The following is a 288358-nucleotide window of genomic DNA, read 5'->3' as shown; positions in this document are numbered from 1 at the left end:
GGCTGCACCAGTGTTTTGAACAGCCCAGCTTTAAAGATGCATAAGGTGGTGGAAAGTTACCTTTATGTCCCATGCTCATGGGCTGAGCAGCAGTAAAGGATCCTCCAGCACCTGGGTCTGGGAAGTGTAGGTTGGATTGAACCTTGGTTTCATCTGAGAATTCAAAGGAAACTGCAAGTTGACACTCAGGGTTTTCACTTTCCTTCCTGGCTATTCCTGCACAGGGGAGAATAAAGTCCTAAATTATTTTAGTTACAGACTTGATGTAGGGGTTACTATGGCCTATTTTATGCAGGTCAGACTTCATGCTCGTAACGGCTCCTTCTGACATTAAAGTGTCTGAATCTATGAATCAATGATTTACTGGCTAATTTGCCCTTTATATTACCTGTTTTCCTCATATTTAAATGTGGTCATCATCCCGAGATCTGTTTTTGTTCCAGTGCATTTATATGGATGCTGTGAATTGGCATAAAGAGGAGAATGTTGCTTACTTAATTCTTTAGTCAGTGCTGTGATGATTTAAGGTTTCGCTTGGAAGACCAAGAAATGAATGTTACTTTGCTTGTACCAGAGATGACAAGTTGTCACGGTGTATGGAACAACAGCAATGGTGCCGCAGAACAAAATCTAAAGCCTGTTAACAAGGCAGGAAGATGGCAAAATATAGGACAATATTGTGCATCTCAATGACATTTAACAAGTATTTTTTTAAAAAAATAGCAAAACCAAGTAAATTTTCTGTTACTGTTTTATTGCCTACAGTACAATTCCTGCAAGGAGCCGGGATCAGACAAAAACCACAAAATTCCATCTCAAATGAAATTCTGAAACCTTGTGTAGAAGGTTTGGAAAGTTGTTGGATTCTGGGTCTGATTCTCCTCTCCCTTACATTAGTTTACACTGTAACTTTAGTGGCATTCTTCCAGGGGAAAGTGAAGAGAATCAGGCCTTACTATATTCATAGTTAACTCTACAGCCAGGAGTGATCCCATTACTTACTCACACATACGAAGTGGAGCATGTGAATACGTTTTTGCAGCATTGGGGTATAAATATGATCACAGGCCAAAGTTTGTTACTTTAACTCAATTCTAGAACTTCTGACTACTGCAAAACAGGGTTTGTGACCAGACAACTTCTAGGTTTGAGCACGTTATGCCACATTCTCTTTGTGGAAACATTCACATGAACATGCTTTTCTTTGCACAAATGTGTGGGAATGGCTGCTCTTCAGAAAACTTTACATGTGAACAAGTGAATCTTTTCATGAACAAAAATTTAGCAATTTCTTTGCATCGTTCTTTTCCTTAAAATCCAGGAACAGAAACAACATTGTGTTACTTAAATCATCTGCCACATGCCATGAATAGTCAGTCAGCATCATTTGAAAACACCATTTCAAATGAATCTAACTTGAATAAGTAGATCTTTAACAGATTTAAATTATCCTGTGACTTTTGATACTTCTGATAGTCCTGAAAGTGAAAGGCTGTTCTTAATACAAGGTTGCAAAGCCACGATCCTTAATCCTCCAGAACTGAATGTTGCTAAGTGTCAGTGGGTGTGACTTTGCTGTAGTGCCTTCTACCGGCTGACTGTAGCACTGCAGGCATTTCCTGCCTCAGTTTCCTCCCTAAGGTTTTCTATCTCGTGGGGTTCATGTGGCTGAGTCCTCCAGCTGGATCCCTTAGTTCAATCCCCTTTCTTAGGTTAGAAGGTCTAAACAAAAGGTTCTGCTAGCCTTTGGGGCTTCTCTGAAGCCCAGCCTCTGGGCCCTGCTCCCAGTCTCTTCTGGGTTACCTTTCACTTTCTCCGTCCCTCCTTAAACAGAAGTCTTCTCCTTGGAGTTGGATTGTAAGTTAGCAACCTGTAAGGCCTTAGCTAGCTTCTCCCTCAGTTGTCTCCTTTCTCTCCAAATGCTTCAACAGGCCAGCTTTTTCCAGCTGATGTCTGCCTTACTATGAGAGAGAAGGCAGCATTTATGCTAGTCCCCTTCTCCCAATTGGTTGCCCCACCCTGTCTGCAAAGCTCCTGGCCACAGGCCTTGTTCCTGACCACAGTCCTGGGAACAAGTGGTGCTTGGAAGGAAATCCCACCACTGGATTTCCTTCCAAGCACCACTTGTTCCCAGGACTGCTTCCTCTCTATCAATATCTCCTAGGTTCTTAGGTGTATAGGTTGGACTTCTCAAATCTTAGAGCCATGCCACATGACTGGAGAGGGAGGGTGGGCTGCCTACTAGGCTCCACAACTTTTAAGGGGGCAGACTACCCCATCACACTAAGTAAGAGCATAGAGAACACAACGCAGAACGGTGAAAGAAAATGACTTGTTACTTAAGGGCAGTGAATGAACGGGTCACCTAGGGACTGATGCTTCAAGGAGCTGACAGCCTTCTGTGAGATGCTGACCCTGATTGCCATTAACAAGCGTTGCTTCCTTATACTGCTCTGGCAATGTAAAATAGGCTTTAAGGTGGGTGTAAATATTTAGGCTCTTATAAGGAGATACAAACCCAGAGTGAATTGAGGGTGCTCAGAACTTTGTGCAGTCCCAAAGCTATTTAAACATTTTCTCTCCTCCCTGCCCTCCGTCCCACCCCTGTTGTTGTTAGACTGAAAGCAACAGAGCTGTGCTGTTGCATGCTGTGATAATTGTAAAGGTTTAGTAACTCACTGTGGGGCTAGAAACTTCAGAGTGCAGTAAAACCACAGCAATCCTTCCCTATAACTACTGCACCTACACAGCAGGGATGCAGTCATATGCACTCAGATTTCTTCACAAAGATGATGGAAGACAGGTTTTATCATACTCATGCCGCTTCAGTTCTTCTCAAATGCAAATATGGATCTCCATAATTCATAACTTAACATTCTTTTAAGGTTTATTTTTTACTCTGTCTTTTGTTTTGTACAATTGTGCCAAGATATGCTGAATGAGTAATTGCAACAGCAAAGTGTGCAGTTGGAAAGAAGAAGTAGATTGTGCTTTGACAGTTTTTCTAACAAAATGTCACAGAATCACCAGCATTTCATCTACTTATTTCCATTTTCAGTTACTACATAAAGAACTTTTCTCAAACAGACTATTTTCACAAACAACAAAACTAGAGAAATGAAGCTTGTGTTTAGTCATCACTAGGGTCTGGCAATCAGTTCAGATAAAGTAAGAACTGACCTAAGCATTCATCATAAACACAAATAAGTTTGGTACATAGCCATTGTTGAAGTAAAAAGAAAAAAATAGCTCGTGTTTTCCAGCCCCTCCACCAACAGGGCACACAGCTTATAGAAAGAACCTCACAGTTCGCCTAAGGAGGCGTAAACCTTTTACAAACACTGTGTAAACCTCACAAGATTTAGAGACTCATTATGTCCATTTTACAGATGAGAAATCTGCAGGCAGAGAGCAGTTAACTGAATTGCTTAGTGTTGTGTGGTCAATCAGTGGCAGAACACAGCTATAGAATCCAGGTGGCCCATGCTATAGCCACTAGACCACTACTTGATTTAAGCTGGGACTGATTAGACTAGAAGGGTTGGAATGGAATACTGCAAGATAAGTGCTTCTCAAGAAATTGCTGACCCCGCTAGAAATAAAAGGGACTATAAACTTCCTGTGAAACTTAGTCACATGACACTGCCTGTGGGATTTCTAGACCAAAGTATTTTGAAAACATCTGTGAGGGAGGAAACTGATGATCACTGGGAGGAAGTGGTCTTGGTAGGTTTATTACAACCCTGTCTTGGTTTTCTTGCTCTATAGTCAGTGGCCCAAACAGTATGGACTGAATCTTCTTTTTCTTCTGACACAATAGTTTCCGTTCCCCATCCCTGCTAATCAGCTTGCCTAGTTGCAGGTCATGTGGCAATCCTTATGCTTTAATTACGTGTAGGTGAGGTTTTAGCTCTGCTGTTCAAACCTTGCAGTGCCCAGGAAGGAAGGGAATGGGCTACGCTACTTAGAGAAAGTGCTTATGTGTGGTGAAGATGATGCTGACTGAGGCTGGGCCTACTTGGGAGTCATCATTTTGAAAGGGGTCTTGAATTACAAGTTAAGCTTGTAAGTCAAGGAGGAAGAGGGAAGTGAGCCTCTGGGAAATGGTGGAAAATTAAATTTAAATAGCCCATCTTGTGTTACCCAGAAATCTCTACGGGTGTCCTGGTGCATGTTTGTTTCGGGAGAAAGAAGGAAGGAAGAAGAAGGGTGTCATCTTCTCTACTCTTTTTTGTATGTTACACTATGTATCATAGTTTGGTGAAAATAAACACCACCATTTGGTGCACGTTTCACCATTTTGAATTATTCTTTGTTTCTGATGACCTGGGATTTCCACCATTCTGAATGCCACTGTACTGTAGAATTCCAGCCGCCAAATGTTTATTGAAACTGAAACACATTTCCAAATCTTAGGCTTGCTGGTTGTGATTGCTTTGTCCCATTCTCGATTGATTCAAGACTTCTATTTGGAAAAGAGGAAGCTATTCATATGACAAATGCCATCCAAAAATAATTTTAGGGGATAAAACCAACACCCAAAATTGCATTGACATTTGCAGTTCAGACTGAACTCCCAGTGCTGAAGTAGTGCATGATATAGTGAGATAATGACAGAATAACCAGAGAGCCGAGAAAAATCTGTTAGGATAACAGTGGAAAAGATTCATGCAAAACAGTTAATAAGGGTCAGTGGCTCAGCGGGATCTCTATGGGGGAATGCTAATAGCTTCTCCTTTGGGAGGGTGCTCAGGAGAGACTGGTTGAAGCATTCCTGATATTATACCTGAAAAGAGCCTATTTCCTGTTACTTTAAGTTTGAACTCCAGCTGAGACTCAAACATTAGAGAAGGAAAAGGCCTAGTAGGTCACTTTCTAGCCCATTCACCAGGCAGTGCCAGGCTGTTCTCAACAGCAAAACCTTTTTGCATTTACAATTAAGAATTATACAGCTAGGACACTCTTACTACTCAAGATCTGGTGTTGGTGGATAAACCACATCTCCCCCAGTTGTGCTGGATCTCTAATCTCTGTGCTGTTGTTCCATTAAGGACCTTGTGGTTCTTCATTGTCTTGCACTCCTGGATAGATAGTTAATTTGTGCAAAGTGGGTGTGAAAATGCTGCCCTTGTGGTAGCATTTCACACCTACTACATATAGGTGTAAATGACTGCATCAGGTCCAAGGCAATGGAGAATCAGACCCCACATATGTCAAGTTTCCATCTGAAGCTACACAATGGAGGTGTAAATCCCTGCTTACCACGGTTTATAATGGAAATAGTTACAGACCACTGAATAGGTATTGTAATACTTGCTTATGGAATCACAGGGATTTAGTGCAACTCTGTGAATACTAACTCCAGCACACCCAGGCAGGACTGTTAATCCCCCACTTCCCTCGTATCAGACACAACAACATACAAGACAACAGTTTAACACTAAGATAAATATACAACACCATCTCTTTGGTGAAGGTGCTGTTTGCATTGATCATTACAACTTGTCTCCCTTCCCCCAACACCTATCTGAATAAGGATGTAAACAATGATTCCCATGAATCCAGATTAGATTACTTAATGCCTTCTGAAGTGCCACTGGTGCATTCATGAGTCCAATAGTCATTCTGTAGAATTGAAACAGTCCAGAAGGTGTCACAAAGGCAGTTTTATCTCAGTCTTCAGATGCCACTTTAATCTGATGGTATCCAGATACCAAACTGAAAATTAGTAGCAGTAGTTCAAGATAGCTGCCCACATAGTGGATACCTTGTCTGTGAGTTAAGTCTCCTGTAGTCAGTGCATAGCCTCAAGTCTTCATTGGGCTTTTTCACAATTACAGAAGGTGATGTAGATTGATCATTCAGGCTATCCTCCAGCATGTGATTTAGCTTCTCTTTGACTGTGACCCGATAAGCCAGGGGAATGCAACGTGGGAGCTGCCTCACAGGACCCCTCCCTTGCTTAAGCACAATCCAGTGTTGCACCTGATCATGTCTTCGAAACTCTTAATTATTCCTGGAGAACATATTGGCACATTGTAAGAGCATCTGTTCTAATTGCTTCCTTTCATTGCCTCCTGTGGCTGCTTTTGTCAAGTCAACCCCTGCCTCTTTTACTGAACTGGGATGTTTCATGGCTCTTGATCGCTGACCCTTTGAGAAGCTTTGAGACACCAGCTATGTTGGACACTGTTCCCATGGTCTGATGTTTCACTAGTTGTATTTTTTTGTCCAACTTGAAACAGGGTTCTGCTAAACAGCAATCCTAACTGGATATTGGTAGCTCCAAACACTCCTAAAGGCTCACTGCTTCACCACAATTTTATTCTGAGCCACCACAGGGAGCAGTTGAAGTGGTAGAGGCATCTCTAAGGCCACAAGAGTTGACCCCCAGTGTCCATGCTTCCTCCTACTCACATCCAGCAGGGACAGCTGAATATTCTCCAGGGACAAGTGAGTTCTATTAACATCCCAGAAATTTTTGTGATTCCCTTGGATAAAATCCATTCCTAGGAAAACAGAAGTGAAAATATTGGCCATCACAATAAAAGTCCATTTAGTATGAAAAGACTCTAAATAGAGACGGAGTTGAACTTCTCCTGTTATCTGGCTGAGGGTTAACCGTCACCAATTTAAATCGTGCAATACAGATCTTCTTCCCCTTTTGTACTGGGTGTTCTCCACGGATCAGACATATTTCAGATCCTGTGTCAAACAGCATTGTGATATTCCAGCCATCGGTCTCTCCAGACACACAGTAATCAGGTAGCTGGGCAGATCTTTACATGGGCCTTTCTAATAGTTACTGATGGTGGCCTTGCTATATCAGCAACTTCTAATTTCCCTCTGTTTGGACAATTCCCTCTCCAATGGCTTTTTCTTCCACATCCCTGCCAAATGTCATCTGGCCTGGGCTGCCTCCATTTTTTTTAGTCACTTCTCTAGCACTCTTTTCTTGAAGAGCTGAAAAGGCGTCACACTGAGGCTGGGAATTAATAGCTGATGCCTTTAAGGAAACATCAATTTCTGCTTCCACATTGTGAACTCTGTATGCAATCTGATCCATAGGTTTATCCAGTATGTCATCCTCCTTCACCAGCAGGTTATGAAGTTCCCCTTAAACCACTTTGAAACTGACTTTTCACATGGGATTCTCTGCCACCTGGTGGAGGCATCTCTCTATGTTGCCAACTCTGGATTTGGTCAACAGGTTCTGCTTCACTCGTGCCATCTCTAGTCCAGGGTGCTGCAGGGAAAGCACACAAATAACTATGCAGGGGTTTCCCTCCTGTGTCATTAGCAAAGAGTAAATTGGAATGCAGATTAAGATGAACAAGTGGAACTTTGTTAAACCTTATTCATTACTTTGTCCATGTGGCTGAGTTGCTGTCGGCCTAGAGGCCTAACTTCCTTATTCCCCTGCTATCCCAACAATAACAGTCTCTCCAGGTAACGGGGGCCCACTGACTCCAGTTCTGCTGATTGTGATACACCTTTTTGCCTCCTCTTGGCTTGTCATTCCATCTGGTACCTCAGAAGGGCCAATTCCCCCCTCATAGTGTTCATATAAGTATCTGTATAACTGTCTATAGAAACCACAATCTGCACTGGGAAGCTGCTGCTAAAATGGTCTGGCATCATCATCCAAAAGCACTGTTAGGTACTATGCTGCTTCTTCATTCGTCCACTCATTTGCAGAGAGTAACAGCTCAATGTCTGTAAAAGTACTCACAGATTTCAGTTCTCATTTGCATGACCAGTAAATTTCTTTTCAGACAAAAGTGTTCTTGCCATCTTTATGCTACTGCTGCTAGTTGTAATGCTCATTTATAAAATCAAGGGCTTTATTGGAACTGTGCAAATACCAACTCCAGCACACACAAGCAGGATGTAACCCCAGTTCAGCTACAGCAACATAATGTACAAGACAACCACTTAACACTAACCTTTTGTCTACACTTACTGGGGGTTCCACGCATGGCAATTGATGCATCGGCGGTTGATTTAGTGAGTCTAGTGAAGATCCTCTAAATTGAGCACTGATCAGTCTCCCATCAACTCCTGTACTCCTCCTGAACAAGAAGTACAAGGGGAGTCGACGGGAGAGTGTCTCCAATCAACATTGCGTAGTGTGGACCCCGTGGTAAGTAGATCTAAGTATGTCGACTGAAGTTGTGTAACTTAGATTGATCTCCCCTCGCAGTGTAGACACGGCCTAAGATAAAGGGCTTGTCTTCACTATGGGGGTAAGTTGACCTAAGTTACGCTACTCCAGCTATATGAATAACGTAGCTGGAGTCAACATAGCTTAGGTTGACTTACTCTGATGTCTTCACTGTGCTGCGTCAATGGGAGACACTCTCTGGTCAGCTTCCCTTACTCTTCCCAGAGAGCTGGAGTACCGGGGTTGACTGGCAAGCACTCTGCCATCAATTTAGTAGGTCTTCACTAGACCAGCTAAATTGATCCCTGTTGCATGGTTCGCAGCAGCATCAATCTCCCTGTAGTGAAGACCAGCCCAAAGATACAGCACCATCTATTGGCGGAGGTGTTGTCTACACTAATCATTACAGTATATGAGTTCACAAACTGAGGTACGTAGGAGCAGCCTCATTCATCATTGTCCTAGGGTTCCTTTGCACAGGTCATGCTAAGCCATAAGGTGAGTACCATCAGTACAATGTCTCTGTAGTATGATCTGAGAAGGACAAAAGCCGCTTTGTGACCTACTCTCTTCCCTTCCAAAAGTAGTTTTTATCTGAGAAAGCTATCTTTATCTTGTGCCCCTGCCCACTAATTCCACTAAGAACAGTGTAGATACAAGGAACTTCAGCTGGTGTGCCTCTGTGTGTTGTAGAACTGCCATTTTGGAGATGTGGTTCCAATGGCAAATGTGACCATTTTGTTGGTAGCTTCAATGAATGCAAACTTCCCAGGAGCTGAAGGGAAGGCAGGGGTCCCTTGAGCCAATTTGGAGCACAGGGCACTGTGCTAATTGCTCTGTGTCCCAGGAATTTTTCTGATTCTCCACTGTCTTGCAGCTTGTGTGGTCATTTGCACAAAAGTGCAAAATGAGTACAAAACTTTACTACTTGATTCGGTAGCATTTTGCATCTGTTTTGATCATTTGCAAGGCAGTGGAGAATCAAGACCCATTGTTTCTTCCAAAGGCTTAAACTGACTGTCATTGAATGGCTCTTCTAAATTGTTGCAATTATTTTGGGCTGACTATATCCACTGTCTGTGTCCCTGGTAAACAAACCCCCTACTGCTCCTGACAGGTACAGAAATGAGTAGGGGTGAGCACATGCACTGTGTCCAGCTGTCATTTCACTCCACTTTCTATTACTGTTGCTACTATTATCTGCTACATACCTTCCAAGTGCCTCATGTATAAGATAGGATAGCGTGACACTGCAGGACTAGATGTAATGGGTAGCCCTCCTGCCAGTAAAAGAGAAAACATTTCCAAGTATTAAGATCATAGTTTTCTACTTTTAACTTTTTTTTTAAACTTTGTTGAAAATGCTCGTTGTAAACAGGTAACATTAATAAGCACTATACCAGCTGACTGCCAGCCTTGTAGAGCCTTCACTGGTATGATCATAGCAGGCATGTGCATCATAGCAATAAGAGAGAAATTGTATCAGAACAGAAATGATCAATGCATATCCCTTTCCCTTGTGGCTCAGTTTGTGGTAGAACTAGACTGACTTTAAATTTCAACCAATACAGAGGTTCTGGGGACACAGACTTGGAGGAAACTGTTTGCGCAAATAAAGGTTGGCCTAATGGCTACCATTTGTAGTGAAAGTGAGCCTAGACACGTAATTGAGCAAAGAACACTATAGGCCAGATTCTCTATTCTCATTTTGGTTTCTTTGGGGCACACCAGTTGCACAAAGGTGGCAGAAAGTAACTAGATCTCCATAGGTGAAGATTTCTTTGGCATGGGCTGAGAGTAGAGGAAGTGCAAAGGTAGCTTAAAAATCATTTAGCGCCTAGCTTGGGTGAAGGAGAATCTGGCCCCAGGGCCATCCCTATAGGGGTGCGGAGCCCAGGACAAATCAGCCTGTATGGGCCCTCCTTAACATTTTTTATACAGGTGAAATCTGGTGTGGGGAGGTGACACCAGTACTGCGGGGCAGGGGACGATGGAGAGTCACAGGGTGGTACCTGTGTTAGGGGAGAGGGGGCTCTCTGTGCTGGGGGGTCATGGAAAAGAGAAGGGTCCTGGGGTGGAAGGGCAATGGATGGGGTCAGCCTGGTGCTGGCATGTTCCGGAGGCGCTAGGACACGTGCGGCCAGTGTGGCGGCAGGCAAGCAAGAAAAATAAATAGGCTCCCTGCTAACCCCCCCCGGCCAGCCTGGCCCCCCAAGCCGCTAAGCGCACCCCTGGGCCATCCTGGTTCCCCAGGCACCTGTAACCCTACCCCACCCCACCTGGGCCAGCCTAGCGCCCCCCAAACTACACATGCACATTGACGCGCAGACCCCCCCCAAAAGTCAGGGCCCAGAGCAGTTGCCCTGATTCGCCATACCCAAGAGACGGCTCTGTCTGGCCCTTAGTGTCTAGTTACTTAGCACTCCCTTGCTGATAGCCTTGCTTTAAGCATGAGCCTTTGCAACCATAGGTACTGGAAGTAAGGGTGCTGAAGTGGGTTCCGTTATATACAGGGTTTACAGCTTGGTTCAATGGCTCTCAGCACCCCACTATAAAAATTGTTGCAGCACTCCCTGTTTGCAGCTTAGTCTGAATAGGCTACCATGGAAATAAACCAGTAGGAGAAATTGCACTTGCAAAATATATTTTATTTCTCATTTATTTTTTGAAGGGCTTGACTTGTATGTGTATGTATGTGTGTGGTGTTTTTTTCCCTTCTTCTTTACATTGTTTAAAGTAGGTATGAAAGATTTATTTAATTTTCTTGTTATTCCCGATGTGTCTTTTTTTACCATTAGAAATTCAGGTCTTGTCTACCCTATTTTTCCTGGAAGACTATGGATGACTGGAGAATGAGCAGGATTATAACATTACATGTACAAAGGAAGTGAAACCTGAGAAATTGAGAGACGAGGGATTTTTAGTGAGATTGCTTAAAATTCTTTGCTTTTTGTGTTTTGTTAACCTCTTACTAACTCAAACCCCTGACAAACAATGAAGGTCTGGGAAAGCACACACTCCACTCTCCATTTTTTCCCCCAAGGGAATATCCAGGAAAAATAAGAACTTGGTATTTCCAAGGTAAGAAACAAGAAGACAAAAAAAATCTAAAAACCAACCAAACAAAAACAACTTTCCCCACACATTCTGGTTATCTTTATGCAAAATTAAATAGGAAAACAAGGGCACAAATGCAAATTTTTATTTGTCCTTTGCAAGTCACCTTTTATATAGATTTACAATCCTGAATGATATGAGGTGAGATACTGAAGGGCATGAAGACTGGCAAAAGAAGTTAATGTGAATTAAAAAGCCTCTTACTAATGAAACAGTTCTCATTATGGTTACCACTATCACCCTGTTATAGTGGGATATAATTTCTCTGCAAATAAATCAGAGCATAGTATATATAAAATGATTACCCCTGCATTTAATGAGTATTTCCAATGGATCACATTGTAGGAAAACATCAGCTGAGCAACATGTTGCGGATAAATTGGGTAGTATGATTTATCTTGCCAGATGTGGGTTAAACTGTAGCTTATGAGCAATGGCCTATTTAACATGCTAAATAGCCACGCTCATTTATAAATAATTTTCAGGGTCACTTTTGTTTTTCCTATTCTGCATGGGGCTTTCTTGGGTTGGATGATCACATCCTGTGTCGTAAACAGGTAATTTTCTTGAGCATAATATGAGAGAGCAGAAGACACTATGTGAATTTAATTTTGAGGATGAGTCTCCACTCCACTTCCCAGAGCTGGCAAGCAGTTTTCCAGATAGAACTATAGCAGAGCATTTTCCTGATCCTATGCAGGGGCTTTCATTTGAACTTGTCTGCTCTTTGGCAAATGGGCCAGATTACAGTTGAGTTGGCACATGTCCTGGGTGCATTGATAGGCATCGACTGGGCTTTTCTCCCAAAGTGTGTAAATTATTAAAATCATTCAGGGCTTCACGGGACGCATATGAGTGTAGGAAGAAATAAAGCATCAGGCTGTTTTTGAAATGCTGATGCACATAGGTGTACACCTGGAAAACATTGCTCAGGAGGAGGAGTGGGGGGCTAAATCGACCAGCTCAAATATTTACTCTCTTCTCCAGTCTTGAGGGGTTTTTGTGAGAGGGATCATAGAGAGGCATTCTGGGGCAAAGTCTAAGTGTCAGGAGTATGGCCTATATGGGTAGGTATATCCTCCCCGTCATCTGTAATAGTCCCTTCAAACAACACCCGCATACTGATCATTTGTGCTTGAAGCATGGTAAAGTGTGGGAGGGATCTGTGCATGCAGGCTAGCATATGGGCACACATTAATTGTTTTGCAGCATATATATGGTTGGCTACCAGTTCATATCCTATTAGAACTTGGTCCAAATATATGGTAGAAGAACACTATGCTTGGGCAATATGCAGGGTCTCTTTCAGAGCTTATTCCAGCAAACTGCCAGTTATCCATGGACATAGCTATTGCACTAGAATGATTTTTTTGTACATGAAACTAAAGATTTGCATTACTTGCTCCTGGCATCCACTATTGGCTCCATTAATTATTTACTGCAGGATGCTACATCTCTTGCTATGTTAAAAAATTAACAACACCTTTCACTTAATACGATATAAACGAGATGTGTTATGTGACTGCTGGCAATGAGATAACATATACATTGAGGTGGAGAGTGGTAAGATCTAAGGGTATTTGTAAATGGTAGAGTTGATGGTTGGGATTGTCAAAAACACTAGGTTAAGTACCCAATTCCTATTGAAATTTCAAGGGACTTGGGCAGTTGAACCCTTTAGACTTCTTTGAAAAGCCCCATCTAAACAAACACACTAAACATTAAAACAATAAAGTCAATGATGACATAAAAAATTAGCTGGTTATTTCAACAAAATAAATTTAATCTGAAAATATAAATTCATAGAAACTGAAACTTTTTTGCCAGAATTGGTCAGTTTAGAAGAATTTTCTCTTTTGATAAAAAAAATCTGAAGAAAAGTTGTGAAACTGTCTAAGGTCCCATTTGACATCTTCAGAATTAACAGTTCCATTTTTCAGTTCCAAACAACTTTTTTGAGATTTAGGTTAATGTATAGTTTAAAAAGGTAAAAACAATTTAAAAGATCAAAATCAAAATGTTTCATTTTGACTGATCTGATCTGAATGTTTTCAAATTATCAGTTCACTAACATTTGTGAGACTTGGACCTTTGTCCTAATTTGGGATGGCAAAATTTTTCAACAAATCTCTCATTCGCATGAGATAGGGAAACATTTTCCAGCCCTTCTCTACAGGTAGTGTTAAACCAATGTTGGCTCCATGATGAAAACTTTCGCTCATCAGGAGAAACTGTCGCCTTTCCATTTTCAAGAAATAACTAATATTAAGGGCCTGATCATACCCTTCTAATCCATGCCCTAAGGGTTGATTCTGTGTACAGATCTTCCCATGCACCCACCACTCCCACACTAGCAGTAAAGGTGAGGGCCATTTGTCTATCTGGCAGTGGAGATCCTATGTGCCTCTCCAAAAGTCTAGGGACTTGTGCTTGGAGCAGGAGGTAGTTGGATTGAGGGAGGAGTGGGCAAGCTATGAGGGGAGGGAATTCATGCCTTTCCACTCTTCTTCTCTCCCTGATTACTGTGAAAGCCTAATACAACCATAGGCCATATTACACTTCCAGTGCTGCCTCCTCTGCAATGGGAATCTGTGTTTTAAGGGAAATCCCAGCAGCAGCCATGGCTAGGGGAGCCTTGTGGCAGTATGGCTCTTCTTAACCCACACTGTCAGGGTTAGGGCTGGTGTGTTGACCAAATTATCACTATCTTCTAGAATGTGGGAACACCTCCCTTTCCCACCCCTGCAATGGAAGCAGAGGAGAAAATGGTGCAAAGGGGAACTTTGTGGTGTCTTCCTGCCCTTTTCTCAGGTATTAGAGCACTGAGGCACAATTTGGCCTATAGACAATTTTTTCCTTTCACGTCAAGATGGAATATTTTCACATCAGGGCATGGAATTCAGTGGATCATCATAGCAGTGGCTCCTCCAAACGTTATTCTGCCCTGTAACACCTGGGAAATTCTGAAAATATAAACTAATAGTTAATGAGATGGCATCCTTGAAAAAAGCTACTTTCGTGCAGAAGTTTGATAATTTCATGGACCCAAAAGATGAGGTAGGTGCTTCACAGAAGACAAAGGCACATTCCCTGCCCCAAAGAACTCCCAATTTTAATATTAGACATGATACAAGTGAGGGTATCTCAGTAGGGAAGAAATGGGGAAAGGAAGGCTGAAGCTTACTGAAAGATGTATACCTATCTTTAAATAGCACTATCTTTTATTTATAGTGGGCTTGAAAGATGTTTTGTCAATGTGAACTGTGACAAAGTTCCTCCTCTACCTTGGTGGGTCCTGCACTTATTGGCAGATTTGCTCACCTCAGTGATCTTCCCCACAGTCTGGATCAACTCCTCTTGTGTCTGATAAGAAGTTGGGAGGTTTGAGGGGAAGCCAGGCCTGCCCTTTATTCTGGGTTCCAGCCCAGGGCCCTGTGAATTGCAGCTGTCTATAGTGCCTCTTGTAACAGCTGCATGACAGCTACAACTCCCTGGGTTACTTCCCCATGGCCTCCTCCAAACACCTTCTTTATCCTCACCACAGGACCTTCCTCCTGGTGTCTGATAACACTTGTACTCCTTAGTCCTCCAGCAGCACACCCTCTCACTCTCAGCTCCTTGTGCCTCTTGCTCCCAGCTCCTCACACGCACTTCCTCTCCTCTGGCTCCTCCCTGACTGGGGTGAGCTCCTTTTTAAACCCAGGTGCCCTGATTAGCCTGTCTTGATTAGCTGCAGATGATCTAATCAGCCTGTCTGCCTTAACTGGTTCTAACAGGTTCCTGATTACTCTAGTGCATCCCCTGCTCTGGTCACTCAGGGAACAGAAAACTACTTATCCAGCGACCAGTATATTTGCCCTCTACCAGACTCATGTGCCCCACTGATCTGGGTCTGTCACAGAACATTTCACACAGAAGAATTAAATAGACTTTTACTGAATTTCTGCAAAGGTACCAAATAAGGAATGGAACATTCCACAAGGAAATGAAGTCACTAGTCACTTTTTTGCATTTTCTAACATGGAAAACATAAGTAATATTTAAAGTTAGTACAAACATTGCTCCATTGATCAACAATTATTTGTATTAATGCTGAAATCATATTGCAGTAGTGTTCCAGAATCTCCCATCTGACTCCCTGCTTGATGTCACACAGTGTTTCTGACCGGTCTTTTGCAAGACAACATCTCTATTTCTTGAAACAATTAAATATAAATTTGTTTGGTGGCCTGTAAGTCCTCAGCTACATTTTAGATTTATAGAGATAGTGAGAAATGAGAATATCTTATCTGAGCTGTGGGGATAAATACCCTGAATTGCAATCTAAGCCACAAATCATCTTTCTGGAGCCAAGACGCAGCCAGGAGAGGTCATGATCCAAACTGATAAGAATGACATTGACAGTGCTGGTTTATAGAGTCTGAGCATATGCATGTTAGTTAGAGTCAATCAATGGAAAAGAGGATGCTAGGTTGAGGCAAGAGAATCAGATCAACAAAATCTGATCTGCTAAAGCAATCTCTAAAACAATTATTTTTTGTTTAGAGTAAGCTTCCTGCAAACAGCTCCTCAGCCTGCAGATAGAAAACATACATTGCAGCCAAAAAATTATATAAAAGCAAGCCAATAAATATAAATTAACACATTTTATACCAATAATTTAATTTGTTACAGTGTGAAACTACTCTCTCTGATCTGAAATGCCTCTCAAAATGCAGATACTTGTGGACCAGAATATTGATTACATTTTAATTTTTTTTTCAGTTTCAAGCAGAGATTTTTTACACCTGAATTCTGTATCAATAATTCCCAAATACAATCCAAATTTGCAATATCTTAGTACCACTCTTGTACAGGGTAAGAACTGTGAAGATGCATTTGTAATGATGAGATAAGACCATTCTTACCAAGGCTGTGGAGGCAGGATATAACAGAGGGGTAATGTGACTTCTGAGAAGAGGTTACCAAAGGGTTCTCCAAATGAGATAGATTTTGAAAATGGAAATCAGATTTAGCATCTAACTTCATAATGGAAAAAAAAAAACACAACAGCATCTAGGAAGGGCAACGCTGGGTTGGCAGATTTCCCACGATGGGGAAAACAATACATTTTTCATTTTGTAGCCCCTTTGTGTTCACTTTCATGAAATCTCTGACATTTCTCCATTTTGGGGGTAAACACTGTTTTCTATGTTTGTTTTTTTAGATTTTTTGGGGGGGGGCGGGGTTGGTTGAAGTTTATAGGACTGAAGGGAATGTCGGTGTTGTGCATTTCATTCTTCGAGTAGAAAGGACTTTTTGACAAGAATGTTTTACAGCATTTCTTAAAGATGGTCAGAGATGGGATTTTTCTGATCTCCTCTGGAAATTTTGTTCCCTAGCCTCAACAGAGAATGCTTTGTCCCCAGCTCTCACATGCTTCAACCTGCGCTTTGAGATCTAATTGTCCCTTGAGCAGCGCAGATTGAGCACTTTAGCGTAGTTGAGGCTTGAGCCATTTAATTGCTTTGAAAATTAGGATCAAAGCATCAGAAGTGGACTGGAAACCAATGGAGGGACTTGATCATTGGCCTCATGTCCTCCTGGCAGCTTAAACCATAGAGAAAGTGGGCAGCCACATTCTGCACTAGCTGAATGGTGAGCACGTGAAACGTGTGCTTAAATGAAGCTTAATATTAAATGTGCTTAAGGGCTCTTCTGGATCAAAGCCAGAATGCTCAGCACCTTACAGGATCAAGCCCTAAATGAGTCAGAGACAGAGGCTCTTAGTCTTCTAGACAGAAGGCTCTTACATCAACAGTGGCGATACTAAGGGAGAATACCTAGGAGGATATTGTGGGAGGGGCAGAGAGGAGGGTATCGAGAGTCAAAATCCATGAGATGGAGAAGAGGATGAGTGCATGAGGAGGTTTCGAAATCAGAAGCCAAATCCTCAGCTGGTGAAAATCTGCATTGCTCCACTGACATAAAAATTCTTGAACTTATAATGTAACCTAGAAGAAATCATAACTTTTTCATGCCCCTGTAATAACGAACAATGCAAAGCACCAATGCAAAGTATCAGCTGAGGAAAAAGATGCTCTCTCAGCAGAAGCTGGTGGACAGAGTGCAAAATTGTTGATAATGATCGAGTAATGGGAATAAAGTCCACAGTTCCAGGCAAAATGATAAACCAAACAAGTCAGGTTAAACAGACCTGTGCTTAAAGATATTGGCAGTTGGCTCAGAGGTGAGTGCTGCTTCAATGCACCATGTGTAATAGTGCTGCACATACAGTCCGGGGTCCACTGCATCTAGGCATGCCTGTCCATTCTGAATGAGCATTCACATGTGGCTGCAAATGTCGTATTGGACCACACTGAATCAAAATAGGCTAGTCAGTCATACAGTAAAATGAATAGGGATATTAGTTCCAACAGACATCCATCCTACTTAGTAAAATAAATGTAAATACCTAATGGAGATAGTGCTCTGTACTTAGCTACATGTACACCAAATGGAACAAACCCAGTTCATATTGGTCCCAATATATGCATGTTGTCAGTGTTGCAGCTATATTGCAAATCAGTTTTATTAAAGCTTATGTTAGAATTATCTAAAACACAGGTTAATTAAAAAGTTTCCATTCATCCAGGTATAATGCTTATATTATCCCAAAGTAGCAAATTTGGTTTAAGAAGTTATAACATGCATATAACATGGGGGGGAGGGATAGCTCAGGGGTTTGAGCATTGGCCTACTAAACCCAGGGTTGTGAGTTCAATCCCTGAGGGGGCCATTAAGGGAACTGGGGTAAAAATCTGGGGATTGGTCCTGCTTGGAGCAGGGGGTTGGACTAGATGACCTCCTGAGGTCCCTTCCAACCCTAATAGTCTATGATTCTATATAGCTGATAATCTGCAATATCCCAAATTAGCATTAATACATTTAGCAGTACAATTTAACTATCAGAATTCAAATACTCAGATACATCACTCATGGGATGTTATACTAGAAGCAGCTGGCAGAAAATAAATACCGTAATGAGTGTACATTGTCCCTCAGTAATTGAGAAATTAAGGTAGGGTGTCTCTGAATAAATATGGTCCATTAGAGAAGAATTTCAGCTACTTTCTCATTTTTTGCTTCTCATTGGCATGGTAGCTCATTTTTCTTGGTATTGCTAATATCTGGCAATATGTTCTAAATATATGTTCCTTGACCACGTGATGGTGTCCAACACCAAGGGGCACTTCATCAGCCAGGCATAGTGCTGGCTGACTTCTCATTCCTGTAGCACTCACTTGATACTGGGATCGCAGGTGCCCAGGGCTCTGATGATCAGCGCATGTGTTTGAACTTCGTAGCCCCTGGCTCTCAAGGCATTAGCCAGGGTGGTTTATTTTTCCACCTTTCGAACTCACGCACCACAGAAGTCCAGTGTTCTGTTCTAAAAAGGAATTGTGATGTCTACCATGAAGACCCTCTTCTGTGCCTCATTGGGTGGGGTTCATGGCAACCATCCTAATGGGTGGTGGTCTTGGATGGTGTTGTGGCACAACTGCCAGGCTCTGGAGTGGGGCTTGCAGCTGCACAAGACATCAGGTAGTGTCTCATTAGCAATTGAGCTGCTCCCTGTGGATGAATCTCCATCCAGCAAATCAGGTGAAACTGCCCCTTGGGAGGAAGCAGTTGCTGTCATCCCACTGGCACATCACCTCAAAGGCCTTGCCCTGGCTGGGTTTCTGTCTCAGGTTTTCCATGTACTGCCAATGGATGGCATCTGTCAGGGTCCTTTCCAGCATAGTTCTAGCTCTCTGGGTGATAATTGTGTGGCTGGTGTTCTTGACCTGTGGCACCAGGACCCCCAGCTTCTGATGTTCCTCCCATCATGTTCAGGGGCAGCCGATACACTTCTCCAGCCATCATGTAGCGTAGAAGGCGTGAGTCAAAAGTGAAGCAAAGTCTCCTCCATCTCTTCCAAATTCGACTTCCAATGAGCCGCTGAAGTAGGTGGTAACATCTTGGTTGGAGGGGATCCTGGCAATTTGCTTCCTGATGATGGCATGCACAGCACTCGCCTGATGTTCCTCACTATGGTGTCTGGGCATGTCAGAAGGTGGAAAGTGTGAATGATCACCGCAGCATCACATTTGAGGGACATTGGTACTGCCCTGCCTGTGTGAGATGTACACCATCTCATTATTGGCCCTCTGGGGAAGAAATATCCACTTCTTCACAAACTGCCTTATGACGGTGTCCATCTTGTTGAGGGGTACCTTTGCCATGGCAGATCCCCTCAGGCAAATGAAATACAGGGGATCAGGAAGCTGTTCAAGTTGTTTATCTTCTGCCATGGTGCTAGTAGGGAGGAGTCAATCTTGGCCACATGATGTAAGATCTCTGCAATGGTATCCTCAGGTGTCTGCTGGACATGAAAACGCATAGGCATGCCAAGATGTTGGTAGTCTTGCCCATCCTCAAGGAAGAGCATGGGCTCACCCTGGATCTGATACGGCATCGCTTGGACTGAGTCCCTTCTACTGCCGTCAATATGTAGGGATGCACACTTCCTAGTATTGAAGAAGAGTCCCAGCCAGTTGGCAGCCTGGCTGATAAAGTTGAGCATTTGTTGGAGACTCTTGGGTTATCTGCATTTGTGACTATTCCATCTTGCAAATAGCCAGGATCTCCCAAGAAATAAAAATCCCATTCCAAGATCACTATCAGATGTGGTCCCATTTATGCAGTGTGGACAAGGTGCACTGCTGTAACTGAGAGCAGAATTTTGTCCTTGTAAATGGGTTGGGACTCACCACCCGCGATGCCCCCTGCTGGTGATTTCGGGAATTAGTTCGATTCCAGTGGAGCGCTCCCTCCTGGTGGTGTCCCATCCGTTGTTCTGCCCTCTGCTGCTGTCGCTGGACCCGCGTTTCTCTCTGCTCGGCGGCATTCTCTTTGAGGCCACTGCCCTCAGGCAGTGTCCCTTAGTACATCTGGACCCCCTCCCGGGGATCGGTGATCAGCAGTCCTCCACTCCAGCCACCATGTGCAACCACACACTCCAATGTCTGATCCCTCTTGTCAGGGATCGGGTGTAGTCTATAATGGCCGCTCCCTACGGCCAATGGCTGGATGTACTGCAAGGAGGAAGGGGGGGACCCAGGCCCGCCCTCTACTCTGGATCCCGGCCCAGGGACCCTCTGGCGTCAGCCTCGCTGTCCTCTTTCTTTCCCCTCCTCTGTCTGTTTCCTTGGGCCGCTTCGCCTATGGCCCCTTGCACCCGCTAGGCCCTTCCCTTCAGGGCCTGCAGCCTGGCGGCTACGGGCTAGAGTCTTCTAGCCTCCCTGAGCCTGCCCAGCACTGTGCTGTCCGCAGTGCTAGTCTCTCCCTTGGAGACTGACCTTCCCCTGTCAAAGGCCTGGGACAGACTGACCGCTCCTGCTCTGGGCAGCCTTTATATATGGGTGAGCCTGGCCCTGATTGGTTCCCTCCAATCTGGGCCCTGATTGGCTCCCCATAAGCCCTTTTCTAATTGGCTTCTGGGCTGCGCAGGCTCCCTGGCCTGCCACAGCCCATCCTCCCAGGGAGTGGGGCAGTCCACCCCACTACACCTCTTTTGTCAAATATGGACCATGAAGTTGATGGGAGAATTTGGTGTATTTGGTGTATTTGTTTTAGATTCAGTTATACTGCCAGATACGTGTTTGTCTTCTGTTACATTTATGGAGACATACTGCCATATTGTGGCCAAGCATGTCAAGCATAAAGAGGTTATTTGCCAAAGTAACTTTTGTTCTCTGAATGCAGTGCGCCTGTGGATCCACGCTGTGACACTGCATGCCATAGCACAGGATGACTGGATCCATTTCGAAGCAGTTAGCAACTGGGAGACTACGTGCATCCTTCTCTGTTCCAGCATTTTAGAGCCAAGAGTGGAAAGTTCTTGTACCTCAATTCCTCTCTAATTTTGGGCACATCCTATAAATTACGAAGGGCTTTCACTGTCACTATGGAGATCTGCTGAGGAAATGTCATGAAGGAGAATTGGGATTTGGAGGCATCATTGCTCTAAATTTTCCTTTGATGTTTTAGCATTTCAAACTTCTCAAGTGTGGTTTTGATGGCCTCAAAAACTTCACCCTAAGTGACTTTCTCCCAAAAGCTGTTACCAAAGTATTTGCTGGCTTTGATATCATTTTGGTGGTTCCTGGTAGGCAAGTATTCACATCAATAAATAATCATCACAAGTAGCATTAACTAACAAGTGACAAATTTAGTTAACAGTACCACTAGGGAAACCTAATAAAAATGTTGGCAATGAAAATTAACTTTTCTCTTGACCTCACAAGTATTTTTTCAGGTAAGGCACATTACCAAAGCAATGTGAGGAAACTACCTCTCCTGACACTAAATATAGGACTTCATTTTCCAAGGTTGTCAGTCCAATGTCTTTTATGAGCAGTAGTTTCATATGAAATTTTTAAAAAATAATTAAAATCATTTCATCCTTTTTACTGTAATTACACATTACATTTCTTCTGCTAGTTCTTGCGTGAACCAATAAAGAATCTATTAAAGAAAAAAATATAACCAAAAAGAAATGAAAGCAAAATCATGTCATAGAAATACCAAAAGAGATCCATGCAGATGAAATAACAAGACTGTCAAGAAAGAAACTAAGGAGAGATGATGCTGGAAACTCAAATTCAGAAAATTTCACTGTAATTTAAAGCTGACATAGTTATGAGAACGCTGATGAAACCATAGGCATGTGTGGGCAGCAGCAGGAATGAATGTAGTGATGAACTCGATCTGCCTTGACTGGCTTTTGCTCAAATTGGTATTTGACTAATTGTCATCTGCATTCATGATGATACTCTTGAGATTAGAAAATGAATTTTAAAAATATGAGACTAAATGTTTTCATAACTGCAGTAGTGACTGCGTACCACAGAGACCTAGAAAACTAGGCCTACCGTAAGAACAAGCCATCATCGGCCTTCCCCGATTCAGCCATGCACTAAAGCGCATGCTTAAGTTTAAGCATATCCTAAAGCCCCGTTTGAAGTTAAATGTATACTTTCATGCTTGACTGAATCAGGACCTTAACTCGTAAAGCACTGGCCTGTTTTGGAGAACTCTGAGCTCCCGTTTACCTATGACCTTGCTTAACTTTAGTTAAAAGACTTAAATAAAGACTTGGGCAAAATCCTGCCTTGAAGAGTTATAGCTGTGTGGAGGCATATCAAGCAGAAGAGCCACATGGTGGGCTATCTAAGAGCAGTGTGTGTGTGACGGGGAAAATTTGGAACATTTTACTGCTCTACTTCTTTGCATGCTGTTTCTATGACTACAAAAGAGGGTTTGTTTTGTTTGTTTTTAAATACCGCTCTAGAGCACCAGGGATCAATCAAACTCATCCTCCCTCCATTTTTCCTTTTATTCCACAATCTAGGCCACTGTGGGTTTGCACGACTGATCCTGGAAACTATCGGTACTGTTTCTGGCCCTCCTTCACCTTCCCCCTCCCCAGCAGCTGCATTGGGGCATGCCAGGGATGTTGGTTGAGGGAAAGAGAACATGACTTGAGTGCTGCCACTCTCTGGCTACATATACTCCACACATATATGGTGGCGTGTAGGGAATGTGTAGCTACACACCTCAATGAAAAGCAGGTTGCATCCACGCTGCGGTGTGTAGCTACATGTGCCAACGAAAGGCTGTGGCAGGAGCGAGGAAGTGGGGAAAGGCTTCAGCATGCGGATCCCCCCACTGCCAGAGCGTTTCTTTATGGAGAGGAAAGGCTCTGGCGAGGGGGGTGAGGAGAGAGAGGTAGGAGGGAAAGGCCTCTCCACTGCCAGAGCCTTTTCCTGTGGCCGGGAATGACTCCAGCAACTGGGAGGCAGCGGAACACTATGTGGCTAAAAATAGCAGTGTAGACAGGAAGGCACAGCTTGAGCAAGTAGAGAGCCGTGTAGGGTATGTCCTCAGGTACCTACCCACATCCTTCAGGTGTGTCTGTACTCTACTCTCCTAAGCTGGACCTCCCTGTATACACTGCTACTTTAACCCATACCAGTGCTAAGAGGAGGCTACCTGAGTACGTACTCTACGTACAGCTGAAAGGAATGTGTAGTGTAGCTATAGCATCAGGCAATCCCTGGGTATAGAGTGGCTCCTTTGTGGCCACTCCAGCAGGCCATAACATAGAGCATTCCTGTGGCTGCTGTGAACGGTGTCAGAGACTGAAGCAGCCCCCCAAAAGGCCTGAGAATTGAGGAAGTGCAAAGGTGTCTCATAGGTGCCTCCTCCACTGTTTCATGTGCACTGAGTGTAGCTCTGGCACTGATGAGGATGTGGCCCTACAAATGGAAGAAAACAAACCTGAAAGGCAATTTAGTGGTGATCTGCCTGAAAATTGCATCTCCACATGCTATTGCTCTTCAGTTATTAACCCATGTATTATATCTGTCTGAGTTAGATTCTACACAATGCGGGGTGGGATTTTGTCACTTTTGTGTTTGTAAGGAACCATATGTCCCCTTTTACACTCTGTAAATTGGGGATGGACCTAAATCAAAACTCCAGAAGCTGGATTTTGTAATTTGCCTTTATCTCTGCAATGGCTAACAACACAAAGTCAGCACACTCTCACCGTCCTTTTATGGGCACATATTTCAGCCTATCTGTTGTTCTCAAGCTATTCACTTTGACTAGTAACTATTTGTTGTGTGTGATTGGTCACATAATCATGTGATATTGTTAGATGATTGAAATTTTTATAAATGAGCAGGGAAATCTAATATTTCAAGGTAGCTGCACAGATGCTTCAGGTGTGAGCTTTAATGTGAATATGTGTTTGCTCAAGAATTCAAAAGACTTGCACTTTCTGCACTCTCTCTTGCAAATGTAACCCTTCTGCCCCTCTGAGTTGGCAGCAACAAGGGCCAGGTTCAGTATCCAGAGGTTCTGTTTCAATAACACAATGCATAACCAGCTCGAGCCCCCACCCAGTGACCTGGGACACTTACATACCACACCCCCCTGGGCGCCTCTAGGAGGCAATAATTCCCCTCTCGCAAGCACGGAGTCTGAGTGTAGGAAGGAAACAATGCGGCATCCCATTGGAGAAACACCACAAACAGGATTATAACACAAACCATAAACAAAAAACCCACCTCCAAGTACGTTTGGCAATGTCCTTTTCCCCTTAGGGTCTTAAGTCCAATCACCCCAAAGTCCAACAACCCAAAAGTCTCTGGTCAGTGCCACCCCAGAATTCAAGAGTTTATCTGCAGAGTTTTACCCCCCCCAGCATGGGTGGAAATGGGGGGGGGGAGTCCACACAGGGTGTTAAGGGACACCTTACGTGGGCCAGGGCCAACTGCTCCACCTCTCCGTGGAGTTCTGCTGCAGCCTTCACCACGACCAGCTCCACTACACCAGCTGTGCCTCTCCTCCAGCCGTCCCTGCAAACCGCTTCACTCCGCTCACTGTACCATGGGCTGCTCCAACAAGCTGCAAACTGCTCCGCTCTGCCAGCCGCTTAATGATAGGTCTTCAGGCTCCCCCACTAGTTAACACAGTACTCAGTGATCTCAGCTCAGCTCTTTCAGCTCTTAGTAGGGGAGCCCTAGTGCTGGTGCATCATTGGCCCAACATGAACTCAGCTCAGCAGTCTCTAGACGGATGCCTAATGGAATCAAAATTAATTTTACTCTTTTACAGTGGAGAGAGGAGGCAGTGCAATTGGTGTTCCAGGCCCTCAAAAGGGGCCCATACCATCAGGTACACACACACCAGTCCCCAACCTCTCTCAATTCACTGGGTATTGGAACCCATGTCCCTTGTTTAGCAAGTGTCACTTATGTTATATTGAGACATCTCTGTCATAAAGCAGTCTCACAGCTCGGCAACCTGGGATGGGGTAGGTGTGCCTATGCAAATACACTCTCCGAAATTCTTTCCACCAGATGTCAAGGTAGAGCTCATCCTGACTCTGCTTACACAAATATAAAAGAAAATCGCTCATGCAAGTGTTTACTGAGAACAAATAAATAGTCATGAAAGCTGATGAAGCGAATTCAGTCTTTCTTCATAAAGACTTATACAAATGCATTTCCCCCAGTATTCTCACTGCCTTAGTCCTTTCCCCTCTCCCTGAAGTATTGTGTGATTTTGTGTGTGTCTGTGTGCGTGTCCTTACTCTGAAGCATCAGAGATGGGCACAGCTGGAGATGGGACACTGAACAGGATGGGCTGGGCTCTAACGTGGTATGGAGAATTCTTTCTCGGGTTCTTGACTGGAGAGTCCTGCTCACATCCCCAAGCTCATCATATTTGTCATCAGAAAGGAATTTTCCCCCAGGTCAGATTAGCAGGTAACGTGTGTGTGTGTGTGTGTGTGTATGCGCGGGAGTGAGGGGGATTGCAGCATGGGGTGCAGGTCATTTGTTAGACGCATTTGGGTTTATCTCACTAAATCAATTCCCTGCAGGGGTCTTGAGTATTAGTGCACCTCAGTCCCTCTTGTTCTCTGCTGTGCCACACAAAAGCGTAGGCTCCTGAGGGTTGTAATACTTTTGGTCTAATTCTGGTTGCTGGGCTTGCTGTGGAGGTGGTAGGTTTGTAAATGGTGGCCTGTGATATACGGGAAGTCAGGCTAAATGATCCAGGGGTCACTTATGGCCTTAAACTCAATCTGTCACAGAGGCAGTGGAAAGCTAGTGAGCTGGAGGCTTTCTGTTTGGTGCAGCAAAACAGAAGCAGCTGATTTAATCATAGATTCCATCTTGGGTAATGAATAAGTTGCTTTCCCCTCCCCCCATTTCTTATATTGGTATTGCACTGTCATCTTGGGAACAGAAAAATTCAAGTACTTTGTATTCTGTCTCCAGCCTGGGAACAGAGAAAGTTGTTGTACTTCTTGTTTTGTGCTGCCAGACCTGCAGTAATTTCCCTTTCCAATAAAAGACGGGAAATGGACTTAGTAGAAAACCTTGAGAACTGTTCCTGGTCAATGGATAAAATTAAATTAACCAAATCTAGGTCAAGGATGAGGGCTTTGGTAATTTTGTGTAGAGGAATGTGTTGGTTTGGGTCTGCAGTGAAATTTAGCCTGTGACTGAAAAACACTCAGTTTTCATTTTATACTGAAGTCAGTCAGTTAAACGTCTCAAAATCAAAAATTGGCATTATACAGTCTAAACTTTGCACTCTAAAATATCCATCCTATAGTACACTATTAAGCACTTGAAAGCAAATGTTAGCATTTAACATTGAATTCCCAGCTTCTTACTATGCACCTAATAGTTCTTTCCAGTGAAACAAGAACTGTGCCTTTTGATGTGCATTAGTCACTTCGGTCATATTTCCAGCACTTCCTTCAAGGGTGTATATTTTCAATTTTCAAATCATCTAACCTATATCCTCCAACATGTATGCTTCGCTCCAGGAATGAATAAGCTTGACACATCTTCCTGCTTAATGCTGTATTCCTCTTAACCAGTCCTTTGAGATTTTATCTTTGCAAGGTTTAAGGCCAGTTTGCTAGCTGATAGTGATTTCCACTGGAATAAAAAATGCACTAATCAATGGAAAAACTGCCTAAAACTCTTAGTGCTCAATAATACTGTCTTACATTGCTCAGTATAATGCAAGATTACACAGATGTGCCCATAGGCTGTCTGGCTGAGAAGGCCAAACTAACTTTCTGTTGGCTATTTTCTCTGGAACAGAAAAAAATTTTTCCCATTGTGGTGATGTTTAGCTTCTACTAATGAAATGCGCTATCATTCTAACTCGCCTAACGGTCTTCTAAGCTCTGGTTTTACTTTTATTCCACCACATACTGTGGTTGGCAAATATAATTTTTTGTGTTTTTTTCCCTTCATTTTTATAAGTAAATTGCCTATCTGTGCATGGCTAAAGAAAACCACAATAATAAAGGTCCAGCTATGAATTTCTTTGACACACAGAACTTTTATTATCTTCAGTAGGATTTGGGATATGCTAAATGTACAGCAGTGGTTCCCAGACTTGTTCTGCCGCTCGTGCAGGAAAAGTCCCTGGCTGGCCGGGCCGGTTTGTTTACCTGCCGTGTCCGCAAGTTCGGCTGATTGCCGCTCCCACTGGCTGCGGATCACTGCTCCAGGCCAATGGGGGCTGCTGGAAGTGGCGGCCAGTAAGTCCCTCAGCCCATGCCACTTCCAGCAGCCCCCATTGGCCTGGAGCAGCGAACTGTGGCCACTAGGAGCCGCGATTGGCCGAACCTGTGGACACGGCAGTTAAACAAACCGGCCTGGCCCGCCAGGGGCTTTCCCTGCACAAGCGGTGGAACAAGTTTGGGAACCACTGATGTACAGGATTAGGTCTCATGGCTCACAATTAAGTGCCTACTGTAATAGTCCCACAAGTGTATCATATTCTGTTTAGCATGGAAAACAAACTCATAGTTGCCTGCCTGCCCTTTGGCACTGGCTACTCGTTAGTTAATAATCAATTGTTTACGAGGGGTGAAATCCTGGCCCCATTGACATCAGTGGGAATTTTGCTATTTCATGTAGATAATGTCAAAATATTTGGCTTTGACTTTCTCAGTTCATTTTATTTGGACTTTTATAGTAGTTGTACTGTTCTATATATCATATTTAATATTAAAATATGTTTTGACAATACTGAAACAAAATGATTTGACATCAAAAACATTTTGATATTTTCAAATATATATATTTTGTAATTTTCATTTTGCAGGAAATTTCAAAATTTCTGCTTGTTCTTCTGATTTGGGACAATTTTGGTTTGGAAAGTTGGAATTTTCAGCAGAACAGAAATTTCATTTTCTGACCTCTTTCTGGAAAAAAAGAGTATTGTGTTATGTTGTATAGGGTTGCTCCTCAGAATGAGATTAACTGGTCTTCTCAAATTTACAGAAAATATAGAATCAAATACAATAAAAATCTTAAATGAATCAAACAGTACCACAGAATCTCTATGGATAGAAATTCCATGCTTCAAGGATAAGAGTATAGGAATAGGTATATATTACCTACCACCTGACCACAATGGTGACAGTAATTGTGAAATGCTCCGGGAGCTTAGAGAGGCTACAAAAACAGAAAACTAAATAATAATGGGGGATTTCAACTATCCCCGTATTGACTGGGTACATGTCACTTCAGGATGGGATGCAGAGATAAAATTTTTAGATACTGTTAATGACTGCTCCTTGGAGCAACTAGTCCTGGAACCAGAAGAGGAAAGGCAATTCTTAATTTAGTCCTAAGTGGAACACAAAATCTGGTCCAAGAGGTGAATATAGCTGAACCATTAGGTAATAGCAACCATAATGTAATTAAATTTAGCATCCTTGGAATGGGGGAAACACCAAAGAATCCCATCACAGTAGCATTTAACTTCAAAAAGGGGAACTACATAAAAATGAGGAAGCTAGTTAAATGGAAATTAAAATGAATAGTCTAAAGAACAGTGAGGAGTACTTGTGGCACCTTAGAGACTAACACTTTTATTTGGGCATAAGCTTTCATGGGTTAAAACCCACTTTATCAGATGCCTGGAGTGGAAAATAGAGTAGGAAGATATATATATCTACAAAGTACATGAAAAGATGGGGGTTGTCTTACCAATTCTAATGAGACAATTCAATTAAAGTGGGCTATTATCAGCAGGAGGAAAAGTCACTTTTGTAGTGGTAATCAGGGTGTTCTATTTCAAACAGTTGACAAGGTGTGAGTAGCAGTAGGGGAAAATTAGCATAGAGAAATAGTTTTTAGTTTGTGTAATGACCCATCCACTCTGAATCTTTATTCAGGCCTAAAAGACTAAAAACTATTTCCCCATGCTAATTTTCCACCCCTACTGTTAGTCACATCTTCACCAGTGAAATTATTCTCAGCTTCTCCAGTTCTCACTCCTATTCCATAGGTTATCATTGTTATTCTATAGTTCTCACAAAGCACAAGATAAGCCATAGGGGAAGTTTGTTATGCTATGCCTATTACTACAGATCTATATTAAATACAGATGAGCATTTTCTCTTAATTTCGTCACTAGATTTCACACCTGGTGCGTAGTGGTCCTATCTAACTTTTCCGTAATATACCGTTTTCTGTCAATTAATGAAAAGATATCTTTGTATTGTAACAATTAATTGTAACAACAGCCATGACACCTGATACTTTACTTTACTTTGACTTGAAAGCATCCTAAAACCTCACCTTGTCATGACAATCAGTTTCTCTTTGTGCAACATGGAGAAAATGTCTTGTGTATAGTGCTGCACCTGTACCAGTTTCCATTTTCATGTTTCCACTAATGTATATTAATCCCATGGGAAGCATTTGAGTTTCACTCATCTTATTTACCTGAAGGCTATGTCAAGTTTCTTTCCCCTCCCCCACCACCCCTTGTGCTAGGCATTTCACAAACACATAGTAGGAGACAGTCCTTGCACTACAAACTGTTCTTCGAAGTGATATAAATCACAAGCCACCTTGTATAGCATAGTATGGAATTTTTTTTCAGATCGTACTAGAGCACAATAGCCAATTCAGTAACTAGGGCATAAGCTGTATATCTTTCATTAACACTAATGAAAAATGGTAGATTTTCAGTCTCCAGTTCTTCACAGGAAATTGCAGAAAAGAGCAGGAATTAGTGGAATCAGCAAGTAGATCTGAGAAGCAAACTTAACTTCTGTCAAGCAAATATCACTTTTTAAAACTACATTTGTTTTATTCCTGTTAAAAACACTGAATTCCACTTGCTGAAAGAAAGCATATTAAAGGCAAAATAAGTAAAAATATGTAAATATAAATGTCATATCTAATATTTTTCTGCAAGCAAATACATTGCAAACTTGCCATCAGGAACAGACTAAGAGTTGGGCAAAAAACATCACTGGAATTCTTGGTAGCGCCAAGAATTGGTGTAAGAGACTATATTAAAGACAAAATAAATAAAATAGAAAACCCAAATCTTTTCAAAATTGGCTAGTCTTGGTAAAAATAATTGAAGGGTTTTTTTTTTGTTAATGCATTCTTTTCAAAAAGTTTAAAACAAACAAGTTATAATTTTTTTTAAATGTGAAAACCATTGTTGACTTTCTTTCCAGCTTTAGTAGAGAGTACTATCGCTAGGAAGAAGTGGAACTACCAAGTTCCCAGACAATGATGGGTCATTGGAGGACCTTAAACTTGACCCAGTGTTCAACAGGGAGCCAGTGGAGTGAATGGCATGCTGAGTTGTGTAACTGAAAGGAAGTTGTAGGCCATGGCTACACTAGAGAGTTGCAGCGCTGGTGAGGGGGTTACAGCGCTGCAACTTAGGATGTGGCCACACTTGCAAAGCACGGCCAGCACTGCAACTCCCTGGTTGCAGCGCTGGCTGTACACCCGGTCGAACCTCGGGTATAGGGATTCCAGCGCTGGTGATCCAGCGCTGGTCAGCAAGTATGGACGCCCACCAGCGCTTTTATTGACCTCCGGGGTATAAGGAAGTATCCCAGAATTCCTGTCCACAACAAACCGGAAGAAAGGGAGAGCTCGGAGTTCAGCCAAACTGCTTATTTAAAAAACAAACACAGCTCCTGTTTGCTGAGCGAGCGGAGGCAGGCAGGGGAATTACTTTGGAATGTTCACAGCTGTTTGCTTGAAGAGAGAAACAGCACTCTCACACGGCACGGGAGGAGGGGGAAGTCCGTGTTGAGCAGTTGCTGATCTGGTCTGACAGGTATTTAGAAGTACATAATTTGCATTTAGTGAATGAGAGAGGAGTGGGGGAAGGGAGTTAGAACTTTTAAAATGATTGAAGGTAGGCACAGTCCTTAGAACTTGCAAGGCAGGGAGCTGAGAACAGTGTCAACTCCAAAAATCCATTCTGTCTGTCTCCTCCACGCTCCCTGTCACATTCCACCCCACCCCTCTCTTTTGAAAAGCACGTTGCAGCCACTTGAATGCTGGGATAGCTGCCCACAATGCACTACTCCCAACAGCGCTGCAAGTGCTGCAAATGTGGCCACACTGCAGCGCTGGTAGCTATCAGTGTGGCCACACTGCAGTGCTGGCCCTACACAGCTGTACGAACACAACTGTAACTACCAGCGCTGCAAAACTGTAAGTGTAGACATGGCCGTATGCTGTTTTAAATTACCCCCAGGAGCTCTGTAAATGACTGTAGGCAGCAAAGCACATTCATCTACCTCTGCATGAGACTCAGGATTCGTAGCCACTTAATGAACCCCCTGTAGCCAACTTGGGTTTTCTATGTGTAGGGATTAGGCAGTGTGCCTGTAAAATGTCAGCTGCTCTACATAGCCCCTGGGCAAGAGTATCCATCAAGGAACAGAAAATCACTCAAACTGTAACAAACACAAGTCATCCCATGGCTTGATTGTGATGGTGCAGTGGCCAGCGATGTTTCAGAATGGATTTGGATACAACCACCATGGACATGTACACAATCCACACGGGAACACTGTTTGACTAACAAGGCAGGGCTCTTACCACTGTTGCTTGTGTCACCTGGGCAATATTGCCTGCTTGCCTGAAAATGGTAATCCTCTGCCTTATGCCTCTGGCATCACAATGCCCATTGACTCACGTCCAGGATGGTCTTCCCCCTGCTGATTCTTTGCAGACTGTCATGGAGTATAATGCACTTGTTCAGACAGGAGCAAGGGATGGAGACTTCACTATGCTATGCACAAGGGTAGGAATCATGGTGCCCTTGCCCTCCCACCCCCAATAGAGAATTTTCTGCATGGATCAGAAGTTTTATATTTTGTCCCTCATTCCCAGCTACTTATGCTTTCTCTACATCTCAAACAAAATTTTGGACTTTCTAACTTATAGAGCCAAAAAAATTTCTTAAAGTTATTTACTACGCTTTCCTGCTCTCGGCCCACCCACACTACCACTTTGGCTGTCTTGGCCTGGTGGCACCATAAACATTCTCCCTTCAGGTTAACCTCCCGAAGATAGCCAAGAGTGTGTTATAGAGTGGCTAACTGGTGCCTGTCCAGTGAGAAGATAGAGCTTGGTTAGTTTGGCCAGAATGCAGTTCATGGTGCTAGTGGTTAGAGCAGGGATCAGCAACGGTTGGCACATAGCTCACCAGGGTAAGCTGGGCCGGGCCAGTTTGTTTACTTGCCAATCCGCAGATTTGGCTGATCGTAGCTCCCATTGGCCACGGTTCACTGCTCCAGGCCAATGGGGGCTGGGGGAAGCGGCGCGGGCCAAGGGATGTGCTGGCCGCGGCTTCCCGCAGCTTCCATTGGCCTGGAGCGGCGAACCGTGGCTAGTGGGAGCCACAATCAGCCCAACCTGAGGGTGCAGCAGGTAAACAAACTGTCCTGGCCCCCCAGGGTGCTTACCCTGGAGAGCCGCGTGCCAAAGGTTGCAGATCCCTAGGTTAGAGAAATATTTTCAGATGCATGTTTTTATTAAGGCTTCTCCTAAATCTCCCTCATTTTCTGTAACAAACTCACTACTTCCAATCAATACCTGAAATGTAAAATCTTCGTGGCTGTCCGAAAGGATTCCAGCATTGATAACTTTCAAGGCTGAAGCTGCGTACTGATACCAACTAACTGCGTTCCACTAAGAAATGAAGATAAATTGGAACAAGCATGCCATATTGTTCTCAGGAATGATGTACTCCTCCCACTGTTTTAATCTGTACATACCTAAGGGAGTAAGCCCTAACAGTTACAGCTATTTAAAATGGCCCGACTTTCTGTGGCATAAAATAATTTAACTGATTCCCCTTGATATCAAACACAAATTACCCAGATGTAACAGCAAAAAACAGATCTCTTGGCTAACAACAAACAGCTGTGCCCTGCTGTTTAGCATTTTCCAGGCACATTAAACATATGCCAAGTGAGTCCTGGCCCACTGCCTAGTTTTAAATGTAGGTAAAAGCAATGACTGGCACTGAGTATTATACTAAATGAAACTTGCTGGATGCTTCTGTGGTTGATGTGTCTCCTGCTTAAAGAATGGCCATTTTTTAAAGACAACTAAAATATTCGTTAGACCTAAGGCCCAGATCCTAAGCTGAAGCTTGACTCAGTTTAGTGGGAGGGGTTTGGTATAAAGGTGGTTTTAAGTCATCTTTATATGCTTTCCCAAACCTGGGTCTACGTGACCACTGACCTAGTTCCCAGGATAAATTAGAGCATGCTCAGAGTTTCTCCATTTACACCGGGGGTGTCGCGGCAGCGGGGGGTTGTTGTCCGAGGAATGTACCAACCGCATCTCTTTTCCACTGGCCATGGCTCTGCACTATGAGCCCAGGAGGAGGGGGTCATGGAAGAGTTAATTAAAAGAAGAATGGTGGGGCAGACAGAGAAGAAAAGTAATCTTAATACAGGATTGTATCATAATGGGCAGGAGGATTAAGCTTCATAACTACAATTTTAAGACTCTATGTATGTTAGCTTATGACTTGTTTATGTTTGAAAATCTTTCCAAATGCTATTGTTACAATTGTTTTAGTCTCTGTGATATGTGCCCATTTTTAACATGGAGGTGGATTGGCAGAGGCTGAAGAGCCCCAGTGAAAGGGGCATGTCAGGGGTGGAGAGGGGATGTGGCTGGAGAACATGGAGCTCTGGCTATTCCCAGATGGTGGATGGTCTCCTGGGAACCATTGCCACATGCCCTAGTTACAGCAGCCCACAAGCTCCTCTAATCTGTGTGAGGGTCCAGGTTGGGGTGGAACAGAACAGAGGATAGGACGGGGTTTGGCAAACTACGGGACGGGGGCCACATCCAGCCCTCCAGATGTTTTAATCTGGCCCTTGAACTCCTGCTGGGGAGTGGGGTCAAGGGCTTTCCTCACTCTGGCGCTCCAGCCCTCCAGCTAGGGAGCGGGGTCAGGGGCTTGCCCCACTCTGCGTGGCTCCCGAAAGCAACAGCATGTCCCCCTCTGGCTCCTACATGTAGGGGAAGCCGGGAGGATTTGCATGCTGCCCCCCACCCCAAGCGCCTGTGGATGGGGCAGCATGCAGAGCCTCCTGGCTGCGCCTCCACGTAGGAGCCGGAAGGGGGACATGCTTCTGCTTCTGGGAGCTGCTTGAGGTAAGCGCCGCCCAGAGCCTGCACCCCAACCCCCTCTATGCCCCAGCCCCCTGCTCCAGTCATAATCCCCCTCCCACCCTCTGAACCCCTCGGTCCCAATCCGGAGCACCCTCCTGCACCCCTAAACCCTCATTCCCAGCCCCACCCCAGAGCCCGCACCCCCAGCTGGAGCCCTCCCCTCCCCTCTGCACCCCAACCCTCTGCCCCAGACCAGAACCCCCTCCCGCATCCTGAAGTCCTCATCTCTGCCCCCACCCTAGAGCCCACACCCCCAGCTGGAGCCCGCATCACAACCCCCAATTTCGTGAGCATTTGTGGCCTGCCATACAATGTCCATACCTAGATGTGGCCCTCGGGCCAAAAAGTTTGCCCACCCCTGGGATAGGAGAACCATAAATGAGTCCCTTAGACCTTTCCTACATCACGGTGATGAGCTCCTTTTGGCCAGAGCAATGAATTTGCCCCTATGTATTTAGTGGTATCTACACTGGTTTTCTTTGACTAATAGCACGTTCAATGCTGGCATGCATTTAGTGCCCTGGTGAATTAAAAGGCTATTGGTTTCAACACAGCTGACAACGAACAGACGCTCAAATTATACTTGGTTTCTTTGTGTTTGGCCTGCAACAGATTCAAATATCCATTCCATGAGCTATCACGAGAAAGATAAGACAGGAACATAACCTTCCAAATGGCAAATCAACATGATAGCACGTTTCAGCTTTAAATATTCATGAATATTATCCTCCATGTATCTTTGAAGAGTTTTGACATTTACTTAAGTAATTACTGTCACCTCCAAATGGCTGCCCATATTTTTGTCCTTTGTAAGTCCTCCTATGGTAATATTTATGCCTTTGTTTCATCTCAGCTCTTTGAGCCAGGTTTTATCAGGCCTGCCAGGTGCACTATGCACACACATTCTGAATTAATCTCTCTACTCCGTCAGTTTGTAACAAAGTTCATTTATGCAAGGGAGTGGGGAGATGAAGAGAAATGCAGTTTGAGACACCCTGCTCTTGTTTGCCTTTGCAAGTTATTCGCATCAGGGAAAAAGCCACTTTCTACTAGAGTAGTTTCAGAACTAGCAAAGCCAGAATGCTAAACATGAGTAGCCTTGAGTCAAATCCTTTGCCACCAATACCTCTCAGAACAAACAGATTAGCCCCTTATAATCATGTATTTCAACAGATTTAGTGCACTGTAAACACTCCACTTTTTTTCTAAAATCCCATATCAATATTCTGTCCCTTCCTTATAGAGATGACAGTTACGCTTCTGCAGTTAGGAGCTTTGCTTCTCCTACAAATCTGTTTTTACCATAAGCAGTCATTCCCAGAAAGAAGTTTAGTGCAAGATTTTGATAGCAGGGGAAGTTGCACCTGCTCACATCCACCTAATTGATGCGAACAGTAATCCAACTGCATGTGCAAGTCCCGCAATCAGATGTATGGGTGTGGATGTTCTTCCTCTGTGATGGAACTAGTGCAGTTCCAATTCATGGCTGGCAAGCATTGTGGAGCTCAAGCAGAGACTGAGTATCTGCGGCTTAACATGGAGCTCAGCTCCTTGGGGCTGTGATAGATCCGTGCTAATCAGTGTGAATACTTGTATTTAATTCATATTGAGAATAAGATATGGTTGACAAGAAATTATAAGAAAATGTGAGTCCCCTCTCTTTAAATGCAGACTGATCTGGATTCAGGACGACACCTCCATCCAAGACAGTTAAAGTGGTGAGTGAAGCCTGGTTGTCAGGTTAGGACAAAAAACAGACTTGCCTCAGAGTGAGAGATGCGTATTTTATGTGTACACCTGGAAAATGGTGTTTTAAATTGCAAAATGTCAAGGGGGAAAAAAGTGACATATCTGTTTGTCTATTGCAGTGAAGGCAGTCCTGACTGGAATTTGAAAACTTATCATCCAGCATATGAAATCCTGTTTGGAGGATACATTTGTGAAAATAAGTCTGTGAGGGCAGTCACAAAAGGAAGATCAGAGTAATCTGAAAGGCGTGACTGGGGACTCAAGCAAGACACTGGGGAATGGGGAACGAATCACTAGATGTGATACCCTGGGTGGGTTGTTTGACATGTCTGGCCAGAGGGTCAGGAAAGAAAAGGGGAAGCTATGGAGAGAGGGTAACTCAAGAAGTAGGTTATTTCTTATTTTCTTTAGTGACATGGATTGTCCTAATCGGGATTAGTTTGTTTAGAATTTAAAGTGCAGATGCTTAGCTGATGTCAGTTGTCATAGCTCTGTTGAAGTCAATGGAGTTACAGTTTCTAACACCAGCTGAGGATCTGCCCTTAAGGCTCTAGGTATGTTGTCCTCACTGTTTCTTTTGTTTTGATTTGATTTTATCTATTCATCTTTTACAACAACCACAGTGATGTCAGACTGCTTTTGGGGAACTGCACATGGAAAGGTGAAAAAGACTTTTTACCTCTAAGAAGTGGTAAAGAATGATGGTGAGACAGTTGAGAGGTCCACACCCTCCAGTAGAGTATGCTTCAGATACTCATCTAAGGTACAGATACTTGGAATGGAGGTCTCTAGTGACCATGGACAAGAACAAGGTGTAGGGTCGCAGAAATTCCATGCACCCTGCAGTGCAGGGGAGCAGTTGTCCGCATTCAGTTAAGAATTACCTAGTGCAAACTAAGAGAACAACAAGAGCAAGAAAGAACATGACTAAAGTATTCACAAGAGAGAATGTTGTGTGTCTCCTCTGACTATCTGTAGTGAACTGACCATAAAATGCCCGGTGGGCTCTGCAGCCAGGGGGCAAAGTTCTCTCCAGTTAAGTAACCAAGGCTATGATTTAGTCATGGAAGTCACTGCAGTGAGAGATTCTATGACTTTACCGGATCTCCATAACTTCCTCCGTTTCAGCTGCCAGCAGCTGAAGCGGGGGCTGGAGGCAGGACTGTGCCCGCTGGCCCTGCTAAAACTGGGGCAGGGTGACTGGAATCAGGACACTGCAGCTCCTGCCCTACAGTTTGTGGGGCTGGCGGAAATGCAGCCAGGCTGTGTGCCCCTGTCTTGCAGCTGTGGCCAGCTCCAGAGCTGGGGCTGTGCAGCCCCCGCTGCACCCCAGACCCACGACTTCTGCTGGGGGCCGTGCTGCAGCCGGGGCTGTGTGCCCCAGCTCCTGCGGCTTCCACCAGGGGCTGCAACTGGGGCCGTGTGCTCCTGCCTGAGACGTGCACTCCAACCCTGCGGCTGCAGCCAAGGTCACATGCTCCAACCCAGTCAGCCTGAGCTGCGGCGGGGGCTGTGTGCCTATTCCCTGCAGCATTCCAGGACCATGCGCCCCCTCCTGGCTGCAGCTGGGGTTTGGGGGAGGCTGCGCACCTCGTCCCCTTCCCTCTCCATGGCCACTGGAGCCAGGGCTGTGTCCCCCGCCATGGTGGGGTTTTGGCCCACCCACCCATGGGACTCCATTCCTCCCCTCTCTTTAGTCCTGCCCCCCGCTATTTTTAGTAAAGTCAGAGATAGGTCATGGGTTCCATGAATTTTTGTTTATTGCCCCGACCTTCCCATGACTTTTACTAAAAATAACCATGACAAAATCTTAGCTGTAGTCATAACAGACACAAGTGACATACACCACAGACTGGAGTAGTTAGTTCAGAGTGGCTCCATGTCTTCTCTGCAAAATGGGGAAGAGGGAAATTTTTCTCTTACTATTGCCCTGGTGCAGCCTTTTTTTCTTTTCTTTTCTGGAGCTGATTCTGTTGTTAAACCTGTCTTCTCTTCTGTTACTTCATGTGGGGCATTGCAGTTGTCTGTAAAGATACAGAAGGGGAACAAGGAGCCTGGTTTGTTATGTGTTTCAATGACTTAACTGTTATGTGTATGACTGCAAAATACCTTTATTTGTGATATTTGCCAACATATATTGATGCATGTAATTAGGCCCGTGCAGTTGTGTTGCACACGTCAGAGTAGATCACAAGCTTCTCCACTGAAGACAAGGGACTTAAACTACTGTTAGTGAGAGCAGAAAGCCCTTGGGATCTTGACTGTCAATACTGTCATAGGACTCTCCTACAAAGAAAGGAACTCCCCATAATCTATTCCCTTTTGTGCTTCTTTTTTTGCAGATGTCTGTGTGATCAAATGTTTCTGTCAGAAATATTTATGGAAAGTGAAGCTGAAGGCTACTTGCTCAAAGACCTATTAAAGATAATTTTTAAATTCTTTCCACAAGCAATTTTATCATCAGAGAAACATTGTATTTGGCACCTTGGTTCCATGCAAACATCATTTCTGTTGACTCATAAACCCGCCACAGTGGCTCAGCTCTACTCTAGATTTTATGTCCTTACCAAACAGAAAGGAATGCAGGTTTTTTTCTCTACTGGGTACTGTACAGTGGGTTAACACACTCTGTGTGCAAGAAGGTGAATAAATGATTATGCTGCATTATGTCTAGCACATAGAACGGCTGCCATCTTCAAAGGATCAAGACAATTTGTGAGTTAATAGACTGGATGTGATTGCACTAAAGCAATTTCCATCTGAGTTTAGGGAAGTAAGCCATAGTGGCAGGTTTATGAACTAACAGATCATAAGGTTGCAGTGAACTGAGGTTTCAAGTTTGATGTTTGTGTGTGGAGAAATTTGCCCAACTTCCAGTGACATCCCTGTTAGCATTAAGCAGTGACATTGTAGCAGTGACATCCCTGTTAGCATTAAGTTTGTCCGTATGGTCACTATAGAACCCTATTCTTAAGGATTTATATTTCCGCTTTAAATTTCCACTATGCCAATTTTGTCTAGGCATGAATTCAGCAAAACAACACACATCCCAGCCTGTTGTGCCTAGGAATAGGAGACTGTCCTTTTAAATAGTTTGCAAGCTTTCTAGTGGCACTTACTGTGTTCTGTTTTAGAACCCAGCTGGAGCAGCAGTGCGTGTAGCTAGCCCTAGCATGTTTGTGTTTAGTTAGTGTGTGGTTATTTGGGACTCAGGTAGTGCGTTCATGTTCATGTTGTATAGCCAGGAAGAAACTCAACATTTTATAACCAAACAAAAATGAAATAATTATACTATTCTGAGATTACATGGGCGGAAATATAAATTACTGGGCCAGATTTACTAGCACACTCAAGTTGCTTTGTGCTTTTCTGGTGATGCATGCTAACTGTAAACCTGGCTAGCTCGGCTTGCTTTATAGCTGCTTTGTGTCCCTGGAGTACTGCAAAGCAGACAGAGATGGCTAGTCAATTTAGCCCACTGTTTTTTGATACTTGTTTGAACTCTAATAACTTTCACAGCAACTGTGAATAAAGTGGATTTATACTCAAACTCTCAGCCAAATTCTGATCCCAGAAATGCAATGTATATCTGAGAATTGTGCTGACCTCTGCTGCAATCCTTTGTTGATGAGACCTGATTTGGTATGGCAATACCTATTGTCAATAACCTAGTCCCAGATTTGGACCTTAGCGTCCAAAATATGGGGGTTAGCATGAAAACCTCCAAGCTTAGTTACCAGCTTGGACCTGGTACTGCTGCCACCACGCAAAAAATTAGAGTGTTTTGGGGCACTCTGGTCCCCCCAAAAACCTTCCCTGGGGACCCCAAGACCCAAATCCCTTGAGTCTTACAACAAAGGGAAATAAACCTTTTCCCTTCCCCCCCCTCCAGGTGTTCCTAGAGAGAGACACCGAAGTAAGCTTCATGAATCTAAACAAAGGGATTCCACCCTCCCCGTTCCCAGCCTGGAGAACAGAATTACCAAGAGTCAATCTCTCTTCCCCCCTCACCCAGAGTGAATGCAAAGTCAGGCTAGTACATCTAACACACACAGGTTTTCCCCTGACTTCTTCCTCCCACCAATTCCCTGGTGAGCTGCAGACCCAATTCCCTGGAGTTCCTCACTAAAGAAAAACTCCAACAGGTCTTAAAAGAGAGCTTTATATAAAAAAGAAAGAAAAATACATACAAATGGTCTCTCTGTTTTAAGGTGACAAATACAGGGTCAATTTCTTAAAAGAAATATGAATAAACAGCCTTATTTAAAAGAATACAATTTAAAGCACTTCAGCAACTATAGACATGTAAATACAAAAGAAAAAAAAACCATATAACTCACTATTTGATCTCTTTGTACTTACAACTGGGAAACAGAAGATTAGAAAAGCAGGAAATAGAAAAATCCTTCTCTAGCTGAGAGAGATTCAGGCAGAAGACAAAGAACTCAGACACAAACTTCCCTCCACCCAGAGTTGAAAAAAGTCCTGTTTCCTGATTGGTCCTCTGGTCAGGTGCTTCAGGTTACTTTTTTTTCAGGTGAAAGAGACATTAACCCTTAGCTATCTGTTTATGACACCTATATACTGCAGACAGTAGAGAATAACCACATCCCATTGTGTCATATTGTTCTCATTCTCCACATGGAATTTCCATGAATAGTGTTTTGACACCAGTGAAGCTGCCATTGACTCGACTGAAGGAAGTATCCTTAAATCAGAAATATTTGCTTATAATGTTAAAAAAGAGAGCAGAATTTGATGTTAAGACCATTTGTCCAGACACTCTAATTGAAATCAGTGGGATTTAGGCACCTAAATACTTTTGGGGATCTAGGCCTTTGTGTTGAATCTGTCTGTTTCTCATCAATAACTGTTTTGTGTGGAGTCTGTAACATGAATAGTTAGCTGCAGAATCAGTGTTTGGCATTTTGCCCTCCTGGTGGTTTTGCTCTGGCCCTGCAAGGCTACGAAGGGCTTAAAACATTCCTGTACGGAGATGTAGGTCCTTGTGGGTCTTAACTGTCCTAAACAGGGTGGGAAGGTTTGTTTATAAGTAGAAAGATATTTTTCTTCCATATGCCAGCCATAGAAACTCACCCTGAGATCTGAAAGATAAACTGAACTTTTGGGATTTTCTGCAATTAGAAAAAGTAATTCTGCTGTTGTAATATGATCCAGAAGAGAATCCAGGTCATTCTCCCATAGCTTTGCTGGCTTTGCAACACTAACAAGAATCAACATAGCAAAACAACTTTATGTTTGTCAGAGGATTCCTGTAAGCAGCTTTGAGACTCTGAGTATACAGGGGACAGATCCATTCAGGTGACATTTTTACATAGTCGTTTCTCTGTCCAAAACTGAACTTTGCAAATTTTACTTCCATCTTTTCTGTATGAGCATGCCACTAATTGTAAGACCAGGGCTTGATTCTCTTGCAAAAGTGTCCCCTCTCATAACTGTTGCATACTTCAGTATGTTCTTCGCAGGTTGGCTGTCACCATCTGCCCTAAAAATAACTTCATTTCCATTATCCTGTTTAACTCAGGGAATGCTTGGAGCTCTTTCAGGGCAGAGGTACTATTGTTGTCACATAAGTAAATCTAGAATTCCCTCTTGATCGTATAAAGTTTACTCAATAGTTGACCACCATCTTGCCCACCATCAAACAAAATAATGGCTACTTTATCAACCCTGAGAAAGAAAGGACAGAATTTCTAAAAGAGATGAAGCCCCAAGAGCTCCCTCCAGCACATCAGCACATTTCTATCTATCTTGACGCTATTTGAACTTTTGATTTGTATGGGTTTATGATTTAGAAACATGCCAAAGAGTGTTAATGTTACATTCAAGCAAACTATTAAAATGTACAGCTGCAACTTGGAGACATAATGTCTCAACTTAGATATGGGTTGCACTTACGAAACTTCAAAAGCTTCTTTAAATGTCATTGTGTTCTATGTGATATCCTTTACGATCTGTGACTGCCTGCCTGACATGATTTCATTTATTATGCTGTGAAGCATTTGCCATCTAAGAGCTTTGTGAATTAACTTTAGCAATAGCCGGAGTGAAAAGTTCTCTGTGCTGCAGTAGCTGCTGATTTGTAAGCATTATTTCTTTTTAATTTGTATTATTCTTCAGTGAGTTTTAAAGGTGGCGGGAAAAAAATTAAATGGATAAATGAGAAAACTTTCATGATCCCATATCATTAGCAGAATCTATAAGGTGTCTAGAAATCAAAAGTAAATACATCTTAAAACAACATATTGGGGGTGAGGGGTGGAATCCTTTTTATACTTACCTGCCAGGACATGAGTTCAAGGTTCTGGGGTTATTCTGGAATAGTTAATGATACTAGAAGCACATAAAGTCCTGGAAGGACTCCCTTCTTTCCTTTATGGGTATAATGTTATCACCTTTTTCAGGAGAAATGTGGAACCCTGAACTTAGCACTAGGCTAGAGCTGTGCAGAATATTTTCAAACAAACATGAAACCTTATAAAACTCACTTGATTTGGATTTTGTAGCACACTTAAAACATGGACCATTTGCTCTTGAGAGGTTAATTGAAGTTAGTTTTTTTTTAGTGAACCTAAGCCAATTTCATAAATATATAGGGCAATTTGAAGGGTTTGCATTAATAGGAGAAATTCTTCATTTTGCTTAAACCTTTGTGATACCCTGTGATTTTACTCAATGTTGCTTTGAAATTTTGCATTCATTCAAACTCAGGGTGAAACTTAGTGGGGGTTGTACACCCAAATAAATGGAAACTGAAGAAAATATTGGCACAAATCCCTCCAAAGTGAAGAGAAAAAGTCTTAAAAAATGTTATGATTCAGTTTAGTGTGAGCAACAAAGTTTGGAGCGGTTCTCAATTTATTTAAGCTGGTTTGTCAATTTATGAATTTGACAGCCTTGAATAATATTAAATATTGTGAGAAAATGTTTTCATTGCATATGATTTGCATGCATATTTCTAATGTTTTATCAGTAATTTTCCCTGGTGTTTCTTATCTGTAGTGACTAGCATTTATACCTACTATAAGACTCATGTACTGGTTTATGCAGATATGCACCTTTCCCTAATTAGATAGAAGTCAGACCTGTTCAAGCATATCATCAGCTTGCTACATAACAGTTAAAGTAGATTTTCCTAAAGCTCAAGTGATAGGGCCTGTGCTCAATTTTAGTCCCACTTCAGCTCTGAATTCTTGGACATCCACTATATGTGTTGTTGTCACAGCTGTGAAGTGATACTCAGACCCAGTGTCATTTTCTTGAATGGCAAAGAACTACCCAAAAAAGGCAGTGTGATATCCTGACATTGCATCTCTCATTGACTCAGAATAATTTTGTGTTAATGCAACACCTGAAAACATGCCTCCCCAAATGTCAGCACATCTTGCTGTGATTATTTTATGGTTTTCTGTAATACCATCTGATAAAATATCACCATCTTATCTCTGACCTTCTATTCCGCCTGACTAGGTAGGAACAAATAGGGGTTATTTCCTCATTAGACCTTCCTGTTGCATTTTATTTGTCTCCAGCAGCTTTGGAAACAATCTTATTTGCTCTGTTTAGGACCAAAGATTATGTAAAGTACCTCCAGTCCAACCCATGGAGCACCACAAGATCCCACAGGTATCTTTAGACCACCAGGTCTGTTGTTAGCCTCATGAATTAGAAGTGTGAATTAGAGTCAACTTCTGAGAGTCACATTTTCAGTTAAAATGCTTCTTGGATCTAAAAATATTTCAGGGTTTAGATTTCTACATCTATACTATGCCTTTCCAATGAGTGTTCCTTTAGTTTGGTGTGTCATCCATGATCATTAATGGTATTTTTCCTTATTTATGTTCCGAAAAGGTAACCCACATCTCTATACCATATTTCATCTAGAGCTTTAATAGCCTAGTAACTAATCCACTGAAGCCAAGCAGCTAGTGTAGAATGAAAAGTTTGGGAGAAGGCAATCTATATAAACTTCTCAAAGTTCTGCTATGATTAAAGATGTCAGAATCATATTTTCACACGTTCTCTCATTGTAGGGAAAGCTATGGTGTGTAGGTTACTTGTGACTCATTCAATAAATTAAAATAAGTACAAAATAACATAAAAATGCAGGGCTTTATATTTAGTTCAAAGTGTAAATGGAAGTTCTTAAAAAGCTCTTTATGAATACTGGAAATAGTCTCTCTCAAACTCTAAATTTTAAACCTTACATTGACCAAGTTTTTAGCTGCAGAACTACAGAGATATTCATTCTCCTTGCGTGCTATATAATACTTTTGCATATGCTTGGCCATAAACTTGGAAACTTCATGATGTGCATGTGACTAGCAGATATAAGTGGATGATTCTGTTATCATTACCCTATTCCATCCTTCCTGCCTATTGATTGTTACACTCACTTATTTTCATTAGCCATATATTTAAGTGAAAAGAGAGACATAAAAGACTACAATTTGATCAGTCAGCCACAGTCGATGTTTTATCACATATGCCAGTATTTCTAACTGCACATAGGTACGGTAATTGTCAAACTCCAAATGGCAATGTTTAAACTAGTAACTAAATATGATTCTTAATAGTGATCAATAAGAGGAAAAGGTTCAATGAAAATACCTAATTTTGTTTCATTATTTTTTTTTCAGAAAACCTGGAGCATCATTGTTAAAATCTCATCCACACAAGGAAGGCCAGCATGACTAGTTTTAATTCCTCTTATTTATGTCATCTAAGTTAATTTCAATGATAATCTAAAAACAATATTTTCCATCTTACTACTGTGGGGCATTAGCAAACCTGACAAGACAGTGCTTGAAGGTGAGGTAACATGTCCAGCCATAACTCCAGAATGTTTTTTTGCTTGCTGCTTTATTTTTCATTTAGGATCTACAATAGCTACGGCCTTGTCTAGACAAGGATTTAAAGGTGAAATGTTAGACTGGGCAAGGTAACTCAAGCTAATTAACTCCTTCTAAAACTCTAGTCAAGGCAAAGCAGCTGTACTTTAGAACATGCCAAACTGGTCGAATTGAAACATAGGATCTACCAGTTCTTTAGAAGATGCTGAAGTGATAGGTCCTAGGTTTCAATTCTTTAAGTACAGCTGCTTTGTCTTGCTTAGAGTTTCAGAAGGTGTTAATTAGCTTGAGTTACCTATCTAGAGCTGACATCGCACCTTTTAAAATCCTAATATAGACATAGCCTATAGCTATATTTCATGGTGGGAGGAGAGGGAGGTTGAAGAGTAATACTTCCTTGAGACGACATTATATAATGAAGGGGCTGAGAAGAACTATAATTTAGCTGGCTTGGAAATGAAAATAACATAGGTTTTTGTTTTACATGTACAGGACTCTGTCTGTGTTAATTACAGGATGAGGTAACACCAACTGATGACTGAGATTGCTTTGACTCAGTATCTGGGCTTCTACTGCAGAATATGGCTGTAAGTGAAGGAATGATAGTGACACAAGGACACACCCTTTTGGGCATGTGATACAAACACACACAAATGACAGAACTTTTTGGCTGGATCAGACAAAATACTTTTGGCCGTGTGTCTTGGTTTAGCTCCGGTCTAGCAGTGCTTTCCATAGTATTCACTGAGGTGGGTTTGGCCTTGACTTTATTTTTTCTCTCTTTCTGAAAGCTTGCCAATAAAATATTCTTCTCTTCAAGGCAACAGCTCCACAAGTCAGTTCAATTAACTGGGGCAATTATTGATTGTACAGTACTATGACTCTGGAGACAAAGCGTGGTATGACCTTGGTAGAGTCAGGGGTGAGGAGTATGTTATAGTTTGGGCCTTAGGGATGAAGGAGCTGTGATCTGCCTTCAAAAGAAGGCCATAAGCTGGCTGTTGTGAGCGTGGGGAACAGCTGAATGACTTGAAAGACATTGGTATAGTTTCAAGTATCAGAGGGTAGCCGTGTTAGTCTGGATCTGTAAAAGCAGCAAAGAATCCTGTGGCACCTTATAGACTAACAGACGTTTTGGAGCATGAGCTTTCGTGGGTGAATACCCACTTCCTCAGATGCATGTGCATGTGCATCTTGGTATAGTTAGCCATCTTGCCACACAAATACCACCAGTGGAATTCAATATACAGAAAAGAAAATGCTTTTGTATATAGTAACATTATATTTTTGGGAGTTGTGTAGGATATGAGAGCTCAGAAAACTGGCACTATGTTTCTCCATGCAGTACACCACAAGGAGAAATTAGAGGCAAAGGAAAGGTACACAGAATCCATCACCAGCATAATAATTATTGGTCTATGAGCCATATAACCATCCTAGCACTGGATCTTATTAAAAAACATGTCTACTACAGAAGGTAAAAAAACCTCTCCTGGCGCTGATGAAGAAAGGCAGAGGATGGCTAGTAATGGAACTGAAATATGTAACATCCATGCCAAGGTTGCATAACCTTCTTGTTCCTAGCAGAGGTTTCCGAAATATGAACACTGGATAATGTTTTTATTGAATTTGGCTATCTCTTTTCAATGACAATCTAGTATCAGGTGCACTGTACTGGTGCAAGAGTGGGAGCAAAGATTGCTTTGTTTTGCTCCCTCAGTCCCGAAACCAGCTGAGGACCAATCTGGTCCCAAGAATAAGTTAGAGCAGCCATATAGCTGCTCACATGTACACCCAGCTGCCCACAGCCACAAGGGTCTATTATGGCAGTCAGAGATTACTTTGGACATTTCCTAGCTATGTTTCTTTTCTCCCAGCCACACCCCCTGCACTTGGGTAGGAGAGGATGGCATAGGAGCTACCAGGCAGGATGAATCCTCAGGGGTCAGATACACCAGCTTTATAGCTGCTTTGCTCTGCTATAAAGCAGCCAGAGGAGAAGCTAGTATCTGGTATATCCTTTAAAAAATATCCCAAGGGTAGCCAAATCATTTGAAATCTTCCTAACAAATGCCGAGAAAAAGATCGGCTTGTCAAGCTGTTGGCTGGAGGGGTTTCTCACCTACCAGAACTAGCAATTTCAGCTTTTTTTTTTTAACTGCACCTTTTCTCTTTTGTAATAATGGGTGTTCTATTTTATTCTCTTGTGCTAGTTATACATCTTTATCTTCAACAATTAGCCAAATGCACTTCAAAATAGAAAACTTGTTTCATGTTGTATCTATACCGGACCGTCAAAGAATATTTTTGGACAATTCCATTAGAAATCATGTCATAGTTTTGATGCCTTTAGGTTGTTTCGCCTCAGGGGCTCAGCTAGGGCATTGACGAAGATAAAACATCTATGGCACTAATTCAGTGAATTAAAATAACCTTGACAGAAAAAAGCACTTTCTGTTTTTCAGACTGAGGACACTATCTAACTAAAAATAGGGAAACATGCAAACACACAAATAAGAGGAATAACCTTCCTCATGGCTATTGGTAGTTTCTGTGGTCTGACCAGCTGATCTGACCTATCAGGCTTCCTGACTTTGATGGTGGCATTATTAGGGATGGGTGAACTAGGTTCATTGCTGATTGTACCGGTTAAGACACAAAGTTCTGTGAACTAGTAATACCCAAGCTTAAATTCCTCTGACAGAAGGGTTTTATTTGCTTCGCTGCTTTGCTAGTAGCCAGCCCTCTCCCACCATGTGCTCTGAGGGTGGGCTCATGAGCAGAGACTCTTCTAAGATAACTGTTGTGTAGCAGAAGCACTGACCTGCTATGCAGATGGGCTTCTAGAGTGCAGCCTTCTTATTAGTCAGCTGTATTTGCCTATAACTGGGTTCTACCTTTCCAGTTGTGCTTTGAGGATTGGTCCCTAAAGCCTAAAAAAGTACCCAAAATGTCCAGCATCTCCCTTCATATAGAAATGCAGCCTCAAGAATATATCAACTGAAAGGACATTGCAGCTTTTGGAATTACTTGAAATTCTGAACTATTCGAAAGTGCTGTTCACCTATTGCTGCTAAATAGCAAGGTAGATAGAAATACAATGCATGATCTAGCAACTGAGTAAGGTAGGAAGACATATCACCTACTTTGACATAACACCTCCATTTTGAAACCCCTTGGCTTGGGTTGTGATAAAGGATTCAGTAGCAAAATATATGCACCCTAAAGGTCACTTTTATACTTCAGTGTAAGCAAAGGCAAAGCTGAAGGGAGTGATTCAGGGCCACATGTGGATCTCTGTGGACACTGAGTTCTGAATGAGATGTGACATGTACAACACGCAAAAATCCCTTTCCTAGAACAACACAGAGGGAATTTGCTGTTGCTAAGCTGGCACCTGATGGAGTTGATTTTCAGCGTTCATTGAAAAAAGCAGCCACAGTTGGTCTTTCAAAAGAAATGTGTGAGATAATGAAAAGTAACTTTTTGATGTGTTGTACGCATGGTTTTCATTAGCGATTGAAAGCTCAACCCAAGGTCAGTCTGATAAAAGAGGAACAATAGGGTTAGCAGCAGTGGAAATTGTCAGTGAAGGTGAAACAGGTGAGAATGGTGTGGGCCATGTAGAAACATGTCTGTCTATTTCAGAGTTAATTACCAGCTTATTGTTTGTCTCCATTTCAGCTAAATGCTAATACAGCCTTGACATTATTTTCACTGAGGCTAATGGATCATGGGCATTGCATTCAGAAACAGCCTAGCTTTTCTGCAGAGAACACTGTTCTGGTTATCCATATCCCAATTAATGGTAACTCCTAGGGTATCCAAACCTGGGGTACCCCCAGGGTCTACAGAGCTCTAAATGGTCAGTCTGTAGCTAACCAGCTAGCAAAACCTATTTAACAATTTAACATGCACCAAAACTGGAGACTGAGTCAGACTGATCAAAGTGGTTCCTTTCCATCTGAAATATTATCAGTATCTGAAAGTTTCAGGACACGTGAACAGGATGTTATGGTATTTGCTATACTATTTTACAGAATATATACAACATAAAAATAAAGAATGTTACAATATAACATCAAAATATTACAAAGCATCATGGTATTGACAATCTGCTTGGCACAACAGTTTCTCAGACATTTCTGCGTGCTTCTAATGTAATGAAAATACAGCTGTGCTGTTATTGTTTGTGCCTTGCAAAAACTTTTATATGGTGCTGCAAATATACGGACGACATATATGTTGTGAACACTTTTATATTCTTTGTTGGAAATAGCTTAGCTGGAATGGGAGCAGGACTGGGCTTGAAACGAATCAAAGGACTTCAAAACATTTTTAAAATAACATTTTCCCTTTATAGAGCATGGCAGCACACTTTTCTTTGGTTTTCCTCTCTTTTAATATCAATATTGGATGTTTTGGCTTCTGCTGAAGGCAGAAAGAAGCTGGAGACGTGTCTTTGGTGCTGGCAAACCACTGGAAATATCTGAGAACAGGAGCGTATCGGAGTAGAGGAAGTATAGTAGCCAGTCACAGTAGGGAGACTTGGGTATTCCAAGCGAGGCTGTCTTCAGTGGTTCAGTAATCTACACCGGCTGAAGATCTATTTCTGAATGTAGAATTATTAGGAAATAACCATACACTGATTGCACAAATCTCTGACTGAGAGCCATTATTAGCTAATAACAAAGAAGAACACAGGGATTTGCATGCAGTATGAGTATCAGATAAAAGGGAACGATACAGACTCAGAACTTACTAAGGCATGCAGGTGAAAATGAATGCTTCTTCAGTAAGTTAGGTGGCCACAGGGCACCATAGACTGATTTTATAGAAGATTATACAAATACCTCCAATCCTAGTCAAGGAAGCATTCACTTCTCTGACAGCAGACTGGGACCATTACAGAGAAGTATGCCTTTGAATGCCATTTGGTTGAGGATCCAATCAGCTGGTGGTTGGGCACATCTGAGGATGACCTGAGAAATATCTAAAACTGCCAGTGAGGAAAATCAATCCCAGTGCTCAATGACTGTGCAGAAGGCCAAAGTCAGAGTATGATTAACAGTGAGTAAAGAGGAAACTGCTCCCTGATGCTATCTATTTTAGTAACACAGAGCCCAAAATGAGTGCATAATGCTAGGGAGACAATATTTTTAAAACATTCATGGTCCTGGGATTCAGGAATCTATCTGCATTATGAAATAAAATCATGGCTATCAGATTATCTTCTCAGACTCAATAATGTTGGAGAAAAAGAGCCCTTAGCAGCTATTCTAGCATCTAATGAGTGTAGAACAGTATCCTGTTTGTGACTGTCAGTTTGCAATACTTTAACATTTTCAATTCTTCCATCACCTGTGACAGATATGAGCCAGAATTAACTTGGAAGAAATCAAGAGGGATACAAATATAGCATTTGCCTCTGTAAACATACAATCTCATTTATACATCAAAGTGCACCCAGGTAAGCAGTGCTATCAGGAGTAAGGAACAGTTTCTCCAGGGTTTGAATAGCTGAACATGGATAACTTGATTGGCATAAGGAAGACCTAATAAGCCATTTAAAAATGAGCTAAGTAGAGCAGGAACTAGGCGTTTCAAAGAACAAGCGACTCACATAGCTGTGAAAAATAGTTGGAGTGAAATCCTGGGCTCACTGAAGTGAATTTCAAAACTCCCATTGACTTTAACAGGGCTCGGATTTTACCCTTGGTGTGAAAAGCATCTCCTCTCTGAAAGGTATTAGTAATTATATAAATATCCAAGGGGAAGTCAAAGACCATATCGTATAGCAGCAAGTCCTCACTGAGCAGGAATCAGGTAACCCTGTTGTCCTTGTCCTTATGTCACTAAGGCACAGATACTGGAATCAATGGGAATTAGGCTCCTAAATACTTTTCAGAATCTGGGTCTGAGTTCATATAACACCAAGGACTGATTTTGCTTGCAGAAGCTGAATCAGTATTTAGGTAATTTATAGAATTTCCTGACTTGGAATCTCTGGGTTATATTACCATAGGTATCCAGAGCCACTGATGGCCCACATTATCCTACCCCATGATGTGAATAATAACAGTATGTTAGAAATCCATGCTCCCATGTGGTTCCTGCCTGCTACTTGGTGGGTATTTCATTGTCTGAAGCAGATTTCTGGGTGAGAAGATTCTGATTTTTACTTGGAGGAATACCACTAGCAGGTTATGCTGTGTAGAGAATCCAATCCCTTTTGATCCACAGAACTAAGCTCTGTGGTTTATCCATCAATTGGCTTCCAAAGTTTTTCCTCCTTCAAAATTGCCCACTCCAGATGCACCTGATCTGGCTACATTGAATGACTGGTAATAGACGGGACAATCAGCCCTATATTTTTAATGCATATTTTATTATCTAAAAAGTTCTTGTAAAATATTCCGCATCTGGGAACCCACAGTCTCTACTTGCTGTTAAATTATTTCAAGTGTCGGTATCAGAAACGACTGCTGTATGTTCCTCCTTAACACTGTTGTATCTAATTTGCTTGTTTACGGTAAAGCCAAGGATTAGTGCTACTAACAGTTCAGATAACTTGACAACATGAAGTGAAACCCACGGGAACTCAAGCATTAATTACCACATTTTATTCTAAGAAACCTGCTTTTAATAATTGATGCAAAGTATGTGTTGCTGCCACTGTTCATTGTTTAATTACTTTTTCTGATCAAACACATTAATGAAGGAAGACCTAATAAATCATGCAAGAACACAGCGAAGTACTTAATTAATATGTGTTGCATTGATTGATGGTAATAGAAAACCACAGCAATCTTGAAATGGTGCTTATATGTGACCATGCACAATTATAAGGGCACTTTCAAACAAGTTCATTTTTTAAAAAAACGAAAGTGAGAGACAAGGAGTCCTTTTTTAAAATAAAGCAGTGGGAGAGATTTTAACTGGAATAGTCTGGAGTGCTGAGGGAGCGGATTAAATCTAGTTTAGGTCCAGGTTGAAGGCTGGAGCTGTGATGTACGTAAGTGATTGTGCAGCCTGTTCGGCAGGGCATAGGGAAAAAACTCCACTCTCCCAACAGAACAGCCCATTTCTTTTCAATAGTCCCTTTCAGTAGGTTTTCCTGTGGGAGAGGCCCTCAGTTATCACTGGGCTGTGACCATTGGCAAATGCTGACTTTTAAATGGTGATCATACTACACCGCTATCTCCCCACACGTATAGCTTACTTGTCATCAGGTCAGCTACAAATAGGAACAGGTCCTCTCCAATGTCCTCTGCACACAATTCCCTCCTTTTCAGGAAATAACATTTCATAGAATGTAGTCTCTCCACTGATGTCAGGCACCAAGCTGGGAGGGGAAACCTTTCATCCTGGCAGTTGCTGCTCCTTGGGCTCTGGCTGTGCCTGTGGGATGTGCTGTTGGGACTTCTCTGTCCCATGTAGCTCTGGGCAGTCATAGGGTGGGAACACTCACACCATTGGGTGGATTTTCAAAGGTATTTATGTACCTAAAAATACAACTACGTGCTCAATAGGATTTTCAGAAGTTCCTAGCTCTCTTTGAACTGAATAGACATTAGTTGCCTAACCTGTCCAGGTGCTCTTGTAAGTCCCACTAGGTTTCTCTGTCCCTGTGCAACTGCCCTGGATGTACTTATCTGAGTAAACATTGCTAACTTACCGCATAGAATCTCAGGGCTGGAAAAGACCTCAGGAGGTCATCTAGTCCAACCCCCTGACAGATTTTTGCCTCAGATCACTAAAGGGCCCTCTTAAGGATTGAGTTCACAACCCTGGGTTTAGCAGGCCAATGCACAAACCACTGAGCTATCCCTCTCCCTACCAGGATGCTGCTCCTCATGGCTACAGTTCAGTCTCTGCTCCTAGGGGTGTGACTGTGTCCACAGGAGTCAGTGTTCTTTCTTCCTTTTCCCATATGGCCCGAAGGGCTTCCCTGTTGGATGTTATGATCAACGTACTGACTGCCTATCCCCCCCAAAACTTTCTTTTCTTTTTCTCTTTGTTAACAAATAAAAACAAACAACAACAAAACACACAAGTTGCTCATGTGTCACAGAAACTGACCTGTCCTTCCCCAGAAAGAACAATAATTGCTGTTAAAAAGCAGATGAGCTGAGAGTTTGGCTGACAAGGCCTTCAGAAACACTCAGTCTGCTGTGTCCCAGATTTCACCAACTCTCAGGTAAGAGATATGTGGGGTTATTTTTTCCCCCTTGCCTCATATCAACACACACATTCCTTTATATGCTTCTGGAACTTCTTCATGACAGTTTTCTTAGTTTTTGGTTCTGAAAGTGATAAACTTTGGAAGTAAACTCTGCCATTTTTTATTTAGGGATTACTATGTCCTGTGGATTTGAATATAAGCTTGGAACGTCACAAGGAAACCAAAACAAAATGGCCAATGGGATTTCAGACTCCACTAATGGTTCACTTCAGAAGCAGGGAATTGTTAGTCTCTATCAGCCATAAGATCATTCATAGAGTACTACATTCAGTTTGGAACATTGCTATTTAGAAATGTTCTTGATAAGTTGGAAGGTATTCAGGGAAATAAAGGCAACCAATAGAGGGTGTGAAAAGAACAAAATCTGTATAACTTGAGCAAATAAAAAGCAGGGTATGAAAAGGTGAACTGTTTTTCTAAGGAAAGCTCAAAAGGAAAACAATACATAATGTAATGAGAAAAGAAATGGCAAAAAATTCACAAACAGACCACTTTTAGGTTTATACATATCAGGTTTGATTCATTAATTCTGCTGGGGTTTTTCGGGAAGACATCCAACAAGTTGATGGTTTGGGCTGGGAAGTAATGGCAGAATGGTGAAGTGGATAGACATTGAGTCAGATTCTCTGTCTTTTCATAGCGACTGCACTGAGGGTCCCTCTGAAGTTCATGCTATTGAAGTTGGGCTTGGGAAATCATTCTCAAGCTTCGTTTGATCATTCTGAGTTGAGTCATTGTTCACATTTAGTGCAGATAAGTGCGTCATATTCCTTAGAGGGGATGTGCAGATGAGTGAGTGTGATGTGGGTTGAAAAGACAACCTGCAATAACAGTTCTGTCATCTTATTTTATGAATGAGGTTGGTTTAAAGTAACAAAACTAAACCAAATCAACAAACCAAACCAAACAGTTTGTGCTCTGCATTCCCAGCATTCCTAGAAGGTTTTGGGAATCACAATTCTAGACGAATGTAACATATATATGATCAGATACAGCATTTGAAAGGGAACAATTTATCTGGTATAATCTGTTCTCTTCCCATCATGCTCAGTTAAGCATACGCCAGATATCTTGCATGCAAGGATGTTATAAATAAACTGAACCAGTCTCCTCTTAGAACTGAAGATGAAGCAATAGGCATGTCAGATGACTACACCAGATCTGTCTCAGGGACAAAGGTCAAACTACCCCTATGTATTCTTCTCTTTAAGGGTGATCTAATGGCCCTATTGATATCAGTGGCAAAACTCCCATTGACTTCAATAGACCCAAGATTTCACCCTTGATGTTTTAACCCAGCAAACCTCAGGTTTGTCTGAAACAGGAGTTTTGGGTGTACTAATTTAGCAATTGTAGTTATATGGAGAAAAAGTAGCCAACACCTCAAGAAGAAAATAAAAGGAAGATGCATACATTTGTCATATAGACTGTTCATTATTGAGGAGTTTTCATCTGTCATTAGTCACACATCCAAAAATATGTAATGTCAAACATAATCTGATTAATCAGATGAAACATAGATCAGTAAAGCAGTTTCTCCTCTCCATGCCAACTCTCTTTAATCTTGTTGGGACATAATTAATGGAGTGGATTGAAATTTTTGATGAAAAGTATGGGGGGAATTGAATGAGTTTTTCACATAAATTGTTTTCCATTTTTGGACCAGCTCTAATAATTTAGTTCTCAGATTAGCTAACCATGGATTTGCTTCTCACCTTTATTACTAATAAAAAAGGGAATCTTTGCCAAACTATTTCAAAATATCTCCCTTCCTCTGTCCCTCATAACCAAAACTAGGTGCCACATTGCACCACGTTCCCCTTCCCACCCGTATGGATCCATGAGAAGATACTGCTGATGCTTTTATTACCACATTCCTCGTAAGGATTCAGACCCAGATCCACACAGGGACTTAGGCACCTAAGTCTTAAGCCTCACTAAGACTTAGGCCTAACCTAAGTCAACTAAGTTTTAGGCCTCACTGTGATCCATAAAACCCCTGCTTGGCTGCTGTAGGCACCTAAATTCACTCAGCACCTTAATTTTTGTTGTAAAATGTCCCCATGCACATATTTCTACCTCTGGGTACATGCATTGCTGCCTCCCTCTGTGTACCCAGGTGCTTATCTCATGTCTAAACCCAGTGATCAAGAAACTGGGGGAAGATAGGCATTCTTCTGCCTGTCTCACCTGCAGGACCTATCTGGTAGTAGGTGTGCTTTGAGCATGGCTACCAGATTGGGGCCCATTCAGAATCTGGCAGAAGGAAGAGGTTGTGGTGATAGTGGTGCCACGTGTGATATTTACTCTAAGGGTTAGCACACTTGCTTGGGATACAGAAGACCTAAGTTCAATTCCCCTCTCTGCCTGATGCTGAGAGGAAGGATTTGAACATGGTAAGAGCCCTACCCACTGAGCTATGGGATATTCTGATGGGGGGCTCCCTCAGTCTCTTCTGTTGAAGCTGTTCTATTTGGATGGCTAGAGAGAGAGAAAGAGAGTGAGAATGACTCTATAGCCCAATGATTAGGGCACCCACATGAGAGACCCCCAGGGTCCAGTCCACCTGCTTCAATGATTTTTTAGGAGAGGGGTTTCTGCTTGTGGATTGCTAGCAGAGCTAGGCATCTACCTGCAGCCTGAACATAGGCACCTAACTCCATGATAGCAGGTTTAGGAAACACCCTTCTCACAGACATCTGCTATTGGCTAGCTTAGGCAGCTCCCTACTTAGCTTGCTGGCTTTTGTGGATCCTGTTATTAGGTACCTCTCTCTCTACCTAGGCATTGTGTAGGGAACCTAGGCACCTAACTCAGGCTTTGTAGATCGTAGTGGTGTTTCTAGTCACCTAAAAGTTAGGTGTTGCCATGCTGAGCACGGCAATGCCTAAGCTCCTTTGGGGGTCTGGGTTCCAGGCAGAAGAAAGTCTTAGTAGTAATGATGCAGAGGGCAGGTGTGAGAGGAGAAAGGCTGCTAACATCATTAGAATCCCCTTTCAGAAAAAGGCTGATTATGCCCGGGCCCTCCATAGTACAACTAATGATGGGCAGATCTCAAGAATCTAAGTTCAGGTTTGGTTAAACATCTTGTAGTCTGGATGGTTGGGAAGCTGCTTCCCCCCCATGGGATTTTAGGCAAGCCAGCGGTCTCACTTCCTTCCTTCCACTCTGATCTTTAGACCTGCCTGATAGGCTCGTTGATCCACATCTGCATAGTTGGATGGCTGGCCCTAAAATCCTGGAGTGGAGGGCAGCTAATCCTGAAACCTTATATAAAATAATTAATAATTTGTAGTTCTTTTCAACTGAGGATCTCAAATATGGGTACATATTCGCTCCCCCAGGGCGCAGATGGAGAAACTGAAGTACAGAAAAGTTAGCTAAAATGTCAAAAGTGGTCTCAGTTCTTTGAGTGACCATCATGAGACTGTTATTTTGTTTTTCTTTTTGAAAGGGGCTGTGCTCTCTCAGCTCCCAGTGACTTTAATTAGAGTTATGGGAACTGAGCATTTCTGCCATACCCCCATGTCTGAGATTGGATTCCCTCCAAACTTGAGCCACTCCAAATCACCAGTCACTTAAAAAAATGCTGCTGCAAGTCATGTGCTCATTGTGCCACAAAGAGCCAATGGCAGTTGAAAATGAGATCCAGGTCATCTGATTTCCAAGCCCCACAAGGCCAAGGTTGAGGACCAAAGAAAGGAGTAGTGGACTTACCAGCTGCCCCCCAAAAGACATGGAAGAGGAAGTAGTGAGTGCCTGGCCAGTCTCCATGATAAAGCTGGGTAGAGAAGGGACAAACTGGTTACAGTCCAAAGAGGGATTGAGGGGTAGTGGGCCTACTGACCTATGTCCTACAAATGCTGATGGGATTAGCAGACTAATGAGTCATCCTCTGAGACAGAGACTAGGGTGCCGGATGGGAGCTGCAGGCTGCTATGACTTCTCCAAGATGTCCCATGTGTTGAACAGCCAGCTCTACATAGTATCAGTGTGGAGTTTTTGGTTCTAAACAGATCTCAGTATGGTTTTCAGACCCAGAGCCTACGTTGTGTTTCTTATCTAAGGTGAAGGGGGGTTCTTTCTGACTGTATTTTTTTCCTCAAGGTTTTCTTCCAAATGGCTTTTGGATATTTTTATTGTTTATACTTAAACATTTTCCCCTCTCCTGTTGATCTAATTAGTGCCTGAGCGACAACAACTTGTTTTTGGAAACTTGCATGCTTTAGAACAAGAAAAGGTAGTAAATAAAATAATGGTAGCACCTTAATATTAGCTATTGCATATGCACATTAGACTGCCACTAGCAATGAGCGCTGGTAACTTGGGGTCAAATTCTGGAGACCACAATATATATCATCAAATTACCACTCTTATTCCCACTGTTCATGCAGATCATAGTCCACTAGGCCACAACAGAACAAGACCTCTTTTTGTGATGATATTTGCCTTCTGGAGGACAATACAGAATATAGGTCTATCCTGCAAGTGGTGGAGCACCTGATGATAGGTACTGAGTGCACCCAGCTCCCATTGATTTCAAAGGTGTTGAATGAGAAATGAATTTAGTGGACACAAAGGGTGCTCAGCACCTGGTAGAAGACACTTTGCACCTTGCCATTAGGAAAACAACAAATCAAATGCCCCTCCCCATTTCACAGCACACAAGTGAAAGCTCAACGGACTGCTTGACTAACCTTCAGAAAGTCTGAGGCATAATAAAAAGGGCATCTGCTTTACATACATAAAGGTTTGGAATGGCTTAGAATTCTATGATATCACTTCCCTTAGGAAATCAAAGTAATGATTTGGATAATTGCTCTTTATTTTTATATCCATTTTAATATTGTAAGACAGACACCAAAGGTATTTGTACCCTGTGACTCTGATGTTTTTAGGAACATAAATGAAAGGAGACGGCTAATCTACATTACCTAGGCAAAAGATCATACAGTAGTCTCTAAACTTGAATTATTCATAAGCAAGTAATACATAATTAGAACGATGAAAAGCTGAGACACTGCAGATTTTTTTTTTATTTTTAAAAGCACAAATTATACTAGCACATGAGCATTGTCTTAGGGCATCTCAAGAACCACGTATATAAAATGACACACAATCCTCATAAGCATCAGTCAGATTAATTGAATAAATATGTTGTTAGACTAATGCACATTCTGGAATGATGCCACAGGGTGAAATATAGTGAAGGAAGTCACCTCTCTCTTTTAAGCTCTTTCTCTCCCCACCCCTTGTCAGCTGAAGTTTTACTGTAATATACCTTAGGGCTAAATTGAACCCTTGTTCAATGCCATAAATGTTGGGTGAAGTACAATTGCACTACCCCATGAGAAGTTCAGGGAAGGAACTGGTTCTCAATTACAATTCCTTCCCTGGTTCCTCTTTTCTGGAGAAAGTAATTTAAACTATCCTTTACAAGGTGCAGAATCCTTCCCCCAATCTTCCCTTACTGACTCATCTCCTCTGGCCCATGTATAGGGATGGAAGGAGCTAACCTATTCCTTGCTCACCCACTCTGGGGAGAGTGTGGAAATTCTGGGCATGCAGCCCATGTTCTTCCCCTCTTCTACCAACTCCTGCTTTGTGCCTGGACCTACCCTGTAAAGAGACCATGCAGAGGTCTTGCTCCTTCTTATGCCCCTGATCAGCCACATCAGGGCCAGTCACAATCTGACTTTTAGAGAATAAAAACACTCTCAAACTCTTCACGAATTAACTGTGATGTACTTTCTATGTACCTGTACTCTCCCTCCTAGTTGAGGATCCAGCATTGTTTGAGGTTCCATGAAAGCTTTTGAAGAGTGGATTTTTTGGGAGGGGGTTAGTTTTAAATCTCTTCTAAAACATTTTCTAACTTGAAAAAGTAAATCCTATTTAAAGTAAAGAATTTTAAATTAATCCTAATCTGGGTGTGATGCTGAGTCAGCAAGGGTTAAGCAACCAGCAGGCCAAGTGACCTAAATGCAACCCTTAAGTACATATTAGAAGAGTACTGAAACGGCCATTCATTGTAGATAGTTGGCAAAGCCATGTTAAATAGACTACAGCCCTTGAATGGTAGGCCTGTATTGATAGAGAATTAAGAACAGATTTGTTCACTTTTACTTATATCTTGTTAGAAGTTTAACAATGTGATCTAATTACCTTGTAGGTGCTAAAATTCTATTCCTGAATATAATGTATCATTACTGTATTCTATTGATTCAGCGATCAAAAGGGGATATTATCATTTAGATGGGACTTGTGGTGTAATAATATCATTGTCTTCATTTCTCTTTGAAATTTATAGTAAACTACCTGTCAAGTGTTCGATGGTTAATTGTCTTATGTTAATGAATGCAACTAAGTTACTGGTCTATGCCTAGGAAATAGATTCGCTTCAAGGCAATAATATACATTTCCTATTCTTCAGCCAGGAGGGCCTGCTGTGACCACAGCTGAACTTCAGCTATAAAGAAAGTCTTGGGCCTAAGCCTTGCTTAAATTTTGTCAGGAAAAGTCTAAGTCTGTAAGACTGAAGTCTCCAGGTCTACTCTGGATTAACCCTGCAGTTTCTTATGGAAGAGTTTGAACAAACTCTGTACATGGACTGCTTATTGGACCATAACCTTTTAAATTGATTGTAGAAGGATTTTACAAATCAGCAGCCTCACCATCTCTGTCATGAAACTGACCTAAGAACCTTATTCATGTCTTTATTCATACACATATGATTTTTAACTACAGTAACTCTCTTTATTAATAAATCTTACATTTAGGTCAGAAGGACTGGCTGTAAGTCTGTATGTGGGTGAGATATGAAACATTCATTGTGACTTGGTAGCTAATGTGTCCAATCTTTTAGGATTGATGGAACTTTATATATGGTGAATAAGGTTTTTAGTGTATAATCACTGTATTAGACTGACTGGCTATGTAGGATCCAAAGGCTGAATTGCTTAAAGGGGACTGTATTTTGACTTCTTGGTAACCAGTAAGGCATTAGAAAAGCAGTTTTGTTGCTGGCTTGGTGAAATCTAGTTACAGAATAAACCATCAGTTTTGGGGGTCATCTACCCTGTTCTTTGCAGTTTGCCCTGATTGAGCTTTCTCAGTGTAGCCCCTCCAGCGACCACAGTCACACCGAGACTATGTTATTTTATAAACAAAAGGAAACAGGTATTTTTCCTAACCAAAACCACCCTTTGGCTGACTTGGTAGCATAAGCTGGATATGTTGGTGGGGATGTTTGTCAAAGACTGCCCCATGTCAGACACCTCAATAGCTGCTAGTCAACATTGGCCCCTATGACTCAGTCTGACACTTGGAGGAACATCCAGGTTGATCCCTTCTCTGGTGCAATCTCCTCAGTTTGTTGTGGTGTGAGATCAGGGTTTTGCTGTTTGCCATGAGCTGTCTTTCCAGTGCTCTTCCATCTTTCCAGCCAATGGGTTTGGCAGACCAGCCAATGGTAGCAAATCATAATTCTCCATCACAGTTCAAAATGGTTCCATTGGTGGGAGGTGGGGAATAGCAGGAGTAATTGGAGGTAACCATGTAAGATTGTGTGTGTAACCTACTTGTCAGTGTGTTACATGTCCCACTCTTTGACCCTATCCACTGAGGATATGGGTTTGTTACAGCTTTTAACCTGAGAGCCTGGCCCGTTAATTCAAACTATAGAGATTCATGCATTTAGCTCTAGTGGTCTCTGGTTCAGTTCTCAGTGTTGGCCAAGATGACAGCTGTTGCATGTGCAGCTTTCTGCTGCTGAAGGGAGAATAAGTTCTACCACTCCTTTTGGCAATTGCTGTGGGGAAGGAGTGTCTTCCATGCCCATCTCTTACAGAGCTAGCCAGTGCAGAATATGCTACCTGGGCTGTGCACTAATTCCCAGGATTTTGGACCCAAAATGTGCAGATTCTCTTAGGGATGGTGATGTGACAAATGTTTGGTTTGGATCTAATTTGTATGTTAATCTTTCACCTCAGGAGGTATTTGGAATCACTTGGATAGTTGCCTGGAGAAAAGCATAGACAGTATGTAGTTATTAAGGGCTTTACTTACAGAGGTGCTGAGCACCTGCACCTGCAATTGGAGTCATTGGGAGCTTCAGTTTTATGTTGATGTAGGACAGAATGAGTTTCAGAAAGAGAAACACTGGTGAATTTTTCCTGTTTTGGATTCAGGGAAACACTTACGTCCATGGGAGTTAAGCAGGTTCTTAAATGCTGTCCTAAATAAGGATGCTTTCCTGTATACTACAGTTGACTGGACAATGGTAATAAAATCAGTGCATTTTTTTCAACTTCTTCATCCTCTCTGTAAAGACTTGTGATAAGCCCACTCCCACTCCCTAAAAAATGCCAAAGCTACACAGCACTGAAGGCATCAAATAGTCTCATCATCACAGAAATGTAACTAGGTGCAAAAAGACATAGACTCCTTATAATATCTCTCCCCAAAACCACTATGTATTCAAAACTCTATCCAGCTTTTTAAGAGATGGTAACAAAAGTATATTATAACATTACTTGTAGGGTTTTTTCCTTCTTGCAGTGCTGTAATCAACTTCTAGGTGTTTCAACTCCTTTATCTCATGTTGTCTTCTCCTGGTTTACTGAATTATTGATCGGATTGTTCAGTTCATATAGTACCTTCTATTTGTATGGGATTTTAATTCCAGTGGGTGGAGCAGTTTAACCAGAGCTAGCAGAATGAGAATTCAGCATGAAGAGTAGACAAGTAAATCAGAGAGAGTGGCTGACTGAAAGGGGAATGTTTCTTTGTGACCTGACTTAAATTTCCATGACACTGAGAGTATGTCTTTGGTGAGAGTGTTCTTTTTTTTTTTTAATTCAGTCTCATCTGAGGGGAAGGAGTTGAAAGGCCCAGAATTAAAAAGAACCTCTCAATAATTAATTTAATAAGGAAATGTTGAATGCATACTCTCAAAAATGAGTGGAGGAGAGAGGGAAAATTAGTGTAAAGCTCTACATATTTTGACACTTGGAATGGCTTTCAGCTGATTTTTAAAGCCCTTTAGAAATACTTGAATGTGGCAGCATAATTCTAAATGTGTCACTTTCCCACTGCAGGGTGAAAATTAAAGACCAAACATCAGATGCTGTGTGTAGATGACTTAATTTTCAGTGAACACAAATTAAGGCCCCAGTCCTGCAATATTTAGTATGCAGGTGAATTGCTTTGCCTGTTCAGAGCCCCATTGACTTCAGCAGATACCTTCACAGACCCCTCAAAAAGGTCTGCCTGTATGTTACATGTTGCAGAATCAAGACCTAAAATTGTGAAAATGCCTTATTTCTGACTTGCGCTTAGTTATCTCTAGAACAAGTAAGTGCTTGGTGGGCCCAAGTCTGCAGGCCTAATCATATGACTACTCCACCTGGCACCATATCTGTAAAAATGTTCCCTTTCTTACTGTGAAGGATAGGTAATCTTCAACAATTCACTGTATTTATTTCCCATAATTAGTAAGGTCAATCCAGTAAAAACGCATTGAAATATAATTAGTATTCCATAATGATGAGAATAAAACCCATCTAACAGTATAAAAACTGCCAATTTTTAACAAGAGCAACAGAGTGGGTGAGGTAATATCTTTTGTTGGACCAACTTCTGTTGGTGGAAGAGACAAGCTTTCGAGCGTCCAATAAAAGGTATTACCTCACCCACTTTGTCTCTCTCAGATCCTGGAATCAGCATTGCTACAACATCTCTACAAACAATTTTTAAAGACTAATTTGTACTGCTTCATCACTGATTAATCTGCAGGCACATAAGCAAGCACTCATATACCTAGCAGAGCCAATTATAAATGAATATTAGAAATCTGTGAGGAATACTCATTGGACTAACTGTATATAATGTGATTTACATTGGTTAAAAACAGAGCAACAACACAGGATGAATTTGACCTAAGTGAACACATCTTGTTTAGAGCTGGTCAAAAAAATTTAGACTGAACAACTTTCTCTTGGAAAATGCAGTTTCATTATCATTGACATATTTCTGTAAAATATATTCATTCCAATTACATTTTTGATGGGAAAAAGTCAAAATGAATCCTTTCTAGTTATTTCAATAACGCTGAAATGTTTTGTTTCAATATGGTAAAAATGCCCTGTTTTAAATTTATTGTTTGATTAATTTTGTTTCAACATTTATATTATATTTAATATGAATTTTAATATTATATTTCATACATTCAACCTTACTGAAATGAAATATTTTACCTTATGGGGAAGGTTTCAACATTACTGAAATCTCAAGTTGATTTTTTTTAGAATTCTTGTTCCACTGACAATTTTGAAATTCCAGCCTTTCCCCCCCATTTGGAATGAAAACAAATTTTGAATTTCTTAGGGAATTGAAATTCCAATTTCCGACTAGTTCTAGGCCTGTTGCATAAAATCGTTACATTAAATATGATTAGGCTGACTTTAGTCTCCCTCTGCTCCCCATTTTGGATTCTGCTCTCACCTCAAAGTAAATCAGGAGTAACTCCTTTGAAATCAGTGGGTCAAATTCTCTGCTTGTGCAAAGGGGTAAAGTTCCATAGAAGTCAATGTTTACAACAGCAGAGCTTGTTTATAAACAGGAGACAATCTGGCCCAATGGAGTTAAACTGCTATAAGATTGGCATAAGTGAGATCAGGATTAAGGTCCTGAAACAATTTACTCCGAGTGACTTCTCTGGGCTTTGAATCAGGTCCTAAACACACAGAGTCCAGTGCCAATATTCTGATTCCTAATAGTGCCAGTTGCACTGGTTACCACCAATCATGTTTCATGTTAGTTACAGAAGGTAACTAAAGTGATTTTTAAAGCCTTTCGCAAATGGTCCAAGTTACCTCTTCAATTTTTATTGACATCTCACTCTGCTGGCCACCAGTTAATGACAAATCTTCTTGCACAGAGTGATGAAGTGTATTAGTTTGCATAACTTCAGGAATATATGTGACTTCCCTTTATTTAAGACCAACATAAGCGGAAGACGTGTCTGCTTTTACTAGCTTTTACCTGATTGTAACTAAGTGGTATCTCTGCGGGGTGGGATCACTTAATTGGAAAGCTACCGTAAAGCACCTTGATATGATAAAACATGATGAAAGTTTGTTGGTTTTGTTCACTGCTGGGTTCTATTACCGGGGATCATTTAAAACCTAAATAGGAAAACAATCCCTTGCTCACTGCACTAGTTCAGAAGAATCTGACCCAGCCATTCTAAACCTAGAAAAAATTAGAACTATGTTTTCAAAACAAGAAGGATAGTGTTAAAGTATATGCTAGTCATACATGTTCTCTGTTAGCCTGAGCAAGGCACATTGCCAAAAAAATCATTACACCAGCTACTTTCAGGCTAACAAAATCTAACTACAGTGTGATGAAGAATTCTTTTGAATAGATTACTATTACTATTTTATTTTTATTATGCTTTCCATGCAGGTTTTTATAAAAACTGGTCATCAATGTTCAGCTAAAAGTAACTGTAGGCTTTTCTGAGCCTGTTGAGTTTCTTATTACAGTTGAAATAAAATGTAATGCAAAATAGTTTTATTACTCTGATGCACAGAACTTTGTATGTTCAGTACGTCCTGACAGAGCTGTTATTATATGATGTTAAGGACATTTTACCACTATGTTTAATGAATGCTGTATCAGATCATCCTTGTGAATTGTAGGCTGGATCCTGAACTGTGGAGCATTTGGCATAGCTCAGGCAGGGGGATACAAATGTATTTTTGTGCCCCATTCTCCTGACTAGTGCACCCTCAAGGCTGTGGTAATCGTTGTTAGCTGCCAAGAGCCCTCAGCAGCAAGGTTTGCTAGGGTATAGAGAAAACCCAGCCTCATCTCCAGCACTGGGGGCCAGGCCGGGTGTGGCACAGGAGTCACTATCATGGTTCTATGCCCCTGAGATTTTCTGTGCACACGGAGAATTCACAAGAGGCTAGACTTTTGCGTAAGCCAACTTTAGGGTTTCTTGAATACTGCATGAATCATGGCCCAGGATCTGGCCCAGGATCTAGCCCAGGGGTCAGCAACTTGCGACACATGTGCCAAAGGCGACACATGGGCTGATTTTTCATGGCATTTTGCTGCCAGCCAGAGTCTCGGCCGCCGGCCCTGTTCAGCTTGCTGCCTGTCTGGATAAACAGAACCCTATGCTAGTAGCTGGCTGAGTTGGGCCAGCGGCTGGGACCCCGGCTGGCAGCAGGCTGAGGGGCCCAGTCTGCTGCTGGTCTGTGGTTCTGTCCTCTGGCCCCTTTCCAGCCAGGGTTCCGGCCACAGGCCCCGCTCAGCCTACTGCTGGCCTGGATGGACGGAACCCCGGGCCGGCAGTGGGCTGAGCGGGACCGGTGGCTAGGTCCCTGCCTGGCAGTGGCTGGCGGACAGAACCCCAGACCGACAGCGGGCTGAGGGGCTCAGTCCGCTGCTGGTCTGAGGTTCCATCTGCCGCCTTCGCTGCTGGTCTGAGGTTCTGGCCACCAGCTCCTGCCAGCGTGGGTCCCAGCTGCTGGCCTCGCTCAGCCCGCTGCCAGTCTGGAGTTCTGGCCACCAGCCCCTGGCACACAAAACCTTAAATTACAGTAAATAAATGAAGACCTGGCACACCACTTCTCAAAGGTTGCCAACCGGATCTAGCCCAATGACTTTGTAACTATAGCTACGTCTATACTGCAGCTGGGACTGTGCTTCCCAGTGCAGGTAGGCAAAGGGCTAGTGCACTAAAAATAGCAATGTGGCCATGGCAGCATAACAGGAGGAGGCTCAGGCTAGCCACCCGAGTGTAAACCTACCTGACCTCCTGTGTAAGTATTTGGGTGACTAGTCTGAACTGTTGACCATGCTGCTGTGGCCATACTGTTATTTGGAGCACACAAGCTCCAACAGAACTAGCGCTTGTCTGCTTATCTGCACTGGGAAACACGCTCCCCATTGTTGTGTAGACATACTCTGGATTTTGTAAAATATTCTGAATATGTGAACCTTTTAACTGCTGCTGGTGCCAATATATAACCCTACCGATTGACTAAACACTCCCATAAAATTCAGCACAGGCATAAATGCTTTGTTGGCTCAAGGCCTTTGTGTACTCTCTCTTTGCTAGTTTGAATGGTTGGTTCCTGATGCGGCAGGGAGTAGCTCCATGACTACAGTGACAGGGGTTGTCAAAAACAGATAAGTAAGAGTTAATAGAACAAAAGTGCTTCATATCTCTTTTGCCTGGAAAGGGTTAACAAGAACAGTGAGCCTGGCTGTCACCTGACCAGAGGACCAATCAGGGGACAGGATACTTTCAAATCTTGAGGGAGGGAAGTTTTTGTGTGTGCTGTTAGTTTTGGTTGTTCACTCTGGGGGCTCAGAGGGACCAGACGTGCAACCAGGTTTCTCTCCAATCTCTCCGATACAGGCTCTTATAAGTTTAGAATAGTGAGTACTAGGTAGATAAAGCGAGTTAGGCTTATGGTTGTTTTCTTTATTTCCAAATGTGTATTTGGCTGGAAGGAGTTCAAACTGGTATTTTGCTGAAAAGATTTTAATTGGTACTTGTATACTTCGGCTGGGAGGGTATTCCCAGTGTCTATAGCTGAAAGACCCTGTAACATATTCCATCTTAAATTTACAAAGATAATTTTTACTGTTTTTCTTTCTTTAATTAAAAGCTTTTCTTGTTTAAGAGCCTGATTGTTTTTTTTTTATCCTGGTGAGACCCCAGAGGACTGGGTCTGGATCCACCAGAGAATTGGTGGAGAGAAAGGAGGGAAGGGGGAGAGAAAGGTTAATTTTCTCTCTGTGTCAAGATTACTTTCTCTCTCAGGGAGAATCTGGGAGGGGGAGAGAAAAGGAGGGGGAAAGGTGCATTTTCCTCTCTGTTTCAAGATTCAAGGAGTTTGAATCACAGTGATCTTCCAGGGTAACCCAGGGAGGGGAAGCCTGGGAGAGGCAACGGTGAGGGAAAGGGTTTACTTTCCTTGTGTTAAGATCCAGAGGGACTGGGTCTTGGGGGTCCCCAGGCAAGGTTTTGGGGGGACCAGAGTGTATCAGGCACTGGAATTCCTGGTTGTTGGCAGCGCTACAGGTTCTAAGCTGGTTATTAAGCTTAGAGGAATTCATGCTGGTACCCCATCTTTTGGACGCTAAGGTTCAGAGTGGGGAATTATACCATGACAGGGGTGCAGTTCTGTTTATTACCTCACTTTCAATCAGCCCTATTAATAAGGTTCTGTGTTTGTTATTGTGGCTTTTACTGTTTTTATTTATTACCTGTATTAAAGTCTAGTGCCCCAAACAAGATCAGGTTTCCACTGTGCTAGGCATTGTACAAACAAATAGTGAAAGTACCAATCCTACAGAATTTACAGTCTAAGTAGACAAGAGGCCCAGAGAGGTAAAGTGACTCTCAGCGGTCATGCAGCGGGTTAGGAGCAGAGCTGCAATAAGAACCCAAGACTCCCGCCTCTCGTACAGGATCCTGTTCACTAGACCACACTGTCATCCCAATTTTTTATCGATCTAATCTCTCTATCTTGGCTTTTATAAGTTGCAAATTGCCATGATATCTCAGTTCCAGGGATGAGACCCAAACGCTATATTATGTTTGGTTTTATCAACCTGCATTGAAAGTTGATTTGGTACATGTAAACTCTGAGGTAAATTGAGTGTATATTGATTTAGTAGTAAAAAGGAACAATAAGCAGCAAATTATCTATTTGACAAATGTAACCTCTGCATCTGTGCTTGGAACATCTGGAATAGGATGGAGAAGCTGACCAAATATATCTAAGAGTAGCATATATCTAAGAAGGTCTGGGTTCTACTATACCTCTATTGTCTCCTAACGAGGACACTGGAAATGAAACCCCCAATATGGAACTTCATTTATTAAATATAGTTTCCATGTAAGACCGTATTGGTTGTTGTGTCCTGAATATCCGAATGGAAATGATACCAGGGCAATTATATCTATTTCTGCAAAATTATACAGAAGTGAATTCTGAAACGTGAAGTTCTGATTCAGTAATAAGTATCTGGAGACACATACAGCACAATATTTAGAAATCCAGGGGAAAGTGCCAGGAAAAAGGAAGCGTCAGGAGCAGGTGGCAATTTAACACTGTTTATATCAAGATGTAATGGTCTGTCTCTTTTTGGAAGAAATTGGATTCCAAAGCTAAATTTAGGCCTGTTAGGAGTAACCAGATCATTGACCCAGTAGAGGAATTATGTATTAAACAGACTTCTCTGTTCAAACCAGGAATAGGTTTTGTTGATAGCATTGAGGCAAAAAGTATATTTCAAAGAGAGCAATTCCAAAATTCTGTAAAGCTAGACCAAGCTTCTGAAGTAAGAGACTCCGTGAAACAGCAGCGCAGGGAGGTAGAAAATGAAAGGATAATCTCCTCTGTTATATTTGAACTGTAGTGAAAACAGATGGTGATGTACAAGTACATGAGGATTATAAAGTGGCAATTAATCTTTTCTCAGATGTGGATCAATACCCCCTTCCTAAAACTCAGGATTTATTTTGTATGTTGGCAGGAGGACAGACGCTTACCAAGTTAGATTTGACACAGGCTTACCAGCAGGTGGTGCTGGATTATAAATCTATTTTGCCATTAATTATTAAAAGGATTATTCCAAAGTATCTCATTGCCCTGTGGTGTAAACTGGTGCAACAACATTTTTCAACTCTTTATAAAGCAGCCAGTTACTGGAGAAACAGAAAAGCACTTTTGCAAATTGAAAGTGGGACTAAGCATATTGCCCAGCTGAGTTGGGAGTAAAGAAAACAAGCTAGAAACTTTTGTTTGAGAGTTTATAATACTTAGACACCAGAACTAGTGGTGCAAGAATTCAACTACTTAAATTAAAAATAGAAATTATAGAGCTAGCACCAGTTGCAAGTTTTCCTGGTATTAGTACACTACTGTGGAATACACCTTTAATGCTTTCCACCTCTGGCAAAACCCATGAGCTAATTGTTACTGGAAGGCTGAACATGGGAATGCCAAAGAGTATACATTGGCCACTAATTTATTGAAGAACATATGCAAAAAAGTGTCACGCTCAACCTCCATTGCTGAGTCTGCATAGTGAAAGCATATAATCAGGTACTAGCAATGTCTGTTTGTATATTGTTTTTTGAATGACATTTTATTATTGGCGTAAACTTTGTAATACCAGAAGCCAAATGAATAAATTGGAACAGATTGATAAGAGCATGAAAAAACATTCTGAATAGAAATAGCTGAAAAGTGAGGGGGGTATTTAAAAAAAATCCCCCCATTTTTCTACCGACAAGTCAAAATACAAAAAAATTTCAGCCACCTGCATAGTTAGTAAAAACAAAAAACAAACAAACAAAAACAGGTAAAACAAAACTGAACATTTTATTTTTCCTCAATTTTCCTCAAATTTTTGAGTGTTTTTCATTCAAATTCAAAATTTGAAAAAATTCATCTAGTTCTGCTTCCCACTCTACTTGTCCCATTATTGTTTGCCCCTGTATCCTAAGGATTCCCTACTCCTTTTTTTGCTCTTCTCCCCTTAAAGTCCTCACCTGGAGGTGGCTTTCCTTCTGACAGAAGAAGTCAGGGTGCAAGCTGCCTTCGGAGTCTTGAGTCAAGACCTCTTTTTTTTCACCTTCTAGAGGGGCAACAAGAGAAGAAATTGAATTGTTCCTTCCACCAATGATAATGCCACCTAACTCTTAGATAGTACTGTTTATCAGAGAACTCAAAGCACTTCATAATCTTTGCTGTAGCAATTCTCATAACACTCCCTGTGAGGTATTACTATCCCCATTTTAGATGGGGAACCGAAGCAGTAAAGATAAACAACTTGAGCAAGGTCACACAGGAAGTCTTTGGCAGAGCAAGGACTTAAACCTAACTTTCCCAAGTCCCAAGCTAGTCCCCTAACCACTGGACTGTCCTTTCTTTCTTCTGTTCCTATTTCTACCGCCTTCCCACCTAAAATCTTGGGACAGGTTACTTGCTTGCATTTCTACAATGGAAAAACGGACCAATTTTTTTCATTAAAACTGATTCCACACATGTCAGATTAAGTCTAAAGTGATATTGTTTTCTCTATTCAGACACAGCCTGGCTAGTGTTGTTCAAGGAGGTCACTGATGACATGCCTTCTGAATTACGTTGGCCTATTGCAAAAGTCATTACACTTGTTTCGTAGACTGATCTACAATAGCGCTCAATACTTTTACAGAGCATTTAAGTGCTATACAGCTATCGTCCGAAATACACCTACAATTTCACAATGAAGAGCCTTTTCCTGATTCATCCATTTCACAAAGCTGAACAAACAGTTCTTTATCTCTCTGACTCTCAAGTACTTTATCAGCAGATTGTGCAGATGTTACCACAGTCCCATTAAAAGTAATTGTAGGCAGTAATACAGACAATTATTTCTGACTGCCTGAGCTGTTGATCCTTTCAGTTCAAGGAAACAATATGAATATCCTCTGCCTTAATTCCATATCTTGTCCTGTTTAATTGACAGGCCTGCAAAACTTACACGTTGCTCTGGATTGTGCTTTCCTGTCAAAAGATATTTTGAATTCAATATGTGGATTTACATTGTTTTGCTATTATGGTAAATTAGTGCTTCTTTCTGCAGATAGTTACAGAAATGTGAAAGAACTGAAGGGCTGGAGTTAATGGGGCTCCAGCTATAATAATCTGGACACTTGAGTTCAAATATTGCTTGGTGGCAGCTAACTAACAAATGTATTTATCTTTCCAATCTAGTTCACAGAAGACATTACAACCAGTATTCATTCCTCAAGCACAACAGCTCCATTGCATCTGCACCTTATCTCCCTTTTCAACTCAGCGATCTCATTTGCTTCCACTTGCTAACCTCTGTGTTATCCCTAATTCTGAATTCTCTTCCCTTCCCACATCTCACACAAATCTGCCTGTTACTGCCTTCACAATACTGCCAGTGCATGTCACTCCCTTTGCAGCAGCATGGCTGAAATATTCATCATTGCTTAATCTCACAGACTTTAAGGTCAGAAGGGACCATCATGATCATCTAGTCTGACCTTCTGCACATGGCAGGCCACAGAACCTCAGCAACTCCTGAAATAGACCCCTAACCTCTGGCTGAGCTACTGAAGTCCTCAAATGATGGTTTAAAGTCTTCGAGTTACCATTTACTCTTGTTTAAACCTGCAAGAGACCTGTGCCCCATGCTGCAGAGGAAGGCAAAAATTCCCCACGGTCTCAGCCAATTTGACCTGGGGGGAAATTCCTTCCTGACCCCTAATATGGCAATCAGACCCTGTGCATGTGGGCAAGACCCACCAGCCGGATACCTGGGAAAGAATTCTCTGTAGTAACTCAGAGCCTCTTCCCACCTAGTGTCTCATCTCCAGCAGTTGGGAATTTTTGCTACTATTTTTTCAAGAGCCAGATCAGAAGTGACGATGGTCTTTATAAAACCCACCATGGTCTTCCTTTCAGCAAGTGGGTAAACTCCATTTCTCCAGCCCCTTCTTGATGAAAAGAAATTGTTTGGGAAATCAAAATGTCCCCATTTGCAAACATGCCCCAAGTTTTGGATTTGTAAAGAAACACACAGAGAGGCAAGTTTTTACCCAGCCTGGGGTTCTGCTATGAAAGTCATTTTCCATCTTTATCTGCTCCAGCCCTAGCACAGGTCCCAGGGATCAATTCACACATGAGAACTCAGCCTTTACTTGTTAACTAAGCATATTTAACATGAATTATTGACACATTAAATATGGAAAACCACAATGCTAGTCACATTTTAAGTGCCACATGGGAAGCCTCTGGCACAGCTGGGAATAAAATTCAAATCTCCAGACACCAGGCACTCGATCACTTCTGTTAGTATGGAGGCAAACATCAGAATAAACAAACATATGTGTTTTAAGCAACAAGATTAGCAGAAGACAAGAAGTACAGAAGAATATCAGTGCTTTGTTCCAGGTGCCTTTGGAGAATGCAGGCTGTTGTCTTGGTACCAGCCTATGCCCTGTACTGCCAGATTGACTCATCAAAATAAGCCACTTTTACATGCTGCTGGCTTGGTGTATCCAGAAATACCAAGCACTCAAAAAATCTCTTTGGAGTCAATGGGGATTTCAGATATTCCTTTGAAAAATCAGGCCATAGCATTTTTCAAGGTGAGAGGTAAGATAAGAAGTTTTTATTCACATCCCAAATAATCTTTAACACACAATGAATTCAGCTAGCTTAAAAAAAGTTCTGATACGTTTTGTTCTTTTATTAAAAATTTAAAAACCAGAGAAGCTGAACATTTACTTTTCATGATGTCCTTAATATTTACATTACATAGCTTATTAAAAAGAAACTGGATTGCTTTAGGGATTCCTTAGTGGTTATTTTATGACAGTTTTGCATTTTAATGTGTTCTCAAATCCGAGGCTGCTGTCTATACCTCACAGTCTAGAGAAATGCAAATTAGTTAAAGCCTCAATATTTCTGGAACAAAGCTGTCTGGCATCTAGTTGAAACTACATCTGCAGTATCTCTCTTTACCTTAACCACGTTTAACATTGTAATTAATTAAAACCAGTAGCAGTGGTGTTTTCAGAAATTTTTTTTCAGATCTGGGTGCTGTTTGAAACTCCGCATAGGATGATGATGTATCTCTCTTCAGCTACTCCTGTTAATAGAGAAGACTGGGAACTAGACATCCCAAAAAGTCTGTTTTTCTGAAAAATAAATATATAACTATTTACTGGAGAAGGGGGTGAGGGAGAGGAAAGAGGTGGGGGGAAGGAATCTATAATCTTATTAGGAAAGAGCTTTTGGAACTAGTAGAAATATCACTGTTAACCATTTCACTGAGATTGTTACAGAGAACTCTCTTCCCAAAATCTTGCAGTTTAGAGCTTTATAAGTGAACAGGGAGATTTATACAGGACAGAACATGAAGATCTAGCTGTTGACAGTGATCATACTCACTTCAATTGACGATTCCAAAAGTCAGTTGATTCAGATCAGTATCATAGTTCTGCAAAACCAGCACGTGTTTAAAATATTTTTCTACATATTTTTGCCTGTGGAAGCTTGAATTCAAGAACGTGTTTCAGTTACCATCCTTTTTCGCTGATGGTGGGGAATTGTATTTCAGAGCGTGGTGGTAGATGAAACCCCACAGAGAATGACACAAACAGATGTGGCTCCTTAGAACATAAGAACATAAGAACGGCCGTACCAGGTCAGACCAAAGGTCCATCTAGCCCAGTATCTGTCTACCGACAGTGGCCAATGCCAGGTGCCCCAGAGGGAGTGAATCTAACAGGCAATGATCAAGTGATCTCTCTCCTGCCATCCATCTCCATCCTCTGACGAACAGCGGCTAGGGGGACCATTCCTTACCCAGCCCGGCTAATAGCCATTTATGGACTTAACCACCATGAATTTATCCAGTTCCCTTTTAAACGCTGTTATAGTCCTAGCCTTCACAACCTCCTCAGGCAAGGAGTTCCACAAGTTGACTGTGCACTGTGTGAAGAAGAACTTCCTTTTATTTGTTTTAAACGTGCTGCCTATTAGTTTCATTTGGTGACCCCTAGTTCTTGTATTATGGGAATAAGTGAATAACTTTTCCTTATCCACTTTCTCAGCATCACTCATGATTTTATATACCTCTATCATGTACCCCCTTAGTCTCCTCTTTTCCAAGCTGAAGAGACCTAGCCTCTTTAATCTTTCTTCATATGGGACCCTCTCCAAACCCCTAATCATTTTAGTTGCCCTTTTCTGAACCTTTTCTAGTGCTAGTATCTCTTTTTTGAGGTGAGAAGACCACATCTGTACACAGTAATCAAGATGTGGGCATACCATGGATTAATATAAGGGCAATAATATACTCTCAGTCTTATTCTCTATCCCCTTTTTAATGATTCCTAACATCTTGTTTGCTTTTTTGACCACCTCTGCACACTGCGTGGACATCTTCAGAGAACTATCCACGATGACTCCAAGATCTTTTTCCTGACTTGTTGTAGCTAAATTAGCCCCCATCATATTGTATGTATAGTTGGGGTTATTTTTTCCAATGTGCATTACTTTACATTTATCCACATTAAATTTCATTTGCCATTGTGTTGCCCAATCACTTAGTTTTGTGAGATCTTTTTGAAGTTCTTCACAATCTGCTTTGGTCTTAACTATCTTGAGTAGTTTAGTATCATCTGCAAACTTTGCCACCTCATTGTTTACCCTTCTCCAGATCATTTATGAATAAATTGAATAGGATTGGTCCTAGGACTGACCCTTGGGGAACACCACTAGTTACCCCTCTCCATTCTGAGAATTTACCATTAATTCCTACCCTTTGTTCCTTGTCTTTTAACCAGTTCTCAATCCATGAAAGGACCTTCCCTTTTATCCCATGACAGCTTAATTTAGGTAAGAGCCTTTGGTGAGGGACCTTGTCAAAGGCTTTCTGGAAATCTAAGTACACTATGTCCATTGGATCCCCCTTGTCCACATGTTTGTTGACCCCTTCAAAGAACTCTAATAGATTAGTAAGACACGATTTCCCTTTACAGAAACCATGTTGACTATTGCTCAACAGTTTATGTTTTTCTATGTGTCTGACAATTTTATTCTTAACTATTGTTTCGACTAATTTGCCCAGTACCGGCGTTAGACTTACCGATCTTTAATTGCCGGGATCACCTTTAGAGCCTTTTTTAAATATTGGCATTACAGTAGCTAACTTCCAGTCATTGGGTACCAAAGCCAATTTAAAGGACAGGTTACAAACCTTAGTTAATAGTTCTGCAACTTCACATTTGAGTTCTTTCAGAACTCTTGGGTGAATGCCATCTGGTCCTGATGACTTGTTAATGTTGAGTTTATCAATTAATTCCAAAACCTCCTCTAGTGACACTTCGGTCTGTGACAGTTCCTCAGATTTGTCACCTACAAAAGCCAGCTCAGGTTTGGGAATCTCCCTAACATCCTCAGCCGTGAAGACTGAAGCAAAGAATCCATTTAGTTTCTCCACAATGACTTTATCATCTTTAAGCGCTCCTTTTGTATTTCGATTGTCCACTGGTTGTTTAGCAGGCTTCCTGCTTCTGATGTACTTAAAAAACATTTTGCTATTATCTTTGGAGTTTTTGGCTAGCCGTTCTTCAAACTCCTCTTTGGCTTTTCTTATTACACTCTTGCACTTAATTTGGCAGTGTTTATGCTCCTTTCTATTTGCCTCACTAGGATTTGACTTCCACTTTTTAAAGGAAGTGTTTTTATCTCTCACTGCTTCTTTTACATGGTTGTTAAGCCACGGTGGCTCTTTTTTAGTTCTTTTATTGTGTTTCTTAATTTGGGGTATACATTGAAGTTGGGCCTCCATTATGGTGTCTTTAAAAAGCACCCATGCAGCTTGCAGAGATTTCACTTTAGTCACGTACCTTTTAACTTTTGTTTAACTAACCCCCTCATTTTTGTATAGTTCCCCCTTTTGAAATTAAATGCCACAGTGTTGGGCTGTTGAGATGTTCTTCCCACCACAGGGATGTTAAATGTTATTATATTACGGTCACTATTTGCAAGCAGTCCTGCTATAGTTACCTCTTGGACCAGCTCCTGTGCTCCACTCAGGATTAAATCTAGAGTTGTCTCTCCCCTTGTGGGTTCCCGTACCAGCTGTTCCATGAAGCCGTCATTTAAAGTGTCGAGACATTTTGTGTCTGCTTTTCGTCCTGAAGTGAAATGTTCCCAGTCAATATGGGGATAATTGAAATCCCCCACTATTATTGGGTTCTTAATTTTGACAGCCTCTCTAATTTCCCTTAGCATTTCATCATCACTATTACTGTCCTGGTCAGGTGGTCAATAATAGATCCCTAATGTTATATTTTTATTAGAGCATGAAATTTCTATCCATAGAGATTCTATGGAACATGTGGATTCGCTTAAGATTTTTACTTCATTTGAACCTACATTTTCTTTCACTTATAGCGCCACGCCTCCCCCTGCACGACCTGTTCTGTCCTTCCAATATATTTTGTACTCCGGAATGATAGTGTCCCATTGACTGCTTTCAATCCACCAGGTTTCTGTGATGCCTATTATATCAATATCCTCCTTTATCACAAGGCACTCTAGTTCCCCATCTTATTATTTAGACTTCTAGCATTTTGTACAAGCACTTTAAAAACTTGTCTCTGTTTATTTGTCTGCCCTTTTCTGATGTACCAGAATCTTTTTTATGTGACTGTTTATCATCTGATCCGACCCTTACATTATCCTCTTCCGTCCTCTGCTCCTGACTATAACCTGGAGATTCTCTATCATCAGACTCTCCCCTAAGAGAAGTCCGTGTCCAATCCACATGCTCCTCTGCAGCAGTTGGCTTTCCCCCATCTCCTAGTTTAAAAACTGCTCTATAACCTTTTTAATGTTTAGTGCCAGCAGTCTGGTTCCACTTTGGTTTAGGTGGAGCCCATCTCTCCTGTATAGGCTCCCCCCATCCCAAAAGTTTCCCCGATTCCTAATGAACGTAAACCCCTCCTCTCTACACCATTGTCTCATCCACGCATTGAGACTCTGAAGCTCTGCGTGCCTACCTGGCCCTGCGCGTGGAACTGGGAGCATTTCTGAGAATGCCACCATAGAGGTCCTGAATTTCAGTCTCTTCCCTGGCAGCCTAAATTTGGCTTCCAGGACATCTCTCCTACCCTTCCCTATGTCATTGGTACTTACATGTACCACGACCACCGGCTCCTCCCCAGCACTACACATAAGTCTGTCTAGATGCCTCGAGAGATCCGCAACCTTTGCACCAGGTAGGCAAGTATCCATACGGTTCTCCCAGTCATCACAAACCCAGCTATCTACATTTCTAATGATCGAATCTCCCATTACTAAGACCTGCCTTTTCCTAGAAACTGGAGTTCCCTCCCCTGAGAAGGTAACCTCAGTGCGGAGGCAACCCCAGCACCATCTGGAAGGAGGGTCTCAACTATGGGAGGGTTTCCTTCTGCCCCCATTGACTGCTCTGCTTCCCTGGGCCTTTCTTCCTCCTCAACAGCGCAGGGGCTGTCTGATCAGAGGTGGAACACTTCTAGAGTATCCCAGAATGCCTCATCAACATATCTCTCTGCCTCTCTTAGCTCCTCCAGTTCTGCCACCCTGGCCTCCAAAGCCCGTACATGGTCTGAGGGCCAAGAGCTCCTTGCACCGACTGCACACATACGCCACCCACCCACAGGGCAGGTAATCATACATGCTACACTCAGTGCAATAAACTGGATACCCCCCACTCTGCTGCTGGGCTTCTGCCTGCATTGTCTCCTAGTTACTGAAAGGGTGGTTTAAAGAAAAAGGTTTTGAATGTAGTTTGGTTTATAGGTTTTAAAGGGACCAAAGGGGCAAGGATAGGACCAACAAGGGAACCCTGCTTCCTTCCCACTCCCCTGCCAAATTCCCTTGCGAAACTCCCTGTTAGCAGCCCCTGGTCGCAAAGCTTCCTGGTCGCTTGTGCACGGCTTTATAAAGCCTTGGCCTGAGTGAATGCCCCACCCACTGATTAAGGCTCAGCCAATTACCAGAGGCGTCTAGCTTTCAAAACTTCCTTTGAAGCTCACAGCCTCCAACTGCCAGCCACAGCACACAGTCCTTCAAACAACCACACAAACAAACAAAGAGACTGACAAACACAAGCTCAGCACACAGCAAGTAACCCCCAAACACAAACAAACACACACTACAGACAGTCACTTACCCCACAGATGCTGTATTTGCTCCTCCTTCACCTGGAGAACTCCCTTGCGAAACTCTCTGTTAGCAGCTCCTGTTCCCAAAAGCTATCCCTTAGGTGTAGAAAGATATCTGGGAGCAAGGCTTCTGAAGGGGCCATCCATTTAACTGGATTGGTGCCTGTCCCTTTAACTGAAGTGGTATTAAAAAGCACAAGTTCAGATTCATTAGTAATCCAGGGGAAAGGTGGTGAGAAATGGAAAACTGACTACAGCAAAACCAGTAGAAATCATCACAAATATTTTCCTCTGCAACTAATAGATAAATAATGTATATTTTCTTAATTGCCTTTAATACATATGCATGTCTGACTGAAATATATGAGCTTGTCTAGCAGGAAAATAAATGCCACTGAAAACCAGAGGAATATCTTGGAGTGCAATTTCAGTTAATTGATGCAAATTGTGCTTAAGTGCAGTGTTTTGTAATTTGCTATCAGAAGGAATAGGAGGCTTCATCAATGCGAATGATTCAAAGTCGTCACCTCCAGTTGTGATACCTCATCATGACTTTCTTTCCTTGTAATGTGCCATTTGTGTGCTGTGTTGTCCAGAACTGAATAAAATTGTCCATAGGTGTGCTCTAAGAGAAGTCTAGAAATAACTAGGCAACTTTGAGATGCTCTCTTTCCTACTGACAAAATGTTATAATTGGGCTTTCTGAAAATGGAAATGGAAGTGGGCCTTCATGTTTAAATTGGGCTTTCTGGAAATGCATCAGGAATATTTATGTGCAGGACTGAGCACCTTCTAATTACTAAAAATGGCAATGCCCACGCTTACTTTGTGACTCACCGCCCATTGTTTTGATGCACAGTCTGGAGTAGATCTTTCTTGGCTACTGTCTGCTAAACATTTTCATCCTTTCAGATGCTCAAATATTGTAATGAACCTGCTAGTTCATTACTATGCACTATACAACACAGAGAGCTTCTAGAGAGCACAGGAAAAGGAAAGACCACACTCAAGAGAAGTGAAAGCCAGAGGCTGAAAGATCAGGTGAGAGGCAGCATCCTGGGAGCAGAGAGAAACCTGGGGAGTAAGCAGCTTTGGAACTGGGACCAAAAAGTTGAGAACCTGATTTGTTCCCTCTGCAGACAGGAGAACAGTGTGAAGAGGTAATTCTTATACATCTCTATTTTATGGCCCGGTTTGTCTCTGACTTTCAATGAGAATTAGACTCCTAAGTGCCTAAATCATTTTGAAAATGGTACTTTGGACAATTTAACCCCATATCTTTTGTATTCTATTTGTTCTGATTGTACTTTTGGATAGACCGAATAGTTCTAACATCACATAAAATCAGTGTAGCCGGTGCCCTAATTTAGGAAAAGCGAATAACCAAAATATAGGGAAATTCTTCTCACACTTTGAGAAGCAAAAATGACATTATATGTTAAATCTGATTATCATGGCATTTTAAAGCACTTGTATGTTGGTATGCATTAGGGAACATGCACACAGTTCCTTTGTAGTGTGTTAAGCTCAACCCTGCAGCCATTCTGAACAAGGAACTCCCATGAGCAACTTCCTATTTCTATGTACTAAGTGGCTATACAAAACTGAGTCACTTGTATCCCTTATATAATATTCAATATTTCAATTCACTTTTTCTCTTGCATTCTCTATACCAAGAGTGGCCAAATGTACTGACCCTCCAAGCTGAATAAACAATCTTCAGAAGTTCGAGGGCAGGGCCACGCATGCCAGGGCTCAGGGCTTCAGCCCTGTGGTGGGGTGGTGGGATTAAGGGCTTCTGCCCTGCAGGGAATGGGGGCTCAGGGCTTCAGCCCTCTGGGAGGTGCCTGCCAGGGCTCAGGGCTTCAGCCTTGAGGGGAAGGGGTCTTGGGATTCCAGCCCCCCTCCTGCTGCAGCCTTGAGCCCTGGCAGGCATGAAGTCTAGAGATGCCCCTCCCTGCTGGACAGAAGCCAGAAGGGATGCATGTGGGGGCACATAGAGTCATGTGCCTCCTCAGATTTTTACCAGGGTTTGCTGGCCCTGCTCAGACACATGGTGCCACTGGACCCCCTCCCTGCACAGCAGCTGTTGTAGCTGGCAAGCTGGCAGCTGCGGCCATGGGAAGAAGCAGCAGCAAACATCTGGGAGCTGCAGGGAGAACTGCTGAGGATAAGGGGGTATATGCCTAGCAGGTGTGTAACTCAAGTTGTTGTGGGGGTGAACCCTGAAATTGTGCCCCCCCTTCTCAGCAGTCATCTCTGGCAGAAGCCCTGAGCCCCAGCACCCCACCACAGGGCAGAAGCCCCGAGCGCCCCACTCCCAGTCTGATGGGTGGAGAATGGGGGGATGAGAGGGCTCCGCCAGCCACACTTTAACTCTAAAAGAGCCACATGGAGCTCACAAGCTGCGGTATGGCCACTCCTGCTCTATATGTTTCTGTTGCATTAATGAAAAATAAGTGTGCAGGCCCTCCGGTGGAAAACATAATAGCTCTAAACTCCCATGGCTTCTAACTAATGCATTGTTTTTTCACCAAGAAATGCTTTTTTTCAGGGTCCAAAACTCCTAGATTAGATCAGGTGGGGGAAATTATTGTAAGAGTTGGAATCCTTTCATTTTAACTATTTCTTTTGACTTTTCTCTTTAAAACAACATTTCGATTTTAAATTTGGTGGTTTTAAAAAAGAAAACACAAAGGGTGAAAACCACCCCAAATGGCCAAATAAAAATGAAAAACTCAGTGTCAAAAATTCATTTTCAATTGGTTGAAATGAGATTTCTCTGACACAGTTTAGGAAGGCGGCAAGCTGATTCCTGGTATCAAAAAGGTTGAGAAACACTGCTATTAATTTTGCTAGTCCCCGCTCCTTTCAAAAGGCAATTTTCCATGAAATAAAGAAATGTAAGTGCAGCCTCAAATTCAGTTCAAGACAGGAGATATTGTCCTGGAATTTGAGGCAGTTTCTCAATAATTGGGTTGGCTGGCAAACAACCCACACTGTACCAAAAGCATCTACTTTCTTTATATAACTGGGAAAGGTTCTTTTCTTTGGCAACTGATCTGTGTGAAGCTTCAAGCCCCCATTCCCTCTCCCTCCACTCTATTGAAAATAAAGAGCAGATCCCTGCTGGGACATCTTAAGGCTTGTCTTCACTACTGCGCTATGTTGGCTATCTGGGATCTGAGATATTTTTTCTATGAATTAGGATTACAAATTTTTTCAGTGAGCAGCACTGGCTTTGGGGACTGAGTGACAGCCTAACATGTGACTAAACGGGCAGATTGGAGGTTACTTGAGAGAAATCTGTCTTTGAAAATAAAGAAATAAATTAAAACAGTGAACTACCAATCTGTTGCAGCTAGACAGTTTATATCAGACCTAATGTTTTGTGATATGTTATAGCACATCCATGACTTTATGATTGATGCTCAGTCACTGGGAAGGAAATTAAATTATGAAAGATTGTGTTCCAAAGAAAACACAAGACAAAATAAATGAACATTTGCTAATTGAAAAATGCTAATATTGGTAGCCAAATAATGTTTGTGTTTATAAGAGGATGTTACAAATGTAAAAAACAGAAATAAATGTCTAAATTTCCTTCTGTAACCTCAGGATGAAGCTAAACTCCGTTCGAAGGCAATAGACAGGCTCCCTTTGATTTCAGTGTGAGGTGGATCAGGACCTAAATGTCAGAACTCCCACTAATATTAATGTGAGTTCTACACAAAGCCTTGATGAGCTCATCCCTGAAAATCAGGAAGAAGAATTTAGCCTGAAAACTAAAATAATAACTTTAAAAATTAAAAATTCTTTACCATGCTTCTGTAAAAATATTTATAAAACTTATTTAAGACTTTATTCATGAGTTGAATGTTCAACTGGTTTTATATGGGTAAAATTTCCTTTAGAAATTGAGGGTAGTTTCTACTTCTTGCACTGGAATTGGCTAGTGAAGTAATGAGAGGATTTGGGCAGAACATTCATAAAGTAAATCTTTTAAATTGTGTACATTGCATATTTTCAAAAACCATCACCAATGCCACATGATAAGACTTCAGAGAGTAAAAACCAGTGTGAATAGGCTTCTTTAGTGGTACTCTAAAGGGACCATTTCTGTCCTCTGGGTAAACAATTTTAAATTTTAAACCATGAAAGAAAACTTATCTTCCTATAGGCTTGAGCTTTTAGTCAATACCACAACTTGATGTGGACTGAGCTACTTTTTACTACCCACCTAGCATTAAGTATTTTAAACAAATGCCATAATAGTTGAAGGGAGAGGCTTCAGCAAATATGCACCAAAGAAGATCTGTCTAAACAAGATGAATTCCTTTTCTTCACATCCTAGTCCAATATTTCTCAAACTGGGGTCGCCGCTTGTGTAGGGAAAGCCCCTGGCGGGCCGGGCCGGTTTGTTTACCTGCTGCATCCACAGGTTCGGCCGATCGCGGCGCTCAGTGGCTGAAGTTCACTGCTCTAGGCCAATGGGGGCTGCTGGAAGCAGCGGCCAGTAAGTCCCTAAGCCCACGATGCTTCCAGCAGCTCCCATTGGCCTGGAGCAGCGAACTGCAGCCAGTGGGAGCAGCGATTGGCCGGACCTGTGGACGGGGCAGGTAAACAAACCAGCCTGGCCCACCAGCTTTCCCTACACAAGCAGCAACCCCATTTTGAGAAACACTGCCCTAGTCTCTTTGCCTTAATCTCACTGCTGTCCTTTAAACCTGAATGACAAGCTTGATAGATGTTCAAAAAAATCAGATCTTCACTAGGAAGATCTCCCCATCTTGGCAATATTTTCTTAAAAACAGAGGGAAGGGATAGAAACAGAAGATAATGAGAAGCTGGATTATACGGGTTATTATTTTATTTCAAATGCATGAATTAGTTTCTTGAGCATTGTGGATACCTAATGTAATTTTAAGGGCATAATTTACCACAGAAAAATGATTTGGATAGGTGAGTTCATATCTTGAAATGCTCAGTGATCACTGTCAGGGTAACTGAACCTATATCACTCTTCCCCTGGTCCACTCCAAGAGTTCCCCTTCTGGTCTCAGATCTCTTAATGTAATCTGTCTCTGGACAGGGACCCTTGCTCCACTCCCTTCTGACTGGGGTTTTCTAAGGCTGCACAGCTCCCTGCCTTGCAATGTGATATCCTCAGCAAGCTGGCTGCCTAACTGCACCTGTGTATTACTTCACTGGTTACCACAAAGCTGTTTCTAAACAAGCACAGTTATTCATGAAGTAAAAGCATTACAGAGAAAACAAATAAAAACAACAAACAGATTTAAACACTAAATGCACCAGGAGTCACCCATCAGTCTTATGGAGCCCTAGTCAGCCAAAATCTCTCCAACCCTTCCTCAAAGGTTCGGGCCCTCCCTTAGACAGAAGGTCCAGACCATTTGCTGGATCAGAAAGAAGGCCTGAGTCAGTTTAAACCCATCCCCTTCTTTGTCTGTTGGTCTCTGGAAAACCCAGTTTGAACCAGTATATGCAAGCCTCTCTGTCATGTGGTGCCTCTCTGGAGGAGTTTACTAACTAAGGGATTCACTTTAATCACCCCCATTGTTTTTGGTTCCTGAAGGAGCTTTGGTAACACCCTCTAGAAGAGCCTTCACAGTACAGTTAAAGGAACACAGCAGTTCAACAGTCCCGATTGAACCCTGGGGAATGTCATAGTGGCGCAGTGAACAGATATTAATTTGTACAGGACTGTTGAACTGCTGTGCCCCTTTAATTCTGTAGCCCAGCATGTCTTTTACATTGCTTTGCTAGTGAAAAGCACATCTCCTGGCTTTGCTCACACAGAGCCATTAGCATGTAAAGTCACTCCCAACAAAGGTCCATGAATGCTTGCCCAGCCTCTCATGAACTACATACAGGATGACACCTGCAAATTCTTAGCCCTAGCCTTGCACCACAAGAAATGGGCATCTTGTCCTGTCCAGCACACTACTGAGCAATGCAAGCTCATTAATAGTCTGTCATTTCATCAAAGAAAATGATTATGGGCCAGCCTTTGTACCAGATTATGCACCAGCTAACCTGAGTAGAGATTCCCCAAACATTTCAATCAAAACACACTAGTTTAGCTAAAACAGTAAAACAAGTTTATTGACTAGAGAAAGATAGATTTTATGTGATTACAAATGGTAAAACATAAAAGTCAAAATTGGTTACAAAAGATATAAAAAGCTAAAACCGCAATCTAATTCCTAATCTTTACCAAGCTAATTAAGATTTGAAATAAAAAAGGATTCTCTCACCCAAAAACCTTCAGCAGTCCATACTAACTGGAAGGCCTTCCATCTAGGACTACTCTCCCCAATTCAATGATGCTCCTATTGTCTTTCAAGTGATCTTGCTGCCATGAGTAGAGATGGGGGAGGATAAGTGACCAGAGGCCTTTTTTCCTCCTTCTTATATTCTGACGCTTTGTACTGGAAAACTCTTTGCTGCGTAATGGGGTCAGCATTCCATTACATATGTGCTCTGCCAGCTGTCTATCGGGTGAATTGTAAATACTTTGTTTATATCCTTCCCCACCCCACCTTTGAGGATTAACCCCAGCTGAGATTCAGGTGACAGTCAGTCTGTTTGCATTGGACTGCCCATTGTTTTCCATTGCTAATATGCAAAGTTCTCGCTTACACTCTGTCATAAACAGATAAATAAGAGTTAATAGAACAGAAGTACTTCATCTCTCTTTTGCCTGTAAAGGGTTAACAAGATCAGTGAGCCTGGCTGTCACCTGACCAGAGGACCAATCAGGGGACAGGAAACTTTCAAATCTTGAGGGAGGGAAATTTTTATGTGTGCTGTTAGTTTTTGGTTGTTGTTCTCTCTGGGTTCTGAGAGTGACCAGACGTGCAACCAGGTTTCTCTCCAATCTCTCTGATAAAGTCTCTTGTATGTCCAGAATAGTAAGTACTAGGTAAAATAGGCGAGTTAGGCTTGTGTTTGTTTTCTTTATTTGCAAATGTGTATTTGGCTGGAAGGAGTTCAAATTTGTATTTTGCTGAAAGGATTTTAATTTGTACTTGTATACTTAGGCTGGGAGGGTATTCCCAGTGTCTATAGCTGAAAGACCCTGTAACATATTCCATCTTAAATTTACAAAGATAATTTTTACTGTTTTTCCTTCTTTAATTAAAAGCTTTTCTTGTTTAAGAACCTGATTGTTTTTTTTATTCTGGTGAGACTCCAGGGGACTGGGTCTGGATTCACCAGGGAATTGGTGGGGAGAAAGGAGGGAAGGGGGAGAGAGAGGTTATTTTCTCTCTCTGTGTTAGGATTACTTTCTCTCTCAGGGAGAGTCTGGGAGGGGGAGAGAGAAGGAAGGGGGAAGGTGGATTTTCCTCTCTGTTGTAAGATTCAAGGAGTTTGAATCACAGTGATCTTCCAGGGTAACCCAGGGAGGGGAAGCCTGGGAGAGGCAACGGTGAGGGAGAGGGTTTACTTTCCTTGTGTTAAGATCCAGAGGGACTGGGTCTTGGGGGTCCCCGGGCAAGGTTTTGGGGGGACCAGAGTGTACCAGGCACTGGAATTCCTGGTTGGTGGCAGCGCTACAGGTTCTAAGCTGGTAATTAAGCTTAGAGGAATTCATGCTGGTACCCCATCTTTTGATCGGTAAGGTTCAGAGTGGGGAATTATACTATGACACACCCTGCTTCCTGCCAAAAGATGACCACTTATCTAGGTGATAGAGGTGATAGTTCCTGGTGGTTTCATATGATTATGCTGATCCCTCACTGTGCCTTTGTCTTTGAAAAACTAGTTTGGCTCTGCTTTTCTAACCCTTTAACATGCTACAGTGAAATCATTGTTATACAGTAGAGGCTCATAACTTTACATACAAAGTTGCCACATATATTTTACCAGGATAATAATGTTCAGTAGATTATGTGTTTAAAATGATACCTCACAAAACATACGTTGTATACAATATATCATAATCATATAGTAGGGCTGAACATAGGCTACAGAGTGTCACAAGGGCTACAGGCTGTCACACCTTCCACTCTGGAGCTGGCCCACAGTGATGCATAACTTAATACAACACTTTCCTCTAGGGTACTGCATGTGGTTGAAGTATCTGTTGCAATCCTACTCAGCCTGGAATTTTCAAATTGTAAACACCTAAGTGGGGGAAGCTAAGACAGCTACTTGGATGTTATAAGGAGTTATCTAAGATGTCTTATTGAGAGCCATCTTCAAATGCCAAGAGGTTATTCTAGTGCAATGATTGAATATGATGATGAAATGCTTTAATTTCACTGGAAATAAGTAAGAACTATGTAGTGTTGCTGTAGCCTTGTTGGTCCCAGGATATTAGAGACATAAGGTGAGTGAGATAATATCTTTTATTGGACCAACTTCTGCTGGTGAGAGAGATAAGATTTTTAAGTTTACATAGAGGTCATCTTCAGGTCTTGGAATTGAATGTAGTGGTCAGAGTGTTGTAGATGGTGAGAACTCTGGGGATGATGTTTTGTTTAATGCATTTGCTCAGGAAATAGATGTGTCTGTTTAATTTTGTTCCCTTTTTCTTCATATGTGAAGTTTGCATTTCAGATGTAAGCTTGAAAGTTTGGCTCTCTCACCAACAGCAGTTGGTCCAATAGAATATATTACCTCACCCACCTTGTCTCTCTAAGGCATGAACTTTAATTTACGGTTTAAAACCCTTGTGGATAATGATATTTTCCTCCTTTGTAAAGTGCTTTGAGAATTACTGATGAAAGTGCTATGTAAGATCTTTTTTGTATTATTATTATTTATTATTAATTTATTATTATTACTATTTAAGTTTGTTTTACCCAGGTTTAAAGGATACAAATTTAGATTTATAGGGTGGGATTTTCAAAAATAGTGAGTGGGTAAAACTCACATTTACTTTAGTGGGAGCAGAGCTGGACCAACACTGAACATTCTGTGAAATCCCAACCCCATGAACTAATCCAGAGCTGGCAGAACTGTGGGACAGGGAAGGCTTCCACCTCCCCGCAATGGAAGTATTGTAGGGACTCCACCCCTGTGTAGACTTGTGCATGTTCAGAAGGGATGGAAATGAGAGTGGGATCTGGAATGGTTGCCTTGGGGCCCAGCTGGCAGCAGGGAATAGGTTCTGGAGAAGCTAGAATGGGCCCAGAAGCAGGAAGGAATCCCCAGAACCCTCCTTCCCAGCTGGGAGCTGGCTCCACCCTCATCCCCCAATAAGTATCTGTACCTCCCCATCACTCCCAGTCCTCCACACCCATCCCATTCTCAGGGTGCTGCTGCCCTCCTCCTTCCTGAGCTAACCACTAGTTTGCATCTGTCCTTTGAAGAAAAAATAATAAATACAGGAGTCTTTTTTAATGCAATCAATAGCTGGAAAACAAAGTTGATTATTTTTACCATAAATTGATGGGCTGCTTTTTTTTTTCTTAATTCCACTGTCTCTGTTCACACAAGTCAAGCAGCAAAGACTGAACATTTCAGTACTACAAAGTGAGTACTCAGTTGTTGGAATATACTCCTTCAGAGCTATCTGGATGGGCAGTTTCCTGGACGGTGTTGTCAAGAATCACTAGCACCTAGATTACTTTAGGGGTATACCATAGATACCTTATTGTAAACCATTACTTTTCATTGTGAAATTGACTGAAGCTTTGCCATAAGCAGAAAAAGTTGCTGAACTGGTTTGAAGGCACAGAAAGCCCTTTATTGTTAAATGTCTTAAAGACTGACCTGTTTAACAAGCACAATTGTTGTTGCGGTGAGCACTTACAGGGGTTGGATGAGTTCCAATTGACTTCAGTTTGCCTTATATTTTGCCAGGAAATGAGAAAAGGCTGGGAGAATGACCTTGGTGTATTTCAGGGATAGGCAACCTATGGCACGGGTGCTAAAGGCGGCATACGAGCTGATTTTCAGTGGCACTCACACTGCCCAGGTCCTGGCCACTGGTCCATGGGGTTCTGCATTTTAATTTAATTTTAAATGAAGCTTCTTAAACATTTTAAAAACCTTATTTACTTTACATACAACAACAGTTTAGTTATATATTATAGACTTATAGAAAGAGACCTTCTACAAACGTTAAAATGTATTACTGGCACATGAAACCTTAATTAGAGTGAATAAATGAAGACTTGGCACACTGCTTCTGAAAGGTTGCCAACCCCTGGTTTATTTTCTAGTGTGTAAACAATTAAAGCGGGAGAGGGATAGCTCAGTGGTTTGAGCATTGGCGTGCTAAACCCAGCATTATGAATTCAATCCTTGAGGGGGCCACTTAGGGAGCTGGGGCATACTCAGTCCTGCTATTGAAGGCAGGAGGCTAGACTCAATGACCTTTCAAGGTCCCTTCTAGTTCTATGAGATAGGTATATCTCCATATGTTTACAGGATAGATATGAAAGGATCCACAGTCTCTGTAGGGGTCTTGTCTCCTCTCAGTATGTACTGTGTAACTAATGTATCTATTTGTCAATAGTAATGCATTGAGGGAGAACTCAAACTTTTACATTGGTAACACTTCATCAAATCTTATTATTTCTACTCTCTAGACTACTGCTTAATACATTGATCTAATATTTATAAGTCAAATTTATGTTGGTGTTGCAACAATGAGTACAATGTTATTGATGCAAATTTTGCTTGGTTGCTTAATTATTTCTCAAAGTTAAAGAGGTTAACATAAATATCTTCTGTAATGTATTTTGCTTCTATCACCTCTCTGTAAGCTGTCATTCAATATTGCTGCTGCCAGAGGACATCACCAAATGTGAGAAGAGACCAGTTGATATTTTAAAACTTTGAACATTGAGGTCATAGTTTTTGTTTGGCATTTTAAGTTAAGAGAATATAAAGGTTGCATAGTTAAGCACTAAGAAGTCAGGAAATGCACAGGCAGCCTTAATTTTGGCCCACTATGCATATACATTATGATATGTTTTTTAATTGCATGGTCTGTGACAAAGTTCCTCCTCTATCTTGGTGGATCCTGCACTTATTGGTGGATTTGTTCACCTCAGCGATTCACCATGTGGGTCAGGGAACAGCCCAGAGACCTTCTCCTCTGGTAGAATCCACAGTCCAGGTCAGTTCCTCCTGTGTCTGATCAGAAGTTGGGAGGTTTGGGGGGAACCCGGGCCCGCCCTCTACTCCAGGTTCCAGCCCAGGGCCCTGTGGATGCAGCTGTCTAGAGTGCCTCCTGGTACAGTAATAATATCTTAAGGGGGAAAAAAGGGAAACTGAGATCCAGCAAGGATAAATGACTTGCCCAAGCTGGTGGCAGAACCAGGGATAAATCACCACTTTACCTTCTAATGCTCAGTCCCTTGCCGTAGCCACAAGACTGATAGAAAAGTCCAATGTTATAAAGTTTATGAATACAGTAATTGCTCTAAAATTAATAATAATTTAGATGATACCTGGCAGGTCACCTTTAAGCATAGGGAAAACTAAATTTGAACATCAAAACCAGTGATACTGTGCTTATGGCTCTCGAACCGCCAAAGATTTCCTAGGGTCTTTCATCCAGTTTTGATATTTAATGGGAATTATTATCACTGGAATACTCACAGCTCTGCTTGGTTTCCGTGAAGTAGTGGGGTTACCAGGAATAATTGGAAAGAAGATACTGAGATTGCTCCCTTTCCTTCCTAGTTGCCAGAAGAGGTAGAGAGTGTATGAGATAGAGAAGAGAAACATCCCTCCATCCCAGCAGCCAGAACTGTGCGGGAGAACACACATACATACCCATCCCCCCTGTTAATTAAACAATTGAAAGTTGGAGAGAGAAAATAAGAGGGGAGACATTATGTGGAATGAGGCCATGAAGAGCCACAAAATAATCAATGTTTCATTGTAATATTTGGGTGTTGATATTGCATCAATACTGAGCATTCTGTTGGACTTTGACAAAGAAATACCAACATCATAAGCACAAACATCATAAGGCAATGCCAGGATATCACACAAACTCAGCAAGTTCTTTCCTTTTTCTTTTTTTACATTCTGGGACACTGTACACAGACGTAGTGGTGCCCACATTTTGGATTTACTGGAGCATACATAATCTTGACGATGTAGAACCAGGACAACTGCACACAATAGCACAGACTCCAACATGACTAATTATCTAAATCATTCATATTTTGTACTACTATTGTTTTCGGCATGTTCTTCAGCAGGCATAAAAAATTTAAAAAGCAGTTTAAGGAAACTCTTGTAATCCATTTGCAAATAAATTAAGCTTTGCTAGTCTTTTTCTGTCTGTAAACATGATTACACCATTCTAGATCTCAACATACTTAAGACTTGATAGGATGCCATATTGCAAAGACAATTTAAATAATGTTATTGTGACTAAGCTTAGTGAGCATTAAGAGGAGTAAAGTTAAGAAAAAAGGCAGTTTTGTTGCAAATCAAGGAGGATGCAGATTTGATTAAAATATCAAAGGCCAAGACTTACAAATATCAGTATCACAACACAAGCATATTTAGCTTGATGGCTTTAAGGAAAGACTGTACAATGTGTGGCATGGCTTACTATATCATTTTTGGTGTCTGCTAAAATCACTAATCTACAGTACAAAGCAAGATGTTCTGTACATCAGATCAATGTACAACAGCTGGAGCAAAGTAACTGTGGGAAATGAAATCAAGAACTGTGACAGAGTTTTCATGCACATATGTACTGGAATCTAGTGTTCGCTAGATAAATCATCCCAGTAGTCTGATATACCAGAACTCTTTGTAAGCCACCCAATCTGACATATATCAGACAAACCTTTTGTGTAGTTCTTTCTTGCTGTGGTTTTCTGTGGGGCAGTGTAGACAAGCCCTCAGTTTACGTCTGAGGTAGTGTATAGAAATTGTACTTGATGTTTCTGCTCACTTGAGATGAAAGCCATATTTGTTGGAAAGGCGGCTTTTTAACATTCTCCTGGTATTTACGGTGGGTTAGATTGTGACTTAGACTGCAAGCCCATGAAAGGGGAACAAGATTTCCCATCCACACCAACCAGACCAAGTGTGCAGAAGTAAACAGGGTTGCCTGGTTATTCCCTCCCCAGAACCACTGCATGGGGAGAGGGAATGAGCAGAGCTTTGGCTCCACCCTCCCTGCATCTTGGTTAGGGTAGCTGAACCAGCACAGTGCAGGAGGATAGTAATTTACTGCAGGTCTGCACCAAACTACTTTTGGATGTCATGTCCCATTTCCCTCCAAATCAGCAACTTCTTTTTAAAGTGAAGAAGGCTCAAGCTTCATAAGAAGAGATTTGCAAAGCATCCACCTAGGCATCAGTTTATGACCCTAAGGGGACATCTACATTGCAATAAAAGACCTACAGCATAGCCATGGCTGGCCTGGGTCAACTAGCATGGGCTTGGGCTACAGGGCTATAAAATTGCAGTGTAGACATTTGGGCTTTGGCTAGAGTCCAGTTTCTGAGACCCTGTGATGAGGGAGAGTTAAAAAATGCATCTTTGCATTATTTCTCAGGAATCTGGGTGATCAGAAGATTTGCTTGGCTAGACCCTCACTTAGAAATCAGATTAGCTTCATTGAAGTCAATTTATACAGGTTCAGGATGATACCATTTTAGTTTAACTCAAACATTTCTGTTTTAGCACATCTCTTAAAGATCATATATTGGACTTGAATATTTTTCTATTTGACTCTTTGGATCTCATCTAAAGCCCACTGAGATCAATGGAGAGGCTACCAATTGCTTTCACTGGTCTTTGGATCAGAACCTTTCTCTGTTCTACAGCAGACAGTGCATACTTAGAGTCAGATCCTCAACATCTGCTCTGAATTGGTACATTTTTACTGCGATCAACTGAGTGATGTCAATTTACCTCTGCTGAACTATCTGCCTTTTAATTTAAGTCCCCGATTTTGGCCTCCTTTTAAATCCAGTCACACCTTTTTCATTTTTCTTTTTAATTGCAATGACTTATATTAAACAGTTTCAAGATGCTCTAGATGACTTTTGACCCAAAACATGAGTTCATTTATTTCTGCCTCTGAACTTTTAAGTTTCATTAAGAATACAATGTCTTTTGAGGTTGCTTCGGGAACATACCACAAATAGATGCGTGTGGTTTTTAAATGAGACCTCGACAGTAGAACATGTTCCAGCCTATTTCATATCATCCCCCTAGGCACTCCTCTGTGATAAAGGTGTTGAATGTGGAGGGATGGTGTTCTGAGGCCTAATGGCATGTGACGAGATTATGTGTATTCCTTGAGGCATAGAAAGAAATGGCATATGTCAGAGTACTATGAAGCCTTCATCAACATTAAGGTTAGGTATTATTCAAGTTTTAGGATAATAGATACAGATATAAATCTTCTTCTACTAGAAGGAGCCTTCCAAAGTAGGTTGCTTAATAACTGATGTCCATCAGTGACTCTTTGTGATAAGGTTTGTAACTATTTTCTGACTACGCTTTGTAAAACAGTCAAATATTGTCCTTTTCCTAGTTCATGGATCTTTCATGAAAATAAAGTGTTTCCTGTCAACAGTTCATCAAAATTGAATACAACTTTCCCCCTCACTATCTGATTATCAGCATTCAAAATTCAGTACAACTTTTCATGGTCTGTTTTCAAGTTTTGAGTTGGTTTAGTTGGATTTTGTCATATGATCAAGTCGTATGTTGTTTCTTCATGATGCCTGATTGGCTTGAGTATCTACCTAAGTTGCTCAGGAAGGTCAGCAGAAGCCATTTGGACTTTGATTTTTCATGCTTTGTAGAAAATTGGGGACAATGTATGCTCCCTGAAGATGCCAGAGGAGGAAACAGAGCTGCCAAGAAGCAAAGAAGCCAAGGAGGCAAGCAGGTGATGAGCCTCTCCCTCTCATGAAGACAACACGAGATTGGGGGTTAGTAGGTTGTCAGGGGAGTGGTTTGACAGAAGACCTGTTGAAGCAAGGGAGATGAAGTGCTTTGCTTAACAGGGATAGATTTAAGCAAGTTTAAATCTTATGATGAATCAGGATCATTGTACTCATAGTGGAAAGAAGGAATTTATAAGGGAATACTCTCTATATAGACTCATTGACAGAGATTTTGTTTTACTCCCTTGATGACTTGCCAGTTAAACACAAGCTCCCTGTGTCCATAATCACAAAACGATACCAAATTTAAGAAGATATTTCACAGAATAGCTGAGTAGCATAAGGATAAAATCTGGACTCTTTCCCACTACATATTTAGGTCTAGATTGTGGCTCTTCCTTCATGAATGAATGAATGTGGCTCTTCCTCATGAATGAAGAGAACAGAGTGTCAGAGCTGCTCTGTAGGCCAGTGTGTTTAGTGTGCATGTCAACGCACGATGTGGTCAGGACCCTACATCTTCCACTCCTCACCTCTTTCTTGGAATCCTGCTTTCTATAGCAGAGGCTGGTATCAGGAATGCTCCTGTATAGCTAGGAAGTGTGTGTGTATTGGAGTGTGTGTGAAGGTGTGTAGTGGGGAAAAATTGGGGGAAGCTTTTTGACTGCATACAGAAAGGGAATATATCTAAAATATACTGTAACAGATAACAGATCACATCAGTTGCTAGTGAAGGAAACACAAATCTGCATGCGCAGATCATGTAGCAATGGATTTAAATGTTCTCAAATATTTTTGAAAAAATTCCCTCTTTCCATAAATGCTGGAATGATGCTAAAATGGCTGTGGCTAGATACAAAATGACAAATACTGTGAGAGTAAATAAATAGTAGGAATATACAGATCCTGTGAGAATGTGGAATTATAAAGTAATCCTGGAAGAAGCACTTAGAGGGCTTAATCCTTCAAGATCCTGAGCAATATGTTGTGCACCCTCAACTCCCACTGACATCAGAGGGAGTTGAGGGCACTCAACATGTCACATGAGTGCTCAGCACGTGGCACAGTGGAACTCAGAGAGAGTAAATATGGTAACAGAAGCGTGGCTTCTGTTTAGTTGTGATCCATTTGTACGATTATTTTTTCTTCTTCTCTGTGTAGCATGAGAAAATAATGAGGAAGGGTGGCTCCATAGATTATTAGTCAGAGATAAAGCATATTCCTAAAAAGAAAAAAATCTCATGTATTAAAAATGTTTGCAATAAATGTCACCACAATCAATGGGCTAGCAGCCTGAGAGAGGCTTCCCCTCAGATTCAATGATCTGTTGTTTATACAGCACCATAGGTTTGCATGGAATCTTATAGAAATATAAACAACAGACCCCAAGGAGATTACACTCTAAGGGTACGTCTACACTACATGCTGGATAGGTGTGTAGTGATCAATCTATCGGGGATCGATTTATCGCATCTAGTGTAGATGAGATAAATTGATCCCCGATCACTCTGCCATTGATTCCTGTACTCCACCATAGCGAGAGGCAGAAGTGGAGTCAATGTGAGAGCGGTGGCAATTGACTCCATGCTGTGAGGACAGGAGGGAAGTCAACTTAAGGTATGTTGACTTCAGCTATGCTATTCTTGTAGCTGAAGTTGCGTATCTTAGGTCGATCCCCTCCCGCCCTCCAGTGTAGACCAGGCCTAAAAACTTAGCCTACATCTAAGGCCTGGTCTACACTGCGGGGGGTGTGGGAGGGAATCGACTTAAAATACCCAACTTCAGCTATGAGAATAGCGTAGCTGAAGTCAACGTATCCTAGGTTGACTTACCTCACATCCTCACAGCACGGGGTCGACTGCCGCCGCTCCCCCATCAACTCCGCTTCTGCCTCTTGCTGTGGTGGAATACAGGAGTTGATGGCAGAATGATCAGGGATCAATTTATCACGTCTACACTAGATGCAATAAATTGATCCCCAATAGATTGATCACTACCCACTGATCCGGCGGGTAGTGTAGACATACCTTTAGGCAGTGGGGTAGAGGGAATAAGGAGCTCCTGGAGTAGGAGGTTGTCTCAATAGCAACCTCTGAATACAGAGTCATGTAAAAGAAGCTGCCAAGGTTGTCCCCTAGGAGCAACTCACCAAAAAAGGGATAGAGAGTGTCCCATCATGTGCTGATGAGCCAGTCAATCGGGGTCAAGAAAAGTGCACTGTGCTCCTTGAAGGCAGCAAATTACTCTCTTGAGAACAGCAGAGGGAGCATTGGGAGGCACGGTGTGTCTCTGAGGCAGAATATTTCCCCTGTGATTTATGATGCTCAATACCACCCCTCACAAGAAGCTAGACCTTAAAGAAACAATCCATTTCTAGAAAAGTGACAGTATGGGGCATATCTACATGGGGGAACTAAAGAAAGTTAAGATAAATCAACTAAAGGTGTGAAGTAAATGTGCCCTGAGTGTCAACCCTCTGTATGGACTTCCATTGAGGGATAAAGTGGCCTTAGTTCCATGTAATTTAAATCTTGCCTGAGAGTATTGGGGGGATGGGATGTTAAAACACTTTAATTTATGCTTATTGACTTCACACCTTTAGCTGATTCACTCTAAACCAGAGGTAGGCAACCTATGGCACACATGCCAAAAGCGGCACGTGAACTGATTTTCAGTGTCACTCACAATGCCCAGGTCCTGGCCACTGGTTCAGGGGGTTCTGCAGTTTAATTTAATTTTAAATGAAGCTTCCTAAACATTTTTAAAAACCTATTTACTTTACATACAACAATAGTTTAGTTATATATTACAGACTTATAGAAAGAGACCTTCTAAAAATGTTAAAATGTATTACTGGCACACGAAACTTTAAATTAGAGTGAATAAATGAAGACTCGGCACACCACTTCTGAAAGGTTGCCGAACCCTGCTCTAAACTTTCCTGAGTGTCCCTATGTGGACAAGTCCTTAGACACTGTCCCTATTTCTTTGCCCTCTATAGAGTTTGCGTGGGAGGGAGAAACACTTGCAGTGATGACTGACCGTCTCTCCACCATCACTTCACAAGAGAATGGGACATCTGTGCATGGAAGATACTCTCTATGTATGAATGATGGTAGCATTCCCTGAATCCTAAGACAGAGATCCTTGCTGTTTTGAGTTGCTCAGCTAAATAGATCTATGCATATAAAACAGTGTTATTTCTTATTATGTTTTGTTATTAGATCAAATTTTAAAATATTTACACACTTTTTTATTCAGCCCTTCAATGTATTTCGTCCTTAATCAGAAAAAAACTCATTGGAATTAGCAAGGGCTTTTCCCACAAAGGACAGAATAAAACTCTGATTAAAACTTCAGGATTTGATCCATTGTTGTTGTTATGCCTCTTGTGTCATTTTTACATATACTTTTTTAAAAATTGAGGACAGGATATTTGGAGGAATGTTTTGAGAAAAACAGCTGCGAAACACAGAAACAGCTGTTAAGAGGCATGGCTTGGAAAAACTTGGCTAGTTAAAAATGTTCAGAACTTATTTTGTTACAATTTATACACTTAAAGTATCAGTTGCTATGTCTTGAATGAATATCTATACATCTGCCTGCCCCTAGAAGCAATAGTCATGTCACAAAAACTATTTAAATACCCTCCGCAAAGAGATACCCGAGGTAGGCAATGATTTCTTTGGCATGACATCCACAAGCATTCCTCAGATTCCTCACATTTTTAAGCAGGTGGCAGTGTAGGTTAAAGAGACATAATAGATATTTCCTGTTGTTGGAAGAAGTTGTTACTTCACAATTTTCCTTCAGTCCAAATTTTTAGGTATAATTTATCTAGCATTATCAGCAACTGCCTGCCTGAGTGTGGAAGCTAGGAAGGCATTTTGAAATGTATGCCTTTGTCTAAGGAGAGAGGAATCCCACTATGTTATGATATTTCCAGGAGAGTCTCCCAGGCAGCACTTCCCAAAATGAGATACCACAGTACCAAACATATGGCTTCTCTTCTTTAATACCCTTTTAATCAGAATTATCTGCTGGAGGTGTTGTTGGATGTCAGAGTACAGTGATTCAGCATACATTTGTAATATGTTGTTAGATATTGGTGGTAGTGATTTTAAGAAATACACTCTGTCTTTGACATTTCATGTACTGGACCTTCCAAGCTGCAGCTGATGTTGTTGTCCTGGTGGAGAAAGGAGGGGAGGGAATTGTCTTAGGTTTATATTTGTACATTTTACTCCTTTTGTGGTCTTTTAGGAGAGTTGTTGTATTATCATAAAGGAGCAGAAAAATCAATGACTGGTAACTTCTATGCCTGGCCAATAAGTCATTTTTTAAAATGGTACGTACCTGACTAAATACAAACAATTATTTCCAGTTTAGTGAACAATGCTAAATAGCCTTGATCCTTGGCTAACTTGGGAACACAGCAACAGCTCTTCATAGGTAATTTTTAAAGATGATCACAATCATTGGAAAAAATGTGTCATAAACTGTGGGTTTTTTCACATAATGGAAATGAGAAATAACTTTATATTTGGTGTTTTAAAATATTTGTTTTGTGGGAACCTCTTTAAATGAGTGAAATAGTGTTTCTGGTGAACTGAGTTAATGGAGGGGAAGGAGGACAAGGATATAGCTGAACATAAAGCTGAAGTAGGAAAAGTAACTTGTTTGTTTGGGAGATGTTAAAGGGGATAAATGCCTTTTCTTTCTCCACTGATTGATTGATTTCCAGAATGCTAACATAGCAGTTTCCAATAAGTTCATTTATTTACCTAAAAGAAATTACTAAACTATTTTTATGACAGTCACAGGCTCCATCCTCAGGTGTGCTGGGCCCTGTTCAGTGCACCTATGAGGGATAAAAGTGATACTGTGCTACCTTTGTACCCTCCCCAATGCTGGGACCACCTATGGACTGCTTCAGTCCCTGGTGCCCTTCAGGGCTGCTCTAACATGTGCCAGCTTGTAACAACCTCAGAAAGGCCATCAGAGCAGTGATTAGCAATTACCAGTACCAATGTTAGCATTTTATGAACCTCAGATGCACCAAGTGATGTGGCGCATCTTTGCTGAATTAAGTTCTCAATCACACCAGGTCTCACTCCACTTTATCACACGAAGACAGAACAAATAAACAAACAATACAGGGTCTGGGAGACACCTTGGACAGAGCACTGGACTGGGAGTCAGGAAACCTGGGCTCTATCCCTGGCTCTGTCAGAGACCTGCCGAGTGACTTTCAGCAAGTCCTTTCATCTCACCTTCCATGGGCATCATAAGCAAAAGAAGTGGAGGAGTGGATGAAGGAACCACTTCACCTGTCTCCTTCCTCAAGAGGGGCAAAGTGGCCCTCACTGCTCCCACAAATACTCTGGGAGGGTTCTCCCCCCCTTCCCCACAAGCACTCAGATCTTGGGGCCCCTTCTCTCTTTTTCATGATGGCTGAGGAATGGGCCTTTTATGTCTGGAGAGAGGCCATTCACCAGCACACACCACCCCATCAGGCAGAGGGTGCAGGGCTGCATTCCTGCCCCACAGTAACCCTTTCGCACCTACAGCCCTCAGATACCTGACCAGAGGTCAGGGGCTGCTCTTGCCTGCCCTTTCCCACTGGGACAAGGGGGCAGCAGTTTTCACCCCCCTCTCCTGGGGCCTGGGAGGCTGTGTTCCCTCTTCCCAGGGGTACTGAGAGCCACAGCGGGAGGGTGATATTTTTTGCCTCTTCCCTAGGGGAGCCAGAGCAGGACGCAGCTTCCCCAACCTTCTCCACTGGGACTGGCAAGGGGGCCTCCTCTCCCCACACCCTTTGCCTAGGGCCAGTGACCCGTCCTGTCTGTACTCCTCCCTTCTCCACAGGGGCCAAAGCAATGGAGGCCCCTGCTGCTTCTGGGGGAGGGAGGCAGGGGCAGAGCCACCCAGGCCACCTCCGCCCTGCCCTTCCCCCAGGCCGTGCAGACAGGTTCCCCCAGTGTCCTGCCTAGGGCCCTGCCCCCTGCCCAGCCCCCGGTGTGGACGGGCCAGGGAAGCGTTCCACGCAGAGAGGCTGGAGATTTCTGAGTTTGTTACTCTGTTTCCACCCCGCTTTGCCTCTCTGCATGTCGCCTCCTTCCTCCTCTCCCAGAACAGCTGGGAGAGCCGGGAGAGGCGAGCAACATCTGCAGCATCTGGCTTCATCGGCCGGCCGGCGCCGGCTCTCCCTGCCCCTGCCCCTGGCGCAGGGAAATGGAGCCCGTGCGGTTCTGGAGCCCTGCAAACGGGAGAGTTAGTGAGTCTCTCTTCGGGGAGGAAACGGCTCTGAACTCGAGTCACGTTCTGGGCTTGCAGCCCCTCTCTCCCCGCGCTGGAGACAGATACATGCGCACAAGCTGGGCTCGGAGCTGTCCAAGTGCTGAAATTTCTAGGCAGGGTAAGCTCCCGTCTCATTCCGGCACAGGAGCGTAGCTTTTTCTGCAGCCCACAACCAATCATTCCACAGCAATATTTACAACTCGCTGCCGGGAGTGGGAGGGAGAAAAGGAAAGAAACAGCCCCACGACGACTCATAGATACTGATTTCCAAAGCAAAAGGGAAATCAAACAAACCCACAACAGATAGAGCTCTCCAGCGGGGCAGCGATTTCCTTTTGCGTGATGTTCTTAAGGTAGCAGGGCAATTTTTATTTTATTTTTTCGTCATTCCGTAAAAGCAGCCGGGGGAACCACCAGTTCTGATGCTTTGTCTCTTTTGTATTGGCTGCTGGGGATGAGCCTGGGTTTGACCTGACCATGATTCCGAGGACTGGCACTTCTTATTTTTTACCCCCAAATTGTAGACATCCAGATCTCCTCTTTTTGATTGTCAAGAAAATCAAATTATTGCTGGATTTGGGAATCTAGGCAGCACAAGGTACTTCCCCCTGCTTCTCTCTGGAATCGTTTCTGGGATATTTTCCATAATCATCACACAAAACAGGAGGAATGAACGGGAAGCTAGTGAAAATTTTGACAGCCTTGTTTGCATTTTTCTTAGAGACAAACCATTTCAGGTAGGTGAAATAACTATATGCTGATATTTACCAAAAGGGGTGGAAAACATAGCTATAAGCTACCACGTTAGGTTAACCTAGTTTATTTGCTACATCTGAAAGTATTTCATATTAATTTTGTATAGGCAATCCCTCTTACACTGGAAGAGCCCCGTTGCTTGGTAACACACAAAAAAATCCCAAGTTTGTGCATTACATTTTCCACTTCTCTGATTTAAAGACACGTTTTTATAATGCCATATTAATAACCTCTACATAGCTGAACAACATTTTCATCGTTTTTTCCCACCTTTTGGAATGCAGTTTACTCTCTCCACTCCCACTGGAAGCTATTTAGTAGGTTGTCTTGTTTTTATCTCCCAAGCTGTGGGAATGATTGAACCCATTTTGTCAGGGATGTGGTTATTTGTATCTAGAGTCCTCTGAATCTGGGAAGACCTTGGACCAATCAATAATTCCTTTACACTCCTTACTTCAAGCAGCAGTATATAGGAATGTTCTTGAAATTTCAAAGAAGAGATGAGATATTGCTTCAGTTATTGAGTTTTCCTTACCATTCCAAAAAAGCATTGGAGGGTTATTTGTCAAAGGAATGGTTCACCTGAGTTTCATTAATGTAATATGCTGTGTGTGTTTGTGTGTGTGTGTGTGTATAGTATATATGTATGTACATATACAAAGTGTGTGTGTGAGTGTACAGTGACAGAGTGAAATATTATTTATATTCACAAGTTTGGGATGGCCACATCACTCACCATGGTGGTTCCAAGTGGAAACACAAGTGATTTGTGTTAGGTCATTCCAAATAAGTATACTGAATGGCTACCCACTTTTTATTATTGTATATTACATTTATACCAGTTAAGTGGGGAATAATTTCTATCATTGTTAAAATATCAAAAGCAGTACCACGTCATTGTCAGAAAAATGGAACCTGCAAAATATGGTGATAATGTCACAAATGTTGAAGACAACGTAGTATTCTGACAATTCAAACATTTTAGTGGGGGGAAATAGTATTTATTTCCTTTAGATTTCAGATCATCATGTTTGTTTAGCTGTTTGCAGATAGGTACACACTCATTGATGATAAAAAATAGTAACAAGAAATACTACTCAAAGTGAATGATGTCTTTTGGGCACATATTTAAATACACCAATACTGTAGATGACATGATAGGATTACTTCTGATACCTCTCAGAGATGCTATTGAAATATAAAACAGATAATTTAGGAACCAAACAAATTAGTCATATTTTAAACTCACTGGTTTAATAATGGTTATGACAGAATTCATGTCTCTGCAGTTCAAATTTGTTCAAGTGCTTCTAATTTATTTTTTCTAGGGAACAATCATCTTAGATTCCCTTCCCCTGAAATATCTAATATGCTGTATATACAAAGCTACAAAGGCATGGTGGTACTATTAGCTTAGTGTTAAAACCTCAAGACACAGAGCTATTCAAAAAAGTCTGGATATAAAAAAAAATTAAAGGGAAAGATGGGGGAAAGGCCCATTGTCGTAGTTCACTGTGGGTCGAAGATTAAAATCAGATGTGTTTGCTTCTCAAACTCTTTTCAGGAAAAATCAACACACAGCTGGTAAAGTATTGGCTCTTTAATTAACACAATTTAAAACCAACTTAGATGGAATCTGTAAAGACTATTGCTGCTCCTATGTTTTTGTTTTGTTTTGGATATTAACAAAGTCAACAATTTTCACTGTTGTGTGATGAGTTTTGCCAATCATTGTATGGAAGTTTGAAGCCACCTTAGGACCAGCTTAAAGTGAAAATGGTTTCAGTAGCATACATGTAACTCTGAAAATAACATGAATTGGGAGATCAAAGTCCTCAGGATAATGTTTTAAGCAATCAGATAAGTTGAAGACATCTATTTAAAATCATACAGTTTTAACAATTTTCTTTTTATAGTCTAAGTGTTCTATAGAACAAATTGTGATGCATTGATATATTTCTCTTACTTGAAACTTATTTTCACTTCTAAAATAAAGTCTTCTGATGAAAACAAGGATCCATTTTCTGCCTATCTATTCATTAGTACAATCAACATTGATGAAGATTTTTTTAAAGAGTATTATAATTTCCTCCCTAAACATAAAGGCAATGAGAGCTGAATAGTCGCTAATGGTGGCTAATAATTTGTTTAGGGCGACTTTCTGTAAAGAACATGATTCCAGATCTGGAAAATCCCCCTCACAGACCCTGTCTCCTTCAGATTTTTTGGACAAATTGATGGGAAGGACTTCAGGGTATGATGCAAGAATCAGACCAAATTTTAAAGGTAAGTTTCTCTATTGATCAACTAATTGGAAGTCTTTGTGACATACTATGGGTTTTGATAACTTTACATCTGTGGCCTGATTCTCCTTTCCACTATTCCATATTTGCAGAACAATTATTCCATTGAACTCAATTATTTCATTGGCATAAAACTGGAGAAGCACAGTGGAGAATCAGGCTCCTGGTGCTTTAGATGGAGCCTTCTTTTGGAATGTAGCCATACATTAAATAATATACGTAAAGGATCCAGGTTTTGGTTTTGCTAGAAGTCACTTCTGGAAATCTCTCTAGTTACTGATCTAAACAATAGACAGATGTTCCAGATTCCCTTACTAAATACAATTGGATTTGCTGATTTCTGAAGTGTCTAGACAGACAGGGCTGTCTCTGACTCTGACTCTGTCTCTGACTCTGCCTGAACTCTCAAGCAAATCCCAAGTAAAAGGGCTGTGCTCATGTAAAACTCCGAGGGAGATGAAGGAATTAGGGGCCAGGGCACCCACATGGTAGACTTCTTCCAGCCATTACTGGCTGTGGGGTAGGATAGTGGACATAGTCCAATTCTTTTTTAATATGCTGATTTAGGGTTACCTAGGTTTGTGCTTTGGCTTGGCAACTCCCTGCCCTATTCTCACACTATTTTCTTTGCTGTGTGGTGAATGACCACAAGCATCTTAGCATCAGCACATGTGAGGCTGCAGATGCTGAGGTTTCCACAGCTTTGGCCACTAGTCAGTGGATAAGCAGTGTTTCCACTGCTTTTGCCCTTTCAACATTCATGCCAGTGAGTTCAGGATTTGGTCCCCAGAGAGGGGAGATCAAGTTTTCTCTTAAGCATTTAGAATGGCTCAAGAACTCTACAGTTCTACCAAACTTGCCTTTTTTCAACAAAGAAATCTAAGCTCAAAGTGCAGTTATTTTTTGAAAAGTGACTATGTGAACATGTAATCTCTTCCTCAATAGGTCTGTTCCCCTGTGAGTATTTCAGATGCATATCTGCTGGATTTGGTGACAATTTTTTTACTACTTTTTACTCCTATTAATTCTGCAATGAAAGCTATTGGTATGAAAGAATATTGTTCAGCCAGTGGATGCTGCTAGTATGAGAGAGGGAGCTCACACATCAGTGACAGCAATATTAATTAAATTTCAAATCAAGAACCATTTTCTGCCTTCACTCCCTCCTGTGCAAACTGCTGAATTTGGAATCTGGAATCTTTTTTACTATTTATGATGCATGAGCTAGAAAGAAGCTAGTGTGGCTTCCAGATTCCAAGAAAAGCTGATGAAACTGCCAGTCAAACTGTGGACCCAATTCAGGAAAGCACTTAAGCATTGACATTAATGGCATTTAAGCATGTCTTTAACATTTAGCATGTGCTTAAGAGCTTTCCTGTAGCAGGGGCTGTGTTGTTATAGTAAAAACAACAATCCCAAATCACTTTCTGCTCTCACTCACACCACATGCAGTCACATGGACTTCAGAGAAGTTAGACAGGGTGTAAAGGAAGGCAGAATTTGTCCTGAACTGAACAGATAAATAATTGTTAAGGACAAATTCTGCCTGGCCATTCCATGGGGGTATAGCTGGGGAGGAGAATGCAAGAAGCCATCCCATGTTACACCTTGTGTACGTAAGACCAGACACAATAGCAGTCTGTATACACAAGGGTGAACAGATTGCTTCTTCCCTACTTCCTGGGGGACATGTAGCACCTCCAAGGCAGAAAGGTGGGAGCAGAGAGGACTGTGGCTCTCTTTTTCGATGCACTGGTAAGCAGAGCTGACTGGCTGCATAGGAGATAATAAACTACATCCAATAAAAGTGGGGATGCTGTTCCATTCCAAAGTGCTTGACATGAGTTACTTCCAATGTCCCACCAGGGAGGTGGTGGCTCCCCACTGAGTCCAAAGGAGGGCTGTGCCTGCAAGGCACAGTTAAGCCTTGGATGTCAATAAACACAGAACTCCACCAGTGCTGTTTTCACAAAGTCATTTTTCAGAGCAGAACTTCACTTTGTAGCATTTTTAAATCAGAAATTCAGCTTCGATATTTGCACAACTTCCCTTCTTCTGAATCTTTCTGTGAAGGGTCTGATAGGTTATGTCATTCTTTTCTATCATCCAATCCTCTCTACAAATCCATCATGTCTGGTGAACCAGAGTGAAGATGCTGTGCATGGAGTTTTGCACTTCACGCCACCAGTGAAAACCCTGAACAACCATAAGCAGCCTTGTGGCCTATTTACTATATATTCCAGGTTCCAATTAGTTAGCTGAAAAACACAACTTTGGCCAATATCCAGATCTCATGCAAATTTTCCAAAAAGTACAAAAGTAGACAAATGCATTGTCTCTCTAGTTTTGCATAATTTCCCCTTAAAATAAATACATGAATAAATAAAAAGGCAGGTGTTTTTGTACCGAGTTCAGTATTGTGATCATGTTACAAAACATATTTCAGTTTCTAAGGTTTTACTGATCTATTTTACTTTGCTTTTGTGATCGGATCCATCAATACAATAGCAACATTCAGAGTAGCAGAAATGTATTAAAGTGTAAAATGTCAAATTATTACATTATTGATTACATTGTATGTTTGAAAACAATATATTAAATCATTTTAAGCCAAAAAGGTGTTAAAAAAAGTCTCTTAAAATAAGTCTATTATTTGACTTTGTATATGATTATGAACAGGTGAATATTATTAACTGCATTTTAGAAAAGAAACTGTGAACCAAAGTACCTTGGATATTGTTTATGCATTCATCCAGATTACATCTGCTTCATATCAATAACAGTTCAATCACACAGCTTTTTCTCTGGTCTATAACTGGCATTTTTTGCTTTGTCAGAAAAGAGTCTGGTATTCATGAAGAAGGCAATTCTGTTGCATCCTCTTACTTTATGCTACTGAAAGTACATTAATTTAAATACATTTATGTGACAGGTTTCAAAGTTTGAGTCACTGGAAAACAGCTATTTGATTAACTTCTGACATAAAGGCAACTCGCTTTAGCGTAAGAGAAAAATGATTGTTCACTTAAGCAAAATGTTTTATCCAAATAGAACAATTTTTCTCATTTGCATTCTTGAAAAAAAAATTCAGATGGATTAAGTGAAAGCAAAAAGGTGAATATCAAATAATTTAAATATCAGACATTGATGACATGGCGACATTTAGCTCCTTTAGCAGCAATACTGTTCAGTGTAGAGTCTTTTCTGCTCTAGTGACCTTATGAATTATCACTGTCATTTGCCATTATTTTGAATAGAAAATTGTTTTCCAGTTCTTATAAGCCTAATAAGAGATTGTGTGCAAAACCACCAGGGGATGAGAGTGATTGTCACCATGATGGGCACCACAGGGAGCGTTAAGGACACAGTGGCAGTCTCAGCAAAGAATTTCCTTGCTTTGAGCTTTCTAAGTCAAACATGTAGGGTATGTCTACACTTCAATTAGACACCCGTGCCTGGCCTATGCCAGCTGACTCAGGCTTGCAGGACTCGGACTAAGGGGCTGTTTAATTGCAATGTCAATGTTGGGGCTTGTACTGGAGCCCAGGCTATGAGATCATCCCCCCTTGCAGGGTCCCAGACTTTGGGCTCCAGCCCAAGCCCAAATGTCTACACCACAATGAAACAGTCCCTTAGCTTGAGCCCTGTGAGCCTGTCAGCTGACACAGGCCAGCTGTGGGTGTTTAAATGCAGTGTAGACATACCCATAGGTGGCCTGCACTTTATCTTGCATTTACTTAATTTGAAGGTCCTAATAGCTTAACAAAGGAAAGTGAGATGAATGTTAAACCATAAATATTTAAAGGCCCAATCCAATTCTGATTGCAGTCTCAAGTCAGCATTGGATCAGGTGCTATCACTCAAGTTGATGTTTCTTTCTTTTAGCTACCTTGTCAGGAGAACCTTGTTTCTAAAAGATAATAAGTGCAAGTTGTCCTGCACACACAGTTCACTAACATAATTTTAACACCCTGTCTTAAATTACAAAAACAAAGAAATTCTAAGAGGAGAGGGGCACTTTCTCTTTAACTTACTTCATTTTTTTTAGGGTCAGCTGAAGTAATGGAAGAGGGCCTCTGTGCTGTAATATGATAGCCAAGGGTATGCTTTCTGGTAGATAAGAGCACAAGATAATGAAGTAATGTTGCAGTATTCTATCATGGATTACCACCGTTCACCTCAGGCTGACTCAACATGATGTGTAAAAGCACATGCAATGGCATGATGACCATGCATATCAACAACTTAATCACAACATGAGTCATGGGGGTGACAGAAGCCTAAAATTAGAATCTCCTTGCATTTATTGATCTTTAAAGTTATTTTAATTATTTTTTTAATTTCCATTTGTTACAACTGTATAATCTAAAAACAAATCTAAAATTTAAACACACACTACAGCAAATCAAATATGAAAAACCATTTTCCAGCTATAATAATCTGTCCTTCACACCAAATGAAGTAGGAATGAACACATCTGACAGTTTTTCAGCAGACGTTTGCACTGGATTCTCACTATGGTTCAGTCCTGCAGGCTGCTGAGCACTGCTGAAAGCAGCATGAAGAGACAACTAAAATGTCATTATTGTGCTGTGTGAAATCCTGGCCCTGTCAAAGTCAATGGCAAAACTCTCATTGTCTTCAATGAGGCAAGGATTTCATGTTCTCTGTTTGCTCAGGACCTGTACACTGAGGTTTAACAAAATGGGAAAAAAGGAACACAGCCCTCACCAATGTGAGCAAATCTCTACATCCGCACTGAAAAGACCACAGGTGAGGAAGGATAATGGGCATGAAAGGGAGTGGAGGTAAGATTCTCAGCTGGTGTAAATAACACATCTCCATTCATTTCAGAGTAGCTATACTGATTTACACAAGTTCAGGATCTGGTTCAGTGGGCATAGGTGCTTATATGCAATTCAGTGAATGTCTTAGATTTATTTTAGGATTTTCAATTACTCCTATTGCCAGCTAGGAGCAGCTCGCTCCAGTGTGCTTAATAGTTGCAGCTAAAGGAAAATATGAGTAGGTGAAGCTGTGAGGAACTAACCATCATATTCAGTCTGGCTGTGTTGACATGAATTCAGAGGCAGGGAACCAGTGGCTTTTGCTGGGGGAGAGGGGTTGGGGACATGGATGACAAAGACAGCCCAGAAAGCGGGCAGTGCTGGACAAGACGGGAAAGTGGTCTGGGTGACCTGAAGATGTATTAACACATCTTTTCCGTAGTCTATGCCAATGAGTCTTCCACATAATCCTGCCAGTAATCTAAAGCCTAAGTGGAAAGTCTGAGGGAGGGTGGCAGTAAGAATATAGGACCTCTTTGACATGCTGACTTCACAAGACAGTTCCCCTCTGGGGCACAGGAGAATTAGCTGGTGCAGTGGAAAGTAACATGCATCTCTCTGCGCGAGCTTTGGTGAATCGATTTTTCTCACTGCCAATGGCTCATGATGGCTATTGAGCGTAATATTCTCACCAGCCCACAAGCACCATCTCCCTTCAACTGTACTCCACTCTCCTTGGCTTAATTCCTTAAAGGATCATGAGGATTAACAAAGCACCAGGCTCTATCAGTGATTCAGAGTCACTCTCTCACAACCCTTCTCAGCTTCCCTGAAAAATCCAGCCCTATGTGTTAATTCACCTTTCCATTTTGCTGGAATTTTATATTAAGGATTTTATGCAACATCCTCAAAATGGAATAATATTTTTGTGTTATTATTGCATGCCTTGGGACCAATCCTACACGTGCCTCTGCAGGAGAGGGTGACCATCTAGATCCAGGTATGCCAGGGGCCTCCCCATCTGGCTGACTAAGATGATTATCTGCCTGCTTTGAGCTGTGTGGCAGCATTAAGCAAGTGGAATGCGGCAGGGGGTGGTGGTGTCTTGTGTGTGGCATGGGGTGTGGAGGATTTGGCCCCATTGTTTCTGAGGAGACACTCTGTTTTGGCATAGAAGAGGTTAACAGTGTTGGTTACAGTGATGCTGTAAAACATCATGTTCATAGCTATAGTTACATCTAGCTGTTTTCCTTTTAAGTCGTGATTTGATAAAGAATCTTTCCATTTTTCCTGTGCACTTACATTTAGGGGTCCAGCAGCAGGGCACTTTCCTTTTCCACCAGATAGCGTAGTGCTGCTATTACAATATATTGTGCAGTATCTTGCCCCAAAGCTGTTGTTTCTGGGCAAGAGCGCACGTGAAACTCACTGAAGCCTTGTGAAGAGAGAGGAAGTTTGGGCGTGTAATGGCTGCAGTTGTGAAAGAGTAGCTTGCTATTATAATTGTACCATGTCATTTTTTGTGCTTAGTCAGTGGGCTTAAATCAGAATAATAAACATGGACTAAAAATTAGCCTCACAACCGTTACAGGAAATGGCTTATGCACTTTAACTCCTTGGCACCGAGTGTCAAATGTTCCCTTATGTTTGAATCCATTTGTCCACTGCAAGTACCTGAAATAAATTAGCATGTAGCAAGAGGAAGAGAAGCGTTATGTCCCAAGGGAACGGGATTGAATGGAGCCACAGCTGACACATGACAATGTCATTTCTTGATGTGCTAAGAAGAGGCACTGTATGCAAATGACTAAACATAAATCAAAAGATGCCAATTTAAAATAAATACCTTTTTAAAAACTCCTGTAAAATATAACAGATAAAAATTGAAAACCTCACCATGCAGCGTTGGCTATGAAACTGGAGAGCTATATTTGAGCATGGCTAACAACCTTCATAAGGCCAGACTTCAATGGCTAGCAGCTAACATCTCTCATAAGACCAGACAAAATAAGTATTAAAAAACTGGGTATTTGTCATACCATTCAAGATCCATAAGGGACAAATCTAACAGATGGCAAAATCCTGTGATCTCTTGATTGGGTGCATCAAAGGAGCAAAAGGATGCAGCTTACCCTCCTGCTAGTGCATTCACATTGTAAATAGGCAGGATTCTCCTTCGAGAGCAGGTGGATGGCCCTGGCCAATGATCTGTCAGCTTGGACACATGGCCACACAGTCATCCTCCCTACATATATACTATCATTGCCTGTGAGAGTCAGGGGGAACACTGCTATGGGGATAAATTTCATGAACAATATTCTTCCCTGAAATACTTCTAATTGATTTCTGAGGAAGTTGTGTGCATATCTGAGGGAAGAATTTGGCTGTATATAAGGATAAACTATTAATAAACAATTGTTTTATCCTTTGTGTGAAACACAGTAAAAGGAATGCCATCCAACTTCAGTCTGTTGGCATGCCTGGCTCATCTTCTGTTTTAGTGGGTAAGCCTATATTTACCATAGCTATGCAAGGAACATCCTCGTTTCTATTTCTGTTTAAATTCCTGTATACCTGCTATAGTCTGCAAGAGCACTGGTGGGGGCTTATGTTTCATTTCCATCACTCTTTAATTTAGTAAAAGCAGCAAAGAGTCCTGTGGCACCTTATAGACTAACAGATGTTTTGGAGCATGAGCTTTCAGATGCATGTCATCTGACGAAGTGGGTATTCACCCATGAAAGCGCATGCCCCAAAACGTCTGTTAGTCTATAAGGTGCCACAGGATTCTTTGCTGCTTTTACAGATCCAGACTAACATGGCTACCCCTCTGATCTTTAATTTAGGGTTCTCTTCCAATATACCAGTGAGGCCACTAGGAATTCCATGAACTGAAAGTGATCACTGTCATTATAGTGTGTTGTCTTATTCAGAATCAGTGATTTAATTAAGTGATATCAGTGGATTTGACTGTTGCTATGGAATATTGGTCTGCTGCTGCCACTTAAACTACAGAGGAAACTTACAAAAAAACAAACGTCAAAGCAAAACCCAAGATCTTTAATATCAAAGAAGGAGACTGTGATCTTCTGATAAAATTCTATTTAAATTGTTTTATTTTGATCGTATCAATAGCTAAAGATCCTGCATAGATTTAAATATTTCATGCAATGGAGGTTGATGCACTGGAATTACTCACCCACCTAACATCTTGATGTGTTCTGATTGCCTTAGAAAACACATATAATTGACATATGTATAATTAATGTATATAGATATATATTGTGTTTATGTATTTATATATAAACGTACATATACACAAGAACATAAGAATGGCCATAGAAACCACTGGGTCAGACCAATGCTTCACCTATCCCAGTATCCTGACTTCTACTAGTGGCTGGTGCCAGATGCTTCAGAGGGAATGAACAGAACAGGACATTCTTCTCTGAGTGCTAGTCCTTGTGTGTATTCCGCACATGGGGTACACATGCTAACCAGGCGCCTGAATCCAGAAATTCTTCAAAGCAGTGGCCATTGGCCTGCACATGCCCAGTAGCTCTCCTTGTGCTCTCAACCAAGGATGTAAGAGGCAATGTGAGTCGATGCCTCTCCTGTTCCTTCTTGTCATTGCATGGTCTGAGTCAGAATGGTGTCCTCTTTCACTCTGTTGTATAACTTGCAAAGAAAGAAAACAGTGATGACTCCAAGATCTCTTTCTTGAGTGGTAACAGCTAATTTAGACCCTATCATTTTGTATAGTTGGGATTACATTTTCCAATGTGCATCACTTTGCATTTATCAAAATTGAATTTCATCTGCCATTTTCTTGTGAGAAAATGTGAGATTCCTTGTTCACTCTTCACAGTCAGCTTTGCACTTAACTATCTTGACTAATTTTGTACCATCTGCAAACTTTTGCCACCTCATTGTGTATGTTTTTTCCCAAATCATTTATGAATATGTTGAACAGCACTGATTCCAGTACAGATTCTTGGGGGACCCTGCTATTTACTTCTCTCCTATCTGAAAACAGAGCATTTATTTCTACCCTTTGTTTCCTATCTTTTAACCAGTTACTGATTTATGAGAGAGCCTTCTCTATTATCCTATGACTGCCTACTTTGCTTAAGAGATTTGGTGAGAGATCTTGTCAAAGTCTTTCTGAAAGTTCAAGTACAATATATCCACTGGATCACCCTTGTTGTCATGTTTGTTGATGCCCTCAAAGAATTCTAATAGATTGGCGAGGCATGATTTCCCTATGCAAATGGCATGTTGACTCTTCGCCAACATATGGTGTTCATCTATGTGTCTCATAATTCTGTTTTTTACTATAGTTTCAACCAATTTGCCTGGTACTGAAGATAGGCTTGCTGGCCTGTAAAAGCCAGGATCCTTTTTAAAAAATCAGTGTCATATTAGTTATTCACCAGTCATCCTGTACAGAGGCTGATTTAAGCGATAGGTTACATACCACAGTTAATAAATAGTTCTGTAATTTCATATTTGAGTTCCTTCAGACCACTTGGGTGAATACCATCTGGTCCTAGTGACTTATTACTATTTAATTTATCGATTTGTTCAAAAAACTCCTCTACAGACACCTCAGTCTGGGACAGTTCCTAAGATTTGTTATCGAAAAAGAAAGGCTCAGATATGGGAATCTCCCTCACATCCTCTTCAGTGAAGTCTGATGCAAGGAATTCATTTAGCTTCTCCGCAATGGCCTTATTTTCCTTGAGTGCTTCTTTAGCATCTTGATCATTCAGTTGCCCCACTGATCGTTTCGCAGGTTTCCTGCTTCTGATATACTTTAAAAAGTTTCTGTTAGTTTGTGTTTTTTAAGTCGCTCTTCAATTATTTTTTAGCCTTTCTAATTACACTTTTACACTAAATTTGCCAGAGTTTATGTTCCTTTGTATTTTTCTTAGTAGGATTTGACTTCCAGTTTTTAAAAGATGTCTTTTTGTATTTAACTTCCTCTTTTACTCTGTTAGGCATGTTGGCATTTTTTTGGGTCCTCTTACTGTTTTTTTTATTTGGGATATATATATATAGTTTGAGCCTCTATTATTGTGTTTTTTAAAAGTTTCCATGCAGCTTTCAGGCATTTCGCTCTTGGGACTGTTCCTTTTAATTTCCATTTAACCAGCCTCCTTGTTTTTGTGTAGTTCCCCTTTTCTAAGTTAAATCCTACTGTGTGGGTTTCTTTGGTATTTTCCTCCCTACAGGGGTGTTAATTTTAATTATATTATGGTTGCTATTGCCAAGTGGTTCAGCTATATTCTCCTTTTGAACCAGATCCTGTGCTGTACTTAGGACTAAATCAAGAATTTCCTCTCCCCTTGTTGGTTCCAGGACTAGCTGCTCCAAGAAGGAGTCATTTGTGGTGTCTAGAAACTATCTCTGCATCCCATCCTGAGGTGACATGTACCCAGTCAATATGGGGATAACTGAAATCCCCATCACCAGGGTCTGCTGCTGCTCCCCAGCTAGAAGCGTGGGCTGCCACACCTAATCTCAGTTAAGGAGGTTTACTCTTTTATAACAAAGGTTGACAAACAAGCAGAAGGCAGTCTTAAGTCAATACCTTGTCCCTGGCTTCAAGGCCACCCCTCCCTATGGTCTCTGGCTCTCCAGCTTCTGGAAACTTCCTTGTGTCTTCTTGGAGCCAAAGCTGCCCTCTTGTATTTGTAAACAAGCACTTATAACATTTGTCAGTATTTAGTTGTCTGTCTTCATGTGATGTAACCGAATGGGACTCTTTCTCATTTGACTTTGGTTCCTACCTGTGTATAATCAATGTCTGTCCTCTCCTCTTTACTAGGATATAGCATAGCCCCTTTAATACATCCTTCCCTAAGGGATGTGCCTATCTGAATTGTGTGCTCCTCCACACCTGTCAGATTTCCCCTAGCCCTTAATTTAAAAACTCCTCTACAACCTTTTTAATTTTACATACCAGCAATCTGGTTCTGTTCTGGCTTAGGTGGAGCCTATCCTTCCTGTATAGACTCCTCCTTTCCCCAAAAGTTCCCCAGTTCCTAATAAACCTAAATCCCTCCTCTGAACACTATCATCTTATCCATGCATTAAGACCCTGCAGTTCTGCCTGTCGACCTAGTCCTGCACGTGGAACTCAAAACATTTCAGAGAATGCTACCATGGAGGTCCTGGATGTCAATCTCTTATCTAGCAATCCAAATTTGGCTTCCAGAACCTCTTTCCTACCTATCCCTATGTCATTGGTACTTATATGTACCATGACCACTGGCTCTTCCTCAGCATGACATATAAGTCTGTCTAGATGTCTCAAGAATTCCACAACTTTTGCACCTGGCAGGCAATTCACCATGCAGTTCTCCCTGTCATCACAAATCCAACTATCTTTATTTCTAATAATTGAATCACTGATTACTATTCCCTGTCTCCTCCTAACAACAGGGGACCCCTCCCCTTGAGAGGTATCTTTAGGATATCATGACATCATATGGAAGGAAGGTCCCAACTATGAGATTGTTTCCCTCTAGTCCAGTTGGATGTTCTCCTTCCGTGAGACTTTCATCCTTCTCAACATCACAGAGGCTGTGAGACCAGGGATTGGACCATTCTACTGGATCCTGGAAAGTCTCATCTATGTACCTCTCTGTCTCCTTTAGCTCCTCCAGTTAAGCCACTCTGGTCTCAAGAGCCCGGATTGGGTCTTTGAGGGCCATGAGCTGCTTGCACCGAATGCACAAACATGCCACCTGCCCACAAGGCAGGTGATCTTACATACTGCATTCAGTGCAATAAACTGGATAGCCACCACCCGGCTGCTGGACATTTTCCTGCATTATTTTAACTCTTGCAGGGTTGTTTCGTTGTTTATTTGTTCTCTCTCTCTGTGTGCTTGTTTGTTTGTTTTAGGTGGGGGGCGACTATTGGCTTAAGTTTAGAGAATGTTTATTAAGTGTATCTGGCTCTCATGCTCCATTTCTGAACTCTCTCACAAAACTCCCCTGTTTGCTGCTCCTATTTGCTAGCTCCTCTAGCATTTTCTTAGGAGCTAGCATTTTCTACTCTTGTTCTCCCTGAATTAGCCCTGTCCCCTTGTCAAGGGATCAAAAAAGAGATTTGGATCAAAGGATGGCAGGCTAGAGCCTCCTTAGGAAGTTCTCAGCCTTGCCTAGGAGGTTGCAAGGCTCAGCACACAGCCCCCTCCCAAACAGAGCACATTACAAACTTCAATTAAGCAGGCACAGGGCAAGCAAACAGGCACACCACAACAAACTAACAGAAAACAAACTCACCCCCAGGGTCATGTAGTCTCCTCCTTTACCTGGAGCACTCTCTTGCAAAACTGCCCTGATTTGCTGCTCCTGTTCGCACATAAATGCACACATACTCATAACAAACTGAAAGTGTGGAGGGTCCATGGCTTCATATCATGGGAATTTAGCTGCAATTTTCATTTCCAAATGACAGTAGCTTATAAGATCAGGCCAGTCTGAGGTGTTTTTCTGGGGGACCCCCCCAGCATATTTACCCTATGCTCAAATGTTAACTTCCTGTCTCAAAACAAACCTTTTTAAAACTTTGATCAGATTGAATGGACTATCTACAGCCACACAGAAATAGCTGTGAAGAAGAATTTTGCACCTTTCATGATACATACTCCCTTGGAACTACAGTTTTGCCACGCTTTTAAAGTGTGTGTGCTTATTTTGTATGCTCAAAGCAGAAGGTTAATTCATTTTTCTATAGATGAAAAGCTAAATATTCTTTTGTAAATCACTGCAACTATAATTAATGTAGGTCAATTTCTGCCACTCTTACATAAATTAGCTCCTTATTCTGCATGCAGCTCCGTTGCTCCATGGGGCTACTTGTGCAATAAAATGCTATTCAACATGAATGTTCAAAATGCAAAAAATCTAGAACCTCTGTGCCCATGTGAAGCCTCTTTGCAGCCTCTAATGAACACCCTCTCCCAGAAGACATAATTTCAGTAAAGCAGGTAATCTAGCACAGATTTAAAATGCACCAGTTAGTTCAGTTTACAAGATGGTCCCATTTCTTTTCACTTAATATACCGGAAGAATTGGTAACAATGACAGTTTATTGGTGAAATGAATCACTGAAGTGTGTTTTAAGAAGGAATTTGAATGAAGAGAGGGTGGTTGGTTGGTGAATAGGTAATGGGAAACTGTTCCATGCATAAGAGATAGCACAGAAGGAAAGTATAAAGGTGAGTGGAGAAGGATACAAGTGAGCACTAATGTAGAAGGCTGTGGTAGAGTTTAGGAACAATTTAGAGAGAGTAGGATGAAAAGAGAGCAGAGTTATACAGGGTCATAGAGGTGAAGACCAGTAGCTTGAGAATAATACATAAGTGACTAGGTAGCTAATGAAGGCATTCATATAGGGAGTGATATGAGCTGAGAAGGAAGGGAAATTATTTTCAGAGCAGCATTCTGCATGGATTGCAAAGGGAACTAGTGGCAATATAAGGAGGTTAAAGAGCAGGAGGTCGCCATTACGGAGGTGTTTCAAATGTAGAGAACTGTTCTCGTGGTAGAGGTGAGAAGGTAAGGTGAATTATGAAGAAATTAAGTGAAAAGCTGGCAGACTTTGGAAACAAAGTGAAGGAACAGGACCCAGGCAGAAAGGAAAAGAGTCAAAACTGTTTCTGAGTTTGTGCACATGGGTAATAGGGAGAATAGTGGAATTATTGATCAGTACAAGTCTTGATCCTGTGTTCACTGAGCTCCAAAGCTCCAATTCACTTCTTTGGTAAAGGATCAGGCCTTAGAGAAGGGAGGGAGTGGGAGGATTTGGGTGTGAAACTAAGGAATTCAGAAATAAGACATCATATGGTTTGTGTAAATGTATATGGGTGAAAGTGATCATGAAATAATACATTTCATTATTCTAATGAAAGAAAGGAATGGGAGCAGCAGAATAAGAACAACAGACTTCAAAAAGCAGCCTTTAACAAACTCAGAGAATTGGTAAGTAAAGGCCCATGGGAAGGAAATATAAGGGATAAAGGAGTTCAGGAGAGCTGGAAGTTTCTCAAGGGAAAATATTAAAGGCTCAACTGCCAACTATTCCAATGTGAAAGAAAAATAGAAATAGGGCTGTGATGGGCTGCCTTCTTTTAAGGTGCCACCTGATGTACTGAGATACTGCTGAGATTGCCAGCCTGGACCCCCTTTATGCTGTCTTGCTAAGCCAGGCTCTTAAACCTCTTCTAGCACACACACAGGCAGGGCCACACCCAGCTGCAGAAAGACACAAGCACTGAGATCAGCTCTGGGAAGACTCAGCTTAAGGGACTTGCCCAGCACTCAGGTGCCCATCTCCCTTGGAGTGCAGACCCAAAGGGATAGCGTCTTGTGCTCTATAAAATAATCTGCACAGGGCAAGCTCATAAAAATTCGCCCTCTTCCTCAACATGAAGAGAGATGTGCATACCTTCTTGCCCCTGCCCCCCATTAGAAATGGCACAAACTGGGTTTAATAATAAACCCAATACATTTATTAACTATAAAAGGCAGATTTTAAGGGATAGAAAACAGAACAAAGCAGATTACTAAGCAAAAAAACAAAAAACAAACAAACAAAACAAAGCTAACAAACTAAGCTACAAATAGTAATTTCTCACCCTAAATGTTTCTCAGGCAGATTACAGAGATTCTTGGAAGCCAGTTGCACTGCCCTGCAGCTTGAAACTTCAGCTATTATTCCTCACAGGCTAGACACCCTTCCAGGCTGGGCTCAACTCTTCTCCCCCAAGTTCAGTTCTTGTTTCCATGTGTTTCCCAGTGTCTCTTTGGGAGGGAAGACAGAGGAGAACCTTGATGATGTCACTCCCCTGCCTTATATAGCTCTTGTGTATGGCGGAAACCCTTTGTCTTCCAGTGGAAACACACTGGCATTCCAAGCGGGGAGAGGGTCCAGTACCAGGTGACCCAGTCACATGTCTTTGCAAGGTCATAGCAGTCATTACCTGCAGGCTGCTTGGAGCATCCACAGGAAAACTAAGCTCTTTCACAGTCCATTGTCTTCGCTGATGGGCCACCAGCCCTGTCTGGCTTTTGCATTGTTGTACCTGAAGGGCTAGTTGCGGGTGTCACGCAAAGTAGCACATTTGAAATACAGATATATGGTCAATATTTCTAGCTTCAGATACAAAAATGACACATGCATACAAATTAGATAAACACATTCAGTAGATCATAACCTTTTCAATGAGCCATTTGCATAAAGTATATCTCAGTTATGCCATATCCATATCATAAGGATATTTCCATAAAGAATATGGAGTGTAACGTCACAATGGCCCCATCAGGAACTCTTTAATGACCTGAAAAGCAAAAACAAATCCTATGAAAAGTGGAAATATTGACAAATGCCCAAGCAGTAGGACAAAAGAATAGTATAAGCATGTAGGAGATAAAATCAGAAAGGCTAAGGCACAAAATAACATACACAAAAGGGATGTAAAAAGCAGTAAGAGGTTGTTCTATAAATACATTAGGATGAAGGGAAAGCTGAAGGAAAGTGTAGATCCTCTACTTAGTGGGGAAGAAGAGCCAATAACAGAGAGATCAAGAAAGCTGAGGTTTTTAATACCTCTTTTGCTTCAGTTTTTACTAAAAAATGGTGACAGATACTGAAAACAATTAATATTAACAAGGAGGAAGAAATGCAAACCAAAATAGATTCATAGATTCATAGACTTAAGGTCAGTAGAGACCATTATGGTCATCTAGTCTGATCTCCTGCACAATGCAGGCCACAGAATCTCATCCAACCCACTCCTGTAACAAACCCCTAACCTATGTCTGAGTTACTGAAGTCCTCAAATCATGGTTTAAAGACCTCAAGGTGCAGAGAATCCTCCAGCAAGTGACCTGTGCCCCAGAGACAGAAGAGGTTAAAGAATATTTAGATAAAGTAGATGTATTCAAGTTGGCAGGTCCTGATGAAATTCATCTTAGGGTACTTAAGGGACTAGCTGAAGCAATCTCGGAACTGTTGGTAATTATTTTTGAGAACTTGTGGAGGATGGGTGAGGTCCTAGAGGACTGGAGTACCTATCTTTAAAAAGGGAGAACAAAGGAGACTTGGGAAATTACAAACCAGTCAGCCTATATTAGAGTCCTGGAAAGATACTGGAACAATTATTAAGCAATCAATCTGTAAGCATCTAGAGGATAATCAGGAATAGCGCATGGATTTGTGAAGAACAAATCATGCCAAACCAGCCTAATTTCCTTCTTTGACAGGGTTACTGGCTTAGTGAAGAGGGGAAGCAGTAGTGATATATTTTGATTTTAGTAAGGCTTTTGACACAATCCCATAACATATTCTCATGAGCAAACTAGGGAAATGTGTCTAGATGAAATTCCCATAAGGTGGATGCACAACTGGTTGAAAGACCATTCTCAAAGAATAATTATCAGTGGTTTGCTGTCAAACTGGGAGGATGAATCCAGTGGGAGTCACAGGAGTCAGTCCTGGGTCTGGTACTATTCAATATTTTCATTAATGACCTTATGAAATGTATGGATGACACCAAACTGGGAGGGTTTACAAGCACTTTGGAGGAATGGATTAGGATTGAAAATGGCTTTGAGAATTTGGAGGAGATTGGTCTCAAATCAACAAGATGAAATTCAGTAAAAATGCATGTGTGAAGTATTTTGCTTGGAATGGAAAAAATCAAATGCAACTACAAAATGAGGAATAACTGGCTATGAGGTAGTACTGCTGAGAAGAATGTGAGGGTTATAGTGTAGCAGAATTTGAATATGAGTCAACAACATGATGCAGTTGTGGAAAAGGTTATTTTAGTTCTGGGGTGTATTAACAGGAGTGTCATATGTAAGGGGCAGGAGAAAATTGTCTTGCTCTGCTTGGCACAGGTAAAGTCTCAGCTGGAAATCTATGTCCAATTCTGGGCTCCACAACTTAGAAAAGATGTGAACAAACTGGAGAGCGTCCAGATGAGAAGAACAAAAATGATAACAGATTTGGAAAACCTGACCTATGAGGAAAGGATAAAAAGACTGGTTATATTTAGTTTTGGAAAAAGAAAACTGAAAGGTGATCTGATAATCTTCAAATATGTTAAGGTCTGTTTTAATGAGCACTGTGTTCAATTGTTCTCTGTGTCCACTGAATGTAGGAAGAAGTCGTAATGGGCTTAATCTGCAGCAAGGGAGATTTAGGTTCGATATTAGGAAAAACTTATAAGTATAAGAGTACTTAAACTCTGGAATAGACGTCCAAGGGAGGTTGTGGAATCCATGTCACTGAAGGTTTTTAAGAACCAGTTGGACACACACCTGTCAGGGATTGTCTAGGCTTACTTGGTCCTGCCTCAGTCCAGATGACTTCTCAAGGTCCCTTTCAGTCCTACATCTCTATGATTCTATGATTCTACATTAAGTGCTTTATCATTGACACAGAACAGAACAATGGAGCAGTGCATTATGACTGAAAATTGAATTGTAGAGTGGATTGGTGAGAATTTCAATATGAATCTTTTTTCACATTAATCCACACACACAAACACCTATCTTTCTTTCACAATGCATCTTTTGTTTATCACTTGGTTCTACTATGTGGTAGTTTGGATGAGCATTAATAAAAAATATTTAAAATAATGATGCACGGGAGGCGTTTGGCTGATCCCATGCTGGAATGCAAATTTCATGATTTTTTATTTGACCATATTAAGGAACTTCTCATTGTAACATGCTTCTGGGGACACTCACAGCTGTGAGCCACTGTGTTACCCCTCTGCCTCAGCAATAGTAAATTTTGCTGGAGATTAGACTGTGTCAGCTCCCTGACACACTAGTCTGTTTTCCTTACTGGCAAACTTCTTTAGACTCTACCAGTCTTAACCTTGGCTAGCGGTAATAATCAGTGAACTCCAGCCCCCGAGCTCCTCGGAGATGTCTCTTTGCACTGCACAGCTCTTATCTCTGTACATTCACAGATGACATTAAGTTTGCTGCTATTTGATAGAGTCAATAAATTACAGCTTATTAACTTATCTAGTGGAAGCACATCCTCTCCTTCAAACACAGTGCTGAGGTGGTTTATAGTAAAAATAAAACACATTTATTAACAGAGGGTCATCGGTTAAGTGATCACAAGTAGAAGGAATAAAGCTAGAAATGGTTTCAAACAAGGAAAAGTGAAGATACGCTTTCTAATGTGTCAGACCTAACTCAGCAAGCTACAGTTTTTGTTCAAGGTAGTTTCCTCACCACTCTTCCTTTTCCAGAAATAGCTGCTAACTCTTAGCCTGGGTCCTCAAAGAGTCCAAGGTCCTGGTTTTCCTTGTCTCCTCAGGTAAAGGATAACTTAGTCTTTCAGTGTGTCCATATCTCAAAGTCTGCCCATGTTTTCAGGGTTAAATTTATCCCCTGGGGTTCAGTCTCCTGCCTCTTTTCAGGGGCTGACTCCATCTTGATTAAGGTGTGCCTCGGGTGCTCCTATGTGGTGCTTCCAGATGCAATTTTACGATATAAATGTTCTCTTCCTGCAACTCTTGATACAAATGAATAGTCCATTGAATTTGGTCACACCTAATTTGAGGTGTTGGACTCTTTCCTTTGTCTGGAGAAAACCTGTTTATTAACTCCTGACATGCCTGATTTAAACACCTTTTAGTCACAAACTTTAAAGGATAATATCCATGAGTATCCATAAAGCCGCCCCCAGCATTGTCATATACATTTCCCAAGGATATTATTGACCACTGTGTTATTTCAAATGATCCCTTACAAGGTATATTTTGTATAAATAGCATTGCAGTAGTGTGTATGGTGCTGAGGTTCACACTCATGCCTTGGCACAGATTATGCACTTTACATGTTGATCAACAGCACAGAGCCATTAATGCAAAGCAACTGGCTGTTTTCATAGACTATTGGGAAACAACTGCCTTTGCAATCTGCTCATACTGATAGTTCTGGAGCTGTCAGCTCTCATGCCTGAAAAGCTGCTACCTTCCCATTCTCTGGTTCCAATGAGCACTCTGTAGAGACCAGACAAGAAGCACACACCTGGGTCTTCACAAGCCAATCAATAATAAAGACAATCAATTCAAATTCCCAAAAGGAAGAAATAAGTGGTAACAATTGCTCTGTTACAATGGAGTAATGAAGACAGATTTTCAGAGCTAAATTGCTTGCAGTGGAGTGGAATGGAAGGGCATGAAAGAAGAGGACTTGCAAGGTATTTTTGAGTTGAAATATATAGGAAGAATTAAAGGTGTAAGACAAAGTTTTCAAAAGTGAGTTAGGCATCTAAGAATCTAACTCCTATTGCAAGTCAATGGGACTTAGGCTCCTAAATCAGCTAGGTGCTTTAAAATTTTTACCCATAGTCTATTTTCGTGCACAGAGATTTATGCATATAACTGTATATTATGAAAATAAGGAGACTGGATAGCTCAGGAGATTGCATATAGAACCTTCACCTCTAGATCACTGGTCTAGGGGCAGAACTGCTAAGCAGAGACTCAATGTTAGACAGCCTAAGGGCTTGTCTACATGTCAAGTTACTGTTTGCTGCACAGTAACGTCCCATGTGATCACTGCTACAGTGCAGTGAAAGTTCTGGAGAGCAGCTTAGCGTACTACTGCTTCAAAGCCTAGTATACTAAGCTGCGCTGCAGGACTTTGACAGCACTGATCACAGGGGATGTTACTGCATGACAAGTTGCTGTGCGGTAGATTCATACATTGGTTTGCTGCAAAATAACTTGCTGTGTAGACAAGCCCTAAGTGAAATGATCTCAGTACAGTAACCCTATAATTGGCTCCTACATACATTTCTACTGGGAATCTCATCAGAAAGGGACAGAAATTAATAGGCATGATGAATGTACTCTCCTATAATTCCAAGAGATGGTCCCTCTAGTGCAGAGCTGAGGCTCTTGTGTGGCATGAAGAAACTTACCCCACTCCTCTGGTTCTTGTCCTAGGACAGAGGTCATCACTCTTCAGGGATGTTAATCCAGCAACTTTCAGGAGCTCTTTAATGCATATAAAAATTGGACTTAGATTTTCTTTCCTCAAAACTTTGCTGGGATTTTACCTGCATGACTCTCATTAAATTCAACAGAAGATACTCAGGCAAAACCATATGCAACACTTCAAAACTGTATTGCTGAATGTGTAGTGTTTGACCTCAGTGTATGTCAATATGCATATAGCTCTGGTAGTAGCTACTGGAGAGGAAATGCTTCTTTTTTGTGACTCATTCTGTAACCACCTTGATCTGTCATGCCTCTGTCTTTGGTGAGAGGACAGGATGTTCTTGGTGAAGAACCTTTAACTCTGGAATTTGCATCTCTTTGGTCTGACAGTCTGAGTCTATTGACATTGAGGGTATATGTTGCAAGGCTGTATATTTGCTCAGGTTTTTTCCTGGGGTCAATCAAAGGCAGGACACGTGTTAATCCTTTGTGTGAGGAAAAGAATTCTGTTACTATTGCCCATTATGTTTATTTAGATTGATAGATTGACTGATTGATTTTGTGTATCTGTGTGTAATTTTTTATTGTTGATCTGCATAGGCAAAGGATAATAGGCACACGATCTACAAATTGAAATGTAAGTAAAATCGAAATGCCTCTCAGATAAATAAGGACGTACCTAAATTGTGGTGCAGTATGTCAAAAATTATGGATTATCATGGGGAAGAAAGGCAAAAGTGCCAAGGATGTCATGAATATTTTATCTTACATTTACCCTGCTTATCTGATTGGCTGCAATGATCACAGTGGGTGTGATCCAGCTCCAGGTGAAGTCACTGGAAAGTCCCCCACTGGGTTTAGCGGGAACTGGACTCACACACTGATAGAGTGCATGCATTCAGTACAAAACAACAGTAGTATCACACCAAGCTACTCAAACCAACACCATGCAACCCAAACCATCTAGCAACCTGATCTTCCATTTGCCAAATCCTTCCCCCAAACACTCCCACAGCACACTGATCCAACCATTCAGCTTCTGAACCAGTTTGCCATCCCTGGGTCCTAACAAGTACAATTCACATACAATCAACTGCTGAACCAGGATTCAGCTCTGACAATAAGCCAGACTTCCATTCGAGCTACCAACCCTGTTTTCCCTCAGTTCTGTAGGATAAACACAGGACATAATTTCTCAGATGATGAACACTCCTACTAGGAACACATCAACCCTACCTCTGAGCTGTGAAGTTAAAAAACAAAGAATTGGCAAAAACTTTAAAAAATCACAGGAGATGGAAAAAGGGCCACACTGATAAAGCAGTAAGCTGCCAGCGCACCTCAAAACAGATTTTTTTACCAAGTATAAGGATACATTTTATACACACCACATAAAACACACTCAGAATCAGAAGGGCCTGATTCTACTACACTTATTGATTTCAGCAGAACTTCTTGCAGAGCAAGGCATTGGTCAGCGTGACTAAAGGTGACAGATTCAGGCAGTGCCAGTAAAGGGAGAGATGAGTAATTTATATAAACCCCTTTGTTCGGAGAAGCATGGAGCAGCAGTGGCACAAAGAGAGCAGCAGGAGGTGTTCTGACTTCTGACATGTAGGCATAGGACAGGGTTTCTCAAACAGGGGTCGCCACTTGTGTAAGGAAAGTCCCTGGCGGGCCGAGCCAGTGGGTTTACCTGCCCTGTCCGCAGGTCCAGCCGATCGCAGCTCCCACTGGCTGCAGATCACTGCTCTGGGCCAATGGGAGCTCCTGGAAGCGGAGGTGGAGCACTTTGCATTTGTCTTTGTTAAACTTCTTCCTGTTTACCTCAGACCATTTCTTCTACTTGCCCAGATAATTATGACCCTGTCCTCCAAAGCAGTTGCAATCCCTCCCAGTTTGGTATCATCTGAAAACTTAATAAGTGTACTTTCTATGCCAGTATCTAAGTTGTTGATGAAGATATTGAACAGAGCCAGTCCCAAAACAGACCCCTGCGGAACCCCACTTGTTATACCTTTCCAGCAGGATTGGGAACCATTAGTAACTACTCTCTGAGTACGGTTATCCAGCCAGTTATGTACCCACCTTAGAGTAGCCCCATCTAAGTTGTATCTGCCTAGTTTATTGATAAGAATATCATGCAAGACTGTGTCAAATGCCTTACTAAAGTCTAGATATAGCACATCCACTGCTTCTCCCTTATCCACAAGACTCGTTATCCTATCAAAGAAAGCTACCAGATTGGTTTGACATGATTTGCTCTTTACAAATCCATGCTGGCTATTCCCTTTCACCTTACCACCTTCCAAGTGTTTGCAGATGATTTCTTTAATTACTTGCTCCATTATCTTCCCTGGCACAGAAGTTAAACTAACTGTTCTGTAGTTTCTTGGGTTGTTTTTATTTCCCTTTTTTATAGATGGGCACTATATTTGCCCTTTTCCAGTCTTCTGGAATCTCTCCTGTCTCCCATGATTTTCCAGAGATAATAGCTAGAGGCTCAGATACCTCCTCTATTAGCTCCTTGAGTATTCTAGGATGCATTTCATCAGGCCCTGGTGACTTGCAGGCATCTAACTTTTCTAAGTGATTTTTAACTTGTTCTTTTTTTTATTTTATTTTCTAAACCTACTCTCTTCCCATAAGCATTCACTATGTTAGACATTCCTTCAGACTTCTCAGTGAAGACTGAAACAAAGACGTCATTAAGCATCTCTGCCATTTCCAGGTTTCCTGTTACTGTTTCTCCCTCCTCACTGAGCAATGGGCCTACCCTGTCCTTGGTCTTCCTCTTGCTTCTAATGTATTGATAAAAAGTCTTCTTGTTTCCCTTTATTCTGGTAGCTAATTTGAGCTAATTTTGTGCCTTTACCTTTCTAATCTTGCCCCTGCTAGGTCAGGGCTGGGCAAACTTTTTGGCCCAAGGGCCACATCGGGAAATACAAATTGTATGGTGGGCCATGAATGCTCACAAAATTGGGATTAGAGTGCAGGAGGGGATGTGGGCTTTGGGGTGGGGCTGGAGATGAGAAGTTTGGGGTGCAGGAGGGTGCTCCAGGCTGGGATCGAGGGGTTTGGAGAGCGAGAGGGAGATCAGGGCTGGGGCAAGGGTTTAGGGTGTGAAGAGAGGCTGAGGGGGTGCAGGCTCAGAGTGGCGCTTACCTCAAGCAGCTCCTGGAAGCAGCATCATGTCCTTGTTCTGGCTCCTATGTGGAGGTGCGGCCAGGTGGCTCTGTGCACTGCTCCATCTGCAGGCACTCCCATTGCAGCTTCCATTGGAGCATGTAGGAGCTGGAGCGGGGCCATGCTGCAGCTTCCTGGAGCCGTGTAGTGTGGCCCCAACCCAGCACCCTGGCCGGAGCGCCAAAGCGGTACTGAGCTGCGTGGTGCAGCTTGCAGGCTGGCTTAAAACGGCTTGCAGGCCAGATTCGGCCTTCGGGCCGTAGTTTGCCCGCCCCTGGGCTTGGCAGAATAAGTTTATTCTATTGTTGATACACGTATGTCAGTTCCACAAAATGCAATTTCATAGTCTCAGTACTACAGCAGGTGCCCAGAATTGTGCGTTGTCATAGTCAGATGATACCAGACACAATGTGTTCAGTTAACTAAGCTATTGTAAAGAGGAAGGCACTTAAAGATGATATTGGCTTTAGCTTGATGAAGCAGAATAATAATTTTGGCTCTATTTGTTTGTTCCAGCAAATTAGATCCTCGTAAAATACGTCGCAATTACTGCATTTCAGAGGTCCCTGAGATCTTTGTCCTTTTTTGTGCTTAATGGCTGAAATTGTCATCAATGAAGAACAAAAGAAATTTAAGGGTATTAATGGTTACAATATATTGCACTATGGAGAATGTTTCTAAATAGGCCCTAAAGGAAAGGGATTTCTATTTTTATTAGGCACTATCATACTTAGGGAAACAGCATGATGCACTCGAAAAAGACATCAGAGTAAACAAAGTACATTAGTCTTTGGTGAGCAATGTCACACTTACAAGTAAACATTCAGGGGACCACATGTGCATTTGGTCCCCCTACTTCTTGCCTCTTGTGAGTGATGTGTTGCTCCCTCTTCGCTCACACTTAACACTCCAGCTAGGTGTCTCTGTTTAGATGGAAGAAGAAGTGGTATTTGTTCAAAGCTCGTGGCAACTAAAATCAATATATGTTGTCCTGGTTCCTCTTCTCGTTTCAACAGTCTTCCTCCTGCAGGCTGGCATGGTGAAGAGGTGGTGCTTTGACCAGACTTTCTTCTCACCCCTGCTGGGGAGCATTAGACCCCTGTGGAGTGCAGACAGTAAGCAGAGCCTGCATTCTTCTGAGCATAGGCACCGCAATTTACATGGGCCATGCAGCATAGGAGGAAGGCTCGTTGATTTCCCCACTCTTCCCCTGTGCACCTCCATAAAGGCCAGCTACAATCTGGCTCTCAGTTTTTCACCTGGTCCTTAGGCAAACTCACTGATTTCAATGTGAGTTTGTCTGGTATAGGGTTAGATTATGCCTTTAGGTAAATCCCTGACCAAATGGGGTGTAAATTGCATCACTTCAGGAAGGCTCCGCACTTCAAAACTGGCACCTTTCTGAAGCCCAGTTACCACCTTACTTCTCCCTTGCTTTGGGAGGTGGAGGGAGTAATTTGCTGCTGTCTTCTATCACCTGCAAACTGCAGAATTCCCCAGGCCAGCTCGGCTGTGCTGTTCTGTATCACCTGCAAACTGCAGAGTTCCCCAGGCCAGCTCGGCTGTGCTGTTCTGTATCACCTGCAAACTGCAGAGTTCCTCAGGCCAGCTCGGCTGTGCTGTTCTGTATCACCTGCAAACTGCAGAGTTCCGCAGGCCAGCTCAGCTGTGCTGTTCTGTATTATCTGCAAACTGCAGAGTTCTCCAGGCCAGCTCAGCTGTGCTGTTCTGTATTACCTGCAAACTGCAGAGTTCTCCAGGCCAGCTCAGCTGTGCTGTTCTGTATCACCTGCAAACTGCATAGTTCCCCAGACCAGCTCGGCTGTGCTTACTGGCATATTGGTGACTGGAGTCAAGGCTCTGCTTATTCCTTATTCATTCATTCATTCCCTGCCCACCTGCAGTAGCACTCTCTTATTTCTCTATGCCCAGACCCAAGATGTGGGAATCCCACACTGAGCAATTGGTGGTGTTCTTACTTCCCTGTGAACGCACATAGATCGAGGGAGACTCTAGGCCTAACGAGAGAGTTTACAATGAGTTGTGACCTCAAGGGTAGGCCCTGAATATGCTTGTCATTCTTCACTCTGCCTGTTAGGATTTTCACATTCATTTTGTTCGTATGTGAAAAGAAGTGTTTTTCCTTCTCTATCTCTGATTGTGCTTACGCATCTTTCCACTCCCCCGACCCCCCAGTTCCTGTGCTGTGCCTGTATTGCATTCTTTGATTTTCAATAATTATTCTTTCCTTATATACCCCTTTGCCCAAATAAATGTCCAAGGAAAATTGTCAAACACCTGGGAATTGTTTTATACCTCTCCTATAATGACAACACCATTGACATTGTACTTAAAGAGAATCTGATTCATGCGAAGAAAAAAGTCACCACATGCAGACTGAACACTAGAGAGTACAGAGTTTGGATGAAGGTGAAAAAAACTCTCGAGGGCAAGGAGAAAAGATAAATCTAGAAATGACCATATCTAGTAAATGAGGCATTCAATATAAGACACCAGCACCAGAGAATGTGCATCAAAGGCCACTGACAAAAGCAGAGTTAACAACTGGAAAAGCCTCAGCAGACAATTCTATGCACACTTAATTCAATTCAGCAGTACTCCTGCGTGATGGAGTGTACAGACCCCCCTCTAGCAGCTAGCAGGGAGAGGCTTACATGCTACTCATAGAGAGGAAAGTCCACAGCTACATATCATAAATATGGGAACTGTCAAAAAAGCATGGCTCAGCCAACTCTGAAGAATGATCTCTGGGATACTGAGGGCTCGATTCAGGAAAATATTCTGTGAGATACTAAGTAGCCTCTAGTTACTGGAGGTTTGCTGCACTTTAAAGCACCAGGCCTCTTTTAGAAGGCTGCACACTAGGAAATCTGATTAGCTGGCAGTAGGCTCAGGCCTGCTGGGGAGATGATGGGATCGTAAATACTATGAAACCCTAGCTATCTGGCAGACAAGCAGTTCCTACTTCAGCTATCCTTTTTTGGGGCTAACGCCATTCAGAAACCAGGATGAAGATTTTTTCTTTAATTTTAAATAATCACAATAATACCTAGCTCTTATATGGATCCAAAATGTATAGGTAATCCAGTCAGCAGAATGTCAAAACCCTGGAGTATGGTTGCGCACTCAGCCATGGTTTATCCCATTCTAGAAGACTAAAAAGTAGCCAAAAATAATGTAATAATACTTAATGAAAGGATTAGCTGCATATCAAAACAGAGGACTTGATTTAACATCCAGTTTTGCTTGGTTTTTAGAGGTAGGGATTTGAGTAGTCAAATCAAGTGAAAGCTTGTGGGTTTTGGAACAGACCCGTATGGGTTTGGAACAGGCTCTGAAACCTCAAGTGCAGTTGAAGTGTTTTTTCTACTGAAATTCCAAATGCACTATTAGATGAGATAATTTTGAAGAAGGGATGCAAGTGTATGAAACTTTTTTAAATTAGAAGTGTTGTGAACACGCTTTCCTTAAAGCCACACTTCCCCTTGAAGGCCAACAAAGGATTATCCCCCACACCCTCTGTGAACTACTAACAAAACCAACAAAAAAAAAAATCTTCAAAAGGAAAAAAAAAAAAGGAATTAAGATGTGTGCCAAACTGGACTTCTGAGTCATTTTGCTTTTTTATTACATGTATCTCCTATTCTTTCCCTGTACATTATTTAACTAGGCCCCCATTTACACTGTGCAAACAGAGTGACTTCACTGGGGCTCTCTGCAGGTGCAGCCACCTATCTCACCTTATGAATGTTGCAGGACTGGGGCCATAGAGTGTAAGTTTATTTGGCAAATGCCTTTTTTGTCTGTAAAGTACCAATTTTAAATCATATGATGGATTTATAAATAAATGCAAATAAGGAACAACAAATTCATGCCTCACTGATATATTGGAATTATTTCAGGATAGGAAGGCGAACTTGCAGAAAAGGAGAAAGGATGCATTGGCAATATTTAGATATACAGAAATTGTTGGCCAATGAATGAATGCCTTCAGTGTGAAGATATGAAATGAACAAAATGTTAGGTTTACTAGACAGAAACTTGGGAGAAGGGAAGAAAAGGAAATGCTGTTAAAAACTACACCTCTGATGAGAAAAAGAAAACAATGAAGCACTTCATTTGCAGTAGCTTGTAGGCTGGTATTTGTTCCAAGACAAAAGAGAAATTTGCACAAAAACCTTTTGTTAATAAAACTAAGATTGCTGGACTCCACTGAAATGCACTTTTAAACACCCTCAAAGGAATGTTACTTTTTACTTTTACAAACATTCTATGTCTTTCATAAAAATGCAAATGTGAAACACAGAATTTTTAAATATCAAGAAAATTTTAAGATTAAAAAATTGGTAATGGGAAAATAGAAAACAAAGTCTGTAATATTAAATGCATATGTGAAATTTGCCACTGCCTGAATTCAATCATCTAGCCTTAGTCCAATCTGATTGATTAGGAATTCATTTAAAACCACCTCTTTGTTACATCATAGCAAAAGGGCTAGTAGTTAAAAATTAAATATCGTTTAGGCTTCCTTCATATTTTTACACTTCAGTGATTCTTAAATAATGAGGAAGGTTGGAGTTGGGGACAGAGGAAATATAGTGTTGCTGTCTACCAAAAGCTGTGCCTAGTCAAGATTGGTAGTGACCAAACATTGTTATGCTTAAGAGCCATCTTGGTGGCTGATGTGAAAAGGGTTGGTTTTCTGAATCCTGTTTTTAATGGACAGGAGTCTACGTTAATAGTTGCCCTTGTTGGAAGTCTCAGCAGAAAGGCCAAGGACTGAATGGAATAGGCACGATGACTGAACAGCCAGAGATGGTCTCTTCATCACTGGGCTGAGATGTGGGGCAATGTGGGACGATTACAATGCCACTGCCTGTGTTGTTCTGGTTTGGTGGATCAACAAAGAACTTTTGTGTCTAATGTTGTCAATCGAACACTTTTCATAAATCCTTACATGAAAAAAGTAAAACTATTTTCTGACAAAACCAGTCTAATCAAAGTAGTTGTGGTGATATTGTTTCTTTGATGGACATGCACATGACTTTGACTGTGAAATCGCACTTTTCTACTTAGTTTCATCCACATCTGTACCAGTCTGTACAGATGTCGATGGATCTGTGCTTTTGCTTCACTGTATATTGCAACATTTTTATTGCATTCCACAGGTCCTCCAGTAAACGTTACTTGCAATATTTTTATCAACAGTTTTGGATCAGTCACAGAAACCACAATGGTAAGTGTTATGATGCCACTGGCAAGAGAACAACAATACTTGATATGTCATGAACAGAACCTGTCAATTTTTCTATTTATTGTTCAACTTGCAGGTCCTCCTGTAAATGTTACCTGCAACATATTTATCAACAGCTTTGGTTCAATAGCAGAAACTACAATGGTGAGTGGGACTGAACATTGAAGCCATCTTGTGAAGGAGTGGGATGTGGTATAGAATGGTGCTATTATATACGGGATAGTTACTGAGTGCCTAAGCTACTAAGAATGTACCTATAGTATTAAAATACAATAAACTTTACATACCATAGTGCTAAAGGTTAGGAATAGCTACTGCTGGTGTTTGCTTTTTTTGTCATAAACGGTGCTCTAAATAATAAATACTTAGTCAAAGGGGTAAAAAAAGTATGGTTATGACTTAAATAAATGTAACCCCTGGATATACACATGGAAATCAAGCCTAACTCTAAGACAAATGTCTGATGGCTCTGTCTCACATTTGCATGATAATGCTACAATTAGAGCTTTACATATTTTAGTAATCTCCAGGGCTATAAATTAGAGTTGTGTGACATTTCAGTAATGAAACCGAAATGAACCAGATACAACTCTTCTGACTTCAGGTTTTGTTTGACCATTTCACCAAAATGTGTGAACCTATAGGGGCAATCTTAACTAGGTTTAAGTGAATTTGGACTATTTATGGTTTTGATATTGAAACCAGGAAAAACTCAACCCTATATCAGGTAGGCTGAGACAATTTTCTCCCAGATTTGCTTTGAGTCTTTGCTATTGTTTGAACCTGACAACTCAATGCAAAACTGAGTGGATGTTAATCTATATAATTAGGTTCAAAGAAAAGATTCCCCACAAATCCTTGTGAACCTGAAGTGCTGAGATTCATAATTTCTATTATAATTTAAAAAGAGAATAACTTTTGGTGCACATGCTCCCTTCTAGTGCTCATAATTCCTGTTAATGCTGAAGGGACTTTTTCAAAAACAGCATAGAGCTCCTGACAGGTAGCATTCAACCATCTTTCCAGTCACAGATTCTTACGCTACAAACAGGCCTATAGACTTTGATGGGGCTATACATGGAGCCAAGCTACGGTGATTGAAGGTGGTGGAGTCTTGTCCATAGTATTTTAAGTTTTCAACCCACTACAGAAACTAGAAATGGGTTGGCACCACAGAATGGATTCATATTTTGAATAGTTGAAAATTCTGGAGTATTTAGATCCAGGGATTTAGTTCAGTTTACTATAGATAAGGACTAGCTATATATTGCAATTTGGATTCAGATGTAACCTTCCCCTGCCCCCTCCTACCTAAAAATCAGGTGTAGTCACAACCTCATTGAAATGAGAATATACCTCACTCCACAACAAAATCCAGTGAGATTCCTGTGCACCACTTTAAAGGAAGAGCTGTGAGCTATTCTGAAGTAATCACACAGCAGTTCTGACACTGTTTTGTTTAGTCCCCTTATGGCTCCATCTTATGCTGCTGAGTGCCTAATAGACCTGCTGAAGTCAAAGACAGTAGAGATTTCTCAGCACTTGGCAGGATCAAACCCCTATAATCAACATCAAGCACATTATCTATAAAAAGACATGGCAAATCAGGCACAGGTTTTAAATAATATGGTTATAAATGTTACCCTGAAATGTTTGCATTCTGAAAGAACATGTGTGTATCTTAGCTAGTTAATAGATACCTGATTTAAATATTTATTTAAATTATGCCATCATTTTAAATTTTAAAAAGCACTGAAGAGATTTAGGAGCTCAAGTCCTACAGAAATGAGTGGGACTTATTCTCCTAAATCCTTTGGTGCTTTTGAAAAACCTTTATCTAACTTTTCACTAAAGAATCAATCAACTGCATTTTTAACAAACTAGGTAACTTTCTAACATAATATGGAAAGAGAGTGGCCCCAGTATAAACAATAAGGGAATACAGCAGAGTGGAGGCAGTATACGTTATAACTTACAGCAGTGGTTTTCAACCTGTGGTCCACGGAGCCTGGGGATCCGCAAACTGTATCTAAGAGGTCCGCATAAGGTGACAGTGAAAATAAAGTTTCAGATCCCAGAAAAGACATTCCATTTTTCTGATCAATCAAAAGTATGTGAATACCCCCACCTACAGGTCAAAACCCAGAAGTGTTGTTAAGTATCAGAGGGGTAGCCGTGTTAGTCTGGATCTGTAAAAGCAGCAAAGAATCCTGTGGCACCTTATAGACTAACAGACGTTTTGGAGCATGAGCTTTCGTGGGTGAATACCCACTTCCTCAGATGCATGTAATGGAAATTTCCAGGGGCAGGTATATATATGCTAGCAAGCAAGCTAGAGATAACGAGGTCAGTTCAATCAGGGAGGATGAGGCCCTGTTCTAGCAGTTGAGGTATGAAAACCAAGAGAGGAGAAACTGGTTCTGTAATTGGCAAGCCATTCACAGTCTTTGTTCTATCCTGAGCTGATGGTGTCAAATTTGCAGATGAACTGAAGCTCAGCAGTTTCTCTTTGAAGTCTGGTCCTGAAGTTTTTTTGCTGCAGGATGGCCACCTTAAGGTCTGCTATAGTGTGGCCAGGGAGGTTGAAGTGCTCTCCTACAGGTTTTTGTATATTGCCATTCCTAATATCTGATTTGTGTCCATTTATCCTTTTCCGTAGAGACTGTCCAGTTTGGCCGATGTACATAGCAGAGGGGCATTGCTGGCATATAATGGCATATATTACATTGGTGGATGTGCAGGTGAATGAACCAGTGATGGTGTGGCTGATCTGGTTAGGTCCTGTGATGGTGTCGCTGGTGTAGATATGGGGGCAGAGTTGGCATCGAGGTTTGTTGCATGGATTGGTTCCTGAGCTAGAGTTATTATGGTGCGGTGTGCAGTTACTGGTGAGAATATGTTTCAGGTTGGCAGGTTGTCTGTGGGCAAGGACTGGCCTGCCACCCAAGGCCTGTGAAAGTGTGAGATCATTGTCCAGGATGGGTTGTAGATCCTTGACGATGCGTTGGAGGGGTTTTAGCTGGGGGCTGTATGTGATGGCCAGTGAAGTCCTGTTGGTTTCTTTCTTGGGTTTGTCTTGCAGTAGGAGGCTTCTGGGTACACGTCTGGCTCTGTTGATCTGTTTCCTTATTTCCTCGTGCAGGTATTGTAGTTTTGAGAATGCTTGGTGGAGATTTTGTAGGTGTTGGTCTCTGTCTGAGGGGTTAGAGCAGATGCGGTTGTACCTCAGTGCTTGGCTGTAGACAATGGATCGTGTGATGTGCCCGGGATGGAAGCTGGAGGCATGAAGGTAGGCATAGCGGTCGGTAGGTTTTCGATATAGGGTGGTGTTAATGTGACCATCACTTATTTGCACCGTGGTGTCAAGAAAGTGGACCTCCCGTGTAGATTGGTCCAGGCTGAGGTTGATGGTGGGGTGGAAGCTGTTGAAATCGTGGTGGAATTTTTCCAGAGTCTCCTTCCCATGGGTCCAGATGATGAAGATGTCATCAATGTAGCGTAGGTAGAGAAGGGGCGTGAGTGGACGAGAGCTGAGGAAGCATTGTTCCAGGTCGGCCATAAAGATATTGGCATATTGTGGGGCCATGCTGGTGCCCATAGCAGTGCCACTGATCTGGAGATATATATTGTCATCAAATTTGAAATAGTTGTGTGTAAGTATAAAGGCACAGAGCTCAGCAGCCAGTTGTGCTGTGGCATCATCAGGGATAATGTTCCTGACAGCTTGTATTCCATCTGTGTGTGGGATGTTTGTGTAGAGAGCCTCTACATCCATGGTGGCTAGGATGGTGTTTTCTGGGAGGTCACCAATGCACTGTAATTTCCTCAGGAAATCAGTGGTGTCACGGAGATAGCTGGGAGTGCTGGTGGCATAGGGTCTGAGTAGAGAGTCCATATATCCAGACAGTCCTTCAGTGAGAGTGCCAATGCCCGAGATGATGGGGCATCCAGGATTTCCGGGTTTGTGGATGTTGGGTAGTAGATAGAATAACCCTGGTCGGGGCTCTAGGGGTATGTTGATTTCTTCTGGTGTTAGTGTAGGGAGTGTCCTGAGTAGATGCTGTAGTTTCTTAGTGTATTCCTCAGTGTTGTTGTTACCATAGAAACCCACAGTTTAGCGCCCTTTCTCACACTGCATCAAATGCCATGTCAAGCCCGTGCAACATTTATAGCTGAATTCTGTTCGGTCAGTTTTCAGTGTAAGACATCTATGGTGAGGGACCACAGGTTTAATTTCCAAAGAGGACCACAACTCCTTTCGAAATTTTTTAGGGGTTCACAAATGAAAAAGGTTGAAAAGAATTGACTTACAGTATTTATACATAGTCTTTTAAAATGACCTTGACAAGAAAATCAAAACAACATTGAAACTGAGAGGGAGGGGAAAAATCAGAATGCCACATAATTTATAACAATCAACAGACTTTATTTTCAGTATCCTTAAAGTCTTGGTAAGATTTCCTAAATCTAAAGGATTCTGAGAAGAAAGTTCTATGCACATAGCCATGGTTTTGCATTCAGACACACATTTTTCTGTAGGTCTTAGCAAAGAGAGAGAGAGGCACAGCATTACGTAGCAAAAATCCTGCACGTCACTGGCTTCACAAGATGGCATTCAATGAAAATATTTGCACGACCTAATGCTGATTGCATTAATTAGACCCCTTCATTGCTTTGATTAAATCCCCTCATTGCATTTTATTATCTATCAAATATGTTAATGTGCACCTTTTTAATGTTCATTAACACATTCTGCTGAAAAAAGCTAAACACTCAAGTAAATGAAAACAAAGACTGTTGGCTTCCTTGTTTTGCTTTATTCATAATATCTGCAGACAGTGTTGAATGAGTTCTGTTAAAGTGGGTGCTGTTCAGCCATTTGATATTGATTTTCCTAATACTGTTACCGCATTAATGACTAGTTTAGAGTATGTTTTCAAAATGTTCCTAGAGGCAGGCACCAATTACTACTCATCTACTTCATTTTCCAAAGTAAATTTAATTATGTGCTAAAAAGTTTTGCATCCCTTGTGATAAATAATGAAGGCTTTTTTTGCTATCTATAACTCATTTTGTTCCCGTCAAATTCTCTTGATGATTTTGACATAAAACTAAAATAAAAAAATTGCAAGTAGGTTATACATTAGATTGAAAATCAAAAGAAGACGCTCATGTGTCAGAGGACCAAAATGCTTAAAGTGCTTAGGTTTTAAGTACTAAAGGGGATATTTTCAGAACATTGCTTGGAAAAGGCATATTGAAAACCTTTGGGGGCCAAATTTGGCTCTCAGGTGAGCTCACTGGGAGAAAGGCAGGATTTGGGGCCTAATTCTGCAGTATTTACTCAGGCAAAATTCTTATTAACACCAACAGGCATTGTGTCTGACTTCTGAGTAGGACGGATACAGGAGTGAGATTCAACCCTGTAGGCCAGCATAAATCCCTTGCCTCACTTTAGTCCCACTCAAGCCCTCTTTTGAAGGTTTGAATGGAACTGAAGAGGTGGATATACTGTGTGAATGCCCCCTCAGAGGGGTGAATTTCATGTGGTATGCACAAGTTTACTGATCTGAATGCATGAGAACAATTTGACCCTGAGTAGACTGATGGAATGGGCCCTTTGTCCTTAAACGGTAACAGTTCTGCGTTCACAGCCAGCAGTGGTTTTGAAATGACTGCATAGTTTGATACCTTTATACTAAAGATGAAAGGTTGGTGGGAAACTGAAGTTAATTTTGTATTTTGTTGGTGGGCTTTTCTTAAAAAAACCCTACATATTAGTCCAGCTCCACTCCCTTTGAAATCAGTGGGAGTTTTATTGATGTTTTCAGTGGGAGCAGAGTTAAATCAATGCTAAGGACTTTTGAAAATTCCACCTTACTTATTTACTACCTTTATTTACTGAAATTCCTTAGCTTTGGGTGTTTTTTTATTTGTAATGGTATGAATACAGTTTGCAGTATGCATTTATGAAAAATATTTATTTTAAAAAAATTCAGTATATAAAACACAACTTGCAGTTCTGCTGTGAGTTTTCACTCTCAATTCTATGAAATGATCCATAGAGACAAAACACAGCCTTGTTAATTCTTCTGAATTGTAATACACAAATGGGATGGTATCACTTTTTTTTTTTATTCCAAAGGAAATTGTTTTCTTCCCTGTGAGGATGATGTACATTATGCCAGAACAGTTGTAGATAACAAAGGGCCTGATACAATGCCTTTTTATGTTAATGGGAGTTTTTTCATTGTCTTCGCTTTGGATCAGGCCTTATATTACGAAGAGTGGGCCAACTCATCCTTCATGTAACTCCGCTGAAGAAAGCAGAGATACAGCAGGGATGAAGTTGGTCAGCTGACATAACTATTTTGAATGCTTTTACACGTGCAGAATTAATCAGTAAAACCTCAGCACACAATAGCAGTGATTAAATATCATAGATGAGTAATTTTTCTCAAGTTGAAAGATTGAGTAATCTTTCTCAAGTTGCCAGAGAATTCAGTTGTTCATTGTAGCTAATGACCATGGGTTTTTAGCTATTGCCCTTGGAAAAGCTAAGAGCAGTTTATAGATTGACAAACTAATTGTTAATTATAGACATGCCTAATTGCAAGGAGATTGTAGTGCTGTTTGACATTTGGGATAAATTCTCTGCTGGCTTCAGTGGCATTCCACCCACTTACTCCAGCAGATAAATTAGCCCTTTCTTTACAACCAGTAAAGTGCAATAGAACTTTGTTGTGGCTGCATGGACAGTATCATCTTTTCACTATAAAAAATGGGACTGCAAGTTAGCCACTTAGGCCCTGGTTCAGCCAGGTATTTAAGCAAGTGCGTTACATTAAGCATACGAGTAGTCTCACAGAAGTCTGTGTACTCAAGCACCTGGCTGATTCAGGGCCCTACAACAGCTCTCTGCCAGATAATATTAATATTTAGAATTTATATAGCATACTTCTCTGACACAGCATTGTGCTGTTTAGGCTGGGAGGGGCAGCTGATTCCGCCAGACACCTGAATCACATCCTTGGGGGAATAAAGCCCTGTTGGGAAAAGGATGGGATAGAAAAAGGCCCTACCGAATGCACAGCACTCTGACAGCTAGCACTGCTAGCACAGCAGCTGTCTGCAGCCCGAGTAATTTAGAACAGTCCTGCAGCTCTTCTAAGTTACATTGCTGCCTATTTTGGTTCCCAGCTGGCCCAGGACCTTCTACCGCCCTTTCCGCTCAGCCAATTTCCTGAGCTGTGCTAATATTAACATGATGCATCCATGGGTTGAGACCTGTAATCTTCAAAGAATTTTTGACTATCAACTAATAAATAATAATAACAATAACATTAACAATAATTAATAATCAACCCTCTTTTGTGAAAAAGTGTGTGTGGTTACCCCACTTGATAGTGGGGAACCGAGGTAAACAAGTTAAATGACTTGCCCAGGGCCAGATGGGATTAGAACTTGGAGTCTTTGTTTCCAAGTCCTGTGTTCAGACCTCATTTCTCTGTGAGACCAGCAAATGCAATTAGATAAAATTTATGAATCGGTTCTTCAGCTGGTGTAAATCAGCCCTCTGTGAGTGGCTTAATAGCTTCCACCCATTCCTGCCTTCAGGAATTTACCAAATAACTCATGTGCTGTCCGATATGCCAAATTGTGATATCATTCTCGGAAAAGACTGCTTTCCAGGATGATATTCATAGCTTCAGCAAAAAAACATAATCTCAGAGAAATACAAAATTTTAGACAAGATACTGTATCATTGTACTTAACCTACGGTCCTCCTAGCATTCCGCACCCTCCTGGTCACCCTGTTGCAAAGAGGCAGCAGAGAAAGAAATCTAGGACTACCTTTTAAAGTTTGTGTTTCATTTTAATTTTTACCAAGATGGGAAGCAAAAATAATTAGAGAAAAAGAGGGGCTATAATAATGCTATTCTGCTTCTCACAAAAATGTGCTGAGAAAGAATATTTCCAAATATACCAGAATGATCTATCTGAATATTATCCTTCCAGCTGTGTCAGTGAAGGATCATTTAAGGCTGTTGGTATTTAAATTCAGCTTTGGTATAATATATATCATCCTATACTAACTCTTCTAACAAAAAGTACTTGGCAATTCATTCCTTCTAATCTAAATTAGTGTGTACTGCATCTGATGAAAGCATATTTCTTTTATAGGTTTTTAGGAAATTTAAGATTTAAATGAACAATTATAGAAGTGTCCTGGAAATAAAAAATCCCTTTGCTTTCATTTAACTTCAGTATGTGTCCTACTTCAGAGAAATTAAAAGCCACTCACATAGTTGAATATATTAACTTTATGTCCTAAGCAATCTCCCCTCTTCCCTGCCAGCACTTCTGCTCTTTCCTGTAGTAATTTTGTTCGAGTATTTTCATATCTTTGTAGTGGAAATTGTCCCATATACATTTACAAGATAATTACTGTATTTCTAAAGCCGAGAAAATGAGTAAAGGAGACGCCTAGAGTATGTCTTGGTATGTGACACAAAGGTACTTCGGCAATTTAGAACTCAAAATATGTGTTTAATCATAAACCATATGAAACTCCATAGCACAGAAAAAAATGGCCTTTGAAAAATATATACAGGCTTGTCTTTGAAGAATTCTATCAGTGCCTCTACTGATTGACTTTCCTTGAGCTCAGCTCCCCAATATCAACCCCTTATTACTCTCTGACACTCATGTTTGGCTCATATCCACACAGGCAAAATTAAAAAAAAACATGCTCCCAATGAAATCCCGAAACATTATCCTATGGTTTCAGGAGCTTCATCAGTCGCTATACTTGGAGCTGTTTGAAATGTTTTGTCAGTTCAGCAACACACTTTTCATCATGGCCCTCATGAATGAACAGTGGGAAACTCAAATTTGGAGGGGCTTATTCATCAGAGTTTGCATATTTACCTAATAACTTACTGCATCACTAATCATAAGGAGAATATTATCTTACTTTTCAGTGATGATACATTCTTTAGATTGTGCACTTCAGTGGCCTAAGTAAACAAATGTCAACTCATACATTTTCCAAGTCAGAAGCATATTGCTGCCATTTTCATATATGTTAGCTACTGCAGAATAAATCCTAAATGAAGAATTTTTGCGCAGAAGATGGAATTATTTCTAGTCTCTTTCACTAACAGATTTCTTCTTTCAGATAATATCATAAGTTTTAACATGCTTAAATATTTCTGAAACTAAAATATTCAAGATGAATGGCATGTGGATTTCTGATAAACTATTCTCAGGGCAGTTAAATGTAGGGGGGTTGATGTCAGTTAAATATATAACTACAGCAACAAAGCGAGTGATGCCAGGCCTGTATTTGTTAAGCATGGAACCTCTGTAGGAATGATACACTCAGAATATATGTAACTGTCTTTCTTATCAACTTAAATGAGCTTTGGATCAGTACCTACATGCTGTTATAACATTCCCTCTTAATGGCCAGTTTTGCCACAGTACTGATGTTAGCTCTAAATGAACCACTTAATAATTTCTGTCTTCCCAGTTGTAACTAAAAGGCTATTGGGCAGGAGAATGCAATTAGCATAAAGATAAGTAGAAAAGATGTGGAGGAGTAGGAAATTAGAGACCACACAGAGAAAAACATACAATAGGTACACAAAGGTTATGAACAGGAGCTAAGATGTAGATAGGAGAAATTATATCACATAATTAGCTCCTATGGAATTAGAATAATAGAATATTAGGGTTGGAAGAGACCTCAGGAGGTCATCTAGTCCAACCCCCTGCTCAAAGCAGGACCAACACCAACTAAATCATCCCAGCCAGGGCTTTGTCAAGCATGACCTTAAAAACCTCTAAGGAAGGAGATTTCACCACCTCCCTAGGTAACCCATTCCAGTGCTTCACCACCCTCCGAGTGAAATAGTTTTTCCTAATATCCAACCTAAACCTCCCACACTGGGACTTGAGACCATTGCTTCTTGTTGTATCATCTGCCACCATTGAGAACAGCCAAGCTTCATCCTCTTTGGAACCCCCCTTCAGGTAGTTGAAGGTTGCTATCAAATCCCCCACATTCTTCTCTTCTGCCAACTAAATAAGCCCAGTTCCCTCAGCCTCTCCTTGTGAGTCATGTGCCTCAGCCCCCTAATCATTTTTGTTGCCCTCCGCTGGACTCTTTCCAATTTGTCCACATCCTTTCTGTAGTGGGGGACCCAAAACTGGACACAATACTCCAGATGTGGCCTCACCAGTGCCGAATAGAGGGGAATAATCACTTCCCTTGATCTGCTGGCAATGTACCTACTAATGCAGCCCAATATGCTGTTAGTCTTCTTGGCAACAAAGGCACACTGTTGACTCATATCCAGCTTCTCATCCATTGTAATCCCCAGGTCCTTTTCTGCAGAACTGCAGCATAGCCAGTCAGTCCCCAGCCTGTAGCAATGCATGGGATTCTTCTTTCCTAAGTGCAGGACTCTGCACTTGTCCTTGTTGAACCTTATCAGATTTCTTTTGGCCCAATCCTCCAATTTGTCTAGTTCACTCTGGACCCTATCCCTACCCTCCAGCGTATCTACCTCTCCCCCCAGCTTAGTGTCATCCACGAACTTGCTGAGGATGCAACCCATCCCATCATCCAGATCATTAATGAAGCTGTTGAAGAAAACTGGCTCCAGGACAGATCCCTGGGGTACACTGCTTGATACCGGCTGCCAACAAGACATCGAGTCATGGATCACTACTGTTGATCAACAGTTTAGCCAGCTTTCTATCTACCTTATAGTCCATTCATCCACACCATATTACTTTAACTTGCTAGCAAGAATATTGTGGAAGACCTTATCAAAAGCTTTTACTACCTATCTCCTGGAGTACTGGAATCTGTTGATTTACAGATTGTGAATGATTGAGTTAAGTTACTCTTTGGATTATTTTCATACCTTTTTATTTTACATTGTGATTACTGAAAACTGTACAGCTAGTAATACTTCGATATTTCTGAGCTTCATGTTAATCCACAGTATTGCATAGGGGGTTGTAGTTAATATTATGGCTGTAGGTGATATTATCTTCATCAGCTGAAAAGGGACTAGCATTTTTGATTTGGAAAATGTACCTGTTGCACTAGTTTGGTGCAGTATGCCACTTGCACTGCCTTATTTTTAAATAATAGCTCTCTCATTCAAAGGGAAGAGTAATATGTACATTTATTATATCATTTGTACTGCACTGAACCTAAAATCATTGTGAGCATCGGGAAAGTTAAACTGAACTCTCACCTTGGCAAGAGACTGACTTTTGTGCATGGCGTTTCCGTAGGACTACAGAGTAAACATCTTTTTGAGACAGCAGTGGAACGACTCACGCCTGGCTTACAGTGAATACCCCGATGACTCCTTGGATTTGGATCCATCTATGTTGGACTCTATTTGGAAGCCTGATTTATTCTTTGCCAATGAGAAAGGTGCAAACTTCCATGATGTTACAACGGACAACAAGTTGCTGAGGATTTCTAAGACTGGGAAAGTGCTATACAGTATCAGGTAAACCCGCTTTTTTGCTTCTTAAGTCCCCTTGCTTCCATGTCTTTCTTGCCATGGCCACACTCATAGAATTTACATCTTTAAGTTTTGTTGCCCCTTGTGTACACTCTAATGAGACACATGCTCAGCAGAGTAGAAGGAAAATCTGTCTTTGTGGTGAACTTTTACTCTTCACAAATTGGAATATAAATGGCACAGCAGTATCTCCTAGCTATGCTGAAAAATGAAGGGGTCTAGTGCCCTATTGATGTGCATCAGTAATTCCCATTAGCATCAGTTGGTATTATTCTCCTACTAGGAGGAGAAAATCAACCTTTCAATCCTTTGTGGGGTGAATTTTAAAAGTAAAGGGGAAATCTTATTTTAAATGGCTGGAGAGCATCTTAAGTAAGGTCATTCCTGCCATGTAATAACTTGGCATGCAATAAATATGAAAATCACCCAGGTTATCTGCTGGCCTTTGCATGCATTTAAAAATCAGTGGAATTGCTTTTCATTTTTGATCCGAAGTGCGATGTAGTATATGTCGTGCTGACTAAGTTTAGGATGAGTTAATAAATGCTATTTGACACAACATAACTTGATGTGCCCTTATGAAATGGGACACATGCAGGGAATCAGAATGCTGGAGAGGTAAAAAAAGTATTACTTAAGAATCGGCTGTAGCAAATAATCTACAGCACTCATTTTATTTGATTAATTGCTTAACGCTTGTAATGGGATCTGAAGATGTAAAACACTCTAAATGCTATTACAATTATTATAGAAATTAATCATAATTTCATTTTTGATCCGAAGTGCAATTCTTTTTTTGCAGTGCTCGGTTTATATAATGCTTACATTCTTTCAGGTGTTTAACTAGTTGCTTGATGAGCTGTTTCCTCTTTGCGGACCTGAACAACATTCTTATTAGCTATAATAGGAGCTATTTATGTGTCAGAGCTGCAGGAGAGAGAGATATTTCACAGTGTGGATATTTCTGACAGCATTCTGAAGCTTATGGAAGCACAGATTTTTAATAACTGATTATTATTGTTCTGTGTAATGAGAAAGTAGATTTGCTGTGGACAAAAAATTATGCCTACTCAATTTGCTTTATTCCCATGGAAATTCTGCAATAGGAACACCACAATATGTGGATGGGTTGGTAGGTAATGTAACTGTTCAGTCGGCAGAATTTGAAATCGGCATATCTTAACAGTGGGAGAAAAATAACAGTATGCCAGGGTGAAAACAGAACTCATAGAGTGATATACAATACATTAAACATTCTGTCATGTACGAATACCTCTTATTTAATCTCAAGAAAGAAACGAATGCTTCTGTTCATTTGAGTGACATCAGACATCATCTTACTGGAGGCAACAATGCAGTTGGGTGCCATTCTGAGCACAGATGGATAATTTTCCTGACATTTGTCCATGCTGCAAAAGTAATATTTCAAGCTGTCATATCATATTTGTATAATTCACAAACCTAAATGAAAGTTAATTTGAAATAGAGTAAACACTGGTAATATTTTGTGCTAAGGAAAAGTGTATTGTTTCTCATCTGCATTGCACAGTATTAGCATATATTGTACCTGGTGCTTCTACAACACAGCAGCATGAAATTTACACATTAATAACATTTATAGTGAGCAGAACCAAAGTTTGAAGGGTAATTGAGAGTTACTAATTAGAAATAATTTTAAAAATAATTCCATAACTCAATTGATTTTAGTGATGTTACACTGGAATAAAATGGAAGTAATGCAATGGTTAGTTAGTCCCATTGCATTAGGATGTTATAGTTGTAATTGCTACACCATTTTCACTACCATAATCATAGTACTTAGCACTTGCATAATAATAATATGTAACATTTACTTGACTTTGAGTGTTCAGAGCACTTACAAATATGACTGACAAGTTACATCTCAGGCTGCTTTATCATATATTTGTAGATGTCATAAAATTATGATAAAGTTAATCTGAACTAAACATAAACCATACTTTCTCTAAAATAAAAGTGTAATGATCTCCAATATGCACTAAATAAGAAGCTAGGCAGTTCTATTGTGACTGGCCTCCCAATCTACTGCACTGGTAACATCATAAACGTATTTAGGGATGCTGCGAGATGCTCCACCACAGAGACAGTCAGCTTGTTTTGTTTTGTGCTCTGAGGGGCAACTCCTGCCCTTTGTTCTGCAGGCATGGAAGGTCCTCTGACAGTTACAGTCAGTAGTTACAATAAAGTCACATTCACAGAACAACTTCACCATAAACAGAGGTGCACTATAACTAGGATTGTAATCTTTCGCATTGTGAATGCATTTCACTAATTGAGACTTTCATTCACTGTCCCTACAAATGGAGTTTCACTATACCAAAGTTCACTGTGTATATTTTAGATAATAAAAATAAACTGAAAAGCAAAAACTAGTCAAAATAAAAATATAAATCAACAAAATGTAAACCCCTAAAGCTGTGTGGTCATACCTTTCTAAAGCTCTAATCCTGCAATGAGCTCCATGTGGGTGGATCTCTGAGTAGAGGCCCATCCTCCTACAGCTCACTGCAGCATCTGGGCCAACGCAATATGACATTGTTGAAAATCCTGTCTTCTGTTCCTATGGCCTGTTTCCCACAGTACATTTTGTTATATTTTGCATTTGCTTTTTGTGTCATGCTCTGTATAGATTTTAAGTACTTAGGGATGTGGATCATGTCTTCTCTAGCACACGTTGGGCATTACAAACCATGGGTGCCGACTCCATGGGTGCTTCAGCCCTGGAGCACCCATGGAAAAAAAAAGGGAGTGTTCAGCACCCACCAGCAGCCCTGCTGACCAGCTCCTCCACTCCGCCCCCTAGCACCTCCTGCCTGTCACAATCAGCTATTCAAAAGCATGCAGGAGGTGCTGGAGGTAGAGGGAGGAAAGGTGAGCAGAAAGAGATGAGGAGAGGTGAGGTGGGGGTGGGAAGCGGCAGGCGGTGGGGGCCTAGGGGAAGAGGTGAAGTGGGGGCCTGGTCTGGGGCGGAGTGGGAGTTGAATACCACTCCGTCAACTTAGAAAGATGGCACCTCTGCTACAGACAGTAGATAATAAGGAATAATAGTATTATATGACAAAAGGGTTAAAAGAGCTAATAGAATCCCTGAACGTAGGTCTGTTTAGAAACCTTAAAAAGGCCATCAGCACAGTTCTGACTACTCAGCTAGCTCAAACTATTAGTAACAGCCAGCTAGTGTGGGCTTATTTTACCTGGGTGAGAGGAGATTGAAGACCTTTGCTTAAATAAATGGGTTTCCTTGCTGTACTAGCCGCCTCCTTTGTCATTTTCATGTTATCAAGTGATTTCAGCCATGTCGACTTAATGCAGAATGTGATGCACATAATCTAGGATCTAAGAGATTGGGTGAAGTCTTCTCCATCCAGAGTAAATCATCAAGCAGACCATCACACTTTAAAAATATGAGAAGATATTTGAGTTTTCTGAGTTATTTAGTAAAGGGCTATTTGGAATTGTCTTGGAAAGAACTGTAGGGGAAGAGATTTGTTTTAATTAGTTACAATTCTTTCTCCTCTATCCTCCTAGCTCCAGTTATAAGATACCATTGAGGAGCTGGCCAGGAAACTACTCAAAATATTTCAAAATAGCGGCATCCATCTTCAGATTAGCTATCTGTTTTGTTTGTTTGTCTTCACTATGTGGATGTGATGTAACTATTTAGGCTATTGCTTCTTTATGGTCTCATGCCCTGACCTTGATCCAACTGTAAAGTGTTATTATGGAGAAGGGCAGAGAATCTAATAGGGAAATGATGTCAGTGTAGGGGGTGTAAAAAGGAATAATGCTGCTGAAACGCTGTGGCATGGAGAGGAATCAGACTCGTTGATTCCTTTCTATTTATGCAACAGAACCCTACTTCTGTACCTTCCATACTGTAAAAAATATCTGCTATTGCTAGCTGCAACATTCAAAAGCCATCACTGGCTTGCCCATCCAAAAGAGCTGCTCTATATTCGTACAAATGGCAATCCATCTGGAATACAAGCCCAGGTGCCAGTTGCTTTATCTAGTGCACATCAGGAGATCACAATTCAAATCACAATCTATTCTCATTCCACAACTTCTTTCTTTGTACTGCCTCTTCTTTCCTGTTTGTTCTTTTTCGCTTTCATACCATGGCAATTCTGCTCTGGCTCCATCCCCAGCACATGGTTTTGGCTATATTATGACCAGGGCCGGCTCCAAGTTTTTTGCCACTCCAAGCAAAAATTTTTTCCCACACCCTCACAGTCCCACCCCAACTCTGCCCCTTCCCCACCCCATTCCAACCCCTTCCCCAAATCCCTGGCCCCGCCTCCTTCCCCGGGCACGCCGCATTTCCCCTCCAACACCTCCCTCCCAGACTTGACTGGAAGGGAGGGGGGAGAAGCGGAGTGGCAGCGCACTCGGGGGAGGAGGAGGAGGTGAGCTGGGGGGGAGCGGTTCCTCTCCCCCCACCAGGGTTACTTCCTGTGGCTCTCTCCGTGCCCACACTGCCGCAGCTCACCTCTGCTCCGCCTGCTCCCCTGAGCGTGCTGCCACTGCTCCACTTTTTCCCCCTCCCTCCGAGGCTTTCTGCAAAACAGCTGATTCGCGTGGGAAACCTGAGAGGGAGGGGGGAGAAGTGGAGCGGCAGTGCGCTCGGGGGAGCAGGTGGCAGTGGAGCAGAAGTGACCTGATGGGGGGGAAAGAGTGGTTCCTCTACCCCCTCCCCCACAGGTTACTTCTTGTGGCCCTCCCCATGGCCCCCACCGCCACAGCTCACCTCCGTTCAGGGCCAGCTCCCAGCTTTCTGCACCCCAAGCAAAAAAAAAAACCAAAAACAAGGAAGCGGAGTGCTGCCCCTTGGAAAGCGCCGCCCCAAGCACGTGCTTGGAGCACTGGTACCTAGAGCCAGCCCTGATTATGACTAAGCTTGGCAGAATTCAGTTTTAAATAACTTCAATGGAAAATATCACTATTTTAAGAATTTTTTAATTTTATTTATTCAAATGTTCACTAGTTGAGCAACATTACTGGGATTAAGCATTTTTAATCAATTTTAAATTTTCAGTTCTGGGCACTTATGGGGGACAGACAATAATTATTCTTTTATAGTAAAAGCTGAGATTCAAAAAGTTAATGCTTTAAATCTGTTAAAACACTAATTATCAAAATCAGGTCAAAATATACATAATAAATAGCCTTAAATCAAACTCTAATAATTTATCCAGCAGCATTTTCGCTCCTTTGCCTATCTGTAAATGTCTGTTATAGATGGAAATATTTTTTCATCACTTTGTGTGTGTACAGTGAAATCAACATTTACCCATAATCTTTCCAAGCCTAATTGTGAATAATAAAGATTACAACATACAGGATACTTAGTGCCAAAAGCAGTCTCTAGCCTTGTAGTATTTTGGATTTCCTACTACAACGTGGGCAAGTCAGTGCTAGAGGAAATGCAGTGGCCACAATGAATGAAGCTGCAATCATTTAACAATCTCCTTTGTACCTGTGTCCTTTGTCCTATATGAAGGAAATACACAACAGCTAAAAAGCTGGTAGACTCAAAATTTGTCCTTGGGAGAGAGAAGGCAATATCAGTCAGATTATAAAATCCATTACTCTGGTGGTGAACTTTACTTTAAATATTATTTTTTCAATAGACACTATTAGAAGCATACCCAGACCCTTTGTCTGCAGCTGCATTTCCTTCGGCAGTGGAACTGGTGTCATCTACTGTGCCAAAGGTTCTGAGTGCAGGAAGGAGGTTCAAGGGACTAGAGCCTGAGTGGCTCAGAACAAAGTCAGAGGCTGCACTGCGACATAGTTCCTTCTGTTCCTGCATGTCCCTGTTGGGGGGGTGTGTGTGTGTGTGTGTGAATGGTGGTCATGAGCAGCATTCACAGGGCATTACTTCAGCACTGGGTTGAAATAACCTCTGAGAGCTCTTTAGTTTGTCCACTATAGAAGCTGGTAGTGCAGCAGTCAGCTGGTTTAGGTATACACTTTCCAAGAATGTCTTGGGATCAGATGCTTAGCTGGTGTAAAATGGTGCAGCTCCATTTACTTTAATGGAGCTATGTCAGTTTATACCAGTTAAGAATTTGGCATGTGGTACATAAACCATAATGTCCAGTCCAACAGAACGTACTATGTGAAAAGTCTAGTGTGCTGTAGAGAATATTCCACAGATCTAAAATAAGGTATGAATCTCTGTGCTTACATTTGATTACTTTATAAAATAAATTGATCTAATGTTAGGATTTAAGAGGATTTTGACTTCACTAGCAGCATTGTCTTGTCAAGGGAGATTAACAGAGAGTGGGAGGAGAGAGGCCATTATTATGACTAACACCACTGTTTGCTATACAAGAAGCAGTGAATGTTGTGAACACTCCTTTCTGATCTCAGTGGTTATACCAAATCCTACCATGACAATATTGTCCAGGTGGCATTTTCCCTTGGAAGCCAAGCTTTGATAGCATAGGCTCCCATTTCCTCTGGGGAAATTTCAGGTGCTTTTTATCTGGCACAAGAAAAATAATTCCGTTCTCCTTAGGCAAAATTGTATACAAATTCAGTGTTCTATGCAATGACTTTTAAAAACATAAAGCTCTCCATATGGGCTTGAAGTAACTTTCTGAATTAATGAAAGTACACTCTGAGAATAACAAAGTGCAGAAATGCTCATTGAAGTAGAGCACACTTAAAATGCTTTTTATCATTTTGATAGCTAGCGTACCTATCGTAGAGAGATTATTTGCACATAATATGACTCACGCTAAAACCAACAGGTATTTTTAAATATACCCAAAACTACAGCGACAAGGTGAATCCCTGAGCTGTAACTGATTCATACATGAATCTAGCAATTTTGCCAGATTCATCTCCACATAAACCTGATTACAAAAATTAACACTGGTTTCAAATACAGTAAAACCTGCCTTAGAGACCCCTCTGAAGAGAGAGACCACCTGTCATAAGCGACTATTAGCAGAAGCCCTGGAATGCCGTCTGTCTCTGGTGTGCAAACCTTTGAAGAGTGACCACCTCTTACAAGTGACCAGTTTTGCCAACTCCCAGGAATGATCACTCTTGGCAGGTTTTACTGTACAAAAACTGGGATGTCAGTCACTTTCATAACGAAAGAAACTGGTGTCCTCCTGCTACAATCTGATGTCCACAAAGACTCTTCCCACCCATCCTTGCTCTCTTCTTCTTCTTCTTCTTTCCTTTTTGATTCCTTTTATTAAGCTACCTTAGTTTCTTTCCTGATATTTGCCTTGAAACAATTTCCCGCTTTTCTTTTGCTTGTTGATGGTCCCTCTCATCACCCTCTATGGACTCCTTTATTCTCACTCCCCTGTTCTACAGTGTCCAGATCTATATGGAGGATGTGAATAAATTTGTCATATTCCTAACTTTCTATTGGCCCTGACTACTTGGTTTGATTATGTTAAAGACTAGTATGAGTGTTTGTTATGCAGGCAGCACAGCTGTTGTCAAAACCCCATAGACAGTTTTGCTTGAAGAAATATTAGTTTTTTAATAACACCGTTGGTTGCTCTTCTCTGATCATAAGACTGTTAAAGCGAATTAAGGATCCTGACATTAGTAACTACCTAGCAAAGCCCAGTTTTATACTCTACACACACACACACACACACTGTTTCATTGCTTCAATCAAAACTAGTGTCATTTTAATAAAAAATTATTTTCTTTGGCATATCGTGTGAATAATTTGTACACATAGAGTTGTTCTTGACTGAAAATATTAAAAATTATTGGCCGATGATTAGTTATGGAAATATGTGCTAATAGGATATTGCTGACTGCTTGCAGGCCAAGATACACATCTCTGTACATGAGTTTCTAACAGGCCATGGTTAAGTCTGTACTGAATTGTCAGTGACCCGTGGCTACATCTACCACATGAAATGATCTCCCTATAAACACAGAAGAAGCGAGATGAAATGTAAAAGGGTGCAGCCGTGAGGCTGATTCTAAATGAGGATCAAAAAATCCTGTCCCTGTATCATGCATGCTTTCAGAAGTAACTGACTGTCTTCTGCCAGTTGTATTTAAATATATTGCTAAGGACAGAGGAGTCATGGTGCCAGAAGGAAAACAACACCAGACCAAATAAACAGTGGTGTAGAGTAAATATCCAGGTCCTGAAAACTTAAATATAACTAGGATAAGAAATGACATAAGAAAAATCAGATATGGCAATTTATTTTTCTTGGAGAAGAAATAGGTGGGTTACATTATTTTAACTATCAAATGAAATCATACTCAAATTTAATTTCATGGCATTGCTTGAGTGATAATTGGAATCTCATTATATTCATTGGCAAGGCGTATCAACAGACAGTAACTGCATTACAATGAAAAATGAGATGGAAAATAATTTTTCACCATTAATGCAAAACCTACCACACCATTCCAGTCCAGTCACCGGTTTGTTAAGCAATACGTGAACCAAAATGAAGTCCCGTAAACCACTAAGAAAGACTAGACAGAACATCCTGAGAGACTGAAGTATAGGACGCTTCAGTCTGTATTTCATATTTTGCCACAATAGAGGATGTTCTATATTTCCATAAGCCTCAGTTTTTGTTCCATCTCCACATCTCAGAAATGAAGTTACATGAAAAAAAAGATAAAAAAATAACTGGTGTGACAGACTGACCATATCTTGAACAAACCTTATGGAATTAAGATAACCTTGTTTGAATTAGGGTTAATACCTTTGGGGTATATTGTATTGAAAATGCAATTGTGTATGTGTTGCTGTGGCATTGTATGTACCTTCTCTAGTAAGAAGTGGGGATGCTACTAAACTTCTTTGTTATCAGCTTGTGAAGCAGTCCGTCTCTGATAGATATCCACATATTATTTCAAACTGGATTCTCCAGAGAACAACAGACAAAGACATTTTTTTTGGAAAAATAACCTGGTTTTAGTTGTACTCAGGCCCTTCTTCCTGATTCAGCAAACAGATAGGACCCTGCTCATGGAGGGCCCAAATCCTTAGGTTGGAAGGACTGGGCCTGTCCATGTTGGGGTTCCTGGTAAATTTATTGGTATTTGTATAGGTTTTTATTGTTTTTCATGTTTTCTCTGTAGTGCTTCTCCCTTGAGAATAAAGTAGGCTTACATAGGAAGTGCTGTGTGATAACTTATATCTGCAGCAATCCCTCTGTTATCAGTCTCTGAAGAGAAAGTGCACAGGTCTGTTTAGGCAGACTGTGCCGGGAAATACACTGTGAAGGCAGGGAACTGTGGAGCCTGGACATACTCTGCTCAGAAAGGAGTGAGATGTGGGTCTTCACCCAAGAGAGGCAGCAGCTGGGGAGCTGGAAGCCTGAGGGTGGGTGCCCTCACTCCACCACTGAGGGGAAATACAGGTGCAGTTGCCTTGGACTGTGGCCAGGTCCACACTACAGCGTTAAATCGCTTTAAACAGCATTAAATCGATTTAACGCTGTACCCGTCCACACTACAAGGCAATTAAAATCGATTTTAAGGGGTCTTAAAATCGATATCTGTACTCCAGCTAAATGAAAGGAGTAACCCTAAAATCGATTTTACAAAATCGATTTAGGGCTAGTGTGGACGGAAATCGAAGTTAATGGCCTCCGGGAGGTATCCTACAGTGCACCAGTGGCCGCTCTGGACAAGTAAAGGAACTCTACTGCACTGGCCAGGTACACAGGAAAAGCCCCGGGAACTTTTGAATTGCATTTCCTGTTTGGCCAGCATGGAACTCTCAGTAGCACAGGTAACAATGCAGTCTCCTGAGAATAGGAAAAGAGCTCCAGCGTGGAACACACAGGAGTTATTGGATCTGATCGCTGTATGGGGAGAAGATTCTGTGCTATCAGAACTGCGTTCCAGTAGACGAAATGAGAAAACTTTTGAAAAAATTTCTAATGCCATGAGGCAGAAAGGCCATAGCAGGGACTCGGTGCAGTGCAGAGTTAAAGTGAAGGAGCTCAGACAAGCGTACCAGAAAACCAAAGCAGCAAATGGCAGATCCGGATCTGGGCCAAAAACATGCTGCTTCTACGCGGAGCTGCATGCAATTTTAGGTGGCTGCGCCACGACAAGCCCCCCCTTGTCTGTGGATTCAGAGGTGGGGGTAATAATCTCAGCCATTGCTGATGATTCTGCGGACAGCGAAGATGAGGAGGAGGAAGAGGAGGACGAGATGGCAGAGACCACACAGCACTCCATTCTCCCCAACAGCCAGGAGCTTTTTCTCACCCAGACAGAATTACCCTCCCAGCCCTCCCAAGCCACTTGCCCAGACAATGAAGCCATGGAAACGACCTCTGGTGAGTGTACTTTTTAAAATAAAAAACATAGTTTAAAAGCAAGCGTTTTTTAATGATTGATTTGCCATGAGGGCTTGCATGCATTAGCTGGCATTAAAGTTACTGGAAAAGTCTGTTAACATGTCTGGGGATGGAGCGGAAATCCTCCAGGGACATCTCTATGAAGCACTCCTGTAGGTACTCCAAAAGCCTTTTCAGAAGGTTTCTGGGCAGGGCAGCCTTATTCCGTCCACCATGGTACGAAACTTTACCACGCCATGCCTGGAGCACGTAATCGGGTATCATTGCATGACAAAGCCTAGCTGCGTATGGTCCCGGGGATTGCTGGCATTCAAGAAGCATGATTTCTTTTTCTCTGTCTGTAATCCTCAGGAGAGTGATATCGTTCATGGTCACCTGGTAAAAAGTAATGTAGTTTATTAAGGGGACAGAGATGACCATTCCTTCATTGCTGCTTTCCTGCGCCTTTAAAAAAATCCTTCCCTTGCAGTTAGCCATGGGGAGGGGGGGGAGGTAAAATGCAGCCCATTCCTACGGGGAGGTGTCTCTAATGGCGCTGACCTTTTTAGCATTTGGGCAGCAGGAATTTTCGCTGCTAATTGCCAAGGGATAGAGGGGGGAAGGGGGAGGTGGTAAGGTTTCAGTGACCTGCCATTACAGCAGACATGCAGAGTCGGGGGGGGGGGGAGAAACCATTCACAATTTTCCTCTAGTGCTTAACCTTTCTGATGGCATAAGAAAAGAAGCAAAAAATGTGCTTTTTAGCAGTTTGGCTGCCAAGCATGAATGTTACTTGGTAATAGCCAGTGGTACGGGGGAAAGGAAGAGGTTGTACGGTTAACTGCCATTAGATGTATGCCTTACCATGTCCGCCTGCAAGCTGATTTGTAATCCCCGGACCTGCGTCTGTGTTGCTCTCTGACACCACAGCCGCAAGCACTAAATACTAAAAGAAGCCAAAGGCGACCTTGTAGTGAAGTGACATGTGCTACGTACGGTGAATAGTATAGTTCACTGTGAAAGAGTATAACCATTGTTCTGTGAAATGTATCTCTTATGATCCTTCTATCACTCTTTTCCCCCACTCATGCAGCTGCACATTTTTCAAGCCTCCCTACCCCAGTCCGATGGATAGGTCAGATAAGGAGAATAAGGAAGAAGAGGACACGGGAGGAGATGTTCACAGAAATAATGGCAGTAACCCGCAGTGAAAGAGCTCGTCTGGGAGAGTGGAAAGACGTGGTCACAAAGTACAGGAACGCTGCCAGTGAACGTGAGGACAGGAGGGACCAACGTGAGGACAGGAGGGACGCTCGAGATGAGAGGTGGCGGCAGGAAGATCAGCGGTGGCGGGATGGAACGCTGGAGCTGCTGCGCGACCAAACTGACATCCTCCGAAGTCTGGTGGAAGAGCTGCGGGGACACAGAGTGCCACTTCAGCCCATGTTTAATCTCCCTCAGTACTCACCATGTCCCACATCTTCCACACCCAGACGTTAAGAACGCATGGGGGAAGGCTTTCTGCACCTGCCCACTCCACCCCCGTGGACAGTCCAACCAAAAGGCTGTCATTACATTGAAATGCCCTTAATGGCCTTTTTCTTCCCTCCTATACTCCTCCCAAACCACTCCCGGGGTACCTTTTTATTTCTCTTACTCTTCTTATAATGACATGCTATTCAAAGACAGTGGGAGGGTGGGTTGGTTACAGGGAATGACTTTATTTCCATAAGCAAGCTGTTATGGAAGGGTGGAGGGTAGCTTGCTTGCAGCAGGAGTCAATACATGGGGGGGAGGTTCATGAAGGGGAAAGAAACACAGCAGTCACACGGTACCCTGCCCATGATGAAACTCATTTTCAAGGCTTCCTTAATTGCCTTTTTCTTCCCTCCCTCCCATCCTCCTCCAAAACCTCTACTTGTGTATTTTTAATTACATGCTTTTTAAAGCAAGAGGGAGGGTGGGTTGCTTACAGGGACTGACTTTTAATAAAGAATACAAGGTTTTTAAAAGATAGTAACTTTATTTCCATAAGCAAGCTGTTAGGGAAGGGTGCAGGGTAGGTTGCTTGCAGCAGGAGTCAATACATGGGGGGGAGGAGGTTCATGAAGGGGAAAGAAACACAGCAGTCACACCGTACCCTGGTCCATGATGAAACTCGTTTTCAAGGCTTCTCTGATGCGCACCGCTTCGTGGTGTGATCTTCTAATTGCCCTGGTGTCTGGCTGCGCATAATCAGCAGCCAGGTGATTTGCCTCAGCCTCCCACCCCGCCATAAAGGTCTCCCCCTTACTCTCACAGAGATTGTGGAGCACACAGCAAGCAGCAATAACAAAGGGGACACTGGTTTGGCTGAGGTCTGAGCGAGTAAGTAAACTTCTCCAGCGACCTTTGAGACGCCCAAATGCACATTCTACCACCATTCTGCACTTGCTCAGCCTGTAGTTAAACAACTCCTGACCACTGTCCAGGCTGCCTGTGTATGGCTTCATGAGCCATGGCATCAAGGGGTAGGCTGGGTCCCCCAGGATAACTACAGGCATTTCAACATCCCCAACTGTAATTTTCTGGTCTGGGAAGTAAGTCCCTTGCTGCAGCCGTTTAAACAGAGTAGTGCTTCTGAAGACACGAGCGTCATGAACCCTTCCTGGCCATCCCACGTGGATGTTGGTGAAACGTCACTTGTGATCCACCAGTGCTTGCAGCACCATTGAAAAGTACCCCTTGCGGTTTATGTACTGGGTGCCCTGGTGCTCCAGTGCCAAGATAGGGATATGGGTTCCATCTATGGCCCCCCCACAGTTAGGGAATCCCATTGCAGCAAAGCCATCCACTATGACCCGCACGTTTCCCAGAGTCACAACCTTTCGTAGCAGCAGCTTAATGATTGCTTTGGCTACTTGCAGCACAGCAGTCCCCACAGTAGATTTGCCCACTCCAAATTGATTCCCGACTGACCGGTAGCTGTCTGGCGTTGCAAGCTTCCAGAGGGCTATTGCCACTCGCTTCTCCACTGTGAGGGCTGCTCTCATCCTGGTATTATGGCGTTTCAGGACAGGGGAAAGCAAGTCACAAAGTTCAAAGAAAGTGCTCTTACGCATGCGAAAGTTCCGCAGCCACTGCGAATCGTCCCACACCTGCAAAACTATGCGGTCCCACCAGTCTGTGCTTGTTTCCCGGGCCCAAAATCGGCAAGCAATGGGTAGAACCTCCCCCATTACCATCAGGAGCTCCAAAGCGCAGGGGCCCGCGGTTTCGGAGAACTCAGTCTCCAGGTCCTCATCACTCTCGTCGCCGCGCTGCCGTAGCTGCAGCCTCCTCTCCTGCATTTGCTGTTCATGGTTCAGCATAGACAGCACGAGAATGCGTGAACTGTTTACAACGTCCACGATCAAGGTACTGATCAGACCAGGGTCCATGCTTGCTGTAAAATGGCATTTGCTCACTTCACCCAGTAAAAAACGCGCGAAATGGCTGTCTGCTGCTTTCAGGAAGGGAGGGGGTGAGGCTGTACCCAGAACCACCCACGACAGTGATTTTTGCCCCATCAGGCACTGGGGTAGTAACCCATAATTCCAAGGGTCAGGGAACACTGCAGGAACTATGGGATAGGTACCCACAGTGCAACGCTCCTGAAATCAATGGACGCCTGGGACCATGGACGCACACCACCGACGTAATGTGCCCTAGTGTGGACGCGTAAAATCGATTTTATAAACCCTGTTTTATAAAATCGATTTTACTAATATCGATTTTAAGCTATAGTGTGGACGTACCCTGAGACAACTGGATCCAGCAATTCTGGGAAACATGAGAAAGCATGCAGGTTGGCTCCATTTTAGAAAGCAAGGGAAACTGCCAGTAGATTATACAAATACCAATTACCATCCCCACAGAGCCAATAGTCATGAATCAGGCCCCAAATAATGAAGAGATTTTTAAAACATAATGAACTTGTTTGTTTTTCTTGGCCTGGTCTCTGAACCATTCGGGTTTACTTGGATCAAATTTTCAAGCTTTTCTCATCAATCTTGAGGGCTAGAAACTTACTCTTTAAAAAAAACCCAAACCTGAGATTTTCACTTAATCACCTGCTTCCAGGGCCAGGGCCTTTAAGAAAAAAACATCCAAAACTGTGAGACTTGTGATAAAATCATGGGAGTTGGCCACATTGCTGTACATATCTGCTTGTGTATCTGGGTCCTTATATCTTACCCATCACTGTCTTTGTGCTAACTCTGTGCTAGTATTTTATCCATATTAGTAAGGTAATACTGAACATTATACTGTTCCCTTTCCCACTAGTAGGTTACAAGTGGGAGTGGTTTGAGAGAGGCCAGGGCAATGAGAATTGACACAAAGCGTTCTTTCTGAGGGATGATGTTGCCTGTCACCAGCTCTAGGTGACGCAGTTGCTGTTGGGTGAGTTGGATTGTTTGACAATGTGGTCTTAGCTCATTGCTCCAGATGGGAAACAACCAGAGTTTTCTTAGCCCAGAGCTCTTCCTCCTATCGTAGCCTATAGGTTGGTTTGGGTTAAGAAATTAGTAGAAATTAGGTTTGGGGCCTAAGTTAGCCTAAGTGTAGAGGAGTACGGGCAATGGAAGTTGCTAGTATGAGAAAGTTAAAGATAAGCTGGATTTTCAGGATAAGATGGAGTGTTATGGAAAAGTAAGAGCTAGCAAGGTCATGAACAAGGGCTATGTTACCATTATAACTGGTTGGTTATAACTGGTTTGAGTAAGGTTTTTAGTGAGTGTTTTTAAAAATCATTGATGTTTTATTAAAATGCTATCTATATTGATAGTATGGGAAGGACATTGGTGCAGATGTTAATTTAAATAATGTGTAATGTAAAGAGCCACTAAGAAGGTGGCAAAAATATAATTATAGTAAAGGGTAGCTTAATGTTAATTAGTATTATAATGGAGTATAAAAGTAGTTTTGTTAAATTGCAATTAACATCAAAAGGACACTGTTAGATTCCAGGATTATAAGGTTGTACTTCACTCTGATGTCAGTGGACTGATCACCCATTGATACACCATTTCATCTTGGAGTATGAGTGTAATAGTAGCATTATTTGTCATTGGATAAACTGCTCTCCTCAAGTCCATTTTCAAACCACTACATTTTCAGGGTAAAAAATAAAAATGCCATTATCCCTTTTTCTCAAAGTCATATATATGATATCATATTGTGAGTTCTAGGGGTCTTTTTTCTTGCAGGATCAATATTCCATGTCTGTATGAGATTTGTCTTTTAGATCAAATGGGATTTTGGCTGTGAGTCATAGCACATCAGGCTAATGAAAAGTTAGCTCCTGATATGAAGTAGTTTAGTCAGTAGTTTAATGTTTGCTATAGATTAGCAATCTGTTAAATCCTAATTCCAGTTAAATATTCTGTTTTGCTGTCAACAGAGTAAGCAAGACTTTTATTTGAATTATGTACTGTACATATACAGTAATTCCTTAAAAGATTTAATCCATGTACTAACAGTTTTTGATTTTAGTTTTGCATAGCTAACCATTTACCAGGTATACTCCATACCTATATCAGTTATACACCATATGTATCTTGAAGTACTTCTCTAGTGCTGCCGGAAAATCAGAGGAAGAAATATAGATAGATAGATAGATAGAAATACACACTATATTACTGTAGTATTTGATCTCCTACAGTTTAAATCCCTATGCTGCACAAAAAGGATCCTTTCATTCGCTCATTCGTATGTATTCACTTTAGGAGATCAGCTATTGCCTTAGAGTACAAAACTGCAAGATTAGATAGGGAGACTTTACAATGATCCATTGAAATAATGTGACTAGTTTTAAATATTTTTCTATTATTGGATTTTTCATATTAATGTACCTGACTTGGGCTTGCGGGGCTCAGAATAAGGGGCTATTTAGTTGCCAGGTAGATATGCAGGCTGAGATTGGAGCCCAAGCTCTGGGACTCTGTGATGTGGGAGAGTCCCAGAGCTTGGACTCCAGCCCAAGCCCTAATGTCTACACTGCAATTAAACAGCGTCTTAGCCTGAGCCCTTTGAGACCAATTCATCAGGTATGGACTAGCTGTAAGATTTTAAGTGCAGTGTGGACATACCCTGGGAAGCCAGGGAAGTTTGTGGGTAATAGACAACTATGTTAGCGAAAACAGTATATCATTACAACTATATTTCTACAAAGGAAGTTTTCTTGATGACCAGACTCATCTTTTTCAAGAGACATTGATTGAATTTGTTCCCTTATGGCTGATATTTTTCATTCACATCCTATTTGACTCTTCATTTGGGAGAAATATCTTCCATTGGTTTTCTGTAGCACTCATCACCATAATGTTTAAATGCTAATCTGAAGGCCTGATCTCATTGAAGTCAATTGAAAGCCTTCAGTGACTTCAGTGGACATTGGTATAGGCTCTAAGCAAGGTATTGGATTGATTAGAACGGGGAAACTAATTTGTGATGAAAAATGTATTTCATGAATTTTGCCTCTTTGCTATCAGAATTCTCCAAGAAATGTTTTTCTGAAATTCTTGAATTTCTGTTTAAAATTAATCACTAATTTCTTCAGTGAATAATTCTTGGTCTTCAGATTGTTTGCAATGAACTATTCATGAACATAAAATATTCATGCGATGTTATTTAAATTATGCTGTACTGGGTCTGTTCTATGATTGGAGGACTTCTGTAACTAATCAACAATGTTACAAATTTCAAGTTGTATATTCAGGTGTAAAATCAATTTCACAATTCAATTCAAAATACATTTTCAGGAAATATTCAAACATACAAGCTTAACATTTTATTTTTGTGAGCATTCTCACAAGGAAACGCTCATTCATAAAAATACTTCTGAAAAGCACACATAAAAGGAGCACAAAGATATTCAACATGAATTTGTTTTAAATTTTATCCAACCGTAGTTGTGCTAGCTAACCAATCTACTGATGGCATGTTATAGTACAGTAGATTTACTGCAGATACTTTTGTGGATTTTCATTTTGTTTTCGTGTAGTTAATACTTCAAATAATATAGTTCTTTTAATGTGTATGTATGTGTATATATATTATATAAGCCACTGCATATATAAATGCTAAACCCTGTCCATCTTCAAATCACTTAAAATCCACCTATTAAAATCCACCTATTCGCAAGGCCCACCAACAGTGATGCTCATATGCCACTCTTTGTTTGGTAGTTGAAGTGTCTAGATAAGATTGTAAGTTCCATGGGATAAGGACTGTCTCTCTGAGCCCCAGTTCTTCCAGGAACCAATTTATAGTTTGTAAACACGTCTAGAGAGGTACCACCCCCTGGGAGGCTTCCTGATACTTGTTAAAACTGGATTTTCCAGAGACCAAGAAACAGTGGAAGGGCTTTTGATATAAAGGCTGGGTTCAGACTGACTCAGGACCTTTTTTCTGATCCAGCAAAAGGACAGGACCTTCTTCCAGCCCTCGCAGAAGGGTTGGAAAGACTTTGGCATACTAGGGCCCTGTAAGACTGATTGGGAACCTCTGGTTATCTTTTAACATGTGCATAGGAACTGTCATTGTTTTTATGTTTTTCGTGTAATGCTTTTACCTTAAGAATAGATGCACTTGCGTAGAAAGAGCTATGTAGTTACTGGTAACTGCTGGCAATACAGTGCTCATAGCCCTGTGAGAGAAAGCAAAACAAAGGCACTGGTCTTTAGGCAGACTGGCTTGCTGAGATAACATAGTTTAAGGAAGGGAGCTGTGCAGCCTTAAAACACCCAGTCAGAAGGGAATGAGTTGAGGGTCCCTTTCCATAGACAGTTGATGGTAGGAGACCTGAGACCTGGCTGGGGACTCCTGGAATGGACCAGGTATCCAGGTGTGACAGACTCTCTCTATATTTTTGTACAGAACCTAGGCCAATGGCGGTGGCCTGAATCTGATTGGAGCCTCTGGAGTCCATTGCAATATAAATCTCAGATAATATCTCAGAAATAACTACAGCTTAAAATGATCAGACATCCATAACAATAATATTCATTTTGGTGGTAAGAATGATGGCAACATAGCTTGAAGACATGGTATCTTTAAATCTAATCATGTTTTTTTTAATATGATGTAAGTCATTTTGATTACTACACCTCTATATGAGTTCTCCTGTTCATTTTTATGATTTTATCATCACATTTTCTTATTTTGGTACAAATGTTTTTCTCTCCCTGCACAGAGGAAACTGACAGACTATACAGGGGAAGCTAGTGAAACTGATCGTAAACAAAGTCCTGTCAAATGCAAAAAGTAAACTAAAAAAAATGAGAAAATTTAAAAAGTCTCTCAGTTAAAGTATTCTTGGGTGTTACTTGTAGCAGTAGTAAGTAAAAAAAATTCAGAGCTGACAAAGTCCCTTTAAGCTTACCTTTCCTATCTATGCTCTTTGTCTTTTAACTTTTGCATTCAATGTCTAATGTTGCAGCTTTAGCCTTTACTACCTTTTTGTTTTTCAAAGGTCCGTGGCAAGGATGATGGGCTCAGCATTCACTTTATATGCATTACACTTTCTGTTTTAAAATATCTCTGTGATTGTGTTTTCACCATTTGCCCCCTCCCCCTTCCCCCGTTCCAGAACAGAGGCTACAAGAGTTAAAATACTAGCGGAGATGACCTATAACTCAAGATGCTATGTTGTTTGGGTTCCTTGTTATACATAAAACATACAGATTGCACAATAACACATTGGCATGCCCTGCTATCTTTCTGCAGCCCCTGCTGGCTCTGGGCTACTATAAGCCACTGCAATCAATGAGCATCCTGCTTGCTTATGGGCACTCTGTTTTAGAAGCTAGAATTCTAACACCAGTGCAGGACTCATCCCAAATCACTAAGAGGATGGGGCAAAGGACTAAACCTCTGGGTCTCTAACGTTTGACTGCATCACTTTAAACATTGTTGTCTATAAATGTTGTGCTTAGGATATAACTTGCAAAGATTTCTAACAGCAGTTTCCTTTCTTGCCCATGTTTAGGCTAACATTAACCTTATCGTGTCCAATGGACTTGAAGAATTTTCCGATGGATGTGCAGACTTGTACAATGCAACTAGAAAGCTGTGAGTAACCAGCTGACTTACTTAGTGAAGAACTGTGTTTTTTAAAATCAAATTTCACAGCTTCACTATTGTGCCTTACAGAGGAGATCATCACTCCAGAAAGTCTCTGCAATCTGTATTCTGCATAGTGAAACACAATGCTGCTGTATCACTAGAGAAATGAGAGAGCCAGGAGCATGTCATGACTTAGTCCCAGATTTGGACCTTAGCGTCCAAAATATGGGGGTTAGCATGAAAACCTCCAAGCTTAGTTACCAGCTTGGACCTGGTACTGCTGCCACCACCCAAAAAATTAGAGTGTTTTGGGGCACTCTGGTCCCCCCAAAAACCTTCCCTGGGGACCCCAAGACCCAAATCCCTTGAGTCTCACAGCAAAGGGAAATAAACCTTTTCCCTTCCCCCCCCTCCAGGTGCTCCTGGAGAGAGACACAGAAGCAACCTCCGTGAATCTAAGCAGAGGGAGTCCACCCTCTCTAATTCCAGTCCTGGAAACAAAAGCACTTCCCTCTTCACCCAGAGGGAATGCAAAGTCAGGCTAGTAAATCTAACACACACAGATTTCCCTCTGACTTCTTCCTCCCACCAATTCCCTGGTGAGCTGCAGACTCAATTCCCTGGAGTTCCTCACTAAAGAAAAACTCCAACAGGTCTTAAAAGAAAGCTTTATATAAAAAAGAAAGAAAAATACATACAAATGGTCTCTCTGTATTAAGGTGACAAATACAGGGTCAATTGCTTAAAAGAAATATGAATAAACAGCCTTATTCAAAAAGAATACAATTCAAAGCACTCCAGCAACTATATCCATGTAAATACAAAGAAAACAATAGAAACCTTACTGTCTTACTATATTTGTACTCACAACTTGTAAACAGAAGATTAGAAAGCAGGAAATAGAAATCCTTCTCATAGCTGAGAGAGATTCCGGCAGAAGACCCAGAACAAAAGACTCACACACAAAAAACCCTCCACCCAGAGTTGAAAAAATCCTGTTTCCTGACTGGTCCTCTGGTCAGGTGCTTCAGGTGAAAGAGACATTAACCCTTAGCTATCTGTTTATGACAGCCTTACAGAGGAAATCATCACTCCAGAAAGTCTCTGCAATCTGTATTCTGCATAGTGAAACACAATGCTGCTGTATCACTAGAGAAATGAGAGAGCCAGGAGTGTTTTAAGTGACTGTCCTTTTGCATTTTCACTCTTTTTTCTGTGCATTGTCCACTCTGTTCTCCACTTTTCTCTTTCTGATGTATATTTCTCTATGCTGATTTTCAAAGAATTATAGAAGTCTTTCAATTTTGTTATCTAGAAATACTCATGTTGGCAGAGTGCAATAATTCTGTAACCAGAGTGACAAAAATAAAACAAAGTACAGAAACTGATACATAACTACAGTGAAATAGAATTTGTGCTGTGAACATTAATATCTTTGGCAGGCTATTAACATTGACTTTTTATTAGAAATAAACCAAAGCAGATATGCCACACGTTTGAGATTTTAGTTGAATATTTTGCCTCTAGTACTATTACATATTTGATGTTATTTCAAAGTTTTAATGATAACTGTAGTCAATGTAGTTCAGCTCCTGGATCAGTTAGAAATGCTTGTATTGAAGTTTGCCTATTCAAAAGTGAGGATATTTTCTGAGTCATAATTTGTTTCCATCTGAAACTGTACTCTATTATCTAATGAACTGCAAGTTGTTTATTCTAGTTGGGTACACTATGAATGATCTGATATTTGAGTGGCTAAGTGATGGTCCAGTGCAAGTTGCCGAAGGCTTAACCCTGCCACAATTTATTTTGAAAGAAGACAAGGAACTTGGTTATTGCACAAAACACTACAATACCGGTGAGCGTTCTTCTAATTTTTCCATTAGTAATTACTTCCACTAGTATCCACAAGCAGTTTTGTAACAGATCTCATTTATTAGGTCTGGTGTTTGAAAGCTGCCAAAGTTTAGGCAAAGCAGGAAGACGAAAACAAGTAAAAATGTTGGAAAATGTAATATTTTCTGAGTACTTTTCCTTTAAATATGCTAAATCCCTGTGCTTTATACCTTGTGTCCAGAGCAGGAATTGTTCTGTTGGAGTTTGGATTTGGCTGTTCCTTCTTCTTCTTATGTAGAATCTCTATTACTGAAGGTTTGCAACCACGGTAGCCCATTCTCTACATTTCTCTGCTGATCTTTTTGTGGATTAGGAGTTCTTTTGATCCACTCAGAATATCACATTGTTCAGTCCAGATATTGTTTTTCTTCCCCATGTTCTCCTGCCATTAACTTTCAATTCCACTGCCTATTAATATGTGTCACCCTATGAACCTCTTAAAATGTGCCCTATGAATCATTTTTCCTCCTAGGATCACTGACTGCTGTTTTCTAAATTCTGATAATCTCCAATACTTTTTCCTTGGTTATGTGGTCTTGCCATGATATTTTCATAATTCTTCTATAATACTATAATTTGAAGGATTGCAGTTTCTTTATTATCAATTGTTTGAATGTCCATGTTTCACAGCCATAATTTAACACAGACCAAATATAAGTTTTTAAGCGTCAGAATTAATCTTCAGATTTATGTCCCTTTTCTTCAGATGTTTGTTCTTTCATAATGTCCCTTTTGCTCTCGCTGTTCTGGTGCTTACTTCAGTATCTTATCTTCCAACTTCTGTAATGATGCTTCCAAAGTGGCAATCATTACTTACTTTCTCTATGGCTGTGTTGTTCACTGGAATCTTGTGTGTTTTCCCAGGATCCTTACAACCCACCACAGATTTTGTCTTGTCCACATTCAACTCTAGCCCATATTCTTCTACATATTTATAAATAATCTCCACTAACTTCATTGGACCTCCTGAATCAGACAACAACACTGTGTCATTTTCATAGTGAACGTTATTCACCCATTTTCATTCATCTTAATACCTTCTTCTGTTTCTGCAATTAATTTAATCAAACATTCACTATAAATGTTGAATGAAGTCAGTGATATCATATAACCTTGTCTCATTCCTCTCTGGATCTCTATTAGATTTTCATTTTCATTTTCAGCTCCCATTATAACCACCTTCTGACTCTAGTAAAATTGTTTTATTACTTGGAGTCCATATCAATCAGTTCCAACGGATCTTAATATGTTGATAAATTTATAGTAGTAGATTTTGTCAAATGCTGTTTGGAAATCAATAAAACACAAGTGTATTTTTCCCTATTTCACTTGATATTTCTAATATGATCTTTAAGCTCAGAATGACATTTATCATGCCCTTTCAAGTTTGAAACTAAATTGTTGTTCACTTATTTCCTTATGTATCTTTCCTTGTATTTGGTCTTGAACAACTCGCAAAAGAATCTTAGAGGCATGCGATACTAGGCTGATTGTTCTGTAGTCTTTACAATCCTTAGTGTTTTTCTTTTTGGGGATTTGGATACACAGTGAAATTGTAAAATCTTCTGGCAAATCTCTTCTCTCCAATATATTCTTCATTACCTCTGACAGGGCTTTCAAGCCTCCATCTTCTGTGCTTTTTAACAATTCAGCCAGAATTCCATCATAACCTAGTACTTCTCCATTCTGAAGTTGCCACACTGTCTGGAATGGCTCACACTGGTGGTGTGTCCTGTTATTAGATTTCACCAAGCCAGTACAAAAAGTGACCTCCTAGATCACTATTCCAGTCTTACCATGGAATCACAGACAGTCCACTCAGACTCTCCAGTCTATCTTGCCATCCAGATAAACTGGACTTTCTGATAATGGCCACTTTAACCAAGAATCACACCACATCAGGTTTGTCCCAGTCCCAAGGTACCAGTCACTTACCTCAGATCCACTGGTACTCTGGATCTTACACCAAAGACAATGCTGCCAACCAATTCTGTAGTAAACTAACTAAAGGTTTATTAGCTGAGGAAAAAAATGAGTTATTGAGAGGTTAAAGCAGGTAAAAAATATATACAGGTTGATCACAGTTTGTAATTACAAATAGTGGCAGTGATGTAATAAACTGCCAGTTTCTCACACATCTTTTCAAGGTACCTAAATTGTCTCTGGGGACCTCCACTTTGCATCTGGTACACTTCCCTGCAGGAGTCCAAACAGTCCAGAGGTTAAGACTTTTTTTTCTTTGAATCCCTTCCTATAGCTTCTTCTCACAGAAAATAAGACAACAGTCTCTCTACCCATGTGGGCTTTTCCTTTGATGAGTGAATGAGGAATGCAGTAGTCTCTGACCACAGGGCATCACACACAATGGCCATTTGCTTTGGAATTAGCACTTTTTTTCTGATAAAGTCCCTCATTAGCACTCTACAAGGCTTTTTTTTGATGTATGATGAGTTATTTAGTTAAAGGGGTATTTACAATGTAAATGTTTTCTATTACATTATGACAGGACACAGATAAGTAAAAACAATGCATTTAACTTCCTATTCGTTTTAGGAAGTTTTAACACCTAAAATACTCATACATTTAACAATCGCTTTGATCCATGCGAATAAACAAGTGAATTGGCCTGAATACACCCTGACATGACCTGGCCTGCCAGCGTCACAGAAGTCTTTTTGTTGCTGCCATGATTTCTTCATCTGTTATTCATGGATGTACTTGATTAATCTCACCATGTCACACCATCATCTTTGGACTTTTATGGCATTTTCTAGGGGCAGCAGTGTCATCTGCTGCTCCACCACACACTGTTAGTACTGGCATCACATTGCCAAAGGCTGCTTATTGAACAGTTTTCCCTACTTATATCACAGCTAACCCCCATATCTGAACGCCATTCCATTATCCACCGTCTCTGGACATGCTTGATGGCAGAAACGCTGCCCCTGGGAAGTTTACCCAGAGACAAGTTTGGGTGTTTGGAGTCTATGATATGCAGCTAGTGTTCAGAGATTTTTATGAATGGTTTTCTTGGTAGCTGCTGGGTTGAAATATAAATCCTTCCAATCTAAAAGAGGTATTTCATTGTGTCAGCAGGAGAGCCAGTCTGGTTGCATCAGTTATATATTTTCATTCAGTGAAATGACAGGACGTGAGAGGCTCAGCCCCAATCTGTCAGTTAATGTTACATTGTTTTTTATGAAACAAAACTACTGTTTAATTTTTGTAGTTGTTTGGTTTTTAAAACCCCCAATGCTGCTTCAAAAACTGCTTCTAATTTCTATAGCCCAAAATGTTGGGGGATGAAAACCTTGAGGTTCACTGTCCCCAAGAGCTGTGGAAAGGTTTAAATTCTGCTGGAATATGGGAGAAGACAGGCTGGAGCAGGGAGGGATGAGTAATCTCTGACCAGCAGCTTCCTAGCAAGCCCATGGGGATTCCCTCCATAGGATAATACCTTGTATCCATGGTGTGGCAGTTCCAGTCCAGAGGAAAGATTTGGGGTCAGTTGTCAGCAGAGAACACCTTGACAGCCTGGCAGAGCATGCTGAGAATCAGTGTGCATTCTGAAGGGCTCCTTACATATGAATGGCTTTTGTCTCCAGAAAATCCTCTCAGAACTGCAAGTTTGGAGAGTTGAAAACTGTGGTTGCTCTGAAGGAGACAGATACTGCCTTCCCTCTGAGAAACAATCCATAGAGAACTCTATAAAAGGAAGCACATGGTGTTTCCTTATTTGGGGTTTTCCAGCACTGGGGAGAACTGGATACACATGTTGTTCTTATAATTACTAATAATACTGAGAAACAGCTGCTATTAACGTGCATGAAAAGTACATAAGAATGGCCCTACCAAAGGTCCATCTAGCCCAGGATCCTGTCTTCCGACAGTGGCCAATGCCAGGTGCCCCAGAGGGAATGAACAGAACAGGTAATTATTAAGTGATCCATCCCCTGTCGCTCAGTCCCAGCTTCTGACAAATAGAGGCTAAGGACACCATCCCTGCCTGTCCTGGCTAATAGCCACTAATGGACCTATCCTCCATGAATTTATCTAGTTGTTTTTTGAACGCTGTTATGGTCTTGGCCTTCACAACATCCTCTGGCAAGGAGTTCCACAGGTTGACTGTGGGTTGTGTGAAGAAATACTTCATTTTATTTGTTTTAAATCTGCTGCCTATTAATTTTATTTGATGACCCCTAGTTCTTGTGTTATGAGAAGTAGTAAACACTTTCTTATCTACTTTCTCTACACTTGTCATGATTTTATAGACCACAATCATATCTCTCCTTAGCCATCTCTTTTCCAAGCTGAAAAGTCCCAGTCTTATTAATCTCTCCTCATACGGAAGCCATTCCATACCCCTAAGCATTTTTGTTGCCCTTTTCTGAACCTTTTCCAATTCCAATATATCTTTTTGAGATGGGACAACCACATCTGCCCACAGTATTCAAGATATGGGCATACCATGGATTTATATAAAGGCAACATGATATTTTCTGTCCTATTATCAATTCCTTTCTTAATTATTCCCAGCATTCTGTTTGCTTTTTTGACTGGTGCTGCACATTCAGTGGATGTTTTCAGAGAACTATCCACAATGACTCCAAGATCTCTTTCTTGAGTGATAACAGCTAATTTAGATCCCTCATTTTATATGTGTAGTTGGGGTTATTCTTTCCAATTTTCTTTTCATTACTTTGCATTTATCAACATTAAATTTCATCTGCCATTTTGTTGCCCAGTCACCCAGTTTTGAGAGATCCTTTTGTAGCTCTTCACAATCTGCCGGGGTCTTAACTATCTTTAGTAATTTTGTATCATCTGCAAATTTTGCCACCTTACTGTTTTACCCCTTTTTTGAATATGTTGAATAGGACAGGTCCCAGAACAGACCCCTGGGGACACCACTGTTTACCTCTCTCCATTTTGAAAACTGACCATTTATAAGTAAGCAGAATTACCTGTGGATGTCAGGTGATTCCTGTTACCAGCTGATTGAAGTGGCTGAAGTTTGAAGTTATCAACCTATTCAAATTATTTAGTCAGGACCTAGCATAGAAAACTATACCATTTTTCTCTGCTAAATGTTCACAGAATATTATAGTTTACATTTTAATTTATGAAAGAACAGCAATATTATTCAGCTGCAATTTTCCTCAGCCACTTTCCCACCCTCCATCTCATTGCATGGCTTTCAGGCCTTGTAGTTCCATAGAACTTCGGGAAACAGAATTCTTGAGTGACTAGGGTACACTAATGCCCTCTGTATTGTACTTGACCATTCAACTAGTTCCTGGTGAGATAATGCTGTCCAGCACCATCTGTTCAGCCAGAAAAACAGTCCCCTACCTACATCAGACTGTCTACTTTTAACAGCTTCTTCTCCAACCCCAATAAAGTGTACCAATATAATTTTGTTTACTAAGGATGGAGCATACTTTTATACAGGCAAATGACTGGTCTACTGATTAGATGGAGAGAGAATCTCTGGATGAGATGGGGCCCACCCAACCAAAGGAGAATGGGACTCATTTGTTTAAAAAGGTTTTCTACCTCTTGTAAGGTGATCACACTGTAAAGTAATAAGATTCAGTCACAAAAATAAATGGCTGCTGTTTCAAGTGAACATTATGATGTCAGCTCTACCAAACTGCAATGTTACCAAAAAGCTAAACCAGAACAATGTTTTCATATTGGGGCCTCTGCTTTTGAGCTAAGACATTATGATAGCATGCTGTGAAATCTGTATATGGCTGAGGTCAGGAAGCTAATTTATGCTCATAAAATAAGGCAAAATGTGCAAAAATATTTATAAAAGCAATTTCATGTTCTAGGAAAGTTTACATGCATTGAAGTCAAGTTTCATTTGGAACGTCAGATGGGATACTATTTAATCCAGATGTACATTCCTAGCCTGCTGATTGTCATTTTGTCCTGGGTTTCTTTCTGGATCAACATGGACGCTGCTCCAGCCAGAGTTGCTTTGGGCATCACTACAGTCTTGACAATGACTACTCAGAGTTCAGGATCCAGAGCTTCTCTTCCAAAAGTAAGGAGTCTCTGCTTAATTTACATTCCTTGTTGATTGGTGTTTTGCCAAGAAGTGTGTGTACATTTTTTAGAGATTCTGCAAACCCCGTTTAATATTCTTATGGCAAGAGAAAATTGCACCAGTGTAACTAAAGGTGTGATGATGTAGTTAAACTGATGCAAAAGTCTGTGTAAACACTCTTATTTTAGTTTGAACAGGTTATTAGTTTGAGTTTAAATCAGTTAGGAATCTGTTTAGGCTAAACAGAAATAAACCACTCTTAAACCAAAATCAGTGTCCATATAGAGGTTTACACCAGGTTAACTAAAGCAGTTTAAAACCTAATCATAGAATATCAGGGTTGGAAGGGACCTCAGGAGGTCATCTAGTCCAACCCCCTGCTCAAAGCAGGACCAATCCCCAAACAGACTTTTCCCCAGATCCCTAAATGGCCCCCTCAAGGATTGAACTTACAACCCTGGATTTGGCTAATTTAAGTTAGACTGGTGCAATTTTGTTGCATAAGACATAAGTCTTGTGTTGAAATTGCAAAGATTTGCTTATCAGTGGACATTAATGGTGCAATATAATGGTGTGATGTCCACTACATACATATCCTTGCACTTTCACTAGAAAAAGCAGAGCTCTACAAATCTGAGGAACTGTAATGATCAGTGTAGACAGCACCTCCACCAATAGATGGTGCTCTATCTTAATGTTAAGTTGCTATGTATGTTATTATGTTGTTCTATTTGATTGGGGGAAGTTAGTAGGAAGTTTAGTCCTGCCTGTTTGTGGTAGAGCTGTATGCAGTGTAGTAGCTGTGTTGGTCCCAGTATATTAGAAAGACAAGGTGGATGAGGTAATATCTTTTATTGGACCAACTTCTGCTGATGAGAGAAACAAGCTTTTTTTCCTTACACAAAGCTCTTCTTTGGGTCTGGTAAAGGTACTCAAGAGTTCCACAGCTAAATACAAGGTGGAACAGATTGTTTAGCATAAAGAATTAACACATATTTCAAGGAACCATTCTTGGTGACATGGCCAGTTAACACCTCTGCACTCATAGGGAAGAAGGGGAGAAAAAAGGAGGGAGAGTTAGAGGTTATAGATCAATGGTGGGCAAACTGCATCCCACGGGCCGCATGCAGCCCATCCGGGTAATCTGATCGTGGGATGCAAGACAATTTGCTAATGTTGACCGTCCGTTGGCATGGCCCCCTACAGCTCGCATTGGCCATGGTTCCTAGTCTTCTCTTTTGAAGGTGTTGTGCGGGATGAGTATTGAGAGGTCAGATGTAGAGTGGTTGCTTTATGAAAAGTGTTCACCCACAGGTAATATGGTGTTTTTGTCTTTTATCATTTTTCAGCATCAGCTCATTGGAGAGCATAGTGATTTTCTGGTTTCATCTGCACTGTTGTAATTGGGACATTTAGTGCACTGGATGCATGTTGTGATAGGCAAGTGTATGACCAGTAGATCTTGAATGTGGGGGTGGCTGTTCCATGATGATATCTACTTCTCTGGTGGAGTGTCCTTGTTTAGTGAAGGTGGTTTTAAATATGCTAAGGTGTGTATCCTGGGCATTCTCTTCCAGGCATATTCTGAGGTATCTGAGTTCCTGACTGTAGGTAACAGATTTCTTGGTGTGTTTGGGGTGGTTACTGAATCTGTGAAGGTGTGTATAATGATCCATAGGTTTCTTGCATATAGTTGTAGGGTTCCATTATTGAAGCTGATTGTGGTATCTAGGAAGGTCATTCTAGTGTGGGAGTGTTCTAGAGAGAGTTTGATGGATGAACGGTGGTTATTGAATTTATGGTAGAAGTCTATGAGCAAGTTTAAGTCATCTGTCCAGAGGATGAAAATATCATCGATGTATCTCAGGTGTATCATTGGTTTTGTGGTGCATTTGTCCAGAAATTTTCCCTTGAGGTTGGTATATTGGGGAGCCATCTTAGTACCCTGGGTGTTCCCATAGTTTGAACAAAGTGTTTTTTTGTTGAATATAAAGTTGTTATGGATGAGGATAAGTTTGGTGATGTATTTGGATGGATATCTGAGTGTTGTCCATTGTCTTATAGACATTTTAGGCTGGCAGCAATGCCGTCATTGTTGGTGTATAAGGAAGTGACATCCATGGTGGCAAGGATGATATTCTGAGGGAAGTTGTTAATGTTATAGAGTTTCTGGAGGAAGTCGGTTGTGTCTGGAGGAAGTTCATCCTTTGTGTGGTGAGTGATTTGAAGATGGTTTCTATGAGTCCTGATAGTCTTCAGTAAAAGTGTTGTGGCTACATATGATGGGTCTGCCCATGTTTCCTTGTTTCCTTGTTTGTGCGTCTTGGGAAGAATGTAAAAGGTTCCTATGACTGCAAGGGTGTTAACTGGCCGCTTCTCCTTGAATGGTCCTTGAAATATATGCTAACTACTTATGCTAAAGAAACTGTTCCGCCTTGTATTTAGCTGTGACACTCTAAGCATATTTCCCAGACCTGAAGAACTGTATAAACTTAAAAGTGTGTATCTCTCACCAACAGAAGTTGGTCCAATAAAATTTTTTACCTCACCTACCTTGTGCTATAGTTGTTATTTGCAGTGTTCCAATAGATCCTTTGATTCAGTAAGCATGTGTTACAAATGGAGGCAGCTGCTTAAAGATGGAAAAGCACTTTTGCTTGAAAGAGAAAAATTTTATTGTCATGCAAGTGAGACTGGAATGACTTTAAACAACTCAAGAGCTGTTGGTCCTCCAAAGCCTCCACAAGTACTCCACAATGACTCCCATGTGCCCAGAGATACAGACAAGTGTTATCACAATTCCCCAGGAAAGAATCACAGAATGAGCCAGCTCACTGCAGCACAAATAATCATGGGAAATGCCCCCAGAAATCCTAGTGCCATACACTGGGGAGAATGACACAGGTGAGAACACAGTAATTTGGGTAGGTTTTTGACTGTGTCTGCTCATTCCTGATGTAAGCTAACCAAAGTGCCAATCATCTGGGCAAACTCAGAAATGAAGACATACTCATGGTGTGTTTGCACAGAATAAGATCCATTCCTGAAAGTGTGTTGTATTCTGCTCTGCTGTACCCTCAGTATCATGTCTTGTTTTATTTAAAAACACTGTAATGTGCTTAAATGGCGCATATGTGGGGAAACTTTGAAAATTGCACAGATTTTGTTGCTGTTCAGTCAGTAATGTGAACAGGCATTTAAAAATCTGGTGACTATAACAGTTGGTTCAACTTCACTTGTTCACTTAAAATATGTATAATTTTTCAAGAATACTGTGAAGAAGAAAATCTTTCGTGTATGAATTTAGGCTTCCAAGTGGATGATTTCCAAACATATGCACAGTTTATTTTATTTGCAGTACCAAGTAAAGAGGTTGAAAAAATGTTACCAAAAACTAACTTGATTCTGAATCAGTGTGTGCCAGTGGGCTTCTGGATATCGAGTTAGGAACAGGATGAGACAAAATGTTTCCTCAGAATGAGATCTCATCATGCAACCCCTGCTCCTGTTGGAATATTTCCTCTTTTGTTTGTATCCTCCTTTGTGGGGATGGAGAAATACTGGGCTTGATTTTGTGCTCTTGCTAGTTTTACACATCTGTTGGATAGGGGAGAAGAGGAGATACAAAAGAGCTGGTTGTGGCTCCATGATTCTGCTGGCAGTTCTAGTACAATCTCAGCATACATTAGACTGCTAGTGGCTCCAAAAAGGGCAACTGCCAGCCAAGGATTGTCAAAAGGTAGCAATGCTCTGGCCATGCTCCATCCTACACCAACACTTCCCCAATATCCTTACAGCACGGGATTGGTCAAAGGGAGATGGATCTTGCTAGAAAATCTGGCCCATGTATTTCATTGGAGTTACAATAGCAATGTAAGTGATATTGGAATCAGGCCCACTGTTTGCAGTTAAACAGAGTTAAACCCTTATAACTATGATTGGCCTATGTGAGGAGTTTGAAAAGTATGCGATATAGTTGACCTATGTGAGGAGTTTGAAGTTGCCATTGGAAGAGTGCTCTTATGTGAACTGAGAGAAGGCCGGCATGTCTGTCTGCTGCTCATGAAAGGGTCTTTGAATTTAAGTTAAAGAGCAATCAACCAGTCAGTATCCTGTATCTTGCAGTTCTTGAGGTTTGTCCAAAATGCCACCCTCAGGATCCAGTCCTGCATTCCCAAATTCACAAGTACTCCTAACTCATGTTAGTACTCCTGTTGATGTCAGTGGCATACTATCTTGAAGGCAATGGGACTATTTTTGTGAATAAGAATTATTCATATGAGGTGAAATTCTGCACTCAGTTACTCTGGTGTGATACCTGAACAAGAGTAAAGTCAATGAAGTGACCCTGGATTTACATGCCTGTAAATGAGAATAGAATTTGGCCAGTGAATAGGCACTTAAATGAGCATAAATTGTGATATTTTACTAGCTGGAGTTGTGCTAATATTTTGGCTTGTCTGTGGTTACATGTACTAGTAACATTAGAGCATGTTTAAAACAAGACACGCACGTTAATTGAAATGAGTTAACAGAGTACATGAAACGGACAAATCAGGATTAATAGATTATAAATACAGAAGATGTTGCAGATTAATGTGGATATAAACAGTTTGAAATACCTTTATGTTTCTGGAGTTTGAACATATTGAGATGTTGTGTCTTGTTTCCATGGGGATCTTGACATTAATCTAAACAGGTGTGCCACTCTCCGATGTGTAATTAAAGGGATTGCTTCCTACCCTAAGAAATACAAATTCAAAAAAGTGCCACAGAGCTGATTGTACAATACATATGTAGCGAGGTACTTCTATGGTCTCCATCTCTGTATCACCTGCCTGCCTGCAAACAATTCACTGTTAGTACAAAAAAAAATAGCCAATTTTTCTTTCTTTCTTTGCTGAAGGGAGACAATGATTTTAAAGGGTTTTGTGTAACTAAGGTCATAAATTATGTTTCTTAATAAAAATTAGGCATCACTTTACCAGTGATGACCTAAGTGCCTTTAAAGAAAATAAAACTATGAATCAAACTAGTATAAAATCTGAAATCCCAAATGACTCTTTAAAAATGATTTTCCAGATCCTATCTTCATATCTGCCAAGATATAAAAAGCTAATCTGCCAACATTATATCATTTTCAAAATTGCTTCAAGCATGAATATCTAGCAGAATAATAGAAGCCCGGAGAATTATTACTGTAAGAATATTGGGAAAAAATAGACACTACTTTGCACGAAAGCTGTGTGAAATCAGCCCAGCTTTGAATACATCTTGCTGTTCAATAATTGTTTCCTTCATTGTTTCCCCCACAACCTTTTTATTAATGTGTCCTTATCTTATTTACATCTTACTTTTATTTACGTGCATTTAAAGAGCTTAGCTTTGCCTTTAATTTATGCACTGCATCATACGGAATATTTCTTCCTCTTCTTTATTTTATTAGACCATTACCAAACATGCACACAAAAAACAAACATAACTCCCAAAACTTTGGAGGCAATAATTCCTTTCCTTAATGAAGTCTAAGAGAGAATAGACTTAGGAGATTCAGAGCTAGCTTGCTTTTATATCAGTCTCTGAACAGTTATTTTGAATGACGAGAAGGTGCTGTTTAGAAGCAATCACCCATCATAAGCCACACATCTTACTGTACCAGTATATGAGATTATATAACAGAGCTGCTTGGAGTCACTCTTCCCTACATTAATAACAAACACTCATTTTGACCCACAGTTCTGGATAATGGTAGATCACAGGCAAGCCAGGCATTATGCACTCAAGCTACGGAAAAATAAAACATGAGCTTCTGACTATAAAAAGAAAACAGAGAATACTGTAACCTGAAGCGAATGAAAAAGAAGTAATTCCAGTCTGTGATTGTGGATGCTGTGCAATAGGTAAACATTGTCAAAAAGCTTTTCCCAAATAATAGTTAGTATTATCTCTGTGGTAAACTATCATGTTAATTCTGTGGATGCTGTGATCTGTACAGTATACTGAAGTAGTTGCATATACATGGCCATGTCAGTTACACTGATCAGAACTTGGCCCAGAATAATATACAAAATGTTGAACATTTTTGAATACTTCTACTTGGTTATAAACAAAATAGCGGACAAATCAGACTCATTTTTACAGAAGCTGCAGGTATTACAGCTCCTAACTTAGCTAGTCTTCTGCGGAGTGAAAGCTGCAGAGCCTGCTTCTGAGTGCATGAGCTTTCTTCTTCCTTGCAGTTCCAGCATGAAGTGTATCTTGGTTGTAAGTAGCCACTTAGACCTGCTCCCTTCCCAGAGTTGGACTACTAGGACTTGTCTACACTACCCGCTGAATCAGCAGGCAGCAATCGATCCAGTGGGAGTCCATTTATCGCGTCTAGTATAGACACGATAAATTGAGTGCTGAGCGCTCTCCTGTCAACTCTGGTACTCCATCAGAATGAGAAGTGCAAGCAGAGTCGATGGGAGAGCGTCAGCTGTCGATTTACCACAGTGAAGACACCAGAGTAAATAGATCTAAGTATGAAGACTTCAGCTTGTTTATTCACGTAGCTGAAGTTGCGTATCTTAGATCAACCCTGCACGGCAGTGTACACAAGCCCATAGACTCTGCTGCACCTAATTTCCATATAGGGAATGGTTTTGGGGAAGCACTGATCATGCTCACAGCATGCCCTGATATTTTAATTAGGATTGGGTCCTTGTGATGGGATGTATAAACGCACACTGAGCAACAAGGGGTTTAGGAACTACTCTGGGCTCAGCCAGCCCCACCTCACCACACCTGTAGCAAATACACCAACTGCAAGAGGAGTTAAAAAGCAGGAAAGTGGCTCTTTTAGGGGCAGACCAGGGAGGAGAGCAGACCTGCTACCGGTAGCTCCAGGGGAGACGAGCTGAGGGAAGGCAGACTCTCTCCCAAAACAACTGCCCAAAGGCCCCTCCCTGAGGGAAGGGAGGGCCTGCTGCAGAGACATCCAGAGAGGGAAACATTCCCTTCTCCTGTGGGGAACTCTGGACTAAATTGATCCCCTCTATTTTTGTCCTCAGCAGGGGAAAGCCATTGGACTGGGCTGGCCCATGAGGCTGGCCCATACCACAAGAGGAGGCAGTTGCCATGCCACTGCCAGGAGGTGCCTTGTAGTGAGCAGGCAAACCTTGTGCTGCCTTACCTGAGACAGCAACCTTGGGACAATAGCATGGAGGTGGTAGGAAGTGGCCCAGGGAGGGCAGCCTTGTCTCCCCGGCTGCCAGAGCACTGATAGCCCTCAAAGCATAGGTGCTGAGTCTGTGGGTGGTCTGTGGCTGGAGCACCCATGGGAAAAATAGTGAGTGCTCAACACCCACCAGCCACAGCTGTTTGGCGGCTGGGGGAGGTGTTTGGGGGAGGATGGAGAGCCATGGGCAGGTGGGGCCTCAGAGAAGGGGTTAGAGCATGGTGGGAAGAGGCAGAGCAAGGGGGAGAGGGTGGAACCCCCCTGGGGGATAAGAAAACTCAGCACCTATTCCTCAAAGGGTCCTGAGTCAGAGCCTGGTGTAGTGGGAGGGCCCAGGTTCCCCTACTCCCCCATCACGCATCACTGGCCCTAATTACTATGTGGAGCTCCCCTACCAGCCAGCGCCAAGCAAGGGCTGTCACAGTCCTTTCCTTGTTGCCAAAGAAGAATCCTAAAGGGTCATGTGACAAGAAGCACAACTCCCCCCACCAACAACTCTGATGGGGTGTGAAGACTTGCCCAGTGATCTGAAGAGTTCCCTCCCCCATCAATAGATATTGGAACAGGGGAAAAGACGAGTGAACCTGTGAGCTCCCTTCTCAAAAAAGGAATCCACAAAAATCCTGGCTGGGTAACAACCCTCCTCATCAATTACCATAGGCAGGAGGCCCACTCTATCCTTATCCACATAACAATTAGAGGCTGAAGAAGTCTCTGCTAATTTTTCACGCCCCTTCCAAGGAATTAAGGCAATGCACCACCAGCAGAGGCCTTCCTAGCTGTTCACTTCATCAGTCAGAGTTGATGGGTCCTCCTCTGCCCATCACTAGGGGTATGAACACACAGGGGGGAAAAGACTGTCCCTCCCTCTTCATCCAGAGCCATAACTGAGTGTACATGGCCCCAGCAGGATTTATGCATTGGGAGAAAACTGTCTTGAGTGTAGAACGGTGTAGGACTGCTGAGGAGACGGCAGAGATGAATCATGAGAGCATAGGTCCCTATCCCAAAGAGCATTGTATGGACTAAGGGCCTGATTCAAAGCTCACTAAAGGAAGGGGGGCTCTTTCTATTCACTTCAGTGCTCTTTAAGTCACTAATTGGAGCACTTTGGAGCACTAAATTCTGAGAGCCGCAGAGACATGAAAAACTTAAGTCAGTTCTGAGCATCTACTAAACTGAAGTCAATGAAGTTATAGGTGTCTCCAGTACCTCTGTGGATGTGGCCCTATGTGAGAGTTATACCAACATGGAAAAAAAAAAACCATGGATGAGAAAGAGGTGAGGAACAAGAACAGCAAACAAAGTGGAGGGACACTACTCTTGGGGAACATATTCTTCAATGGCCAACTGTTTTCTGTGGGAAGTGTATAGCTTACTTTTTGTGTAACTAATTTCTGATGTTTAAGATCTCTTTAGTAAAGAGAAGGGGTTTTCCCTTGATGTAGTTATATCATAAAAACATGAATAAAAATAATTGAGAATGGAAATTATTTTTGAGGTCATAGCAATTTTAATGTAACCGCTGTATTCTTATTATATGAAGATAAAAACTAATAAATAATACAGATTGTGCAACTATGATCAGATTTGTTAACTGGGCACTTGAGTTATCAAGATTTCTGAATATTTGAAAGACTCTTTAAATAGTTTTGTCAACTTTATATTTATTGGTGAGCTAAGGAGACATCATATAATGGACAGCCTGATGAGCCTTAAAGCCTACAGTTGCCACCTGTCTTTCTTATTCTAAAATGATACTGATTTTGATTAAATGACCTCACAGCAGCCTAGCTTACCAGACTTTAAAGAGTCTGGAAATAATTTTGGGGTCACAAAACATCATCACATTGTACTCAGACATCCTTTGTATCCTGATATTGACACATTTTCTTGGCTTTAATAAATAAGTAAATAAAAATGATCAGGGGAGCTGGAACAATTTGTTTAGTGGGGTGCTTAAAGCCAATGAACCAAACTGTAAACCCTGTATATAATGGAAACCAGTTCAAGCCACGGGGTGCAACAGCTCCCCCAGCATCCATAGTTCCAGCACCTATGCACATGATACAGCAGGACAAAACCCACCTAAAATCATAGCCCATGGCCAGATAACCACCAGCTTCTGCTTTTTTTTGTGCACATATACATGAATAGGTTTTAGTACTTATTTTATTTCGTTCTTTTGTAGTGCTCTTGTATCTTTTTCTCTTGCTTTCTCTATTATGATTTTTATAAGTCAAATCATGTAGTCCCTCCTTTATTCATATCAGTAGCCTTGTTTGTTCTGTGGGTCTTGTGCCCTAGCAGCGATCTCTCTTTCTATCTTGCTCTGCCAAGCATAAAACAAAATCTTATTGCATTTGTATTTAGACAGTGTTCTGCAATGTCCATTGTCATTCCCCATGCTGGTATTTGATTTTGGCTATGGAGATTTGTTCAGTAAAAATCTACAGGACCATGAAGTCACCTTGTTCACTGAAGACCTTCAAAATAAAAAGAGGCTCAAAACAACCGGATAGACATTTTGCACAATGCAATGAATTGAAACAACTACTTCAGTATAAACAGATTGTCACTGAATCCAAGGCTCTGTGCACAACGAATGCAGTCATGCAAATGTCCATGCAATTCACCTTTGTAAGCTTGCTCATAAATCCCTACTTGTGACTCATAGCCACAAGAATATGGCCTTCTTCTGCCCTTCAGGTTTTCCACTTACCATCTCACCTTTCTGACGTCTTGCTCCTTTTGTGGATGTGTTTTTTTTTGTTCTCTGGTTTCCCAGTGAAGGGAGAGTTCAGTGGATTTCATGTTCTCCTGAGCTGCTGCCCTTAAATGAACAAATTGGGAAGCAGTGTGAGAGAGAGCCTTGGAAAATGAGGAGATGAGTAATTTCCAGTCTGCTCAGACTTTCTTGCAGAGGCATGGGTCTATGTGAGTGTAAAGCATAAATGTCTGGCTCAGGTTAAGGGAGATATGCCCCAGCTCCATAGTCTCTCCCCTTCCATAGGCTGTAGTAGCTCTGCAAGGGAGCTTGGGGTTTCTGAAGGAGTGAGCAGAAGTGGCCAACAGAAGAAGCCATGATACTTGTGGGGACAGCAAAAGCAAGATAGAGGATTTGGGTGTCGCATGGTGCTCCTCAACTCAGTTGCAGCAAAGTCGTACCCCCACAAATTGCATTTCAGTTCTAACACAGTTCTGATACTTCTGCGCTGCCTTCAGAGCTGCCTTTGGCCAGCAGCCGCCACTCTCCAGCCATCCCGCTCTGAAGGCAGTGCAGAAGTCAGGATGGGAAAACCGTGAACCCGTATAATAACCTTGTGACACTCCCCTTTACAGCCCCTTTTTTGGGTCTGGACCCCCAGTTTGAGAAATGCTGGTCTGTATAGTATAGGGTAAAAGTACACAAAAGACCAGATTTCATGGGGAGACCAGATTTCATAGTCTGTGATGTGTTTTTCATGGCTGTGAATTTGGTAGGGCCCTAGTTATATCCATGTTCCAGATGTGGCTGATCCTGCAGTCCTTGCCCATGTGAAATTTTCATTTGAAGACAGATTGCCTGAATAGCCTGCTGCATTAGACACCTATTGGACTCCACTGGATGGAGAAGAATATCTAAGTGCTCAATGAGTACGTCGGCCAAACTTTTCATTGCTTATGCATTACATTTACATTGTACTGTAAAACTGACTAGGCTTTATAATAAATATTCTGGTATTTACTGTACTACAAAAACGCTAGTTGCTGTTGTGCATGACTGCTAAAAATACACAAAAAGATGTGTCTAAATACCTCTGGGATGGAGGTTGAGTACTTCTGGTATGTTCTCTGAAGGTTTGATAGTGCTGACATTTAGCAAGGCCCATTGCAAGCCTCAGACAAGACCCACGTTGTTGTGTTTTATAACACTGGTGAGATACTAGTGTTCTTTGCTTTATTCTGCACACCCTCCGGTACCTTCTTACAGCTTTTAGCAACTCTCAGAGGGGTGTGCAGTACCACTATTGCATACACACCAGTGCCATGAACCTTCTTTGAGATCAGCAGTGTACAAGACTGCAGCTTACTCATTTACATTAATTATCAGTTCTTCGGGAACATTACTTATGAAAATTTTGCTGTTAATATTTTATTTGAAATAATGCTACTAGAAACCCTCCTGGGTTCTGTGCAAAGCATTTTCCTATGTAGACCCCAAGGTAACAAGCCGTTGCATTCCAATCAGTACATTACTGTAAAACAAAGTGTATTGGGCAGTTGGCCCATCTAAGTTTTATTCATCAAATATTTCTTGGGACATGTGACAGGGAGCTGACCTCTGTCATTACAGCTCCAATTAAGGGAAGTGAATTGGAGCTGACGCAAGGAAACTGAGCCTCATTGGCAGAGGCAGAACAGCTGCCAGACTGATTAGCCTGAGGCAATATACAGGCTCAGAGTAAGGAAACAAAAGGGAGGAGAAGCCAGTGAGTGGAAGGAGAGGGGTAGCTCTCCCCCTTCCTGGCTGCAAGAAAGGCCAGAACCCCCTGAGATACGTGGTGAGAGGTGGTGGGTTTGCACTGTGTAAATAAACTACACCAGTGACTGCTGAGCCAGAAGGTGTCAGTCTTATTGGGCCCAAGTTTATCGAGTGATGCTGTGTTATGGGAATTTAAATTTCTGAAGATGGCTTCTCTATTAGTTATTTCAAACTGAACTGCACAAAGCACTAGAAAATACAGTGTACAGAACAGTCTTGAACTGGCAGGAGGATGAACTAGGTGACCTAACATCCTTTTCTTCTATAATTTCTGGGATATGACCTCACTAACACTTTGTTGCTCGTAGTGCCAAAATATGCTTTCCTATCCAGTGTTAGGGATGCCAGGTGTTGCTGCCGCAGAGTATTCTAAGCATGGTCTTGGTACAAAAACAATTTAGTTTGACTGCTAAGGCATGAAAATATGGTATGTGTCTCAGTCATGACTGCACTTTATGAATCATTGTCATAATGTCTAGATAGTAAAGCTAAAACCACAACAAAGTTCTTTCTTTTTCTCCTTAATTAACCTTTCTAGAAGTTGGTAGTTTGCTATTGTTTCCACTTATGATATTTTATTCAAGGGAGAGGGAAGACTAGGCAAAATGAGCCTTGTTCTTCACTGTTTGACCTCTTCTGCAGTACTTTACGCCTGTTGACAGTTGGCATAAACCATTGTCATTCTGATTTGCTCTACACAAGAAGCAAGGCAGTGGCAAATCAGGTCCTGTGGTTGAACAAATTATATTAAATGAAAAGGTTTAAGATAATTATGTTCTGAAAATATTAAATTGGAACTGATTTAAGGAGTTGGTTTGCATGATCAACAAAAAAAGTAAACAAATAGAATTTTTTTTAAAGTGGAAAAAGTTTTTTTAAAAAACCCTTCTGAGTACATGTATATGTATAAATTAGTGGTGCATGCATATCTAATTATAAATCATTAACTTATTGTAATGGAGTGGACAAATCAACATGTGGAATATATGCATGAGAGGATTTTTTTGTCAAACAAGTCTCTAGTTTTCATTTACCTGAGATTGCAAAGAATTGGGTGGGGGAGAGGAGGAAGGGTGTATGTATGTGTGTATGCGTGCGTGCACGCACACGTGTATAAAAACACCCATACTCTCAAAGCCAGGCAATGTGGTCAGTCGCTGTTCGTTATTCAAACAATCAAATCACTTTCTTTTCTTTAATGGAGTTGTGATTGTCTGAAAAGTCCTGTTTTATGAGGGTTTTTTTGTTGTTGTTGCATTGTGCTAAATCTCCTCAAAATGAAAATAAAATCCTGCACTGGGAGAGACTCAAGTTAAAGAGAAAATTCAGGCAGTACTGTCATTGTTACTCCTTGCCATTTTGTCCCTAAGGTTGGGATGATATTTAGTGGTTATGCATTAAGAAACCAATGCACAGTAGCTTGTTTATGCACACATCTAGTAGGATCCCTGGATGTGCAGACAGGAAAATAGCATTACCTGTCCACATCCAGAAATGGCTGAAATAGTGATCCACACAGCAGTCTTAGCTTCTTTCTATGTCTTGCTTTCTCTCTTTATCCTTTCTAATAAGTGGCAAGGCTAATATATTATTGTTGTTTCTTACCCATTTGTGCTGTATTTGTCACTTTTCAGGTGGTGTTTGTAGGGTGATAAGAATTCATGTTTTCTAGGTTGGCAGCTGCAAGAGACAGATGTTTTGTACCTGTTTGTCTTGTACTTGTTAAAAACCTTGACAAGACAGTAACAGCAAGTGCTTTTTATTGGTAAATTGGTTAATATAAAAGTCTCTTGGTGAGTGTGGCTATGAGAGTTGATTAGCTGCACATCTTCCGTATGTTAATGAAGTTGCAGTGAAAGCTTTTTGCAATTTACAAGATAGGCTCAGTCCATTTATCTAATCTAAAGACTTTGGGCTTCTTGGATATGTGTAATGCACTACACAGCAAGTTCATTTGGTCAGGTTCATTCATGATTTGGATGATTAGACTGGCTTCCTCCAGATGTACTTGCCTTTTATTTAAAGAATGACAGCCTTAATAGCAGCTGTTGAACCCAACAGAGTTCATAAATGTCTTCACTGATTTCTTCTCCTGCCAGCTGTTAAGCAGTATTTTTAAACAAATGCCTGCCGCTGCTAACCATCATCATCATCATCATCATGTTCTTGTAATTCATACGCTTTTCAAAGATGAAAGCATTGTAGTAATTGCAAATCATCTTGAATAAAGAATGAATGTGAACTCTGAGCGATAGTATTAGAATTTGCTCTTAACTCCTCTTTGCATACAATACACATTCTACCAGTTTTGAGTTTCTGTTGTAACAGAGATGGGTATTAGTGCTGGTTGGGGATTTTTCGATGGAATGTTTTTTCATCATAAAATGCTGATTTGTCAGAACCAAAGGAAAAGTTCTGTTTTGATTAATTTTCATTTTGAAATAGAAGAATTGTCCCATTTTGACATTTTCAAAATGAAAACATTTCATTTTTCAGTTTGAAACAACTTTTTCTTTGAAATGTTAATGTAAAGTAAAAAAAGTAAACAACATTTAAAAGGTTGAAATTGAAATGAATTGTTTCAAAATTATTGAAATGAAACATTGATTGACCAGATCTGAAAACTCTTTTGGATATTCGATTTGTGAAAAAAAATGAGATTTTGGTTTTTTTGTCATGATTCAGGACAGGAAATATTTTTGAAATCTTAAATTCTCAAGGGATGGGAAAACCATATCCTCGCCCTCTCTGAGTATTAAAATGCTTGTGGGTCATTTTTGTGCTTGGAATGATATTAGGAGTCTAGAGGCACACTTTAATAACAAATCTTAGTTCAACCACATGAGTAAGCTACAGAGCTGGAATGTTCTGAGTTTGAGAACGAGTTCCAACTGGTTTAAGGAAACCAGTTCAAAGAACTCCATCCATCATGCCACCATGTCAAGTATAATTCCCAATTCTGGACCTTAGCAGCCAAAATATGGGTACTAGCATGAATTCCCCTAAGCTTAATTACCAGTTTAGATTTGATAGGCTGCCACCAATTAGGACTTAGAGTAGAGCGCCTGATAGACTCTGGTCTCCCCCAAAAACCTTCCCTGAGGGTCCCAAGACCCAAATTCCTTGAGTCTCACAACAAAGGGAAATAAACCATTCCCTTCCCCCTCCCTTCTTCCTCCCAGCTCCTTCCCGCCCTGGGAACACTAGGAGATCGCCTGATTCAACTTTTTGAATCACCACACCGAGAGGAGTGTTACCTTCCCCCTCACCCAGAGACCGTACAGATTCAAGCTGCGTGAATCTAACACAAAGAGAAAATTTATCCTTCCCTTCTCCCCACCAATTCCCTTGAACCTTAACTAGAAGAAAAAATTCTTTCTCCAGCAGAAACCCAATTTAAGCTACTTCCAGCAAGTACACATATGCAAATAAGAAAACAAATTAAAAGACTATAACCACCTTTTTTCTTACGCACAATTCTGAATAGATAAGAGACTGTAGCAGGGAGATTGGCAGAAACCTGGTTGCACCTCTAGTCCCGTCCAGGACCCAGAGAGAACAAAGCCAAACCCACAACCCACAAACAAAGGCTTCCCTTCATGAGATTTGAAAGTATCTTGTCTCCTGATTGGTCCTCTGGTCAGGTGTTTGCAGGTCACTGTTTGTTAACCCTGTATAGGTGAAAAAGACATTAACCCTTAGCTATCTGTTTATGACAGCCCAATAATCCATGTTTGATTAAAGCACATCTTCCAGAAAGGCATCCAGTCTTCATCTGAAGACATCAAGAGATGGAGAAACAACTGCTTTGCAGTGATTACTCATCTTATCCTCATTGTTAACATTTTTTTACCTGATTTGAATTTTTCTGGCTTTAACTTTCAGCCAATGATTCTTGTTATGCCTTTCTCCACTAAATTAAATAGCACTTTAGTACCAATATTTTTTCCTCATGAGGGTGCTTATCATCCATAATTAAGTCATTTCTTAGTCTTCTTTTTGATAAGCTTAATTCTTCAGTCTCTTACTGGTAAGGCATTTTCCCCAGTCCTTGAATCATATTGTGGCTCTTCTCTGCACCCTTTTCAATTTTTCCATCATCCTTTAAAAAAGGTAGCTACCAGAATTAAATACTGAAATACTGCATCTGTTTTACCAGTGCTGTGCACAGATTAAAATCACCTCTCCACTCACACTCACTGTTCCCGTTTATACACCAAGGACTGCAATTAGCCTTTTCTGCCACAGCATTTCACTGGGTGCTCCTGTTCAGTTTTGTCCACTATGATTCCTAAATCCTTTACAGAATCACTCTTTTGGAGGATACAACCCACTCATTTTATAAATACGGCCTGCACTATTTGTTCCTAAATGTATGACCTTGCATTTGGCTGTATTAAAAAGCATTTTGTTTGAATGGGCCCAGGTTACCAAGCAATCCAGATTGCTCTGTATGACTGTCCTGTCCTCATCATTCATCTTTGCCATCCACACATTTTGTCAGCAGTGATTTTATATTTACTTCCAGATCACTGATAAAAATATTAAACAGTGTTAGGCCTAGAACTGATCTGAGTGGAGCCCCACTAGATGATTCCCCATTAATCAGAATGTCATGCAGGACTAAGTCAAATGCCCAAGAAACATCTAAGTATGTTGCATCTACATAGTTACCTTTATCAACCAAATTATCTCATCAAAAACTGAAATCAGATTTCTTTGGCAAGGCCTATTTTCCAGAAAACCATGTTGACTAGCATTAAGGACATTTCCATCCTTTATTTTTTTTATTGATTGAATCCCAGGTAATTTATTTCGTTATTTCCACTTGGACTGATGTCAGGCTAACTGGCCTATAATTACCGGATCATCCCTTTCCCCTTTTGAATATTGACACACCATTAGCATTCTTCCAGTCTTCTGAAATCTCCTCAATATTTCAAAAATAAATAAAAATTAATATCAGTGGGCCAGAGATGTCCTTGGCAATCTCTTTTAGGGCTTTTGGATGCAGGTTATCTGCGCATGCTCACTTTAAAATGTTTCTCCCTAGGCCTGAAGAGCTTTCTGTAAGTTCAAAAGCCTGTGTTGTCACCAACGAAAGTTGGTCCAATAAAAAATATTACCACACCCATCTTGTCTTTCTCTAGAAGATGCTGTTTAATATCCTACTTAATTATCAATAGACTGGAAAGTAGTTCATTATACTCATGCAATATGAATATATCATTCTGCGTCCTTCCAAATATAGAACAGAAATATTTATTGAATGTTTTTGCCTTTTCTGCATCCACATAAACAATTTTACCATCTCCATCTAGTAATGGATATACAATTATGTTTTCTTTTGTTTCTGATATACTTAAAAAACTTTTATTGTTCTTCGCCTTCCAGTTATGGATTTGTCCCTGATCTCTTTAGCTTTCCTTATCAATTTCCTACAGTTCATAACTTCTACTTTATATTTATTGCTATCTACTTCCCCTTTTTCCCATTTGTTAGATGTTGTTGTGATTTTTTTAAAATTTCTAATTGCTGCATTTATTTTCCCACTTAGCCAGAATATGCTTTTAACCAATGTTGTAGTCTTTTGCTCTTATAAAATTGTGACTTCTACAATCTTTTATACCTTTTGTGGTTAAAACATTCCTCACATCACTGAAAAATAAAATGTTTTGCAATGACTTACACTTGTCCAGAACAAATTAAAGCCAAGGTCCATTTGCTGTATAGCCATTTCAGCAAAATTGGCTAACTTTAGCATTCTTAATGGGAGGAAAGTAATAAAACTCAATATCATCTGCATTTTGATTAGGAACAGGGTGTTTTGTTTTGTTTTTTAATTGTAGTGTTCTGTGTGTTTGTATCACTATACAGCAATGGTTGCTGGTATGTATTTGTTGCCGCAATGGGCTCTAACAGTTTTTACTTTCTTTAAGGCTAAGCTTGTCCATGGCACTGTATTGACTCATAATGAAACACAAACTGTTTCATTAACTTATTGTATAACTTCCACACAGGCACCAAATAGTTAAATATCAAAATCCTGATGATAAAGACAGATGTATTAGAACACTAATAGGAACAAAAACTGGACTTTGAAAGCTTCTATGACCATTTTATTATCAGTCACAGAATATGTAGATGTACTGCTGCTGAAACTGAAATCAAAGAGCAGAACAATTAAGTGAAGTCAAGTAATAACTTGCAAAGGATATAAGAGCAGTTATATTGTACAGTGATTCAAATTCATTTAGCTAATGAAATGGAGATCAATTCCAATACTGTATTAAGTACCATGCAGGTACACCCCTGAACCTACCAAATCCCAGTGTGCTAAATGGAGCTCCAACAAGGGAAATGCCAATGCAGTACCAAATTCCTAGACTGAACGTCTATCTTGAACACTAAATTCACTTTAAGAAACAAGTGGATTAGATCTCATACATCTGCTAATATGATGCTGACCAAAATAATTTCAGCTATCTAAATGGACAGTGGGAATGTTTAGTAAAGAGGATATCAAAAAGATATGCTTTATTGTTTGCTTATATTTGTGTGTGTTATTCACTGAGGTGAATTTAAAAAAAGGGCAAGTATATGTAACATTAAATGTGAATGATAGGGATTAGGAAAAATAAATTCAAGTTTCTGGTTTTCATTAATTATGAGACAATGAAGTGCCAATGGCAATTTTAGCCTTAGAAGAAAGAAAACCGAGAGAGAGCTTTTCAGCATCAAAGGTATGTAGACAACCATTTTGGCAACTTGAAATGAACAAAGACTATTACAGTCTTTTTTTAAAATATTGCCAAAATAAAAATGCACATAGGCTTGGGCATTTAAAACTAGTAAACTTACAGTGTAGAATTTAGCATGTGTGAACAAAATAAAGAATAAACAGCAAAAAGAAGAAAACTGGCCAAGCATAAATGAGAGGGAAAAAAATAATGAACTAGTCTTAGTGAAGCGCATTTAAAATAAATCAGTAACTATACATGTATAGAAATTGCTCGAAGCAAATCTAAATTAATATTTAGGAGATGGGTATGAGATTATTTTTGCTTATGTGCTTCATAATAGGAGATTAAAGGGAGAGTAATGAACACAGACTTTTGCCCCATGGGCTATTTTACTGGGTTTTCATTTCTAACACCTAAACCAAAAAGGCAAAACTGGGTCAAAGCACCTATAGTAATGACTTTTTACATAGTTTCACAAAAGCTTCTATATATTACAACCAATTTTAAATCAAAGGGCAAATACAATAAATTTTAGACCAAGGGTACAATATGAGGAAAAAGTAGAAATGCCTGCATAATGCATAAACACTGAAAATACTAAGGTTCAATTTTTACTCTACAAAGTGGCCGTTTATAATTGGTACCTTCTTACCTAGATATGGTCCTTGTGTGTAGTCAGAGTCTGATCCACTGATAAAAATGTTTTCACAAAATTTGTTTTTACTCCTGTTAGACCTACAGAGTCAACACAGCTGAGAATGAGAGAGCTGTGGGTGATATTCCATCTCAAGTATCATCCGAACAACTCTTTTAGTTCCAGTCTGTTACACTTCGGTAAACCCATTGAGGACAAGTGGGTTACAGAAATGACACTGCAGATCTGATATAGAGACAAGGGGGATGCATAGAGCGCATAATTCAGCATGAAGAACTTTTACTACAGGTGAAGAAATGTGTGACCAACAGGACTCAATTTTACTCTTGCAGCTGGAAATGAGAGAAAAGAAAGAGTCATGTTTACTTGTAAACTGAGGACATTTGAACTAAAAATTACTGAAACAACAGGTAGCTACATGATTGTTGCCCCTCCCACCCGCCTCCCCCAAGTGGCCTGTCCCTTTAAAAAAAGCTCTTGTATGGTCTAGTCAGTGACCGCAGAAAAGGGCTGTGATATTTCTCAGATATAAAAATTGTCTTGCAAGTTGAAATCATTACACATTTCCAGAATTCATAACCACTTGACTGTATTTGGCCCCAAAACTTTGGTTTATAAGCTGCTTTTATTCCATCTTGATTATTGTTTGTTTGTGACCCAGGTTGATACTTTTGCATAGCAGAGAGTAGTGTGCCAGAGTCCTTGGCTTCATGTCTGCATACATCTGCCTATATTTTGAGGGCATTTATATACAATTGTAGATTATAAAGCCAGAAGGGACCAATGTTATCATCTGTCTAGTCTGACCTCCTGTATAACTAGGTCAGACTTAATTTTCTGAATTAATTCCTGTTTGAACAAGAGCATCTCTTTTAGACTAACATCATAGTACATTTCACCATGGCATCAGAGTACCTAAGGTCTCAATTATTCGCACACTAGCTGGAGGACTTTGTAGTTCATCTGCATGTCTGAATGAGGATGAAGTCAGATGCCGGCATATCCCGGTCACTGTAACAGGAGTGGCCAACTCATCCTTTTGTAACACCCATACTTGTTTTTTACTTTCTATTTTTACACAACTTCAGCAGGAGTTCTGGATGCAGGATGAGGGTAGAATGTGGCTCTCAAGATTTGATGTAAGCTTATGGATGCTCTCCTATGCTTTAGTTCGCCCAGTCGCCTATAGAACAAATTGCAGACGCTCTCTGAAAATCAAATGCTGAGCTTGTCTGGATAAAATCTTGCAGTTTATGAGCACTGTAGCTTTTTCATCTGCACAGAACACATGCAGAACATACCACAGAGATCTGCTCTGTGGAAAGTGGGACAGATTCTCAGCTGGTATAAACTGACATGATTCCACTGAGTTCAATTTACACCAGCTGAAGACCTGGCTTGAGGAAGCTGGTTTTTTTAATGGAAAATTGGGTTTTTGATTAAACTAAATTTTTTTTGAGAAAAAGGTCTGCTTTATGTGCAAACTTTTTGGTTTTATTTTTCATTGACAAACCAAAGACTTGAAAACTAAAATATTTGGGCCAATACCTGTATATTTCTATTTGAATATGCTGCCACAGTGCCCGACAGGAGTTGGAGCTCCATTGTTTTGTGTCCCCATTCTCCAATACGGGCTTGACGCTGAAGGTGCACCACCTCCCTTCTCAAGAGGAGAAACTAAAGTGCACTGTGGAAGATGTAGTCTGACCAGGAAGCACAGTCTATACAGAAGAATGGGAGCATGAGGCACTGAAACGACAATCCACAAGTCATTCCACTAGCACTTCCTAATAGATTTTGTTGTTGTTTTGGTTGTCTTTAGTATAGCTTATGTACCTACCCCATGAACTGAGCATTTGAGCTTGTTCCAGAATCTGGGATGAGCCTATGTTGTGAAAACTGAAATGCTCGAATAGCATATCCATGTGAATGGACACAGAGTGCTAAAATTAAATTAACCCAGAGGTTCTCAAACTGAGGGTCAGGACCCCTCAGGAGGTCACAAGGTTATTACTGGGGGTTGCGAGCTGTCAGCCTCCACCTCAAACCCTGCTTTGCCTCCAGCATTTATAATAGTATGAAATATAAAAAAAGTGCTTTCAATTTATAAGAGGGGGCACACTCAGAGGTTTGCTATGTGCAGGGGGTCAAAAGTACAAAAGTTTGAGAACCACTGAATTAACCCCTCTGAAGCCTCAGGAAATTCAGGGGAGGGGAGGGGTCTCCCTTGGTAGGGTTGGGAAGGAGGAAGGTGGTGTAGGATATTGCTCTTCTCATGTGATCCCTCCCCCAGTGGCTAATTTTTAATGAAGTCACCCTCCCCTGACATGAATCTCCCTATGACACTGAAATTAAATATAGACTGTAATTTGGCATTTGAGAAGTGAAAGGGATGGTAGCCCTAACGGAAAAGCTAACAGCTTGACTCTTCTGTTCTGCAAACCAGAAACTGCTGAATGAGCTTTAGGGCAGGGAAGGCTGTGCCTCCCAAACAGCCTGGCCCTGCCGCCTACCCAACCCCCACCCACTTCCTGCCCCCTGACTGCCCACCCCCAGTCAGAATCCCTGACCCATCCTGCTCCTTGTCCCCTCACCGTCCTTCAGAGACCCCACCCCACCCCTGCTCCCTGTCCCCTGACTGCCCCAACCCCTATCCACCCCCTCGCTAAGTCCTGACAGACTCCCGGAATGCCCATGATCCAACTCCTCATTCTCTGTCCTCTGAGCGCCCCCCCCCAACCTCTGCCCCCTCCCTATCCCCTGACTGTCCCTGGGACTCCCTGCCCCTTAGCCAACCCCCCAGCCCTGTCCCATTACCCCTGGCTCGCCCCTCACCCAGAGCCTCAGCTCATCCAGGAGCGTCCCTTGACAGCTGTAGCGTGGCTCCTGGGGCGGCCTGAGCTCCGCCCCACTCAGAGCTGCATGGTAAGGGGGCAGGAAGCTCGCAGTCCCAACCCCCTTACCACATGGCTCTGAGCAGGGAGGAGCTCAGGCCCCCACCAGAGCTGTCCAGGGCACTGCTGGATGCTCTGATGCTCTGGGAGAGAGGCAGAGACGGGGTCGGGTGGGGCCAGGGAGGGAGCCTCAGCCATTCTCATGGGGGCCCCTGCGGAGTCTGGGGAAACTGCCACTTCCCCCCCCTCTGGGCAGCCCTGGGGGGCAGCATGTGGCATGGAGCCTCTTGGCTGCCCCACACATAGGAGCGGGAGGGGGCACATGCCACTGCTTCTGGAAACCGCACAGACCCCTACATCTCAGCTGGAGTGCTGGAGCAGGGCAAGCCCCAGACACTGCTCTCCAGCAGGAGCTCAAGGGCTGGATTAAAATGGCTGGCAGGCTGGATGCAGGCCATGGGCCATAGTTTGATGTAAGTGATCTTAGTAGATTTAAAAAAGATGGGGTTTTTTTTGTTTAGTTTTGTGAATATTCTCCCCAACAATGTAATACAATTCAATAATGGGAATAAAACAAAAGTAAGTGTTAAAGTATATTTGACAAGTAAGCATGCAGTTTGCCAGGGAACTGTTGCAAACAGCTTTCTCCTGCTCTGGGAATATTGCCAGGGCAAGTTGTATTATGTTACATTTAAATACCTCTGCTTACAACTGTATCACAGTAAAGTCTTCCAAGAGGGCCCAGAATACTCAGTAATAGCCATTAACACCTAAGAATAAACGTTATGTGTAATGGCAGTTAAAAGCAATACAAGAAGGACTTTCAGCTTTACATTGGAATTTACATCCTTTTTGTCTTTAAACAGATTTCTGAAGGTGACTGGTCTGGCCTAAAATTTATAAATTAGATAAGGTGGCTTCAAAAGTAAGCAGAAGTAAAAACAATTCACTCCACTGCTTGCTAATATGCCCATTTCTAGAAGCAAAGTTGAAGTGAGCATATTTATTTTAAAGTTTTTGAAAACATTCTCTCTCTCTCTCTCTCTCTCTCACACACACACACACACACACACATTTCACTTTGTCTGTCTAGAAGTGGAGTTGCTAGGATACCATAAGAAAGGTTGTTCTCCCAGGCGTTCCAGCTGTGACCAGAAACAGAAGTGCCTGATATCTTTGGAGAATGCCTGTTCTCATGAAATTTCCAGACCACCTTTGCAGATCCAAGAGATCCGAATAGTTTAAATGAGTGTCAAAGTGGAGCTATTGGAAGCTTCTCCTTTAGCATCATTCAAGTGAGATATTGCAACATGAGTAAAGACTGAAGCATGCACTTCTTGAGAACTGCTTCTGTAAGCCTGTCTTTCTCTTCTGTCTGTGATAAATATTGTTCAGCGAGAAGATGTTGATGATTACATGAACACCGTGAGCTCCAGTCATGATCAGGGCACAATTCTGTTGGTGTTGTACAAACACACAGGAAGAGACAGTCCCTGTCCCACAGAGTCTTCTAAAATCTAAAACAATAAAAAAACAAATATAGAGTTAATGGAAAATCTGCTCATTATGGAAATTTAGGAACAATCTTATATTTGGAAGTTTACAATTAAAACTCTAAACCAAATTTATATAAAATTGGGAAACCAAGTGTTTCATCTGATTGAATAGGACCTCACCTTTTTACGAGATAAATATATATAGTGAACAAGATGACTGAGGAAAAGCAAAGGAACTGTCAGAAGTAGTTGTAATATACTAGACAACTGGAGCTAATTTAAAAAAAAAAAGTTTGCAATCCAGCCATAAGTCATGTGAAACTTATCTGCATGAAAGTTATCGGAGGTGTATGTTTTAGTCAAAATCCTTTGAAAATTGTGATTTCAAAGTGAAATTGGGTAAAATGTGGTTACTGCTGAGTTTATGAGTTTTTATTTGCTTGTTTTTCAAATCATTGCTGAAAACACTGGTACTAGCTTGCAGGAAAAGTGAAAATGTAATTTCTTTAACAACCTGCCTCTCTCCCAAAAAACCTCCAGACATAACCCCAACCAACCCCTCCCCACACAAACCTTTTCTTTAAAGTTAATCGCTATATAAAATGTTACTTATATATTGTTTTAAAATGTAACAGACTTTACAGAACAGGACTTGTACATTCCATGCAGTATTTTACTAGTAATATTTATAGTTATAGATCATGCCCAGCCCAAGGTACACAAGTAGAGGGATGTGGTGGAAGAGGACACAAGAAGTCATTCTCCTCCTTTGTACCCTGAACAGTATCTGTACCCAGTCAGTCTTTGTATTCCTTGAACATAAGTCCTGGACCAGTCTAGCGCTGCTACTGGCACAAGCCACATCAAAAGGGGCTGGGATAGAAAGTCATGTCCCCTACACTGGCCATTAGAACTAATCCAGCATAGGATGTGGAAGAGCCCCTTTACGAAGTGGGTGGGGGGGATGTGTGTCTAGCCTGCACTCTCCCAAGCTCCAGGAGAAATTCTGCCGAAGTCCACAACCGTTCCTCTAAGGGCTCCTGCTGTAGAATGGCCTGTCAACATCACTCCAACTATCAACAATATGGACCTCAATTTGGCCCAGAATCCGTAAACCACTCCCTTAAAACAGCCCCTTTTGCTTTGTGCCAAGTAAAGAAACAACAGATTTGAACTCATGCTTGCATCATAAAACTGAAAATGATGTTCATTGTCTAATGCTGATAGGTTTGGTTTGACTAACATCTGTTTTTCGTGAGATGGGTGGTAGGGGCTTAGTATTCTATATTCCATACTGAAATCCCTCAAGGCTTCCTGCTCTCTTTCTTGGCAAAGCTTTGCGTGATGCAAGACTCACATGAGAAGCTTCAATTTATAAATGCACATGCCAACTATCCACAGAGCATTAAACACAAGTACTAACAAAACAATGATCTAAGGGGGGGAAAAACCTTAACTTTCTCCCCTTGTTCTTTGTGAGAGATGTGATCCAGGGTTTAAACCCATATAGACAAATTGTTTTTATAGGAATTAAACTTCTCCGTTAACTAGGTTTACTCAGATTAGTTAAAAACAAACTCCCAATCAAAACTTACTTAAGTGAAGAAAATCTGTTAGCTCAAACATCACAGAGAAAGTCTCATGTTAGTTTCAACTCTTTTTCCAGGAATACCACTGAAAACATAATGTCCCTTAATAACCTTCCCAAATGTGACTTTAAAGAAAAGTTGGCCAAAATCATACCCTTCCCACAAGCCTACAACCAAATGGAAAGATTTCAGTCTCCCTCACTGACTCCAACCCTAAACCAAGAAAGGAAAACTCCCCCTTCACCTACAAACTGTGGAATGCACTCAACTTTCACTTGGGATTAAGCCAATGAATGAATGACATCTATGCCAGTGCTGACTAATTCCAGTAATTTCAAGTAAAATACTAACAACCCCCAAAACTTTCCTTCATGGCAATGCAGAAAATTTGATGGAGACATAGCCTCAGCTCCACAGAAGTCAATAGAATTACAGCAGGGATGACCTTAGCTCTTCATATTTTGTCTGACGATCGATCTATGACCCATTTTGGTTGTAGTAACTCCAGCTATTTAAAAGAAAACAATCCTCCAAATTCTTTCAGGCAGTTATTCATGATATTATTGGAACCTTATGGTTACCAGCTCCCCTCAGGAGCAATGAAGCAGCTAATATTGGCCAGAGAAATATCTGACTAGCAGTAGATATATTTACACCTGTCTTTGGACTGAAGATACAATGTGGAACTGTGAATTGGAAATCTGCATGGATAAAAATGAAAGAACATATCCAAACACTAACCTGTGAGAAGTGAGCTCACCTTATTTCATAAATCTCTACTCATTTGCATGCTGTCTTGGGGCTATCTTATAAGAGATTAAAGCTCTAGTGCTGCTATGAACAGAGATTGAGAGATTGTGCCATTTAGAAGCGGTCTGTAGCAAGGGTCCTTGCAAAGCCATACTACCCTGTGGAAGCAGTAGGAGACATTCTTCCTCCCAGAACTACTAGGCCTACTGTACTCTTTTATGGGGTGCAGCTGAATCCTGCCCTGTGCAGCCAACTATCTTATAGTTGGTGCATGTGGGAGTGGATCCAATGAATTGAACATGATCCCTGTGCGTCTGGAGCACTCTGCACTCCCTGTTCTCCCTTGAGTACAAGGATTGGAATTTGGCCTGGCCTTTATGGCCACCATAAAAGGGGAATGATTTTCCTTATACCTGATATGCCCCTCCCCCCAACCTCACCCCCTCTTCAACTCCCCAGCCATTATACACCTGCTTAAGAGTCAAGCTGAATCTGGCTCAGATAAAGAATGTTCTGTCTTTGGCTCTTTCTCCAGTATTGCTTGTGCATGCAGTCTGGTGGCTATCGGCATGTTTGCAGCCATGAATTCATTGATCCTCTCATGAACAATATCTACAATGGCATTAACAGAGCTGATATTTTTAGCCTGTATAAGGAGTCAGTAATTGTAAACAATCCAGTCCACTCACATGAATGACCTCAAAAGAAAAGACCAGTTATGTGCTGCAGGTAGCTAAGCTGCCAAAAGAAAGTGAGATTTAGATAATAGTAACTAAAACTTGCAAAGCAAAAGAAGTGTCATTTAAAAGAACAAGAATTAAGTGGTGGCGTCACATACAGGAACACTAAGAGAATGAGAATGAACAGTTTCACAATGTCTTAGCTTCCCAAAAGCAAAGTTCACATTGTTTTCTATTATGATTTCAGTAAGGGTGTGCAGAGAAGCTGGCTGAACCTCAGACTTCCCATAACAGTGAGGACACCAAAGCCTGAGACAGGGTAGAAGCCTGGGGCAAACACTGAAACAGCACAGCAGGAGAGGAAGGATTTGGCACAAGTGTGTAGACCTGGCTTAACATGAGTACTTGAGTGGGGTGAGACTTCATTTGTTGGGAGTCAGGATTAGAGTGGTAAGTGGATCAGCAGGCTGGAAACAGAATGGCTGTACTAGCTAAGAGAAGGGGGAACACACAGGGAACCATTTACAGTGGACAGGATAACAATGGATAAGATAAGCCTGGAGTGTGAGATGAGGTAAAGAGTAAGTCAGGCATGGACAGAGCGTGCTGTACAAGGATTACTTCCTACAAAGTCAAGTATCAGAGGGGTAGCCGTGTTAGTCTGGATCTGTAAAAGCAGCAAAGAGTCCTGTGGCACCTTATAGACTAACAGACGTTTTGGAGCATGACCTTTCCTGGGTGAATACCCACTTCGTCAGATGCATCTGACGAAGTGGGTATTCACCTAGGAAAGGTCATGCTCCAAAACGTCTGTTAGTCTATAAGGTGCGACAGGACTCTTTGCTGTTCCTACAAAGTGACCAAGCCAATCCCAAAACATGCAATACAACATATAGTCAATGCACTGCAATGTGTAAATGTATATAAAGGAAGAGGTTATCTGCTTAACTTTGGATGTGTGGTATGCCTTATACCCCACCTCTGTGCTTGAGTCCAATCAACTCAGCGTAGACTTGCTGTATGCCAAATAAAGGACATTCTTGAGGAACTGAGTGGAAGTGGTCTTGATATAGACTGAAGAGTAAAAGTGAACAAGACCTCAGTCCCCTTTTGGAAAAAATGACAAGCTCCAGCTGCTTCTGACTTGTCTGTGATTGATGATAAGGCAAACCCCTGAGAACATTTGGGTATTCCTTTCTGACATAGTGCTTGTAATAACACTTTATCACTTGCTTAAAGACAAAGCAGATTCCAGTAGTTTGTCTTATATGTTAGCTCCTAGAACTAAGCCAGTGTTCACACATCTGCCACAGAGCTATCAAAATTACACAAAGACAGTCTATCATACGGCTAGGAGAGTAGTAACCCAGAGGGGGAACTTAGGTACCCAGCTGCCACTTTAGGCAGTTAAGGCCAACATTTAGGCACCACTGGCATTCATAAAACTCCTGCTCAGCTGCTGTAATGGAATGTAAAACTGCATTAGAATATTCAGCCATTAGGCAGTGCCATGTTTAGTATCTGAGCAGGTAATAGCCAGAGTGAGCAGTGTATTAAAGTGTCTAAAAGGGTAAGCATCTCGTGTATCTCTCTATAATGGAAGCTCTGTAACCAGTCCATATCTGGTACATCACATGATGTTGGAAGTAAAGGCAACCTAACTGCCAGAGGAAAACAGAAGCAAAGCAGCAACAAATTTTGCAAACAGGAGAAAAAAAACAAAGTTGCAGGCTTGATCTCATCAACATGCCACTCTTCAATGCCCAAGAGAACTTCGGTTTTCACAGGCCTTTAGAATGGACAGACTGGAAACAACATTTTGCAAGATTTTCCATTGCAATCAAACTCCACAAGGAAACTGGAGACATCCTGGTATCTCTTTAATGTATGCTGTAGGGAGAAGATAGGGCATATCTTTAAATCTTTGACCTTTACTAAAGACAGTTACAAAGATGAGTATGAAAGGGTTCTTGCTATGTTTGATGCATACTTCATACCTCAGAGATATGGGGTTTGTGAAAGGGCATGTGTAACCAGAAAATTCAACATCCAAGGGAATCGGTTGAATCTTTTATCAGAGCTTTACATACATTGGCTGAAAACTGTAATTAGGGGCCTATAAAACATGAAATTATGAGAGTGAAATTAATAATAGGGTTTGCAAATAAAAATCTTTCACAGCAGCTACAATTACAAGCAGAATCTAACCCTGCACACAGCTATTCAATTAGCAAAGCAGTCTGAGCTGGCGAAACAGCAAAACCAAGAGCAAATTACCAGATTTGAGAAACAAGAAGCTAGCTTAGAAGATATAAAAAGACTCAGCATGAGTAGTAAAATTAAGTATCATAAGACCCATGAAGCTAAGAAGGACAAATCAAGATTAACTACAAAACCTTTCAGACTACATGCACAAGATGTGGGAAAATTCATAGTCCAAGTGATGTGAGTCCAGCCAAAGGCAAAAGATGTAATAAATGCACAATTTATGGATATTTTGCAGCTGTTTGTCACACCAAAGCAGTCAGGAGTTGACTAACAATATAGACAGTCAAAAGTGATTGTTTCTGGAATCGATCACATATAATCACAGAGACTGTCTGGAGAGTGAAACTGAATAGTAATGGAAAGACTGTTGACTTTAAAATTGATTCACGAGCAGACATGACAGTCATATCAGAAGGGACTTACAAGCACCTTCAACCCCTCTTCCTCTGATTTAGCCGTGGAGGTATACTGAACTATATGGGCTAGTTTACTGCAGAACAACTTACATTCTGAATGCAAAGTTTTTGTCTTTGTATGTGATCAAAGGAACAAAGACCCATAACCTTCCCAGCCACAATGTGACAGCTATGTTGGGATTGATGAGAAAGGGGGAAGAATTCTATGGAGTATTTGGTGATATTGGACTTTTTAAAGGAGATCCAGTACAAATAACCCTAAGTGACAATGCTGAACCATACGGAAAAACAATACCTGTATCAGACAGACCTTGGAAGAAACCAGCTACAGATTTCTGCAGATTCAGAGGACATTATTACCTGGTCCTAGTGGACTATTTTTCCAGAATAACGCACATGAAAGATATAACATGTTGCAGTGTTATCGAGAAATTGAAGTACGCTTTTGCTCATTTTAGTATTCCTGAACAACTAGTGATGGACCCACAATTCACTGTAGTGGAATTTGTCAGTCCAAGTGAGATATGATTTTTATCATATTATTAGCAGCCCAAATTACTGACAAGTGAATGGAGAGGCTGAGAAAGCTGTACAGACAGCCAAGAAAATCCTTCAGCAGGAAGATCCATTCCTTGCTCTTCTGACGTATAGACAACACCGACAACAGCTACTGGATGTAGTCTATCACAGCTCCTGATAGGAAGATCATTCAGAACACTGTTCCAATTTTGGAAAAGAAACTATGTCCAAAGCGGCCAGACATGAAGAGAGTAGCCAAATCAGATAAAAAGGGGAAAAAAGCTTACAAACACTTGCATAAGTGCATGAACTGCTGGATCTAGAACTTGTTGACCAATTTTCTGTCACACTGGCCAAAACTAGCTGCCTGAATTTCATGTGCAAATATATTCTATTCATCCATCGCGTACAAACTCCAAGTTTTGTATCCCCTAGAGGCATTTGCACATTCAAACTGTGCCTACTTATCAGTTTGTTTGTTTAAATACAGTCTTGTTTGCATAAAGGAGAACTTCAAAGATCCATAAGCATTTTTGAAGGGTGTATTTTATATCAAAATTTGGTCCACCAGCTTCAGGCTTCTAAACCAGTCAACTTCCATGAGTTTTATTACTTGTAAAAGATTTAACATAATAAACTCCTCTTAAAAAAGCAGAGAAGCAAAATGCTGAATAGCTTATTTCTAATGTTTTTTCTCTAGTATTTGGGGCTTCTCAATCACACAGCATATGTAAATACAGTGAATGTGCTTCTCTCTTCCTTCTTTGCAGTTCACAGCTTGTCTACACTTAAAATGCTTCAGTGGCACAGCTGCATCATTAGCACTTCAGTGAAGACCTTATCTATGATGACAGGAGAGCTTCTCCCATTGGTGTAGGACTCCACCTCCCAAGAGGTGATAGCTATATCAATGGGGAAAGTCCTGTTATTGACATAGCACTGTCTACACCAGGAGTTAGGTCGGTATAATTGTGTCACTCAGAGGTATGGATTTTCCACACCACGGAGTGACATAGTTATACTGACATAAGTTTCTAGTGTAGACCAAGCCTCAGGCCTGGTGTAGACATCCCTGGTGTGATCAAGAGTGTGCAGAATAGGCCAGTTGCTAGAATGGAATGTTTTAAACAGGCTGAAAGGGTAAAATGTTCTCTGGAGAGCTGAGGAAAAGTCTATTGGGGTCTTATGTTTACTAGACAATTTTTTGCATGTGAAAATTGTGAAAAGTCATGTTAGCTGAGACAATGGTGAGCACGAGTGACCAAAGAGTGTAAATCAGGGAAACTGATTTCAGGATTGGATCAGCATATTGTGTCATTAAACAGTTAGCTGACAATCAGAGATATCTTCTTAGATGATTCTGAATAGGATCTGCTCTCGTCTACAGTAACCAGCCTGTTATGATTAGCATCATGTCAGCTAACTTGGCTGTTCATGATAAGGTTTGTGCATTTTGTAATGTAGGCCAGCCCACAGAATCAGTGTGCTGGTTGATTTATAAAAGCATGCTTAATAGTTTCTGGAGTAAGTGTACAGAACATATTACAGGTTGCCATGTGGCCATTTTTGCACTAATGGGGCTTGATTATCCCATCAGCTGCACACATGTCCTTTTGGGAGCCATGTCCTTAAAACTGGCAGAATAATCAGTCCCCTGAATACAGATTATTTTTCCAGATTAAAACTTGAACAGGAATTGTAGTAATTTAAGCAAAGGTTTAAAACTAAACATTGTTTTTAGAGAACAACAGAAAAAGCAGTGAATCAGTATGTGCTAAGAGGCACACTCATTCATTCCCTTCTCACCACCTACCCACATTTTATACATAAGTAATTCAAAAATGTCATTATGTCAGAAACAATAGTCATTTAACAAAGCCTCTTACAAAATGAGTGCAAATGATGCTACCATTGTCATTATTTCACTGGCGTAGTTTCAGATAACTTACTTGAAGGAACAAAATGCCAGCTGTGAATGTTAATATCATGCTGCATTTCTTAAAGGTGCTGAACAACTATCTTTATTTTTGCACGTAGACCATGTGTCATGGTACAATTCCCCACTCTGATTCTTAGCGTCCAAAAGATGGGGTACCAGCATGAATTCCTCTAAGCTCAATTACCAGCTTAGAACCTGTAGCGCGGCCAACAACCAGGAATTCCAGTGCCTGGTACACTCTGGTCCCCCCAAAACCTTGCCCAGGGACCCCCAAGACCCAGACCCTCTGGATCTCAACACAAGGAAAGTAAACCCTTTCCCCCACCATTGCCTCTCCCAGGCTTCCCCTCCCTGGGTTACCCTGGAAGATCACTGTGATTCAAACTCCTTGAATCACAAAACAGAGAGGAAAATTCACCTTCCCCCTCCTTCTCTTTCCCCCTCCCAGACTCTCCCTGAGAGAAAGTAATCCTGGCACAGAGAGAAATCAGCCTCTCTCTCCCTCTTCCCTCCTTTCTCCCCACCAATTCCCTGGTGAATCCAGACCCAGTCCCCTGGGGTCTCACCAGAATAAAAAACCAATCAGGTTCTTAAACAAGAAACTTTTAATTAAAGAAAGAAAAAACAGTAAAAATTAGCTTTGTAAATTTAAAATGGAATAGGTACAGGGTCTTTCAGCTATAGACACTGGGAATACCCTCCCAGTCTAAGTATACAAGTACAAATTAGAATCTTTTCAGCAAAATACCAATTTGAACTCCTTTCAGCCAAATACACATTTGCAAATAAAGAAATCAAACATAAGCCTAACTCGCTTTATCTACCTCGTACTCACTATTCTGGATCTATAAGAAACTGTATCAGGGAGATTGGAGAGAAACCTGGTTGCACGTCTGGTCCCTCTGAGCCCTCAGAGTGAACAACAACCAAAACTAACAGCACAGCACAAAAACTTCCCTCCCTCAAGATTTGAAAGTATCCTGTCCTCTGATTGGTCCTCTGGTCAGGTGACAGCCAGGCTCACTGTTCTTGTTAACCCTTTCCGGCAAAGAGATATGAAGCACTTCTGTTCTATTAACTCTTACTTATCTGTTTATGACACCATGGCATTTAAAAATATTTTAATGTGGACATTATTTTTAAGACTTTCTTTTGAATCACTCTTGTATGGGCATCTTTCACTCCATTTTCTTACTGACTTCATACAACCTAAGAGTTTCTTCTTATAAAATTGTTTTTCAAAATGAGCTCAGGAGCTATAACAGCTATAACAGGTTCTCCATAATGCAAACTGTCTGTTCTATTTTTCTTGGGAAGACAAGTTGACTTATATAGATGACATTCACATTTGCCCTGCTCAGTAAAAGAATGAAAGAGAAGAAGTCTCCAGTTGTAAATGTGTCATCATTATTCACCCAAGGGTCATGGTGTCATTTTTCAAACATTGGTAAATGGGAGCAAAAGTAACCAAAGACTTTGAGATGCATCCTCAGCCACAAAGCGGCTTTGCACCATTCCAGCACCACAAAACAGCCCTAAAGACAGTTTACCTGTCTACTTGAGGAGTCACCAGTGTGAGATCCTTGGGTGGCATAGAGCCTTTGTAATGGTTTCTATGCTCCCACACACACACATACATACTTACACCCACATCACAATGAATGGAACATAGCCATGGGAAAGTGGGTCAGAGTGTCCTTACAAGTGCAGTGTACAGAACTGCAACCAGGTAGGGGACTGGCTCAGGACTGGGCCAGCTGAGAATCATCGAGTGTAAATGGCACCTTTGTACCTTCCCCCTTGATGCAACTCATTATTCTGACACGCACTACCACAGACAAAAATACACATATAGGCAAGGAGGGATCTGAGTTTCTCCTATCTGCTTTAGGCAAGGAACTAACACTTTGACAAAGGAAAATAATAATCATTTGAAATGGCATTAGATGTTACTGTTTGTTTAGATCTACTCAAAGGAGGCTTCTGCTTGGTGTTATTCAAAACAAATAAAGTAATAGCACCTGGAAATATTGCAAGGACTTCCATTTGTCAAAGGTCACCTTGTCGTCTTTGCTGGCATGGCTCTGTTGGGGCTCAGTCTTGTCATGTGATGAGCACTCTGGCCCTGTTCCAGCAAAGCCCATAAGCTTTGTGATTGGTACAACTGGAGTCTTGTAGTGTGGCCAGGAATCTGTTGACTAAAGGTGTTTATATGGAGAGGTGAGTGCATGTTTTTATTTGGTTGCCAACTGCTGAAGGAAAAAGACCTTAATAGGGCTGCATAATATCACATGTTGCCATGACATCAGGTTTTCTCAGATGCTAAGGCACCATTATTTTACTTCACTTGTCTGACACAACTAAAAAAACGGTGTAGATAATATGTTACAATTCTCAATGAAGACAAATGCAGTATTGAAAGAAACAGTCACTATCCACAAATGATGGGTATTGTGCCATTACCTAAGGGTAGAAATGGAGACAGGAGATAGCACTATTACACATGAATGAAGATCAGCCCATTAATGACAGTGATGATGATGAGAAGTGAACTACAGTGAGCTGTTCACCAGAAAATGTAAGGTCAGGTAAAGAAGCCCCAGTAGACTCTCTTAAAACTTGTAATTATGACATCTTTTCGCATGTATATTTTGGGTCAGGCTCACAGGGGATTGGAGGAGAGGGAAATTCCATCTGCGGTTGTGTGACCTGCCATGCAGGACTCACTAAAGGAGTTTAAAAAAGAAAGAAAGTCTTTAGCTGGGGGTAGAGTCTTCTGGGAGCCTCAGACATGGGTCACTAGAGAAGTAAAGGTTGAAATAACAAGGGTTTGGGATTTATTGTATTCAATCCTGGACCAGTGCCAGAAAAGTATCTTTAGACTGAGTAATAAATATGCCTATGCCATAGCTTTGCAGTCTGTGAGATAAGCAGAAAAGTATTTTACTGAACACCCACAGCTAGAATGTAATGTGTTGTGCTTCTTGAAAACACAGATTTCATATAGTATAAGCATTCATTATTACTACTGGTACATTGCAAATTATGAGACCTTAAAATCATGTCATTCTGATTACTAGCTTTTCTGCTTGAATTCTAACATAACTCCAGACATTATCTCAAGATTCATTAGAGACAGAAACCAGTTATTTATACCTCTTGAATACTTGGAAATCCAGCTCTCAAATAATGTATTGCATTGATCACCAGTAGTTTCAAGATTTGCAAGACATCTGTTGCTAAAACTGTAAGGGAAAGACTTTTAAAATTCACAGAACTAGATAGCTGCATTTAAGATGAAAATATATTGGTCCTGAACTATTGATCAGAAAGGAAACTAGTTTTCTAACTATAAAAGGGGATTAAAAGGTAACATTTGGGTAGAGTGGGAGAGAACTGTTGTTCAATTAAACAAGGAAATATTCATTCAATTATGGCATTATTTGGGAGCAGAGAGAATAAGGGTAAAGCTTGAAAAAAAATCAGAAAGTTCCCCAAAGATCCTCTCCTTCCATCATAATTTCTTCTTCTGAGGAGAAGAAAGGAACCTGAAAACAGTTGATCCACTGCCCGAGGGGCCGTATTAGCCTAAATAGGATGTCTAGCAGCACAAAATTCTGTGTAGGTGGCAGAAAACTTCTAAGAGGTGAGGCAGTGTCTTTATAGAGTATTTGCTGTCTTGCAAAGTCTTATAACTCTAGTGATATTGTTGACACATAGTGGAAACAGTGACTTAGCACTGCTGATGCAGTGCTCATGAATATCTTGACATAAATTCTGTATATTAACAGTTACTGTTTGTGCTGTTAAAGGGGGTCTTATGTTGCTATCTATTTGTTACCAGGAAGAGCCTCGTGTTATAATGAAGTTGTTACTAGTTCTTCTTTCTATCTCAATATTGAAACTATGTACAAATTGATGTCCAAAATCATATCCCAATTCCCTATGGATTTTCTCCAGGCTCACTAGTTGAAAACACTGTGACTGCATGGATGGGTACATACCACTGCTACTGCTGTTAGCAAAATGCCCCCTCCCCCATGAAATATTGGTCTTGGGTGGGATCTGTAAGAATAAAAGCAGTAATTAAACAATACATGATAGCAGTTATCCACTTTTCATTCTTAATACTGATTTACACAATTGTCCGGACTCCAAAAATAGACAGTTTGTATATGTAACATTGCATAATAGGTTATATACTGGTTTGTACTCCAGTTTACACATGCAAGAAATTCTTTGTGAAAAATACACAGAGATATTGACAGGTGGACATCACATATGATGTAAATCACAAATGATAACAGACATTTATTTACCTTTTTTACATTAGCAGCAATTTGCTGGTGTTGAAGGTATATTACAGCTCATGAAACCATGTCAGCCTGGACACATCTGCTAATCCTCACAGTTTAATGAAGCCAAGATAAGCATTAAACTCTGCAGTGATCAATGTAAAGTAGCAGAGCTATACAAGGAGCAGGCCAATCCTTGTAGCCTAATGTCTCTGAGAAGGGCTCATTAATATAGGTGGAAGGAATCTGACTGTTTACAAGACTTTTTAGCATGGATTTTGTGATTTAAAAAAAACTCTAAAACAATTCACAGACCAAAACAGTAATTACAAAAATGTTACAAAAGAAACAAAAACAAAAGTCATGATTATTTTTCAAACTAGAAAAGTGAGCTGCAAATACCATGAGAAAAGCACATCATGTCAGGGGCTATGTCAGTAATCTATGAAATTTCATAGATTATTTATCTGAACATCTGTAATGAGTAATTCTTCTATGATCATAACTGCTCTGTTAGTGGACTTGGAAGGATTAGATTTTTATTGGGAAATGCTGGTAAACATCAATTTCACCATGCAAGCACAACCGACAAAAAAATATTTCCACCAATAATAATCAAAATCTACTGATAGGCAAAACAAGAAAAATGCTCCTTCAGAATATATTAGAAATTTATTTACGGTATTTACTTTGTATGTTTTTAAATGTGATGTTAACAATTTGTGCTTTAAAAAATATAAGCTTTAACTTTTTGAGTCTCAACAGCTATTTTCTTTAATTATTGTCTGACTCCCCATTGGCTGATCCCACCATAATTTCCTATAACTGTGAAACTTTAAATAGATAAAAATTAAAAAAAAAGATTAAAACCAATAATTTTGTACAACTATGGAAATTTAAATTGATGCAAATCTAAAAAAAATGCTTTAAAATCAACATTGATATCTATCAAAATTTTCTAAAAAAAATCGAATTCTGCCAAGCCAATTAGCCAAGTGCTTTGTAGAAGAACACTTCCTCTAAGTGTCAAGTATTGGTCATTGCCAGAAGTAAATTACTAGATTAGACGATGAGATCTTCTGCAACAAATACTAGGTATTTAGGCATAAACTGTATGACAGTGCCTCCATGACATTTAGTATACATAAGAAGGTATTGTATTTCAAAATGTTACATTGGGAGAGGAGGGAGGAAGATGGCTTTGAAATTCAGAAATATCAAATTAAGCACCAAATGATGTGATAGATCAAAGAATTCTGAGTAATGATACTTGTGTTACGGTTCTTCATATTATTCTGTCTCTCTGTGTTAATGGGGAGTTATACTTCAGGGATGCATGCTAAGAGGCATATTCCCATCTTAATGTCCAATGATGTACAGGTTACACCCTTAAATTGTTCCAATTTGTTGTCCTACTGACCTGAAATACAAAACTATTAGAAAGGAGAAGGTTTAGCAGTACCCCTATTCTACTTCAATCAATGAAAGTAAAAGGCTTGTCTGGCTAACACATAGCTGGTCCTTGTCTGTAATCAGGGATTCTGGTTTTCAGTTTAAACCAAAATTTGTTTTTTAAAAAATTGCTATTAAAAAAAAACAGGAAATGACAAGGTCCCTTGAAAGGGTCATTCAGTGGAGTTAATTATTTTAACATACAACTACAGTCTATTGCATACAATATCATTAAATATATTTGCAGTGAAAAGTCATGATCCTAAAACACAGGTAGGTAACAAGGCTTCCTGGTTTTGATAACATTGTAATGAGAGAAAATACTTATAATAATTCCCCTGAATATCATATGCATGCACAAATTATTAGATTAGACTATCATATTATTTGATTATTACAAGGCTTCTGCACTAATCACACCAAACCACAATAAAACACCAATTAAAAAAACTCCAAAGCCTAAGCATGAGAAATCTGTGATTAAACAATATCATTTATAATAAATGGAAGTGTTGAAAGCCTTCTCAAACTGTGTTTTAATCATGTTTGTCTCTGTAAAGCCCTGAAGTTAATTAAATAGGTAAACCAGCTTATAACAAGGGAATTGCTCTTCTCCATAGGAGGCTTTGTCTCAATATGGTCTTAAGAGGTAAGAGGAGGGAATCAGTTATGGAGCAATAGTTCTTAATGGTTTGTAAGTTAAACTCCAGCTTGGTAAATTTCAATAGAATCTTCTTTCCTTAGTTCCAAGCTATTTTTCATAGGAATGCTGGAATTGGCTTATCAGAGGGGTTGCTGATATAGTTCAGTGTCCTATCTCCAACAGTGACCAGTGCCAGATACTTTAGAAGAAGTACAAAAACTCCATAATGGACTACTATAGCATAACCTAGCCATAGGGGTAGTTTCTTCCTTGCTCTAGTTAGTGGTTGGCTTATGCCGTGGGACATAAAGGTTTATAGCTCTTATTTTTGTCTTATCTAATATTAATGTGGATGTTCTCATTGATATATCTTTTTATAATCCTACTGAGCGCTTGGTTTGAATGCAATCTTGTGATAATGTGTTCCACTGTCTAACTAAGCATTCTGTAAGAGGAAGTATTTCCCTAAATGTGTTGCTTTTCAGTGTTATTGAATGATCCCTTGTCCTTGTTATGAGAAGCATAACTAGAAGCATGAGACCTACCTTCCTTATAACATGCATTATTTAATATACCTTTATCATGCCCTGATCATTTCAATCTCTTCTCACTCAGAATGACCTCACCATACCTTTAAGCAGGAAGGAAGTTGTCTGGCTGGCCAAAGTAGGGGAGGGAGAGGGAGAGGTCAGAAACTGCTGCAAATGGGGGAAAAGGGGTCAGCCTGGTGATGTGGACTCATCCCCTGAGAACTGGAAGGGTGGAAAGGTTTAAAACAGGCAGCCCAGTGTGGTGAAGCCCCCATTTACATGGAGCAGACTGAGGCAGTACCCAACCTCCCTCCCTTTTAGGTGATGAAATACCAGTTTCGGTCAAGACCTTCTGTGGGCATTGTGCTAGCTGCCCCTTTTTAGGGGAGCTGGGAAGGAATTTTTCCTCACCATCAGATTGGCCTAGGTGGAGTGTATGTGTATGTGGGGGGAGGGTTCACCTTCCCCACAGTGGGTTTGGGGAGGCCTCTGTTAAGTTGTGGCATAAAGAGAATTAGGCTGTATGTTGCAACTCATCATGTAAGTGTGGGGTGGATGTCCAGTGCAGTTACTCCACAGGGAAGGTACAGTGACCAGACGAAGGCCTTGGTAAAGGACTTAGAAAGGAGATGTTGGTTAGAGCAATGGAATGGGGTGGGAGGGGCTCTTATGACTGGTAAGGCAGGGAGTGCACCCCTCCTTTCTTAGCCCACCTTAACCTTCCTATGAGAGGAGTGGATAGCAAGGTCCCAGCAATGGGTTGGCTGGAGGACCTGGATGGAAAAAGAGTGGGGGCTGGGGGAAGCCCATTGGGGAGTTATTGAATGAACATGGGGTTACCTGCACTGTACACTTTTATTTGCCAGGTAGTTCCAGACATCTAATAATAAAGTTGCAGCCTGATTAAAACCATATCAAGTGTCTCCTGTCCTTTCGGTATAGCTGGACAATGACATGCAAAATCTTTCCAGGCTTTTCCATGTCACAGTCAAATAAGTATTGCATTAAAAGTAATATCTAAACTCTGCTAAAGATTGAGAGACATGCCCCACTGCAATGTGTAGATCCATGTGGTTAAAAATCAGTGTTCTCAAACTCTATTTACAATGCTACTTAGCCATCCACTTGGGACCTTCTGAAAATAACTGTATAGAACATTCTGATCAAATATGATACAAGTCTATCCAGTCAGAAAATCCATGCAAAACCAAGGCTTTCATTTTATGCCTTAACCTTGAATTAGGTTGCATCTAAAATTCTGTGTTTTCCATTCTGCACAATTAAAGTTCATTCCACAAAATACATTTACCTAGTTATTTCTAGCTTGTACGTTTTCTTCAGTGTTTAGAAATGGCCTAATGAGCCTGTATATTCACATACATACTGGAAACAAATTCAAGTGCTTTCAGAATAAGAATGATATGTAGCACTAAGGTGGGGGATTGCAACCAATAGGCTGTGATCTGCTGAGATGTCATGAGGCCTTGTAAAGTAGGAAATAAAGGCGGTGGCATTCTATCAGCCATCAGCACTAGCAGTAGACTGGGTCTCTCTCTCTATGGTGCCTCCTGCTGTCTTTAGGACAACAGGAGCTGTTGCAAAGACAGAGACATCATGCTGCTGCTAGTCCAGCCAACTGAGAAAAAAGAAAGGAGACCAAGGTAGGTTCCCTAGGTTGAAGAAGTTGAATATCTCCAGCTGTTGCCCATTGCATGCTGGGGAATGAGAAGATATTGCCTCTGCCTTCCTCCTCAGATTTTTGATAAACACATTATGAAAGGAGAGAAGCTCTTACACTAAAGTGAAGGGGGCTCATCTAGTAGCTAGCTAGGTTACACAGATGTAGGTGTGGTCGGTCATTAAACCTGCAAGAGACCAGAAGAAGATACAAAAGGGGATACTGGGCAGAGAAGAAAGTAATGAAGTTCTCTTCTTCTGCTTAGTTACCTTCTTTTCCTCAGTGCAGCCTCCAGATGGAGAGGAGGAGAGCACCTGCTGAGATGAGTTGGGGCTGAGGTGGGGAAAAGACTAGAGATGTGAGTGAGCAAATTTACTTACAGATCAAATGTACTCATGAGTGACTTGAGTGGGCTTTTGAAAAAAGTAATGTTTTCATGAGGAATGGGAATATGATTCTTTCAGCACCATCATCTCTCCTTTCACTTGGGGCCACATCTTGGGGGATCACCTCTGATTCTTCTATCTCCCTTGTCTACACTTTTATCCATGTTCCGATCCTGCTGCTTTTCCTTTTATAACATTTCTAACCTTTACTTTCTCCCTCCCCACATTAAAACACACAAAGAAGCACAAAGCACACAACAAAATTCCTCCCACTGATACCCTAACATAGAATCTGAACTCAGGCCTTAGACTTTGCCCATATAACATCAGACCGCAGTCCAATGCACATGTTTACAACAAAGGAATGTTAATGATTTGGTTGGTATTACGGTTTTAGTGTTAAGAGTGTGAGTTACAGGAATTTGGTGAGTGCAGTGTTTGTCTTTATATGCTGAAGAACAAGAGTTGCAGGTGGAGCTCCATGTTTGTGCAACTGGTTGCCACATATGGGTGTTAAGGTATTATGTTAAAAAAAGCTTTCCTTACATGGATATTTCCTTGCTGTCAAGTGATTGTGTCAGCAGGTCCTGCACTTAAGCATCCTGAACTATAATCAAAGGTTTGGAGGTTGGAACAACATTCGGTTCAAGGTGCTTTTTAGAAAGGGAAAGTGTTGTGAACCTGACAAATATATTTACAAAATAAAAATTAAAGTGACAATGAGACCTTGTGCAAAATATATCTCTTGCAGCTGTGCGGAAAGAAGCACTTAAGTGTTACTGTAGCCTGTGCTTAAAAAAAATGGAAAGTCCTTTTGAATATCTTTTTACTGCTTGACTGGTCTCATGTCATAGCATAGAGAAAAGTACCATAAACAATAAAAAAGCACTGAACATATTTATGTTGAGGGTTCCTTTCCCTCTTGTAATCTAGAATATTGTTTACCTCACAAATACTGATTTTCTCCCAAATCCCATTTGGAATGGGTTCATGATGCAGTGATCTCACCATGAAAGTTATCCTGGGTTTCAGCAGCTCCTCAGAATTCCTAAAAGTTGTGCTCAGCAAATTGTAGCTGGATGGTGAGGATAGCCCTGTGTTTAAAGCACTAGTTTGGTAGGCAAGAAAGCTGGTTTTCTATTCCCAGCTATGTTGCTGACTTTCCATGTGGACCAGGGCCAGTTGTTTAGTAATAATTTCTAACTTGGTTTTCCCATCTGTAAAATAAGGGTAATAGTACTTTCTAGTCATGCACAGATAATATGAGGCATAATTAATGTTTGTAAATTGCTGTAAGACCCTTGGTAGGAAAAGCTATGGAAATTCTGAGCGTTGTTATTTAAATCCGTGGTTCTCAAACTTGGACTGCTGCTTGTTCAGGAAAGCCCCTGGCGGGCTGGGCTGGTTTGTTTACCTGCTGCGTTTGCAGGTTCGGCCGATCGTGGCTCTCACTGGCCATGGTTCGCCGCTGCAGGCCAATGGGGGCTGCGGGAAGAACGGACAGCACAGCCCTCATCCTGTGCCACTTCCTGCAGCTCCTATTGGCCTGGAACGGCAAACCATGGCCAGTGGGAGCTGCGAATGGCCGAACCAGTGGATGTGGCAGTTAAACAAACTGGCCCGGCCCACCAGGGGCTTTCCCTGAACAAGCAACGGCCCAAGTTTGAGAACCGCTGATTTAAATAACCCTTAAGTATAGTCTACTCCCTCCCAATGTGATCTTTCATGCAAGAGTTTTTATTTCTCTGGATCTTCTTCTGGCTTGGTGGCCTGATTTTTAATTTGTTTGTTTTTCATCACAAGCATTGTAGACTCATAATGGCAGGTGAGCAAATGTCAGCTTATGTGAGAAGCATTTAAGGGTTCACCAACAAGGCAAACACTTCACTGCAACGCTAATAAAGAATGATAGTGGAAGTGTTACTGAAATTCCTGACATCTATTAATAACTTATCGGCCATAAAAATATCTTTTGCATATAGCTTTGAAGTTTTTCTCTTCTAGCCATGTGTCACTCCTCTCTTCAAACTGCGAGCAGGGTCATTATTTTTAAACAACAATTTTTCAGACATACTTATCCTTAATATATACATTATAAAAAACATATTCTTATCAGGGTGGTATGTTCTACAATTCTGCATAGAGATACAAGACTCTTCTTTTGGTCCATACAGGAATTAGTACCCTGCATGTTGCTGCTAACTCTGATGATTTATTATGGAAGATGCGGCTTATAAATTTCAGCTGGCTACCAGAGAGGTGGGTGTGAACCTTTTCTCTGGTCAGAAGGAACTAAAGGCAGAAAGAGATTGGTGCTGCAGGAAACCACAGGGCCAACTGATGTTGCTGGGAAAACTCAGGGTGAGGTCCTGCTGTTGTTGTTTGATTTACCAATAAAACCAATGCCCCGAAAGTAGGGTGGGCATGACACCTGCTCACAATTAACATTTGTCATCTTCTGTACCAAAATTAGCATGTCTGGTGAATAGAATTTTCTAGTAAACAAATATGAGTGTTTTAAAATGTCAGGAAAGAGTTGTGATTTCAAAACCCGAGGTACATGATTTAAAATCCTGTGCAGTGTGTTTTCTGAGCTTCTTTAAAGTGTTGAGAGTTAAAGTGACTCATTACATTTCTGGTAAAGCTTCAGGCCTTCACAGATCCCTGAGCAGGCAAAAGGGAGGCAAAAGGGAGGCAACCAAAGCCATTTTCTAACCTGGCACAGATTAGGTTGGCCCTGACTTTCTACTGAGTTACACTTTGACTGCAATAGCCCCTATGAGCCATTGCAGAATTACCTGGACATAAGAATGCCTTGGCCCATCCCCCTTATGCACTCGACATACCTCCCCCCTCATCCCCACACACACACACTAGTCCATGCCAGCTCTGACTTGTCCCTTGGGCCTACTGTGGGGAGCGAGGCACAAAGCTGACTCTGTGACATCCTTGGAGGATCTCTTGTGCCAATGATATTTGGTTGCCTTTTATGCTGGCACTGCAGGGCAATAGTGAATCATAGTCTTGATGAGCAAAATGTCTTTCTTCTTGCTTAGAATCCTAGAATATCAGGGTTGGAAGGGACATCAGGAGGTCATCTAGTCCAACCCCCTGCTCAAAGAAGGACCAATCCCCAACTAAATCATCTCAGCCAGGGCTTTGTCAAGCCTGACCTTCAAAATCTCTAAGGAAGGAAATTCTACCAACTCTCTAGGTAACCCATTCCAGTGCTTCACCCTCCTAGTGAAAAAGTTTTTCCTAATATCCAACCTAAACCTTCCACACTGCAACTTGAGACCATTACTTCTTGTTCTGTCATCTCCTACCACTGAGAACAGTCTAGATCCATCCTCTTTGGAACCCCTTTTCAGGTAATTGAAAGCAGCTATCAAATCTCCCCTGATTCTTCTCTTCTGCAGACTAAAAAATCCCAGTTCCCTCAGCCTCTCCTCATAAGTCATATGCTCCAGCCCCCTAATCATTTTTGTTGCCCTCCGCTGGACTCTTTCCAATTTTTCCACATCCTTCTTGTAGTGTGGGGCCCAAAACTGGACACAGTACTCCAGAGGAGGCCTCACCAATGTCAAATAGAGGGGAATGATCATGTCCCTCATTCTGCTGGCAATGCCCCATCTTATACAGCCCAAAATGCCGTTAGCCTTCTTAGCAACAAAGGCACACTGTTGACTCATATCCAGCTTCTCGTCCACTGTAACCCCTTCTGTCCTAAGTGCAGGACTCTGCACTCGTCCTTACTGAACCTCATCAGATTTCTTTTGGCCCAACCCTCTAATTTGTCTAGGTCCCTCTGCATCCTATCCCTACCCTTCAGCGTATCTACCCACTCCTCCCAGGTTAGTGTCATCTTAATAAAACAGTAGCCCAGAGAGCATAGAGAGGAGAAGCAATGAAACACCTACTAACTCCATATGTAATACGTGAGTAGCTGGGGATCTACCACAGGACATCATGACTTTGTGCTCTGTGAGATGGTATGTACGCTCAGCAAGTGGCACAGCACTGGCCAACCTGCATTGACAACCCAATATGTTAGATGTAACAGCACAGGTCTGCCACTTTACAAGTAGAGGTAAGGGAACCTGGAGGGGTTTTGTGTGTACTGCAGAGTTCAGTGAGCCTGAGACTGAACGCTATCTTTTCCCTGGCAGTGGAATACACTCTTCATCAAACAGGGGAATGCAGAGAGTGGGTGGCTTCTCTCCAGCCTTATTTGCTCTGAGATTTTGTGCTGCAATATAATGAAGTTGTAGGGCAAACATCAAGTAAGCTTAAGCTTTCCTTGTTCGGGTTCAGCAGACTTAAACATGTCTTGATCATGTGTGGTTAGATTCCCATGCAAACCATTTCCCCCAGCTCTGGTTACAATGCTGTGGTCCTACAGTTTCTAAGACAACTCTCCATTGAGGGAACTGCAAAATCCTGTTCATAAGCATACAGCTGTAGTTTTGATGCATCTGAAGAAGTGGGTTTCTTACCCACAAAAGCTTATGCCCAAATAAATCTGTTAGTTTTTAAGATGTCACCAGACTCCTCGTTGTTTTTATAGCTGTACTTTTGGACTGTCTCCCTCTGTGGAGAGGAGCCCCTGCAGACACTTTTACAGCATGGTGATATTCAGATATGGGCTCTTCCAATCCAGAGGGAAGAAACTTTCTAAGCTGGAACTTTGGCTGCAGGAAATACAGAATATTATCACACACCTGGTATGTTTAACAGCAGCCAGTGGGTTAGGAACAAAGGATCAAATCTTGAAGCACAGGCCTCTCTGTTAAATCATGCATTTCTGTCATGCAGTGGGATCGGGAGGGGAACTACCAAGAACCCAGCCAAGGGATCCTTATGCCACAAAAAGTGACTTATTTATTACGCTGGAATGTGGAAGGGAGAAAGTAGATTTATTCCCTACAAATGAATGCATAGTTAATGGGCCTCTGCACAACAGACACCAAACATCCTTCATGGAGGAGGAGCCTGCGCACGCCTCTCATCAGCCTCAGCAATTATCATGGTCAGGTCACCTATACTAGATACCTGGCCCTGCAACATCGGTTGCTGCTGAGGATTCCTTCCCTGAGCCTTACTTTGAGGTAGCACAGTTTCAAGCAGACAAAGCTCTTGGTAATAAGAGTAAAAATGAGAACATAGAGTTCAGATGAAAATATTATAGTACAGATCAGAAAGTAGAGGTGAGAATGGAGTTTTACCGAAAGTTTGCCACTTGCAGACAAAGCCCTATCACTTGGCTCTGCTTCCAAACATCCAAATCCCTGCCAATCTGAACTGTAATTCAACAGACTACTTTATACCCCTAACAGCACAACAGCTGTGTTAGCATCAGTGTTTCAGAAAGTGATTCTGGTCAATCAGCATCATTAGAGAAAATGAATATAAAGTGTGGTGCAATCTATTCTGTTCTACCTTGGCTGCAAGTGCATAGTGGTCATTAGCACTTCTGGGAGTTACACATGCACACTGAGAGGAGAATATACTCCCAGTCAATTGGTTTTCTGCTTCTTCCTTCCAAAGGCTGAATTTATTCTCTTTAGGTTTATAAATACAGCTGGATCATAATTAACTTTAATTAAAAAACAGAAAAGAAACAAGCTTCTGAGTCAGACATCTCAGACCATCCAGGACAATTAGATCTTGATTAAAAATACTGCTCTGAAATTGAAAAACGAATTGATTAAGTCATTCAATCCAGCATAATGTGAACAGGAAAAATATCATGTTGGTTGGTCGTTCATGGTCTCAGATCTGCTTTGGGTTGTTTGGGTCTGCTTTGATCTCAGAGGTATGCAACGCAGGATGCAGACCATTGGCCAGTTATTTCAATTGTGTGGTAATGCAAGCCACTCATAATATCCTGTTTGTCAGTCTTTTTTTTCCAAATATAGGAAGAGGATAATTTGATAGGATGCACATTCAGATACTTTTTGTCACATGATCATTTTCTAAAAATTCTTAAACTACTCACAAAGAACATACTTGCCTGGCTTACATGCTTTGACCTGGTGAAAGTAGCAGTTCAGAATATAATTCTAAAAGAATCAGACAGGCTTACATCTAAGAATGATAATGCTTAACCCTTCCAAAACCACAAGTGTGTGTTCAAGTAGCAGATTAGGAAAACAGTATGTGTGGACAAGAGTGAGCATAATGTAATGGGGCATCTGATTTCCCCATGCTCAATTGTTTAATGTGATATTGTTGTTAGTGTTGGTAGGGCAATTGTCACTAACCAAAAGATTTGTTTAAGTTATCCATTACTAATAGGGAGAGACTGACAGTCACAAAAATAAGCAAATGCCTTTTATCTCCAAATTATGCCTTGGAGGAAGTCTACAATTTAGGGAAGAGGAGGAGCAGAATGAGAGGGAGGAAATACATGACTCTTTTGTCTAATCACAAACAGAAGAGATCAAGAGTTAAAAAGCGTATTGCCCTTGGCATACTTTTTCTAATTTTAGGTTCTTGTTTTTTGGTTCAGTGAACTGGATCACTTTTAATGGTTCGCTTAGTTGTGACTACCATAGAAATTACAGTATGGTAAATGTGTATTTGAATGTACTGTAGTTACCTGAACAATAGCACTATTTTTGTGCTATCCAGTAGAAAAAACAATAAATACGTATATACGTACACACACCTGGTATCAGTCACAACAGCTACGTTGTCAGTTGTCAATTTTGTGGTTATTATTTGGCTTACATGGAAGAATGGGGTTCATTTATTCTGACTTCTCATTATTTGAAAACAGCCATGCACGAGGTCATTCTATTCAAAGGTCAAAGAATACTAAGATCTGGAGCAATGCTATCCAACCAGGTAGCAAATATAATGACAGCATCCTAGCTGGCAGCAGCTGAGTTGAATGAAGATTATTACTCACCTCAGATGAATTAATCAGATAGAAAAAGTAAATGCACATATTCTGCTTGGTTCTTCAGAGAAAAATAAAGAATTTCTGGACTTCAGTTAATATCCATTTTGAAAAAATTTAAACTTCAGAAATTAGTGACCACGGCAAAGAAATTTACTGATATTTCTGATGCAGCCATTCAGAATGTATATAACAATGCATGCACTGACTTCTTATTTCAGTGAATCTTAAAAATGTTTAAGTATATTATCTCTCAAGATAAATATTTGCCTTGATCTTGGTCAAATTGTACCTCTCAAATTAATATGTTTTTGCAGTGGAAGTTAGTGTCAGCATGTTGCTCTGTGTATGATTTTTAACAATTGTGTTTTTGTTTCAAAATCTTATTAGCAGTCTTTGTTTCCTGAAGCATACCATTGTGTTGTATCTTCTATTTCATCTTACAGAGTTGTTTTCATCAGTGGTCATTCTACCCGTGTCCATGTCTACCTAGGAACTTAAAATTTAGGGCCTACATTTTCATATGTGAGTATCTAAATAAGTGTTGACTTTATTGAGAGTGAGGGTCTTTGGCACTTCTGAAAATCAGTTTAAGTCCTTAAGTTTAGGCAGTTCTTGAGTGCTGTAGCTATCTCTGCTGTGCATACTACACTGATTTGCAAGAATTTTAAAGTTAAAAATTGCAACTATCATACTCCAGCAGTAGCATGCCCAGGAGGACTCTGGGAGCACAGCTGCAGTGCAGCTGCACTGCTGGAGTGAGAGGGGGCTTCTGAGGGCTAGAGTTGGTGTGGAGGTACAGGATCTACACCATGGATGGCCCTATCCTTCCATCATCCTGCAGGATCAGCCAGGTTTGGGGGTAGGTCCCAGCACGCCCAAAGGAACAGAACTCTGCAAGTGATCTTCATGGAGATTTCCTCACAGAGTTCCATCCTATGAATTTTAATATTGGAGGGAGTGGTCTAGGCTAATGTATTTACTAAGGCAAATCCAGTATATACTTGATGTCAGAGTTTAGTACTGGCATAAGTAGGTACAGCCTTATTCTCTTCAGTTATGTTTCATTTTATGCTGGCTATCACCCAGAGAATCTGGCTTTTGAAATTAGAGGGTACAAATGATGATAATCTAGGAAGTATTGCAAAGAAAGAGACTAGCACAATATATCAGGGAGGTTAGGAACATGGACTTGAATTAACAAAATAAGATTCAGATTGGGAAAATGCAAGTTAATACATTAGGCCCAAAATAAGTATAGTTACTATGCGGGAGACATTTGGAAAATAGTAAAGCCAAAAATGTACAATCATCCACAGAACCCTCATGATAAAATCAGTCTTCCAATCCCGAAACTACAACTGGTGCAATCACAGCCATTTTCCATGCCCTCTCCCAGGACATAATTTCCAGCTCACGCTCCCATGAGTCTGTTCCTAGACACTTTCTGCCTTTGTTCCAGGGCTACGCTTTCCAGGACATCCAACTGAGAGCTCTTCTTTCCTGCAACTCTTGGATGGTAGGTAGCCCCAAGTCAGGTATCCCATGACTGAGACATCCACTCACTCAGCCAGGCAGCCCTACCTGTGAATCGTGTGAATTCTGTCCCTGCCCAGGGAACATCCCCCCTGGATCAACTCTTGATCTGGGCTCAGTTTGGTGTAGCCCTCCATCCAGGCCTGCTTCCTGCCTGTGAGTCCTATCCTTCCAGCATCAACCCTCCTGAGTTGGGCTCAGCTTCTCCTACCCAGGCTGGTTCTTCCCCTTGTTTTTCAGGGTCTCTTCACAAGCTCTCCTGTAACTCAGCAGGGCTTCCCAGCCTGGCCACTCCTCCAAATCAACCTTTTGTTCTTCCTAACAGCTCTCCTCTCAGCTTCTGGGTCTTTCCTTTCCTCCTCAGGCAGCTCTCACCTGGCCTCCTCTGTCTATCTCACTCAGTCTATTGTGAGGCAACTCTATCCTGTCCATCTCCTTGTTCTCCCATTATAAGGTCTTGTTGCCTTCTTGTAACCCCAACTGGGAGGCAGTTTATAAATCACAGGTAAACTGAACCCTGCTTCCTTTTAAAGGAGTCAGTCACCCTATGACAGCTTGCAAACACAGCTGACTGAAATTTTTCATTCATAAAGTTTTTCTGTGAGGAAAACATGGTTTCATTGAAACCAAAGAATTAAGCAAATTGTCAGTTCCAGTGGAAATTGTTTATTTGTTGTGGAAAGAAATGTAAATTTTCATTTCAAATTGATGTTTTGAAACAAAACAACAATTTTTATTTTGTTGTCACACAAAATGTCATTTAGGTTTTTAAAACTTAAAAAGAAATGACATAAAATGTTACCATTTTATACTAAAATGTTAATTGACTTAACTATTTTTGTTTAGTTATGATCAAAAGTGACACCTTTCCAACTTGAAACTTTTTAGAATTTTTCATTCCATGACATTTTCCAATTTGGACCAGAAACTAATTTCAAAGTGTCAAAATTTCCCACTGGATGAAAATTCAGTTTTCTAAAAATCTCGGAATGCAGTGCGAAATGCTGCAAAAACAAGGCCTAACATGATTTTGTACTTCATATCACAAATCCGAGAGTATGTTTTTGATGCAATTCTGTCTAACAACGCAGGTATTTATATGGTTCTCATCACTACAGCATCTAAGCACTTACCATCATTAATGCAGTTACCCTCACATCTCACCTGGGAGAAAAGGAAGTATCTTTAATTCCCAGTTTACCACCTACTGAACTGAGTCAGGGAGAATAAATGATTTGCCCAAAGTCACACAGGAAATCTGTCCTGAGCCAGAAATTGTACTCTTATCTCGACTGATCCATGAATGACAAGTCAGTGAATTATAGAACAATGCCTTAACCACAAGATCCAAGACCATCCTTTCTCCCACATTCAACCAAGAAGAATTCTGCATTCAGTTTATGGCACTTGGATACATTTAGCAAGATATAAGATGGAGAAAATTCAGTGAATTAAAATTAAAATGATTAAGAAGTTGGGGGATTAATTTGAGGAAACATTTTTAAAGGGCCAAATTCTGTGCTGACTTACAATTTAGGGAACTACAAGGAAGTCAGTGGGTTTGCAGAAGTATGAGTCAGAGCAGAAATTAGTATAGTTGGCCCAATATCAACTAAGAGAAGATAACAAAGGTGTAAATGCTAAAAAGGAAGAGGAATTGCTCTGTCATATTTATTATGTTCAGCCTTATCATGCCAAGTTCTTGGTGCAGACAGGCCTCATTCTGAAAAACTTTCCTCATTAAGTCATCCTAAAACATTTACAGAGCATCTGAATAATTTATATCATTTATGGTGTGATTGGTAGGGAGCCATTAACTCTCTAAGAAAGCCACTAGAAGGGAAGCTCTGCAACATAAGGTACATGGCAATTGAGTGAGTTAAAGAAAGAAAAATACAAGAAATGCTTAATGGACTTTCTGAATGTGATAAAACTGAACAAGGTGATGGTTCCAAACATCAAATTCTAAAAATACTCTAGAGTAGGGTGAGCCAATGTGCTAGGACTTTTTAAAGGTTTTCTGGAGGTCACTCTTCAAAAAAGCCAAACCTTTCAATTACACTAGACAGAGAGAAAATATTTCCTCAGAATTTGCAGTGTTTCCTATATAAGGAATTACAGGAAATACTGAAAATACTGAGGTAAATTGAACTAGATCTCAAGGGCAAAAGTGCAACGTTTTCAAAGGTAACCACTGTGTGTTTTGTGTCCAGGAATTACCTTGGGGTATTAGCTCACTGTAGACGGATAATAGCACAAGTAGGGAACAATCCCACCACATATGCAGACTGTGGCAAATAAACTGCTGGGCTTGTGGGTATGGAAATCAAGGAGGCTGGAGAAATAGTGCTGTTTGGTGAGGAATAGGGCAGAATTGAAATAAGAGAAAATAGACTTGTAGTGGAGGAAGCCTATAGGACCTCTTCCATTACTTTTTTTTTTTCACCACAATGTGACTGCCATGAATTAGTTTGTATGGGTCTGGAGAAGAAGTGAGTCTTTTAGAAGGATTTGAACCAGCAGAGGGAAAGGGCCAGAGACTGTTCCATCTATTGGGGAACTTGGAAAAAGGCACAAAGATTGATTTCAAAGCATTACATGGAGTTTTTAACTACATCAGTCACTTTACTAGGATTACATAGGCAAAATGATGCATAATACTTTGGAAATGAAGGGACTGATGTTACCCTCTTGTAGGAATTTTGCCTTTTTTTAACCTAGCATTACATTGTGATTGCTTTCTTTTTCTCATTGAGCACTGTGTAATGCAGTGGCATGGGAGTCATAGAATTATACATTAGAGTGGTAGCCATGTTAGTCTGTATCCACAAAAACAACGAGGAGTCACGCGGCACCTTAAAGACCAACAGATTTATTTTGGCATAAGCTTTCATGGGTAAAAAATACACTGAAAGCTTATACCCAAATAAATCTGTTAGTCTTTAAGGTGCCACTGGACTCCTTGTTTTTATAGAATCATAGAAGAATTAGGGTTGGAAGGGACCTCAGGAGGTCATCTAGTCCAACCCCCTGGTCAAAGCAGGACTGACCTCAACTAAATCATCCTAGCCAGATGAGTCAATAGAGGGTAATGCAAGTTAGGCAGCTATCAAGTATGCTGCTGTTGCTACTCGCGTGATTCTAGCTGAGCAAGATGGAATTAAAATAATCCATCTAGCTCAGCAACTGTGTGGATGCAATTTATAGCAGCACTACATAAGTGGCAGGAAGGCCAACTCAGGAGTTCTTTTATTATGTTGCCCTCAGTGCCTTATGCACATGAGCACAGGATTTGCTCAATCGGAAATGCTGATCCTTGGGGCTTCATGTCCCACAATGCAATGTCTCTGGCAGCACATTCCAGGTGTTTGTGCGTTCCTAATATGATTACTAAGGTATTTGTACATGAAAACAAGCTGCACCTTTAAAGATGGTAACAAACAATCACAATGCCAATTACAACTACGTTTCTGAAGAAATTATAGTGGCTTGATAATTAATATATGTCAGCCTGTGGCCCATGCTTTCCAGGTTACCTGGAATATGGAGGGGTTTGCACTATACTTTGCAGAATGCCTCAATACTGCTGCTGAACATTCCTACAAGGGTGTGGCCTGCAATTTCAAATGCATGTACTTTGCCTCTAATTTAAATGCCTGGTTTACTAACTTTATACCAGGCTACTAACCCCACCATATCTCACCCTACTGACATATCCAGTTTGGCCACTCTACACTGCGGGCGGCGGGCATGACTAGGCTCATACGCACTGGGCAGCAGGTGAGCCTCCAATGAATGCTAAGTAGCAATGCTCAGAATCTCTGAAATTCTCTGCATACTGCCCAGGACAAAGCCCTATATCCTTTCTACAATTCTTTAAATATTTAATTCCTCTGCACATAGGGTCTTCTAAGCCCTCCATGCATAGGGCCATCCTTAGCACACTGATATTAATGGAAATGCTCCCATAGACCACTATGGGTTTTCAGTCAGACCCATAAGGCTGAAGCTGTTCATATGCAAAAACAAATGAAATTGGCATGCCCTGTTAGAAGTGTGAAAAGGCGACCAACAGCAAAGAAACAAAGTAGCTTTGATAATATGTGCAAAGGGGCCCACTCTAGAGAATTAGCCAACGCGTCTACTAAAAGTACTGAAGAGTTAGACAGATATGATGTGTCCTTACCTGTTCTGTCATTCAGACAACTGTGAGTACTTCCTGAGTGCAGATGTTCACTTTGCAGTATATTGTTCAGCCGCTAGATATGTCAGTGTGCTTTACAGTGTTCTAGATACAGTGTGGAGACAAAGCTGGAACTCATGCTATGTTGAAGCCTGTTTGTTTGTGTTTGTAGTTGTAGATGTTTTCTGTAATAATAATCTCCTATTTAAGAAGAACTGTGATTCCATATGTGAGTCTTATCAGTCATTCTGTTTCTATTCTCTTTTAGGTCTCCTATGTAAAAGCTATTGACATCTGGATGGCTGTATGCCTTCTCTTTGTGTTTGCTGCATTACTGGAATATGCAGCAGTCAACTTTGTTTCAAGGCAGCACAAGGAGTTTCTGAGGCTTAGAAGAAGACAAAAGAGACAAAACAAGGTACTGCTACTTTAAACTCACATTCTAAAGCTTACTTTCCAGTGACTGATTACTCCTTGATAAAAGGAGTTGAAAATTTGCAACAGGTTCCATCTGCAGTTCATTATCCTTACAAATAGGCGTCAGTGGACTGGTCATTGCTCCTGTGTGTCTCATTCTCCAACCTGACTTCCTGAGGCAATTGTGACTTCATGTGTTAAATGACAGATATATTAGGCTGTAGATATTTTTAATCTTCAATTTTTGCACTACCATGATGCAACTTCATTGGTAGGCAGGAAACTGGGAGTGCTATTGTAAACAGGGCAGCATTTTTTGTTTTGTTTTACCTATGTGCCTTCTGTACTTGCTGAGGCCAGAACCTTCCTGAGACTTGTCTAATGCTCCACTGTACTGCTACTAGCTTAAAAAAGAAATCTAGTGTAGGAAAGGTCACTCTTCTGCTTCAGTTGTACTGGTTTGAATGAGGAATGATTTCACTGAATTCAGTGGAGTTATGTGTGAAACTGGTAAGAGGGAGATCAGGACCAGGGATTAAGCTTTCTTGTCCAGATTCTACTACTTTGCAATTTGTTGACCTATACAGACCTGAAATTGCTTAAAAACACAAACAAACAAAAAACAAACCAAAGGATCAAGTCATCCCACAACATTAACCTGAAACTTAGATCAGAAACTTGTTTTATCCTGAATACCAATCTCTGAGCATTTCCTATTTATTCAGGAAAGATATTTCTGTTTCCGGAAGTTTTATTGTAATATAAGAGACTGAAATACTTGGAAATAGGCATTACATTCAATTTTAGGACAGCAGAGCTCATTCCCACAATTATAAGAACTTTGCATTATCCAGCTTCTTTATTTATATCTAAAGCTGTCTCCTGTGCAGCTGGAAGCATGCTTCCTGGCTTGGGTAGACAAACTCACACTAGCTCTGCTGGAGCTTGTGCACTAAAAATAGCAGGGTAGCTGCCTGAGTGCAAGTCCACCCTGCCTGACTAGCCTGAGCATCCATCCATGCTACCCTGGCTACACTGCTATATTTAGTGCTCTAGCTTCAGCACACTCCCAGCTGCACTTTAGACGTACCCTTAGTCATCACAGTGGGAACATTCAAGTTTAACCCTGTGTTTGAGTTTATAGTAGGTTGTATAAATGTATCAGGCAGGAAAGGGCCTGACAACAATGGCACAGAAACATTTGTGTTTGGACAGTTTTGTTTAACAAATGATCTGTAGTTAAGGTGTCACTGTGTTACTTAAGGGATGGTCTTGGAAGGAATCCAGTCTTGTCCTCTGATCTGCTGTTATTGTCAGGTGAATAGAGATTCCCATTAAGATTCAGTTACCCCAATAGGTATGTGTAAGATACATTTCCAAATCTGCAGGCATGTATGCCAGAATTGCTGCCACTGGAGGAGTTTATTTCCAAGAGTAATGTGGTGGCAGCTGAAGCTGTTTTATTTGTATTGTAATTCCAGTTTGAGAAATACTGACTTCTCTGGAGGGGAATGAGTTGTTAACAGGTTAAAATTAGCAAGCGACAGTACTATAACTACATAGGCCTAAAAGTGTGTGTATTTAATAGCACTAGCAATAGTAATACAGTAGTTGTGCTGCTCTTCTTTCTTCACACAATAAACAGCCAACCTGTGGAACTCCTTGCCGAGGATGTTGTGAAGGCCAAGACTATAAGAGGGTTCAAAAAAGAAGATGATATGTTCATGGAGTTTCAACTGCTATTAGCAAGGATGGGCAGGGATGGTGTCCCAGCCTCTGTTTGCCAGAAACTAGGAATGGGCAACAGGGGATAGATCACTTGATGATTACCTGTTCTGTTCATTCCCTTTGAAGCACCTGGCATTGACCACTGTCAGAAGACAGGATACTGGGCTAGATGGACCTTTGGTCTGAGCCAGTATGACCAGACTTATGTTTTTATGGTCTAGGATCACTTGCTGTGAAGACCTGTCTTTACTCTTTGCTAATTTGATTCTTGTAAATAAATCAAATGTGAAAGATACAGGATTTTTTTTTGTAATAAAATAATGTCAAATGAGACAAGGGCAGTTATCCATTTGGGTTGATTTTGCTTGACTTTCCTAGGAACCCTGATGCTAGTGTTTCACAATGAGGAATAAAATTTCTAAGACATCCTTTTTATTTTATTATTTCCACTGTTATTTGTTTGTTTGACTTTCTCGATGTATTTCCTTTTGAACTGATCTATGTGGTTTTGCATGGTGGTCTTTCTCTCACTGTGCCTGCCTTTCTTTCTTTCTTTCTCACTATTGTGCTATTTCCAATCTCACGGCTGCTATCTGTTCTGACAATCTGGGGACTGGCACAGACTCTGACTGTGGGGAATAAAAGTGTCCAGTCAGTGCGGCACATGAATGGTTTGCAAAGTAAAGAGTCGTCAACATATAGGAAAGTGAATCAGATTTACAATTCAAACTCAAGGATAAAACCATAGAGAGAAAGAGGGAGCAAGACGGACACTTGGTGTGAAAACAGTGTCATAAACCAGCAGCGCAGCCTGTTTTCATGGCATCACATGTAACCTCTTGTGTTCTCTTTACTAAATGCCACAGTGAAATATATAGTACTATCCCCAGCATGAAATCTGGTTCATGCTATACATTTTCACTTCTCATGCCCCCTCCTCCCCGCCCCACCACTACATTCATGGTACTGTCATCACAAATTTTCTCAGGAAAAGTGCATGTTCATTGTGTAGCCTGGTTCCCCTGTAAATGTACTTACTGTATAGTGAGTGGAGACAAGAGAGTAGACAGTGCCTGCAGACAGAAAAAGTCTCTTTTAGCTCATCTTTCAAATGAATGTATTCCAACAAAACTAGGTTTGTGTAGCGAAATGCACTTTGACAAGACATTCATTCCTAAACCTGAAACCCTACAGTGTTCCTTCTCAGTATGCTCTGACTCTTGTGTATGGGGGTGTGAACACCCATGAATTAAAAAGAAACTGGTTTACTGATTTTTTTTTATTATTATTAATTCTTTTGTGAGGAGCAGTTGGTCTGAAACCTTTTATATTTACCATATACACCACCCAGAGTGAGTGTTATTTTAGCAGTTTAGTTTTTCATTATTGTACTGGCAGCTGATAGACCCAGATTACGGGTGAGAAGTGAGGGTAATAATTTCAGCGCTAGAGGGAGAAATAATTTTAGGGATATTGCTCATTATACAGTGCTGGTGGCTGACCTACAAAACTCTGGTGGTGCAGATAAAATTGAACCAGAATCTAAACCTCCTTGGCTTCCCAAAACAAAAACACAGCTCATCTCTGCACTAAAACTGGCTATTGTTTTATGCTTCTGACTCTGACCAAGGTCAGTAAAAAGGTGATTTCAGGGGATTTTGCTGCATTATAAAAGCAGCATCAGCTTTCATGATCAAGCAGAACCACACAGCTCCTGGTGTGAGTCCTTTCTTCTATTTTCCATGTATAATTCAATAAGCTGATTGTTGTCAGGTGGAGCCACTAGCCAGGCTGGATTCCATATGCAACCCAGAAGATTGAATAGTGGCATTGCAATGTGAACAGAGTGGTTTTGCCCTAGGTGTGACCATATTTATACATACACAGAACTGACAATAACAAGAGAATTGTCAGGTTCTCTTTACAAGGTAAAATTAATCGGTTTATACGGCAAACATAATGTGCATTCCTGGAAAGCACACTCATTATAGCAAAACTTGTTGTAATGGGTGCTCTGCTGTACAGTTCTTATAAACCTTTTGGAGACACCTAGATGAGGCCAGTGTAGGGCCTGATTTCCCTTTTTCGTAAAGAAAATCCACAGAGCACTCTCTCCTGATTTTTCCATGATGGCATTTCCCCTACTGCACATAAAGCCAGGATCATTCATATAGAGGCTGTGTACTTCTGCAGTATTTTTGGCACCAGTTTTTGGCAGGTTGGGCTCCAATAGAGTTGCATTATCAAGGTTTCTGTAGCCATGAACTGGGTCCAGAGAAAGTGGCCTGCTCTTGGGGAATCTTCACTGGGACAGTGGGATGTGATGCATATTCCCCAGGGTCACACACCTGGCCTGCCACTTCCTCCCCCCCAGCACCAGTTCACCCAAGATCTCCAACAAGTTCCTGTAGAGATGCTGCCAAAGAGGCAGCTGATCATCCATTTGTACAGTGTAGACGATTGCCAAGCAGAGTGAAACATAGTATAGCCATTCTTATGTTCAAGATCTATGTTTCATTCTGGCAAACAGAGGCGAGGGACACCATCCCTGCCCATCCTGGCTAATAGCCATTGATGGACCTGTCCTCCATGAATTTATCTAGTTTTTTGAACCCTGTTGTAGTCTTGGCCTTCACAGCATCCTCTGGCAAAGAGTTCCACAGGTTGACTGTGTGTTCTGTGAAGAAATACTTCCATTTGGGTTTTTTAAACCTGCTGCCTATTAATTTCATTTGGTCACCTCTAGTTCTTGTATTATGAGAAGGAGTATATAATGCTTCCTTATTGTTCACTTTTTTAACTGCCGCTGCACATTGAGTGGATGTTTTCAGAGAACTATCCACAATGACTCCAAGATCTCTTTCTTGAGTGGTAACAGTTAATTCAGACTCCATCATTTTATATGTATAGTTGGTATTATGTTTTCCAGTGTGCACTACTTTGCATTTATCAACATTGAATGTCAGCTGCCATTTTGTTGCCCAGTCACCTAGTTTTTAGACATTCTTTTGTAGTTCTTCACAGTCTGCTTGGGACTTAACTATCTTGAGTAGTTTTGTATCATCTGCAAATTTTGCCACCTTATTGTTTACCCTTTTTTCAGATCATCTATGAATATGTTGAATAGGACTGGTCCCAGTACAGACCCCTGAGGGACACCATTATTTACCCCTCTCCATTCTGAAAACTGACCATTTATTCCTAACCTTTGTTTTGTATCTTTTAACCTAATACCAATCCATGAGAGGTCCTTACCTCTTGACAGCTTACTTTGCTTAAGAGCCTTTGGTGAGGGATCTTGTCCAAGGCTTTCTGAAAATCTACATACACTATATCCACTGGATCCCCCTTGTCCACATGCTTGCTGACCCCCTCAAAGTATTCTAGTAGATTGGTGAGGCATGATTTCCCTTTAAAAAAAATGTTGACTCTTCCCCCAACAAATTATATTCACTTATGTCTCTGACAATTCTGTTCTTCACTATAGTTTCAACCAATTTGCCTAGTACTGGAGTCAGGCTTACTGGCCTGTAATTGCCAGGATCACCTCTGGAGCTCTTTTTTAAAAATTGTCATCACATTAGCTATCCTCCAGTCATTTGGTACAGAAGCTGATTTAAATGATAGTTTACAAACCACAGTTAGTCGTTCTGCAATTACACATTTGTGTTCCTTCAGAACTCTTGGGTGAATACCATATGGTCCTGGTCGCTTGTTACAGTTTAGTTTATGAATTTGTTACAAAACCTCCTTTAATTACACCTCAATCTGGGACAGTTCCTCAGATTTGTCACCTAAAAAGAATGGCTCAGGTTTGGGAATCTCCCTCACATCCTCAGCCATGAAGACCGATGCAAAGAATTCAGTTAGTTTCTCAGCAATGGCCTTATCATCTTTGAGTGCTCCTTTAGCATCCTGATTGTCCAGTGGCTCCACTGGTTGTTTAGCAAGTTTCCAGCTTCTGATGTACTTTAAAAAGTAATGGCAATTTTTTTTTGTCTGGCTAGCAGTTCTTCAAGTTCTTTTTTGGCCTTCCTAATTATATTTTTTTACACTTCTTGGGACCTTGAGAAGGTTCACAAACATGTAGCTGGTTTGCTGGGTCATCATTCACTGCACTGATAGGCTTGGACAGAGTTTACAGTGAAATGCACATGCTGCAGTCAGAAGACAGTTTCTAAATAACATACCTGCAGAGGAAGGATTACAAGGCCTCTTTCATTGAACTAATGGAAATCTCCTTTAATTGCCACGAGCTCTTGTTCCTCTCTGAGGCAACTGCCAGAGCACACCATGAATACACACACAAAACCAGTCTGTTACAAACATATATACCATCTCCATAGGTTTACATGTGGTATATGAAAAACGGAGTAACCAACTAGGTTCCTACACATCCTTAGTGGGGCGGCCTCTTAACTTTCATAGGAGTTTAATGCTTCACGCAGACATCCGCCTTTAAACAGAATGCACAAACATCTTGCTAACCCTCAGTCTTCACTAGAGCCTCTCTTTATGGTTTCATAGCATTTCCTGCTTCCTCCCTTCTAGGCAGGGCTAGAGGAGAAAAACAGATTGTGATCTACAGGAGTAAAACCATGAGATGGGGCCAAAGGGGAAGAAAACTGTAACAGTTCCACTCATTGAGTTTGCTCTGAGGTCTTCTGTTGGGGTGAAGGGATTGTCTCTCCATGGAAGAAACAGTACGCATGACCTGCACACTAGAGATCCCCCAAGATCTACATATATCTGCATAATTTCAAAGGGACCTGCTGGAGAGCCTGGACTTTCATGTGCAGGTTCTGCATATCCACTTTACCTGTGGAACCCCTGAGACTTCTTACAACAGCTGCCTCCAGGTTCTCTATGAGTAGGTCACTAGGAACCGTCTTATAGACTTTGATGATTGGTGAGATATATATAAAAACACACACACCCTAAGAGAAATAGGAGAATTGTAATTCTTCTGTGGAGAAGTGGCCCGTGGAAAAGGTAGTATAGTTGGAGGTGGAGTTCCAGTGGAGAGCCAGGAAATATGAGCTTATTTGATGATAGTTGGACCCAATCAGTATTTGGCTAACTGATCTCCAAGGAAAACCTAAGTTGCTCCAGAAAGCAATATTGATTATCCAGTAAGTAGCTTTCCTCTCTCTGCTTCAGTAGTGAACCAATGCCTCACCATTGCAATGGAGAGCATTGAGTTATTAGAGGGAGGTGTCAACTTTCATACAAAATAAAACTTGAGCTGCTCCCGACCATTGTGATCATTAAAGATCCCATTGTATTTTCCCAAGAATCAGGAGATTTCCCAGTATCTAAATTGCATTCTGGGTGATCACATTCTCTCTTTGCAGTTTCAGGTGGCTATAGTAGTCGTTTCTTGTCCTAAACAGTTGTGTAGTTTTCCATGCAGTGTTAAAAACCTGCAGATTTTATTCCATGAGTGACTATGTTTAAGTGACAGGCGAAGTTCTTCAGCTATATTAAATATACTATTAAAGTTAATTATTTTGTAAAGTAAATTTTGGAAACCATTTGCAGTGATATATATTGTAAATATACTATAATTTTGTTTATTGCATTAATGTGTTACTTTGCAAAACTCCCAGATTGTTTGGCTGTGGAAGGCTTGTTTTTTTAGTATTATTTGTGATAATTACATATAAAGTTTGCTTGTATTTCCAAACTGTATGATTCTAAGGAAGCATATGAATTTAGTTTACATCAGATTTAATTTCCCCATTATAAAAGGAATACCAATTACATATATAAAAAGGAAACAAGGTGAAGGTAATAGGAATAAGTGGATATTTGCACTTTTGGATCTTACAATAGTGTTTTGTTCTCCTCTGTGTGTAAGTACATTGCAAAGAATTTGATAATTATTCCTCTAGCACTAATGTATATATTGTGGCCGCCATCTTGGCTAAAACCAGGGATTGAACTGATGATTGGCAGCACTAAAAGCACAGCTTTCCAGGGCTTGAACTAAAGAGCTCAGCTCTGCAGTGGAAGGCTATAATGGACTTACATCCCGTGTGGATCGGGCCCAGAGGGCTGTCTCTAGCCCCCACTAACCAGTGGGTGACATATACTGACATATACATTAGCATGAGTGGGCACGGTTGACGTGTTCTACTCAAATTAAAGAATTAGGCCTGAAATTAAATTGTTACAGCAGAAAAAGACAATTTTACTAAACCAGGACTGAGATCTTTGGTAGAGCAGAATAAAGGGTATGTTTTGCGGGTGGGATGGTCAGTTGATAGGTGGCTGCAGTGCTCAAACATAGTCAGTGTGACTAATTGTCAAGATAAACTATTTACTATCTATAACCTGAGAGAAAGTAAACACAGACTAAGGTTGTTTATAAAGAAGTGTTTTTACTTGCATTGACATCTCTCTATCGGACCACTAAATAATTCATTTTCTAAGGTTTCTTAGCCTTGTATGTAGTAATAGTCAACTCCTGAAGCCTGACTTTGCCTTTAAAACATTCAGTACTACTGTCCCCAATGGACATTTTTATACTCTTAACATCCTTGTGTACAGCACTTTGTGGCCTAACACGCACAGTTTGCATTATGTAACATGCCGCATCATGTGAATAATGGAAGTGCTTGAGGAAAACCCTTTTTGCTGTGCTATTTTTGGCACTCACATAGCAAGCTCAGACATGTGAGTTTCATTGTGAAAAACAAGAGTCCAAATCTGAATGACTTTCGCTCTCTTTAACCTCTTGTTTACTTAATGGCGCAAAGAGGAAATAGGTTTTGTTGTAGATAAACACCCTAGAGCTATTCTGGTAATTTTTCTTTCTGTAAGGCAATTACATTAGCACTCTACTGTAACTACACAGGAAGGCTAGCAGAAGATAAATACACCAAAATTGGTGTTTAGCTCTGAATTACAGTGAGATTTATACTACTGCATAGAGCCAGGTGAATAGTGGGGACAATCTATTGACAAACATGTTAGCTTAAGCCAACTTGTGATTTCATCTGCCTATGCATGTCCTTTTTTATGTGAATGGGGTATTTGTGTGGGAATGAACATATTCACACTAGAAGGGCTTGCCCAGCTTGTCATAACATTTTTCCCAGATCTGGACCTTAGCGTCCAAAATATGGGTGTTAGCATGAAAACCTCCAAGCTTAGTTACCAGCTTGGACCTGGTAAAGCTGCCACCAGCCAGGAATCTATACAGTGCCTGGCTCACTGTGGTCTCCTCAAAACCTTCCCTGGGGGACCCCCAGACTCAGATTCCTTAAGTCTCACAACAAAGGGGAATAAACCATTTCCCTTCCCCCTCCTCGCTCCAGGTGTTCCCTCCCTCGGTTCCTGGAGAGATACACAGAAGCAAGCTCCGTGAATCTAAACAGAGGGACTCCACCCTCCCTGTTTCCAGTCCTGGAAACACATGAGAGAGCTAATCTCTCTTCCCCCTTACCCAGAGGGTATGCAAAGTCAGGCTTAGTAAATCTAACACAAGAGATTTTCCCCCTGACTTCTTCCTCCCACCAATTCCCTGGTGAGCTGCAGACTCAATTCCCTGAAGTCCCCACTAAAGAAAAACTCCAACAGGTCTTAAAAAGAAAGCTTTATATAAAAAGAAAGAAAAAATACATAAAAATGGTTTCTCTGTATTAAGGTGAAAAATACAGGGTCAATTGCTTAATAGAAATATGAATAAACAGCCTTATTCAAAAAGAATACAATTCAAAACACTCCAGCAACTACACACATGTAAATACAAAAGAAAACAATATAAACTTTATTGCCTTACTATTTTTGTACTTACAACTTGGAAACAGAAGATTAGAAAGCTGGAGATAGAAAAATCGCTCTCATAGCCGAGAGGGCACAGACCCAAGATAAAGAACAAAGAACTCACACACAAACTTCCCTCCACCCAGATTTGAAAAAGTCTTGTTTCCTGATTGGTCCTCTGGTCAGGTGTTTCAGGTTACTGGTGTTACCCCTTTACTGGTAAAAGAACATTAACCCTTAGCTATCTGTTTATGACACAGCTACTCTGTATTTCTTGTTTGTGTGTGTTAGTCAGGGAGGGTCTCAATAGATGAAGGAGAATAGGAGACTGAGAAAGCCAGTGATTTTGAAGCAAGGAGGGCTCTGAGACTAACGAGTGAGTTTTGGTGGCTCCCACAACAGGAGGATAGCATGGGCTGGATCCCACAAGAGTCCCAGCCCCCACAAGTCTTCTGAGATGGGCTTGAGGTCTTGTGGGATTTGGCATGAAATTTAGAGTCACGATAGGAGCCTTGTTCCAGAGTCACTTACTGTTTGTTGGTTTCTAGCAGCCAAAGAGGACTGTAGCATGCAGAAAACACGGATCATAGGCAGCAGTCTGGCAACGACCAAACCCTGCTTGATTAGAACGGGCCAGCAGACCCACTGCAGCCATTTGATGCACGGAACCATGTGTTGCTTTTCCTGGACCAGGATGCAACTGAGGAGGTCAGGAAGGAGAGAGAAAAGAGCAAGAGGTCAGGAAGGAAATCATGTCCAAAGTGGCATGGGATAGGGCAACTCATGAAGATGATGCAGTCAATTTCAAATGATCTTGTTGCCCAGGTGCAACATGAGACTCCTGATTGCTGCAGGGTCGACAGATTCTGATCACTAGCACTGAAGGCCACAGAGGTGCCCAACCAGATGCTGGTGGCCCTATGGAATCTTGATACCTAGAAGCAGTATCCATAGCCAAGGGATCACTAGTATCCTGCACCTTTTTGGCTCACACTATGGCTTTTGAAGAGTTTCAGACATTCAGGGGGCTGCGGGTCTACCCAGGGCCTGACTTATATCAGAACCCCATATCTGACAGTTCATGGTCTTGCTACATAGGCAGGGGCTGGCCCCATTGACAATAATAGCTAACCAGCTAGTTGAGGTGTCTTTTTATTGCAGGTCTGTGATTCATCTAGACCACTGTCAAGGATTCATGGCCTAGAGAATACTGGAGGGTTGGGCCCAGCCTGCTGAAACATGAAGCAATGTCTACAAGCCAGTGACTTGTAGATCCTTAAGCAATTAGTTGAGGTTCTTCCTCAGATCTGCCTTTCAGGGGGTGATGCTGAACTCTTCAAGGCAGTCTTTCTGTTGGCTTTCTTTGGGGCCTTTCAGGTCAGTGAGCTGGTTCCTTCAGCCAAAGGAGTCTCTTCAGGGCAGACTCTTGAACTACACAACATCCAGTCAGAGGATGACTGTCTACAGCAGAGGTTCTTAAATGTATTTGCTTGCATCCCCCTTCTTTGTTTCTGTAGTATTTCAAGTAGGATGACCATATTTCCCAAAGAGAACATGGGACACCCCCAGCTGTGTGCAGAACAACCCCTAGTTCAATATGTTCATAAAAATGATTCTCTAGTGATTCTGAATAATGAACAAATTTGTAATAATCTTGAATGGCTCACATACAATTTCCAAACACGGGGGTGGGGGGAGGGACAAAATCCAACAAATAATTCACCTACAATGACTAGTTGAACCAATTCTATTACTGTACATATGAATGCACAGTTGTCATGGTACAATTCCCCACTCTGAACCTTAGCGTCCAAAAGATGGGGTACCAGCATGAATTCCTCTAAGCTCAATTACCAGCTTAGAACTTGTAGTGCTGCCACCAACCAGGAATTCCAGTGCCTGGTACACTCTGGTCCCCACAAAACCTTGCCCGGGGACCCCCAAGACCCAGACCCTCTGGATCTTAACACAAGGAAAGTAAACTCTTTCCCTCACCGTTGCCTCTCCCAGGCTTCCCCTCCCTGGGTTACCCTGGAAGATCACTATGAGTCAAACTCCTTGAATCACAAAACAGAGAGGACAATTCACCTTCCTCCCTCCTTCTCTTTCCCCCTCCCAGACTCTTCCTGAGAGAGAAAGTAATCCTGACACAGAGAGAAATTAGCCTCTCTCTCCCCCTTCCCTCCTTTCTCCCCACCAATTCCCTGGTGAATCCAGACCCAGTCCCCTGGGGTCTCACCAGAATAAAAAAAACAATCAGTTTCTTAAACAAGAAACTTTTAATTAAAGAGAGAAAAAAAGTAAAAATTAGCTTTGTAAATTTTTTTAAAAATGGAATAGGTGCAGGGTCTTTCAGCTATAGACACGGGGAACACCCTCCCAGCCCAAGTATACAAGTACAAATTAAAATCTTTTCAGCAAAATACCAATTTGAACTCCTTTCAGCCAAATACACATTTGAACTCCTTCCAACCAAATACACATTTGCAAATAAAGAAAACAACCATAAGCCTAACTCACTTTATCTACCTAATACTCACTGTTCTGAACTTATAAGAGCCTGTATTGGAGAGATTGGAGAGAAACCTGGTTGCACATCTGGTCCCTCTGAGCCCCCAGAGTGAACAACAACCAAAACTAACAGCACAGCACAAAAACTTCCCTCCCTCAAGATTTGAAAGTATCTTGTCCTCTGATTGGTCCTCTGGTCAGGTGACAGCCAGGCTTACTGAACTTGTTAACCCTTTATAGTCAAAGAGATATAAAGTACTTCTGTGCTATTAACTTTTCTTATCTGTTTATGACAACAGTCAATTTGATTAATTAATACTTGTGACAGATCAGTGTATGTTCATATGTATCTAGATCAAACTACAAACTCCATGTTCTTTTGAGTGACATTTTGATCATAAAAAAGTATTTTGCCTACATTTTTGCCTTTTGCCTCCTTGTCTAGAAAGCTACACGAAGGTGTCAGAAGAAATTCTTATGCCTAGCAGTAGGCTACCAATGCAGAGCAATCAAGGGCTGTGAATAGAGCTGGGCAGGAAAGTTTTCCTGGCCCATTAAAATTTTTGAGATATTGAAAAAGTTTCCTTTACCAAACTAGGATGAAAAGTTGAGACCTGGGGGGTGGGGAGAAGCCAGCCAAAAATCCCCTAACAAATTCAGTTTGGGGCTATTGAAACATTTTGTTCTGACAATCTGGAAATTTTTCATTTTGGCCATTTTCTATTTTTTTTATGATACATAGCTTACATATTAAAAAGAAAAGTCATTTCAAACCAGAAAACTATATTTTTTTCATTTTGAAAATGTTGAAACAAAATGACTGAAATAGATTGAGCGGTGTATATACTGTGGAAAACAACATGAAAGACGTAATGAAAAATGCCCCACCTATGGGCAACAGTGCAAGGGATGTGGGCAACAGACCACTTTATGTCCCAAGGCCACAGCTACTCCAGGCACTAAAAAGCAGCAGTAAATGCAGTGATTGAGAATGTAGAGACTTCCAACGAAGAGGAGGATGTCTGCAGTGTGACTAGCAGATCCAAAGACTCTCAATACACATGCATTGCAGAAGGCTGACAGCCATCTGAAACCGGGCTATTAGACTGATGAGCAATTTGATTCCGGATGGATTGTGAAGCCAGCTGCAATATAATCTCAGCAACACTGATAAGCAGCAACATTACACTGGAGAAATGTAACCAAGTGCTGGTGATGTACAGTAAAACTATTCTGATGCCCATTCTGAGGCCAATGAGCAAATGTAGGCTGTTGATAAGAAACCCATGAAAAAAGGGATGTTAGTTGACACACCGGAATACCACTCACTGTTGGCCACCAAGGGTAGTGTAAGCCATGGATTTGATTGCTGGACAATACCAGAATATCCTCAGTGTAAGAGGGGAGAGAAAACAGTCACCATGGGCCCTGCCCAGCATTCTAATTGAATATGAGTTCATACTGCTAGGAGATGGACATTTAGAGGGAAAGCTAAAGTTAGACTGTGCAACCCGTGAGACTACCAAAATGCAGAGTTCCCTTAGCCACTGAAAAAGGAATTGGCAAGCTTCAAAGAAGAGGCATTATTACACCAACTGAAACTAGCACAGAATGGATGAGAGCCTACTAGTGGTGAGAGAATCTTCAAGTAAACTGAGGATCTTGCACTGACCAAAACCAACTGAACTATGCATTGAAAAGAAATCACTACCCATTACCAATGATTGAGGCCATGCTACCCAATTTATCCAGGGCAAAAGTGTTCATTGTGAAGAATGGATTCTGGCATATTGAGCCATTTAGCCATTTGGCAACCTTTCCCACACTTTTTTTCAGGTACTTATTTTGCTGGGTATGAATGCCTATGGCCATCAGTTCAGACTCAGTGGCAGAGCCAACAGGTGTTGATGGGGCCATGCGGGGTCACATACCTCCCCCCTACCCCTCCACCCCGGTTTGCAGCTTGCCTTGTACTGAGCATGCTCACATGGACCGAACCAGCTCAGTAACACTGCTAAAGCCAGCTGCCTTCACTCTGCCCGCCTATTATCAGCAGGCGTGGGTCATCTCTGCTCAGAGGTGTTCCAGTGTAACTGAACCAGGCACTACAGGGGCTCCCAGGCATCCAGATTGTAACTGATGACATTCTTATCATAGTAGAAGGAGATGACAAGGAAGAGGCAATCCAGGACCATGATACCAAGCTGCAACATCTCCTAAATAGGTGCTGGGAGTAGAATATTAGGTTGAATCTAGAAAAGCTGAAACTGAAGAGAACTGGAGATCCCCTATATTGAACATCTGATGACTTCTGTGGGACTCCAGTCATATCGTAAGATGCTGAGACCCATTAAGGAAATGAACAAACCAAAATATGTTGAAAGGAGTCCAGCAATGTATAGTAATGGTCAACTATCTTTCCAGATTCTGTGCACTCCTATCAGAAGCCTGTGAATTCTTGACACAGTCAACACACAATGATGCAGCGTGGGAATGGCCAGAGATGCAAGAACAGGCATTAAAAGAGTAAGGCAGCAGTCTTGAAGTATTGCAACCCGGGGGAGCAGCTAGAGGTACAGTGTGATGCCAGAGAAGGAAGCCTAGGAGCAGCACTGACGCAAAGTCAGTAGCCCACAGCATTTGCCAGTAGAGCCTTGTCAGAAAGAGGATATACTCAGACAGAGAAGGAGCTGCTAGCGGTTCTCTTTGGAATGGAATGACTGGGCACAGGTGGACATGCAATCTGAGCACAGACCAGTAGAAAGTGCCTTGAAGATGCCACTGAGTGCACCTAAGTGACTATAACATGTTATTGAGACTGCAGTGCTATGAAGTGAGGGTAAGATACTGCTCAGGAAAGTCACTACTGATGGCAGATGCGCTGCACAGGGTAGACAAATGGTTCTGTGAAACTGGAACTAGAATCCATAGACATACTACAATACCTTTGCATCTCCGATGGGAGGCTCCAAACAATCCAATGCTGCACCGGAACGGATGGGGTGCTACAAGCAATAAAACAATTCATTACCTAGGGTTGGCCAGATCACAAGGAGCAAGTGTCACAGGAGTGTACTCCCTACTACTAGGGGATGGATGAGCTGTGTGTGCAAATCAAGATTTTTTTATTTTTATTTTTTTTATTATAGATAGGACCAAGAAGTAATCCCATCAGATTTAAGAGCTGATATGAGATGGATGCATGTTTCAAACCTGGGGATAAAGACATGTCTGAGATGAGCCCGGGAGTGTAAATTAAAGTATATCTCTTAATAAACAGCCAGTTTAGCTTTAGAAACAAGTCGTATTGTGTTATTAGCAAACATGTAGTGCATGAAATAATAAGTGTTAGGGTGACAGGCCTAAATTACTCAAGAGTTTGCACTTCACTTGGGTGAGTTTGTCATAGAATTTACTCATAAACAGCAGGGAACACATCAGAAATGAACTCCTCAGTTCTCCAAATTGCGAAAGGTGCTCTCCTGCTGGGTGCAAATGTCTCATTCTCTATTGTACCTAGAGGAGAGTGCAAAATGAAAATAGGGCAGGCTAAACTGGAAAAAAAAGCCAGGAAGCAAAGTGAAGATTTTAATGTTTAAAAGCAACAAGAACATACTTTAAATGCACCTGTTTGAAGAAATGTGTTATATTTAAGGCCCTGCTTAATTCATGAAATTGTGGATCCTGCAATATTAGGCTTCCACTGCAATTTTGATGTTAATTAGCTCTGGCTTTCAGTCCTGCCATGCACTGGGCTCCCACTGTCATGTGCAATGAATAAAGATCCATTTTCCATGATTTTCCATGTCTTGTCTGCAACTCAGCCGCAATTATTTGACAATCATCCTGTGATTCAAGTAGGGCCTGAGTTATATTAGCTAACTCTTATTTTTCCCAACATTTTAAATCAGGTAATTATAGCATTCTTCAGCTCAGATAATTGCATTCCATCTACCCAAGCTCCAAGTCTTGCTCCCACTAAGTCAATGGCAAAACTCATTTAATACTGATTACTTTTACTCATCGTTTGGAGTGAACCTGGTTGGAAAAATTGTCAACATTTTTTTTTCAACAACAAACTGTGAGGAGCTCCAGGAAGTATCTCTGACCTTAGCTGCCCCCAAGACTCCTGGGGGTAATGGACACCCTATGGAAAAGATAATGCACTCCTGGGATTTGTTACCTTTTTGGCTGAAGCTCCATAGGGCTGGAGGGGAGATGCTGTTTGCCCTAAACCTGGCCCATTCACTCACCCCCGCACCCTACTCAATCTCTAGCCCCTTCCTTGCCAAGATCCAGGACCCAGGGAACATCATCCCTAGGTCTCAGGAGGATTAGTGCTGTAAAGATGGCTGAGCCCCCACTTGCATTTGGGAGTGAGGAGATCCATGTGAGAAGGGTCTCTTCTGAGCTCAGATTGTCTGGGGACAGTCCAAGCCATGGAACTGAATACATGTCACCTTCATAGCACTTCTGAATTTAGCATTTTTTTTAAACCACAGTGTTTCAGAATAAATACATTCAACAGGATTCCTGCAGGAAAGTGAGGGAGCAACAGACAGCATTGCAGCCAGGCATCATGTAGGAAAGGCTTGTGCAAGTTTACCAATGTATTTCAATCCTGATCCGCAACGAGTCCACCACACCAGTGCTGAGCCTTTCCAGAGCATATAACATCAATTGTTTCAAATTATGTGGTAAATGTGGGAGGTGGACAAGTGTCTAATAGGATCCATGAAATGCACTTACATGTGACCCAATTAAACCCATTCTCCAGAGGGAAAAAAGGATGCTGATTGAATGCTGATTGAATGTAATCAGTTGTGAAGCATTCTGTAAAGATTTTGTCCAAACAACATTGTGCAAAACCAAAGGGTACATCTACATCTACGCTGTGATAAACAACCCGTGGCACAGTCGTGGCTGGCCCAGGTCAGCTGACTCAGGCTTGCAGAGCTTGAGCTGCAGGGCTATAAAATTGCAGAGCAGACATTCAGACTTGGGCTGGAGCCTAGGTTCTGGGATCCTCCCACTTCTGGGAGCTCAGAGCCTGGACTTCAGCCTGAGCCCCAGCATCTGCTTTGCAGTTTTATAGCCCTGCTCCCCAAGCCCCACGAGCCCAAATGAGCTGACCTGGGCCAGCCATGTGTCTTTTCTTGCAGTGCAGACCACACCAAAAGTGTATTGTATTAATTAGGCTGAGAATTTGATAGTTTGCAAAGCTTCTTGGGTGAAATTTTGGCTCCAATGAAGGCAGTGGGAAGTTTGCCATTGACTTCAACTGGGTCAGGATTTCACCTCTTAATCATTATTATTTTTTTGGGAAAGAGCGAAAGACTGTTGGTTTTGTAAATCTGGTTCAAATTTGAAAGCCTTATGACTTGTAATTTAAACTCATGGGGCCAGAGTCTGCCACCTGTACTCTGATTTAGTTGTACTTCACTTCTTGGTCAGTCCTCGCAACCCACCCTTCTGTAGGTTCTGCATGTAGTTTTCCAACATGATATCTCTCAGCTGTCCGTGTGGAGTAATTTTATTTACTAGAACACTCTGTGAGTCGCTCATTCATTTTTAATGCTGTGCCTTCTTGAGCAGTAACAGAAAGTTGCCTCCTGGTGCTCCATAATCTTCATCTGCCAAAAGAATTTCTAATTAAGAATGCAGATTGCAGTCCATGTTCATTAGAGAGGAGCTAAATTACAAGAATCTGTTACAGTCAAAGCTCCCATCTTTCTAGAAGAATAAGTTTTGTTTTTTTTATTCTCCTGGATAAAAAGTTCTTACATCTCTAATTGTGCAGAGCCGAACAGACACCCTCTGGCACATCTCTTTCCAAGAGATTCACCTAACTGCTCCCTAGTAACCTGTAACAGGTTCCTCATCATGCTTGCATTGAGGTCTCACCCCTGTAGTGTAGTTTACCTGTGTTGTCAAGCTGATAAGAGTGAGCTATACAACAGCTTACAATTCCAATACTGTGCTTTACTACTCTTTCTCCTGTCTTTCTTTAACATTTCCTCTGATGGCTGCACAACCTTTCTTTATGTATTTTCTATCTCCAGATGTCCTCATAGCTAGCCATATTTTCTTATGTGTGTGTGTTTGTGTGTGTGTGTGTGACTAATTTCTCCTAGCAATCACAGCAGAAGTGAGTCATCATGTGGGATTTGAATAAGAAGAGGGGAGTAGTAATAGTTATTTATTATGAGTAATATCATTATTGCGTGTAATGTCTGTACTTGAAAACAGTTTTAATAATGTGGCCAGAAATGCATAACTGTGAAAATATTAATTCAAATTTCACAACAAGAGCAAAAGGAAGGTGTTACCTGCTTGAGCTAAACAGTCTGTAGTCCTGAATTGTAATCCATAGTTAGAATACAAATAGGGTTATGTCTACAGAGTGCTTGGAAGGGATGTCACCTCTTGGCTATTTCCTGTACTTGCAAATAAACTAGACAATGGAGCTTTGAAATTTGCAGTGGAGTCATGCAGCAGTCTGCTGTGTCTCGTCAGCATGGAAAGCCCAATCCTGAAAGGTGCTATGTATGGCTAGACCAGTCAACTCAGCACTACCATTTATGAATTATTTAGCACCTTTCTAAAATTGGTCATGAAGTACTTAGTAGTACTTAACCTTAGTGGACTTAGAACTGAGTGAGTGTCCACTGGGGCAGCTGGGAATGTGCACATATCCCACTGTGAATGAAAAAGGGATGGGGAGGAGAACATAGCATGTAACATTAATCAAGAGAGGAAATAAGAAAAATAAAGAAGCTAAGTATTAGATGAAAGCAAGCTGGACAGATTAGTGATACAAAGTGCTTGAACTCTGATTTTGCAAATGCTTGTGGCTTGTTAGTGAGTGCTGGATTGGGCCCCTATGCACAAAAGTATCACTGACTTCAGTCTGCTAGGAGAGCAGATGTGACACTGGCAGACCAGGTGCCAGCTCTTGCCAAGTCTGTAGGCATCAGCTGAGCACTGCTTTAACCTGTAAATAACTCTCTAATTCCTTTTTCGTAGTTAATAAATCCATAGGTAGGTTACTATAGGATTGGCTATCAGATTTATCTCTGGTGTGAGGTCTAAGGTACCCACTGATCTGAGGTAAGTGACTGGTCTCTTGGGACTGGAAGCAATCTGAATATTTTGTGATTATTGGTGCAAGTAACCATTTATCACTAAGTCCAGCTTGCCTGGGTGGCAAGATAGATGGAGTGCCCAAGGGGACTGTCTGTGACTCCATGGTCCAGGAGTTCACATTTGTTACTGGGTTGGTGACATCTAATACCACCAGTTTGGGATCTCTGCCCTGCTTTTTGACAGTTTTCCCTGAGGCTTGCATTCACAGTTGTGATCTACTCCAGACAGCAGGATTGGGTTCCAGCTGCGCAAGGAGTTCCAGTTCTTTGTATTTTCTTTCCTGGGTGTGTGTGTGTGAGGGAGAGAGAGAGAGATTGGGGATGATGCAGATTGTCAAGGTTTTTACATCACACCTGTGATATCCAAGCATTTGGAAACAGTTTCCAGTTTCAGCCCTTTGCTGTGACTCCTACTTCATACAAAGTTAAAGTATGACATAAATGCAATTGAGTGGCTAGCAGTAGCAATTTTCTTTTAAAATGCATTCATGTCCTACATTTCCTTGTTTTGGAGGTGCTGTAGATTTGTTTGTCATGCACAGCAAGTGAAGCAGTTCCATTTTTTCAGACATGGGTTGAGCTCTTCATGTTCTCTTCTTGCCATATTTATGTTCTGGATGTCAGCGCAGGGGATTAGTAATGCTGTTCCTCCTTCTAGTGACCCAGGGGATTGTTGGAGTATTAAGAGTCTGACGCAAGCAGATTTTGCAGGCACAAAAAATGATGTCCAGAGTTCTTGCTGCAGATAAAAAGATTCTTTTTGAGTTTATACAAAGAAGGACTTATGTGTCTATTTTTTTCAAATATGCAACAGCTCTTTTAAGTTTCACTACTGCTGCCCACTTCTATTCCTTTATTATTTTTATATGCTGGAGATGCAGCTTTATGTTGTCTGTTTCTCTTATTTGCTCTTTGATTGTGATTCTCTTTTTTCTTATGGCTCATGTTGTGTTGTTTTGAGGTAAATATAATCATCTTGTATTTTGATTTCTGCCATGTGAAGACTCAGGACTTTGTCATCCTTCTTTGTTCTGACCTTGTGTTATTTTGTGGGTATTTGTGGAATCTGGGCCTAATGGCAGACACAGGATCTTTTTTATCAGCTACATAAGTTTGATCTCAACATTTGTTCTTTCAAGAATACTTTTCTCATCCTATATGATCTTATGTATTGTTTCATTCCAACAAAAAACATATGTTCTTTGAGTTCTGTTTAGTTTTTCCTCTCACATTTCACTTACTGATATCCCCCTGTTCTAAAGATAATGCCATATACTGTCTCTAGCCTTGCATTGTAAATGTACACCTAAGTTCCAGAGGGCCAGATCTGCAGCATTGAGACCTACTCAGCATGCAAGGGAGAGAGAGGTGAGAGCTGTTAGGGAGCAGGTTACAGCTCCTTGATTCTCACACTGCAGCTGCTCTGGCCTTGGTGCAAGTTAGAGCAGGCTAAGAGCTGCTCTGATTTATGTCAGGTGATTATGTTCCCTAAGGGATCTTATGCCAGCTGACAATTGGCAAAGCACTGTGGAGTGGAGATTTTATTCTGTCCCTGTTCTGTGCCCTCCTTACCAAAAGGAGGGAGTGGTGGTTGTCGGAGCTGGCACTAATAATCTTTTCCATTCTAGGACTTGGTCTCTCCAACTTCTCTTCCTATTGTAACAACAGAGGCTAAACAACTTTTGATACTCAAATAATGTGATGTGAGTTATATAGGGATATGATTTCATATTTGAAAAAATCCTTGTCAGTCTCCCATCAGCGTGTCTGTCTTTTTTAGCCTTGCCTGCCATCTCAGACTTGAGAACTGCTCCCCATTATCTAGACCCTTTTAGAAGTCTAACTTCTGCTTTGGTTGGAGAAGCAATTTTCAAGTTTTGCATCATGAGCAAAGATTAATCCAATAATTATTTTATGGTGGCATACAAAAACTTAAATGCACAGTGCAGTCTCAGAAAGCCGATCTAACTGTACACTTTTTGCAGTTAGTTCAGCAATCAGAGCGCTGTAAAAATTGGTGGCAAGAAGGCAGAACTATGGATTAAAGTGCCCAAATGAATTTTTTAAGGTATGTGCAATTTTCATTATGGTCAGGCAACATTAGGCAAATGAAAAGAAAGTAGAGACTATGCTGTGCTTCTATAATTCTATAAATGACAGCAGCTAGCCATACTGGCTAACATGACACTTGCGGTTTGAGTCAGAAGGACCTTTACAAGACTTTGTAGACAACACTGGCAAATTGGTAGGTCGGAACATGATAGCTATTTCATTTTGGGCCTTGCAGCAGTATGCGTTTTAGATACGTGTGTGACAAGAGGGCAGTATTGGATTTCTGCACAAGGATTTGACAACTCAAACAAACAGCAACCATGTATAATGGCAAAAAATCATAAAATTTATCACCTTTGAAGCAGCAGCCAAACTAAACACATCATCTTATAATGATCTAAGGAAGAACTGCCTCTCTATTTTTTCTTTGTTACATATAGTTATTAGAGCAGGCCCTGCTGAGCAGAAAGGGAACATATGACTATATGTCATACCTTGGATATAATCTCTTAATCAGAGAATCATAGGACTGGAAAGGACCTTGAGAAGTCACCTAGTCCAGTTCCCTGCACTCATAGCAGGATTAAATAGATTGTTGTATTTCTTATATTTGCATTTATTTTAGGAGCTATTCCAAGACAGAGAAGTTGAAGGCAACTATTTAAACATGACAAACACATTTAAAATGTCCCCTGCATAGCTGTCCCTCGTGGTGATGCCTTAGCGGCCCAAGCATCACATTTTGAAATACCTAGATTCTCTCAAACCAGTGCCAGGGATGACAGAGCCCTTCATCCCTTTGAGGCAGAGGCATTGTGTTCCATGCCGCCTATTTGTATGTGGGAGTTAAAAAACAGAGGCTATTAGAGACTCCATGGCACTTTTTGTAAGAGTGCGGCTTTGCCTTGATCTCCTTGGCTAATATCCCCCCCTCTCCCCTTGTTGTTGTGCAGTGTGATCTCAGTTTGGCAGCTGCATTTAGCCCCAAAGGTGGCTTTACTTGAAGATTGCTATATTTTCCTGCACATTGGGACATATATTCCTCTATATTGAGAGGCATCTGAAAATGAAACTTTGCTTTGATGTTAGCTCTCACAGGCTTATACTTAATTTCAAATTGAAATCTGCCTGTTGTACCTGCAACTGTGCTTTGGAAACTTGCAAAGGAACATCGGGGGGGGGGGGGGGGAAGAAGGGGGGGGATTCATACAGTAGCTGGTACACTACATCACTGTAAGATGGGCAACTGCTCTAGATCTATACACAATGTCCTCTCATTTTACTATCTGTCCAGTTACTTGGTCCCTATCACTGTAGTATCTAAGTGACTCCCAGGGTCATGCACAGGAATCTAACTTTCACCCCTTTTGACATGGCCAATGGGAGTTAGGCACCTACATACCTTTGAGGATCTGGACCTGCGAGATTAAGAGACTGCTCAAACTCAGAATCTGTGGCAGGGCCATAAATTAAGCTCAGATGTCCTAAGACTTGGTCCTCTGATTTGCAGCATGATGGAGAATGATGAGAGGGAACACCAGAGATGGTCTCCTGCACGTCCCCTGCTGATTACATGCTTGCAGGGAGATCTGTACCTGTTCTGTGGAGGCCCCGGCCTCTCTCAAGTGGTCAGACAGGGACAGCATTTCCAGCAGCTTCCTTCCTAGGAGAACCCCCAGGAAACACGGGCAACAGCTTAGCAGCAAAATCCTGCGGGGCCTGGCACAGGCAACAGCAGCACTTCAAAATCAGCCAAGAGAGGCTCCTTCCTCCCTATCCCCCATGCAGTAGGAGTGCAGATTGATTAAGAGACTCAAAGAGCCAGGGAAGCTTCTGACCCAGGCACTGGGTCACATCACATCACAGCCACCTCGTTAATCATGGAGCAGCTCGCCAGCTGCTCCCCGGCACTGCTGCGGTGGCTAGGAGCTATTGGCAGGGATCTCGACACAGACAGAGCAAGGAGAGCCTTGTAAGGAGCCCTCAGGCCCAACCCCTCCCTCTAGTCCACAGCACATCCCTGCCTAACCCTAAAGTGGCTCAGGGATACTTCTTACCAGCAATGTTAGCCCAGCGCTGTCTCTCAGTGCAGCAACCAGGCCAAGGACTCCCTGTGAATGTCTAAGTTTGGAGCCTGTAGCGCCCCTGGGGTTGGATCCAACTATCTCCAGGCCACTTCCAGGAATTTCTCTTTAACAAAACATAAGACCCTATGAAGCCCCCTTCCAGGCATACTTCAGTACAAACCCCTCTTCCTCAGGGCAAGAAAGCTTCTCAAAAGAGTAACTGTAAAATGTGCCCCCCCACAACACACACACTTCTAGGGAACCATCAATCTGAGGAGGATCAAGTGGAGGCATAATAAAGAAGTCTCTCAGATGTTCAGAGCACTTTCATCACCTTAAAACAGGGATCGGCAACCTTTGGCATGCGGCTCGCCAGGGTAAGCCCCCTGGTGGGCTGGGCCAGACCGGGCAGGTTCGGCCGATCGCGGCTCCCACTGGTTGCGGTTCACACATCCCTCAGCCCGCGCATCTTCCTGCAGCCCCCATTGGCCTGGGACGGTGAACTGCGGCCAGTGGGAGCTGCGATCGGCCAAACCTGCGGATGCGGCAGGTAAACAAACCAGCCCAGCCCGCTAGGGGGCTTACCCTGGGGGCCGTGTGCCAAAGATTGCTGATCCCTGCCTTAACATAAAGCACAAGAAAGCCTCCAATCTCCATCTTCCAAAGAATTTGATTCAGGAGATACCTCTAGCACAGGCGTTCCTGGACTTTTTTCCCTGAGGCCTACCTGTGGAGCTGCAATTGGCCCTGCAACCCACTATTAATACTTCTCGAGGAAAATTATTTTTTATTATTACACACACAAAAACTTTACTGGAAATAAGCAAAGTATATGTTTCCTTTTCATTTTAATATAAACAATTGTAACAATAGAATTCCCTAGCACTATGCACTCAAAGAAATGCTTCAAGATCTTTGAAACCAAACAGTTTTAATAAAACTACACTTTAAAAAAATGTTGAGAGCAAACTGTGGTGTTCAAACAGGGAAAACACCAGATTTATATAAAATTGGACAATAAGCAACATAACAAAGTTAACAAAATTGTTAAAAGCCACATTGTGTTATTATTTGTTGGGTTTAAAACAAAACAGTTGTCCACCTTTGAACATGATATTGTGTTTTCAATTTTTTTAAGTGTAAAATCTGAATTTTCTGTGCTGTGTAAGTAAGGACCCAATACTACTCTCTACTAATTTGAAAAGAATCAAATATTGTAAATAAAAATATAAAATAACTTACAGACTAGGAGTCTTCTTAATGGGATGGATGTGCCTGCTTCTCCTTGCAGTTTTTCCAGCTGGGGACATATGTTAGTGAGGTTCAACCTGATCTCATCTTCAAGTTTCAGCCTCCAGCTGACTCCAGCCCTTGACAGGGAGGGCAAGTATTCGGGGCTGTGTGCTCTGGAGCTGCACTGATGGGCTAGGACTGGCAGGAGAGTGAAAAGATGCAGTTTGAGGGCACAACGCCCCTACATGCCCCCCTTATCTCCACCTTCGGCTTGACTGAAGAATGTAATTGTGCTGGTGGACCACCTGGGACTGTGTTGTGGCCCACAGTTTAGGAACCTCTGTTCTAAGAGGTGCGCAACAGGCACAAAGGGAAATTGGTTTCCTTCAAACTGCATAAATCTCCAGACTGCAGCATAGCCTGGTTCCCTTGCTCACCTTCAAGGAGTTCAGCCTGGGTATAATTGTCAGTGCTGGGTTCCCCACTTGCACACAGAGTGCAGCATGTCCAATCAATGCAGAACAAGCCAGGCCATAGACATATGCTGTTTCCTCTAGTATGCATGCACACAACCCTACAAAGGGAATTCTCCCTCCTTAGCGGAGGAGGACCAAAACTCCAGATCAGAACTAAAGACTCAAACAATAAAATATCCTGCACAAGAAAAGCCCCACATCACGCACACGGAGAACAGACTTCCAGGAAAAGTGTACGAGGTACAGCTATGAGGTCTGCTGTTGCCTTAGAAAAATCTATAGCTATATATCTCTGCTTATATATCCAGTGAGTGTGTAACAGTGGGATACGGATTTCCTGTCCCACCTGAAGACTAGGACAGCATCAGGCTGTCATCCTCAGCTGCTGCTGCAGGTCACCATGTCTTAATTATAGGGCTGTCTTTCCCAGCTGTTCCATGATCACTAGGGCCTAACGTATTGGTCATTGCTTCCAGCTTTGGTAGTAGGTGGCCATGCCTCACTACCACCTCCATCTCCTTTTCCCAGCTGATGGTTATGGAGTGACAGGAGGGACAGCAGTCCAGGTGAGGAAGAACGGGCAGGCAGTGAGGGGCCTGTTGGCCCTCCATTTCTTTCTTCTACCCATCCACCATCCTATAAGGCCAGAAGGTTCCTCAGCGTGCACCAGTCAAAATTTATCCTGGTGTCATTTCCAATGATAAAGTGGTCCAAGTCTCATCATTTATAATTGGGAAAATATTTTTACCTGAAGAGTGGATTCCTCATTATATAGGCCCTTCACAGGCAGCCACGTTGAACCAGGCATAATCTCTGCTCCTTCCTGAGGGAATGAAAATTACTGAGGTCATCAGGCCCACAAGAATAAACTAACAGAAAATTGTGCTGTGACACTCTAAGTGCCCCTACATGCTTTCACAAGCAATGCTAACTTGGGTGGATGGTATTGCAAGTATGGTCTCTCACCACCTATTTAAAAAAAGAGCTTTGAACCTGAGGAGGAGTCAGGGTATGCAGAAAGCCATCCTAGATCTCCTACAAATGGGAGCAATTGAACCCATTCTGTCTCTTCAGAGAAAATAAAAGCCTTACATTATACTGTTCCTTTTTTTTTAAGTCACAACAGCTACAAAGCACATCTCGACATCAAGTATCTCTACAGATCATTAGAATTAATAAATAAAATAAAATATCAAAATGGTGACCTTAAAATCCATACTTGCTGCCATCAATGGGCAGGACTGAATGACCTCTTTATATGTGAAGGATGCCTGTCTCCAGATCCCAATTCAATAGTCTGACAGATACCTCCTCAGTTGTGCTCTCAGATCACAACATTACCAATACAGTCCTTGCCCTTTGGTTTAGCTACAATGATGCAAGTGTTTACAAAAGTGCTGGTAGTGTTAATAGCAGCTGTCAGAAAACAAGGGTTCTATGTTTCTCTCTTCCTGGGTGACCTCCTTATCCAAGTCTCATCCAGTGTCAGCCATAGCCTGTGTCACCGAAGCAATAAAGATGCTACAGAGCCAGAGTTTTGTGAGTCAGTTACCAGTTTCAGCATATTCCCAATCTCTGAGTGGGAATGGTTACTGTCCTCTGCAAAGTTGCTTATTGAAGGGAAGGCCGGAGAAGCAGAGAAATCTTTTCAAAACAGCCAAGGGAAAGCATATGAATGCATACTCAAGGACAGTACCCATTCATATGCCTCTGTCTCAGCTGGGATCCATGGTCTCCCATGTAGATATTCTTAGTGGGTCAATGCTCACATGAAGGCATTATAGAGATTTTTCTTATTCCTCTCTCAGTTATCTTTTATCCACCCAACAGCAAAGGCATCTCACCCAGGAGGATTCTAGGGTCATTCACACTGGTTAAGGACTGTCCAAGGAAGACTGTCCAATCACATCCAAACAAGAGAGCAAGCACAGCATAAACTTGTGAGAGCTCAGGGCAATCCATATGCTCTCAAGACTCTGCTTCTATATTTGGACTTACCTCAAGTTCTAATCGTGGAAAACCACACCTCAGCCATGTCATACATTTACAGACAAAGGGAACAAGGTTTGCAGTCCTTCAAAGAGAAGCTCACCTCCTGATGACTTGGGAAAAGGACAATGCGAGTTAATTTGCTCTCAGATCCAAGGCAAAATTGAATGTTACAGCTGACTGGCTTAGCAGGCAAAAGTTAGATCATCCAGAATGGGAACTACACCTAGAGGTGTTTCATCTCCTGGTAAAGAAATTTAGTCTCTCAGTGACAGATCTGTTTACCTCCTATCTAAATGACAAGGTTTCAGTGTTATTCTTTTGCTGGTGGGATCACAGAGACATGGTAAAAGATGCCTTGTTGCAAAGATGGCCAAGAGGTATTCATATGCTTTCCCACCCTTTCCTTTCCTCATCAAAATGCTACAGAGAAGCAGCACTGGTAATTCTGGCATCCCCATTTTGGCCAAGGAGACCTTGACTTTCTGATCTCCTTGACAGCGTACAAAGACTTCCATCTACTTTCTGTCAAGAAGGGATATGATATTAAAATTGCCAGTCAATCCCATGCATCAAAATGCAGACAGTCCGAGCCTAGCTGCCTAGTTCTTGAACAGAGCCTCGTAAACCAACAAGGTTATGCAGAAAGCTAATAGCCAGTAAATCTACTAACTGAGCATCTCAAGAACTCCCCCAACTCCACCTTCTCTCAATCTGCATTGGCACCATAGACTCTTGAATTTCTTCTAGCAGTTCACACTCGCAAAGAGCAAGTTACTGCTTTGTCTTGCATCCTTTGTGCAGTAGAGACATCATGAATCTCTTTGGACCCAGATGTCCAACATTTTTCTTATGACAGCAGCATCTCTACTACCTCCTCCTGACATATGTAAACTTCTTCTATGAAATCTTTCCTGGTTCTCAGTGCCATTACAGACCCTCTGTGTTAACCACTCATGAAGGGGTCATTACTTTTTAATAATTAAATGGCTTGTTTTATGACAATCATGTCTGTTCACAGAGGTTTGGGGTTAGGAGCTCTTTTCCTGGAACTTCCACACTGCACATTCCATAAAGCTAAAGAGGTCCTCAGAACTGACCCTGGCTTCATACTAAAGATTAGTTCCAGGTTCTGTAAAGCACAGGGCATTGTTCTTCCATCCTTCTGTTCAGCTCCAACCCACTCAAAGAGAAACTGTGGCATACTGTGGATGTCTGCAGAGCTCCCAATGTATCTATTCACTGCACAGCTCAGGCCAGAAGGACAAAAGCTTTGTGCTCTATTATCCGGTGTCAGTCTTTGAAAACATCCATTTCCAGATGGCTGAGATACTGTATATCAGAAATGTACAAATCAAAAAGCCTAGCTCCATCTTCCAATGTCAGAGCTCACTCCCTCAGAGCCATGGCAAAATCATGGGCAGAAAGATCATATTCCTCATACAAGTAAAGCAGCCACCTGAACAACTGTTCATGCTACCTTCAAAATTCTACAAGCTGAACATCCAGCCATCTGATGCTGCCTTCAGTAGAGAGATGTTCTTTACTGTAGTATCCCAGTAACCATTAGGAAAAGGTTATCCTCTTTCACATCTGTACATAACTGAATGTTGTTGCCTCACCCCCACCCAAGTGGGCACTACTATGAAAATCTCAATGTCATGGATCTATGGACCTCGTTACACGTAAGAATAGGACAGTTTTTTCTGTCTTACCTGAACATTTTCCTTTCTTGGAGTATTGAGGTCCACAGATCCCCCTGCCCTGTATGGAGTATTAATTGGAAAAATATATTAAATAATTAATTGGCACTCAGTGTTTGTTGTTCATTGAATTCTTACTCTTCAGGAGAGTTGTTCTATTTTGTCTCAAATCTTAATTTTCCTTACTAATATAAAGTGCTAGGCTATGGAAGTGTCTCAATTGGCAGTTTCTCAGAGGTGGCGCCATAACTCCCCTGCCTCTGATTGACAGGTTTGGCCTTCCTCCGAGGCTGCATAGAGCAGAGTGCCCAATGTCTTGGATCTGGGACCTCATTACTCCAAGCAAGCACAGTTTCAAGTAAGACATGGATAAATTTTCTTATTCCTTTGAACTATCCAGGCAAGCGTAAAGTGGCTTTATAGAAACCCTCTCATGTTTTTTTCCTTTATTGGTACATGCACACTGCAATCCTTCCAGACTACACATCTGTGTATGAGGAGGAGGGAATATGTGCTTAGATGCTGTTCTCAGTTTGGATCTCCCAAAGATTTAGTGGTGCCATGCACTACTTTGGATAAAGTTTGTCATACTGAGATCATTTTGATCTGCATCACATTAATAGTTTGATCTCCAGCTCTGTACAAAAAAAAAACCCCCCAAAAAAAAACCCCAAAAACCCCACACCACATTTAGAAACTTTTTGAAAAAAATGCTATTTTAATGGCTTACCTCTCCATGACCCCTAGCTCAAAGGACCCCAAATTTGTGTCACTAACCTTACCTTGCATCCTTCTGAGACGCACCAAATTTTCAAAGGAATCCAACGAAACATATTGATTTTAAATGACTTTGAAAGGTAGACTTTTAAATAGAAGGAGGGGCAGGGATAGCTCAGTGGTTTAAGCATTGGCCTGCTAAACCCAGAGTTGTGAGTTCAATCCTTGAGGGGGCCATTTAGGGAACTGGGGTAAAAATCTGTTCGGGGAATGGTCCTGCTTTGAGCAGGGGGTTGGACTAGATGACATTCTGAGGTCCCTTCCAACTCTAATCTTCTATGATTCTACAAACCTTAACTGTAGTGGCACTGCTGCACCACTTTAATAACAGAGATGCTTCCTGCCACAAAGAGCTACAGTCTGTGGATGTGTGCAAGTTTGTGCATGGATTGGGGTACATTGGCAGAGCTGTGGGGTACAGGAAGGTTGGGGTGCACTGGGGGCAGAGGGAATTTGAGGCTGCATGATTGTGGTGCACTGGCAGAGCTGGGGGTGCCACACCTCCCTCATCTGATCCCTCCTCTACTTCCCATCCTCATTTATCCATAACCCCCCTCTCTTTGCTGCAGCCCCAAATCTCTCTCCCCTTATTCCCCCACTCCTTAACACACCATCCCCCAGGAAACATTTATATGTCTATTCCCCCCCACACACACACACAAAGACTTTGATTACATTCTCCCCTAAGTAAAACTGCCACCCATGACTCACAGCTTGTATCAACCTCCATCCTCTCAGCCCAAAACTCCTTTTTCTGAGGCAGGGGCTTGTAATTTTCTTATACTTAGTTATATTAATTGGAGGGTGAGTTCACAGTCATCAATCTCAATGAGTTCCTGATCCAGCCAGTTGTCATCTTAACTACACAAGGCAGCAGAAAATTACTGTTTTAGGTGGAGCCTATAACACATTGATCAAGTGACCCCAAATTTGCTACTCCCTCCCCCACGAGACACAGAAAATTTCAGAGCACTGTGATTAACCTTTTGGATTTTAGAGCACTTGTATCATGCTTTAAAGCATATAAAAAGGCAGGAATGAACCCCTCTAGTCATTGTTCTGTATTGGCACATGCGCATTGTAAAAAGAAGTACCTTTTCTTAAATACTGTTCCATGTTGGGTCTCCCAAAGCTTTAGTGAGTTCCTTGCACCAACTTGGATAAAGTTTGACAGACTGAGACCACTTTGCCCTGCATCATGTCAATAGTTTGAGTACTAGTACTGCGCGCACACACACACGCACAGACACATTTTGAAAAATGCCTATTTTTTCCCATGGCTTATATCTCCACAATCCTAGCTCAAATGACTTCATGTGGGTCATAACCCCACACAGTCCTGAGGCACACCAAATATCTGGACTAACTATGTCAATTTTAGAGGACATGGAAAGGTTGACCTTAAAACAGAAGTCGTGATACAGCCTTAACTATAGTGGCACTGCCATGCCACTAGAATGTGTTTATAGGATTGTTTGCTTACAGTGTGCCAGTCAATAAGGCAGTAATTTCTGTAGCAGGAGACAGAATTAACATCAAGATTTCTGTTCTGTTTGTTTGGGTTTTTGGTACAGTTAAAATGGCTTCTGGATACATCATGAGTTTGTTTTCAATTGGCTGTGTGAAGAATAGTGCTAGTATACAAACTGTAGATGGAAGGCAAATCATCTTGTTGCCTTTTAAAATGATGTCTTCTTGAAATTCCAGCCAGATTTGAATAAACAAGCACCCTAGGGATATAACTATCCCATTTCAAGACATTGACATTCCTTCAGGGATAAAAAGAATATATGTGATCAATGTTATTGAGTGATAAATTTCTTTCTCTAAGAATAGAAACAACAGTAGTTGAAAACACATCAGTTTCAGCCTTATCTTTAGAAAACACCTAAAGCTTAAACAAGTATTGCTTATCTATTAAGCATGTGTTCCTGTAGGCGGCGTGTATGCTGATATAGTATTTTAGCACACAGTTATAAATTTAGAACATATAAGAAAAGGCAGATGCCATTACTGTCCTGTTATTACTGGGCATGGCACTGCAGTTCCAGCAATATGCTGAATCATTAATCTCTCCTCTTATGGATAATTTAGCAAGTTTTTGAGTTTTGTGTAGCATAAAGCAGCACCTAATATGCATGAGTGGCAACTCTTTTTGTTAAGCTCCAAACTTAGAAAAATAGCAAAATCCCACATTCTGGGTTTGAATACTTTTAGTATTCATTTTCCAAAATTCACTAAGCAGATGATGCAGCAAGTTTCTGAGCCATCAGAACAAGCCAAGATATGGAAGGGTCAATAAACGTGATTCAACTATACTTCAGTTTTTCATGTCAGGATCTGGAAATGTCCTATTTAGTGAAATGTGGTACAAGTAAATCATGAGCTGTTGCAAAATGTCTTGCGTAATTAGAAGTATTTTGAGATATGGGAAACGACATGAATTTTCAAAAACAGATGTGTTTTCCTCTATTTAACTATTTTTCTATTCAACTTCTATTTATAATAAAAATAATAGATAATATATGGAGATATACCTATCTCATAGAACTGGAAGGGACCCTGCAAGGTCATCAATTCCAGCTCCCTGCCTTCACTAGCAGAACCAAGTACTGATTTTGCCCCAGATCCCTAAGTGGCCCCCTCAAGGATTGAACTCACAACCCTGGGTTTAGCAGGCCAATGCTCAAACCAAAGCTATCCCCTACAATCACTGTAAGCATTCAAGCATGTTTAGTTATTCTGAGACATTAAAGAGAGAGAAATTCATGTACCTTATTAGCCATGTCTATATTTTTTTCACTAAAACAATTTTGGCAATCAACAGCCCAGGATCCAACATTTTTTATGCTAGGAAATGTTAGTGTTCTTAGGAATCCAACTGAACCTCAGAAATATTCCTCTAACAGCAATAGCTTTTGCCAAAGGATGAGGATGCAGAAATCTGAAGTCAACAAGAAGCTCGAATGTTGAATGTGATGGCACTGGGTGAGGTTATTGGACTAACAAATATCTAAAGGTCAAATTCATCAGAATGCTCCAGCTGCTTTGTACCATCCTAAGTAACCCAGTGACAGAGAAGGATGATAATGGAGAGGATTTGGAGGGGGAAGATAAGGAGTTTATTTAGGAGCAAGTTAAGAAAGAGAAACTGAGGTGCAGGATTGGATGGACAGACATGAGTTGGGGTAAAGAGATAGATTTGAGAGTCATCAGCATAGAGATGATGGTTGAAACTGAGTGAAATGATGAGAAAGGGTGTAAATCATGAAGGCGGGAGGAGAGAGCCCTGTGGCACTCCCACTGATACTGGGAGGATGAAAGAGAAGGATCCACCAAAAGAGATGATGAAGTACCATTTAGAACGTTAGGAATAGAACCGGGAGAAGACAGAATTGAAGAAGCAATGGACAGGTCAAGAGTGAGGATGCTGTGGGGACCTTGAGATTTGGCCAAGACGACATCACTAGAGACCTTTGTGAGGTGGTTTTGGTGGAGGGAAAGGGACAGAACATGGACTGGCAGAGATCAGTGAATTTTAGGCAATAATTGTAAATGACATATTTAAAGAGGTTAGAGATAAAGGGAAGGAAAGAGATTTGGTGGAAGCTGGACAGTCTGGTGAATCCAAGCACATTTTACTGAGAATGCGGGAGTCCCCTGTATGCTTTTTTTTTTAAGAGAGGGAGAATCCAAAGAGTAAAGAGAGATTGAGGAGGAGGGAGATGTTTGGGTTAAATCAGGTTAAGAGGCAGGAGGGAATGGACTCATAGGAGCAGGGTGAGGGATTAGAAGTATTCAGTACATAAGAGCATTAATCCTGGAGGAGAATGAGAAGAGTATTGGCATAACTACATCAGTGCATGCCCACCCAGTCTAGTCATGGCCTTAGAGAAGGAGAGGAAAGGGGCTAGAAAGAGAAATCATGGAAAAGCTTGTTGGTCTTTTCTTTGGAAAAGCTAGTGAGATCTTGTATGGAATGGGAGGAAGGGGCAGGAAGAGAAGAGGATTTGTGAAGGGAGTTGCATGTGGCAAATACACAATGGAGGTGATTGTCACTGGCTCCCAGGCCCATGGCAACACGATGCTGTTTGGCCAGGACCATTTTGGAAATGAAGGATGAGCAAACCAGCCTGGGGAAAATCTGCTTGGTCTTTAGACTTTCTCCAGAGGCAGTGGTATGGAGTGGGAGCAGAGAAAACAGACATTGGGCTGGGCTGGGGGTTAGTAAGCAGATGATGTGATGGGAAAAGGAGTAAAAGGGAGAGATTGGACTGCTGAGAATTAACTACAGCCAGCAGAGACAAAGGAGGGGACAGCTGGGAGGAGGGAACTGTTAGTGACATGTAAAATGTCTCCTATTTCCATAAACGCAGCAAACAGTCCTGTGGCACCTTATAGACTATTTCCATAATTCCCTTGCTTCCATTAAAGGCATACGTATCACTGCTCCTGTTCTCAAGACTGGTAAGTAATAAAGTGGGCTGGCGTTTGCCTACTATACAGATGAGTTAATTTTTATCCTATTGAATATTCCCCAAACTCCTTCCAAATCCATCATATCATAGACAACAAGTAAGGGATGCAGACCATTATAGCAAAGAGATGCCCAAACACAAATACATGCAATGCAGTCTATGTGGTAAACCATCAATTTTACAAGAACATATGTCATATGGCAAACTAGGACTTGGTGTACAATCTAGGATCGGCAACCTTTGGCACATGGCCCATCAGGGAAATCCGCTGGTGAGCCAGGACCGTTTGTTTACCTGCAGCGTCCTCAGGTTCGGCCGATCGCAGATCCCACTGGCCACGGTTTGCCATTCCTGGCCAATGGGGGCTAGGGGAAGCAGCGGCCAGCACATCTGTTGGCCCGTGCTGCTTCCCACAGCCCCCATTGGCCTGGAACAGTGAACCACGGCCAGTGGGAACTGTGATCGGCCAAACCTATGGACGCTGCAGGTAAACAAACCATCCTGGCCTGCCAGTGGATTTCCCTGACAGGCCATGTGCCAAAGGTTGCCAATCCCTGAGTGTACATGATTACGGCCAAATTTTACACAGAACCTTATTTCATTTCCATCCTATGCATATCATTAATGACCTTGTGGGAGTTTGCATTTATCACTTACCCAATGAAAAAACAATTGTGTAAAAGGTTAGCAGATGAAGTTGCTGTAACTTTGAGTGCCTATTGATTTTTAATCTTATGATGTCTCATTTGCTATGAATAAAAAAATTGGTTTTAACAGAATGATCCTTTTAGTAAAGCAAATCAAAATGAAAAGACAATGGAGAATTTGTGGTAGTAAAATTTCCAATAGCATCAAGCTGTGAGGATATTTTTTAGATGCAACAACTTTGTTTCACCCAGTCTCACTTCTGAGCCATCTAAAAACAGCCAGTGAAATCCAGATGATTGAGATTTTGGCTAGCAGAATATAAATGATATGCAAAGCCAGGAAGGAGGATAATCTGCGGTATGGAAGATATGAAGAAAACCCAACACTTTAGTTATGGGAAGCTCAGTGCTTAAAACTGATAATTGGAAAAGACATTGATTTGTCAATTGTCTTTATTTGCTGCAAAAAATCCAAACAAGCCTAATGGAACTTGCATTTGAGTACTTTTAAGAGTGTGCAGACATTCCTGTCTATTTTTAGCTGTGTATTTTAAATTATTAATATCATTTGAAATGTTTAATTAGTTTTGAGAAGCATTTGCATAAATTAAATGCATGAGGTCTGTCTGAGGAAGCTGTGGTAATCTCTCTCTGGCTGTCTGTGGTTTTAGTAAATAGTTTAAAGGAAAGCATCCATCAATGGAGGAAAAAAGCATGTTCTTTTCCTTCTCCACATGGCTAATCTTTAGCTGGAGGAATTATATGCACACATTTGTTATGTTTGACCGAAGCAAGTGGCAGTGATATGGGGCACACTCAAAGATGGCAGGGGAATTCAGTTTGTTTCCCACATCCCCCCCAACCTGGCATGGATTGTCCTCTTTTATCATTCCTTCTTTTTCTGTTGATAGCTGCCAGGCTTTCTTCTTTGCTGGGGAAGACTATTGCTTGCTCAATGCACCTACAAGGGGAGTACGGGTGCATAAGGTACTCCCTTACTTTCCTGTATAGGCTACCTACATCATGGGTCACAGCTCAGGTTGGGAAGCCCTCTGTGGGGTTGCCACTCTCCTTTCTGTGCATATGAGTGGGGTGTAGGTAGGCAGGCAGGGCATGGATGAAGCTATTAATCCACCCTCCCTCACCCATTTCACCAGCCAGCAGGCATAAAAAGGGAAGTCATCAGTGTCTAGCAAAACGCTGCTTCAGATGACGCTACTTCCCTAGGGACCACACAGTGACTCTGAGATAGGTGCTGCCCCTTACTTAGGACAGATTGTATTCTTACAATCTAGCCTAAGTACAGTCTCACTGAAAAGAGGGAAAATTGAAAACCAAGGCTGAAAAAAATCAGAAGAAGATTCTAATAGTGAGATCAGTTGGGCTACCAGCCACATTAGAACTATAACCAAGTCCTAGGAGTCACTTAAGGCACTACAACACACTCAATTGTTGGCTCTGGTGGAGGTGTTTCCCTTACCAGACTGTAGCGGTGAGGGATACATGGGGGTGGTACCTGGAGCCTGCCATGCAGCAGGTGCACAGGGTGAGCAAGATTAAAGCCCCTTTAAAAATGGGACCCTACTGAAGCAACCATTTTCCACTCACTGAGAGCAATTAGGATGGTCAGATATTCATTCTCCATAGAAATAAAGGAGAAAGCCAGGCAGACTTGTGTCAGGGAAATTCCTCCTATTTATAGTTTTAGCAAAGGTAATTGTAAGTTAAATTGTATTTTTTTGCCTTGTTGGCAGATAGGGTTCTGGAGTTTGTCACTGACCAAGAGACTTCATCGAAACTGACCTGGTTTTACATTGGTCTAACTACACTGACTTCTGTGGAGTTAGTGCGGCTTTAAACTTAGAGTAGAATCAAGCTCAAATCAGCTTTGCTCCCACCACACCACTTCCCTTGAGTCTCTGTGCATCTCTGATCTCTGCCTCTCTGTCCTGGGTTCTTCAGGCATTTGACTCTCTTCTCTTACGAGCTTCATCTCAGCTGGGATCTCTGTGTTGAAGGATGTTCCTGCGTGCAAAGTCACTTCATTAATAAAACTCCCCGTTCCCTTTTGTCACAATTTGGCAGCCCCGTTAATGATTGTCTCACATTTTAATTAAAATGCAACACTAATTACATACATTTAAAATAACCATGCTATAGTCTGCTCAGACCTGCATAAGCCCAGGCAGGAAAAGGAAAGTGAGGTGGTTATGCTGTGTCCATCTGTTGCAGAAAGGAGAATAACCCCCAAATCAAAATAATGTGAATTAATTCTTCTGCTATGTATATCCAGAGGCAGACAATTGTGAGATTCCCACTGAAATGCTGACCAGATGTCTTTGTGTACATCACAAGTGGACTGGCAGAACTGTTGTCCAACCTGGTAATGAAGTCATAAGAACAGACATACTAGGTTGGACCAAAGGTCCATCTAGCCCAATATCCAGTCTTCTGACAGTGGCCAATGCCAGATGCTCCAGCGGGAATGAAGTCTCCAAACTCCATTGTCCTGAGAGCCTAACATCCAGGCAGGTAGTGCCCAGACAGAATCATTCACATACCACAGAGGAGCCCAGATAGTTGATTCTCCAGGCAACCCACTGGATTTGATCAAGCACAGTAATTATGCCATATACTATGGTGACGCCTCCTACAGACGAGTGTCAAGGCTTTCCCTTTATTTCATCTAGGAGGTGGACTGCTCATGTTAGTCAACTGTTGAAGAGTCACAGATGCAGCGAGTATCCAGACTGCTTTAGGGGCCACATTACCCAGCTGTATTAGCAATGTACCGGTAGACTGGTCAGATACCAAAACCATAAGCTGGCTACACCCCTGACTCCAAAGTCTCCTCTCTCTACCAGAGACCAACTTGGTTCTTTTCTCCACAAGGAAGGTAAAGAGCCACTGAAGAGTAACCTCCCTCCCTCCCTTAGCCCCCAATTTTCACTACAGTGTCTGGAGTATCTCACGGTGAGCCACATCAATGCCTGCCAATAGATTACAAGCATGTCTCATCAGTAGCTCATAACTAGTTCAATACAACATTGATTTATTTTTAATTATTACCACCTGTCTAAGCAATGGTTTATTTCAGTTTTGAAAATACCGATCTGAGTTCATCATTGTCATTGTACAGTATAACTATAGCTGACATCTCTAGAAAATACATTCTAGTTAACAGTCCTGAATTGGCTGGGAAATGGTCTGGATGATCTAACAAGTCTTCCCCATCTCTTAACTTCCACACAAGCTAACCATAGGGCCCAGACTTGCAGGCAGAGCTTTAAGCAGGCAGAGACTGCAGGACTAGACCTTAGAGGAATCAATCCATAGCACCTTTCATCCAAAATCAGTGTTTTACACTGAGGTGGGGAAAGGAAAGCAAGAGAGTTAATTTTCCTGAAATGTGCCCTTATATGAATATCTCCTACCCCATTCAAGATCTAGTTCAATAGGATTAAAGACATTCACTTGTGTAGAACAAAAGCTGATCCCATTCATGAAGAAGAAAAAATAACACTAAATGTGTAGAAAAATCTCCCACTTCTTAGTATCCTCTCTTTCCATTATAAAAATTGTTTAGAGCCAGCACCTAAGACACAAGAAGAAAATATAACTACATTAGGAAATAGATTCCTTTGCTACATTTTCAATGTTATGTTACTAGCACCTAGAAAATATATTTAATTTTCATAGCACAATTCTTCTGAAAGTCTGAGAATGAACAGTTAAGGGACACAGCACTTCAATCTTGCTCATATTTCTTTTTCATTTATGATAACCCCCTGCAAGTTACAACTCTCCACACAAACTAAACTACACCCCTTTCCCCCTCCCCCTTATTTCCATAAATGGACATAAAGTTAAGAAGAATATATTACAGGGAGATTGTTATGTTGCATTTCCATATCATTGAGCCTGTTTCTGAATGTTTCTTGGTCACAGTTCAGGATCTGGGCCAACAGCTGTTTCTCTGATTGAAGGTGCATGTCTATTTGTTACTTCAGTGAGGAATTTGGGAGTCTTCTTAGACCATTACCAGTGAAAATGGCTGCTTTTTTTCTGTCTGTGCCTGGCTAGGAGATTGGGACTGTTTCACTCAGCTGTGACCCTCCTCTCAATAACTCACATCTTTAATACATTTAGACTGGCAAGTGGCAATGTGCCGTACTAGACTAACCTTGCATACATTTTGCAGCTGAAGCAAGTTCACTTGTTAAGTGAGTACATGACACTGATGCATTTTCTTCTGCAGTGGATGTTTGTTGGCTTCTAGATGGAGTTTAACAGATTTTTAATTTATAAAGCCATAAATAGTGTGGGGCATGACTATCAGAGGCCTTATCTACACACACAATTGAACTGGTTTAATTAAATCTATTTAAAAACACACAACTGTAGTTAAACTGGTGCAGGTTTGTGGTTAGCCAGTTTCTCAGGTCTGAGCTCTCTCTTTCTGGACTCCAAGTACATTGAGGAGCTTGAGCTGAAAGGCACCTTAAATTTAGAATACACTCCCTCCCTTGGTCTCATATAGCCTGAGTTTGTTGATGTTCAAGGAACACAGCAAAAGGCATCATTCTGAGAAGAGCTAAAGTGTGTGAGATGGAGAGAGCTGGGGGTGGATAGAGAACAGAAGGACGTGAAGTTGGGTTATGTTTCCCGCAGAAAGGCTTGGTTTGTTGTTGCTATTTCTCTATTGTTTTATTATAATGGATTGTATTTTGCATGTCATCAAGGCACTTAGAAACTACTATTGTATAATTTCAGTAAGTAAAATAACTATACCTCTCCCATTCTTTGTGCTGTTTGGCAAGAATCATTTATCATGCAACAGAGAAAAACCAGTTTGTCACCTGTTGTAAGAACATCTTGCTGCTTGCATTTCTATGTATTTCTTTGGTATTTTTAAAGGTTACTGGAAAAGCTCTTTTTAAAAACAAAATAAAAGTAATACTTCTGTATTCCCAAGGTATAGTATTTTCTATCTTTGATATCCTGCACATATAACAACTTATCCTTTACAATTCATGAGGTAGGTATTTATTATACCCCTTTTGCAGATGGAAAAAATGAATACAGGGGCTAGAATCTGCACTCAGTTACACTGGCATAAATTGGAAGTGACTCCAGGGGTGTTATCCTGGATTTACAGTAGCATAAGATCAGAATCAGGCCTGGAGCATTGACATGATTTGCCCAGTGACACACAACAAGGCAATGGCTGATTTGGGACTAGAACTCTGGAGTCTCCTAGTCCTGTGCTCAGTCCAATAGGCTATTCTTCCTCGTACAGCTCCCTCACAAATTACAGAATATATTTAAAATAAATACACGTGATAACACTACTGTCCTTTAATCATCTTCCACATCCTGCGTTTGTATTTTGTCTACAGTGGCTAGTGACACAGAGAGCACTGCAGGCAGTGCCTCTGCCTGCATTGTAGCAGGGTTTAGGAATGTCATTAACTAATGCAAGAGAAGCACCGTGCCCTGAACTCACGTCTCAGCAGTCTTATCTTTAAGCACTTTACTTATTTATAATAATAGTAGGAGCAGAACTTTTACCTTTTTAGCTTTTCCCAGAAGGACTGAAAACTGTAAATGAACAAATCGCAAAAAGAGAGCGAAACGTTTCACTTTCACACTGCTGAAGATTTGAGATGAAAAGGACCCAAGTGGTAACAAGCTCTGTGTTAATACAATTATACACCTACTGGTGCATATAGCATATAGCAGTCTTCACACCAAAGTACTTGGTTCTCAAAGGCACTATTTGTTGCCTTCACTTCATTTATCCTCACTCAGTATAACCTATTTATTTTATCATGGCTTGTGATGCATTGTTATTTGCTCACATGAGTATGTCAGCTCTAAGGTAAGCAAAGCAAGCTTGATGATACAGGTGGTACAGATGGGTGACACTCAGCTGAAGAAGAGACAGTGGAGTTATAAAGCTTCACATCAGCTGTGGCTATAGCTCACTGTTTTTTGCAATCCCTTGCTCTGTATTGGCATCAGAAAGCTGTAGGTTAGAGACATGAGAGAGCGCTCTGCACTCGTGAACCTCAGGAGAGTTTATTTAAAATAAAAAAAAGTGAAATAATAATAATAATAAATAATAATAACAACAACAATAACAACAACAACAACAACAAAATAAATAGCACAGCAAGTGGGCTCTCTATGCTCTTCCTGACTTTTCTGGTCCTCAGCCACATCAAATTTAGGAACTAGGGCAGCTTCTGGGCTTGCATTTCATCCTGAGTAGAATGCAGGAGAATGGAGTCATTTGTTTGGTGGTTTGGAATCATTCATGGACGGCTGCCAGTAATTGTAGCTCAAACATTGTTATTCTATTCTAAACGGTCATACAAATTTACCAGCTCAGGCACTAAGTCTTCATCACCTAGTTATCAGGATGATGATAAAGGGCATGATATTTACTCACCTGTCAAAAAATATTATACAGCTTAAGCCAAGCGAGCCAGTGGAATTTTGTAAGGCAGTGTTATATTAACTCAAACCAAAAAGCTTGTCCACTGGTTTGTTAAGGAGCTTTGCAGTGCTCCTGGATGCTACAACCTTAATTGTATTCTACACAGACAATTGATTGTTTCTTATTTCTGTCCTTTATCCTCCAGGAAGATGATGTTACCCGTGACAGTCGATTCAATTTCAGTGGTTATGGGATGGGTCACTGTCTCCAGGTCAAAGACGGCACCGCAGTCAAGGCCACTCCTCCAAACCCCCCTCTTGCACCACCGAAGGATTCAGAGTCCATCAGAAAGAAGTTTGTTGACCGTGCAAAAAGGATTGATACAATATCCCGAGCTGCGTTCCCACTAGCCTTCCTCATTTTCAATATCTTTTACTGGATTACGTACAAAATTATACGGCATGAGGATATTCACAAGAAATAGGCAACTCTCTGGGGGTTCTGGGACCGTGTAGCCAAAGCGACTTGCTTGTAAATAAACAGTGAAATGTCTTTCTGTCATTTGGACTGAGGATTTTTTTTCATCCATGCTACTGAAGAGAATAAGACAAAAAAATGGAACGGAAGAAAAAGCATAGGAAAAAAGTGATTGACAACAAAAACAAGATGCCGTGGGACCACGCAATACGGATCCCTTACATACACTCAATATTGTTCTTCCAGATTCTGCATTGATCAGACGTTCTTAAACAGGGCCAAATTTTACTCAACAATGTCACTAAGATATTGACAAAAATAAAAACAACCGACCAACCTGAAACACCGACTGTGGGACTGTAGTGGCTATAGTACAGTGAGTTATAAGAGGACCAAACTTATTCAGGATAATGCTGCCTTTCTATTTGAAACAAGTCTACTGAGCTACATTCCATTCAAATGTCTGTAGTTAGCAGTTCACCAAGAAGTCCTTTTGTGCGTTGTAACTTATTTCTACTAACAGGGAAAAATGATTTATACTTTAATATCCTTGTGGGTGTGTATTTTAATATTATCTTGCTTTATTAGAATTGTAATTTTGGGGTCAAACTTGTGTATTGTGCTATTTATTTGATAGCTGACACTCATAGAAACCAGTTAAACTGCCCATTTTTTGTTCTAAGAGAGTGCACTTATTTCATTTAATTTCTGCTGTTTTTACATGCAACTTGAGGTGCCAAACTGTATTTTACCTGTTGTGCTACCCTGTACCACACTATTTATTAAGAACTTGTTTCCTGGCTGGTGTAGCTCAGTTTAGCATTGACTTTCTATTTCTTTCCATTACTGCTCTCATTGTAACTGCAACTGATAGCTCTGTAGGTAAACACAACTTGTTTACAGACTTCTAATTTGTATCTTTACTCGAAGTGGCGATCATTTTAAATATCATTGACTAACCTAAGAATTTTAAAACTGTACTGTGATTTTCATAACCTGTTACCTTTTGGTGCCAGAGCTACGTGGTTCAAATCCTTGCTACATGTTTTAAAGTAGAAAAAAATAAAAATTGAAATAAAAAAGGTATTTTTGCTTACACAGGAAAAGAAACTAAGATAAAACATAAGATCATTAAAAATTTTACACTTGCTGTAAAAGCATTTATTAAAAAAGTTATTTGTTCAATTTCAATAAAGCTAAGTGTGCTACTAATTTTTCTTTTCTTTTCAAGCTCCTTTTTCATTTGGGGTAGTGCTATTTGCAATAAAGGCCAGATTCTCAGTCACTCCAGCAGCAGAAAAGGGACTTAGAGCAGCAGTTGTGGGAACTCTAGGGAGGCCTACTTTAGTCCTCCTGAACTCCCCACCCCCACCCCCCCACCCCAGCAGAGGAGGGCTCCAGGGAAGGCTAGGGGGGTGAGTATGGATCTTAACACACTTCCAGCAATCCTGTTTGAGCAGAGCCTTGAGGGCTTTTATTCACCAGCACAAGTTATATCAGCCCTGTAATGCCTTTGAGGAGAAGTGTGCCACCCAGGCAGACCCTTGTATTGCAGGGCACGAAGGGAGGAAAAGGAGACCCTTCCCCCTAATAACATGTAGCCTTAGGGCAGTGGTTCCCAAACTTGTTCTGCCGCTTGTGCAGGGAAAGCCCCTGGCGGGCTGGGCTGGTTTGTGTACCTGCTGTGTCAGCTGATCCCAGGGGCTGCGGTTCGCTGCTCCACGACAATGGGAGCTGCTGGAAGCGGCGGCTCAGCCTGTGCCGCTTCCAGTAGCCCCCATTGGCCTGGAGCAGCAAACCGCGGCCACTGGGAGCTGCGATCGGCCGAAACCGTGGATGCGGCAGGTACACAAACTGGCCCGGCCCGCCAGGGGCTTTCCCTGCACAAACGGCAGAACAAGTTTAGGAACCACAGCCTTAGGGAAAGGTACACTGAACTACAAGTAGGGTGACCAGATAGTAAGTGTGAAAAATTGGGATGGGGTGGGGGATAATAGGAGCCTATGTAAGAAAAAGCCCCAAATATAGGTACTGTCCCTATAAAATCAGGACATCTGGTCACCCTAACTACAAGCCAAAAGCCTCTTGGCTCTAATCTTCTCCAAACTGGTCTTAATATTTCTGTGCACTTCACAACCTTAAGGCCTCACATACCCCCATCTTAAAGACTATCACTTGCCCACTTAACAGCTAAGACAACTGAGAGGTTGGATGTGGTCAGTGCAGACAGACTGAAAATAGAAGCCAGCTTACTCACAGGACATAGCTAAATCTCATCCAGTTTGCCACACCTCCTGTCAGAGAAAATGGCCCAGATTATGTACTTGTGTAGCCAACAGTCACAATAAGGACCTTTGTCCCTCTCTAGTGGCTAGACTATATATAGAAGTTAGTGAGTCTGCTACAGCTCCCAGGCTAATAAGCATTAATTTTTAGGTCAAATGGTAGAAGCTCATGCTCAGAGATTACAGGTTCATTCTCAACAGCCAGCCCAAAAAGGGTGTTGTTACACTTAGCTCCTCTCTGTCTAACCACTAAATCATATCTGTGTTCCCATAGCCAGGAAGAGAACCCAGGAATCCTGATGACTAACATTCTAATTCCACAAATAGTTACATAACTCAATGATAAACTGTATTGTCGTCCCCCGCCCCACACACTGGACTTGCCCACCGGATACTCATATGGTTGAAATGGAAGTGGTCTTTGTTATGTATTGTGGCAGAGCTCCGACCTTGTCCCAATGGGTCCTTCACTTCTAGGAGGTTTATGCTAGCCTCAGAGGCTCATTGCGACCTTCCACTTAGCCCTTCTCTCTCTAGGGCCAGGGTTACAGTCTACTGAGCCCTTTTCATCATAAAAGCAGCAAAGAATCCTGTGGCACCTTATAGACTAACAGACGTTTTGGAGCATGAGCTTTCGTGGGTGAATACCCACTTCCTCAGATGCATGTAGTGGAAATTTCCAGGGACAGGTATATATATGCAAGCAAGCTAGAGATAACGAGGTTGGTTCAATCAGGGAGGATGAGGCCCTGTTCTAGCAGTTGAGGTGTGAAAACCAAGGGAGGAGAAACTGGTTCTGTAGTTGGCAAGCCATTCACAGTCTTTGTTTAATCCTGAGCTGATGGTGTCAAATTTGCAGATGAACTGAAGCTTAGCAGTTTCTCTTTGAAGTCTGGTCCTGAAGTTTTTTTGCTGCAGGATGGCCACCTTAAGGTCTGCTATAGTGTGGCCAGGGAGGTTGAAGTGTTCTCCTATAGATTTTTGTATATTGCCATTCCTAATATCTGATTTGTGTCCATTTATCCTTTTCCGTAGAGACTGTCCAGTTTGGCCGATGTACATAGCAGAGGGGCATTGCTGGCATATGATGGCATATATTACATTGGTGGACGTGCAGGTGAATGAACTGGTGATGGTGTGGCTGATCTGGTTAGGTCCTGTGATGGTGTTGCTGGTGTAGATATGTGGGCAGAGTTGGCATTGAGGTTTGTTGCATGGATTGGTTCCTGAGCTAGAGTTACTATGGTGTGGTGTGCAGTTACTGGTGAGAATATGTTTCAGGTTGGCAGGCTGTCTGTGGGCAAGGACTGGCCTGACACCCAAGGCCTGTGAAAGTGTGGGATCATTGTCCAGGATGGGTTGTAGGTCCCTGATGATGCGTTGGAGGGGCTTTAGCTGGGGACTGTATGTGATGGCCAGTGGAGTCCTGTTGGTTTCTTTCTTGGGTTTGTCTTGCAGTAAGAGGCTTCTAGGTACACGTCTGGCTCTGTTGATCTGTTTCCTTATTTCCTCGTGCGGGTATTCTAGTTTTGAGAATGCTTGGTGGAGATTTTGTAGGTGTTGGTCTATGTCTGAGGGGTTAGAGCAGATGCGGTTGTACCTCAGTGCTTGGCTGTAGACAATGGATCGTGTGATGTGCCCGGGATGGAAGCTGAAGGCATGAAGGTAGGCATAGCGGTCGGTAGGCCACCGGTAGGCCACCGGTGATGGTGTGGCTGATCTGGTCCTTAATTCTTTTCATCATAGGTCAGCAAGGAGGTTGGTGAGAGAACTCCCACAGTCTCTGTTGTCCCTATGGGCTTATTCAAGAACAGTTTAGCCTCCTGTCCGGACAGGGGCCGTCTTCCCTCCCAGGAGGTGTTTCTGTAGTGGCGGGTTGGGGGGAACCCAGACCCGTCCTCTACTCTGGGTTCCAGCCCAGGGACCCTAATGGCCTCAGCTGTTGGCAGCCGACCTTTCACCACCAGATTTGCTACATTTCACTGGGCCACTTCCCCACAGCTCTCCTGCTTCGCTCTCTCTTAACGCCTTCTTCACCCTTACCTTAGGGCTCCCTTTCCAGAAGCTTAAGGGTGTCTTCATTACCCAGCCTTCAGCTGCACTTCCTCTCCTCTGGCTCCCTGGCTTTCTCAGTCTGACCTGAGTGAGCCCTTTCATAGTATCAGAGTGGCCTTAATTAGAGTTAGGTGCTCACATTAGCCTAACAGCTTCAACTGACACTCTGCAGGCTAATTGGAGTCATGTGCCCACCCTAGCCTGGAGCAGCCCCTGCTCTGGTCAGTCAGGGAACAGGAAACTGCTTATCCAGTGGCCAGTATATCTGCCTTCTACTACTCTGCTGTACCCAACTGGCCTGGGTCTATCACAGTATCTAAAGGCTGTGACTTCAAACCTGACCGATGTGAATCATGGGGATAAAATATGTAAATTAAGGAGAGAATGCTGGAATAATTGTCAAAATTACTTCTTAATTACACAATTATATTTAGAGGTGAATGAGGATATTATATTTCTTTGTTATATTTATAGGATTAATATTTCAGGAAATGGGAGTCGGGGCGGCTCTAGGTATTTTGCCACCCCAAGCACAGCAGGCAGGCTGCCTTTGCCAGCTTGCCTGCGAGAGGTCCCCAGTCCCGCAGATTGGCGGCAGCCTGCGGGAGGTCCACCAAAGCTGCAGGACCAGCGGACCCTCTGCAGGCATGCCTCTGAAGGCAACCTGCCTGCCGCCCTCGCGGCGACCGGCAGAGCACCCCCTATGGCTTGCCGCCCCAGGCATGCTTGGCATGCTGGAGCCACCGCGATGGTAGTTAATGTCCTTTTAAGAACTAGGTGGAGCACAAATTACAGGGATGGCTTAAGAACACTGAAGGTGAACTCCTGGCCCCACTGAATAGGAGTTTTGCCATTTACTTCAACGGGGGTCAGGATTTCACCCTGACAGCAGTGGGTGAAATATGTCTCTTGTATGTGCAGAGTGGAAGATCTTGCCTACCAGAAAGTGCACTTCAGTCTTCAAGGTGTGACAGTGTTTGAGAGACATGGATGTCTCAAAACATTGCAAATGAGCTTCAGAGCCTGTTGGTGACCAGTATGAATCCAGTCCAGTTTAGTAGAGATTAAAACTTACTCCTATCGAGTGGATGTTTGGTGGTCCGTATATGAGATGAGTTTGGTGGGTCTCAATGGCTGTTAGCAGTGGCTAAACAACTGCTTATTTAGATGTTCCCAAGATCGGGAGAACTGTGAGTGGGAAGCTTACTTTGCTGTTGCCCTGTAGATAAACCAAAGGCATTCATTACAGAGATATAAGGTCTAAATCTATACAATTTTTTTAAAGATAAAGTTTATGGCTATAAGGAAATTAATTGCAGACACATGGATTAGCTCATTAAGTAATTTACATACTTGTCACAGGGAGCAGCACAAAACATGTCAGTTATGCTAGAAGTGGGGAGGGAAAGACAACAGCCTGTTTTGTGTACTCCTTACCTCTCCCACACCAATGAAAATAAAACCTACACTTTTACTTAAAAAGTTCCTGGTAACATAGAATTGCCAGCAGCGAGATAAAAGATGAACCACAAAAAATGGACCATACGGATCAAAAAAAGTGCGTCAGAGGACTTACCTAACAAAGAAACAATGGTGACTCAGCATCAGGAACTCTCGCACAGGAAATTGTGGTGCTCAGAAAAATGATGTCCACACAATTAGCCCTGAATTCTGGGGACATTAAAACCCTTTCAAAGGCTGCTTCCCACATGAATGCTCCTATGGGTTTATCTGGGGGAATGAAACTAAAAAAATTAAACAGCCACAGGGCAGATGGATTAAATGCTGAAGCAGCTTCTTTTAAAGGCACGTATGGTGAAAATGGAGAGAAACAAGGATTTTGAGACTAGGTCTTAAAGGAATAAGCTTCACATATTAGAACTGCCAGAAGGGGTGGGGGGCAGAAAAAGCCAATGTCCTTGCTACAAAAACTGCTAGCTGCCTTGTTAAAGTTGCAGGGGCACTTTCCTCCAATTGAAATAGAGAATATCAAGTTCAGATAAAGAAGTCAAGAAAAACCAAGCCCCGTGATATTTAAGCTACTCACATTTAATGAAAAAATGATGATAATGAATGCAGACTTCCCAACAGAGCTTAACAAAAATGGAGCAGCATTCTACTGTCTGAAGAAAAGCCTCAAAGGAACTGACATCACGTAAGTAAGGCTGCAAGTCTGTCACAGAAGTCATGGATTCTGTGACTTTCTGGGATGTCTGTGACTTCTGCAGCAGCTGGTGCGGCTGACCTGGGGGCCACTTGAGCAGCTCGGACAGCCTCTGGGCCAGCCGCACCAGCTGTTGCTGGGGCGGTCTCAGGCCACCGTGTGCCCCCCACCAACCCCAGAAGCGGCGGGGGGCTCCGGTTGCCACGCTCCCCTGGACCCCATCAGGAGCAGGGGGGGATTCCAGCTGATGCGCCCCACCACGAGCAGCAGTGGGGGTCCCAGGCCGCCTCCTGCCCCACAGTACCCGCAGTGCCCCCAGGCTGCCCCTTGCCCCAGAGCACCCGCAGTGCCCCGGAGCCACCCCAGAGCACCCAAGATTTAGTTAGGGGAATATAGTACAAGTCATGGACAGGTCACGGGCCATAAAATTTTGTTTACTGCCCATGATATTTACTAAAAATACCCATGACTAAAACGTAGCCTTATACATAAGCTTTTAGGTATTTTGCTATTTCACACTGTACTTGGGTAAATCTACTGAGTGCTTTAGGCGTCCAGAAGAGGTTTTAGCAAGTTCTTCACTAACAGAGACCAGGTGCTCCCAAGAACAAGAATATGGCTATTCAATTTAAATCTTGTTAACTGATTTGTAAAAGACATTTTTTCTCCTCATAAAGCTATTCAGCTATTTCAAGCTTACAAAAAAAGAAAGCGGTCTTTTAAATGACTACATTAACTGGAAGAAAGTGGAAAAATGCACAGATAGTAATAAATTCACATTTTCTTCCCTCTCCTACCCCCTTTTTTCCCCTCTTTCTTCCATTTTGTTCATTCTCTAAGACAACGTCCGAGGAGATTGAGTTATATTGTACAAATATCAGAGGGTAGCCGTGTTAGTCTGGATCTGTAAAAGCAGCAAAGAGTCCTGTGGCACCTTATAGACTAACAGACGTTTTGGAGCATGAGCTTTCGTGGGTGAATACCCACTTCCTCAGATGCATGTAATGGAAATATCCAGGGGCAGTTGTATATATGTGTGCTAGCAAGCAAGCTAGAGATAACGAGGTCAGTTCAATCAGGTGCCACAGGACTCTTTGCTGATTGTACAAATAGTGGGTCAGACGGATTCTGGAGTCTCAGTCATGAGTTAGGGGCATAGCTGTGCTTCTTCTAGGAGAAGCTCCAAAAAGGAACTATGCCTCAGAGAGTCATTATTCCTCCTCTGCCCCAGAGGCAGGAAGTAAGTCTCTGCAGTGCAGCTCATCCCATTCCCTGCCTATCCCACCCTCTCCTCAATGACAGATGCTTAATTCAGCAAGAATTAATACAACGTATGACAATAATACAACGTTCACTTACTACATACAGGCCATGTTCTGGTTTTGTACAGTACTAACACAATGGGGTCCTGGTACGTGTTAGGTGCTACAGTAATATAAATAATAAATTTATCTTCCCTTGATCTTTGTGCAAAACTGCTGTTGGCATCAATGGGAAATGCAGTGTGGATTAAGGCTCATATGCCAGGCTAAATTTATATGTTGTCTTATGGACCATCGTTAAAAATGGAATTTGACCCTCCCCACAGAATGAGTTTGATTCTTCAGGGTTAGTAATAACATTACACTTAACATATATAAGGCTAGATAGGTAATGCTGGAACCAGCAACATCATCAACCCAGTTCTAGAAGCTCCACAAATTTCTTTTTGCTACTAACGGATATTCTAAGCAGTGTTGGTTTGAACACCTCATGAATACATTTGATTTCAGTGCACTCTCTGAGAATCAGGTGCATCAAGTAGATAGGTTTATAATACTCAGGGAGATGGAAAACGCCACACAGGACCCAAACACAGGAATAATACCTGGTGCAGCTGACTTTCTAGCTGACATTTTTTTAAACATTCTGGGCACAGCTGGTACGAATCAGACAATGGATTCATGGAAATTTCTCAGAAAAGAATCCTGTTATGTGGCATGAGAAAGGCATTTTGATTTCACTCATTTAAAGCAAAAAGATAAGGATGAGCCTGTCATAACATTTCTTCCCCGATCTGGACCTTAGCATCCAAAATATGGGTGTTAGCATGAAAACCTCCAAGCTTAGTTACCAGCTTGGACCTGGTAATTGCTGCCACCAGCTAGGATTTATACAGTGCCTAGCTCACTGTGGTCTCCCCAAGACCTTCCCTGGGGGACCCCCAGACTCAGATGCCTTGAGTCTTACAACAAAGGGAAATAACCCCCTCCCCGTGTTTCCTTGTTACTTCCTCCCAGGCTCCCCTCTCTGGACGACCCTAGGAGATTCCCTGCTTCCAGTCCTGGAAACACAAGTACCGAGAGATCTAATCTCTCTTCCCCCTCACCCAGAGGGTATGCAAAGTCAGGCTTAGTAAATCTAACACAAAGAGATTTTCCCCCCGACTTCTTCCTCCCACCAATTCCCTGGTGAGCTGCAGACTCAATTCCCTGGAGTCCCCACTAAAGAAAAACTCCAACAGGTCTTAAAAAGAAAGCTTTATATAAGAAGAAAGAAAAAGGACATTAAAAATAGTCTCTGTAATAAGGTGACAATATACAGGGTCAATTGCTTAAGAAAAAAAGTGAATAAACAGCCTTATTCCAAAAGAATACAATTTAACACATTCCAGCAACTACACACATGTAAATACAAAAAAACAATATAAACCTATTGTCTTACTATCCTTGTACTTACAACTTGGAAACAGAAGATTAGAAAACCTGGAGATAGAAAAATCACTCTCAGAGCCGAGAGGGCACAGACACCAGACAAAGAACAAAGAACTCACACCCAAAACTTCCTTCCACCCAGATTTGAAAAAGTCTTGTTTTCTGATTGGTCCTCTGGTCAGGTGTTTCAGGTTACTGTTTGTTAACCCTTTTACAGGTGAGAGAGACATTAACCCTTAGCTCTCTGTTTATGACAGAGCCTAGCTATGACAATTACTGATCCATCTCCTTCCTGCAAATGGCATGTAAGGATGCCCAGGAAATTAGCAATGTGATTTAGGAATAATTTCTCTATCCTAATACAAGAGCACCAAGCAGGGTTTGTAAAAGGAAGGCTTGAGGCAGATAACACCCACAAAAATATTTCACTTAATGTTCCAGGCACAAACTGTCAAGAAATCCATCTGTAGCCTTATCTTCTTCACGCTGACAAGGCCTTTGAGAGGACTGACCGACTGTATTTGATGGCAGTGCTAAGCAAATCTGGATTTAGTCCATCCTTTTAAAGATGGCTAGAGATCCTGTAAAGCTCCATGCTTACATCAGTCTTAACGACTGGTGTTATGTCAGAGGTCTTCTAGCTACAGAGTGGGAAGCAGTAAGGTTGCAATGCTAGTAAAACACCACACAAAATTAAAAGGCATGCAGAAGACATTTTACCCAATCCAGCTACCTCATTTCCATATCTAATGGATTTAATTGAAAACTTTGGCTCTATGTCAAGATTCAATATCAAAAGGAAGCCACACTTAATGGCTATATTCAGAAGACCAGACCCAATACAGTATTAACTTCTACCCTTCTATATTTGGAAGTAGACTAGACATATGGGCATAAAGGTGTGTACGCAGATTTTGACTCATCCACTTGAATTTAGCTGACAACATAATAGAAACAAACAAAGCTACAGAAAGATGTTGCAGCTACCCTTGTATTACTGAGTAGGAGGGAAACAGCTGAACTGAACATAGGTCTTAAAAATTATTTGCAACCTGAGATTATTGCAAATGAAAATTTCTGCTAAAATTTTCAACCAACTAAAACTAATTTAATCATTTTAATGGGAAAATGAAAATCCTCTCCTCTAAGATTTTTTTTTTTGGGACGAGGGGCGGGTTGGGGCCAAATAAGGCTGTCTGGAGAAAGAGTCAGTCTTACCAGACTCATACTTCTTTCCATACTTGCCCTCTCAAAGAGGGCTTTTATAAAACTAGTAATCTATCCCAGTTTGGCTGCAACTAGATAATATGTTCATTACACTATCTGGAGCACCATATGGACTTCCCTAGTTAGGGTGACCAGATATCCCAATTTTATAGAGACAGTCCCGATTTTTGGACCTTTTTCTTATATAGGCTACTATTACCCCCGACCCCCATCCCGATTTTTCACACTGACTGTCTGGTCACCATATCCCTACTCAACCAGACTACCAGCTTCACTGCCTATGAATCCAATTTTCACTGCATTCTGAGCTGAACTCCAGTGCACCAAGAACATCACCAATTCCAAACTAGTTAGTTTGCTTCTAACAGCTACATGAAAATACTTACACTTTCCAATTCAATTTCAGACCATTTGTAAAAAATATTGGAAAGATAAGATATGTTAAAACTGAATTATCATCCTTAAGGCTACGTTTATGTCATGGAGGTCAGGGAATCCCTGACTTCCATAGACCTCTGTGACATTCTCTGCTTCAGCCCCAGGGGCTGCAGGACCAGAGCTGACAGCCAGTGGGACTACATTGGTATAATTCCCCACTCTGAACCTTAGCATCCAAAAGATGGAGTAACAGCATGAATTCCTCTAAGCTCAATTACCAGCTTAGTACTTGTAGCGCTGCCACCAACCAGGAATTCCAGTGCCTGGTATACTCTGGGCCCCCCAAAACCTTGCTCGGGGACTCCCAAGACCCAGTCCCTCTGGATCTTAGCACAAGGAAAGTAAACCCTTTCCCTCACCGTTGCCTCTCCCAGGCTTCCCCTCCCTGGGTTACCCTGGAAGATCACTGTGATTCAAACTCCTTGAATCTTAAAACAGAGAGGAAAATCCACCTTCCCCCCTCCTTCTCTCTTCCCCCTCCCAGACTCTCCCTGAGAGAGAAAGTAATCCTAACACAGAGAGAAAATTAACCTCTCTCTCCCCCTTCCCTCCTTTCTCCCCACCAATTCCCTGGTGAAGCCAGACCCAGTCCCCTGGGATCTCACCAGAATAAAAAAAAATCAGGTTCTTCAACAAGAAAAGCTTTTAATTAAAGAAAGAAAAAACAGTAAAAATTATCTTTGTAAATTTAAGATGGAATATGTTACAGGGTCTTTCAGCTATAGACACTGGGAATACCCTCCCAGCCTAAGTATACAAGTACAAATTAAAATCCTTTCAGCAAAATACAAACTTGAACTCCTTCCAGCCAAATACACCTTTGCAAATAAAGAAAACAAACAGAAGCCTAACTCGCCTTATCTTCCGAGTACTTACTATTCTGGACATATAAGAGACTGTATCAGACAGATTGGAGAGAAACCTGGTTGCACGTCTGGTCCCTCTGAGCCCCCAGAGTGAACAACAACCAAACACTAACAGCACACACAAAAACTTCCCTCCCTCAAGATTTGAAAGTATCCTGTTGGTCCTCTGGTCAGGTGACAGCCAGGCTCACTGAACTTGTTAACCCTTTACAGTCAAAAGAGACATGAAGTACTCCTGTTCTATTAACCCTTAACTATCTGTTTATGACAGGGGCCCTGGCAGGGTTCCAGCAATGGGCAACAGGGGGCCCCCCTGCAAAGTTCCAGCAACAGGTGACAGACTCCTGAGGGGGCTCTCCTCAGCTTCCAGCAATGGGGGCATGAGGACGCCTCAGGCAAGTGGTTGGGGGTGTCCCATTTTCTGTTTGGGAAATATGGTCACCTTGCAGCTGCCAGGAGAAGACGGGGAACCCCACAGCTCCCAGTCACCACCATGGTGGGGGAAATCAGGGAGACACAGCAGCAAGAGTCACAGATAGATTATGGCTTCTGTGAATTTTTGTTTATAACCCTTGACCTCTCTGGGACCTTTACTAAAAATAATCATGACAAAATCTTAGCCTTAATCATCCTATATATGCAGAATAAATCTCATTGTTTTTTAAAACAATAAAGAGTCCAGTCGCATCTTAAAGACTAACAGATTTATTTGGCATAAGCTTTCATGGGTAAAAATCCTCACTTCTTCAGATGCATCCTTGTTGTTTTTGTGGATACAGACTAACACAGCTACCTCCTGATCATTTTCCTTTATCACTTAGCTCTTTGTATCAACAGTTATACAAGCTGATTAATACATATATGCAAAGGCAACGGGCTATACTAACTGGAGATGGCATGGTGCAGTAGATGTGGACTAGGAATCAAGAAAGCTGAATTCTATTCTCAGGTCTGCTATCACTTCCTTTCTCTGTATCTTGTTTCCCCTACTCACTCTAATTGTCTTGTCTGTTTAGAAAGTAAGCAATTTGGGACAGGGACTGTCTCTTACTCTATATGTATCGTGCCTAGCACAATGGGTCCCTGATTCTTGTGGAAGTCATTCAGAATACTCTAAAAGAAACAAAATTCTCTCAGGGCCTGATCCAAAGCTCACTGAAATCAATGGCAGTCTTTTGACTTGAGTAGGCTTTAGATCAACCCCTAATAAACGATTGCTTTAAAACATTTGACAGTATGATTCATTTAGCAGGGGAAAGGAGTAGATGGCTCAATTCTCTTCAATATCTGGTGGACTGAACACTCCAGAGAAATGGGAACAAGAACTCAACATATTGCAGACAGTGGGAAAAAACATTCGACAATATGTCAAGAATACTTCTAGTTCCTTGACCTTAAGATTCTACCAAAACAAAATACTGAATCAATATTATTAGTCCCCCCGAGAGAAGTTCTTGAAGGGTAAGTTAACATAACACAACCAGTGCTGGTAGTGCTGACAGCAATATATCCATTTATCTTATAGCCCCATTTATTTCATGCCAGGAACAATGCTTTTACTGGGACAAGTTATATAAGAGGCCCTATTGCCTCAGGAACTAATGCACAACTGTCACAGATCTGGTGAGGTACTTCCAGCCAGTCGCCTACCGGATTGCTATGAGGTGAATCCAAGTTGCTCAGCCCCCTGGTGTTTTAAACTTGTCTGGGTTACAGCAGACTACAGTGTTGTTTCTTTCCTTGCCCTCTCTGACACATTTCCTGGGAATTAGCTCTCAATCTGCTGCCCCTTCATGGAAATGGAGCCCCTCAACCCAGCTGCCATAGGCCCCAAGTCCAGTGCTGATCCTCAAATCAACCCAGTATCTTAAACATACACTCTCCCAGACTACTACCAAAGATCTGAGCCTTCTGAGTTACCATTTTACTGTCATAGGAGGCATGTGATAGTTTTGAAGTACACAGCACACACGGACACTTTGTGCAGAAACCTACTACTACTTTTACTAACAGATAAAGCGCAAGTGAGTACAGCTCACTTAGAAAACAATGAACATCCTAAATGTAGAGCCCCTCACTAATTCATCCTTCCCTGGAAAGTTATTGGGGCATGTCATGGTATAATTCCCCACTCTGAACCTTAGCGTCCAAAAGATGGGGTACCAGCATGAATTCCTCTAAGCTCAATTACCAGCTTAGAACCTGTAGCGCTGCCACCAACCAGGAATTCCAGTGCTTGGTACACTCTGGTCCCCCCAAGACCTTGCCCGGGGACCCCCAAGACCCAGACCCTCTGGATCTTAACACAAGGAAAGTAAACCCTTTCCCCCACTGTTGCTTCTCCCAGGTTTCCACTGCCTGAGTTACCCTGTAAGATCACTGTGATTCAAACTCCTTGAATCTTAAACAGAGAGGACAATTCACCTTCCTCCCTCCTTCTCTCTCCCCCTCCCAGACTCTCCCTGAAAGAGAAAGTAATCCTAACACAGAGAGAAAATTAACCTTTCTCTCCCCCTTCCCTCCTTTCTCCCCACCAATTCCCTAGTGAATCCAGACCCTGTCCCCTGGGGTCTCACACCAGAATAAAAAAAAATCAGGTTCTTAAACAAGAAACTTTTAATTAAAGAGAGAAAAACAGTAAAAAAATCTTTGTAAATTTCAAATGGAATAGGTACAGGGTCTTTCAGCTATAGACACTGGGAACACCCTCCCAGCCTAAGTATACAAGTACTAATTAAAATCCTTTCAGCAAAATACCAATTTGAACTTCTTCCAACCAAATGCACATTTGCAAATAAAGAAAACAACCATAAGCCTAACTCACTTTATCTACCTAGTACTCACTATTCTGAATCTATAAGAGCCTGTATCGGAGAGATTGGAGAGAAACCTGGTTGCCCATCTGGCCCCTCTGAGCCCCCAGAGAGAACAACAACCAAACACTAACAGCACACACAAAACTTCCCTCCCTCAAGATTTGAAAGTATCCTGTCCCCTGATTGGTCCTCTGGTCAGGTGACAGCCAGGCTCACTGATTTTGTTAACCCTTTACAGGCAAAAGAGATATGAAGTACTTCTGTTCTATTAACTCTTACTTATCTGTTTATGACAGGGCACTATGAGTGTTCAGGTTGTCAGGATTCCTCCTCTCTTATCATGCAGTTGTTCATTTTGAGCTGGGGAACAATGGCCGGAGATGATACCCAATAGAACAGCATCTGTCTTTTTATAGCTTTCAGGCCCTCTGTCAGGTGGCTTCTGTATTCATTTCCTCAGATGATCAGAGACATCTACCAGGTGATTTTATTGCCAGGTGACCTCTCTGGTTAGGGAGCCAGTCTAGTATTTAGAGTTATTCCATTGTAATGGCAGAGCCCTCAAGAGTTAATGACCTTCTACTGTCAGCCTTGTACCTCTATCCTGTTGGAATTTCAATCCAGTCTGGAGGTAAACAACAGAGAAGGCAAGGGCTGCCCATTCAAAATGGAGTTCACAGCTTGGTAAAGACACATGCAGAGAGCTCAATCTCACACAGAATTCATAAATTGTACAGATTCCCAAATCATCACAACAATCCCACCAAAACAGTCTTATTAGGCCTTCTAGGAGATCTGAATCTGCCTTTCAGCATCATAAAGTGGATTTTTGTTGCAAAGGTATTGGCAAATACCAGTCAAACTGAGAAGAGGGTAACTGGAAGCATCTTCTATAAACTATATGGTAGAAAGAACTGTATGGTAGAATACAACACATGGGATCACATGGAAGGACTACACTCCTTAGTATTTTGTGCAATATTCTTATAAATATAGGGTAGGATTTTCATAATCTCTCTCTGTGCTTTGGCTTAACTCTGTTAACACTGAAGTTAATGGGTGTTTTACTACTAACATCAATGGCAGCAAAATTAGGCCAGTGCTGATCACTTTTGAAAATCCCATGCCTGTTTTTTTCTACAAGATGTCTATTTTCATCACCATCAGTTCCAACATTGGTTGCCCTTTCTTTTGATCAGTGCTCTCTTTGTAACCATGATAGAACAATCTGAACGGTCCTTCGTAAAGTATGCTATAGTACTGAATGTTGTGATCTAAGGCTCTGAAAATATATCTTTTTTGTTACATGTATTATATATGAAGGATACAATCATTAAAGCAAAAAAAATCAGGTTATTACTGTGATTTATTATTTACATTACAGCAGTTCTATGAGGTTACAACTGAGATCAGGGCCCTGTTGTGCTAGGTGTTGTACAAACACACACAGAGAGGCAATCCCCGCCCCAAATTCTGTAATCTAAAAAGACAAGACAGACAAAGGGTAGGAAGGGAAAAGAGAACCACAAGGATGTGAAGTGACTTACCCAAGATCACTCAGTGGGTCAATGACAAAGCCTGCAATAGAACCCAGGTCTCCTGACTCCCAATCCAGACCTGAAACTTTTTAACACAACTGGCATATCTTCTGAAATGTTTTGGTAATAGGGAAAACTCGTTTGCAGTACTCTAAAATACATATTTACAATGCTATGCTAAATAGCATTATCATTTCTTTCAGGATATCTTCTAGGAACAACTTTCAGCTAATGTAATATAACTGGAAAACCCTATTACAAAAAGCCTAATGAGACATAAGGTGCCACAAGCAAGAGAAGAATATAACGCCGCAAATAGGAGGAGAGAGTTTTTAGCAGGGATTTTCGTTGATGAATGAAAGCACTAGTCATTTATTTCACGTAAGAGACACCATGTCTTCTTTTTGTGTTAGGCAGAGGATGTTAACGAGCATAGGAATCTGGAAATGGAGAAGTCTGCCACTGTGCAGTAAAGAATGCCCATTAGACAGCAGCTGTGCAAAAGACAGAATAGTAATTTTTTTTAAGAGACTAACAAGACCAGACTTTACTTGCACCTTCAAATGCCTGTGATGATCAAATAACCCTTACCTGACTGGGAATTAGTATATCCCTCCCACGATAAGCTAACAAATACACTTCTTTGGGGGAGAAATGGAAGATCTTCAAGGCTGCTGTAAACAGAGGTTGCCATACCTACTTTCAGAGGAATAAAGAGGAAAGGGTTCATTGCTCAGCAATTAGAACAAGAAGAAAGAGCTGAAAGAATTACATGCTACAGGTAAATATGATGTCACTTTTGGTGGGAAGAGGGGAGAAAATCTGTCCCTTACACTGAAGAATATCACAGTACTCTACTTACACATGAAAGGAGTAAATCTTGAACCTCATTTCTTGAGACCCTTCACTCTTACAAGCTCAAACCAAAAACAAAGGAGGGCTCATGCACTTACTAGGGAAGAAACCCTGGCTGCCCACTGAAGTCAATGGCAGAACTCCCATTCACTTCAACAGGGCTGGGTTTTCCCTCCTCATCTCTACTAACTTTTCACACTGTCTTTCCACTTTGGTATCCAACGATCTCGAAAATCAGCTCTAAGAATTAAGGTCCACTGCTTTCTTAAAAACAAACAAAAAACAAACTAACTAAAACCAAGAATTTGCTGAGAACATTTACTATGTTTAACCTAATTCTTCTCTGATCAGAAGTTGAAATTATACTATTGCTTTAACAATATATTTCAGTACTGTGGTTGTGGTTTTTTGTTTTTTTGTTTTTTAAGAGAGACTGTTTCCAGCTGTTTCTTCACTGGATCTACCCATTGATGAATCTTAATAGAGGCTCATTTCAGTATACAAAAGTTTTCCTTAGTTTCTGGCACTCAACATTTCTAGCGTAGCTTTCTCTGTTCAATATCAGTGTTTTGTTCTGATCTTATGGCACTAAGGCTTGGTCTAAACTACAAAGTTAGGTCAACATTAGGCGGTTTATGTCGACCTAACTATATCAGTGTACACACTACAGCCTTGCTCCCACCAATGTAAGTGTCCTACTGCACCAATGACTCCACCTCCACAGGAGATGTTGGGCTTATATCCATATATTTAGGGCAAGACAGTGTCTGTGTAGATACTGTGTTCCTTACATCAGATGTCACTGAAATTAACAAGAAATCCAGCTCCCAGCTCCCCAGCTGAGCTGCTGTCAGGTATCCACTCCAAGTCGGGCTGCCACCTGGACTATCCACTCCCTGCTGCTGGGAGCCATGATGCCCCCAGGGTCCCTGCTATCTGCTTCCTGCTGTGAGCATGGCAGTTGACTGGACTCCGGGTGTGGATCTCCCCCTCACCCGCCAGAGGCGAGAGCCCCGGGCAGCTTCCCCACACTTCCAGCTGGGAGTGGGAAAGTGAGAAGCCCCAGGAGGCAGCTGGCCTCCCAGTGGGGAGCTGCATGGGGTTGAGATCCTTGGCTCTCAGCCCCTGCCCCCCAAACACAGACCCTCTTAAGTCAGTGGAAGCCCTTCTGTTCAGGACGTGCACCACCAACAGAAGCAGGGTACTGTGAACATCAGCCACCATAGTAACGTCAAAATAAGATTGTAGTGTAGACATGCCCTATGTCAGCAGTTCTCAAACTGTGAGTTGGGTCCCCAAAGTGGGTCACAACCCTCTTTGAATGGGGTAGCCAGGCCTAGCTTTGACTTTTTGGGGCCCGGGGCTGAAACCGAAGCCTGAGGGCTTCAGTCCTGAGTGGCAGGGCTCAGGTTCCAGGCCCCCATCCCAGGGCTGAAGTCCTTGGGCTTTGCCTCATCCCCATCTGGAGTGGTGGGGCTCTGGTGGGCTCAGGCTTCATTCGTCCCTCCTGGGGTCGTGTAGTAATTTTTGTTGTCAGAAGGGGGTCGTGATGCAATGAAGTTTGAGAATCGCTGCCCTAAGTCAATGGAGGGGGATATATTATCAAAGCAAATTTGCATATTTACCAGTGTAACAGAGAAAATGTAAATGCTAAGTAAGTGAGACTGTCTGAAAATGTCAATATCCCAGTCACGCCACCTTCACTTTGCTTCCTTTAATCTCTTTAGTCTATCCTGCTGGCTGATGTCCCTGAAAATTTCACTTGCTGTAGATATTGTAGCACAGAACAATCTGCCTTACTTAGCTCTGACCTGTTTATGGAAAAGGTCCAAAAGCTCCCTTAAGACTGATTAAGTCTGATCTGCTAATATACTGCAATAGATTAAAATACATAGATTACCTGAAATAGCTGAGGTACAGCTTGGACAGATAACTATAGTGTGTTTTGCTAGGCAGGCATTTTGTCCAGTGCTCTTGGATAAAGTTTCTGGGTCACGCTTTAAGAGACAAGAGTCTAAAATAAAACATTATTTCAGTTACTAGTACAACACATCCTTTCAGCAAATTAAATACCACTAACATTACTGAACCAAAAAAGAAATGTGTACTCAATAAAATCCAGAGGGAGATCCTTATCACCACCCCAGCCCCTTTGTGGTGGGTAAAAGCGTGAAAGTGGAAAAGGGAGTCTACAAACCGTGGGTTCAGCCAGGGGAGGAGTCCCAAGGTGCAGGAACTGAGAAATCCTTCCAAGGATCCCATTGAAAGTCCTGGCATACATAGGAGGTGTGACAGAGTGTGTGAGAGGAATGGGTGGCAGGTCTACAGCACACAGGGCATCATGTTGCAAAGATTCTGAGTAGTGCTGCTGCCCGCAGGGTAGCCTGGGAAGGCTGCTGTAACCAAGACCGGCCCTCGGGGCTGTTTAAATTCAGCCAGGGGTCATGCCAGTCACTGAAGCAGCTTAGGATCAAAAGGGCACATAAGTGGCTGAAAGCCATCACAGCCACCTCCTAGGAATGCAGCACAGTATTTCACTCCTGAAATTCTACCTATGTGAACTGTTCTTTTGAATTGCAATTAAATGTTAGTATTAAATATTGTTACGCTGGAAGGTGTTAATGGCTACCATCAAGCCTGATTTTGATCTGTGGGCAATCGCAGACCTTGTTAAGGTAACAAGTGTGCTAGCCACCTGCGTTCAAACTAAGGCTATGTCTATACTACAGCCTATGTCGATATAACTTAAGTTGCTCAGAGGTATGAAAAAAAAACATATCCCTGAGCCATACAAGTTACACCGACCTAAACGCTCACATGCACAGTGCTGGTCAGCAGCAGAGCTTCTCCAGCCAACCTAGTTTCTGCCTCTTGTGGTTTTATTATGCCAACAGGAGAGCTCTCTCCCATCGGCGTAGAGCGTCATCACCAGACGCACTGCAGCGGAACAACAGTATCGGTACAGCTGCACTGCTTCAGCACTGTATGGATAGACATGGCCTAGACCAGTAGTTCTCAAACTGTGGGTTGGAACCCCAAAGTGGGTCATGACCCCATTTTAATGGGATTGCCAGGGCTGGTGTTAGACTTGCTGGGGCCAGGGGTCCAAGACCAAGCCCCATGGTCTGGGGCCAAAGACTGAGCCCCATTGCCCAGGGCCAAAGCTGAAGTCTGAGTCCCACTGTTCAGGTCCGAAACCTGACAACTTCATCCTTTGCTGGCAGGGCTCAGGTCACAGGCCTCTGCCTGGGGCTGCAGCCCTTGGGCTTTGGCCCCTCTTTCCAGAGCAGTGGAGATCAGGCTTTAGCTCCCCGCCACACTTCCAGGGCAGCTGTGCTCAGGCTTCAGTCCCCGCTCCAGGGGTCATGGAGCAATTTTTGTTGTCAGAAGGGAGTCATGGTGTAATTAAGCTTGAGAACCCCTGGCCTAGACAGAAGAAGCAATTCATCTTTTTTATGGAGTAAGATAGCTGAAACAGGCAGTCATAAACAGATAGCTAAGGTAAAAAACAGTGACCTGCAACACCTGACCAGAGGACCAATCAGGAGACAAGATACTTTCAAATCTGGGTGGAGGGAAGTTTGGGTGTGTGTCCTTTGTTCTTGGGCTGTTCTCTCTAGGCTCTGAGAGTGACCACACATACCTACAGGCTCTCTAATCTTCTGTTCCAATTTTGTAAGTACAAAAGTAGAAAGACAGTTTAGTCTTTTTTAATTGTTTTTCTGTATTTGCAACTGTGTATCTGGCTGGTAGAGTTTTACTGTGTAGTTGGGTGAAAGTATTCTAAATTGTATTTCTGCTGGAGAAAGCTTTCTTTCTATTTTCTATAAGCTGAAAAACCCTGTATATTTACCATCTTGATTACAGAGACAAGTTTTATGTTTTTTTCTTCTTTTATTAAAGTTTTCCTCTTTTTTTTAGAATCTAATTGATTTTTTGGTTATCTTTTGTAAAACTCCAGGGAAGGGAGTCTGCACTCACCAGGGAATTGGTGGGGGAAAGATCTGGGAAGAAGAAAGGAGAAGGAAGAATCCCTTTGTTTAGATTCAAGGAGCTGGAATCTGTATATTTCTCCAGGAGCCCAGGGAGAGAACACCTGGAGGGGAGAAGGGGGAAGGGAAATGGTTTATTCCCCTTTGTTGTGAGACTCAGAAAATCTGGGTCTTGGGGGTCCCCAGGGAAGGGTTTGGGGAGACCAGAGTCTATCAGGCGCTCTACCTAAGTCCTGATTGGTGGCAGCCTATCTGACCTAAGCTGGTAATTAAGCTTAGGGGAATTCATGCTAGTACCCATATTTTGGACACAAAGGTCCAGATTTGAGAATTATACTATGACACAGGCCTCTTCTCTACTGAATAAAAGCTTTGATGTTTAGAAATACAAATGTATTAAAAGACAGAAAATAAGGTAGTCAATAATTACATGGATTGTATTCAATACTATTTTTATTATATTAAAATACTATTCATTTACTGATGTTCATATTTCTGGTTCAAAAGAATCATTCCCTCACAGAGATGAGCCAGAACTTTAAGAGAATAAGAAGCCTGCTACTACTAGCTAATGATACTACTCTTTCAGCTCAAGAAGACAATGTTTTTGGAATTGAAGACTCTGGCTTCAATTCCCACTAAAGAACCATGTTGGTGCATTTTTATGCTAGCACCACTGGAATAAAGGCTATTGAATATTTCTATTATAAACTCTTATTTTAAGGCATATATCTGTTGGCTGCAGAAATCCAATACATGCTGAAATATGGCATACAAAATTTCAGCCCAGGAGTAACAATTTTACCTACTGTAATACCCACTTATAGAAACAAAGGATTTATTGAGAGACTCAGAGCAACAACTCCAGCCCACCTAGCCAGAACTAACTTCCTCCTAGCACCCCTTCTCCCCCAGCCAAGACAACCGCATAACATCATAACAAGACAACACAAAGATAAATATATAGCACCACCTGGTGGAGCTTCTGTCTGCGCTAGGGCTTTGAAGATGAAAAAGTGCTATGTAAGACTTAAGCAATATAATTTTATAGTCTGCATTTATTCTGGATGAAATTCATCCCTGTACAGAGGGAGGGCCGTACAAGGTCTATGTACTTAAGGCCTAAAAATAGGACTTCTATGAGAGTTACGTAGTGTATTTCTAGCCCTTGTGCCAGCTCTCTGCACAGGCCTTGATTCCACCCTCTCCGTGCAAGCCTTTCACGGACATGAAAGAGTTCTGCATACACACTACTCAGCAGCTGAGACCTGTATATGGTTAAAAGATCAACAGTGGCATTCAGAGAGGATAACTTTCCCATACAGGCTATTTTTCCAGTTTTCGCACCTTTAACTTCAATTTTCATACGGAAATATTGCAAGTCATTATTAGCTTTTAATACGAACTTATATCTTTGGGTATTAAAACCCACTAAATCTCAATGTAAACAGCTGAATTTCATCACAATTGCTTTTCTGTTCAAGTAAAGCAATTACTCAACTTTTTATTTTAAAAAAAGAATCATGTAGCTAATACAGAGTTATAGTGCAGATCCAATAGTTAAAGACTTTCCAAGCATACATTGCCATAGTTAATTACTGCAGCTCCTTTAAAACAGGTGTGAGCCAAACTATTCTGTCACTGTTCCAGGAATATTGCCTGTCTGTGAGATTTTTTTGTTAAACTATAGCTTTCAAACCCTGCTGCCAAAGTTCTAAGATGCAAGATTTTTTTTCAAGGCATCTTTAGAGCACTTTAAACTGTGTCCCATACAGATTCAGAAAATCAAGCTGCCTAGAGTGAATAAATCCTTCAAAAATAGTGATATGATTAGCTCTTTCATGTCACTGAACAGACAAGCTAAACACTGAAAACAGCTATTTCATTAAAGATTAAGGGAATATCATTTCATATTTCACCTGCTCCATTAATATCAAATAAAAACTCTGTCCTTCCTGATACAACTAAAGTACAGGATAAGAGACCAGAGATAATATTGTTTAATCTGTCTTCCAGAGAAAAATCTTTCAAGGAAAACTCTTACAAAATCCTTGATGGTTGGCTCTCAGAAGGTGTCTAGAAGTAGCATTATTCTCTATTTAAAAGATTGTGCAGTTTTGTTCATTCTGAAAATACTAGGTCAGATTTTCAAAAATCATTAGCTGATTTTAGATACTTCTGTTTTTTGGGATGCCCCTAAATGGACCTGTATTTCAGAAAGGGCTAAGGGCTCTGTTATAAAAACAGATAGTTAAGGGTAATGTCTCTTTTACCTGTAAAGGGTTAATAAACAGTGAACCGGACGCCTGACCAGAGGACCAATCAGGAAACAAGATACTTTCAAATTTCGGTGGAGGGAAGCCTTTGTTTGTGTTTTTGGGTTTTGCTTTGTTCTCTCTGGGTCCTGGAAGGGACTAGACGTGCAACCAGGTTTCTTGCCAATCTCCCTGCTACAGTCTCTTATATATTCAGAATAGTGAGTATTAAGTAAAACAGGCGGTTATAGTCTTTTGATTGTTTTCTATATTTGCAAATGTGTAGTTTGCTGGAAGTATTTTAAATTGTATTTTGCTGGGGGGGAGGGGCTTCTCTCTAGTGTCTATAAGCTGAAAGACCCTGTAACTTTTACCATCTAAATTACAAAGACAACTTTTACTTTTTTTTCCTTTCTTTTTATTAAAAGTTTTGCTTTTTAAGACCTGTTTGATTTTTTCCCCTTGTTGAGGCTCAAGGGAATTGAGTCTGTACTTAACAGGGAAGGAGAAGGGAGGGGAGAAGGGTGGAATCTCTTTGTTTT

The 288358-nt window shown here is 41.5% G+C and overlaps 1 protein-coding gene across 7 annotated transcripts; it reads left to right on the top strand.

The window, feature by feature from the left end:
• Positions 1–99274: 99274 nt before the first annotated feature.
• On the top strand, positions 99275–265803 carry GLRA2 (glycine receptor alpha 2). Of its 7 annotated transcripts, none has more exons than XM_050964230.1 (9): positions 99275–99536; positions 102092–102225; positions 130397–130464; positions 141799–142022; positions 161394–161476; positions 163191–163328; positions 169204–169418; positions 222990–223139; positions 264361–265803. In XM_050964230.1, the coding sequence occupies exons 1-9, from the start codon at positions 99526–99528 to the stop codon at positions 264637–264639; spliced, it is 1302 nt and encodes a 433-aa protein (XP_050820187.1). In that variant the 5' UTR covers positions 99275–99525; the 3' UTR covers positions 264640–265803. The 7 variants fall into 7 exon arrangements, with proteins under 7 accessions (XP_050820187.1, XP_050820178.1, XP_050820167.1 ...); XM_050964221.1 differs by lacking the exon at positions 130397–130464 and adding an exon at positions 130559–130626 and having other exon boundaries at positions 99275–99920; XM_050964210.1 differs by having other exon boundaries at positions 99276–99920.
• Positions 265804–288358: the final 22555 nt, after the last annotated feature.

This window comes from Gopherus flavomarginatus, chromosome 1, assembly GCF_025201925.1.
Source record: "Gopherus flavomarginatus isolate rGopFla2 chromosome 1, rGopFla2.mat.asm, whole genome shotgun sequence".
In the NCBI taxonomy this organism is placed as follows: domain Eukaryota; kingdom Metazoa; phylum Chordata; order Testudines; family Testudinidae; genus Gopherus; species Gopherus flavomarginatus.
Note: the sequence above shows the minus strand (reverse complement) of the source record. Positions and strands in the feature narration are given on the sequence as shown.

Coding starts and splice junctions, on each gene's coding strand:
- GLRA2 (XM_050964221.1), top strand. CDS start 99,853: ATGAACGGGAAGCTAGTGAAAATTTTGACAGCCTTGTTTGCATTTTTC. Junction 161,477..163,190: donor TACAATGCAACTAGAAAGCT/GTGAGTAACCAG, acceptor TGTTTATTCTAG/TTGGGTACACTATGAATGAT. Junction 169,419..222,989: donor CCAGAGCTTCTCTTCCAAAA/GTAAGGAGTCTC, acceptor ATTCTCTTTTAG/GTCTCCTATGTAAAAGCTAT.